The following is a 246979-nucleotide window of genomic DNA, read 5'->3' as shown; positions in this document are numbered from 1 at the left end:
TAGTGCAAATATGTTGTAATACTTGGTTATTTACATTCAGTTATTATATGAATCGGACGTCTCGCACAGAAGATTGCTTACTTCCACTACAAAATAATCGGGATAGGAATCTGTGTAATCAGGAGTTTCCTGTGAGAAAAAGTTCCACATGCTGATTTTGTGAATTCATTAGCCTAAAAGCATTTTGGCTTTTTTTTTTCTGTTCATCTATCAATTTTTAAATGTTACTACTTGTTTCAGAATGTTCAAAGAACATTCAAAAGTTACGTTCCCATAATGTTTGCAAAATGGTAAAATGGAAAGTTTCCTTAACGTTTGCATAATCAAGGAAAAACTTTTTGGATGTTTTAAACGTTCAGAGAAAATTCAGAAACATTTTCATAACTTAATATGAAAATGAGCAAAACGTTTTTGTCAGCTGGGTCATGCCTATGGCTGAATCACAGCCGTGCTGATATATGGCCATAATACACTGTGATTTTTGCATTAAAAAGCATATACCTAAATGTATGAATGTATGTAACTTTGGTCTCTGCCTGCCTCAGAAACAGCCTATCTTATACACAGAAACAGAAATAAAGGCATGCACTGTCCATAAAGTGAGTGGAAAAAAGGTATTTTCTGAGTAACCTGGCCTTGATATTACTGACAAAGAAAAGAGCGACAAAACAGTGATTATCCAACATAGAAAAATCAAATCAATGTCAGATCAGTGCTATTTGTCCAATGAGCAGCTGCTTGTGGATTTGTTCACTACAGTTGATGATAAGCATTTTATTAGTTTATGAAGAGAAATTTGTCTTGGCAAATCAAGGTTGCTGTACAAGTACACTCAAAACTCCACAATTTCACCCATGATTATTCAATAACTTTATTTTATTTTTATATTTATACCTAATGAAAATCTGTACTTTTCTATTGGCATCAGGCAGGAATTAAATCTATTACAATATGAGATCTCAATATGTGTGGCAAAACACACACATCATAACTCGCACAGAAGATTCCTTACTTCCACTACAAAATAAGCTGGATAGGAATCAGTGTAATCAGGAGTTTCCTGTGAGAAAAAGTTCCCCATGCTGATTTTGTGAATTCATTAGCCCACTATTTTAATTGATACAATTATTGTGACTTCATTGGATTTAGGAAAGAAGTTGTTCTCATAACAACTCCTACAATCATCAGTATAAGCCTTGTGGGGCTCCAACACTTATTATTTGCTGTTTGGAGAGAGTCAAGTGAACTTTGACTAGACGGAATTGAGAGTATTCAGACAGAGGACTGGTCCCACCATGTGAACTCAGCAGACCGTAACAGAGAGCCATCTTCAGCACCAGCACCAAAGGTCCTTTAGGAAGTCTTTATGAATGAGACCGTGTTGGAGCAGCGTTTCTGATGTGAGCACATGAGTGGAAAATGAGCTTTCACTAAGCTTGTAAACATGGCCATTTCCTCCATGGCTTTTAATCAGCTTCGTGACTGTCCCAGTCCAGAGAATTAGGCGAGAGATCTTACAGACGCACTGTACATTAGTAAGTGCATCTTCAGTGCTGTTGCGTTCATGTCTCTCTAGAACGTAAGTTGTTTTACACACGACATAGCTTGAGAGCTGATCCTTTTACGTCTCTTTTTATCATTATGTCCATTATATTAAATACATATTTATATATAAAAATAGACACATACCATGCTCGTGTTTTAATGTAAAACCGTGTTATTTTAAGTTCATGTTGCAAAGCACACCATATGCACACAGATTCTTGGTGTAAATTATGCTTATGAAACACTATGATGATGTTGTTATGCAGCTGTAGAAATGTGTGCACATGCTTGCTATCTGTCTGATTTATTTGGTTAGTTCTGCTAGAACATTCAGCTTTAATATAATTTACAAATTAAGGAAGCTTGTGCATGTACAGACTATATGTATTTAGAGCTTAAAAAATATATTCAACAGCTAAAATAGATCATTTTTCCCGTCCTCCCACACTTACCTGTGACTTTCACTGTCATGTTGCTGGAACTTGAGACATCTCCACTTGATTCATGAGCTGTTATTATTGCAGATACCAAATCGTGTTGTTTTCATTTTTCCAACAGTTATTGCATTATCTTTTCCCCATGCAAATTAATGGACACCCAGATCTTGCGCGTTTTGATTTGCTACCTTATCACAGTAAGCGATGGTTTGAAATTTGTCTAAGCCCACTTGTAATAAAGTACACTTGGCAGAAAATATGTAAGGGGAGGGAGCCTCTTTTTAAAATGATGTCAAATACTTGTGAATTACATCAGAATGAATAAATAAGAGGGTCAAGCATTTTCTGTTTAGACTGTTTGAGCAAATGCCAAGAAGAGAAAACACTCGATCTAAGATTAAGAGAGGGTGCCGAGTCCAAACAGCTTCAGGCACTTTCTTTGTATTCTTCGCTTCTCTCTCCTCCCTGGCGCCTGCTCATTTTGCTCACACATTTTACATTCTTATCATATTAAAAATTCATTTTATCTTGAGTAATGGGGCAAGCTCCGGCTTTTTCCTGTGAATTTTCCAGAGCGTGCATTTCAGGGACTTCTCTTTGAAAGGGATAGTTCACCATAAAATAAAAATTCTCAAAAACCCATATGAGTTTCTTCTGTGGAAAACCAAATAATATTTAGAAAAATGTCTCTTTGGTTGACTTTATACAATGAAAGTTAAAGTTGTTTTTGACCTAATTGACTGGCATTGCAAAGGCAAAAACAGAAGAAAGAAACTCCTACTGGATTGGAACGTGAGGTTGAGTAAATTGTCATTTATTTTTATTTTTGTGTGAACTATCCCTTTAAGGTTAATCTAGCAGTCATGACCTTTGAGGCTTTCATGAATTGCACCAAAGTGAGCAGAATGTTGCAGCTTCTATTAATTCATTTGTGACCAGGTATCTGGCATTACTAACCTCCATCTACTGATTAATCAGTACAAGTGCATTACTACTAACTCATTCAACAAATTCAAAGACCAATCATTTTGAACCCTGACCTCTCCTAGAGTTTCAGTGTTGGTTCACTGAGCGTGTCAAATAAGGAAATTGCTCTGCTGGCATCTCTTTCGTTTTTCTTCCCTGTTAATGTGTTTGCTTTTTATTAATTTCCTTTGGATTACTTTACTGCAACCCCAGCAGAAAAAAAAAAGAAAACACAGAGCTGCTGTGAGTGTGAGGTCATGCAGGAGGGTACAGAAACAAGGTAGTAAAACAGAAAATTCTCACCGTGTTTCTGCTGCATGGAGTGGGGCATGCTGGGAGATGAGGGATTACTCAGCGGTAGCGAGGAACCCCCAGCTTCACCACCTCTCAATCTCTGGAGCAGGAAGTGGAACGCCTCTGGTCTGTCCAAAAGTTGCCAATGGGAGGCAGAAGTCTCTTTTTTAACAGTCAAAGATCTGAAATGTCTCTGATTGCCTCGGGGGAAACGGAGGACATCCGGAATTCAACGAGAGAGAAGAAAGTGGAGCAGGTTGTGACAGCTCTTCAGCAGAACACGAGGATCGGCGGGCGACGGAGCTGGGATTGCCGGGAAAGCTGGCACGAGGCAGAGGGGCTCAGAGCTGAGCGTACATGCTGGCAGATGTTGAAGATGCCTGGCTGGATTGGCTAAGCAGGTGCTGATTCCCGCAGTCTCTTCTTTCTTCCGTCTTACAGGCTGTCGGCGACCCCCAGAATATCCTGGCGAGCGGAAGCTGTCCCTTGTTGGATGCGTTTGCGAGTGAGTGTGTGGAGGAGGATCGGCGTAGCAGAGATCTGAAGCGAGTCGACTGAGCGTGCTCAGCGCTACAGAAGAGGTCCACAGGGCATCAGTGGCACTCTAAGCTGATAGGCCAACAGTGATCTAGCGTACATTGTTTAGTGCTTACTTAGTCCACTTTCCTTGAATGCTAAAATTATGGGGCGTGCTCCTTTTTTTTTTTTTTTGGTGTGGAGGGGGGAACCCTACAGATAATCCCAGTCCTCCTTTGCTTTCTCTCTCTCTTTCTGAGGTGCAATCTGAAATCTCATTGAGTCACATGAACTCTAAACCCTGTGATATTCCCATTAATATGGAGCAGCTCTTGGGCTCCGGGCCATCTGCCAGATTACAGTCTTCCATATACTGCTGTGACACATTGTTGTATAAACTGAGGTTTTATACAACAAACATCTCAGTCCTCTAGCATTAATCTACCTAAGCTCATCTCAATCCACAGAGCAGGATATTGCTCTTTATAACTCGTCCAGCAATGGAAGCTGATATTACATCACTCCAGATGTCACATTTCTTCACCCCTGCTATACACGACAAGTATCTTGCCTGCATGGGATTGAAAATTAGACGATAACTTTACAATACATTAAAGGTTTAGTTCTCTCACAAAATAAATTCTATCATAATTTTCTCACCCTCGTGTCTTTTGAAAGCAGTACGATTTTCTTTCTTCTTTGAAACACAAAAGTAGTTATTTAAAGCAGAGTCCATGCTGCTCTTTTCCATTAAATGAAAGTGAATGGTGGCCAAAGCTGCAAGGCAAGATTTTCAGTGAATAAAGACTAATATCCTATTGTATGGCTTTAGAAGACTTGGGAATATAGAGCACAAACCTTATGGACACTTAATGGTGCTTTTTTGGTTCTTTTAGGAGCTGGACATTCCTTAGTCCCCATCCACTTTCACAAATTTTATGGAAGAGAGCATCTCTAAACATTTCCCTTTGTGTTCCATGGAAGAGAGAAAGCCACAAGAGTTTGGCACGACATGAGGCTGACTAAATGGTGACAGGAGTTTTATTTTTTGGGTGAAATATCCCCTTAATGTCACTTTTCCAACACCTTAAAGATATTGACCTTTAAGTATTACTGCAATTCAAAAGGCCATCATTCTCAGTCAGGGGTCTGTGAACCTGCCGGGGGTCCCTGAAGGTACTCTAGGGGGTCTGCGCCACGGAGAAGATGAGATATGTGTGTGTGTATATTACATAATTTAAAGTTTTTTATAACGTAATTTTTATAACATAATTATAAGATAATCTTTCTGTTTTATATTCTAAGCATTGTAATGATCAAAATAAAAGTTACTATTAAAGTTATTAATTGTTTTTCTGTACAATGACATTAAACACTGCTGACCTTTGACCTTTGTGTTGCTAGTGCCATGCTCTACTGTTTGAGCTTCAGGTACACATCCAAAAAGGACAAAAAAGATTCTTAAAAGCATCCATACCCCTTTTTAAATTAGTTTGACCCATATGTGATTGATTGATATTGAGAAGAAGATAAGTTGAATGGTGCTTGCATGTGATGTCACACATTTACATTATAAGCTTACAAAAATGACAACACGTATTGCCTCAGGCTTGTTGTCCAAACACTGTTGGTGTCTTACAGAAAGTGCTGTCCTGCTTTCAGTGAGATTTTCTCTGTGGCTGCACAATAGAAGGAGCTCACATTTGTTTAACATTTGAGGTTGAAAGTTCAGTCAAAGTTCAAAGTCTCCAGATGCGCTTAAGGGATCAGAAAACATGGTTTATGTCAAAATGTGTTCTGACAGCTGCCTGTATCTCTTACACACCTGATGTTCTTGATATTACATATTTCTGTATTATTATTATTATTATTATTATTATTATTTGTTTTTTTTAAATTTATGCCATACATGCTTATTTTGTGAATGCATTTTCTCTAGACATCACCTTTTATATGAATCGTTTAGTTAGATTTGTGTGTGTGTGTGTGTGTGTGTGTGTGTTTGTGTATTCATGTCTTGTTTTAACAATTCTTGAACATTTGACCCATTTCTTCAGATTTACTCTCGGACTGAATGATCATCAAATAATTATATATTTATAAGTGTGTATGTGGTTGTTCTGGAGCCTTTATGTAAGGCGTAAAGAATGTTCATTCTTGAGCCTTTAAAGTTTATAGCATTTAAAAGACACATTTTTTTTTTTTTGAGGAAATTGATATTTGCAACAGATTTTCAGAGAGTTCTACATTCCTAAGTTACTCCCTAGGAAGAACAAACCTAACAACAAAAAAAATATTATTTTTATCCAAAAAGAAATTAACTTTCACTGATACCATGTGAACCTTTCGAGGCAAACCTGTCATGATCTCCGAGGTTTATGCTTTTAAATTCACTCATATACATTACCCACAATCCTGTGGCGGCTCCACCAATCAGAATAATTGCTGTTAAGTGGGAATCGCAGCAGTCAATCCCACAAAGCTTTGCGAATTGTCAGTATGCCTACATTCTAATAGATTCCTATTCTGACACTATAACACCTTCTTCAAATGGTATTTCTTAATTATAATCAATGATTTACAACCAATATATTGCATCATCATTTCTGATTTATGTCATTCGCAGTCATTCATTGTCTATTTTTCAAGCACTTTTTTTGCTTTGAATCGAATGTTGTGATTTAAATCAGGTCTTGAATGCTTATGGGAATGGGAAAAGGAATTGGAAAAGTACTTCCAAACCAAAGGATGCTGGAAAAGTGGATGGTCACAATTACGTAATATTAAGTGTCATTAGTGATTTGTGTCGGACCATGTGGTTGGCAACTGTGCATGTGTGCAGAAAACTATTTTCTTTAGCCTATGCAGCTGTAAGATGGTGAATAAAGACAACATCAGTCAAATTGTCCTGCTCCTGATAAAGTTGTTGGCTTATATCCCTCTTTTTTTGCTCAGGCATGGCTGAGTGACTTGTGCGGCTCTCTCAATTCCGTCGTGTCTCATTATAAACACTACCTTTTAAATATTTTATCTCTCTATATAGATGTTGTGTGTGCACGCTGCATGTCTAGAGACGCTAATTAGTGCTGTCATAAACACTCCCACATGCCTGGGAGTTGACTTCACATCACACAGGGTGAGTGGGCGGAGCACCTCCCTCTGAGTCCCGGGTCTCAGACTGAAGGTTTGGCAGTCTGTGCTACAGTGACCTTTATCAAATCATTCACCGATGACTTTGTCAGTTTATGCTTAACTTGTAGGTGAATTGCTATTGTGGCAGTTTGTGCTTTTTATTGTCATAATTCAATTAAAGGTGTAATTCACCCAAAAAATAAAATTCTGTAATTTTCTCATTCTCATCCTCACGTCGTTCCAGACCCATGCAGCATTCGATTATCTTTCAAACCGCAAATGAGGATATTTTTTAATGAAGTGTGAGAGATTTGTCTCACTCCATTGAATGTTCATGCATGAAACCAAAATGTTGCTTTAAAAGTTCTTAAAAACATTGTATATGTAATCCATGTGCTTTAGGCATGCTTATATGTGAATAAAAGCCTAAATTAAATCTGTTCATCATATAAAGCGATCGTGGCTCTTCAGAAGACTTGGATGAAATGGCTCAATCCCTATGGATTACTTTTACTATCTCTTTATGAACTTTTTGAAGCCTCAGCGTTTAGGTTGAGTGTATTAAAAAGATCTTCATTTGTGTTTCAAATATGAATTAAAGGATTAGTTCACTTCAAAATGAAAATTCTGTCATCATTTATTCACCCTCAAGTTGTTTCAAACCAGTATTAATTTCTTTCTTCTGCTGAACACAAAGGACGATATTTTGAAGAATGCCTGTAACCAAACAGTTGATGTACCCCATTGACTTCCATAGCATTTTTTTTTCCTACTATGGAAGTCAATGGGGTACATCAATTGTCTGGTAACCGACATTCTTCAAAATATCTTCCTTTGTGTTCAGCAGAAGAAAGAAAGTCTTATGGGTTTTGAACAACATGAGGGTGAGAAAATGACTTAATTCCTAACACATAAAATGATCCACAAACCTATATTCTTTCTTCCTTTCTCTTTGGTTCATTGAACCACTTAGCCTATCTGAGTCTTTTCATGGAGCTGTTGGTAGGAACACTGATAAGATTGCGGCGGAAACTCACCAATAAAACTGAGGTCATAAGGGCGCTTTCACACTAGCACTTTTGGTGCGCACCCGGGTTTGAATGACGTCAGACTTCGGTTCGTTTGGATGATGTGAACGCTGTCTTCCGAACTCGGGTGCGCACCCGCGAACCGTACTCGAGTACGCTTAAAAAGGTGGTCTGGGGTACGGTTCATGTGAACTCGGGTACGGTTCGCTGCTGATATGAACGCAATCGAACCAAACCGCGGAAGTGAATAATTGTTGACGTACAATGTGTCATTGTTGACGTATAATGTGTCTTTGGCGGACAGCCCACTGTCTTTGAAACGTTTTCAGATTTTTTTTTGCGGCAGACAGACGCAAGTGTGTTTCTGTATGTCTATGTTGAAAACAAAACCAAAGGTTAAAAAAAAAGAAGAAAAAATGTCAACCGAGCAAGTCTATCCATTTGGGCGCCTTTTCATTCGCGGTTACCAAGCAACACCATTACGCCAGCTGCAGCCTGATGACGCAAGTGTACCGCGGTTCGGATAGAAATAATATAATGTGAACACAGTCCATCGGGGGCAGGGGGGGGCTTTACAAATATTTTGTAGTGCATACAAAGATTTTTTTTTTAATTAATTGTATCACAATTATGTTGTAATTTTTTAGTAATATTACCATTTGATTGTTCAGGAACAGCTCATGGAACACCATTAATGACTTTTTGCTGTTGAGAAAATCGTATCAGACGGTGAAAGAAATGACCTTATCTCATCACCAGAAGGCCATTTGCTCTGACCACAGCATCTGTCCTGCAAAATTTAAAGGCTTCGCTCGGTTTACGTGCTGTCTTGTTTTCCTCGCAATATCCAGAACCAACTCTTCACAGATTTGCAGGGTAAAACCACTCAGGTGAGTATAATATAAATGGAGTAATGTGCTGAAAGAAGGTAAAGAGAGACAAACTGTCAGACACACTGTCTCATCAGCTCAGTGTTTCACGCTGCCTGCTGCATTTACTGCCTCTTTTCACGTCAGACAAACCACATTCTGCTTTTCATTTCTACAAGCATGTCAAATGCAGTTAATCAGGGTTTTCTCAAACTTTTTTTGGCCATTTTCTCCTTCCAACTCTTTTATAGGCCATGCTAACAGTGCCAAACTTCCAATTACACTAGTTTTCTAAGCAGACTTCATACATTACTTTCAATTATTTTGTTCTATAGTACTTTCTTATTATTTTATACACACACCTTACTGACTAATGTACAGAGCCAAGGACAGATGCAACACCTTCTCGTTTTAGAATTTCAGTTTTTGTGAATCTGAATATGAGCTGCTCATAAGAACAAGAGTTCACAAGTTCAAATCTTGTTTCACTGCAACAGTGGAATAACAGGGTCAGCCACCGACTTCAATGATGCTGAAACAACTGGTGAGATCCAGTTCTAGTTTACTGAATTTGTTATTTTTTTAAGTTAATTGTTGAGATTTGGTGGGCTGAGATAACATTTTTCATCAGTAAGCATCTTTGAGATTCACTTCCTCATAAGCTGCGCATACACAAACATTCATGACAATGTAATTGTAATCATAATTATCGCATAGTAAATAACTTGCAAATGAAAATGTGCTTTTTTCCCCCTTAGTTTACATGGCTCTTATGTCTAATAAATCAAAAAGCAATACTACTACTAAGCTGAATTTTGCATTTGGTTTGACACATCATTGTTTAATTGCCGGAGAACTTTGGTTTATGGAGTTTATCTGTTGTGCTAATTTGCCATCTTTTAGAATGAGGCCAACGAATAACCGCACTCTGCAACTTTCATGCCCCAAAATGGATTTGATAAAGGCCCTGACTTTGCAAAGTAAATGCAACTTTATCTGCCATGCTTAAAAAAAATATATATATAACTCTCTAAGTGTCTCCAAAGCAAACACCAATTCCTTCTGTTCTGTGCTCAGAATCAAAAGCCACGGCCGCAGGCTTGTATCTGCTTCTGCTATCCTGATGAATATTTACATGCTTAAACACTCAAATTAGAATTCATTATCTTGTGTAATCTTGGGTTTAGATCTACATGTGCAGTTGTTTGATTAGTTGCTTGAGGATATGGGTTTTGTGCTTGGTTTGTGGGCCTTCTACCTTTTCTCACACTTGCCTTTTGATGCTAATGTCTGGCAAACGATAGGCCTGTTGTGTTCAAATTAGCATCTCCATTAGAATTGAAAAGCTCGTTTTTGTGGTTGAAGTTGTGTGATCCAAAACCGCTCACTCCAACTTAGCAGCAGTTTACTGAAGGTATGCACATCATCCTGTGGCAACATGCTTTCGTACCGGACATATTACGATGCATAATTTAAGAACAACACTGGATTTAGTTGAATGAGCACCTGCACATTAACCGGCTTAATGCAGAAGCTTCGCCGTAGCGGTGGGATTTTTACATTATTAAACAGAAAATACAGCACAGTCGCCTTTGTCATTCTTGACATTTCCTGAAACCATCTTTGCAATTTGACAGCATTAAAGATGCATGAGAGGCCTACGAATCCACTCTAAGAATTTCCTTTTTCCTCGAGGACTGAAAATCTTGTTCGGCTACATGTTTGTGAGCTTTAAAAGGTGAAGTAGGTTCACTCTGTTTCTGTCATGGTCAGCCTGCTGCGAAGCAGGTCACTGTCACGTTGACATTCTAAAACATGTTCTCTCTTTCCTCCACAGCTGCTTGAGGTTTATCTCATGCAACAGAGGAAGTGGTGCGGGAAGAAGAATGCGTCGGCCCTAACGTTTTGTGTGTACAACAGGATATCCGACGCTGGGAGCGTTAGCCTCGTGTCGAGAGGTGATATAAAAGATAGATTGTCGCTTGTATTCTAAATATGTACAAAAACTGTTTTTGTGCCCCCACCCACCCCCCACCCCTCTTCGTCTTTCAGCGCATCTGCTCTCTCACCGTATCGCTGTAGCACACGCTTCGGAGCACTGACATCTAATTTCAGTTGTTTTCATCACAAGTAGTAATATGACTCACAAAAGTAAAACATTTGAATCTCGTCTCTTATCATATTGTAGTAATTCTGTGCACTTCAAGTGTACTCATAGGCGAATACGTTAATTGCCAGTTGACTGACAGCTGGAAAACACTGGGATTTCATGCTGGGGTAGCGGTAGTTGTTTTCAGATTTGTTTTAGAGTGTATTTTTGATCAAATTTGTGAGAGAGCGAGTGAGAGAGAAGGAAAGAAGAAGGAGAGGGAGCCAGACACTACTCATGGGGCCCATTAGGAAATTGCCAGTAAGCAAAGTTGCAAATAAGCTGTCACACAGTACAAATGAGATTACCTTTCCAATGTGCCCTGGAACCTGCACGCTGGGGGATGCAGAACCAGTCACGGCAAAACAAGGCACAATCGTCTGATTTATCTCAACGCTTGATCTTCTGGTTGTGTTCTTTCTGCCTCTGTTTTTCATGGATGGTGTGCAAAACAGTTTACAAAGTGCTTGCAGCACAAGTTAATCAGTTGTAGACAACCTCTGAAGCGAGTCGACGCAGTGTTTCAAGTCAGGGATTTCACTTATAGTCATCAGCGCTGAGTTTGTACACATACAGAGAGGCTTACTTGCATATTTCTGTCTAAACTGTTTACATTTACTGCTCTTTATTCACTTCTCGATCAGTTTGTGGATGAATTGATGATTTGCTTTCATTGTTGAAGAGATACAGGAGTCTCAGGGGTTGATTTTTATTCAAATGAACAGATTAAATCTTTGTTTTTTTGTTTTTTTAAGGTCACATTAAAGGGTTAGTTCATTACTCACCCTCATGTCGTTCCAAACCGTTAAGACATTAGTCATCTTAGGAACACAAATGAAGATCCTTTTAATGAAATCTTTCTGGAGAGCTTTCTGTCCCTCCATTGACTTCCTACACAACTACCACTTTCAAGCCCCAGAAAGGTCATAAAGACATCATTAAAGTAATCCATGTGGTTTAACCTAAATTTCATGAAGCGACGCGAGTGCTTTGTTTGCGCAAAAAACCACTTTACCACTTGTGAATTTACCACTTCATTTACAAAATTTTGTAAAGAAAGCAAATTAAGGTAAATTATAAATAAATAAATAAATAAATAAATGTCATGCCTTCATCCTTTTCTACTTTTCAAATGACTTTTATCTGTATAAATTGTATTGCTTTACTCTTGCCCCAGACCCAAAATATGAAAATCCATCATAAAAAAATAATGATGATAACTAAAACTACACTAATCTAAACTAATATTGAAATAACCACTTCAACATTTATTGTGTGAAAATGATTGAGTGTATATATTTTTACAAAAACATACACAGTTGTAGCATCATTTTCATCACAGCACTGATGATGAAATATGAAATGGCATGTGAACACAAAGAAAAATAAATTATGAATCGAATATTTCTATTCTGTCATTTCTAAGCAAGCTATATATAAATATATATATTAAGGTAAGATTAAGTCTTAACAGAACCTTTTAATGAGCCATTTACATTTATTAATTTAGCGGCGCTATTTATATTTAAGCACCTTGAAGGATAATATTAGAGACTGAGAATAAAACACGCAAAGCAATTAAGAACATGAAACTGTTCTTACATTAACTTGATCATAGCATGTTTGCCAACTGATGCAAATCATCATTTTCATTTGGATGCTAGTTATATTCACTACAAAAAGTTGTCAGCAGCGTGTCAAATACTGTGAACTATTTATCTGTTAACTATTTGTGAACAAATATCATGATCTCAAGTGTGAATATTTATGAGTCACTATATGATGAAGAGATAGATAAGAGCTTCAAGTGACTGCACTTCCACTTTCTATATACAAGAAATATCAGGCCACCAGTGTCCTTGCCTGAGAAGATTTCTCTTTCTAAAACACAACTCTCATTCCAGTTATGATGTGCTTATTGGTAACGATGAGAAGCCAATCATTACCAAAACAGCCAAAATATAAATTATGCCGATTTCACTGAATTTACAGTATGAGAATTTGGGGTTTATTTTGTGGTAAGACTCCTTTTTCTAGACTCAAAGTTTGTATTGTGGTGTAACACAAGTCTATTTTCATTCTGCCGAAACACCATTTCTGTAGACAACCAGGAGACCCTCATTAAATTCACACCAAATGTATGATTCTGTCACACCCACAAAACCCATTCTAGGGCTTCATCTTGTTTATCTTTTGTAGGACCCAAAATTACTACATTTAAACTATTCTGGCGAAAGTCTGGATGAACCATGTTATTCAGATGGCGATGAGGTTTATCTCAAACTGTTACCTTTAGCGTGTGTGGACACCACTGTCATCATGATTCAAAGCTATTGTGGTACATTCCCTAGCAGAAAGAAATCAAATAAAGAAGCGAAGCACTGCTATGATATTTGCATTGACAGCTGAACATGCAAACTTTCAGATTTGAATGCAAACTGCAGAATGTGGTTGAGTGTTGGCGGGTGTTGAAGGGCAGGCTGTGTCTGAGAGAATCAAGCGTCCTGTCGAATGAAGTGTGAAAGGAGATTAGACTAAACAGATCATCGACTTATCTGTGAGGTATATTATTGAATTACACTACGTACACGTGTCTACTATTATCTCTGGTTGATGAGTGAGTATGCTGCTCCCCCTAGTAGAAGTATTTTAAACCATTTTAAAGAAACTAAATGAATAATTATTGAATTTTTTTTGTCTTATTCATTATCCCAGGAATATTTCTGAAATTCATCTCTGAAGTGCTTTTTGATGCTTTGTATGATTTGTCCCAACCCAAATGCCATATATAGAAAATAATGTTTCTGTATAAGCACACGTTTCTGTATAAGCACAAGTTTTGGCTGCAAAAATAGCTTTGAAGATTTCCACCGATATTGCTGAGGAAGAAAGATAAGAGTTCATTAGACACACATTGGCCCACTGGGGCATGTTGTCACACTGCGAGTTGTCACTGTGGGTTTTCTGCACAATTTGAAGTTAAATAAAAATGCAAATAAATAAATAAATACATGCATAAAACAGCAAAAAAATAAAATAAATATAGGCTATATATAAACATCAAATCTTTCTTTGTGCCTGCAAATATTGCAATTAATAAATAGTATACATTTGCCAACCAGTCGACCTGAAATTCATGAAATATTATACTGTTGTCCTGAGAACAATTTTTTTGTTTGTTAAAATCTCCCTTTATTATATTTTGACCTTTGTCTTAATAAAATGTGATTTCATTTCTGTTCACTTGTTTTACTAACAGCTATAGTTTTAGTTTGCAGCATCAAAAAAGTAAAAGAAAATAGGAAAGGGAAGTTAATTTTATTTTGGAGAATATTAACATACCCCCCCCCCCCCCACACACACACACACAAAAATTATTCTTATTTAAGAATAATAATAATGTTTAACATAAACATTTCAAACCACTGCTATAAACACACACACACACACACACACACACACACACACACACACACACACACACACACACACACACACACACACACACACACACACACACACACACACACACACACACACACACACACACACACGTGTTGTGTTTTCATGTTTAATGGGGACTTTCCATAGACAATGATTTTATACTATACAAACTGTATATTATATCCCCTTACTCTAAACCTATCACAGAAAACATTATTTATTTTTACATAAAAAAATAAAAAAATAAAAACATAATTTAGTATGACTTATAAGCTGTTTTCCACATTGGGATCACAAAATTTCCCACAAGGTCAAGGATTTCGGATATTGTCCCCATAATGTTACCAGGACACACACACACACACACACACACACACACACACACACACACACACACACACACACACACACACACACACACATTATATATATATACACACAATGCTTCCACTCAAATTTTATTTGCATTCTCCCTTCTGAAGTTTTTACAGTAAGTTGGCCCACTGAATGTCTTCCTGTTCAGACCACAGCTGGCTGAATGGATCAAAATAAGCATTTCATTTTATATATTTGTAACAAAATGTAACACTGATCCCTTAAATGCAGTGATTGCAGCAGACACAAAGAGGACAGCATCCAGGCTTTAATAAATGGTGACACAACACATGATGAATAATCACAGTTCTTACACTGTTTGCACAATAATATAAATACACCCGGCCGTTATGACGAAGAGATATCGCATGAGAGCTGCATGGCTGAGACTGCCATACATGGGCAAATTTCTGTGACTGTGTGTAAGTGTGTGTGTGTGTGCTGCCGGCTGGAATTTCGCCCTCTGACGTCACTGCCTGTTACTCTCCTAGATTTGGGAAAAAGAAGTTTCACTTTAAGTGGGGATTTGAAAGTCTGTGATTCCTAGAAAGAGAGGTAAGATAACTATTAAAGCTTTCGAGGGGCGGCTCCATGCGCTGAAACGCCGATCGCAGGCCCGGGACAGCGCAGCGTTGTTAATGCGCGAGAGCTTCACAGCTCGAACTGTTTTTTTGACAACTATATGTTCTTCAGTGAGAGATTCGAGCTGTGCCATTGAAATGGAGGGCGTGGGATTGCTAGAAGGAGGGGGCGAACTTTGTTTCTTGTATTTACATCGCAGCCGTAACATTTGAGCGAACATTTAGAAGGTGTCGGCGTACTTTGAATACGATTAGTAGATACTAGTTGCAAATGAACTTCTGAAACGGGTTCGTGTTGTGATTCAGAAACATTCTTTCGCTGTTGTGTTTCTTTTGAAGAATGCGGAAGTAAATAGGCTGGAGGGTTCGTGTGCAGGAGGACTGTAACAGAGACGTGGCTTCTGCTTACAACAGCAACAGATATGAAAGATTAGTGCTGGCCATGTGCTTTGCTTGCGTTGTTACATTCAAATGTCAGTGTGATGCTGCACAACTTACACCGGAGTTTTGTAACGGATTATGTGTACTTGCTTACAGGTTAATAGAGGGAATGCCTGAATGTTACATTGACAATATTGTGATTTAAAATCTTTTGCATTGATGGACAGATGGATTATGTAGCTCAGCGAGATAGATGTTGGCTACTTTGAATTCTCTGCAAACACACATACATATACATAGACACACACAATGTTCCTGACGCAAATGTTGATCTTTGTACACACACACACACACACACACACACACACACACACACACACACACACACACACACACACACACACACACACACACACACACACATCCCCCAAATTATATTTATCTATATTTTATAGAACTATATTTTGGCCCATGTCTCAAGTTTCAGTATTATGGTTTTTATGCTCACATATTTACATTAGGCTATTGAAACCATAGCATGTAAGCTCTGGTCATTTGGGTGCAGGTTGAAACAGAAATACACTTGATGGTTTGAATATCAGTCTGGGTGATTTGAGCCTGTTGCTCTTAAACCACACTATGGAGGTAGTTAAGATCCACCCAGTGTTGACAGTGTTTAGACAATCTTGTGAATTTGCAGTTTGAATTGGAAGTTGAATATGCAATTTGTTGTGAGTTGCGCTTATAGCGGCCGATTGATCTTCATCAGACTTCAGCAAACCAATTCTACGGTGATAATATGGGTTTGTTTTGTCAGTGTAGCCCTGTCATTCATGGGTTTAATAGCTGAAATAGAATGTTTTTCTATTTACTTTTGAAAGTAAATGTGATTTTGATGTTCATAATGATTTATCTTTTGGCAAAGCATGAATCCAATGCTGTAATCTGAGCATTTAGTCCAATATGGACTACGCTTTTGTGTGTGCAGCTAATAGTATGAACAGAATTATTCTCTCCTGAAAGACATTTTCTTGTCAGAAAAGCAAATATCTCCATTTCAAGTCATCCAAAATGTCTAGAATATAGACATTGTTCATCTTAAAAGTAGCTAGAGTAAGTGCTCAAATATTTATCTGTTTCCTTACAAAGATGACATTCAGAATTCTACTTTGATATGAATCTCTAATCAATAACATCAAGGCATCCCAACCATCAAACTGAATAATTTCTGACACCCTCCCCCCAAAAGTTTTAACTCCAAACTACATCTCACCCAACAGCAGGCATTAAAAAAGAGGACATGTCTGACAGGCTAGTGATGCTTAAAGTTAAAAGATGAATCCTGCCTTTGAGCCTAGTCTTCCATGCTCACTCCTTTGACTGTCGGTTTGCCATTAGTGCAGACTTTCTATGAATATTGACTCTGTGCCGTATGACTGTAGGTTACTGTAGGATCAAAATATCGTGCCTCCTTTCTGTTGCTATGGAGACTCCATCATCAGGTGCTGTCTGGAGCAAGAGTGACAACCGAAAGTTATAAATACACAAAGAAACAAAGCAATTATAGTGAGCATATCATATAATGGATTTATGCAACACTTAATCCTGGTGTCATGAACAATTCAGTTCACACATTGAATCAAGTCCTAGACCCCAGAGCCTTTCCATTGTAAAATAATATTTATTGGGAGCTACATTCAGTGCCTGTTTAGAATAATATGTTTAAAATTGCTGATGGTTTTAATAGCTAAAATTTTTAACCCTTTGATGCACAACATGGGTCTAAAAAGACCCGACTGAGTTTTCATTTTCTATATCTTTGCAAGAAATTTATTTAATCATTCAGTATTCCAGGTATTCCTCAATTAACTTGTTTTAGATCATTACAAATCAATATTTAAATTTTTCCTTTCTTACTTTTCGAAAAAAAATTGTTTTTGTGTCACTACCCCTCTAATGCGCAACATGGGTCTAAAAAGACCCGTATTCATGTTTCTTTGCTGAATATTTGAAATAAATTTATTTTATCATTTATTAATCCAGGTATTCATTAAATATCTTGTTTTTGATTTTCAAAAATCATTATGTTTATTTTTCCTTTCTTACTTTATAAACAAACACGTTTTTTGTATTTCTACATCCATTTTACACACATGGGTCAAAAATGACCCGTATAGGAACCTTTGATATGTATAAATATATTTACTGCAGAAAACTATTCACCTGCCACACATTTCACAATTCAACACGGCTGCTTTTGTATTTTTCATGCATGTAAGTTTTATTTAAAACATTTTTTTTTGTTACAGAAAAATATAGATATAGCCTCGTAGGCTAAGGTTACCTTGACCTTGAAAACCATAACTAGTGTGAAAGAGAAACATGTCCAATACCATTAGCTAGCTTGCGTCAACATTCTATTTTATCTAATGTTAGCTAGGTCAATAAAATTAAATTTGCAATAGAAAGTTATATATACAAGTGTATATATTGTCGCTGTTGGGCAGAAACCTTGTACCGTTATTCATTTTTATTTGTGGTCATAAATCAATGCTATCGGTCACATAAGCCGGTGTGTGGTGGCGTTCTGGTGCACTATGGCTGCTGTCGCATCATCCAGGTGGATACTGCACATTGGTGGTGGTTGAGGAGATCCTCCTACAGTTGCACTACACTACAGTTCAATTTCAGTGTTATCGGTTAGGCATATATGCGTGTTATGTGTGACAAAGTGGCCAATAAACATATTTCAAGTGTTACAGTAAATGTGTGGATCTAAACAACTGTGACATTGGTTATTTTGACAAAAAGTTTTCTTTATTCTTTTGTTTTATCACGCTTGCATAGATGAGTCATTTTAGACCCATGTGTGTAAACTTGATGTTTTAACACAAAACTTATAAAAAAATATTAAAATATGAATTTGTGATCATAAAAAAAAAAAATTATATTCATAAATCATGAAATTAATAGATCATGAAATAGTAAATGCTCAAATAAAGTGATTTCAAAAGGTGAAAAAAAAAAAAAAAAAGCCAAGCCATGCATGAAATAACATAGGAAATGAATACGGGTCTTTTTAGACCCATGTTGTGCATTAGAAGGGGTATCCATAGTGTGCGCATCAAAGGGTTAATAGGCATGTAAAGAGGGACACACACCATACGAGAAGTGCGTTGTCACAGCTAGGACAAAGCACAGGCATCGCACATATAATACACAATTCTGTACGTTGTACAACGTTCAAAGGTCAGTTTGTTAAAAAAAAAATGTTTTTTAAAGAAATGAATGCTTTTATTCAGCAACTGTTTTTAACGTTAATGATTAGAAAGGTTTCTTGGGCATTACCCAAGCTGAATGGTGCAGAAGACTTTTGTGGAGCAGCTCTATTCAATATTTGATGATCATTGCCATTTGCCAACTATTTTTACATTTAATACATTTAATCTTTAATTACACAAATCTCAAAACGATTATCCAACTGTAATACTTTAAATTATAATGTTGTGATGCCTAAAAATATTGGTTTAATTAATTTTTGTTTTCTTAAAATATATATATTTATTTATAATAATTATCAGCCATTTATCAGTTTTCATTGAAATATTTTTTTAGCTTGAATTGGCCAGAATTTAGATTTTGCCACATCCCTTGTTCTTTTGGAAATGTTTTTGTTTGCGGAGCACAAATAAGTGAAATAACTAGCCACGTTTTATCTGTAATTTCAGTTACTGAATATTAACTTTTGTATAAGAGCAATATCCCAGTCCTGGATTTCAGCACTGTTGTGATTACAGTAACTTCGGCCTTGTGCCTACAGCTGAATCAGATTTGACTTTGTTTAAATTAGTCTGACATTAATGTATTCCATCTGAAAGCGTAATTTGCTCAATGAACAAGTTTTGAACAAAGCTATAATTTCCAATGTGTCTCAGTCCTCTGACAAATTCAGTAGTTTGATAGAACAGCTGAACTTCTGCTCCATTTTTCTACTGTTGCACTCCAATTTCCAAGAGGCATAGTGAGGACGGATCTGTGTAGTTTAAGTACACAGGAAACAGACATGCAGGATGAGAGGTGGATGAATGAGTGTACAGTGACTCTGTCCTTTAGGATGTGATGTGGAACCGGCTCCGGACCGCGAGACGGATGATGCAGCGGTCGCTCGCGCGGTTATGATTTACAGCAGGCTTGTGCTCATTTCTCACTGCGCTCATTGACACAGCAGTAGAAGGAACGCTGCTCGACTAAAAGTCAGCTGCGCTGTGACTTTGATCCCCCTCTGAACTCTGGGTAATCAAGCTTCCTCACATTCCCTTCAAGTGCTCACAAGGAGAAAGACAGATTGCCACATTAGCATACAAGGCTAAGAAGACACCTGCAGCCGTAAAAAGGACATGCAGTGTTTTAGCCAGAGGTAGAAAGAGGAAGGAGCGAGCCGATAAGAGGAAGGACAGCTGAGATGTGTTCACACACATTTAGAAACACGAGCATCGTATGCTTATTACCACGGCTGGACAGGCCTACTCGATTTATGTGGATTAAACGCTGTTACTCTTGTCCTGGTTATTTTTGATGAAGTGTTTAATCTCTCTCTTTTATAGAACCTTCAAATTTCCTTTGGTCCACTGTTTGTTGACAACCAAATAGGAATGTATTGCCTGCATCCTCCCTTTTCTTTGTCAAATACCAGTCCTGTGAAGCCTGGCTTATACTCGCTGCATCCACACAAGCGTGAAGGTGCACACGGCAAAAATGACATCATCGCGTGGCGGTGTGCACAACATTTTTTGTAAATTTGTGCGCGCCTCTGCTTCCGTAGATGCACAACTTCGAGGTGTTTCTTGCTGAGCATGTATACGTCTGTACCTTATCGGCACCCGGTTTGCGCTTGTTTAAATTAATTGCTTGCATGTACAAAATTAGCCTACAATTGATTATTTTTTATTGAAAATAAAGGTCCAAGTTTGATAAAAAAACTGTTCATGAAAGTAGAAAATATTTAGTATTCATTAATAATATTTATTTGTTGTTTAATTTTGTTACATACATTTGTTCTCATATCCATATATTTTGTTTTAATGTCACAATAATCTTTTACACGATTCTTTGGGACGTAATAAAACAGACAACAATGTGTGTACTTTACTACTTCTCATCGCTGCTTCCTGATGGTTTAGAGGAAAATAACGTAGTCACCCCCTGTCGTTTCAAAGAATAGTACAACGGCGAGCGTGTCAAGTATAAACACGTGTCCGTTTAGGGTCATATAATGCCATTTTTGTACAAGCTAATATGATTCTTTAGGGTCTAAATTAAAAGTTTGTAATATACTTTAATTAAAAATTCTTATTAGTATTGTAAGAAAACACTCATTTTACCTGATCAAAAACAGCTCTGTTTTCAGCACGCCGTTTAAGTGCATGCGTCTTTAAATGATAATGAGCTTTGCTCACCCCACCCCTCTGTTCTGTGCGTACACCGCTTGTAATAATAACACAATAACCATAACACGTTGTTCATTATAATCGTGGGATTATGAATTATATTGAGAACGTCGTACATAGAAAACATGCCGTAATGTACCTGAGTGTAAACCTTAGAAGCATTCATCGTGAAGTGTGCAGCAAGCGATTTGCAAAGATTAATATAAATATTAATATAAAGGTTAATAAAACGTTACACTCACTTCAGTTCTTCTGGAGGTGCAGCAGGAACACGAATATATGGTACCGATCCTTTTTTCAGGAGCAGCTTCTTAGCAAAACCAGCTTTATACTGACCCTTGTTTGTAAAGCAGTCTGGTGTGTGAAATGATTCGGGCAAAGCATTGAAGTTGATCGTGGGGAATATTCCCTTCGAAAACAAACTCAGCCACTGCGTCTTCAGCTGTACGGATTTAGAAACATCAAAATGACTGATGTGTTCGTTATTACACCCAAGAATAGAACACCACAATTGCTTAGACGCCATTTTACTCATAGACAGTGCTCCAGCGTATCAACAATGACGCGCGGACTATGATTGACAGCTCGCTCACAAGCGAGGGCGGGTCTGTGTTGAAACGCTGCTGTCAATCAACAATCGTGGGAGGGGCGTCGATTTTGTGACGTAACAAAATTGAACGGCTTGATTTGAGAGAGGGGAAAACATATAAGGAGATTTAAAAAAAAAAAAAAAACACTGGATGGATTTTTATCATTTTATGATGGCTGTGTACAGGCACTGCCAACAGACATTTCAGTACAATCAACTTGTAAAAGTGCATGTACCATAATATGACCCCTTTAAAGTCCAAAGTCTTCTTCGTCCGTCCGCGGAACGTCCAGGGCTTCCAGTTATGAACTATTAGATCAGATCAACTATAGTTGTTCTGACAACCCACTGACTTGATTTTAAAAATATTCACATCCTTAATAACAGTTAGAAAAGTGTTTTTCTACACTTGGTTGAGCATATGCAAACTGCTATGATTAGCTCTTACGATGCAGCAAGATAATGACACCTCTTTATATATGGCCATATTACAGACTTACAGAATGCAAACATAATTTACATCTAATTTGCAATCAGTAGTTTGGTCTAATTTTTTCTAAACATTCTTAAAACTATACATTTGCTTCCTATGTAAAAAAGAAAAGAAAAAAAATGTTTTAACTATTTTTTTCCCTTTTTTTTTTTTTTTTGCATTTCAGGCCAGGTTCTCTTTTCTTTGTCTTTGTAGTGTGCTTTTCTTTGTAGTTGGAGTCTCAGACACCCCAAGCTGTTTTTGTTAGCACAATAGGAGTGATGATTTTCTGGCTGTTGTGGTTCACCCATCTCAGATTTTTTTTGTATACACGTGATGTTCCTTGAAAGGGCGCAACATTTACAAATTATCAAAATGTTTTATTAGTCATAAATTAATAAGCCTTGCTATGGCTGATCTAGAGGGCAGAGTAATTCTGAGATGCATCAAGAATTAATGATAACACATTTATTCAATAATTTTTTTACGTTTATTTAAAATTTTTATTTATTTATTTATTTTTACACATGTAATATTACATTTATGTAATATTGTATACTAAAAATCTATATTAAAAAGGAGCAGAATATTTTTTTACTATTTATTTATTCATTCATTTAAGTTATTTTATATATGTACTATTACATTTAAGTAATTTTGCAAAGACAATTAAATAATATTTTTGGAAACAGGATATCTGCACTCGGAAGTTTAGGCTTCCGTTAGTTGACCAAGCAGGCATGACTAATGGACAAAGCTGATAATCTCAAATGACCACATGTTGCCTGAAGTATCTATTCCTAAATTGTATCAGCATGGAATCCCATCACATTTTATACAGGGATACATCTCAAAAATATATGCAAAAATAATCCAAGTCCCACAGTGATGTGCTCAGTTGTGGGTTGTGCCGGCCAGCTCTCCTCTGAGTGAGTGCTAGGCCACAGTTAATTAGGCATCTTTAATCACCTGAAGTCACTCTCTCTGACACTGTTTACCCCCCCGTAAATGGGTTATTATTACTTCTACAATCCCCTCTGTGGTTTCAGGCATTAAAGGGCTATTTTAGCTCTGCTAAGTGAAACCCTGTCGAAATGCACTAAGAACGAAATACCAGCCTTCTCTGCCTGGACTAACCATCATTTGCTTTGTGTTGAATTTCTAAAGACTTCTGTTTTGTATAAACAATTCTCTTGTCTGCAAAAGATTAGACATTCAGTGCTTGAATATGTTTTAATTACATATGCTATCTTTTATGATTGTGATATCACGGAGCTCTGCTCTTTACGTGAGGCAATCAGTGAGATTAATTTCACGATTTGTTTATTCGTCTATGAATGTAACCTAGTTTTTTTTGTGGCTTTCAAATTAAGCTTGGCACGGCGACGGTATATGGATGGAAACATCTGCGCACAAGTGACCCCCCGTGACCTGTGTATGTGTGGATCATAAGCCAGTTATCTGTTAATGTGTTGACTGCTTTATAGGGTCAGATCTGGTCTTGTCTTGTTGGACTTTTATTAACCAAACTCACAGTCACAGCTACAGCTTATCAGCAGAAGATGTTAAACGACTCAGCATTCTCAGAAAACGCTCTGCTCTTTTAAAACAGGATGCTGTATTTCTCCCAAAAAGCTGATAATGATAATAATCATCACACTACACAGAATACAGGTTTACTCACAGGTCTAATAATGATCTCTGTCAGAAAATGAACAACGGGTTTTCACAGGAAAATGGGCTTTTGATGTGAAATAGATACATCATTTTTTGGCTTTTGAGTGGATAGCAATACCTCTTAGCCGATTTGGATGGAGCACTTGAAGCTCTCGGTCGTTATGACAGTCCTTTGTTGTACATTCAAGCTAGACATTCACTGCTCATATATTTTGTGCACTCATTCTGAACCACTATGCACTTCAGTTTGCTTATATGTGAGTCCCAATGAATAGCGAAGTCCCATACTGACCTGTATGAATGTTGATCTCTTGCTTATAGAAAGCTTTTATGGCACAGAAGATTGTTCCTTAAAAGGTGATACAGGAATCAGGTGTTTTGCTTGTATTTGTTTTATGAAAAAGTATAGAAATAGGCTGCCTAAGTGCTCTAGATCCAGAGCGTCACTCCCAGTGTCCATGTTTGGTCAGTCCCTGCAATATGTTCTGTACATGGAAGTAGCGTAGGACAACCATTCCATCCCTTTGCTCAGAGCGCTGATAAAACAAAAGAGTGATTCCATGCTGACAAGGGATAGTTTGTCTCTTACTCGACCTCATTTCACTAACACAAAAGGAGATATCTGGGTGAATCTCACAAGGAGACTCATATTTTGCCACAAAATCATAAAAATCATAATAATAAAATTATTATATATTTTTTATTAAAATAAACATTTCATTTATTTACTTTTTTTGCATTGGGACAATATTTTTATGACAATTACACCAAAATAAATAAATAAATGGATGCACTTAAAAGTAGTTATCCAAAGCTTTGTGTATAGATCAGATGGAAATTTCAGGGAAAGTTCATTTTTTTAAATGCATGTTATTGATCTATTGGGAATGATTCATCCATTTATGTTTAATAACAAAAGAATAATGTAATATAATTTTTTATCAAAATGTCGTAACTCGATCTTCTGGTTCTGGTGATGTATCTTGGACTTCTCCAATCATTTGGTCCGCTTAACCCTGCTCCTTTCTTAGAATCAACTGCAAACTCGCATTCAGTCCTACCTGTATCCAATCAGCAACTGATGGATAGAACCAAGTCACCGTCATACATTTTTTCCCTGTTAATTTGTTTCACCCATTTGTATGCCACTATATGGAAGACAAGCTCTTTTACCACTTCTGTTTCAGAGTGACTTTAATATAGTCAAAAAAGTTGTGATTATTTAAATATGAATATATTCATTGATACATTTTACTCCACATACATAAATAAATATGATTTGGTGTGGTATGCATTGTATCAAGTTCAGTTGTGTGTTTGTGTGGGTCAGCAGCATAGTGCTGTCTTGTGGTTCAGTTGTGTTGTCCTCACTGTAGGCATTCGAGACTACTTTTAGATACTGTGGTTTGTCTTATTCTTGTAGGCCATTGTAAGTGTGTCAGCCCCCCTCTTAAATAACTCACAGCAATTATCATTGTTATTCTGCAAATGGTCCGAACCACAAACTTGGCTTCTATATGACTCTGGCCAGTGAAAAAGAGTGGCATTCCAGACCGAAAAAAGCAAGCCGAATCAAATTTTGCCCCCAATCTTTCACGTTTTTTATTTCCATATTTGGAAATGTTTACCTCCTCATGACTCCACAGTGCAGCAGGAAGAAGCACTATGAGTCATTTGAACAGCATAAGGGCCTGACTGTAGGTCCTCCTCACTGAGGGCTTCTCTCTAGTCCATAGACACACGGGATGCTGTGAGTATACTCTTCTCTTCTCTTCTCTTCTCTTCTCTTCTCTTCTCTTCTCTTCTCTTCTCTTCTCTTCTCTTCTCTTCTCTTCTCTTCTCTTCTCTTCTCTTCTCTTCTCTTCTCTTCTCTTCTCTTCTCTTCTCTTCTCTTCTCTTCTCTTCTCTTCTCTTCTCTTCTCTTCTCTTCTCTTCTCTACTCTCCTCTCCTCTCCTCTCCTCTCCTCTCCTCTCCTCTCCTCTCCTCTCCTCTCCTCTCCTCTCCTCTCCTCTCCTCTCCTCTCCTCTCCTCTCCTCTCCTCTCCTCTCCTCTCCTCTCCTCTCCTCTCCTCTCCTCTCCTCTCCTCTCCTCTCCTCTCCTCTCCTCATGTTTACATGTTAACCTTGTGGCACAGGGCTCTACCCTTTGCAGATGCGCTCTACGCAGCGGAAGTATATCTTAAAACAAGCAGTTGAGGCTGTTGGTTATGGCCTTCATTTTCTTCGGTGTATTTGTTGGTAGAAGCCACCTCACTACTTCCAGTTTTTTTTGTGGGGCATTTTTGAATTATCTGTATATTTTGTCATATGTAAATGTACAGTTAATTTAAAGTACTTTGCATATTTGTGCACTTGCTTTCACTGTAACTGTCTGGGCTTTATTGATTGGGTTTTTATTGTGCTGTGCTCTGAGATAGCTTTGCATTTTATATGGTTATGTGACTCTTGTCTTTGTTTGGTAATATTTGCTGAGGAGATATATTTGTGGAATGTGTTACTCATGGTGTGAAGAACTACTGTCAAGTATGTTGAGCTATACTTCCTTTAAAGGGAAACTTTTAAAAGCTCAAATACAGAGTTGCGGGACGTTTTATTTACATTAAGAAGGAATGCATTTGTACAGGCAGGACATTGTGTTTCTCTAACCGCATTCTATATACCGGTAGGCCACTATAGGAGTCTCAAACTCAAACTTCCCGGGGACCATTAGCCCCCATATAATGTCATCCATACAATAAATACTATTGTTTTTACTACCATGAAGTTTAACTAAGTACAGTTATTATGCACAGACATAGCTTGACATAGTTGAACGTCTCATGTCCCTCAAGCCTAGCATACTTCGCTGCATGTTTAGTGAAGTAATGACGCATGAGATTGTAATTCCTTCCTTATGAACTGCATTTTTCTCTTGAACATTAAGCAGGTATCAGTCCCATTAAAGGATTAGTTCACTTTCAAATGAAAATTAGCCCATGTTTTACTCACCCTCAAGCCACCCTAGGTGTTACAATCGAATACAATCTAAGTTATATTAAAAATATCCTGACTCTTCCAAGTTTTATAATGGCAGTGGATTGCAACCAACAGATTGAAGCTCAAAAACGTGCATCCATCCATCATAAACGAACTCCACACGGCTCCAGGGGGTTAATAAAGGCCTTCTGAAGCAAAGTGATGAGTTTGTGAAAGAAAAATATTCATATTTAACACATAACAAAGTAAAATTCTAGCTTCCGGCCAAATGGCCATATGCAGTATACTTGCCCCAAATGCGCAACTTTCGAAATGTGTGACGTCAGAAGTAGCGTAGTGCGCCATGGCGTAGAGTAAATATCAGCATTACTCGCATCAGTTGCGCTTTACACTTAAGTGGAATCCGTATGTTCATTTGGCCGGAAGCTAGTTATTTTACTTTATAAAGTTTTAAATATGAACATTTTTCGCTTTGCTTCAGAAGGCCTTTATTAACCCACAGAAGCCATGTGGAGTTCGGTTACGATGGATGGATGCACATTTTTGAGTTTCAATCTGTTGGTTGCAATCCACTGCCATTATAAAACTGGGAAGAGCCAGGACATTTTTTTAATATAACTCCGATTGTATTCATCTGAAAGAAGAAACCATATACACCTAAGATGGCTTGAGAGTGAGTAAATCATGAGCTATTTTCATTTGAAAGTGAACTAATCCTTTAAGAGACCAGGTCTGGCTTTAAAGTAGTGGTCTGAAGTTACAATATATATATATATAATATATATAATATTAACTAAGATTAATAAATGCTGAAGAAGTATTGTTCATTCTTAGTTCATGTTAACTGAGGTAGTTAACTAATGTTTACTAATGAACCTTATTGTAAAGTGTTACCATCATCTTTTATGGTGCTGTCTGGCTGTGTTTTTTTTTACCCTTTTTTCTATTGGTTGTTAGAAAGAGAGGTTAGAAAGAGGTGTTACATCCTGGAAGTTGCATGGGTTTGGATCCTTTTCTATTCATGGAGGGTAATATCTTGCACCAAAAATTTTGGTTATCTTTGTTTGGTTAAGGTATTTGTGAATACAAATAAAGCATAGCTCACTGTCACCACATTTGGAGTACAACATATCTGTGGAGTCTTACCAGTTAAGTAGTAACCTTAAGCCTTAACCCAGGGGTGTCCAAACTCGCTCCTTGGGGGTCACTGTCCTGCAGAGTGTATCTGCAACTTGCCTCAACTTGCCTGAGTACGCCGGAGGGGCTGTCGCTTTTGCATAGTTTGTGCTTGCTGTTTAATAATCATTTGAAACTTTACAAACTGGCAGCTCCAGTAGTGATGAAAACATTTATCTTGAACTCTGTCATGGAAACTAGCATGTGTAAATCTTAATTAAACAATTTTATAATCAATTGAAAAGGAATTTATAGCCGTATGATATTATGCTGTAGCCACATTGGACCAGCAGTTTGGAAATGGATGGATGGATGATTCATGCGCCATCTTCTGGCGAGACACAGGAATTCATTCAACGTGACCGTCGCAGTGCATTTTGGATATTCTCTAGCCGCTGAGTGTATCTGTTGTACACTCATTGCGATGCAATATGGAATTGAATGATTGCACTCGATAGAGTCGACTATGATTTCGGATACAGCTACAAATTGCTGTCCCCTCAAATAGTGCCCTATTTAAGGTTATAGGGGGAGATTTTGGACACAGCTCTTGATTAGCTCTTGATTAGTTTAGGTGTGTTTGATTGGGTTTGAAGCCAAACTCTGCAAGGCAGTGGCCCTCCAGGAGCAGGATTGGACACCCCTGCCTCAACCTTCTGGAATTTTACTTTGCAGTTGGTAAATCTACCAGTATTTCTGCTCGGTTTTATAGAAATGTCTAATCACACAGCATCCCACCTCCTTTATTCTTGATCACAAGTACGGCAACAGTTTAGATACTTCCTAGCTTTTTACACCTTCACATTCCTCTGGTACCACACCATAGTTGTGGCAGCGAAAGGTAGACCTTAATGGGATTTTCCATAGCCGTGAGGTGAGATAAACTCGACTTTAATGATAGAACGGTGTGATAATCTCATTACTTTTCGCTCAACAGTACTGAAGGGTCTTCATATCCAGTGCTGGTTGGCTTCAGGCAGAGTTGTCTTGTCTTAATTCAGTTTGGAGCCAGTGCAAGCAGCAGCTGGAGCACTTGGCGTCAGTCAAAACATTTTATTATTTACAAATCATCGCTTTGTTTTATCTCTTTCTTAACTTTTGTTTTATTCATTCATGCCCTGAAATGTGTGATGACTCATCTTGTTAGCTGATGGTTAACACTTGATTTTTTTTTTTTAATTAGTGTGAGGGCAATAACAAGTGCTTCCATTAAACGGCACGTTGGATTGCTAACCTTCCTTTTAAAAGGCGGACAGGGGGTTTGTTTTAAAAGAAGAGCAGAACCTCCCTCTTAATGAATGGTCTTGTTGTTTGGTTCTTATTTTACAAGAAATTTGTAATATTTATTTTATGACTCTTCTTTCAACCCAGGTTCATTGGAAATATATGCCTGTGGCGACATTTCTGAAAAAGGATATTAAATTGCTTAAGTCACTTAAGACTATGGGCCCTATCTTGCACCCAGCGCAATCGACTTTGTACACCGACCCATGTAATTTTTCCCGGACTTTTCCCTCCACAGATGCACGTCGGTAAACTAAGAAATACACTTGCGCTCCTCAGGGTGGTTCAGCGCAAAGAGGAGGCGTGTTCCGGCGCAAACGTTCCTTCATGCTATTTTGCAGGTTTAGAAAACAATTGCGCCACTAACCAGGAAAAAATAGTTTAAAGTCAGTGGCGCGTTGCGCATGTTATTTATATGCTATTTTAAGGGCGCATGCTTGGCCATAATCAATGTAGCGTGTGCACAACGCGCATACACTTTGATTCTCTCATCTACACAGAAGCAGCAGTTTGCATTTGTGCAAATCATACATTATTACGATAGATAGATAGATAGATAGATAGATAGATAGATAGATAGATAGATAGATAGATAGATAGATAGATAGATAGACAATTTATTATAAAAGCATACATCTAGCTTACACATTTACCCAAATTATCATACGCCTGTTTAACCGAAGTTAATTTGGGTGGGTTTCTCCATTTCAATGTAACTTCTCTCTTTTACGGCCGTGACGAGAGCATTGCTCTCCTTGGCTGTGAACCACTCCTGGCGCGCGCCTGGCAAATCCGCCGTTACAATAGCAATCCGTAATGGAAAAAGCGCGTCTGCTCTTAAAGGGAATGTGAGATGACGCTCTGATTGGTTTATTTCACGTTACGCCCAAACCACACCTATGAATAATGAAGCTACTTCAGACCAACCCCTTTTAGATTTGCGCCTGGCGCAAGAGTCATTTATCCCGCCGGGAAAATAGCAACAGCGCCCAAGACCCGCCCACAAAGTTACTTGCGCTTTGCGCTTGACACTTGCGTTTTAGATCGTTAAAATAGGGCCCTAAAAGTCTTTGAGCACTTTTATAGTGATTTGTTCAAGTTCACTATGTCAGAAGTGCCATATATATATGTATTAGATTGCAAATCATGCACTGGTGGAAGTGCTTTGAGATCATAACTTAGTATTGTGCAAGGAACCGTGCAAAATTAAGTATTTATTAATCAGTAATATGCCCCTGTAATCATGATTTGTGTGAAAATATATTTTTTGGGTCTTTTACTGCCACTGTTTAGCTGGAAACTGCATTGAATTGAATGTATAGGTGTGCTTTTTTTAAACGTAAAGCGAATTTCACAATTCGATTCATAAGCTTGCGATTCAATCCCGATCTCGATTCAATTGCGAGTTATAAAGTCAGAATTGCATGATATATACGTGCAATTGCGAGAAATAAAGTCAATTGTGAGATATAAACTCGCAATTGTAAGAAAAAGTCAGAATTGTGAGCTGACTCTCCTGCAATTCTGACTTTTATCAGAATTATTAGATATAAAGTGAGAATTGTGGGATGAAACACAATTACGAGAAAAAAAGCCTGAATTGCGAAATGCAAACTTGCGATTGTGATTGTCTCACAAGACACAAGACTTTTTAAGTTAGAATTGTAAGATAAAAAGTCGCAATTATCTTTTAGAGAGAATGAGTATGAGAAGGGTGTCAATTGCGTTGGCAGCCCTGCTTTAAAACCATACTTTTCCTTACAAGCTGAGTGTTTCCATTGTACATGCAATACACTTAAAATTCTTGTTCACTACAGCTGAATGTTTATTTTTAACCACCTTGCAAGACGATTAAAAGAAATGTGCATATGTATTAAAAGAGCAACCATGTTACAGGCCCATCAGATTTGATTTTTTGTAAGCACTGATTGCTTGTGGAGCTATAAGGGCTACATTTAGGTTATTTATTTATTTATTTATTTGTTATTTTACAGCTAATGATTGTAATTGTTTTACTGAAAAGTGGTATTTTTTATTATATTTCCATGTTTTTTTTTATTTTTTTTTTTATTTACATTACTTTTTTTATAAAAGCTCATTTTTGCCACAGAGCTTTGTTTTTTTGCCTACAATACATGGTTACATAGGTACATCATGATAGCATATGGCCTCTTATGGCCTATTTACTTTTACTGTATTATTTTTAATCAAACAGCTTATGTGGATTTTTGACTTTTTTAATATTTAATACATACTTTGTGGGACTATACAGAAAGCAAAAGGTCATAATCATAGAGCCCATTAGCACTTTTTAATCTGACGTAGAGCCACGCAGTCTTTAGGTCAGATTAAAAGTGCCAATATTAACAGTCATCATTATCACCCCTCGCTGCAAAAGCGCAGTTTTGTGATCTGCCAAAAAAGGCATTATCCTCCACCCCTGCGGGGCTCAGCCTCAGCCCTGTTCTTTTGGTATCAGAGGTCATTGGCAGATTAATTTCTTCTGACGCACAGGCTGTATGTTAATGGAGCCCGGCTCAAAAGGTTGCATGTGCCATACTAACAGATGCCATTTCACTAGTCCTGCTATTTTGTTATGAGGCTTGTTGGCTTAAAAACAGAGCAACCCAAAAGCCTAGATCATAGCCTCAGAGGAGAGGTAGATCTTGGCCTGTTAAACGATATCTTGCTGAGAGACGCAACCAGAGTAGCTGTGCTATTTGTTTCTGCACCAGCACTGTGCCAGCCATTTCTGTGCCTCATTGGCTTTAGGATGGATCAGCGAGATGGACCCATTTCTGGAAAAAATTTTCAGGCTTAAATCACAAATATGGAGCTTTGTAGAGCTAAACAAAGTGGCAAATTCACTGCTTTGGTTGTAGCTGTGGAAAAAATGTGAACCAACCATTTACATTTTTTTTGTGTGAAAATGAGTCCTATGGCTTTTTAAGAGCTAAAACTCATCACATCAGCCCTAAATAAACTTGAAAATTATATTTGATAGAAATAACCCCTGGCAATCAATCTTTGAAACAATTCATACATTTTTAAAATGTTATTCTAGAAATACTATTATTTTTACAATTTTTATTTTAGTAAATTGTACTTTTTTTCATAACCTTAACCAATGTCGTCATGCACATTCTGTTATGCAGTTACATTACAGGTTTCATGGTCATCAAATGTTGTTTTGGGTTTCTTTATTTTGTCCTGTGTTGATCTGTTTGTTTTTTATACTGTATAGGGCCCTGTTTACAACTGTTATTAAGATGCATTTTGGTCGATCGGATCACAAGTGAACGGTGCTAAATACAGGTGTACACAGGGTCTAAAACATTTTGAGCTTGTCCATTTTTGACCACTTCCATAGGTAGTCGAAAACGCATTTCGACTGGATTGCTTTCATAGTGTAAACGCTCATGTGTTCGAAAGTGTAAAAGCCATAAAAGACCGCCTGCTCTCCACCCAATATTATGGGTATCGGGTATGGGTAGATTTAAACTTTGTCTGCATTTAGACCAATGTTCCCTCTAATTTTTTTCTTGCTGAGCGAAACTTTTCTGTATAGGCTCTATGCACGATCGCTTCCGCGTTTTGTCTCAGCCAGCCTAGTTACATCCGATGCTGCGGTGGAAGCCATTTTTGCATTCGGTGGAGATGATGGCAAAGAACTTCTGTTTACAAGAACTTCCAGCGGTTAACGTGAATGATGTTAACAATATTGTGAGGCAGTCAGCTGTCACACCTAAGAGTAAGAAAGAGAAGGGCTTTAATTTATATATTTCAAGCTACATCGACAACTTTGAGGGTGAGTATTCTCTCATATCATGCGAAATCCGACTAGCGAATCGGTTTCTAAAATCGTTGTCACCATTTCTGAGAAAATGAATTTTATGAAAGTTTTGCGGCTAGTACACTTCACTATAGAACTCACTATGCGGAAGTAAAGACGCTGGCTGAGATTCTACCGGAAATACGTCAGCAGCGTTTGTGCATAGAGCGTATTGGGCGGACATTTTTCGCCACCTGAGCAAAAACATTCTTTATACCAGACCTGTACAGCGTATGTAAACACACACACACAAACAAATAGTTTCATCATGCAGCCATTTCTATGTTATTTGACCCTTGGTGTAACTTAGTGGTATTAAATCATATTTTTTAAAACAAGCAGTTAATTAAGAAGTCATTAAATGAAGCACATTTTAGGTTACCTGAGAATTTTGTAGGCTACCTCCAGATTCGAGTACCAGTCATTATTTGTCATTTAAAATCATTTACAAAATCTCCTGCAGGACAGTTCAATTCTTTACAGTAATATAATATAGCATGAAAAAAAGCAGTTACACTGACATGGTTTGGGAGAACAATAAAGTGTTTTTGTACAGTCAATTATTGGCCACAGGCAGCACTAAACCATCAAAATTAAATGATTGTTTATTGCTTATGAATTTCCAATATTTTCTTTATCAGGGGTTTTCAAATTTTTTAATGGCAAGGAGCCCTAAACAATCCCCTTGTGAGATAAATTCTGTATTAGGCTTATAATATAGGCCTAATAAAATATAATAAATATAATATTGTATTTATTTATCGTAAGTATTTAACTAATTTAAGTATTTAAAGGCAGAGTAGGTAGGATTTTTCTAAAAAAAAAAAACATTCCGAATTTGTTTAAACTGTCTTTATATACCAATACATAATTAAAATGTAAGTACTCTGAAAAAGAGAGTATAAAAATCGAGTGTCTGTAGACCTCTCACGACAGCTCATTATTTCCATTCACTCCACCCCTCCCTTCTGAGCTGCTTCCAAAGCCACACCCCTAAAACACATGAACGCGCGACGCCAAACGCTCAGGCTCAGCTGGAAGACGCATTTATTTACCTGAGACGAGTGGACAGGAAGGAGCGCAGTGCATGCAGTGACATCATGTCAAAAACACATGTAATAAAATACCTAACTTTATCACTATAAATATAAACATAAGATTTCTTTTAGTACTCACTATCAAGCTAGCATATCGATACTGGTAAAGTTTAAAATATACTTTGTTTGATTCGGTAACAAGCTATATTTAGGCTATAGGTAACGAGCTATATTTATAAGGCAAAGCTAAAAACAGGTTGCATTGATACACGTTTTTCCATTACCAACAGCTACACTGTGATGAAGGTGAATTTTGTGTAAGATTCATAACATATACGGTGTTTTGCATGTAAGAGTTTCCATGATGAAAACATTGTTGACTCTAATGAGGACTACACTCCGGAGACAAGTACTGCATCGTCGGTTCGAGGACAGGTCCGGGGTCGAGGGCGAAGCAGAGGAGGTCATTCAAGAGTGTGGGCAACCAGGGTCCGAGGAAGTAGTTTTTGCCTTGTTTGCCTTCGCTGACTGAATATACAGGTGCTTTGAATTTTGAATGCTCTTTCTCTGCCATAATTTTACTTTTCGTAGGTTCCGCGCCTCCTCAAATCAAACGGGTGCGCGCGCATATGGGCAGATCTAGCAACAGGGGTGGTAGCCATGGTTGCGAGAGTGAGTGACAGTCGCCCAAACCAATCAATTGTTTCGTCCCGAATGGAAATAATGAGCTGTGTTTATTGCAGATTAAAAGGTCTACAGTCACTCGATTTTTATACTCTCTTTTTCAGAGCACTTACTTTTTAATTATGTATTGGTATATAAAGACAGTTTAAACAAATTTGAAAAAAAACGTTTTTTATAAAAATCCTACCTACCCTACCTTTAAAGTGATTAGTTTAAATGCTTCAATTTGTTTTAATATTATATTAGTTTAATATGAAAACAAACTGAAGCATTTAAATAGACCTAATAGCTAAATATTTTCAAGAAAAGTGAATATGTGAGCTCTCTTTTATAGTCATCTCATCATCCCTGAATCCCTTTTGTTTGAGGACGAAAAACATACCAAGCACAATGTTCTCTAACCATTCTAACCATCTTGATTTCTAACACGCACTCATCGCATTCGCCGTGGTGTTGCAGCTGTCAGAGCAGAAATGAAAGCTGCGGCTCTCCATGCGTTTTCCTTCGTCTCCGTGCGCATTCACATGTAAATTGAGTCCATTAGATGAAAAGATTAGAAAAAACAAAACAAAACATACATTTACCCACCCATAGACCCTCCCCTCGAAGAAATCAGGGCAGAAGTGGTTGAAAGTGGGAAAGATTTAGTGTTTTAGATTAAAACACCAGGTGTTAACAGTAGAGCCCGACCGATATATCGGCGGGCCGATATTATCGGCCGATATTAGGCATTTTCCTAACTATCGGTATCGGCATTTATAACGGCCGATAAATTAATATTTAAAAAAATGCAGCGTGCAGTGATTTATGTAAGGATGGCGCTGTCAATAAAGCAACTAAAAGCTGTTACAAAGAACTAGCAAAAGTGGCAAAAAAATAACAGCGTGTCTGGTGTAGACACAGTGTTAAAGCTCATTCTGCTACGTTACAACATCAAGCAATATTCCAATAATTTATGTAATTATAACACTTTATATAGGGCCATTTTGCATTAAAAGTAGCCAGATGGAGACGCGACACGTTCAGAATTAATACACTTTTAGTAAACTACAGAACAGCGCGAGCGGGAAGCGGCGCACCTCACGCGGGCAGAGAATGCGTCCGAGAATGGACACTGTTAGTGATATAAAACGCACACACACAGGTCTGTTAAATTAAGCAATACTTTTAAGGTAGTCTAATATTTTTCTGACTAACAAAATTACTGACACAGTAAAGGGTAGATTTAAATAAAGAAAAACGAAATTTAAATAAAGAAAATCGAAATATAAATAAAGAAATTAAACGAAATTTAAATAAAGAAAAACGAAATTTAAATAAAGAAATTAAACGAAATTTAAATAAAGAAATTAAACGAAATTTAAATAAAGAAAAACGGAATTTAAATAAAGAAAAACGAAATTTAAATAAAGAAATTAAACGAAATTTAAATAAAGAAAAACGAAATTTAAATAAAGAAAAACGAAATTTAAATAAAGAAAAAACGAAATTTAAATAAAGAAAAACGAAATTTAAATAAAGAAAAACGAAATTAAGTTAAATTAAAATACGAGATTATTTTAGATTGATAATAACGGGTAAAAAGGCTAATATATTTTGTTTCTATTATTCTATTTTCCACAATGTCAAAGCAACACAGCTTAATCCAAAACACAAGCTCAGACATGCACTTCCTCCATACAAACTCCGCTGTCCTGCGCTCTTGCCAGAGAAGACTCCAGTTGCTGGAACACTTGCGCGTCGACCGGTTCTATTTCTCGCATGCATGCGTTTTCCGCGTGGCTCGAGCCACGCCAGTGAGACGCGTGTCTCACGCAGGCAGTGTGCAAACTCCAACCTGTTAACATGGGAGCCGAAATAAAAACGGCCATGCCACGCTGTCAGTGTGTCGCCGGCCTTATTCAAGCGAATGCGAACCGTTTCGCGGGGGATCCCAGATGTGAAAAAAAAATAAAAAATATTTGAATGTCAAATTTTCAAATCGAATACCAACCCACCGAACGAATATTCGAATATTCGGGTCCAGCCCTAGTTTCAAGTTTAGTACATTTTGCTTACTACTTATTTAAAATAGTATAAAACTACTGTACATATGTAATTAGAAACGTTTTCATTATGATATTATTAATTTTACTTTACTAAAAAGATCTGAGTTCTTCCTCAACTGGTAGATATTAGAGAAATTAAGATTAAAAATAGAAGAGTATTTAGAATATAATATAATATAAAATGCAATGCAAACTAGTTTGGTTACAGCTCAAATTCTCATTCTATCATTCACCCTGCCTCCATTAAATATCTTTGTCACACAAGTGTTTAATCACCACATTTGAGTTATCATTGCAAAACGTTTATATACTGTATTTATTCTGTTTATACTGTGTATTCTATATACAGTACCCATTAAAAGTTTGTACACACCAATTGGAAAGTGTGTCCAAACTTAATGTACTATAATACACATAAATAATATTGCTACCGTATTATAATATACACATAAATAATATCGGCCGATATATCGGTATCTGGTTTTTTTTTTATCGGTATCCGCATCGGCGCCCAAAAATCCATATCGGTCGGGCTCTAGTTAACAGGTATGTGTCTCATCGGGGATATGATCAACCAAAACACATCTTAATATCAGGTGTAAAAGAGTTTTTAAAAAAATTTTTTTAAAGGTACTCTATAGGCAATGTTGGGTGACGTCACTTCTTGTTGACGTTCAAAGTATTACCAAACTAAACTGAAGCTAGCTCGACCCTCCCTCCTCCTCATCCCGTCCCTTCCCCCTCCCTTCCGTGCTTCTTGAAAAAGTCATGAACCATTTAGAAAAAACAAACTGGATTTATCCACCTGTCCAGCAAAAACAGAGCCACCTGAATGTCGGATTGGAAGCCCTTCTGCCGGCGGAGTTCTCGCTTCCTTTTGACTGCTTTTCCGATGTAAATTCGGGACTTCACGTTCCTTCTCCTTTTCCCTATTCTTTGTTATTTGTTCATCAGAACGTCGTCTCTTTGGTCGTGTGTCGGCCATATCAAAATTCTCAAGAATATACAATTTTAACATTAGTCGTTGTTAGGACATCTCTCCTCTAGCTAACTTCCCTCTTCATGCTTCTCTCTCCTTCACTCCCCACACCCCCCCTCATGTACACGTGCACTAACCCCCCAACCCCCACCCCCAAATCATTCTTGTCAGTTATTGGCTGGAACATTGTTTGTTATGTTTCGTGGCCAAGGCTGGGTCAGTTTGTTTTTGTTGCCGTTTGTGGAGTCTGGGCTGTCTACAGCGACCATGTTTTTTTTTTAATAGTGTGTTCAGGGGAAAGGCAGCTAGCGAATAGTGAGGAGATGTTTGCTGGATGTGACAAAAAATGTTTTGGCCTAAAAAACGCGTAACATCGCTTAGAGCACCTTTAATGTTCAAAAATGTAATAGAAATTAAGATTCACAGGTTTAGTGTCTGCTGTCACTCTCTAATTGCAAAGTTAACATTAGGTTCCCAAAAATCATAATCTTTGGATTGATTTAAAAACCTCTTAAAGTGCAATAATAGAAAGTGTTATTATTGCACAGTACAATGAAAAAAAAAAAAAAAAAGTGGAGCCAGAGAGGAATTAGAAAGAGCTATAATGAGTTATTAAATAGAGGAGCAATGTGTTCTGAGGTCTATAGAGAATAAAATGACCCTTTTGATTTGCCATTGCTGACATTTTAAACTAATTCTCCTTCCATTATTGGCTTTCCATTGAATTTGGTTGGGGTCTGTCTCAAACATAGGGAAGGAAAAGCGTGGAAAGGGTGTATTGTCTTATAAAATGGAAATACATTTGGAGTCATGCTAAGTTAAAACCTTTGGAAATACTTAAAATACTTTTCTGTCATTAATTATACACAGGAACAAATGAGTAATGCACTATTAATATTCTAGTAAATATAATAGCATTCTGTTGAATGCAGTAGTTCACTATTAGATAATCAGTAACTACTATTTTTTTCTTACCTCCCAGAGGAATACTAAGAACTATTTACATTACAGGTTCAAAATTAATGAGAATAATGCATAATGTATAATTAATTCTGAAGTGAAGATCATGGTAACCCCTACTAATGACTGAAGTATTACCAAATCCTTTAGAAGGGATTATACTTGGATCAGTATTCTAAAGTGGAAAAACATGATAACTTCCTAATAGTGACGTAAGTCATTGCAAGCATTTGAGATTTTTGTAAGGTTTTGTGTAGCAATTCCCTCTGATCACCAAAGCAGCATATTATAATTATTTCTGAAGGATCACGTGACACTGAAGACTGGAGTAATGATGCTGAAAATTTAGCTTTGCCATCACAGGAGGAATTAATTACATTTTAAAAGATATTCAAATAAAAAACAGTTCTTTTAAATAGTTGTAATATTTCACAATATTGCTGATTTTAGGGTATTTTTTTCAGCCAGGGTGAGCATAAAAGACTTCTTTCAAAAACATTATAAAATCTTACAGACCCCAAACTTTTGAACATAAGTGTGTGTATCATAATATAGTTGGGTTAATGACATGGTGCATTCATTTGTTCAAAAATACATTAAATATGCCATTCTTACACTAGCATTTAAAAAAAAAAATCTTTTTTATCGCGGACACGCTTATTTGTAATTAGCCCAGTTATTTTTGCTGTAATTTTCAATGAGAAATGGTTATTAAATAAGCACTTCATCTCATTTGATTTGATTTGTTTTCTCTGGACCTGGGTGGATACAAACCAATCGTTTGTCCTGCTGCATGATATTTGTCAGAAAGTTTTATTGCCGAGAGGGACACACACCTGCTGTGCTCTCTTACCACAAGAGGATGCAAAGAATATAGTTTGTGTTTGGCACTGTCTCTTCTGGGGACAAGAATGTCGGCTTCCTGGGTGGAGCAGACAGGCCCTCTCTCTGACCACAGTTGCCTCTGTACAGTGAACGTGTTCCCCAGCTCACGTGGCTCACAGTCGGGATTAATTGCCACCGAGCCCTCTGTGATCCAGGAATGCAATTACCTACTGACCCAAATCATCTACTTGGCAGGAAGTCTTTATCCCTCACACCGTGCTGCCAACACCTGCCAGTAGACGCTTCTCTTTCCCCTCTCTCTTTTTATTTTTTTTCTCTCTCCCTCTCCCTGTGTCATCCAGCTGATGTCTGGCAAAGGACGCTCTCGTCAAAAGCAGCTGTTATTTTCAAAGCAACATCAGTGTTCTTGGAATATGTGAATGTCACGGAGTCGTACTAAAGCAGTAAGCTATTAGACTCCATGTTTTACAGTGATCTTACCACATGATTTTTTGTTCACATTTGATACAACACGCTAGTGTTAAAAAACTTATACGTTTAAAAAATACATTTATAATTAATCATTTTAAGAATATTCTTGCACATGTACTCACCAGCCACTTTAGTAGCTACACCTTGCTAGTAACGTGTTGAACCTCCTTTTGCCTTCATAACTGCCTTATTTCTTTGTGGCATAGATTCAACAAGGTGCTGTAAACATTCCTCGGAGATTTTGGTCCATATTGACATGATGGCATTAGGCAGTTGCTGCAGATTTGTTGGCTGTGACTCTCCCGTTCCACCACATCCCAAAGGTGCTCTATTGGATTGAGATCTGGTGACTGTGGAAGCCATTTGAGTAAAGTGACCTTATTGTCATGTTTAAGAAACCAGTTTGAGATGAGGGTCGGTAAAGTCTGGCTTTTAGGTTGGATTGTTTATCTGTTTTTGGCTGCATTGACCTAAGCAAGGTTTACCATATGATTCTGGGCTTCTTTTGAATAGTCCCTGTGGAAAGTGATTCACAAGTGTGAGGTTTGTTCTCTGAGCTTAATGATCTGATTTGTTCGGTCTCATAGCTTCTGCTCCTCGGTTACACTCATCAGAACATTTTGTCTCTAAACTATTTGGATCATTTGGAGTCAAATGCAAGCGCCGGCTCTGAGTTAGTGAGAATTGGCAGTCTCTATTATTTTGTTTTACTTTCCTGGACCTTTCTTTGACTGCGTCAGCGGTCCTCATCTATAACCTCTGTAATGATTTCATATGGGAGAGTGAGAGTGGGAGTGGGAGTTTTCATTCAATAGATGTTCTCAAGCCGTTCCTTTTGTGCCGTTGTGAAACGGAATAAAAGAGTTTGGCTAGAATCCTAGTTGTATCATCAGCGATAGCAAACAACAGTCCTTTAGTTCATTTAATGTTAATGAATGAACTAAAGTAATAAATGTCTACTTTATGTGCCCCACTCTCATCTTATAGAGATCAAAGGCTAGAAAATTACCAAAAAAGCCATTCACTCGTGTTCAGTCACTGTTGCTATTTTCAAATCATTATATTGCATTTAGATCCGTATGGCGAGTTAGAGCTCATTTAGTCTACTGGAGATTTATTTAGCTGAACCATAAACACTAATTTGTTTTTTACTGATTTGTTTACTGTTGTGTCTCTATTCCTTATTAATAAATAAAATAAATATTCAAGTTTATTTATTTATTAATTAGAACATAGAAAAATAATGAATACATTACAGTATGACAATTATAGTACAAATACCACATTGTTATACTATAATTGTACTTGTACTTATGTTATACTAATCTGTCAAAACTTAAAAAGCACACTGGAAGGTATTTGTTATATTCCAAACCCTCTAAAGCCATACAATAACTGTGTAAAATTGAAGTGAAATTTAAGAAATATAAATTTAAGTGTGACACATTTCCATGCACCAATATGTGCAAGTGCAAATGAGAGGTACAGCAGAGGGGGAGATTATCAGCGAATAACAGCTTACATTTTTTGATCTATTCGTCATCCAATGCGTTCAATAACTTCAGAAGATTTTGAAAAAAAAAATGCATGAGTTGTATGGACCCTTTTTATATGTGGGCAGACCCTGGTCACCATTCCTTGTCATTGTATGTGTTAATTTTAGGGTGAACTGTCCCTTTAATGTATTATGTTGAAATTTCATCATCTGTATTCAAAAACTTGACTCTTAGCTTTGTTTGCATGTTTACGTAATCTGTTTCTAATTTCTGAGCTTGGTCGAAATGAGTCAGAGGTGCGGCACCCCAGAGAAGTGTGGAAAAAGTAAGTCAAAGATTTCTAGTGTAGCCCCCCTCACCAAACATTGGCAGAAGACTTCACGAAATAGAAGACTGTATTACCGGCTATATTAGGGGCCTTGGTTGTTTTGTGCCATTATAAGCTTAAACCCTGACAAACAGGATTAAGCACACCAAAAATACAAATTCATATTTTCAAAGAACTCCTAACTGACGCATTATTGGATAGATTGGGATGATCCGAGGTATTCCAGCGAGAGCTAAGAAGGATCATGCTGAATCCAAAGAGCTCAGCAGTAAAAGCCTTTTTTCCTAGGGTGCTTGCCTGCTCTGTTCCAAATTTTTGGCTAGAAAGAGATGGGAGAGCGTGAGATTACAGCTGTCCTGCAGCTCTGCATGGATGCTGTTTGGGGCCAGGGCTTCCTAGATCACTGCCCTTGACACTACAGAGAAATATCCAGCCAAGGCCTCAATGCTGGTCAATTGCTCATTATGGTTTGAGTTATATCATCGTCCTATTTAGGATAATGGAAAAAAGAGAGGGAATGAAAACAAACTACAAAAGGTCAAACAAAGGGTTTAAGGCATTGTCCTGCAGCATTAGGGCTTAAAAAAGGGCTGAAAGCGCAGACATGCCATTAAACGGAGAATTGTGTTGGATGGGTTTGAGTGAAATTTATTTGTTGAGTATAGCAGCTAAAAGGATAAAAGTCTGGTTTATACTCCACACATGTGCAATTGTTTTGCTTGTTGCAAAAACATAGATGACTCATGATGGCTTTGGGTCATGTTTTACTCAGTCATTCTCTTTAAGAGTCTGACCTGTGGGAAACAGTCACATGTCCCATGTTCCAAAACAGTGGCAGCCCTCACTCACAGCTGTGCGGATCTGGGTCTTTTTGGGCTACTGGGCAAGCTGGAATGTTAAGGTCAAAAGATGTTAACATAATCAGCTTTAAATAATACCATCTTTACACTTCAATGGTACCACAGAAGCTACTTCTGAACGAAAAAGTGAATTATGGACAGCTTAATGTTGCACAGAGGCACTGTATTTTATGAAAAATAAAATAAAAAATCTACATCTTGTCCACTGTCTGTCAAACAATGTGTAAACAGCTATGAAAACAAATATAGTAGGCCTAATTGGTTCTGTGTAGTCTATGCTATGCGTTATGTGCAAAAATGGTTTAAAATATAAACACCATAAAACATCTGCTGCTTGTCCAGTTTTAATGCACAAAAATGTTACATTTAAATCTACCCCAACAACTTTTTTTTGTTCAAATTATATTGCTACCTTTACTTTGACGCGCAATCGCGAGCTGGTGCTCGTTTAGTGAATACTGAAAAGTTTAACGCAGGTACGCGTCATGAGCAGGCAAAATGGAAACACTCTTCTCAATTTACAGACTAGGATATGGGGGTCAAATGTAAGTTATGCTCTGGAGATAAAATGTTTCCATTGTATTGTAAACAGCATACAGTTTGTCAAACCACCTAAAACCATGCTTATGAGTTTGTGTAAAGCACGCATAAAGCATTCAAATGTTTTGGACAAATGCACCTTCCTTGCTGCAGCTAGTCTGACCTCTCTCAGCTATCTTTCAAATGCGTTTTGTCAATAAAAATGTTGTCAAGTTAAAGGGATGGTTCGGAGTAAAATCAACCTGATTTAAAATCAACGGAGTAAAATCAACAACTCCTGATGTACTTACAAACTTTCCAATGCCTTGTTTTATGAGTACAGAACCTATTTGTACTACTGTATATGTTTGGTACCATTCTGGGCATTATTATTGGGGTAATTTACGAGATACATCATAGGATCCATTAGCGCCTGCACTAAGACATCCGGCTGATATTGCAAAATAAGCTCTAACTTTAGTAATGTTCAACCAAGGGAAAAAAGGCTTCTGGGGGGATGTTTGGCTCGAGGTCATGGTGCAAAGGACCCTAGGTTGATTTTACTCCGAACCATCCCTTTAAGTCGTGGTTTTCCGATGACAGTGCACAGACCCGATTAGCCGATATTGAAATTCATTGTCGATTTTTTTCATTATCGATTGCATCATTAAGTTGTACGCAAAGTTTATTATATTTATGTGTGTATAATAAATGAGAAAAATCTAAAACTAGACTAAATGACTCAGTTGTAGTATTACTAGCTGATAGTGACATCTAAAATACCATGACAAGTCATGAAACTAGCTACATTATTATATAGCCTAATTATAATAACTATTCTGTTTTAATATATTTTAAAATGTAATTTATTTCTGTGATGACAAAATTTTCAGCAGCCATTACTCCAGTCGACTGTCATATTATATTTCAATAACTATTTTAATATGCTGATTTGGTGCCCACATTTCCTCTTATTATCACAAGTGAAAACAGTTGTGCTGTTTAATGTTTTGTGGAAATGTGAGAGATTTTATTCAGGATTCTATGAATATATAGTATAAAAGAATATTTGTTTGAAATATAAATATATTGTAACATTGTAAATGTCACTTGTTTTGATCAATATAGTGCATTTTTGCTGAATAAAAGTATTTACTAATTTAATATTAATAAAGAAAATCGTACTCACCCTAAACTTTTGAACTGTACAGCAATATAAACATCAATCTGTTTTTTAATGAATGAAAATAAAATTTCATCATGCAAATATAGATGATAAACTATTTACAATTAGATGTACCAGTAACGTGCAGTCTGTTTGAGTTTCACATTTTTTAATCTCATATTTTAATTCAGCAGTTTTTGTTATTCTTTATTATTTTTCAGCATCTTATATGGCCATTTGGTACTCTTTTGTTCAATACTGAGTTGAAATGGAAGGCGGAGAGACAGGGGAAGAGGGCTGGATTTTCAAATCCCTGCACTGTCCAAATATGGAAGGAAAGTTTCTGGTAGCTGAACAGTTTAACTAATATTCCTTGCATTGTGGACATTCCTGCATGCTCTTATGGACGGTTGGGCGGGGAGAGGGTGAGCTTACTGAACATCCTGAACATGCAAGCCAAAAGAATAACCTCAAAAATGAGAGTTATTAGTTTGTCCAGCTGTTTTAGTGTTTTATAAAAGTCCTTGTTGTGATCCACAATCCTACTTACTGGAGGGCAGTCCATCATGTTAATGGCTGAGGCTGATAGGATGTTTTATTGGATGGTGTGATGTGAATTTGCATCGTGTCAGAGTGTCCCATGAGGATGACAGATGCTGATTTGATAAATTGCATTATACACACCAGTCGCTTTCTGAGATCAATGGCGGACTGCATAGAATGTCCTGCCTCATGGTATAGTGCTGTGGGGTATGGTTAGTCCCCAATCTCTGCAAAACACAACACAACACAACACACTCACACCCACCTACCAGAACAGACTCTGGAATAGATCTCAGCCAAGCTATTCCTTAGGGTATTCACATCTGTGTGGTTATTGTTAAGGCAGAGCTAAAGCAGCCTGCTTTGGAGAATATAATACAAAACAACTGTAACTCCCTGTAGGCTGTAAGCTTGTACTTCTGACAGAGAGTAAATCAGGACTTCTTCGTGTTGCACTTCTAATAAGCGAATTTTAATGATTTAGACACATTAAGTGCATCAACACTAAACCAATAGTCTAAATAAAAGCATGTGTCTCCTGAAGCCCTTTGACTTCAAAAGAAACATCTTAAAATGTTCGTATGAATGATTTAAGCCTATGGCAAGACGAGAGACCGGCAGAGTCAATGGCACATCAATCTTTCACAACTTAACATACGCCTGTCTAACTGAGTTTGGCAATGCAGAATATTCCCTGGAAACAATGGAATGGCCGGAAAGAATGTAGGCAAAATTATGGGGAATACGACCGAGAATTACAGAGGACATAATGATAGAAGAAACACATAAAATTTTGGAGGAAGCAAAGTGCAAGAAGAATTTAGGGCTCGGATGAAATGCAAGTCGGTTTTTAGGATAGTCTAGCGCCTCACTTTATAACAAATTTGGCTGATTGCTTTCCATGTGCTTTGGATTCAGAATCATGGGCCTGCTTCTCATAGTCATCTTTTTACTAAACAGCATAAAGCCAGCGTTCGATTGCGTTAATGACAAATAAGAATTTCCATGATAAAGTGCGAAAAAAATAATTTAAAATCTAAAAATACAACATATTTTTCTTACACCTTATAAGAGTGTACACAACCTAATAATTATTTTCAAAATTATTTTACCGACTGGGTCAATTCGACCCCAGCAATTTAAACCCCCAGAATATGATTTTTTTTTTTAACAAAGGTTTAAGTCAAGTACTTTGTTTCTATGTTGACTTCTTAATAGCCCTTTAAATAAAACACCCACCTACATCCCCACCCCGCCCCTTATACATCTAGAATACCTATTGCACGACTATGGACAAATTAGCAAATCACCATAACATCTCAATGATTGACATACAATTAAATTAGTGAAAAAGAAATATAATTTTTTTGGTGTTTTAATGGCTTTATATTATTATATTATACAATTTTTGTTATCAAGGATATGTTTGGGGTCAATTAGACACTCCCATGGATGATCTCAGGATGCCTCACTGTTTGCACAACGCAGGATTCATGGTAGCGTTCACCTCTTTTTCTCTGGGCAGTCGGTTCTCCAGATGCCCCAAACAGTCGGAAGAGGGCTTTATCAGAGAAAATAACATTGCACCAGTCGTCTGCTGTTCAATCCCTGTACTTCCTGCAGAATTTTAGTCCGTCTTTGATGTTTTCTTGGAGAGAAGTGGCGTATTTGCTGTTCTTCTTAACATCAGGTTGTTGTCCAAAAGTCTTGGCCTGGCTGTGTGTGCAGATGCACTCGAAACCACCTGCTGACATTATTGAGCAGTTCTGCACTGGTGCTGACACGATTCTATAGCTGATTCCTCAGGAAGAGACAGTCCTGGTGCTTGCTGGACTCTCTGTGACGTCCTAAAGCCTTCTTTACTGAAGCTGAATCTCTCTCCTGATCCGGTAAATGGTTCTTTTAGGTGCAGTATTCTTTGCTGCTATTTCCTTACATGTGAGGCCATTTTGATGCAAAGTGACCATGGCTGCACATCTTGCTTTGGGGGTAACCATTGCTAACACAAGAACACAATGATTGGAAGCACTTCTTCCCTCCTTTTATAGCAATCATGTGCTGATGATATATTATTAGATTGCCACGGCCAAAAACAGTGAAATTTGAGGTTTTGTGATCAAGTTTATTGGCCAATAAAGCTTTTTGAAAATATGTCAAACGCATCTGATAACTCTGCTCAATAACATAGACAAATGTGAATCAGCATCACAACTACTGAAGCAGAAAACTTTGCAAAACTCAGAATTTATGTCACTGCCAAAAACTTGTGGCCACGGCAATACCTTGTCGTAGGAAGCGGGACCCTAATAACGTTCCATTTTTGGAAGGTAATGTCTGTTTGTGGTTGAGAGATAACGGGAGGGTCAACACTTGGAGTCTCATATACCTTATAATCAGGGTTAGGGTTGGGCCGATAGACGATGCCATCGTCCATCGTGATGGCTGACAGATTGTTTCCATGGTGATGTGTCATACTTGGCACGTGATTCACCACAGCCAAAATAGCGCTGTATGACAGATGTAGCGCTTTTATTTCTTAATATTGACAAACTTGCTTACCATGTCATCAACTATCTTCTATTTTGATTTTCACATACGTGTATGTGAGTTTGTTTTGTTGTTTAAAAACCTTTATAAATGATCTTGATCTGTAATGGGAGATGGGCGCCGCCATGTTTGTTTGGGCCGCAGTTCAGAGATTCCTGTCTGTTGGATTTATTAAAGTACGTGAATTCATCAGTTTCTCCCAAAATACGTGATATTAAGTGGTTGGTGAACTGGGAGAAGAATAGAGTAAACTTTGTTTATTACACTGTATATTACACTGTGTATCTGATATGAATAAAACATGTCGGCAAATATATTTGAATGGATTGTTATTGCTGCTTCCATAGACACAATGACCATTGTGTATTTTACAAACTATAAATGTATTGTTTTGCTATAAACTATATGTATTTAAATGTCTGAAACCTAAAATAAACATTATGTTGCTAAAAACACTGAATAGTTGTGATATATGACAAGTGCTAAGTGCATCCGTCTTTGACTCAGCGCCAGCCATAGTGCAAAAGCACAGTTTGAATCTGGCAGTCACGTCACTGTACATTCGCTCCTTAGTGGTCAACTGCTGCAGAGCGTGCCAAAATCGAAATTGCTGATGAGATGTAGAGGAAAATATCTAGTGGAAAATGAGAATGTTGTTAACGTCCATCGCGATGTTTCACTGTAGACATCGTCTAATGACAAATTGGTAGACATCGCCCAACCCTAATCAGGGTCCTCCTCAACATTATCCTCTGTACTTTCACTGTCAAAGAATTAAAAACAAAGAAAAAATGTTTAGAAGGCTTATGTGGAAGCTTTCATATGTTTTCTCTTCCCCCTATGTTTGGTGAACTATCAGTGTTCTCGCAAAAATGTTTTGCCCTCCCCCACGGCACAAAATATCAAAGTTCTTTGGAAGAACTGTGTTTTCCCTTCCCTGGAAATATCTAATCTAAGTTCTTGTGAGAATTATGATTCCCTCCTCCACCATGTCGTGTGAACAGTGGTTCCCGCAATACAGTGTTAATTTCGTTAACGAAAACTATGACGAAAAATGTTCGTTGACGACCTTTTTTCCCCTGACTAAGACAAGACGATAAGAGACGACACCCACGTCATTAAACGATAACTGTGACTAGCATATCAACACATGCAATGTCGTTGACGAAAAAAGACGAGACTGAAATGTGTTTAATTTTTTTTAAAACTTAACCAAAACCACTTGTTTGTGTCAAATAAAGGAGACGACAACACATTGACTGTTTTTTACGAGCGTTCATGCTTACGGTTGCCAGATTTGAATAATTAAACCCCCAGTCAGAGCTTTTCTGTTAAAAGAACACGTTTTCTACCCGGTCTTTTCAATAGTATCCATGCGCGCGCGCTCTCTACACTGCTGAAGAAGCGCGGATGATCTGAAAACACAGTAGGCCTAAGCTGGAGTTTAGCGATCTTCATTTGAGATTTTCTACTTAAATTAAAGTGTTGTTCAGCCGGTCTGTGTTCTGCCACGAGCCGTTTGTGCTATCTCTGCTACTAAATCTGCGATCAAAATATAGGCTGATACAGGGCCGTGCACAGACATTTTAAGGGGCAGTGGCCTAAACCAAAAAAGGGGCACTATTTTTGGGGGGGTTGGCACACTACAAAGTGTAAAAAAAAAATCGGCCCTGGCATTTTGTTCCAGACTAGCCCACTATATGATCATAAACTCCAATTCCTTAAAACTACTAGTGCCATGTTATGAGTCAGTATAGGAACGAGTGAGTTAACAGATGAAATAAGTAAAAATTTGACATTTATTAATACAGCGATGAATCCTAAAACAAGCAATAAGCTGCACTGGCATATAAATACCATTGTTTCTTACAGGATTTTTGGTAAAACTGCGGTGGGTGGACCTCGGGTCCTCTAGGGGGGTTGGGGGGCATGCCCCCCCGTAAGAAAATTTTGTGCATTTTCATGTTAAATTCATCAATCTGGTGCACTTTGAGAGTTCAAAATTAAAAGCTCAAACCCATATTCAATGTGCAATTTAAACGAAAATTTCAAAACTCTTTTAGTTACAGTGTCTATTTACGTTACACCTATAGACCTTATGTAGCTCCGCCCCTTTTCAGCGCTGCGCTCATTGTCTTTTGACTTCCGGTCTGTATTTTCACAGCGTTTTGCGTGTTTATTAATGAACGGCTCGTTTTAAAATCTTCCCGGTCGATTTACATTTGTTAAGTCATCTGCTTTAAACATTACAGTCCTCATGATAACTTTCGTTAACTTTACATTAAGTAAATCCACTTAAAAAGCTAATTACTCCTGGACAGAAATGCCATATAAATATACAGAGCGACCGCAAAACGGAAGTTAAAAGACAATTTTCCAAAGATGGCGGCGCCCTTGTTTCTCTGGTGCATAAGGTCTATAATAGTTATAATATTAATCACATGACAGTAATAGCCATATTTTGTAAAACAATAAAGGAAACTTTCATAATTAGTTTTGTACCAATTTCTATACTTGGGCCTTTGATCTACGTGTTTCATGGACTGGTCTGTCAGAAGAAAAAAAAAACCTAACGCTGACTTTTTCTGATGCATACACTGGCACAAACCCAGCACCGCCAATTAAGCAAAACAAAACGAATGGGCCGCCGATGTACAAATTTTATGGGCCGTGAAAAAGAAAAATAATGTATGAGTATGAGATGTATCGGCCCAAAAAGCACGTCGGCCCACCTGGAAAGTGTGCGGTATGTCCGATGGCCAGTCCAGCCCTGGTTGTACAAGTTGTTAGCACTCGTGAACTGTCGTATACTGTGAGTGATGCTGCGGAGCGAGCGGGAAAACCTGGAGCGGATTAGCGGAATCAGCGAAATGCTTTGAGCGGAGCGGTGGGGGGTGGGGAAGAGGGGCACCTCAGTCGATGAGGGCAGAGGGGCAGTGGCTCTAGCCACCGGGCCACCCCCCTGTGCACGGCCCTGGGCTGATATCCTGCAGTGTTTTTAATGTTGATCATATTATACGAGCAAGAATGCAGTGTTTCCTGAATATCCACACGATTTTAAATGTGACATTGATTTTATACAACAGTTTAACAAACAGAAGGGTAACATTATGCACTACATTTAAAACAGTATTGTCATAGGCTTATTGCTCCATTTTGCAACGAAAGCCACAGCAGAACTGCAGCACACAGCGGTGATTCGTGAACGAATCTGTGGCTTTGGACGAATCGTGAGATTCAATGACCCGTTCATAAAAATAGCAGCTTGCTTTCTTACTGAATTAATGTATGAATGACTCCATGACTCACTCATAAAGACAGTGACTTACTACTGGCTTTAATTTAATATTTTAAAACCACCATTGCATATTTATTAAACATTGTTTAATTAAAAAAAAAATATGTAAAAAAATATTGTCCCTTAATGGAAAAAGTGTGACTGCAGTCTAAGTGGAAGAGAGGGGGTACCAGCGGGTAGGGCACTCTAAAAACCACTGAACTAAGGAAAAGAGCCACAATACAGCCTGTTACCTTAATTTACATTTCTCATAAGCTTAACTGAATTGGCCTAGAGATAAAAAATGTAGGACACTTTTTGTCTAAAGACTACATATAAATAGCTACCAAAATTAATGTCGGTAAGTGCAGTTTGACTAAAAGTTGACCAAAAATGCAATGACTTTTCGTCAACTAAAACTAGACTAAAACTATGAAAGAAAAAATGACTAAAATGTGACTAAGACCAATAAGTATTTTCGTCTCAAGATGAAAACTAAGACTAAATCAAAAATGGCTGCCAAAATTAACACTGCCGCAATACTACCAGTATGTTAGGTTAGGGCCCTAAAGCAGAAGAAAGGTTTTTGAAGATATCTTACATACATACCTCAATATCATACAAAAGAATCAAAACAAATGAGTGTAGCATTTTGATATTTGTACTTTTCCTTTAGTGTGTAATACAGCTGTTTGTGCATTTGAATCCCACAAAAGAGACCCACTGAACCACTCGAGGCTAATGGGAAATAATATGAAGTTAGGGTAGGGAATGACTTTTTCAAAATAATACAGTTAACAACAAGTTGAGTCGTTGAGTTCACTCGGATCAGTTCTGAAAAGATTTAGTTTACAAGTAGGATTTTATGAGAAATTTTGTTTCCATTCGTTAAGCATTTTTGTCTTTTTGTACCCATACAGTTCCAGTTTCCATTTACTTTCATTATTAAAAAGAAAAGACTGTCCAGGATATTCTTCAAACATTCTCCTTTTGTGTTCCATAGGAAATAAAAGAAAGTCGTATAGGTTTGGAAAGACATGAGGCTGAGTAAATAATGATTGTTTTTCCTCAATACAATGAGTTACATATTTTGCAAAGACAGGCTTTCATAATGTTCTTTGAAGAAGAATTATTTGACCAATTACATAAGAGAGGATCGTCACACAGAGGTGAATGCAACAGATTTTTCCTCAGTTATGGATTCACTTATGGCCACTGGCCATGAAGAATTTATGAGTCTATTTCATTTATTAGTGTTGTCATTCCAACGGCACAGAAACTTTGCCAGCTTTCAGCTAGATTTCTTTGAGTCGTATTTCACTGCTTGTTGGCTGGAGATTCTGAAAATCACATGATGCTTTTCTCCTGCGCTGCTTGAAAAATTGGGTTTAGAGGCAAAAATGTCATGGACTGATTTAGTTTTCTTCAGTTTAATTGCAAAATGTCATAGGAGCCAAAAAAACAACAACTTTTTTTTTAATGAGGCATTGAAATAATCAGAGTGGTTAAAACAAAAACCGTAAAACACAAAACATTTTCATTACTTGAAATAAAATAAACTTTAACTGAAAAAATATCAAATATAAAAAGTATTAAACTAATTTTATTTCAGCTAGTTGCCAAGGAAGGAAACATTTCTCATTTTCGTTTAGGTTGAGGTACTAAATTAACTAAAACTAAAACTAAAAAAACAAAAACAAAACAAAAAAAAAAAAAAAAAAAAAAAAAAAAAAAAATATATATATATATATATATATATATATATATATATATATATATATATATATATATATATATATATATATATATATATATAAACATCTAATTCAAAATATTAACAGTATAGTATATAGATGATACTAAAATAATAGTCTTCAGGATACACTGATATTTTGAGAAATAATTTTCAAAGATTTAGGACTGGTTTCACAGACAGGGCTTAGAAGCCAGGATTAGGCCTTAGTTCAATTAGAACATTTAAGTAGCTTTTATAAGTGTGCCACAAAAAAAAAAAAACCTTCCTGGTGTGAATCTTGAGACAAAACAATGACAGTGACATATTTTAAGATATCTCAGTGCAAGATGCTTTCAGTTAAAACATGCATTTTAAGGCTTAAGCCTTGTCTGTGAAACCTGGGTCTAGAGTAAAATGCTTTATTTTAAAAGGAAAAGATACGAGTATGTCACTGTTTGTGTAATAGATTTATCTATGGTGCATTGCACTGTCAGGTCCTGGATGGCCTTGAAATGGGCCTTTTGTTGTAACCTTATATGTAATTAATAAAATTTAGGAATTGGTATGGCTGATGAGTTTTTAGACTGTTGGCTTATCTGGCAGGAAACAACTTATTCAATGATATGGATGGCTGGGTGAACATATGTGTGTGTATATATGTATATCATTGTGTTCACCCAGCCATCCATATCATTGAATAAGTTGTTTATATATGTTTTTTTTTTTTTTTTTTGTCTTAGAACCCTCAATCAGAGCTTTGAAATTAATGCCTGTGGAGACAGTGCAGATAAAAACATGAAGAGAGTCAGTCAGAAGTGATACCAATCACATGTAGCGCCGCTGCTCCTACTTCTTTTTCCCGGCGGTCTTCCTCATGTCTTGGCAACGTGGGGAACTGGCAGTGTCAATTTATCAGAGAACAAAAGAGACACTATGTGGGTAGGGAGTGCGTCTGTAGGCCCTTGGAGAGGAAACAGACCCCCTACCTCCTACCTGCGCATTCAAACAGGATGTTCCTCAAACAGACAAGTGGAACCTCATAATTAGCATTTTGGAACTTTTTCTTTTGTTTGTCTTTCCTAGTCTTCTTTTTAAGTTTTCTGTTTATGTTGTTTATATGAATTCGCTGTTATTCCAGAGCTCATTGTCCTAGAAAGTTTAGAGTACAGTTATTATGGCAATACATTATATGTACGGAAGATTTAAAGTGTCTATCGATAGAGATTTTGCTGTTTTGTGTATCACAGTGTGTAAATATAGCGCAGGGCGCAGGACTGATAAAAGTTTTTGACACGTTAGAAAGAAATATGCATGAATTTGAAAATGAAGCGTGGCGCATGCTTGATGTTAAAAAAGTTTAGCTCAGTTAAGTTAAGCACTACAAATACACACTGATGGTAAAATACACTCAAAATTATGCCAAAATGCCTGTCTTGGTGAGATAAAATAAAGATAAAATAAAATAAAAATAACAAAACAACTTTATTGTGATGGATATTGTTATCGTGAAATAAGATTCTGGTCATATTGTCCATCCACTCCTAAGTACAAGTGAGGAATAATAACATTTTTATGAATTTATGAAATTGTATATTTCAGGCGCTATGGTTGAATTCCTTTTTTGATTTATTTAAAAGTACAGTGGATGTGACAAATAAAAAATTAATTAATGAATTTTTTTAACAAGTACAAATAATCATTGTGGAATAATATGAGGTTCATAGTACAACATTCATATATATATATATATATATATATATATATATATATATATATATATATATATATATATATATATATAACTGCAGGGAAATACGTGATTTCAAAAAAATTTGTTTAATATGAACAATATTAACATCTATTATTTTCCTTTTGTCACCAAGTCCTCATTCATCTTTCTGTCTTTCACGTTTAGGCCTGTGATCATCTGGTGATTCATTTTTGCTCCTGAAAAAGAATCAGGTAAATTCAAACACTTTATTTTTTTGCTTTTTTCTATCTTTCCTAATTTTTCTAAATAAATCTCTTACTTCATGAAATCTAACACAAATGATATTTCCCAGTGGGTGGGCCTGACAATTATTATGACGTAGAATAGAAGCCAAGTGGAAGAGTAAGTATTCTTAGACCGTAGGTTTCATATTGTTTTGACTTCATCCATGTGTTTTTTTTTTTCTGTGTTTTTTTCTCTCAGAAGCTTAAAAGTTGGATGAGCTGGGCCCACCAATTCATTTTATTCTTTTACGTAACTTTTGGCTGCTTTACATTCTGTACACTAAAAGAGCTGCCTCCGTGCACTCCTGATGTAAAGAGAGGGAAGGAGAGAGGGTTGCTTATATAATCTGACCTGAGTGTCAGAGAGGCCAGGGGCAGGACACAATGTCATCTCTGTGATGTAAGCCCTGGTTCCCATCTCACATGATGCGTTCTGTTACGTAACAATCATGTACTTGCAGATGGCCACCTGACTGCCCCTTCCACTTCATTCGAAGGAAGCAGTGTGCCATTGGTTTCCAGGGCAGACTTCATCTGACACCCTGTGCAGCCTCCTTCAGATCTTGAGAGACTGACATGCATGAAATTTACCGGATGCAGTATAGCATCAAAATTGACTATTTACTTTCTTAATGCTCATTCTTTGTGTTATTGAATGATCCGTGTGCATTATTCAAACCTGGTCAGAGACTTCTGTGAATATTTATTTTATACGTACTGTAGTTTTTTTTTTTTTTTTTTTATTGTGAACTGACGCAACTCACAAGTATTTCAGCCCGTTCTCATCCTAGGGCGTCATATATTGACGCTCTTGACATTTCGTCTACATCGAACGCACATGGCACCCTTTAGCGTCAATATGAGACGCAGATAGAAATGGGCCAGAAGGCGCCTCCTAGCGGTCTAACCCTAACCCTACACTAGACCTAAACCTACCCATAACCGAACAAAGCTCTGTGCGTCTCATATTGACGCTAAAGGGTGCCATGTGCGTTCGATGTAGACGAAATGTCAAAAGCGTCAGTATTATGACGCCCAAGGATGAGAATGCGTTGAGTATTTATAGTGCATAAGTTGTGTAACTTAGTGCCCCTTGACAACACAAATTGGCTGAAAAATTCTGGATGTTTTGGGGGGTAAAATGGTTACTGCATTTATAATACAAAAGAATATGGGTAGTTTTGGAGGATTTCAAAGTAGAAATGTGAAGATTATAATTTTATAACTTACTATACATCCTTCTGTTAAAACGTGTGTATTACAGTTTAAATAATTTGATAGTTATTTTAGGTGCTATTTAGTCATCGATGTAATTACACAGAAAATATATTTTTTTTTAACAGTCTTTTGGCTATTTAAGCAGTGAGTATTTTAACGCTTGTTTTAAAGAAAAGGGGGGACAGTTGCAAATATTTTTTTGTGGTAATAAACTTTATGCCACAAATTCTGACGATTCAGTTTAACTTGTACTGAACCCAGAATATCCCTACAAGTTTTTGCATCGGGAAAGCGCATACTTAGCAGCGCACTAGGTTTTGAAACTAGGTTTAATTTTAGATTTGCATGAAGACTCATGTCAAATGTCTGTTGTGATTTTGTCATTGCATGATAGATGTGTTTTCATCTTTATGTTATGATGTTATGAAACAAATGCCAGTTATTTCAGAGTCGCAGTGAGATCTCTGATGGCAGGCGCCTCCATTACACTAAATGAATTTGTTTTTGCATGTACTGATAGCACTAAACGCTTCTCACCTCCTAATTGATTTTATCATTCATCTCCGGGGAATGTTGTTCACAGTCATGGATGCTTCTGAAGGAGCCACGTTTCAAGCAAGCAGCACAGTGTGGACAATCCACCCCCTCTCCACCCGGAACTAAGATGTTGCCCTTAGAACTAATAATGGGCTTTAGCGCATGCTTCTCCGATTGATCTGCTAAAACTATAAGTGCAAGCAGAACAAATCCCTGTAATAATTGCCTCAGGACGGGAGCCAGTGCCGCGCTAAGAGTGTGTGTGTTTGTGTGTGTGTCGGCTCATAGCGCCACTCACACACATTATCTCTCCACTGTACATCTCCTCACAAACCTATTCTCTGAATCATTCAATCGAACTACGCTCTCCACTTTTGTGTCCTGTGTAGTTGGAAGTCTGATATTCTTGAAAACAGGTTAGCTGTGTCTTTTTTCAGAAACATTTTGTTATACACGCTCACTCACATATAGATATAGAAACACATATAGAAAACTACATAAACTCACAGAAGAGACAGAGAGAGAGATGGATTAAAAACCTATACGAGACTGTGACTTGAAGACACTTTAATGTCTTTATTTGTTTACATTTTATTTTTAACCCTCGTGGTCTGTATGACTTTTAACCTTACAGATTCTTTCAAAATTTTGCTCTGACCTTACTGAAGTCAGCATGAAATTAAATTTCACCTTACCTATTTTTCTAAATGCACGATAACTCTTTCCCCGCCAGTGTTTTTTTTTAAAAAAGTTCCCATCAAGTTTAAAAACTTGAAAATTTTCACAAAATTTTCATGGCCCCCAGAATATTTTGTTGACTGAATAACTGAACATGCAATATATCAAAAGAAAGAACAGAGCCTCTGCTTCTAAACAAAACAAACAACAAAAAATGTTTTATTCTTCATGCCTTCTTTTTTATCAACACTTGAATGTGGGTAAGTTTCATAAAAAAAGCAACGTTTTGAACAAAAAGCTGAGAAAACTGTGTTTCGTTAAAAACTACAATGTGCATAAACAATGCTTTTACTGCTTGTTTCTGCTTTTTTTTTCCCTGTGCTTTGATCAGGAGATTCTGTACTCTTTCAGAAGATGCCTAATAGCGCCCCCTACCGTATGACAGTGAAAACTCAGAAAGTCGTCAATTAAAACGAATAAAAATTTACGTCAATGTCGGGGAAGCGTTGTCTCATTAATAACGGAAAATTTCATCAATGGTGGGGGGAAAGAGTTAAATGCATGTTAAAGTTTGACCCCGTAACATTTATTCGAAATGTCATAACCCGATCTTCCAGTGAAATGACTTCTCTCTCTCTTTGAGTGCAACTCCCACATCTCAACATCCAATCAACAATCGATAAATTTAACCAGTCCCTGCTCTGCATTTTTACTTTTTCCATAATCCATTACACTCGGATATACTTCACAATATGAAAGAAAAGCGTTTGTCGCTACTTTAAGCCCACTGGCAGATGTTGAAGCTTGTATCACAAAGTAGGCATAAGGTCTGTTCACATCAGCACAAATTTTAGAGACAATAATTCAGTCCGAATTCCACACAAGATTTGTATAATATACTATAAATATAATAAAAAAATCCAAAAAGATAATTGACATGAGTGAACTTTTACAGTTTGTAGAAACTTTTTCACTTTGAGACCCCAAACAGAGGTATTGTAACATTTGTCGTGGAGCACATTTGAAGAGTGTTATCAAGTTGAAATGTCGTTTATAATCAGTTTGGGTTCCTTAAGACTCCAAACAGAGTACATTTTTAGTTTTTGTCCTTTTTGCAACTCCATTGAAAGAGAAACTAGGAAACAATCGAGAGAAGAAGAAGGGGGATCAGAAAAGGGCACAAGACTGTAGAATGTGTCAGAGAGCATTCATTAACCACCAGGCCACTCTTAAGTTTTGTTTTTAAAAAGACTCGGTTTCATTTACTCCAATTTAGAAAATGTTTAAAACATTATTTCTCACTTGGATTTACATTGACTTTCCAATAAGACCCAATGTCAAGCGATATAGTAGTTGTTCTTCCCCAGCCCGCCTCGATACTGTCGAAACCATGCCCTTCTCAAACAGAACTGAGGCATCAGTTGTACATGTTCATGTGTGCGTGTGTTTGAGAGCTGACACATGCCCAGTGGTGTTTGTTTTTCAAGGCATGACTTGACCGTTGTTTGGAATTCCATTTGGCTGGCCATCTGAGAGATGAGCTTCAGGGTCCTCTGTCACGTTATGCCTGTACCACTGCTCTGAGCTCGCAGCCAGATATTTGTGTTTTTGAGTTTCTCTGGCGCTGTAGGGCTCCATGTACACAACATAGTCCAAACACTAATCATTTAAAATAGCTCAACTGTAGTCATGCTGCTTTATTGAGGAGCTTGCTAGGAAAAACTGTGGGAAAACTAAGGAAACTAGGAAAAAGTAGGAAAAGCAAAGAACACCAGCATTTAATAAACATTCTGCACATAATAGAGAACACACACAATGCTGCACAGGGCCTTTGATTTGTGAATGTTTTTTTTGTTTTTAAACATAAACCATCTGAATTAACATTCACTAGAATAAATAGGGGCTTTTCAACACTACTTTTTAGAAGAATTTTTTTTTTTGTTGTTTTTTTTAAATAGCTGAAAATTTGCCATGGTACTGAAGTGTGACGTTTATTTTAATTCCAGGTTTCCTGTGCTTACTTACGTTGCACAATTTGGCCCAAAATAACTATTGTAATTTCACTGTAAATAAAAACAAAAATTGTATTTAAGAATATAAGGATAATAAAATTTTTGCTTTGAAGTACAACTGTCTTAATTCATTTTCAAATGTTAAACCATCAAGCTTTTATTTTGGTGGAAAACAGGAAGGAGCCCTTAAGGATTCTGTTTTGTTGACAACAACATGGATTATAACCGCTTTTCATTACAAGTTTGAGAAAATGGTTGGCGCTTGTTGTCTTTCCAAATCCACTTTATAAGCGTCACAAACTCAGAGCAGAGATGAGTTCATTTGTAGCAGCATTTACTGTAAAGCGAGTCGCTCTGAGACTCTGAAACTATTGAGCTGTCATGAGTTGTTTGCATGTAAAAGAACACAGTGTCCTGTTTCACTCTGAAATATGCAGCGTATATATTTATCTAATTCAATTGCAGCCTTTGCGATTTGAAAATCGCCATATTGCAGTTCAGTTTTTATTTCGATTGTGCAACCTTATGCCGTACGATGGTGCTTTGATGGTATCAAACAATACCATATTTTTTGGTAAACCATAGGACTAAATGATTATCTGTTTATATGCTGAGGTATTACCATGGAACATTTGCATAAAACACAGTAATACCACAGTATGTCTTGTAGTATGTTTTAATTTCATAGTCAGTGCACTGACTGAATATTTGGTGTAGAAGTACTGTGAGGTGTGGACATACGTCTTTCTTGTACTCTTGCTGTTCCAGTGAAAATCTGAGTGGTCATTGCCATGGAAACCCTGGAGAACTATCAGGTACAGGCTTTGGGGTCTTTTAGTTGACGTTGAGTCATTGATGCAGAAGTGACCATAGCGGTATGAATGTGTTCTGTACTGTACTCAACAAATCTTACTTAAGTGATAGATGATCAAAATCAAATGACCTGAAACAGATTTTTTCTGTTTTTTGAGTGTTTTATTATTCATAGACTGACTCTTTCTAAACTGAGTACTGGGGACATGTTATGTGTTTAGTATTCACAATGGTTCATTTATTTGTCAATTTATTCAGTAAAACTCTTGGCTTTTAAGACCATTTCTGAGGTTAAACGAGCCATGGTGGATTAGGTACTCATGACACAACCCACCCGTTCCGAGAGATGTGAGCGGTCCCCAGACACCTATTCACTGAAGGAACTCTGACTTCACTTGAAAGCAAAGCATTCCTATTGCTCTCTTTCTGTAGCTGTCATCCATACTGTCAGAGCATGTGTTTGCATACAAAAGCGACAGTATTATGTGCACATATATATCTACAGATATTTATCTTATGTCGCTTTACTGAAATGATAATAACCTTTGAAAGTACGGCATTGTAACAGGTTATTTTCAGCACAGCTGCGGTGCAGAATGAATTGAATTTATTCTCTCAGCAAAATATTCAGTTTGTATTTATTTTTTAAATTACTGCAGAGGAATTATCAAAATAATTTTATGTGCAGTGTTAAACATTCTTTAGCTTGCAATTTTTAAAAAAAATCCAAAAGTTCGTAATTTTTTATGTTTTTGAAAGAAGTATTGTCTGGTCACCAAGGCTACATTTCTTTGATTAAAAAATACAGTTACAGCAAAAATATTTTGAAATACAAATAGTATTACAATTTAAAATAACTGTCTTATATATTTTAAGACGTAATTTATTCCTGTGTTTTCAGCAGCCATTACTACGGTCTCCGGTGTCACAGGATCCTTCAGAAATCATTCTAATATGCTGATTTGGTACATATTCTATATGCACAATGTGCTGCTTAATATTTTTATTTATTTAATACTTTTCCCAGGGTTCTTTGAGGAAAATAAAGTCCAAAGGAACAGCATTTATTTGAAATATAAATATTTTTTAACATTATAAATGTCTTATATTTCATCAGTTTGCTGAATAAAAGTATTAATTTCATTAAGAAATAGATATATTGTTTTGTAGTATAATTCTTTCAGATTGAAAATTTCAGTGTAGAGAAACTCAGTTCCATGTTCATACACCCCTCCTTGGTAATTTGCAGGCAAGTAAATATTTGTGTAAATCAGAAAAAAAAAGTCTCCAACCATTACTTGAAGCTATTTTAGATTAATGTGATGGCAGGCGAGTGAGCAGTATCAGCTGCAGAATGTGGTTGTGTGTAGTGGCAGCAGGAAGAAGGGAATTATAGCAAGTGTAAGCCTGGGGCCAGTGTGTCTGACAGGGCCTGTGCAGGGGGCTCAGTGCAGGGTTCCTTGTTTTGCTCTTAGACTGTTTGTTGCTTCTTTGGATTCCTGGCTCTAAGTTGTTGTTCTCGGGCCAAATTCTCATCGCACACACAGAGTGAGTCAAAGAATGAACACTGAGTCCTGCTGCCAGCTGACTTTGAAGAACAACCCAAGCTTTCCATGACAGCCATCGCCGTTACTGGCTCCCTGGGAGAGACGCTCTTAGGGGAAGCATTCTCCATAAAATGCTAATGTTAGATACTTCACTGAGCTGGAGATTCCCATGACATTGGTTAATCCATCACCTCCTTTCCTTCACTTTACCGAGAAGTCATTTGTCTCTTTACTCCTTTTATAAATTCTCTGTAAGCTCTTTCCCCACATCAGTTGCTGCAGTCAAGAAGAGTTGTAAGTGCACTTTTCGTTTAATTGCTAGTTCATTACAAAAATGCAGTTTAAAAAGCCTTTTTTAAATGCCAAATTCTTACTGTATTTTCTTACAGTAAATTAAATGCACAGGGTTACAAATACCCAGTAAACAAGTATACAAATGAACTTTTTCAAGCCCAATTCCAACCATTTGGGCTCGAGAGTACTTTGGAAAATTGTTGTCACTTAACACAGTCTGCTGCTGCTTCAAGAAATGCTACTTGAATCATTGTTACACAAGGAGAATGCTATACATCAATTCTATGTAGAGATGCTGCCGAGTTCTCTGGGCCCGAGCTCATCTCAGATGGTCCAAAAGACAGTGGAAATGTGTGCTGTGGTCCGATGGGTCTACGCTTCAGCTTGTTTTTGGCAAAAACAGACTTTGAGTTCTCAGGCCCAAAGACTAAAGGAACCATCCAGACTTTCATTAGCGACAGGTGCAAAAGCAAACATCTGTCATGGAATGGGGGATGCATCAGTACAAACAGCATGGGTGACTTGTATATGTGTGAAGGTACTATTGATGTGGAGGCTTATTATTGGGATTGTACAGAGACATATACTGCCATCAAGATGACATCTTTCCTGGGAAGCGAGACATCCAGGCCTCATTCTGCACGTGCTACAACAGAGTGGTTTTTAGACACTCTAGTCTACACCATAGGACCAGTCAGGGATGTGCTGGACTGGCCTGCCTGCAGTCCAGACCTGTCTCTCTTATTGAAAATGTATGGCCCATCATGAAAAGGAGAATCAGACAACGATCACCATACTTTTGAGCATTTACTTTTATATGAGGTGAGATTGGGCAAAAATTCCACTTGCAAAATTGCAACAATTAAGGTCCTTGCACACTGAAATTTTCGCACGTTAAAAAATAAATACGATCTCACGTTGTGTCAATCACGTTTACACATTTTCGATTTTCTGAGTTTTTCGCATCCGTAGCAAGCAATTTGAGAGGTGTTTTGACAATTCAGAGCCATCGAATGATGAATACGAAAAAACGCATACAAAAATTTCGGACTATATATATATATATGCACATCATATATATATATATGTTTACAATATACACTTAAGTTGGTCAGTGAAAACATTGGAAATCCATGCTTTTGACAGTAAAAGAGAATAGTTCACTGAAAGGTTCTTTGGCGAATCAAACATGGTTCTTCTATGGCATTGCTGTGAAATGCCCCTTTTGGAACCTTTATCTGTAAGAGTGTAGTGGTAGAACAACAATATACAATCAATCATTAGTAATGCTCTATTATATCTATCAGACCTGATTAGAGAAAGCTAAAGACCTTATAGAAGAAAAAAACTAGAACTGAGGAAACAAGACAGACAGACATAAATTTACTAATAAAGAGCTACTTAGTTCGATGCCATACAGTTCCTACCCTGTTTTACATGGAGAAACACGGTCCCGACAAAAGTGTTATTCTTTTGTTGTGGCATCTATTAGAGTACAAAGTGGCTGCACATCATTAACTTCAAATCTGAGTTTACTGGTGGAATGAGGCTGACGGTTCATTCTTTCTTGTGCTTTCCCTTTCACATTCGGCACCAGTGATGCGTTCTCATTGAGTCTGATTATGAAGTTTGAAAGCAAATTCACTCTTTTCTTCTTCAAACCTGCCTGCCCAGATGAAGAACTCTATTAGATGAGGGGAGATGAAACGTGGCAGTTAAGAGTCTGATATGCTCAAACGGTCCACATCCTCTCCCATTTGCCGTTTTGCATGTGATATTTATCTTGCAGATACTATTAAAATCAGATGAAGCGTTCTTTGACTGATAGACAGAGTGGCTACACGGCGTCAAAGCAGAGAGATGATTATCACAATCTGATATTGACACCTCATTACGTTCATACTCCTGAACAGAGGATGCAAAAAACTTTCTCTGTGCGTCAGAGAGTTTGCTGTGGTGTTCTTCTGTGCTTGTAACAGTTCTGCTTGAGGCGAGTGGAGTTTTCTACCTCTGTTCTGATAAAATCATTCAGAGGCAACTGTCATGTCAATGATGGTCAGTAGGGGTAATAGGGTTAACTGCTGTTTGTATTATTTTTATTATTGGACGTTTCTCAATTGTATAGATAGGGAAAGTAAGAGATGAGGCAGAATGCGATAAAGAAGAGAGATCCCCGCTAGGCCACATCTCGCACAGTTGTGTATGCTGAAATAACATTACTGACATCAAAGATGTTCTCAAGAAAATTGTCTATGAAAAATAAGTAAAAAAATTTGTTAGGCTGCATTATTTGTTGTGATATTTGTAGATTAGGATATTTTTAGAGTAGGTTTAGACAGTATGTCAGATATGCACATGATTTGGTGATTATAAAATTAAGCAGCAGTATGAATTCTGAAATAATTTGATGGGCCTTTTATGTGCCTGGTCCAAGACTAGTGATTCTCTGTAGAAATAAAATTGGCATTAGAGTTGTTCATTTCGATTAATTTCTCTAGACTCTAAACTCTAGAAACTGTCCATTTCAATAAATTGATAGAAAAAATTGATTAAAAACCTAAATCATAAATTGGTTTGCATCATCACTTAAAAATGTACTGTGGGATTGTTTATCATTTATTTATTTACTAAAAAAAGAAAGAAAATATATAGAGTATATGTAAATATTGATGTGTATGTATTGTTAGATTGGTGCATATAATTCACATTTTGCTTCTTATGTTAAACATTGAATTAACTTAGCAAAAATTGCTGTTTGGTTGAAAATATCCTCTGATTGAAAATAATCAGATGAAACGTCGTGTTTTTTTAGTTTTAATTTCTGTAGTATTTATTACTTCAATGCTACTGTCAAATAGACCTGAAAAACTTAATTTTAGTTGTATTTTTTATATTGTATTTGTCCTATTTTTTGCATCTTTGTTCTTATTTTTATAATACAGGGTGGGCCATTTATATGGATACACCGTAATAACATGGGAATGGTTGGTGATATTAAAGTCCTGTGTTTGGCACATTAGTGTATGTAAGGGGGCAAACCCATCTTGAGGAGTTTGCCCCCTCACATATACTAATGTGCCACAAACAGGACTTTAATATCACCAACCATTCCCATGTTATTACGGTTTATCCATATAAATGGCCCACCCTGTACAATAACAAAAACAACTATATTGTGATCTTGGGTTGTGGTTTAAATTTTAAAAACCAAAGCAAGATTGTTGAGAAGACTGCCTGCTCTTCTTTAATAAGAGTGATAGTTTCATCATCTAGATAATCGAATTAAGTGAATTTGACCCGACAATAGCCAGGGTAAAGGAAACCATTAAAGTTCAGCAGAAAAGTTCAGCAAAGATTTCTGAGGTAAATCCCTCCAAGCTACCACTACAGTTGGTAGCTTGTAGTACCAAGGTTTGCTCCATGGTCGCTACACAGGATATGTGTTGCTTGAGGGGTCAGATATATGTGAAAGTCTCATTACGATCAAATACGTAGCTGCTTAACTGAGCAAAATGAGTACAGACATGACCATTGCACTGAACTGAACAAGCAAACCGCAAATGTCTGCTGACAGCATGAGAAGTTTGGAATATTAGATTACTGGCACATCCCTAAGAATGTTTACAGCATGTGAGTGGAATCAGAGTAGATTTATTGCATGGATTATACATCTACGAGTGGGTCTGAGTTCGTTATAAGCCATCAGTTAAGCGCCGACAGCCATCGGTCAATTAAGAATTGCAGGCCAGACAAGCAACCAAAGGTTTTGAACTTCCTTAATAATCCTCTTTGGGTGTGACAGGGGTCAGTGTACTGTGGAACGAGTGGTGATGGGGTGAAGGATTAAATATGGTCTCTCCCGTTAAATGTGTCTACAAGTACCCAGCTTTTAACCTGACATCGCAGACGGCTGTCGCCGGGCAGGCTTTGGCTGCTTTTATTCTGATCTGTTGAGTTGATAGACAGATAAATCATAGATGTCCAAATGTGTCCAATTTTCTGACTTATGTGATCATTCGCATTCATCTCATGATGACGGGCGCTTTCAGGGACTTTTTGCCATTGTATAAAACTGGCTCAAGTGTACAAATGGGGATGAGTTTATACAAACAAACTGTTAGAAATCCGCAAACCATTTCCAAACCGCAAAGAAGTTAAAAAGTGAACTGTTTTCTGTTGCAGTTCTAACATGTTTTGTTGTTTCTTACTATAAAGCGTTTCTGGTGAAGCATTGCACTGACAATGGCAAAGTTTTGGGTTTAATTCCTAGGACACACACATACAGTTTCACATTGGACAAAAGCATTTGCAAAGTGCATAATTGTAAATTTACAGTACCGTAAATTTATTATACAGTATCTTTATTCAGCAAGGATGAAAATTCTATTTGTGCTAAATTTGGCTGCTAAAATTTCAGCTTTGCCATCACAGGAATAAATTAGGCTACATTTTTAAAATATATTCAAATAATAATAATAAAATGTAATAATATTTTACAATATTACTGTTTTACTGTAGATCATAACTTCTGAATGGGACTGTGACATGTGCATTTAGGCTTCTCTTATTTTTTTCCCCATTGGTCAGCCAAACAGTTAGACCTGCCCCAAACATTGGATGAGCCACACTTCATATTTGAAATCAAAATGAACCCTATTTATCTCATTAACACGTTACTGGTGTTATTTGTAATAATTCATCCATTCATATATTTGTTTGAACTTGTATAATCAAATCTTTAATCAAAATGACAAAACCAAATCTTCTTGTGATATGACTATCATTGCTGACATATGCAAGGTCGTCGAGTAAGCCAATCACATTCAGATCGGCAGAATGCACGAGTTGTTGATTAAATAGTGAAATTTTCACAATTTAATTAAAACTTATCGATAAAATCCAGCCTGACCCTACAATCATAACAGGGGGAAAGTATGTTGATTACAGCTTCCTTTTGCTGGCCTGTATGCAGCCCACAGTAAGCAATTCCTGGGCCCAGTACAAAACGGAGGGGCCAGATTCACCAGATTTTCGGTGGCCTTGCTGTATGATTTCTGGTAGGGTGCATTTCTTCCTCCCAAACTATGTGCCGTGATGTAGAGACACGTTTCTTCATTAAATATCCAAGGTCTTGTAGAAGAGGCCCTTAAGAAAGCAGAGATCGAGTGGAGCTCTTCTCTCTCTCTTGGCATGCAGTACCAACCCAAAGTGTCAGGCAAGCCAGCAAAAAAGCTGCCCATAAATAATTGTGCTCCTTGAATTTAGTCACTCTGCACTTGCACTTCCTGGCTGTGAGTCAGTTCTCTCTACTTTATGCACTCTGACTGCTGCAAATGAAGATGTTTCAAACATTTTCCTACTTCTAATACCAACTGCAGATCGAGCTATTAAAGAAAGCTCAAATGATTTCCCCATAACCCTGGTTCTCCCAAGAATAGATCCTTGCATTTCATGGTGAAGTCTTTTGTATTTAGGCAAGAAGGTATCGTTAAGGGTGGCTTTTTTTTTTTTTTACTTCAGTGAAGGGCAGTAATGTTGCCTTCAAGTTCACCAGGGAACCCATACACAAAAGAAATATATTTGAAATATATTTTCAGTATATATTTTGGAATATATGCAAATATTTGAAATTGGCCCAATAAATATATTTCACACTCAACATCATATATTTTTGTTATATTTCAGAATATATTTCAATGTATTTGGAATATCTGCCACATATATTTTGACACTTTTGGGGACCCATACAGAAAAAAATATACATTGAAATATATTCTGAAATATAACAAAAATATATGATGTTAAGTGTGAAATATATTTATTGGGCCCATTTCAAATATTTGCATATATTCCAAAATATATTCTGAAAATATATTTCAAATATATTTCTTTTGTGTATGGGAAGCTCCTATTAAAACAAGCCCATTCCCAACTACAAATTATCTTGTGCTTTTTCATGGAATTCAGCAGAATTCAACATACAATTGTATCAAATATGAAGAGGTCCAGGGTTACAAAAGGCTATTTACGTAAAAAATCCATATGTCACACATTTCAACACATAATTAAATGATTCAGTTGAAATGCTTCCTTTTGAAAAACAAGAAAAACAAACAAAAACATCAAAAGACTTTCATATGATGAATACCAGATTTGTAACACTGTCTGAAATGAAAATATCGAAAACAAAGAACATTTTTATGATATTTAAAGGCATGTATTCATTTCATATGACAGTCATGATCAATTTGTACATGCCACCAATCATCCAAGCTGTCTGATATTAGACCTTTTATCTTCAATTTGTACAGATTGTAATGGTTGTATATGAGACTGTCAACTTTTCGAAACCGAAGGCAAATTCTCTTACTTTCTTTCCAATGTCTGCTTCTCCATTGGGGAAACAACCTTTGAGTCCAACTGTCATTAACTAACCATGTATGCAACAAGGAACCAAGATTGAGTCTTGTGGTGTTCTGACTCCATGGCCTTTCTGCAGATATATTTCATTTGAGTTTATGAATGCAGAATGAATGCTGATGGTTTCCAGGTCATAAACACAATTACCGAACTGATTTATGGCATGACAGATTGTTGAAATATATATATTTTTTCAATTGTAGGTTTTTAAACTCGCATTATAAATCAGGGTAGTGATGACAACCAGTAGTAAAATGAATTTAGAGTCACGGCCTCATGGCTGTTTTTGTGTTCAGGGTCTGTGCAATTTCTCTTCATAATATAGACTGCATGTTTGTAGGTCTTGTGAGCAAAAACTTCCTTTATTGCAAAGTTGATCAACTTCAGAAGACCCAAAGCTATCTTTGAAAATATAGTTCTGTGAGGACATAAGGATCGTCTCTTTTCACATGACCTTTCATAAAGATTTCTGCACCCTCACACTTCCTCTTCTCACATCTCAGCATGGGGAAGGATTGAACTGAGTCAACTGAAAGCACACCAAGCCATTGCGAGAGAAGAACTCTCTCAGTATTAATAGCAGACTTCTGCTGTGATCCTGCAGTGAGAAGAAACACGCAAATGATGTTCCCGGTCTGGGCTTTAACCTTTAATGTTTTAATCATTCCAGAAATGAGTGCAGTTGATTTAAAGATCAAGGCTGGAGTTTGCTCTGTACTCCCTTTAGTCAGAACAGGTTGCTATCTAAATCATCTTTCTTCAAGATTAGCATGTCAATCAATTTGAACCTCTAAACTAAACATGCCGACTCATGTTCAAGGGTCTATATGTGCATGTATAAATTGAAAATCTTATCATGACAATCGTATTTGAAACATCAGTTATTTCTTAATCTCACCAAACCTTTGAGGATGCAATTTATTCTACTGGATTTTCCACTTTGGAGAGAAAAGTTCTAATGGGTTTGAATGCAGCAGTTTCGTTTGTGAGTGTTTTTGGTTTTGTTCATCACATTCCTTTAGGTTAATAAAGTCATTTGGAATTGGAGATGGCACCAATGCGGCAACATTTGCAATTATTTGTTACGTTGTTCTGTAATTTTATATATTTTGATAAGAACAAATACAGGAATTTTCACCAGATGAATTTAATAGCTTTATTTGGAAATAATTCATAATTTTAGATTGGTATGAGTGATTTTGTATAGCAGTACATCTGCACAGAAAAAAAAAAAAAAAAAAAAATTTTTTTTTTAGGTGCGTGACACACCAAGCCGACATCAAAGAACTAGCGGCGACAAAAGCTGATTGTGTTATCGCCTCTCGTCCGCTGTGTCTTAGCCAAAAGCCTGTGCTTGAACACACCAAAAGGAATAAAGGCGACTGTGCGTTCCGCTCCTGTGAGTAAGGAAATAACTGTCTACATCATCAGGTATCAATAGTCTATATTCATCATTCAAAAAGAGAAACTTAACCTAGACCTGCAGATATACAAACCGTAAACAAAGCAGTGCTTGCTTGCCGTTTTGAATATCAATCACTTTCTTCATTCCAGTTGGCTCATGTTGTAATGAAAATATTCACACATTCAAATGCTCAGGTAAGATGACGTAAAATTTGAACTGCCTTCTGTCCGTGCTGTCTTGACTTTGCTCGCTTTCATTACTTGCTTTTGCTTTTTACTCGTTCAGCCAATCAGAGAGATCTCTCTTTCTCGTCTGATGCCAGGCATGACTAGAGCCGACGTGTGGAACACACTGCAAAAAACTAGGCCGGCAGACGCTCGCCAACAGGCCCGATGTTGGCCGACTGTAGGCTTTGTGTGTCACGACCCTTAAACATTTCCAACACCATTGAATTAGACTTATTCCACACTTTGGTTTCAAGGGACAGGTTTAGAGGAGCGACAAATGCATTAAATGTACTAATTTAATTAACTGAATTATGTTCTGGTTAGTTGTTTACTGCTGGTTTCTTGATTATTAATTTAGAATCAATATTAATAACATAAAATAAATTTTTGCACACTGAGTTCTAAACGCCTAAACAGAAGCAAAACAAATCTGGTGGAAATTTTCTCTTGCCGGTCTGTTGTACTGAGTGAGCTACATCCAAATAATTGATGTGCTGAAGATACTGGATTTATTTTTTTATCACCTTCAAGCTTTTATTCGCAATCACAGGACATTCATAGATATTAGTATGTATTTGTTTGTTTGGTTTAACTGTTGGCTTTCTATATTCGAATAGTACTAAATAACCTCTAAACTTCTCTTTCAAAATAACTTCCACTCTTAGTTTCTACACTGATGTGTGCTGATATTTAAACTTTATTTGAATTATACTGTAGTTATTTCTCAACAAAGACAATTAAATCTTTTTTTAACACTTTGTTTTTTCATACACAACTTTCCTTATTGTGAGTTAAACATTAAATAACTACAGAATAATATTAACATTTCTTTACTATTCTGCTTTAAAATAATAATAATGTTAGGTTTCAGTCTGAAAAGACATCCTGTAAATCAATGCAAGACTCATCAAAGCTTGAAAAAAATCACATTGTCTAATGCCTTTTTCTATATATTTTTCAGAATTATATTTGAATGCGCTTATATTGCTCTCTTTATGCTGTTATGTCATTTATCCTCAAATGACCTATGCATGCGTGTTTATATCTTTCAAATGATCGTTCCCTCATTTGTTTGTGTTTGTTTATGGGTCGAAGATCGCCTGGGGGTCTATCGAGGTGAACGACGCTGACATGTGTCAGTCTTTAACAAGGTGGTAGACACGAATCCCTAAGATGTTCTATCACACCATTGGCTGTCTCTAAAATCAAAACCCGCTTATTATGCAAGCTGTCCAAATCCATTTGATTCCATCCTTTGCCAATATGGAGCTGTCACTCTCTATCAAAACGCTGATATTTATATTTACCGTTTTACACTGTGAGACTCCGGATCCCTGTCACGGGGGAGCTGAATTGGAGAGTCCCAAAAAACCATGAATCCATAAAGGCACTTGAGAAACATTCTGACAAGCTGTGAAGACGTGAAATTTTTATGGGTTTGATAAACATGTTTTGTCATCAGGGGAATTGAGTGCATATTTTTTTAAGCAGACATGGAAGAGAGTCGATACTTCAGGCCTGTTTGGAGGTCTCAACCTTTAAAAATCAACATGGGGTAACGTATCTCTTGATGTCCTCGCACGAAACGATCAAATGCCAACATGGCTTAAAAGTGCTCAGCAGGCAGTATGCTAAACATGGCGAGGGTCTGCCTTCATCTTGATTTGCCTGGCGAACGAGCTCGTTTCCGTGTCTGCTGCAGATGGAGGGGGAATTGAGATCTCCTCCATATTAGTGATGCATTGTTTTAATCCCATTTGTAATGCTTATCAAACGGCATGAGCTTTCTCAAACACTCGGCTAATTTGGAAAACAAATCAGTGGTGGCCTTGTCATTTGATTAGTGCTGGTTTTGTTAGGCTTCCTTATTAGCCTAATTAGGTCTTTGTGAGTATGAGATATGTGCCCAGGGGATGTGGCCAGTGGAGAAACTGACCTCCAACGCGATTGACCCTGCGCCAGCTAAATGATTCCAAGCAGATGTAGATGCCAACAGCCAACCCTTAATAATTTTCCTCTTTTTTTTAAACAAGCAAGTGTACATTTTTAGCTAAATTAGCTTCTTATCACTCTGAGGTGATATGACCACTTCTCTAAATGTAGACAGCTTGACAGAGCTTCCCCCCTTGTGTCAGATAATATAAAGAGACAGTTTGAGATTGTTATCTGCAATAAATGCTGAATTGCCGGAAGAGCAGATCTAATAGGCAAATGTACAGTAGACTGAGGTTTTCCAGTACATGAAAATCAGCTGGGATAACAGTGACTACAACTGATGGATAACCGTTGTTATTCATTTATAGCAAACGCCTGCCCAACAGGTCCAGTCCCACTGTTTTATCTTGTTTCTAAATTGTTTCCTGTCACAGTTCCATTGACAGTGTTGGAGATTAGAGGATCAGACAGTTGGATATCTTCTATAGTGGGGCTTAAGATAATGAATAATTGAGCATAATCAAAGTCTTCAATGAAATTCTGCTTTTTATAGTACCTACCTGCAGTATCATCAGTGACAAAACATTGGTGAAGACAAGAACAATCCCAGTTGACTGAACTTGTGGGCTCCAATGAGCAAGTTCTTATAGTTTTAGTTAGTTGTGTTTTCTCTCACTTTTGTCTCTGCGGGATTAACTAGAGGGATAAAGGTCAGGTAAACTTGATAAAATATTAATAACTCTCTCTGCAACCAGTGTTGGCTTCTGCCAGTGTTCAGGAAAATCACCACTACATGCAGCTGGTGAGATGCTACAAAAAATAATTGCTTTTTTTTCTTCCACATACAATTTCCTGAGTGGATATCGTATTTAAACTTCTCAACTTTTGAGAAATACGATTGAAATGACGTGTACTCACAGGAGATGGAGAGTTCAGGAATATCAGCCTTCTAGAAAAAGCGGTTTTGGTCTAAAAGAGAGTGGGTCGCCCCTTCATGGGTGGCACCATGTTGAAATCACATAACCTGCTGCATCATGCATTTGACCCAGTTATTTTTATTTTATATACTGCTTTAAGCCAGTACTCAAGGTGCATAACAAGGCACAAACATATGTATTATGAGAAAAACAGATGAAAAATATATATAAATAAAAAGAGTTAGTGTGAAGCAGCAGATGTTAGTAAATAAACTTCATTTATCCAGGCCAGTAGGTGTTAGTCTAAAGTTCAAAACCACTAGTACTGTTGGAAGTTGGGACAAATAAGAGTCAGCTAAACTCAAACAAAATCTTATTGATTACACCTTTAATATATATGTGTGTTTTAGTTGTTTAGTATATGAAAATGGAAGTTGAACATGTGAAAATCTTCTTCAGCTCTGACTGAGATGATACTTGGGATTAAGAGAAAGCTGGACTTTTGCTCGTGCACTGACAATGCAGACCAGTTTAAATTCTGCCATCCACTTACACTATTAAACTTTCAGCACTTGGAAGTGCTCCAAAGCGGTCGTTTGCTTTTATTAATATGTCAACACGTGGCACAGTGTCAGCCTAGTGGTGCTCTCAAATATTTACCCCACACGCTCACGAAACATTTTGAGATCCGTAATGCCCACTTGAACCCTTAACAAGGCCATGTTTCCAAACAGAGCAGTGTAGGGATGAGGCGATCCCACGTCTGTGTAATGCTGCATTAGCCCGCTCAACCATTCAACCAGCTGTGAAACTCAGAGAGCTAAGTGGGCTCGGCCGGGGTCCTGAGCACAGATGGGGACCTTTAATTTTTAAAGCTGTTATTCGTGTAGCTGAGCTCTCTGTGTATTGTGTCACGGTGCATATGAGTGCTAATTCAACCCTGCATCTCGCTCCTACTTTCCCTTGCCATCCCTGCTGTATTCACTCAATCTACAGAGATAAGAAACATCAGCAGCCCTTCTCTGACCTCAGATGCCTTATGTTATGAGAATGTTTGAGAACTGGTCAGAATCAGATTCCTGATGGATATGTGGATCTGTGACGCACGGAGCTCCAACATTGTTTTTTACTACATTCAGTCATCCATCCTCCATCCATTTTAATTCAACACCCCATTCTTTGATCACATTCAAACACCGCATCTATCCTCTTTCAAATCATCCATCCATCCATCCATCCATCCATCCATCCATCCATCCATCCATCCATCCATCCATCCATCCATCCATCCATCCATCCATCCATCCATCCATCCATCCATCCATCCATCCATCCATCCATCCATCCATCCATCCATCCATCCATCCATCCATCCATCCATCCATCCATCCATCCATCCATCCATCCGTCCCATGGAGGGATGAGGTGTTGGATTTCAAACAACTCATCTATCCCAATCCAACACTTCATCCCTCCATCCATCCACCCATTCATCAAACCAGTTCAAAATAGGGTTGTCAAAAGTACTGACATCGGTACCAAGTCGGTACTGATATTTAATTTTTTTTTACGATACCAGCATTTCCCTCTAGAATTTTGAGCGCTGTTGAACGGATTCTTAAACACCTTTGATTGGCCACTGTGTTGACGTGCTCAACATACATGTCTCTGATTGACTACAATGATCAACGCTTCTAAAACTTGTTGTCTTCACCGAGCGCTTGCACAAACAGGCGTCTATCAGCGGATCCCTAATATATACACTGATAGACGCCTGCTTTCAAATGCTCCCGTGTGTATTTGTGTTAGCGCTGGGTGAAGAGCATCAAAGACGTCTATTTACAACATGTTTTTGAAGCGTTGATCATTGTAGCCAATCACAGACATATATGTTGAGAGCGTCAACACAATGGCCAACCAGAGGTGTTTAAGAATCTGTTCGACAGTGCTCAAAATTCTAGAGGGAAATGTTATCGTCACATTTTTTAAATTTCAGTACCGACTTAATACCGAAGTCGGTACTTTTGACAACACTAATTCAAAAGCACCATCCATCCATCCATCCATCCGTCCATCCATCCATCCATCCATCCATCCATCCATCCATCCATCCATCCATCCATCCACCTGTCCATCCCATTTAAACACCTCAGTCATCCACTATCACATTCAAACACTCCATCCATCCATCCTTCATCCGTCCATCCTATTCAAACATCTGTCTTCCACCATCTTAATCAAACTCTCCATCCGTCCGTCTGTCCGTCCGTCCCATGGGGAATGAAGTGTTGGATTTCAAACAATCATCTATCCCAATCCAATTTCATGACACTTGCAGTGTTTAACAATCCTTTTTTAATTTAAAGGGGCTAAATGTTAGAATTTATATGTGAAGGACTCAGGACGTTTTTGCCAGGAAAATCAAAAGGATGTGATTTTATGCGTACTCCTCTCTTTTGTTAGATTAGCGATGGAGTCCACTAACATCAATTGCAGAACACAACACAAACTAAAATAAAAAGTTTGCTGTAGCAGCAATATAAACAATGTTAGTCTGTAATGATTTAACAAGGTCAACTACAATGACACATGAAACGAATGCTTAACCAATGTTCAGGAATGCCAAAAGAGCTATTCTGTACTGTAATGACAATGTGTCATGCAAAGCTGGTGCAAACATATCCACATGATCAGATCTTCAGATCTTCCTTAACTGCTGGTTCTCACTGCTGTCATTACTGTTGTGTGTGTATATTGATATTTGAGGAAAGCATGCAGTACATAATCAAGTTTGGTTTCTTGTATGCACAAGCAGTAAGTTCAGTTCACTCAACGGCCACCAGTGTTGCTAATAACAAGGGTTTCTGAATTCTACATATAGCCACTTTTACTTTTTAATTTAGCTGAGAGCTCACTTGAACTGATTCACTTACAGATAAGTCAGTTTAAAGAGAAAAATCGGACTATGCGCATATTATGCTGATGACAAAATTTGTCATGCACACTGTACTTTGCACTTAACAGAAACCTCACCTTCCAGGAACATTTACACACTGTTTTTTATATTTAAATATTAATATTTAATGATATTATACTTTTTTTAAATATGTTTTTGTGTTGTTTTCCAGTAAATATATTTTAACATCCTAAAAACAAGATACATTTTTGAGAGAATGCCTTGAATTAAGTTTATTTTCCACTCTTTCTGTTTTTGTTGTAAGAAATGTTTAAAAAAATCTATCTATCTATCTATCTATCTATCTATCTATCTATCTATCTATCTATCTATCTATCTATCTATCTATCTATCTATCTATCTATCTATCTATCTATCTATCTATCTATCTATCTATCTATCTATCTATCTATCTATCTATCTATCTATACACACATACACACATACACACATACACACATACACACAGTACACACACGTCTGAATAAAATCATTTGAACTAATAAACTGCTTTGCTTTACAAATAGTGTTTTAAGAATTAAAAAAAAAAATACTGGAAAATTATTTAAAAAAAAAAACTCATTAACAAATTTTTATTTATAATTTTTTTTTCAGTGCAAGTGTCTGCGTAATAGTCCTCATTCCATCATCTGTCCTCTTGAGATACAGAAAGTGTGTATGTGTGTGACTTCATGTCATGTCAGAGTGCAGTGTGCTATCTTGTTTATTCTCAAGTGTCTGTGGCGTTGTTTACGTGTCACTTGAACCTTTAGATCAGGGCCTGCACTCAGAGTCTGTTGCAACACATGACCTGCCATGTCATTGCTTGACAACACAGTAAAGGCTGACAGATTGTCACAGGCCATTAAGATGGCTTCCATGAAAATAATATCAACCATAGATGGAGAAGACAAAATGAGATCTGTGTTCAACCTGAAATGTCATCCTGTGTTGTCTCCATGTTCTGATCACCCTTAGGAAAGCCCTTGCAAATCAAATTATACTGAGATTTTATTAACACACACGCACGCACGCATACACACACACACACACACACACACACACACACACACACACACACACACACACACACACACACACACACACACACACACACACACACACACACACACACACACACACAGGCCTGTTAACTATTTGTAAGTGTCAATGTGAAGTTTGGCAGTGGAAAGGTGGCAGAAAGCTTATATCTATAAACACATGGACTCAGCTAGCGGATCCTTTAAATCCTTAACAGTGAGGAACATATTAATATCAATATTTTTGTGGAAACTGTGATATATTTTTGTTGAAGAATAAAAAGTTCTGAACAGTAGAACAGCATTTATTTAAAATAGATGTTTTTTGTTACAATGTAAATGTTTTGATCGATTTAATGCATTCTTGCTGAATATAAGCATAATAAAATATGCAAAATAGAAGTAATTGTGCTAGTTTCAGATTTCTGGATCCATTGTATAAATACATGGTAAAAATGGTAGTTCCATGATAATTTGGGGGTTGCTCATGTTCCCCTAAGTTAAGAAATGTAAAAAAGTTTGTTTGTTTCAGGATAACAGCATGTTAACAGTTGTAGAAAAATGACTAGTTTTATTGTGCTCATATTGCATTTGCAAAACATGGTGAAAAGGAAGGCCCCTTTGTATCTGTTCCCATTGACTTCCCGTGTCTCCATCAGGCTATAGTCTCTTTGATCCACATTGATCCCCCTACTCACTGTTTTCCTTTTCACTGAAGAGGTCGGGGTTAAGGTTAAGCTGTGCTTTATTCTTCTCTCACACACTCTCCAGGCATTATAATAGAGTCTGCAGCACTGCACGGGTCAGGAAATATGACACACCTTGAGCGTTTGTGAAGAAATGTGCTGTATAGATTCCTCAATCCCATCGCGTCTGCTGTGAAACCATCTTTTTCATCCTTTGCCAGAGAGTTCAGGTGTGTTAAAACCATTACTGTGTGATAATGTCCCCTGTCATTGCGCTGTTCCCTTTTATGGCCCTTGATAGATGTGTGTGTGAGCAGAATGATGGGAAATGGAGAGCTCTGATGCAGGAGGATCAATGGGGAAGCTTGGTTAAGAAGTTTTTGCCGTGTGGTGTGGCTAGACGATATTAGAACACGATTGTGCGTGGGCTCTTTTTGCTCGTCTCTTGAGGGAAAACGTAATGTCTGCATCAGTTAGAAGCAGGCAAACAGCGTACACAGCTACAAAAAGCAACAATGGCACCCACAATAAAGACCAATAGCGGGGGGAAAAATGAAAGATGTTGTGTTGAAATAGTTCAAATAGTGTTTCATTCGATTTCAGAACGGTTACGATGGTAAAACAACAGCTATTAGAGACTTCAGCCTGTGAGATATTCTTTTTCCTATTTTCTTTTTTGTCTCTCTTTCTTTCTGGATTATCTATTTAAAAACAAGTACCATAGCTGTAACATTATTTAGTGTGCAGTTTGATGTTGATGATATTGAGAGATTTGTATACCATGTTTATGGGTCAATGACAAACAAGAGTGTACACAATAAATAAAAGAAAATGTATCTATTTTAAAGCACATGTGGTTAGTTCTTAGATATGTCCTTTTTGTATTATTTTAGTTTCATGTTTTTTTGTTTTTTTTTACCATGTTCAAGAAAAGCTGAATGCCTTTAAAAATGTCAACTTAAAAATCTGTGTCCAATCCCACAGCATTTCCAATAAGTATAAGAAACATTTTATCTATTGAGCGATTTATCATCGTCCTCACGCGGCACAAACTGTAAAAGGCCATATTAAACCTATACTGTCACCATACAATTATGATTTTATTTTTTTAATCAGTCTCCTTCCAAGTAATTTCCTACATTTGGAAATAATGCAAAATAGACTGCAGCGACCCTGTAGCTAAATGCCTAAACAGGTAGACAATACCAGCTATGTAAATATGTCTGTCTCAGATACAAGTTGAACACAAATAAAGGATTAAAGTAAATAAGCTATACGTTGGCTAGAGCTCAGCTGTGATGATGCAGTTATCTCCCTTGCCCCTGAAGTTGTCAATAAATGCATTAGAAGTCATCATTAATGTTGTTAACGTTGCTGTTACGACAGCTTTCACCTCATCAGTGAAAGCTGAACTGCTGTTATGTTCTCTGACAGCTGACTGAGCTTCGACACGACTAGAACATTCCTAGTTCTTCATTACATCACGCTCAGTTGACGTATTAATTTTTTATTTAAATTGAGACAGGTTAGCAACATGGCAATTATTTGCTTCTAACTATGGAAGTGTGAGTGCTGTGTTTGTAGTAAGGGATTATATCAAATTACAGTCTCTTTTTTGATACTTTAGCACGTCCCAGAGAACTTGAGGAATGATTAGCACCATCTTTGGGTTTGGAGGATGCCAAGTCCTGAAACTTTATATCTGAAACACTTTCTTAAAGGGGAAAGATCACCCAAATTGTTTTTTTATCCATGTCGATCTAACATTTATGAGGAATGCCCTTGCCACTCTTGACAATATAATGGAAGTGATGGATAAACCAAAAAGTATCATAAATGTGGTCCTTATGGTTTAATCATATCCCTTTGGTAAGCTGGGAGGTGAAAAGTTATACTTATAGGGACAAGTGTGTTCAAATCACTGTTGTCGAGTTAGTACCTCATCTTTATTAATTACAAAAAATACTGTGCAGTTTTGTTTTAACTCTACTTCTACAAAATGATGAACAAATAATGCACATTGTGTTTTTGCTACTCTTTTTAAAAATCAATTTATGAAGCCAATCTATACTTAGTTACATGTTGTATCTTAATTGTACAACACTTATCATATTTTTTTTTTTAAATCCAGTTTCCCACTCATAATTTTGACTTTGTGGTGGCACATGTGCCCTCAACTTGTAAATACAATCTTTCTGTCATGACTTGAACACTGTAATACAACAGCTTTGTGTGAGTAACAGACCAAAATTTAAGTTGAGTTGTTTCATAAACAAATAATTTCTTTGAGCTCAATCTTTTTATAAATCATAGGATACAGTTTACAAAACTGGTCTGAATGAAAACACACTGTTTGGGTTTTCAAGTTGGAATATTGCATGCGAGTCATTTGAACTTCATTTCTCATGACATGATATGAGCATTATTTTGATCAGATTTTCTGATGTAATAATAAGATTTGATGACACTTTGAGCTTTATCTAGTTCTTCCATGCCTGGTGTTTGAAATGCACAGTTTCCTTTGCTAAGTCCACAGCTAAGAATTAAGAGAGGGAGAAGAACACACAAAGCTCTAGGGATGGAAATTCGGTCCCTGATGAAAAGAACCACGCTGGTTCATCCACCCATATCTATATTATGCATAAAAGCAACTGTATTTTTAGGAAAGAATGTAACACTGGAATTCAGACACTGCTACATTTCGTCAAACATTGTGGGCATTGTGGATGCTATGGGACCTGTTCATCTCAGTGCAATATAATAATGTGGTCTTGTTGTTTTTTTAGATTTCTTGACTCCAGTAACATGTGGGGTGGCTATAATGATGGTGACCAGCAAGGTCACGTGAGTGCACGAATGGAGACCAGCTTGCCCATGGGTACCACCAGCATTTCTGTATCCCAGCAACAGTCTCCGAAGAAGTTTGCTCCTGTTGTGGCTCCTAAGCCCAAGTTCAACCCCTATAAACAACTTGAGGGAACACACGAGGGATCTGGTAAGATTTATAGCCTTGACTTTTTTAATTATTAGCATTTGTACATATTTGCATATGACCATGGTCAGAACGCATGTACGGGTTTGCAAAATGTGTTTTTCCACCGGAGGATCAGAACTGGGAAACCATGATCGACTTGGAGTCAAAATGTAGAAAAACGATGCAGCAAATTGAATTACACAGACTAAAATGTGTCTTTTACCCAAAAACTCAAGATTCAAAACTCGCTTGAAATATCCAAGGACGTTACTGTACCAGGACTGCAGGACACAAGGGCTCTTGGTCTATCTTGCATCATACTAAAAAGTCTTGTCTGGCTCTTTGAAGCTGTCGTCTTGCCAATGACATTTTATTTTGGAGGACATGTGACCATCTGACCATGAAAGTCCGGCACTGGTAGCCATTTATATGCTGAATCTATCTTAGCACTTTTAAAAAGACATCTGGAAAACACACTCACACATTGAAATCAGACTGTTGGCTCTGTGGCTTTTACGACTTTCAATTTCATGGCAGTGCATTATCTCTCAATATAACCGAGACCACTATACAACAAAATCTGTAGACTAATTGTTATACATTCGCTATACATAAGGTCTGAATGATTTGTTCACAAAACACACTGATTTGGTTGTCAAGTTAAACCTGGAATATAACACATGAGTCATATGAACTTTTTATGTCATGAAAGAACTTATATAGCAAAAACAAAAAAATATATAGACTATTTGTTATAATTTGGCTCCCAAAAGCTCCCAAAACTTAATCCAAAATTCAAAATATATGAATGTTTTTGCATTTTATTTTTAAAGAAATAGTAAACCAAGTTTATTTTAAAGAAATATAGCACAGAATATTGTCTGTCAAAGACAGTCCTAAAATTCAGTTGAGAGGTCATTGTTTCCTGTAGACAATGGCATTTTTTTTTACTTGATTGATAAATTAATAAAGAAAAGCAATTGGCAATTTAAAAGTTGCTTTTAAAAATTATGAATTTAAAAATAGTTTTTTATTTTTTACATTTAACTACCGGTAGTATTTTTAACAACAATTAAATTGTTATAAATGTCCATTTATTTGACACTTTTAAACATAAACCATTTTAAATGTTTATTAATGTGTCAATTTAAAAAGTATTTGTCCATTTACATTTTTATTTTCAAATTAATCAATTGATAATTCCTTTATTTTATTTTTAAGTGGCACTTCTAATCATCCATACAAGAACCCCCCTTTTTTGTTAGATTTTTGATTAGAAAATAGATAAATTGTTTAAAATAAGGACAACACGTATTTTGGACATTAGGTTGTTAGCCTTTGTATAACATGTCTTTAGCTAATGTGATGGATAACAACTGTGGTTATTCTGTCAGGACACCTGTGGGAATTTAACTGATCCACTAAAATCACCTTGAGACCACCTGGTTAAAAGCAATGAAATTCATTGACTTAAGTGTCGAAATACTTTGTGTTTCCACTGTGCAATTTTTTATTTATTTTTAAAGTCCTTGTTTATTTGGTTCAACATTAATGACCAAAATCACCAAGCCAAGCTATGATCGTTTACATTAGTGCTTCATCAGTGAGTCTGTTGGCGGTGAATGTGTGCGAGTTGTTCATGTGTAATGGCCTCACACGATATCTAATCAGGACTCTGTGCTGTATGTGAGAAGGTCTATGTTGGAGACGTGCATGTTTATGGGACTGTTTATGGACTCATTGTTGGCTTTAGTCCAGGTGTTCAGTAGCAGGTGATGTTCACATTCACTGAAGGTCTTGGGTGGCACATTCTATTAGAGAAAGATGGCCCCAGTGTCACCCTGATGCCAAGAATGTGTCCATCTGCTGTGCCAGCTCCCTCCCCCTGTCATCTTTCTCTTGCCCCGCTGCTCAGGCTGTTAATGTTCCTCTCATTGTCCCTGTCTCTGATGATATTCCTGGAAAAGAGACTCTGATTATGATGTATGTGCTTGACTTTGTTTGAATGTCATTACTAGTTATTGCTATTGTCCCGTACATAAAAAGTTAATTGGTTACATAGCATGGTAGCAAATGATTGCTATATTTGTATTACCATTAGGGATGTAGCTCTAAAAAAGTAATTCAGGGGACCCGTTACCACAACAAATGTGTGGTTGCAACTTAAAATTGTTAATTTATTGTTTTAATTAAACCTTTTAAGTTGCAAACATTATTTTGTTGAGTTCTGTTGACATAATAATGTTGATCATTACATCAACCTAATATTTAAACTAAAATGTCTTCATCAATTGATTTAAAAATATAAAAATGTAACAACTTTATCAAATTTTCTTGATAACTTTGGAAATTAGGCTGTGTTCCCAGCATGCTTTGCATAGAACTGGATAAGGAGAATAAATGTTGAAATTAGGTGTTATTATTAATGAAAGAAAATACATGTTAGTGTTTAATGCTGTTATGTTTTCCATTTAAAAGTTTTTGTGGTTTTCATTGTGCTGAAGAGTAGTTACATTTAAGCAGTACATTGACTCCACAAGCAACGACTGTGCTAATGCCATTGACAATTAATATCTTACTTCATGAAATAAACATGCCAAGTAAGTTTTATTAAACTTGTGCCACGATAGCTCTGGATTTGAACTGAAATAGATTAGATTAATTGGTTCAAGGGTTACAACCCAAGTATTTGGAGTGACTTAATTTTTTTTTTTTAATGATCAACTTAAAAATTTGTGTACAAATTAAGTTCCTCTAACTCAATAGCTTGTTGGTTGTATGTAATTTCATAACTACTGTAACTTCACAAATTACTACCATTAGAGATAGTACTGTATATAACGTGTAGCATGGCAGAATAACATATGCTTTAATTTGATCGAAAATGCAGTAAAATCAGTAATATTGTGAAATATTATTATTGCAGTTTAGAATTTTAATATATTTTAAAATGTAAATTATTCTTGTGGTGGCAAAGCTGATGATTCAGAAGCAATTACTCCAGTCTTCAGAAATCATTGTAATATGCTGAGTTTCTGCTCAATACACATTTCTTATTATCATTAATGTTAAAAAAAGTTGTGCTGCTTAATATTTTTGTGAAAATGTGATACTTTTTTCAAGGATACTTTGATTAATAAAAAGTTCAAAAGAACAGCAAATAAATGCATCCTTTCTGAATAAAACAATTTTTTTTTTTTTTTGTGTGTGGAAATCTTACCCACCCCAAACCTTTTAGTTTACATTTGATAATATTAATTTTGCTAATACGACATGATAAATTAATAAAATGAAGTGTATTTTATCTTAAAAGTACTTAATTTGCAGGATTATTTATTGTTTGTTTGTTTGTTTGTTTGTAATTTCTAGCATATGGTGTCCCCTATCTCCCATAGCACACTCTTAATTATCATGGCAAATGTAAAAAAAAAAAAAAAAAGAAAGAAAAAAAAACATATTACAATTGCACCAGATTTCTTTTTTAAACCTATCCTTTTTGTTATTGTTTGGGGTGGGGAATTTTTATTTGTTATTTTATGAAACATATGGGAGCTGTTTTGCATAATGTAAAAATGCAAAACCTAAACATAAAAGTTTTGTCAAAAGTATGTGAAATCCTTAGAGTACCTAGATGTTTTCTATCAATATTTTGTTATATAAAGTTGAAAAAGTTGCAGCCAGGCAGAATAATAAGCCCAACAAGCCATGAAGCTTTACAAGCATACGTGCAGAGTTGCATGAGTTATTGATTACTGATTACAGACACATGGGCATTACGTAAATATGGGTGAAACCACATAAATGCTCAAATGTGTTAGTTTGATTTCTTTGCAGTGTCTACCCAGACGGGCATTTTTTATATTCTGTGGCCATCAACCTAGTCTTAGCTAACGGCTTGCCCTTTGGCAATTTTTACATTTTTAAAGGGTATTATTGGGAATTTGTTTCTGCAATAAAAGTGCTCTTTTCTTGCATTAATTGGCTGATAACTGCTCTGTTAGATAGGGGTTTCCATGGTTACAGTGTGGGCTTTCTGGACCCTAAAAAGCTTTCTGATTAGAAATGTGACTTTAACTTAATCTCTATGGTGAAAATTGTATTAATTAAGTTATTCTATTTTTAAACATTTCACAGGAAAATAAGAAAGATAGAAGACCTTGAGGGCTTATTTTATGCTGTAACCCTTCTCCTCTTTGATGGTGTGAGAGCGACAGAGACCTGCCTTTGTTTCAGAAGAAAAGTGATGATGAGATTATTGGAGGGAGTTCTCACACGTCTGTCCCAGTCATACAGGCAGCTTTGAGCAAGACAGAGTTATCGAGCTTACTTTGTCTCATTTTAATTTTACCACACCGGAGTGAACAAAGAGAAACATGCTCCACTGCCATCAACCAATGTGCCGAATTAAAGGTGCACTGTGCAATATTTAGGAGGATCTGTTGACAGAAATACAATCTCAAATACATAATGTTTTCAGTGGTGTATAAAGACCTTACATAATGAACCGTCATGTTTTTATTACCTTAGAATGAGCCATTTCTCATAGACTGTAAAAAATATGGACAAAGCGTCTGTGACGTCACCCATAGACTTTCTGAAGAACTGTTTTGAAGCATAGGTGTATCTATATACACCGCGGGTCCCCTCACATTGAAATGCGCCGACATGTTTCTACAGTAGCCCTTAACGGACAAACGCGTTTCGTTACTATGTTGTTCTTCGTGCAAGGAAGCTAGCTAAAGTCAGCGAATAAAACACTGACACAATGATGAACAAGTAACAATAATATTCGCAATAACATATCGTTTTACTGAATAATAAAGTAAACTCAATTTCTTAATTTATCGTTTTAAAGAAACCTCATTGCCTAACTGGCACTCTCTGCTGTCTCAGACGACGACATCTTTTCCTGTTGGCCACCGTAACTTTTGTTGGTTGCAATTCGCAACCTCTCCACTAGATTCCGCTAAAAATCACACTGCACCTTTAAAACATTTTTGTCGTTTTGAATGTTTACTTCAAAGATCAATCTTCTTTTAATGCAATAATCAGGGCTGTCAGAGTTAACGCATTATAATGAATAAACATAAATTACATTATAACTGGTGAAAAATAATAATAATTCAGTTTGACATTGCAAATGCTCAGTTCTGTTCTGTATGCTTTTTTAAAACTGATTGATACTAATCACAGACACAGCACAAGTGTCTCTCTCTCTCAAAAAAGTCCCTAGCGTACCACCTGTATTTCAGTAAATGATGGAGAAAGACTCTCTTTATGGGTAATTTATTTGTAAACTAGTCTCACAAGGGACTGTTAACAAAAATTAAAAGTCATTTGCATTCTTTATTAACCTACAAGTAAAACATTCATAGGAGGGAGGACTGCCGTTTAGAAGCAAAAAACATCGCTACACATGTAAGAACATGTCCATAAAGTGCTGGGGAACGTTGGTATTTTTTTGTATTTTTCAACTTTAAAAATAATTTCATTATTTCAGTTATTTCAGTTATTATTATTTTTTTTTGCAAAGAGGAACATTCCCTGTGGCTTTTGATGCAGTTTAAGAATTACACAATCTGTTCTTTTACTATAATAATTTGAAACAATAATTAATGAGCTAGGTTGAAGGCAATATTTTATTCCAATTACACCACATTTTAGCCCGTTTTTTTTGCTGATGTTCCTTTAATTCTGCACTAGTTCATTGAAACAGTCTTTTTTTTCCTTAACTTTCATTAATCTTACAGTTACACATAGTTTAGAGAGCACAGAGGAAGAGTTTGTGCACAGGTCTGTCTCACGCTAGAAGGGCTCTCGTGGGGATTGCGGTTCACACTTCTGCAAATTTTAGGGTGTCTCTATTTAAACAAGATGCTTGAAAAACAGTATCAGACTTATATTATCAAAAATTTGCCACAGGAAGTGGATGTGTTGTGTAATATCTCCCTTATGCTACTGTTTATTACCGCCAGCTTGCAGCTGCATATGACAATGTGAAGTCAAGGCTAGAAAACATAAAAACTAACCATGAAATACAGCCATGGCTGATCAAGACTGACAGTGACAAACAGTTTTTTGAAGAAAAAAATATTATATTATTTGTTTGTCAGGTATTAATTCAGGACATGTTTCTTATGGATTAGTTTAAACTATAGACAGTTGGAATGTTTACCTCAGTTGTTTAGTGTTAGCCAACCAAATACCTTGTTGGCATTGAGTACCTGCTTTTTGGGTGTATATTTTGGAATTGTTTTTATGCTACATTCTGTTCAAGGACCTGTTCAAGACAGAAAATGCAGAATAAATATAAATAATAATAAAAAGCCGGGGGGTGCGTGTGGACCACTGTTTCCATCTAGACTACAGCCTTTAAAAAATAAAAGTGTTTCTTCAGACACTTTGACTGTTGCCAAAGTAGAATTAGTATGCCTCTGTACAGATTTATTCATTCCGTTTTATCATTTAGTATCGACTACATGTGCTGTTAGAGAGTAGTTAGACGGCAGACTTATTTGAAGTCTGCCTGTTATCACTGTTCACCACCGTCTGTTATATTCAGTGCTGTGACTTCATGTCTGACTAACCTCTTGACTTATTCTGAGCTTCTGTCTGGAACATTTCTAATTGACGGTTGAAAGGCAGATACAGAACATAAAAGCTGTTTTAGGTCCTGTATCTGGCCCTGCGCTATTGTGTGAGAAAATGTGCAGGAAGATAGAGTGAGTTGAGGCCTTGATTCGAGGGCAGTTCATTAGGCCTCTATTACAGCGGATAAGCCCAATTCCTTGGCAAGCTAATTGACTTTTTATTAATGGAGATAAGTGAACGTGTCAATTATCTGAGCAAGGGTACTTTATATTAAGTAAAGAACATAAAGCAAACAGTAATAGGGAATCATTGTAAAGGTGTCTCGTCAAAGTAAGAGTTTTTACAGGGTAATGAGGTTTTTAATGCTGATGTTCACATTAAACTAATCTGATGGGAAATGTGGAAAAACTTGAGTATGTGTGTGCATCTGCATAAGGTGTGAAAACCCTTTGAATTTACCTGGATTTCTGCATAAATTGGTCTTAAAATTTGACCAAATTTTTAAAAATTAATAAATAACAAAAGCTTGTTTAAAACAGCAGATAAATGTTCATTAAATACACGTGTGTGTGTGTGTGTGTGTGTGTGTGTGTGTGTGTGTTATTTGTTTAAATGCATTAATAAAGATAAAGCCAATCACATTTAATACTAATTAGATGTGATTATTGCCATATATTTAATCACATAAAACAGTTTCTCTCATTTTTCTTTTACATGCAAATCTAGACAAGCCTGTCATCCTGCTTTAAAAAAAAAAGAAAATAGAAATGACACTTGTTTTGTTGGAACTGTGGCCTAACAATCAATGTCCCAAACACATTAATCTGTGGTGCTCTTGTAGGATGTTTTGATGCCAGTTTATGACTTTTATGTCTCTTTAATGTCCTATTTTGATCAATGTGTGACTATTGGCAAATCCCCATATCTTTAGCCAGTATTATGTTCTTGTTTTCTACATGACCATGGCACCCTACGATGTGACAAACCTCAAAATTGCCTGTTATGTATATTAGTTTAGAGTTAGCCAACTCAGCGCTCAACAGTTAAACACCTGCACGTCTAATTCACAGCGGATATTCAGTAAAAACAGGAACTTGTTCACTCGGTTGTTCAAGAAAGCAAAACCAAACAAAAGAATAAAGGGGGTGTAAACACCTGCTTTACATAGTTTCCAGACCGTGTTGCTTTTTAGTGATAAGCTTGTGTATTTCTTCAGTATTGAAATTGAAAGAACAAAGTTGGAGTTGGATTGCAGTTTTACTAGTGTGAAAACAGTGACCTCGACATCTTATTTACTCTTTCTGGGGATGCCTTTAGTTGCTTAACACTTAATGCACAACCTCAAACATACGTACACACAATACTTGCACACTCAAACTCCAGCACACACACATACGTATCTAATTTCTGTGCGAGTGAGTTGGCTGCGCTATGAGAAAAATAACATGTGTGCAATGCAGAGAAAAGGTCTGTCAGACTCTGTTTTTAGCAACACTTGGGATGACTTGATACGGTGAATGGCATTGGCAAGTGTCAGTTCGCTTCTCCCTTTCCCACTACCAACAAATAGGTTACACAGGGGTGGTTTGTCCACAGAAATGGCAATGAAATGTGGCACATTTTTAGTTGCAAAGATTCAAATTAAATCTTACACATTGTTCTCTCCACCCATTATGTCCTATTCTTATTTTTTTTTTTTTGGGGGGGGGGTTAGCCAGTCTACAACTTTTCTATAACCCTCACAGGTTCCTCTTTTACTTTTTTGGCTCAAATGTGCAGCTGTGCAAAGTGTGTTCCAACAAAATCTATCAAATACTTATTATAAGTAAAACATAAGCCTCTCAAAGTGCTAGACACCCGTAATGTAGAACTTTAAGGTAGCGGTGGGCAGCAGTGATCAGCACATGCCTCAGTGTCTGACATTTACTGTGACCCACTGTGTCTTCTGCTCCTTACATTATTACATAGCACCACATGTGTACAATGCCAATTTTTGCTGGGTTGAACCCATTGCAGATGGAGTATTTCAAAGTGATAATTCACTCAAAAAAGAAAATTCTTTCATAAGAAGATATTTTAAAGAATGTTGGTAGACTAACTAAAGAGTTTTGGTGACCATTGATTTCTATACATATACATCTATATCTATATATCTATATCTATGTCTATATATCTATATATCTATATCTATGTATATATATATATATATATATATATATATATATATATATATATATATATATATATATATATATATATTACATGGCTTGGTTGAATTCTAATGTAGAATGCTGAGTATAACACACCGTTGCCATGAAAAACAGAACGTTGCTATGGACGAGGATTCTAACCGTAGAGACGGAACGGACTATTTTCTTTAGCGGAAGGAATACAATCGTTTTTAAATCAGTAAACTCCTTTTTAAATCAATATTTTGTGTCAAATTATTGATTTATTTGGTAGGTAGCCATGTAATAAGTGGGATAATGTAGAGCGAGGCGGTTGTTATAGGTTGTTATATTCGCTATAACAACCGTGTATATATATATATATATATATATATATATATATATATATATATATATATATATATATATATATATATATATATATATATATGGAGGGGGGAGATCTATCCCTTTAAGAATTACTAAAAAAAATGTTCAAGTTAATGTTAAACTTAAGCAGTCTTTAGGGGCCCTACTCTGGTTTAGGAAGTTGTAATGCTTTGCGTTATACAAGCCCCAATCATGATAATCTGGTCTTCAAAACAAACCTTTGTGTCAAAAATATTTCTGTCTGTTTTTTTGGAAAACATACGTTTATTACAAATGGAAAACATTGTTTAGGAGAAAGGGTACTTGTGAATAAGCACATAAGATGATAAAAGAATTTGGGTAATGCTCTCTGAGCTGTGTTGTGCAAGTATTATCATATCAGTGAATAATGTATGTTGTCAAAGGGTCCAAAAAAAGCAAATAACATCTGGGTTAAAATGGTAGTTTCTTAATGAAATATGGAAGGTTTGTGTTTGTGTGTTTGCCTTTTTTTTTTCTCGCTCAGCATTAATGTGTCAAATGTTTTCACTAAAGTTAAATATGGGTACTTCATTTTAAAATCACATGGGGCTTTAGGTTAAATTGAAGTAGGACTGTAATCCAAAAACTCATTTTGAGAAGTGTAATCCAGACACATCACTGCCGTTTTATCTCTCGTAACTTCATTGTCTCTTTTGATATAAGAGGATTAATCTACCAAATATTTGGGTGGCCACTTGGAAACTTTACATACAACACAATTTGCATGATAAACAATTTGGCATAAAAGCTATCAACATTTTTCAGGGTATTATCGGACTGTTTTTAATGTGCATCTTAGCTCTTTGTCATTGTCCCAAATATTTGAAGCACAATTACCTGAATGAAAAAAAAAGAAGAAAAAAAAGTCTGTTTATTTACTCGAGAGCACATGCTATCGTACCCTACCCTTATTTTTTTTTTTTTATTGTTTTAGACCAAGGATGCACCAATATTACATTTTCTGTCAATATGTTTGTCATGTTACGCTGGTCAAATAACACGACGAAGGAGAAATACTCAAATAGGTTTTATTCAAAATACTCCGAAAAAACAGGAATACGCAGGAGAAAACAGAAACTAGACTTCAACATAAATGTGAATGAGAACCGACAAAGGAACAGAATGAAATGCAGGGCTTACATGCGAACACAATCAAAAACCATGGAGACAAACTAGAAAATAAAATGAGCAACAAAGGAAACTTAACAATGAAAGAGAACATAGGCAAACGGGAACAGGGAAAACCAAACTAAAACACTAACAAACTAAAGACATAGAAATATGATATTCGAATTCTGTACTTTTTTTGTCTAAGTAAATTAAAAATAAACTCTATAGTGAAAGTTCAAGCTCGAGCACCCCCACCACACACACACACACACAAATATACTCAAGATTTTTTAGAGATCAGACTACGGTATCTATGCTTGTTATCGGAGGATAAGAGGGAGATTATAGCTGTTTACATTAATGTTTACTTTTTATATCAATCTAAATGTGTACCTGCTATAAAATTGGAGATTAGAATAAATGCAAATGAGGGACTTCACTTACTAGCAAAAGACCCCCAAGGCTCCCCCATCTCATTGGTTTTTAGGAGTCAGATTTGGGTTAGGTTATATAGATTTGGGCCATCAGGTTAGTCCTTTTGGAGCAGGCCCATGTCCAAACAGTCAGAAGGAGGAAGACAGAAAGCCATCAGAGCCAGCTAGGGTCGAGAGTCTAACCCCTGACTTTGACCCAGCCTGGATACAATAAGTTAAGGGCACCATCTTAAAGTACCTGGCGAACTGATTTAGTGGGGTTTTAAAGATGAAAGAGACATTGTGATTGGCTGGAATAGGGGATGAATTAGTGACAAAATTCAACTACTAATTACAGATACCTATTTTCTGAATGAGTGAAGTATCTGAATGAGTCTTCCTGTCAGAACTAACACGAAGCCAGTATTTCCATAATAAATGGTTTTCCTGTTGTAGGAGCATTTTAAACTTCAGTCATTCTTAGGACATATTTGTGTGTTCAAAAACAACTAGATGGAGCTCAACTGAATGAATATATTGATTTCTGAAGCCTCTTTAATTTACACATTTGCCACAAATGATCTTCTATAAGGGATTTTTCTCAGCAAATATTGATTTGCGAATAATTATGATTAATGCACACATAATTTGATCAATTTTATTTATTAGTCAGCAAGTCATGTAATTAAGTTAAAAAATACAAAAATACTGGCAGAAGAAGCAACAGAAAGCCTCACTCCTCGCTGTAACTGTGACACTTGAGCGTTTTCCAAGAATCCTAACGTGACTCTGTTGATCTCTGCCGTTTCATGCAGCTGCCTTCATCAATCACTTCATATCCCCTATCACCTTTTTTGCCCATCCATAGAGTGCATAGAATTCTGAACACCATACTGGTCAAAGGTCATTCTCCTTATGCGGGCCGCTGGGAGAAAGATTTGTGGTTGGACTTATTATAGCTCAATCATTGCTGTGAGTTCTGTCATCACATGGCCAACAACCATGGCTTGCATACAGCGGAGACCAAATAAGCTATTATGTCTGGCTGACAAAGGAAAGTGGCAGCCGTACACACATTGTCTTTTATTGTACCACATGTGATTAAGGCTGTAAATTCTGAATGATTTAGTCAGGCCTTTGATGTTTGCAGGATTTTGTGTAATATGATATAGGACCGTATGATCTCTAGACTTAACCAAAAGACCCTGTTTATATCTGGTGCCAAAAAAACACACATCTATAAAGTCCAGGTCAAACAGGTAATCGACTAACACAATTAAGAATTCAGTTTGAAGGGTTTTTGGTTAATAGTTTGGTTAAAATGTTCTTTTTTCTCTCTCTCTTTTTTCGGTCAATACAATGAAAGTCCAGTGTCTTTTGCATTCCACTGACGAAAACAGTTCTTTAAAATACCATCTTTTGTTCTGCACTGGAGGCAGAAAGTCAAACAGGTTCAGAACGACATGAGAGTTTGTAAATATAAAGCAATAAACTTTTAAATCAATCAAATAAAAGTAATATGTGATGCACCCTTCCCCACAACATTATTAAGGTCTGGGACCTGTGAAAATGGCTTGTTTATCTTGTGTAACATGCTGCCGGATTCCTTCATTTTTCTGATTGAAAGTTATCATACAGTAGTTCACCCAGCCTGAACCATGTCCTGATTATACTGGCACTCTTTCAGATTTCAAAAAGAATGAGGTTTGTGGTTATGCAGGAGTGACCGTCACCTTGTGTGGATGAGATTCGCATCCTCTATTGTAAGTTTAAATATGCTGTACACAGTAATCCAGTCATGGTTTAATAGACCTTATGTTCAGCAGACATCTTTAGAATTTTGTAGCTCTGTATATTTCTATGGCATCGCTGTCGAAGAGTAATTAGCTGGTGAAGTGGATTTACTTATTGTAGAGTTAACGAAAGTTATCATGAGTGATTCATTCATCAATCCATAAGATCTTACCTTCATGCTGTGAAACAAACAAACCAGAACACAGAACACAACGAGTGCAGTGGACACTAGGAAAAGGGACGAGGCTACGTATGCTCAGAAATAATAACAACGCAGATTGCTGAAATAACTGCTGTACTTGCATATAGTCATGTTAAAACTAAACTAAGTATGGGACAGATGCCCTCTCTGTCCGTTTACTATTGAGAAAAGAACATGCTATATAATGGCCATTACTTTTCCATTGGGGTAATGTGGGAATGGAGTTCACCTAAGGGGCACTGTGGATGTGATGGGGAGCTGTTTATGTCCTGACAACCTCCTCGTTAATTAGAAGGTTAAGGAACGGTCTTTGGCAGGAGCATATACCACTATCTGAAAAGTGGGGAGGACTCATTATGAACTGTATCAGCCTGGCTCATGAATATTAATTGGGTGACGTAACGTTCGCCCAGCGGTCTGATTTACTTAAATACTTAAAGAAAATGGGGTTAGCCATATATTACTATTTACCACTTTGGTGTTCGTGCAGTCCACTGCCAAAATTTGCAAAGACTTATGATTGGTGTTAAATTTGACATTTAATTTTTATTTGCACATCAGTCAAGCAAAATAAGTTTATTAACAAATCTGTATAATGATCATTTCCCAAAAGGGTGGGCAATTTATTTTTTATTTTTATTTTTTTTTGTGTGTGTGCTTTTTTTAAAAAGTTTTTATCTTCTGACACACATTTTTCAAATCCTTATCTCAATTTATATTACCGTTCACAAGTTTGGGCACTGTAAGTCTTTGATTTCTTTTTCTCATTATGGTTGCATTTATTTGATAAAAATACAGTATAAACAGTTTAACAGTTACTGTAACAGTTTAAACAATTTAAAATAACTTTTCTATTTTAATACATTTTAAAATGTCATTTATTCATGTGACGCAAATATGAATTTTCACCAGCCATTACTCCAGTCTTCAGTGTCACATGATCCTTCAGAAATCATTTTAATATGCTGATTTGCTGCTCAAGAAACTTTTCTTCTTCTTATTATTATTATTATGTTTAATATTTTTGTGGCAGCCATGATGCATGTTTTTTCAGGATTCTTTGATGAATAGAAAGTTTTTATTGTTGTTTGTATAGTATTTATTGGAAATATATATATATATATATATATATATATATATACACTTGATCAATTTCATCTGTTTTTGCTGCCATTAATTTTAAATGTTATTTTAAATTGTTTTTTAAAATATCTTGATCAATTTAAAATGTTATTTTAAATTGACCCCTTACTGATCCCAAACGTTTGTAATGTGTGTATTTATTTGTCATTTAATATTGGTCACTTTTTATTAGGCATTTTATTTATTTTTATATTTAACTGTCCTCTTACTTTTTTGTGTGTGCCAACTAAAACTCGCATCTCTTTTTGTGTTCCAGTTTAATGCAAACTGACACACATTTGTCAAATTCCTAAATCTTAATTTCCTTCGACTAATCTGTGCTTTCATTTTTCAGAATTGATTTCTGTAATGTCGATAAGCCTCAGAAAAAAACATGGCTGAATTTCATATTTGCATTTGCAATACATGCAAGTTGGAGGTTTATGGAAAAATTAGGGCAAATCAAACTTCAGTTTCATTTGTGACAATCTCATTCAGCTCCTTATGTTCTTGCTGGGCTGGAGTGAGACACGAAACTCCAAGCAGTGGTCTGAATTAAGCTGACTAAAAGCTGTCATGTCTTTAAGATGCATGTCATATGTTCATTTTCCATCTTTAAAACAGGGTCATTCGTCAGCCTGTCACTGGAAATGATATGTCATATTATTGAGTTCAGTTCCCATTGGCATGCGACCCAGAGATTACTGTATTAAGGCATCTGTAAAGTTCGTGACATGTCCCTTAAGTACAGCTAAGAGGATGTGCATCTAATTCTTGTACAAAATTCAACTTATGTTTCAGTTAGAGACATTTACACAGTTTCTAGGTGGTAAGTGGCTTAAAGAGCTGTTTTTACATTGTCTACTATGCTGTCTAGCCAACGATTATCATAAGGCAGGATTATCTGTTGGTGATGAAATGAATGGAAACACTTGAAAGTGTTGGAAACACTGGCAAGTCTTTCCTCCAAAAACGAGAGGATTTTGAGTAGCGGTTGAGAATCTTTCCTCCAGAAACAGAGGGCGACTTTGAGAAGCTGCTGACAAACAACTTGCAGATGATTTTTATTTTCTCTTTAATGTTTTTGTTCTATCAGATTTTTCCCTGCTTACTTACTTTTTTATTATTTGTTTTGAATTATTTCTGTCTCTCTCCCTCTACTTTTGGCTGGTCATCAGCTAACTGACTACCGGCTGTTATGTCAGACTCCCCACATAAGTCTCTCTGTGGAAACCTGACAGGAAACCCACAAATGAGAATCTTAACGTTCCCGTGGAAACCACAGGCATATGTTGCTTACTTTGACAAAAGGCCGTGCAGACAGTTCACAGACTTAATCTTTTGTTATTTGTCCTGTCCATTCCGCCCATGCAAAGTTTTTGAATGAATTTTCTTCTGTTCTTCCCTGAATGTCTTTAGAACCTTGCTCGTACTTTTAAGAAAATCTATGTGACCTCCTTACTAATGTCTGTTTTATGTGCATATGTCCCTCAAAGTTAACTGCCATTTTTTTTATTTGATAACAATTTTCAGTTTCATTTTATTTCTCTGAATGCAAACTTAATGCAGTCAAAGACACATCACAGTCTATAACAGGGGTTAATGCCCAAAAATCACAAATATGATGATCCTTATGTGAGGGACCTCCTATTCTAAAATATTAAAGCATATATAAATACTGTGTATATGTGTGTGTGTGTGTGTGTGTGTGTGTGTGTGTGTGTGTGTGTGTAAAAGCTATATCCGTGTGTGTATATATATATAGATAGATAGATAAAGGTATATTCGTGTATAGATACCTATTTACCTGTATATTGTGATATACATTTTTTATCATGACATTCTGTTAGCATAATTATGCCTTTGTCCTAAAGCCTAAATAAATTGGCTTATATTTCGAGTGTGATGCACATCCCTAAACTATATGCATATTTCTTTCAGTCAAATATATTTTGTACAAATTTTTTTTTTTTTTTGAGCTCTAAGATAACTCGAAATTGCTTTGTTTTGCCTTTGCACAGCGTATCTCTATGTAGATATATGCCAGTGGTTTTGAAATCAACATCCAAAGTCTGAAAACTAAGAGCATACTATTACGGTACAGTACCGCTAGCATATGTACCCTCCATAAACAGTGTTGTTTCGCAACTACACAAACATTCAAGTCCCAATGCAAAATCCGAGCAAATCAGAGACCATGTACCCAGTATATTTTGGCACCCATTTGGGTCATGTGTCCTTGTGTTGTCCTCACATGATCCTTTAGCCCCTCTATGTGACCTGTGTGCCTTGAATTACATAGCGAATTCCCTCCACTTGGTACAAACCCCTCGCTCTCATCCAGCTTACATTCCTCTTTTATTTTCAACCAGTGGACTACCACCAGTGGATACATTCAGCATTTTCGGACTGATGTTTCACTTTTCCTCTCAGTCTCTATACTTTCACTGAAACCTCCATTTTGTCTTTTGCACTTTGTACAGAAGCCTTATGGTTCTGGACTGGAACATCTTTTTGGAACATGTCCACCTGCAGATTTACAAGGTCCATCCCTGCATGTGAATTTAATATACATGGCTACACTATGAGTTTCCATTTGCTTCTCTAAATCAAAATGATTCTCATTTACATCCCTGCTAGGTTTCATTTAAGATGTAATTTTTCAGAGCTCTCACTTTTCACTAGTAGTGCAGAAATTGTTCATCACGGTGCTGCTGACGTCCTTTTTATAGAAGATCATACTGCTGGGATTGTGGATTCGAGGGCATCACCTCTCCATTTTACTTGTTCCATTTTGCTCCCGCACAATAGTTTAATCCCGCTTTTATGTCTCTAAATTTTAAAACTCTATTTTCTGTCCCTCTTGAATTCCTCTCAGATCTCTACAAACCAGCATTGTCGGCTCCTCTGTGCTTCGAGAAGGACATCTCCAAAAAACCTCAAACCCAGAGTGGCGTTTTCAGCCAAATGAAGCCATAAATCAGTCGGTTGTATATAGCTAATTAAGAGCAGGACTAAACCTCATAACTGCAGCGGATGCTAGAGAGAATACGGACGGATAATTACAGATAAAATAATGCATTTAGGACGTCTCTCTTTGCACATTTTGAGAGCTTCTCCACAAAGATAAACCATTTGAAATGTCACATTTGTAATTATAACACTTTATTATTCTAGGCCTGTGAAGGATTATAGATTTATGCCTTTTTTATTTATTTAATTATTTTAGATTTTTTTTTTTTTTTTTTTTAGTAATTTTAGTTTCTTTTAAATACTACTATAATTTTGTGCGTCATGAACCAGCACATTTTTGTTCATTTTGTTTGTGGTTTGTTTTTTTTATATGCATTTTGGGATAGGACAAAGATTTTTGACACTTCCCAGATGAGTTTCATGCCAGTGATACGACTAAACCGGAGATCCTCGCTGCCAAATGCACCCAGCCATTCATTTTGTTTACTGCGGTGTGTTTAAATGGCGGTGCAAAGATGCTTCTGCTAAAACCTCTGCTGTAAATCAAATTCATTGGGGAATTTGGAGTGCAGACAAAAATGTCAATGAATCTAAATATGTACATTATAAAAAGGCACTGATTACAAAAGTGACATTCCACGGAAAGCTCTTCCGGGTTTATGACCATGTCTATGAGAATAGATGCTCCTTTGAAACAGTTTCATTGTCAGTTGCTACTGCAGTATCAGTGCCAGATGGACAGAGGTTGGGCCGAGTTCAAACAGAGATTTGTATATTGCAAAATGAAATTAATCTTGTCCACTTTCAGCCTCAAATAACTTCTGTGCATTTAAAGGAATACAAAGAAACCTGTTGAATTTGCGGAATGACAAGATTATAGTCATTATTATACTGTATGGATTATAGTTATTATATTACAGCATTAGTTCTAGCTCTCGAACTTTTCAGGCTTTGATCAAATAAAAAACTAGAAGTGTCAATGTTCCCTTTTGAAGGGTTTTCAAACTGGGGTCTGGGGACCCTAAAGGGACTGAAAAGGGCTTATACTGTAGTAAGTTTAGTAAAAGTTTTAGAAAGTATAGTAAGTGTTGTTAAGTTATTTTATTTTTTTTCTTCAAAATTCTATAAAGACTATAAAGTTTTTCCTTACTGCTGTCACTTTTTATTTTGCTCATTGGCAGTACAGTTCAAATGACTCCATAATATTAATCTTAATATTTTTTATATTAATATAATATATTTATATATAATATGTTTATAATATATTTTAAATACATTTGTATAATTGTATTTAAATCTAAATTTTATTTTAATATATAATTACTTACATATGTGACCAAATTTCATGCTAGACGACTAAATAATTGCTTATCATAATTATTGAATTATTGTTCCAAAAATTAGTTTATTAATCACCGTAATTTTGACACACCGTTAAATTATATATATCTCAGAATTAATCATACCCCTGGTAAATATGATCAAAAATGGCTGTAAAAAATAAATCTGCATCGTTTATCCTTTTGATCTTTCATTAAAAAAATTGGCAAAATCCTAACCTTTCATTGAAGTAAAAGAATTGAAAGTGGGGGGGAAATCACATTATGAAATACGTGTTTTTCTCCAAAACACGTTGGCCACAATTATTGATACCCTTTTATTAAATACCTTTTTGCAATCTCCTTTTGCCAAGATAACAGCTCTGAGTCTTCTTCTATAATGCCTGATGAGTTTGGAGAACACCTGAGATCAGAGACCATTCCTCCATACAGAATCTCTCCAGATCCTTCAGATTCCCAGATCCATGTTGGTGCTTCTTCTCTTCAGTTCACTCCACTCATCAGGTCAGGGAACTGGGACGGTCATGGCTTCATTTTGCTCATGAACGGTCATGGCTTCCGAAGCTTCATTTTGTGATCCCTAACACATTTTTGTGTTGATTTTGATGTTTGTTTTTGATCGTTGTCCTGATGGAAGATCCAACCACGGCCCATTATAAGATTTCTAGCAGAGGCCGTCAAGTTTTGATTTTTTATCTGTTGATATTTGATAGAATCCATGATGCCATGTATCTGAATAAGAAGTCCAGGACCTCCAGCAGAAAAATATGCCCACAACATTAAAGATCCAATGGTATATTAAATTGTACACATGGGGTACTTCTTATCCTTGTGTGCACCAAACCCATCTAGCGTGTTTGCTGCCAAAAAGCTCTTTTTTTAGTTTCATCTGACCACAGAACCCTGTGCCGTTTGAAGTTCCAGTCGTGTCTGACAACTGAATATGCTGGAGTTTGTTTTTGGATGAGCGAGGAGCATTTTTCTTGAAAACCTCCCAAACAACATGTGGGGATGTAGGGGTTGTTTGATTTTTTTTTTTTAATAGGCTTTCTGACCCCAAAACTCAACTAATCTCTGCAATTCTCCATATGTGATTATTGAAGAGTCTTTGGCCACTCAAACTTTCATCCTCGCCGTCCATTAAGACAATATAGACACACGTCCTCTTCCTGGCAGATTCGTAACATCTTTAGTTGATTATAACTTCTTAATTATTGCCCTGATGGTCAAAATGGGGATTTTCAATTCTTTAGCTATTTTCTTACAGCCACTTTCTATTTTGTGATGCTCAACAATCTTTTGCTGCACATCAGAACTATATTCTTTGGTTTTACTCATTGTGGTGGATGATTAAGGGAATTTGGCCTTTGTGTTTCCTCATATATAAACTCCTGTGAAACAAGAAGTCATAGCTGGACAATTTCATGTTCCTAGTCACCCTGGTGTGCTAAAAAAAAGGTAAATATTAATAGGAATATACTTCAGAGATATTTTATTCATAAAAAATTCTAGGGGTATCAATAATTGTGGCCAACATGTTTTGGAGAAAAACATTTATTTCATAGTGAGATTTTCCCCCCCACTTTCAATTATTTTACTTAAATGAAAGGTTATATTTTTGCCAATTTTTTTAATGAAAGATCAAAAGGATAAACGATGCAGGTTTATTTTTTATCATATTTACCAGGGGTATGATTAATTCTGAGCACAACTATATATATATATATATATATATATATATATATATATATATATATATATATATATATATATATATGTAATTTTTGGTACAATAATTACAATAATTAAATAATTACGGTAAGCAATTATTTAGTTGTCTAGCATCAAATTTGGTCAAATATTTGAGTGATTTACAATGTAGAATGTTGAATATCTATCTTTTGCAGTCCAATTCATACACATTAATACTACATAGATTTAGGACTTGTCTCATCTGTCTAGAAGTAATTAGAACTGCCTTGTCTGTCTGATTACATTCTAAAATAGCGGGGGCACTCTTAAAGTTAGCGTTCATGAAATGTAGCATCTATATGCTTAATTTAAGGTTGGACTGAATAATATCTTGACTTTGTCAGTCGCCACTTACAATGCGCACAGAATACAATTATGTTACAGGCCGTGTTATAAAGTGAACATACTGTGTAAGCAAACACATAATACAGCTGCATAAGCACATGATTGGATTGGAATAAAACCCTTTTTTTACGGGTCACATCTGAAAAATGCACACATAATCATCCCGTTACTGCAAGTGTATTTCATCTCTGCTCTTATGCTTCACTGGCTTCATCTAAAGCCTGTTTTTCTTTTTTCCTTTTTTTAAAACTCAACCCTTAACAACATTCATGTTCCTGATTACCAATTATACCTCTCACGGTCCTTTCAAATAACTTTAATTACTGATTAGAATTCGGCTCTCACAAAGCCGGTACTTGAGTGTAATTGCTCAATAAAGAGTTGAGTGGAAATGTGTGGTAATAAGTAGGTGTTCCTGCTGCTTGTCTCATTAGCGAGTAAGCACTGCCTTCGCTTCCCGGGCGGCATAAATGGAGCCTCTCTCATTCATGGCACAGGGGCCCCCTGGTTTCTCCATAGCTCAACCAGCAACCGGATAACATGTCCCAAACTCGCTGACCTCACATTTCTCTTATCCACCATTTTTCTTTTCACCAAGCATGTCGCAATGCGTTATGGATTTGACTTCTCTGTGAAAGATATATGTAATGTTGCCTTATAATGTGGCCAAAACAAATAATTAATTTAGCTTTTATATCAACCTTCGCATTGGGAAGGCTGCATCTCCTATGTAGGCAGCTCACTTGATATTGGAACAAACAAAGCTTTTATTAATATTATTAGGTTATCTCCATCATGTACAAATTCATACAGGTTTGTCTCCATTTTGCCAAAATGTAAAATAGTTACATTTTCTCAAAAGATCGGGCTGGTAATATGGTCTTGATGTCTGTTCTTAGCCACGTTTTGTTAAAGACTAACTTCCTCTTTCAGTTTGCTCTGTAGTTCAAGGTACTGTCCCATACCTCCCTCTCTTGGTCTCTCTTTGCCCAGTTCTTCTAGACCTCCTCAATAAATCATGCCATCTTTGAAACATTTACATCTCTCGTGTTGCCCTGAATTGAGAAATCCAAAAATCATTGGATGTCAGAGATACATAAGGTATTAAGGAACTTAAGATAATAATTACATGTCAACTTGCAACTTACAAGTGACTTTAGGATGTAAGCTAAGGCAGAGAAAAGTACAAATAGAGATCACAGGAGGAGGAGAAAGGGGGAAGTAGGACGCTTTTCCTTTTTTTTTTTTGGTAGCAGTGCTTGAGTTTTCACAGAGGTCACAAGGTTATTACATAAACAGTTCACGTAAAGTGCTCTTGTGCCTTTGGGGAATGTTTGATGCCATGTTCACAGCAATTTTATGTTGTACAAGAATTAGGCATGTGACATATCCTGTCTGCTTTCACATTTCAGGATTTTAGTCTTTTCAAGACCGAAGTTAATTAATTCGGCCAGTAGACTTGGATAAACAAAATTTCTGACATCAATTAGATCCAAAAGACAAACAATAATGTAAAAATAAACAAGAATAAAAATACATCCACAGACTCATGATAGAGCAGTGAATTCCTAATGCCTCCTCTAAAATGCTGTAATTTGGAAAGCTCACTTGTGGATTGGTACTTAGATGGTCAAATGATTCAGTCCTAAATTGGACGCCGAGCGCAGCCAAGTCAGAATATAATTTGGCAAGCAGATTTTGATCCTGCCTGAAACATGCAGTGGAACCCAATCCCTGGATTAGCCGTGGACTCTACAACTCTGCGATTGGCTTATTGCCACTCACTTGGCTGAACAAATGCCCCATCTAACTTGTTTTGAGCACAGTACTTACATTTTCAATCTGTACAAACACCTACTTACAGCTTAGACCATCTTAGTTAACCAAATAGTTGCTGTTAAATGTATTAATCTATCAGTGACAATATGGTAAGTGTGTGTAAGCCTCCCCTCCTTTCAATTTCTACACACTCTAACACTTTTTAAGTACTTACACGGGCCAGCATTTTGTAAGAAGGCTGTAGATATAAACAAAATGTAGTTAATCATCATGTAATGTGAAAGTATTATATTCCTTAAAGCTTTCATCTGGCGTCTTGTGACATTTAGGTGTGTCGGATTTATGTCAGATTGATCTATCAGATTTTACAAAAGTTTTCCACCCACTCCGACCTTTTGTAGATTGATTCATCCCTGAGGAAGAGAGTTTATCATAGTACTTATGGTGTCTTGCCTTTAAACATGTTTGATTGATTGTATGTTTTCTTGCTGTCTCTCATTTTTATATATATATATATATATTTTTTTTTTTAACAGGGGACTATCCTCCTCCTCCTCCATCTGCCATTGACATCAGCGGGCTCCCATCCTCTTCCAGCTTCCCACCTCCTCCGGCCATGGATGAGACCTCATTCGGCTTTCAGGTGAGATTTGCTAATCCGGTCATCACAATATACAGTGCGGTCCAAAGTCCACTGTGTAAAACTGTTTTTATCTAAAAATGATATTAAATAAATGATATTGAAAATTTGAATTTCTTATGAACAGGATTTATTACTTGATTATGTACTTAATATTCAGTATTTGGAATGTAACCCTTCTTCTTTAATTATATCATGCACCCAAGCTGGCATGAACTGCACAGGCTTTTCAAAACAAACATGATTTGTGAGTGTTCCAAATCATGTGCTTCAGTGGAAGCAAAGAAATCTGACCTTTTGTTCAAAGTTCACACTGTGAACACATTTGCTTATTTAATTAGTGACCTGATCACTAACATTAATTGGTTGACCTGAAATTTGTTTTGCATTTTTATTATTATTTTATTTGTTTGTTTGTTTGCTGTTGTCAGAATCCAAGCACTTTCCAGTTTTAAATCAGATTTCGAATCCCTGATTTTCAAAGTGATCTTCGATTTTTGAACCCTAATATAAATTCAGGACTAAATTCAGCACTACTTAAAATTAGAAATGACAAACTGTTTGTTGGTTTGTTTAGGAAACAAAAGAATGAGAATTAAGCTATTTTTTTTATTTTTTGGTTCATGGGTAAAAAATTAAGTTTACTGCTAATATTTGATTCGAGATTGTGAGGGCCCTAAACGCCATTTTTCAACTCACTCTGTCTTCTGTATAGCCTTAGTCCCATCCCCCTTAATAATAGTTAATGTAGGCTACCACTATGCAAACACTATGCAAATTAGTCTCGATATTTCTTTAAAATGTTTGGCTGTTGCATATATTTCTTGCAAATTTACATCAATTATAGAGCAAATGCACTGCGTTTAAGCCTTACAGCAACACTGTGTATCAGCCCCCATTTTTATCTTAAACACAACTCTGGCAGTGAAAAGTCGGTCCGAATTGGCCATATGAAATGTGTCCATACATGAACATATGGAACAGTAGGTAAATACTATTTTAACTTTGGAGTAGCAGCTTAGACAGTGTATCATCCCCACTGTGATATTTAGCACATCCGTGCAAATGACAGGAGAAACAGTGCTTTAAATTGTTTTTTTAACAATATTTTAAGGTGAAACGGAAATCATCAATAAGTAACTGGTGTATAAGCAATTCAGTCTTGTGACGCCTGCAACTGTAATATGACTGAATTACTGTAAACTATAAATGAATAGTTAGGCTATACTTACTGAGGCATTATGCCCATTCAAACCGAGGAGGCACTTGCCCTATTAGAGTTTTGAGGCACAAAGAGTTTGAATGTAACTTCCACAATACAACAAAATACTTCTTACATTTTATAATTAACTTCCATGATTAATGTATTTACAATTAGTGCCCCAAAGCCGTCGCCTTTTGGTGAATTTCGCCGCTTTGAATCCAAAACAATAGAGAATCTGTGCCACCAGTGTGGTGTGTTTCTATGAAGGACTACAGAGAACAACTTCTTAATCATAAAATGCACTTCCAAATGCAGAGATAAGGTGCAGTTTGACATTGATGTGCCCACAAGTATAGTTTAAATGAATTTGTCACTATAAAGAATAGGTGGAAGACTGAATCGATGCAGGATTTATGTTCTGGAATAGCAATGGTAAAGACATAAAAAAAAAAAAAAAAGATCTTGGCCAATAGGCTGTCGATTCATTAAATTATAAACTTTTTCTCCACAAAAGCAGTTTATTCAGCAAAATAAAGCCTCTCCACTGACATCCATAAAAAAAAAAAAAATAAAAAAAAAAACTTCTTTGGTTGCAGTACAGAAGATGGGGAGGACTAGTCTGATGAAAGTGGGTCTATGTACTTTTTGTGTCCATTCATTTTTCCATGCAAATCAAATGTTAAAGCCGTAAACTCATTTTTTATAAAATAGACAACTCTGGCTTAATTCTAGTTATTCATTTCTTAAATGTAGAAAATCAAATGACCTGAAGGTACATGAACCTTGCTTTAATACTTACAGCAAACTTCAGATCCCTTTTCATGCGTGGTAACGACAAACAGACAAAAGGCCAGCCAAGTCTGCATCTCTTTTTGTGGCTGTTTACCAGGCGTGTGCCCTAGTTGTTTATATTTCTCTTTAGTTTATTTGGCACCCGTTTAGAAATGAGCGAGGGCACAGAAAAGGCTGACACCTATTGGTTCACCTCAGTCATTTTCCCCCTTCAGGGAGTCAGTCCCCGTTAGAACCAAACACTCGTTGTCCAGCCATTAAACTACAGCCTCAAAACCGTTTCTGCCTAATATTCATGGGAATTACTCATATTGAATTTTTTGTTCTGTATTCCTTAGATTCCCAGGGAATCCATGGACTGATACAAATGTGTACAAAAAACTACAGTTTAGTTTGATGGCCTACTGCTACAATAGTGCAGAATGAGATCATTTTTCTTTTCCATCATTGTTTTCGCTCCGGCCTGTTGATAATGTTTCCGTGTAGTTGCAACTTGACCAGGTTTGCTGCAGGACAGGATTTAGTCACTGATGGGCGACGCCGAGACGCAGCTGTTTTGTGTGTGTGTGTGTGTGTGTGTGTGTGTGTGTGAGACGCTTGTAAAGTCTTCATCAGTGGTTCAGCTTCTTTTTTTTCTCTTTTTTTTTTAAATAAGGCCACTTTATCTGCTGCTCAAAATGTGACTACAGGCATGTTCATTGCTCTAATAAAACCCTCCACTCGATCGCTTTCCCACGAATGGTGCTCTGCAAGGGAGGAAGCCTGTCCAGAGGGAATCAGCGCGTTTGTTGATCTAGCTCTATGGAGTCAGCGTACGGCAGACGGTGTTATTGTCGGATAATTAGGCTAGTACAGAAAAGACATCAGACTGTAGAGGCGAGGATCTCGATTCCTCTGTAGAAATGAATGGCATCCTGGAGTCAGTTTAACCGACTTTACATCTCAGATGAGAGGAGATCAGTGGCAGCAGATGGTTTGTGACATAGAAAGGAATCCACAGCAAAGCACATTTTGTAGTATTCAGCACGCCGTTCCCCTGAAGACCTTCAGCTCTTGATTCTGATAACGGTACTTCTGCGTTCATGTGCGTGCGAGTATTTACCGAAAACGAGTGGCAATCCGTTCGACCCGCAGCTTTCCCTTATTCCAGTTTTCTACATCTTTCATGAATGAAAAAGGGGATGTTGAATTATTTCTGCATCTAAGCAGAACTAACAAGAGGAAGAGGCCAGAGTACCGCGGTGAACATGAATAATCAAATGATACTTGGCCTAAATTATTTTGTTTCCCGCAACAGAACACGTAGCAACACATGCAGTCTTTATTTAACTTCACTTATCTGTCTCTGTGGTTTTTCATTAAACTCAGCACTTAAATCAGCTTCCTCTCTTCAAACGGTGCTTACCAGAATGCAAAAGGATGGCTTACATAACCGATGGGCGATGGAAGTGCTTCATTAGATTGCTATGCCTTTTCTTTCATAACACTATGTCCTTCTATTGAATTGACTGTCCAGTCCTCCTAATGCGATTAAGATAATTCACCTAAAACATCTCAGAAAACAGGGGCTGTGTACTTGTTTAAGTGTGCATTTTCCAATGGCTCTATGTGCTATTACAGTATTTTTTTTGTTGTTGTCTTTTTCTGCAAATCTTTGTGTGGCGTGTGCATGACTCAATCTTGGTTGCTATAGGAACATGCCTAAAAAAAAAAAAAAAAGTCTTGATCCTTTTATAAATTGCAGCACGCAGTGTAATTAATAATGAAACAATACAGGGAATTGCACTATGGAAATAGCCTCAGAAGTTGTTTTAGATGGCATAATCATATGGAACTCACTGTGTATTTATCTCCCTTATTTACCTGAACTGTTCTGAAACCATTCTAAATTTAGTCGTACAGCATACTATATTTACATTTAATTGCTGCCATTTTTTTTTTGCTATTACTGTAAGCTAATTTAGGAGATGTTTATGTACATTTTCTGTCAATCATGGCAGCAGTTATCCCTCATATTTACATTTGACAGATGCTTTTATAAGCCAATTCAGGTTTTGTATAGTCCAAGTAAAACATGTGAGATTGCTACTTAGAATTAAGAACGAACCCGTAAAACCAGGAATTGAGCCAATAGCATTCAGCATTATATCCATGCTTGTGCCGTTACCTGCTTTGCATAATTTATTTAGTGAATCTAGTGCTAAACAACGCAGACAGCAGGTGCATTTCATTCTTAATGAATCCCCTCCCCCACCCCCCTGTCTGTTTGCTTTTAGTCCAAGTTTAAGTTCATCTTAGTTCAGGACCTTGGCATTGATGATGCAAATCTCTGTTTGCCCTTTCCCCTGATTGTTTGAAAAGATTTTCAGGTCCTGCTCAGCTCCAAGTAGAGGCATGTTAGGGTTGTAATAGGTTGTGACAGGTAATCCAAACAGATAAGTTTGAGGAAGAGTCAGTCACTGATCCTGGCCTATGAGCACAGTGCCTCAGGCAATACTGAGTCCTCTCCTCTCCTCTCCTCTCCTCTCCTCTCCTCTCCTCTCCTCTCCTCTCCTCTCCTCTCCTCTCCTCTCCTCTCCTCTCCTCTCCTCTCCTCTCCTCTCCTCTCCTCTCCTCTCCTCTCCTCTCCTCTCCTCTCCTCTCAGCAAAAAAATATGGGAGTGTCCCTTTCATTCTGTATGAACAAATTATTATTATTATTATTATTTTTAATGGTTCCCCATTTCATAACTACAATTTATATCCCGGCCGCAGTCTTGAGTTCTCACTCACCAAAACTACTCGCAAAAACTATGTCAGTTCAGATAAAGGGCATTATTTATCTAAGTGTCATGTAAAGATGAGGGAAAAGAAAGAAGAAGCCACAGAGGACAAGAAGAAATATCAGTGTCCTTCAGCCGTGAGGGGAGAAGGTTGTTTTGCCCCCTTTGATGAGGAGTGAAAATGCTGTCAAAGTCTGCCCCTCACACCTTTTTTTTTTTTTTTTTTTGTCACATGGCTGCCATTCCTCAAATGCCTTTGATAGTTTTGTTATTTGCTCCCTCTCTGACATAAAGGACAGAAGTCAGTGATTTCAGATGTATTGCTCATCCAAGACTTAGACTTTAGAGTCAGTTGTTATATATACAGTGTTTGCTTTAGAACAGTTGGGAAGACCTTAGTTTGCCTTATATTATATTGTATTAGAAACCACTGCCAGAGTAATTTGCCAATTTACTAAACAGTTGTGTCACACTGCTCAAGTATAGTGCACTGACTAAATGCATTGTAAATTAAACAAAGCACAATCTAGTGCACTTAAATATTCCAGCAATACAATTTTCATTTAGAAACCCCCCTAAAAAAGCTGGACCAAGTTTCCTGACCCCTGTGATTGTAGACATTTTAATTATTACTTTCAAAAAATGATATACTGTATATATATATATACTGTAGGGTTTAATATGGAGTTGGCCCACCCTTTGCAGCTATAACAGCTTCAACTCTTCTGGGATGGCTTTCCACAAGGTTTAGGAGTATTTGTATGGGAATTTTTTACCATTCTTCTAGAATCGCATTTGTGAGGTCAGGCACTGATGTTGGATGAGAAGGCCTGGCTCGCAGTCTCCGCTCTTATTCATCCCAAAGGTGTTCTATCGGGTTGAGGTCAGGACTCTGTGCAGACCAGTCAAGTTCCTTCACACCAAACTCGCTCATCCATGTCTTTATGGACCTTGCTTTGTGCACTGGTGCGCAGTCATGTTGGAACAGGAAGGGGCCATCTCCAAACTGTTCCCACAAAGTTGGGAGAATGAAATTGTCCAAAATGTCCAAAAGAGTTAATTTCACTGGAACTAAGGGGCCAAGCCCAACCCCTGAAAAACAACCCCACACCATAATCCCCCCTCCACCAAACTTTACATTTGGCACAATGCAGTCAGGCAAGTACCGTTCTCCTGGCAAAAGCGTGATTCGTCACTCCAGAGAACACGTCTCCACTGCTCAGAGTCCAACGCTTTGTATTGCACTTGGTGATGTAAGGCTTGGATGCACCTGCTCAGCCATGGAAACCCATTCCATGAAGCTCTCTACTTACTGCTCTTGAGCTAATCTGAAGGCCATATGAAGTTTGGAGGGCTGTAGCTATTGACTCAGCAGAAAGTTGCGATTTCTGCGCACTGTGCACCTCTGCATGCGCTGACCCCGCTCTGTGATTTTACGTGGCCTACCACTTCGTGGCTGAGATGCTGTTGTTCCCAATTGCTTCCACTTTGTTATAATACCACTAACAGTTTACCGTAGAATATTTAGAAGTGAGGACATTTCAAGAATGACTTATTGCACAGGTGGCAACCTATCACGCTACCACGCTTAAATTCACTGAGCTCCTGAGAGCGACCCATTCTTTCACAAATGTTTGTAGAAGAAGTCTGCATGCCTAGGTGCTCGATTTTATACAACTGTGGCCATGGAAGTGATTGGAACACCTACATTCAATGATTTGGAGGAGTGTCCCAATACGTTTGGCAATATAGTGTGTGTATATAGCCTTCACCATACCTAGAGTTTGGCATGGTTTTATTTCAGTTAGCCTAATAGCTAGTTTGATTTGCATTGAGAGATGATCTTATGGAAAGTACTCCATGCCAATCTCTAGGTATGGTGAAGGCTATGTGATGATGTGGGGCTATTTTAATTCCAAAGGCCAAGGGAACTTTATCAGGATGCATAGTATCCTGGATCCATGGAGTAACTGGCCTTTAAAAATAAAAATCTGCCTGGCTCTATGGGAATTTAACATAGGGGTGTCCAAACTTATGCACCCTGTATTTTAAGGAAGAACATTTATTTATTTATGATACATTATTCATTCACAAAGAAAATTGGTGTCCTTAAAGGTTGGATTTTTCCTATTTTTTTTTTAAATTAAGGCATTAAGTTCAATTTCCAAAAGATGATTTTTTATTCCTATTTTTAGTCAACTTTAGCATGGGTGTCTAAACTTATGCATAGCACTGTGTGTATATATATATATATATATATATATATATATATATATATATATATATATATATATATATATATATATATATATATATATATTTTTTTTTTTTATTATTTTTTTTTAAATTAAGATGTCTACAGTCACAGGGGTCAGAAAACTTGGTCCAGTTTTTTTTTTTTGGGGGGGGTCTCTACATGAAAATTGTATTACTGGAATACTTAAGTTCACTAGATTGTTATGCTTTGTTTAATTTATAATGCAATGATCTGTATTCTCATACAGATGCTATTGTGTGCTTACCTGGAGACTTGGTGTGAACACTCTGCACGACACATGAACCAAGTGAAACCCAATATTTAGATTAAGTGAGGTGGGATATTTATTTATGGATGTGCCGTGCTACCTCAGTGTAAACGTCTTAAAAAGAAACCTGCTACCAGAGTGTGAATAAAACTTTGTGAGAGTGAGGCTTTGTTATTGTCAGTTTGGGAGACAGTGAAACTTTCAAGTAGAGCGAAAACAGATAAAGCGGACAGCGAGAGAGGGAGAGAGAGCTAAGGGGTGATTCAATTAATATGAGATGAGCTGTCTCACCAACAAAGCGTTATTTGTTGTTGTTGTTTTTTTTTTCTTTTTTTTTTCACATCATTAAGATTTTCTCCTAAAGACTTTCTCCCAGACAATCATGTCTTATTGTTACAGTTGTTCACTTTCAGCCAAATGTCTGAGGCAACGATTAATTTTAATGAACATGTAAAGAGAAAACACAATGACCAAAAAATAAAAAAGAGAGAAAACATTACTAAATGCTTAAGGTATTGTGTAATGGTAGCCCACAGTGGAAGATGTGCTGTATTTAAGCATTAAATTGCCTTTCTTTGTGTATAATATTTAGCTATTTTTCTTTCATTTTAGCTTGCATGTTCAACTGTGATTAGGTGGGTTAGCTGATTTAGAGCAACCATTTTTCAAAAAGACTTCATTTCATTACAGGTTAGTGTGTCTGTGTGTTTCAGATAAAAGGACCTGGGAAAACCATAGAAGAGAGACGTTCCAGTCTGGATGCTGAGATCGACTCCCTGACCAGCATCCTTGCCGACCTAGAGAGCAGCTCACCATACAAACCGCGCACGCCGCAGGTACCATCATTACAAACATTACAAATATTACAAATCCCCTTCAAACCTCCTCCAACCACATTACCTGAACATATATGATGTGAACCATATTAAAAACATTCTGAAAGCTTCATAGATTTAGAAATGGTTGCATTTTAATATAATATAACATCAAGAATTTATACATAATTAAATTATAATTTGTACCACTCTGTAAACATAAAGTTAATATTGAGTAGCTAACATTTTAAACACAATATTACCAGATACTCTCCTCCTCTAAAGAAAATATTTCCAAACAAAACCAAAAAAGAATCAGTATATTTGAACAAATTGGTTGAGTGAATTCAACGACTCCTACTGAAACAACGGATCCTGTGGCCAATCAAATTCGAGGACCAAACCTATAAGTTTAAATATCAGATTATCCTTACAATTTAACGTGGTTCACAGCAAATTCCTCAATTATAGCGGAGACTGAAATATTTAATGCAATGAAGATTCACTATGAATATTCATACTTGGCGTGGATAGGAGAAATAAAGAGTCATCCATCCACAGTGTCATCTATAATTCTTGTAGGTTTCCAGTGAAAAATAACTCAAAATCTCTTGCTTATATTTTTTCTCTATCTTATTTATTAGCCTTTATTTCAGTCCTGCAGTGAATCGAATTGAATGCGGAGGCCCTTCTTAAAAAAAAGAAAGAAAAAAAACACACACACAGGGAACCTGTTATCACACACAAGAAAAGATTAACCAATTTAGGTTGTTCATCGAGACAGATGAAAAGCAAATCAAAACGTGTAAGTGTACCAGTCATTTCTCATTTTTGGAAAGTGTTATAGTCTAAAATTATAATGACCCATATCATTAATAGATATCAAATGAAGTTAAGAGCAGACACTCAAGTTGAGCCCTAGGGCACTTTACTAAATAGTTCAACACACAATGAATGTAGGCCAGCGCATTCAGAGTCAATGCTGTTGCATTTGGAGCAACCACAAGTCCCTCCTGTTGGCAAACAGCACCACAGATAGAGCTCGCCTTATTACATGGCCAAAGCTTAATAATGGAGAGTGCTGTCTCTGAACTAGAAACACCCTGCTTTTGGCAAGCAGTCTATGTTCCTCTTTCCTTCTCTGGGGTTGGTCTATTGCATTTGCTGATCTCTGGAGTCCTCGACAGGCACTCTTTTAAAATTATTATTGAGCATAAAGTCTGCACAAACACAACTCCGCAAAAAATGAAACTAGAAAACTCTTAATTTTGAATGGAGGTCTGTAAGTATTTACATTAAATGTAGTTGATAGCTGATGTCTATTTGTTGATATTTTGCATGGAGAGGAAATAGTTATACCTGAAGTTATATCCTGGTGGTCCGTTCGAATTCTAGTATTAATATGACCTGAATTTGAGCTGCAGATCTTCTCACTGATCAAGTCTGCTCTGTAGGAATTAGGGATGCACAATATAGCAGCCTTAATATTGCTATCGGCTGATATATGTTCATTTTTGATGTTATCGTTATTGGTCCGATAAGAAAATTTGGCTGATGTATTAAAGACAGATAATGGATTATTTCCTTCAGCTGAGACACTTCAGATGCGAACTGTTCGCCACAATAGTTTTTAATTGCTTGAAATATGATTGGAATCACTTCAAAAAAGAAAAATACACTTAAGTGCAACATGCAGCGAAAGTCTTGTCACGTAGGCTACATAAAATTATAATGAGAACATTATAATTGTGTGCTTGGGACATGGCTTTTAATGGTGAGACTTTTTTTTTTTTTTAACCTGGCTCTCAAAAATTATATAAAAATTTGAAATTATATTAATCTTTCAAATATAAAGAATTATCGGTTGTCATCATCGGTCAAAAATTTCATATCGCTGCATCCCTAGTAGGAATGCAGCATGTAAATATATTAATGGACATACTACACCTGCCATGTTCACATTGGCTTTTGTCCTATATCTCGTGCTGACAGCAACCGTGAGAGTGATTATAGGTGGTGTTAAACCACTAAATTTAGCCACATGGAGCAACTTTAACGGTAATATTTTAGGGGAATCGAATTGAGAATGCCAATTCTTGAATTGAGGTAGCAAACAAGATGCTGAATCACAATTCAAATTTAAATGTTAAATGTTCATTAGAAAAGCTAAATTTGTCAAGAAAAACTTTAAATGTTGACTGGACAAAACAGTTTAAAAGTTTTGAAAACAAAAGTTTAAAAAGGCCATACAAAGATCGACAGACGGTCGGGTCGGATGGATAGATAATGAAATGCCTATAGAAATGTGTATTAAGTTAATTTATGTATGTGTAATTAGTGCATTAGTTTATTAATACTTTTTTCTTTGAATTGCAATTCTGTAAATCCATCTTCCTCTCATTACATTTCAAATTCTCATGAACTGAACTGGTACCTATGGAGCTTACACTTGTTTTTTGTTGCCAGTCTGACAGTTCCTTGGTTCCCTGGCCTCATTGGATAGCAGAGATGTTGTCCGACTATTGTTCGGCTTCTGTATCATGAATACTTAGCATTCGGACATTCTATTCATTTGGTATACTGCCTTTTACATACCTTGTAGCAATGAAGTACATTTATCAGTGGCAGAGAGAGTCTGCCAATCTGAGACATAGACATGTTTCCTAAGACACAGTCGTGATGAAGCAACACTGCAGAAATTCCTGGGGGGAAACAGAGTGATGAGGGGTCAAGAGGTCACATATCAGTGTCTGAGCCAAAAGCTCTGTTTTTATTCATAGCGAAACAGGCTTTGACTTCAGTTCCGGCAAACGCAGAGGCCAATGGTACAGTGTGCTGAGGAAACATTAATGTTGCTCTCAGCAAAGTGAGGCTGGTTTGGTAACAAGTACTGCAAACATGCACATACACACAGAAAGAGAAATATGCACACACATTTAAAGCACACAAATGTCTACACACACTGACAGGCGTGTGTTTTTAAAGGTCATGCACCTGCACACTATTGAAGTGGCAGGTATTTTTTTCCTAAATAAAATATAGTCTAAGTGCAGATCTTTGTAAAAGTACTTTGTGAGAGCTACAAGTAACAGAAAGGAGTCTGAAAGCTTTTGTCAGTAGACTTGAAAAATTTATACAGGCAGAGAAAACACAGTGTTAGAGAGAAAACAGCCTGAGTAGTATCTGGTATCGGGGTTAAATCTCAGGATCAGCTTCAGTTGCTCTGATATCTGTCTGCTCATTTGGCCATTTATGACAGTGTTTGTCCACCAGAGCGTGGAGTATATGATTTTGGTGTTTCCAGTGTTTTCCAGGGTTTTTCAATGGCACATCAAGAGATGGCGAATTTACTGTAATTGTAGCAATATTTATTTTCAAAATAATATATTAATTATATGGAACTTGAGGTGTCTTAAAATGTTTATGCTATGATGAGTAATTTATTTCTCATTGGAAAAGATTTCAAATGTTTCACTATGAATTACCAATGGACAAGGTTATCATACACAATATACGGTTTGAAAGGTCACCATAGAAACCATAGAGATTTTCTATTTTATTTTAATAAATAAACTTTCATTTATTCATTAACTTATAAACATCAAGTATGATTTATAAGTTGTTTTTCTCATTTGGACCAACAGAAATTTGTGGGGACATTTTAGGGAATATCTGGAACACCTAGCACTCATGAGCTCTCTCTCTCTCTCTCTCTCTCTCTCTCTCTCTCTCTCTCTCTCTCTCTCTCTCTCTCTCTCTCTCTCTCTCTCTCTCTCTCTCTCTCTCTCTCTCTCTCTCTCTCTCTCTCTCTCTCTCTCTCTCTCTCTCTCTCTCTCTCTCACACACACACACACACACACACACACACACACACACACACACACACACACACACACACACACACACATTCTTATATACATTCCAGCTAATGTTGCTTCTGGCTGATTAACGTGATTTGACCTTTTTATCAGTCCAGCAGATCTGCCAGGCCTTTATTTTCCCCTCTGTTTATCTTATATGAATTATTTGTTAGAGTGACTCTGGGCTTGTTTAATGTGCCAGGTTTTATAGCTAAGGCCACTGGCACAGCTGCTCTGTCTGTAATCTTCCACTTGTACAAGCAGAGAGTAACAGGCGTCCTCAGTTCACAGTGCTCCCAAATCACAGAGCCTTCTCTCAGAAATCAATAGAAGTGCTCTTCCCCTCGTCCCTGTTTTGAGCTTTAAGGAAAGTGACTTTATCCCTGTTTGCGTTGAAACCTGTAGTAAAGGGACCTGCTTTGTGGTCTTTATTGACTCATGTGTGTGAAATGGCGGCTGAACTTGTTTTGCAGCTTTGACTCAACTGATGCTTTCAAACCTATCAAAAAAGCTCTCTTTGCTTTAGTTGGTGCTCCGTGGGTGTAACAAGATAAAATGAAATGTGATCATTTTATAAACCCCATTTGCCTCCATCATTCATCTCTCCAGCCATACTCCTGTCCCAGCAAACAGACTCACGTACACAAATACACACAGTAGGATTCATCCAAGAGGCAGTTCTGAGTTTGTCATACATTAACATAGACATTTCCCCTTCCACACCCACAGTGTTGAATCAGAAATACTCTTTATGGGAATGTAATTAATTGTACTCTAGAGAGGACATCTCATTTTACAATAACAATTTTTATAAGAGAAACAACTCTACATATGGCTCTTCAACACCTGAATAATTTTACATATTGAAGTTACAGTATATACAGTACAGTAGGAAAAGGTTATTTTAATAGATCTTGGGAAAAATTTGTCAAAGTATTGTATTTGAAAATCAAAAATTGGATTTTATATTTAATTTGTCCCTAAACAATGTTCTAAAGTACATACATATATCACCAGAGAATTTACTTCTTTTTTTTTTTTTCCTGAAAGTAATGAAATGTCTGCCACATCTCAGATTATGTGTTACATTTAATCCTTAAACGCATACCTCAGGTCTTTAGTGACCCGGGACATCATTTAATACCTTTCGCCTCATTAATTTGTGTTTAAAGTTAGACGTCAACCTCCTAAGTATAACTCAATTTATTTGTCATTAACAATCTAAGAAGAAAATGTCTTTTTTGCAAAAAGTGTATAGGGTCACTAGCGACCCGAGGTATGTAATAAAGTATATTTTAGGCGCAACAATTATCTCTGATGACTCAGTAATTGTCAAGGTGAAAATGTCTGAATCATGATGTGATGTTTCACTTACTATTACCGCAGTCATGAAACAAAAGAATACAGTATCATCAGAAAAACTTGAAATGGCTCAGTGGTTTACTTTATGAGCACACACTGTATTCAATCAAATATTAGTGTCACTATCACTTGATGGTGGATCTGGTGAGGAAGCTGTCAGCGATTAAAACATTGATTTTGAAAATGTTGAAAAGGATAGTTTTGAGAACATTGTTAATGCATGTTTTTAAGGGTTATTAACATTCTGTGAAATGTCAGTTTCAACTTTTTTCTGAATAAAATTTTCAACTCTATCTAATTTTGCATCTAGCATGTGTCCTAAATACACAAAATTAAATAATATTTTCACAAATTTTGCATAGACAAAATTACAATTCTACTCAGTTATATTTTACTTTTCTCAACTGTCTCATATATTATATCAACCACGATTGTACTTGACACTGTTGTCTCTTTGGCAACCAATCACACTAACTTTACACACAAAAAAAAGATTAGGAGCAAAATTTAGCGGTGTGGTGGAAATGACTCCACAACTGTGTGAGAAATTCCCTATTTTACAGAAGACCTTTTAAAAACCCTGACACTGTCAGCAGTTAATGCGTGAATTCTCACTGTCATCTAAGAATAGGTAGGGGAAATTCTCTGGTGAAACACAAACTAGTAAACTCTAAAGTGTGTTTTGTAAGAACTTCTAGATTTAGCTGGTTCCTGTTGATGTTTCAGGTCTGTCACGCTTTCCCACCTTTCCCATGAACTGCAAATGAAATCAACTGAAAAAGAGCGGTTAAGTGTCAAACGAAGCAGGAGTTACTTATTAAGGGTGCAAAGGAATGATCAATAGTCTCTGTCATTATCCAATCAGGTGTCTTCGGTAACGACAGTCAATGACAGTATATCTGTGCCTTTGTGTGTGTGTGGCCCACATTTTAATTTAGTTCTTTGGCCCGTTACTCTTTTTGGTTATTATACAATTTTGTGCTTGCATAAAAATATAGGCATGCAAATTCAAGTTTTTTCAAGTTTACTTGGTTTGGGAATGACATCTTTATGATTTAGCACAGCATTGACCTCTCAGTAGTTGCTTGTTGAGAAATTTCCCTTCCCAAATTTGGACTATGGTTGAGCGCATATGCAGGATTCAAGAGAAAGTATCTCTCTTGGAATTAACAGTGAAACAGGGATGGTTGGGCTCATTTTGAAAAACCAAAACATAAAAGACTGCCCTGACCTCTCTCACAAGCATGAAAATGCAATAAAATAAAGCCAGGAAGGCTGTAAATTAAGTTGTAATAGTTAAACATTTAATTAAACATGAGCGCATAGAGTCACATAAATGAACTTTATCAGCGTCAGCTTACAGAGACTTATTTCATTACGTGACATCCTTTTGTGACATTAAAATATCCAACAATAGCATAAGATCCTCACTTATGTGGAAAATCGCTTTACTCTTCATAAATTAGAGTAGAAAGTCCTTCCATCTTGAAATGAAGTGCTTCTTGCCATGCTCATTGATGCATTTTGCTGTCTCAGTGTAATTCAGATCTGTTTGTCAAGGACTTGAAGGGATAGTTCACAAAAAAAAAAAAAAAAAACATTTTTGTCATTACTTGTTCATCCTCATGTTGTTCCAAACCTGTATGACTTTTTTCTTCTGTGGAACTTAAATGATGTCTCAGTGTTTTTTTATTTTTTTTTATTCATTGGATGTCAGTGGCCACCAAAACTGTTTGGTTACCAACATTTTTTTAAATATATCTGTGTTCCAGAAGTAAGACAGTCAAACGTGTGGAATGACATGAGGGTGATTACAGTTATGAAAATAAATAAATAAATAATCTTTGTGTGTGTGTGTGTGTGTGTGTGTGTGTGTGTGTGTGTGTGTGTGTGTGTGTGTGTGTGTGTGTGTGTGCGCTAAACCACGAATATACCATTGACAAAAATGAATATGTAATATGTTAAACATATTACACTCTTTTAATTACCGAGGGCTAATTTTAGTTGGGATGTCTGTTGATATTTAGCACATTGAATTCCATGAAACAAGTGTTCAAAAAGTGTTACAGTATGTTAAACATTGTTAAACATATTTGATTAACTTTGGATGTGTTAAATTGTCTTTGACAGCCTTAGCTTTTGTTTGAACTGGCTTTATCTGGGAGTCTTGGCACTTATTTTCATTAGACAAGCTGCTTTTATTCCTGGTAATGTCAGAAATGGCATCAGTCCTCATCCCTTTCAATCACTTTGGCTTCCCTCTGTCGTTGTCTTTTCCTTCTTCCGTGACCTCAATGCCACCCCTGACCTTCTGACAATTTACAGCATAATTTTCACCTGTTAACCTCATTAAGAGGCTTTAAAATTAGCTGTAAATATTAAGTTGAAGAGCTTTTATGGGCCAGTCTGTTTGATCTGCACTTGGGGAGCAGCTAGGGTACAGTATTCACAATAAAATATTGATGCTTCTCCTCCCACAACCATCAAGATTTGCTGTGTTTTGCAACACTGCTGTCTTCATTCTTCCACTTTATTTGAGAGAGAATGTGAGAGTGCATGAGTACATGAAGTAGGTGTAAAGACCGTTTGCGCTACTTGTCATATAGGGCCTGTGGAATGAGGAGGACTGTCTATGCGGCACAGGACCTTTGTGAGGTTGTAACAGTTTGTTTTAGCACTGGCTGCACGTGTTTATTGACTCATGCAGTGCTGAACTCGGCTTAGTAATATTGATAACACTATAATAACTCAATGACCCTGAAAATGAGAATGACAGAGATACAGTTTATTCACAGCGTTTCCTGAGCTTGATTTTGTTTTATGCTTATAAATCTGATCTGTTGGATACATATGATTGTAGTTTTTAAATAGATGTGACACTAGGAGTGGGGGAATCATTATTTTGAAGTACTTATTATTTTTTACTGTTAGTATTGCATCAGGTATCATAAACCAACAATAAACAATCCTTTTAAAATTGGATTATGTTCATTTCTACATATATACACTATTGTTCAAAAGTTTGCAGTCAGTACGTTGTTGTTGTTGTTTCTTGTTTTTTTTTTTTTTTTTTTTTAGAAGAAATTAATACTTTTCAGCAAGGATGCATTAAATTGATCAAAAGTGACAGTAAATACATACTGTATGTTGCAAAACATTTCTCTTCGCAATTAAATTGTTATTTAGAACTTTATAATCATTAAAGAATCCCGGGGGAAAAGATAAAATTGTTTCCACAAAAATGTTAAAGGGTTAGTTCACCCAAAAATGAAAATTCTGTCAGTAATTACTCACCCTAATGTTGTTCCAACCCCGTAAGACTTTCGTTCATCTTCGGAACACAAATTAAGATATTTTTGATGAAATCTGAGTGCTGGATCACTCCTCCTGCAGGCTTATGGACACTATAACTTGCTGGCCCAGAAAATGTATTAAAGACATCGTTAATATAGTCCAAGTGACTCCAGTGGCTCAATCTTAAGTTTATAAAGCGACGAGAATACTTTTGGTGCGCAAAAACAAACAAAAATAACGACTTTATTCCACTTTTCATTTCCTTCTCTCTGGGCCTTGAGTCTTTTCACGTAGTGTTTTTGCGTAGCGCGTCTGTGTTGCACGTCACCACGCATCACACACATGACCAGCATCGCCCAATAGTGAGCCTACGTGGTGACGTGCAACACAGACGCGCTGCGCAAAAACTCTACGTAAACTAACTCGAGGCACAGAGAGAGAATGAAATGAATAGTGGAATAAAGTCGTTATTTTTGTTTGTTTTTGCGCACAAAAAGTATTCTCATCGCTTTATAAACTTAAGATTGAGCCACTGGAGTCACTTGGACTATATTAACAATGTCTTTAATACATTTTCTGGGCCAGCAAGTTATAGTGTCCATAAGCCTGCAGGAGGAGTGATCCAGCACTCAGATTTCATCAAAAATATCTTAATTTGTGTTCCGAAGATGAACGAAAGTCTTACGGGGTTGGAAAAACATGAGGGTGAGTAATTACTGACAGAATTTTCATTTTTGGGTGAACTAACCCTTTAAACACCAACTGTTTTCAACATTGAAAATAATAAGAAATGTTTCTTGACTGCCAAATCAGCATATTAGAATGATTTCTGAAGAATGATGTGACACTGAAGACTAAAGTTATGGCTGCTAAAAATTCAGCTTTGCCACCACAGATATAAACTATTTTAAAATGCATAAAAAGAAAACAATTATTTTAAATTATAATAATATTTCACCGTATTACTGTATTTACTTGCTATATTTGAACAAATAGAATATTTATAAATTAGCATTAACCTAGATTAGTAAATGCTGTAAAATTGTATTAAACAACAACAACAACAAAACATTGTAAACAAAAAAATCTGTTAGTTCCTGATACTGTAGCTAATGCATAACTAAATATTAACAAATTGAAACTTAATGAAAAATGTTAACATGATATTTCACCTGACAATATTAGATAAATATTCTTACACCAGAAATCAATATTTTAGTTAAAACTTTTGCAATAATATTTTTGGGAAAACTAAAAAAGGAGATTCACTCATAGATCGCTAGGTCCCTGTAGGTTCCAATCCCAAGTTAGCACTTTGCTAAAAGGATCTGAAGTGAAGAGTAGTCTCAGTCACAAAATCTTTCTCTGTTTCCATCTTTGACACTTTGTTTGTTTACAAATTTTTGTCGGAGAGGAAGACATTAGGCCTGAAGGAGCCATCTCAAGTCATGTGAGCCCCATACCACTGCATTATTGAAGTCTTCCACACAGTTTAGCACAAGTTGAGTGCTTCCTCAGCTGCTGTTGTCCATGTATCATTCCACACGAGCGCTCTGGGTTCACAGCTACACAAGCACACTCCGAAAGAGAGAGCACACCTGACGTTATAGGCTCATGGTCAATGCTGTTTTGGACCCCATTGACTTCCATTGTATAGAAAAACAGCTCTTCAAAATGTCGTCTTTTGTGTTTTTATCTTATAGGTTTGGAACCATTTGTCTTTATGTGAGTCTTATGCTCACATCAAAAATACAGTTGAATCAGTAATTTAAAATACTTTTTTCTGTTTTCTATCTTAATATTTCAAAATGTAATTTATTCCTGTGAAAGCAAAGCTGAATTTTCAACCGCTATTATTCCAGTCTTCAGTGTCACATGATCCTTTAGAAATCATTCTAATGTGCTGATTTGCTGCTTAAATATTTTTTTAATTTATTATTATCAATTGTGAAAACAGTTGTGCTGGTTAATATTATTGTGGAAACATCTTTTTTTTTCAAGATTCTTTAATGGATAGAGAGTTCAATAGAACAGCATTTATTTGAAATAAAAATCTTTTGTAACATTATAAATGACTTAACTGTCACTTTTGATCAATTTAATGTGTCCTTGCAGATTAAAAGTATTCATTTATTTCATAAAAATAAAAATAAAAAATCACACTGATCCCAAACTTATAAACACAGTGTACATCATTGTGTGTTTACTGTATTTCAGTTGGTTTTCAGGTGTATGAACGTAAAAACTTTGATTCAACATTCTCAAGCCATGAAGAAGAATCCAAGGTTGGATGAGGCATTAACTTTGGCTTCACTGAAATGAAACCTGTTCAGAAAGTAACACTGACCTTTAAATTACAGCATATCAGTCAGGAAGATGTTCAACATTTTACTGGTCTTTTTTATTGGTCTCTTGTTTCTAATTGTGCTTTACTACTGAGTTAAGGCTCATGGGCTGTAAAGGATCGGAAATCTATTATTTCCTACAGAGAGCTTTTTTTTTTACCTCAGAGAACAATGTACCACGGTGCTCACAGTATTGTGAATAATTACCTCACGTCTGCATAGGACATCATTGAGAGTCCTTACATCAAGGCTGAGCGATATTCTTTTCAGTCGCATTAGTCTCTGGTGAGCGTCCACTCTGTTCTAGTCCCTATATTGTGTTTATAGAGCGGGTTACATCACTAGCACTCTGTAACAACAATTAAAGTGCTGACACTTCGGCCCACTCCAAGCTCTCCATTCAATTAAATCCTTTCCCTTCACTGTCTCTTCTTTGTCTCTTGCTCATAAACCTTCAAGTCAAGACTCTTCATTTACCAGGCGGCATGAACTGACGGACTGGATCTGAGACTGTAAAATCATGACTTGTCATTTGTCACTGCTCTGTTTCTTGCTGTGTTTCCTGCCGCCTCTGTGAGAAGAGCCTCTCTTGGCGGCTTCACACTGCTCGTACTGTCCAGTATGCTCAGGGTCCAAATACATGTCTGTGTGGGTGCTGCGGCCCCTCGAGGTCAGGCGGAGGGCATGTTACCTGCCCAAGAAAACATTGCTTCTTTTGAACAGTGACGTAAATGTTTTAATGTTATTTATTGTAAATGCTGGTCTCAAGAGCAATACATGTGATTGGCCCTTTGGAAGGTATCATATGACTGGATAATCTATGTCACATGCTAGATTGCGTAATCTATGTCACATGCTCTGCACAATTGCGGCACTTCAAAATTTAAAGGGGTGGTATAATGCCCTTTTCACAAGATGTAAAATAAATCTCTGATGTCCCCAAAAACGCACCGTTTTGTGTCTGTTCCTTTAAATGCAAATGAGCTGCTGCTCCCGGCACAGAGGGCGGAGCTTCAACAGCTTGCACTCACACAGATGTGCACTGAAAATTTCTAAAACTTTTAGCCTTTTATGTTCAAACCGGATTCAGTGATGGAGAGACTCAAGAAGAGGTGACAACATGTAGAATGCAACAGGACGTTTCTGAATGGTTAGTTGATGAATTTATGTAGCTTATGTGTAGTTATCTTTTAGTAATTGATTACCATATTGTGTCTTGATAATCCATAAATCGTGTTCCCGGGGGTGGGGTTTATGTAAATTTTAGGGTTAGTGATGTCACTAACCCGGGAGGAATGTTGTGTAGTCCCTACCAGCCGTTTGTTGTCTTTAAAAAAACAATTTCTTTAAAAGAAAATATCTGCTTTGAACTTTGAACATTGTAACTTTACAGATGTTTTTTATGCTCAAACAGAAACACACTAACTAAAGTTAGAAAAGTGAAATCATAATCAACCACCCTTTTCATAAACAAGTAGTCAAAACAAAATACTTCTGAAAGGTCCTGTGGCGTGACATGCTATAATGTTTAATGCTAAACTTTAAAACAAGTTTATTTATTTATTTATTTATTCATTCACTCCAAAAGACCATTTAAAATGAACTGGCACATGTAAAATTATGATTTAAAAAAGCGCATCATAAAATTGCTAAACAGAAAGTTTGGACAGGACATATCAAAGGACTTGTCCCTTTTTGTTGTAAACACACAATAGGTTTTAGTTCTTTCACAGCCCTAAACCATGATTTGTTACTTATTTTTCGGTTGCAGGGGAGGGACATTCTCATCCTAGAGAGCATTTGGGTTTTTCACTGTGAATTATAAGATTACTTGTTCTTCTTCACTTCTAAAAAACTTTAAATTTGACTGCATTTTACTATAAAATTTGATATATTACAGTTTTTCATGGTATGTGGTAAGGGAATTTACTGCTAACTAATTATAATGCTTTAATATTAAAACTGCTTTAAATGAAGCGGTTACAAGTCACGACACTTAAGATATACACTTTCCCTTTAAATATTCATGTACAGTCAAATGAAAAATTATTCAGACACCATATATTATTCTTTTTTTTTACTAGTTGGTGCAGGACACTATAGTTAATTTATGTAAGTTAGGATAGCAAGGTGTCTTAATAAATTTTGGTTTGACTGTACAATTTCCACAAAAATCTTGATAAAAAATAATTTATGGACACGTTGTGCATCAGTTAACCATGTTTAAATGTACCGTAGCATTCTCTGCTCTGCAGACAGCATGCTATTCCAAATGTATAGAAGGTCATAGAAGAACAGTCGTCGCCTGCCTTTCATTCTTTTATTCTCCCAATTTCCTCTTATCTCTCCTGTAAATAGAAAGGAGGAGGTGTGCGGCTGTTAAAGCTATTGTCAGCTTAGTTGCCACTCTGAGACATAATCCTGTTGTCCGTCTCCTGCTAAGGAAGACGATACATATTTCACATTACTGCTCAGCTGCTACACAAAAATTGCTAAATATATGTTTTTTGAGTGATAACGTTGTTTAGATAAATAATAATAATAATCAACACCGCCACATGACAGATATATTGATAGAAAGAGGAAATAAGAAAATTAATGAATAATGTTCCTCTCATACGGTTGAGTCATTTGCATTCTATCCATAACCATCATATTTAGACACAGAGCATTTCTTTAATGTATTCATAGAGCAACATTAGTAATTTAGATTGTTAGAGAGTAAAAGACAACGTTATTTAAAAAACAACAACATAATTTGGTGTTATTATTGAAAATTGTTATTTGATACTCAGATGAGCATCATTAGTGTCTGATTACAAAGCTGTTAAAAAACATTTCCTGCTCATTATTCCAGTATTCATCATAAAACATCACAGACAGAAGAGACACGATCAATAATCAATATCTGACAGGTGACAAGAGGAGGAGTTATGGCTTTAATTTCGCACACATAATAAAACAGAAAGTTATCCATACGCAATAGTCTTCTTTAGTCTTCTGCTGCTGTAAGGTAGCTTTGTGCGAGGAACATATTGAAATTTCCTGTGACGAACAAACTAAAGTTGTTATTTACTGAAAATATTGCTGCCTTCTTCCTCATCAACTGCACTGTTACCACCAGTATGCAAGCCAAGAAGTTCTTATGTTCATCTTGTACGGAAGTTTCAGTGAACAACAACTTATATTTTTGTCTGCTCCTTACATAAAGCTAACGCATGGCTTCTGAAGACTTGGAACAGAGTGCATGAGTCATAATGAACTATTTTTATGGTGCATTTCTACCTTTTTTTTGGGAACTTGACAGCTCCTGTTCCGATTCGCTTTCATTTCATGGCAAAAAAAAAAGCTTTGTGTCCTTTGAAACAATATGAGGGTGAGTGGACAATGATAGAATTTTCATTTTTGCCTGAACATTTCCTTTAATTAACTGGAGTCATGGAGTTTTAAACCATTTGCACCTTTTTTGTGTTGAACGTTCCCTCTAAGACTGAACAGGCTGCAGCCAGCAAGATGAAGGAGATTGAAGGAGACAAGAAAAAAAACGCAGTGGGATACAGAGATAGGGATAAAAGTGTAGGAGGGGGCCAGTGGGAATGCAGTGCCCAACTGCCTGTGGCAGTCATTGACCTTAAGGTCAACATGGTAGCAGGTTCAGAGTTTTGACAGAAGCAGCCAACTGTGGAGAAAGGAGCGTGCCCGCTGGCACTCCATGTAGCCAGTCACTGTGCGTTAGTCTAATAAACTGCATACTATCGCTCGTGTGTCTGTTTTACACACATCCGACCAATCGCGTAGCCCGGCTGTTGGTCGGAGATGCTGAAGCCGTCATTGGGACCTGCCTTTTTACATTACAATGTTTGCCCTCTGAGTAACACCGCTAAACAGCTCACTCTCAAAAGCTCTGTCACCAAACATTAGCAAGGACTCAACCTCCTCCTCCCGCAGAGAAGTGAGAGCACTGATTGGCCACCGCAAAATCTGATGACTTAGTGAGAAACATGTTTGACCCGGACATGACCTCTCGGACTAGGTATCAAGAGTGTGCATCCATACGTCAGCAATAGCCAGGAGTATTTGAAACATGAATCGGCAAGAAATCAGTTATTCAATCATTTATGTCTTGTTTTCGAGTAAAATTATCTAAAGGTCCATTTATTTCATAGAAGAAAATATTTCTGAGAATTTCTCTTTTTTTTATCCTGTTAGTATTAAATGAATTCTTCGGCAATTTTTTTTAGCTTTGTTTTCCAGTAAAAATATATATTTTTATTTTTATCCTTGTTTAATATTATTAATATTATTATTATTATTATTTAGCTCTTTTATTAGCATAAACCTGTTTTACAATAAAATGATGATGTAAGGTCCTGTAAGTTTCAGAAACTGAAAACTTCCTTGTTAGTCCAGTAAAAGCTTTTATTGACACCAGGCACAGCAAACGACAGGTTTTTCAAAGTGGGGATCTGTGACGTCAAAGGGTATCAAACACCGCCTCCGCAGAAGAAGATCACCGCCTACTTTAACACTGCCTGTTTAGCCCCGCCCATCGGTTTGCATTACATGAAACTCATTATAATATGCAAAACTGTTAACCAATCATAGCAGTGGCCATTTACTTCCAAGTCTTCAATGCTGCATGCCAATACAAACCGAGCGTTTCAGGAGCTAGGCTCAAAACCAGGGTAGAAAATGGCCTATTACTTATTCATTTCGATGTTTTTGAATGTAAAAACCAAGCGAATGTCATAAGTTGACCTCAGACAACAATATAACATTTTTTAAAAAGCCAGTTCATGACCCCTTTAAAACGTTTTCCTTCTGTATTTATTTTTATCAAGGAAAAATAAAACAAGACAAAAATATTGATTATGAAAATTATTTAAGTGAATATGAATGCAGTAAGCCATCTAGCATGTTCTAAGTGGATAAGAAACATCATGCGGACAGGTTGTCTGATATTTTCTTGTGCGTTGTGTATTTAATGGGTGAATTACCACATGAGATTTATTTATTTTTATCAAGGAAAAATAAAACAAGATAAAAAATATTGATTATGAAAATGATTTAAGTGAATATGAATGCAATAAGCCATCTAGCATGTTCTAAGTGGATAAGAAACATCATGCGGACAGGTTTTCTAATATTTTTTTGTGCGTTGCGTATTTAATGGGTGAATTACCACATGAGATTGACATGATAGACATTATGGGCCCTGAGGGACTGTTCAAAAAGAGATGCATGAATCAAGACTTGACTCAATGTGGTGATACTCATGGCTGTTATCATTAAACTGGGGAGTTCAAAATAGTGCTCAATGAATAATACATTCTCATACATTACAGATGTTCTCGAATCATGAGTTTCAGCAGTCAGTGGTGATATTATCAGTATTATTAGTTGTAGTATTAGTAATATTTCCCTGAAGTCATGCTTTGTGGATAAATGTGTACCATATTCAAATGCAATACTCCTCGTTGCTTTGCTTTGACATCTTTGATGTCTTGGTATCATGGTCACGCATAAACCCTCTGAAGAATAACTTTTTTCTGTCTAGTTTCTGTGAAACTATTGAAGAACATGATTAGGCGAGGAACGAAAGCTCATAAAGAAACAGAAGGGGAGAGATGAAAGCCACCTATGTGGAATTTCAAAAAACAAACTCCCACTCAAATCGTGTAAATGAAAGTTTTTCTGAGAACAGTGTCTTTGATGGACAGTTTTGTGATTGATATCGTGCTTGCTTCAGTCACAATTACAGCCTCCTGGTAAACCTTCACTTGACTTATCTGATTAAGAGAAGGCACAATGTTTGAGAATCAAGATGACGACAGATTCAGAACTCTTTTCATGTTTGGGCACAACAAAAAATCACTTTACTGGCTTTTATAGAAAAATTCTGTAACAAAAAAAAAAATGCTAGAGTTAAAAAAACATATTATTTAACGGTAAGTTTCATTTACCATATATGGTGAAAATTCCAAACTGTTTAACATTGTTTTATGTTGAAATGTTTTCATTATCTATTAAAGAAAATTATGCCAATCTTAACAACCTACTGTAAGCCTATTTAATTCTTAATATAATAAAGAAAGCAAAAACACAAATGCTGCCGACTAAAATCGGTTAGCAAGTCCTGACAATGTTTTAATTTTACAATCTTAGCTTAGTTTAGTTTAGTTTAATTTATTTCAGTGTTATGTTTCAGTTAATAAGTCTACTAACAAATTAAAATAACATGAAGTATAAGCCACATAACGGATTGAAATTTAGCTTAAATTTGATGCAATAACAGAAGCCTACATTTGTTTCAGTTCTAAATTTGTACTGTAATTTCAGTATTGTGATTATGAATTTGTTTAACTACAGTGTTTCACTTGAATTTATCTGCTACATAATAGCGGCGGCGGTAAAATTATCATTCTGGTTGAGCACCAACTGTATGTACATTTACAGTAAAATACAGTCAAATGTATGATTTTTACAAGTAAAAACAGTACAAGGACATGCATGACACATCACATATGATTATGTTTTATATAAATAATTTTGTTTCATTTCTGTTAATGGTAGCGTACAGTACATTAGGGTGTTTTATGGACATGCCACTTTCTCTGATTCATCATGTAGCTTTCTATTGTACCACCTGTATTATTATTTTTATCAGTACATTTTTAATGTACAAACTAGATTTTAGTAGTTCAAGTAGATTTCTAATACTTATCATGTATCTTAATGAAATATAGGTTGTAAAATACACAGGCACCAATATGCCATCCCGTAATAGTGGAAACATTGTGACCATAGTTTTTACAGTAAATTTCTGGCAACCACAGCTTGGTTTTATTTTTACCATACATTTAACAGGATATTCTTTACAGAGCAATTATGAAAGTGTAAGGAAGATGTAAGCATCTAAACACACTCCATATGTAACGATCAGGTTCTGCTTAAACCACTTATGACCTTTCCCCAATAAAAGAACACAGTTTAAGACATTTACTTGACCTTAAAGACTGTCAGGTTGTTAGGGATAATCAGTTTAAGATTGTGTATGTGTGTGTGCCCAGTGGTTATGAAACTGTTCTAGTTCTGCAGAGAGTCCATTTCCGCTCAGACTCAAAGGGAAACTAATATTACCTAAGTGGATTCTTTTGTCTCACATGGTTTTCAGAGCTTGACATTTGATTATTGAAGGAATGTTCACTTTTTCACCCAATGTATTTTATATTCAATTGGACAAGAGTTCAAAACAGCACGAGGCCTTTGTCTGTGGAACGTCTTGAGTCCTGTTTAATATAACTTATCAACCAATTTTCTAAAACGGATGCTCAAACTGCTTGAGTGTAGAGAGTAGAGATTGTTTTTTAATGTGTGTGGAAGGAGATGGTCGCAATACTGCTTTTCATTGCCTGCTTTTCATTGTGCGAGTGCATCGGAGCCCCTAAAGAGACGACACTTACTACGTATCGACAACTTTGACTGTGACATGGATGAGCAAAGCTGACCGAACATACTGTAACAAGGGCGGGCAACGCAGACCTTCTCTTACTGAGAGACTTCCTTCGCACTTTGATCCTGCCTGACCCGCAGTCCGGGAGGCCGAAGGGAGACGTCTCTCCCATTTGTTCAGACACAGCATGTGTACAGAACAAAAAGGTGGAGAGAGGAACTTCTCTTTTTGTAGCGCTAGGGTTTTCCCCTCTGAATTGTACAATTGCAAGTCCCCCCATACGCCCTTTCGGTTTGAAATGCAAAGTTAACAGATTTACCCAGGCCCTCAAGCCCTGCACGCTCGCTCCTAATCTATTCTAATGTGTCAAAAAGCCTTTCCTTGGAGTTACAGAGAAATTTCACACTCAAGTTGTTTGTAAAAGTCATTCTGAATCATGAGTTTTAGGGGAAAAGTAAGTTTATTAAGTAAGTGACTGTTCAGAGAAGCTACTGGACTACTGGTTCACTTCACACTTTGATTTGGTTTAATTCACTACAGAGCTGATTTGTGTGTGAATGTGTGTGATGTGTGCATATCTAAATGGTCATACGATAAGGTTGAGTTACAACAGTTGGTCATATGCACTGCTCTTAAGATTTTAATGTACATCTTGTTGGTAATGTTAATCTTTAGTTAGTAGCATATGCTTTAGATCTGCCTTTAGATCCTGGCGTTTAAGTTTTAGTTCAAGGGATAGTTCATCATTTTCTCACCCATATGCTGTTCCAAAACTTAGTTTTTTTCACACACACACACACACGATAAATAGATTAGATATAGATATGATATATATGTATAAAATATCAGTGGCTGGGTGGTGCATCGTAAAAGAAATCCGCCCAATGCAGATACTTTGGATGGGTATATACACAGCTAAACAGAAATTACAAACTGCACCTTTAAACAGTATGCCACACTCAGATCTAAATCAGAGACAACAAATAAGAAACACCATGGCAGGTGTCAATTAAATGTATACTGGAAGTATTTTTTTCATTAAAAAAAGAATAATAATATAATAAATAGTAGCCTATTATAAATAACATATATGGATTCTTTAAAAAACAAGTTGAAATGACTTTAACAAACGCATAGCCTATCAATTAACAACCTTGGACAGTTACAGTAAGGCTCTGTTTCCACCTGGTGTTAAGATGCGTTTTGGTCAATCGGATCACAAGTAGATAAGGGAGACACATACCTGTTTACACCTGGTGTTTTAATCCATCTCTTTTGTCCACTTTCAACCACTTCTGGCCTGATTTTCTTCGAGGGGAGGGTAAATGTATGGATTTTTTCAGATATTTTGATCTAATGGATAAAATAAGCTTGTGCAATTTACATATGTACGCGCCCGCAAACGACGGAAAAACAACGACGGAGAGCAGCAGCTTTAGTTTCTGCTCTGCAGCCACAAGTTAGAAATCAGGAATGGTGAGAGAACATTGTGCTTGGTACGTTTTTTGTCTTCAAACCAAACTTGGGTCTTTAGCTGACATAGTTTAAATCCCCGTCTGTCTAGCACACTTCCCATAAGGTTAGTTCAGTAGGCGGAGAATAGGCGGTCTTTTGCGACTGTTTGATCACATGAGCGTTTACACTAAGAAAGCAATCCTGTCGAATGCGTTTTCAACTACCTCTGGAAGTGGCTCAAAGCTCAAAACATTTTAGACCCCATTTACACCTGTATTTAGCATCGTTCACTTGTGATCCGATCGACCAAAACACATCTTAATACCAGGTGTAAACAGGGCCTATAAGTCTACTTACAATAAGGTAATAAGGTCTGTCTTTAATAGTTTATAATTTTTCCTAAAATCGAGAAGATTAAATACTATGAAAATTGTTTCATTTATGACTTATGTTTTCATTAGATTTAGTCTAGTTAGTTCTGTATCAAATACAATGTGATTTTCGTTGATCGAGATCTGGCAGGAACAGCACATTTTTCCTCTTGGGCGAGTGATTCACGGACTGCTTTCCCTGCATATGAAATCCCCCATTTCCCAGCAAACCAATTAGAATTTGAAAAAATTATGACGATACATAACAACAGAGCGTGGCAACACAAGGCTCCATTCACTTGCAGAACGCAAGTTTCTGGAGGGCACATAGGTCTGAAGTAGTGAGTTAGGTATAGGGGTGCAGAGCCAATAGCTGTTCTGTAGGCAAACATCAGTGCCTTGAATTAAAATGTTATCATGTAAGCTTTATTGCACACCTCAACAAGGAAATTTATAGTAATTTATAGTGTTAATACTAATTAGTGAGTCCACGAAGCATTCACAGCTTGCAGTTTATATAGGCCACATGCCCCTGATTTATATATATATATATATATATATATATATATATATATATATATATTTAAAGGAATGTTTCACTGCTGGAAAGATGAATTTGTATTTAAATTGGGTCATTTATGTAGTAGAAATGTGAAATTATTGTAGAAGTTGGTGACTTCTAGACTTTTTTTTTTTTTTTGGCTCATGTGGATGAAAGAAACAATACACTTGCTTCGCTGCCCTACGAGGCCACTCCCAAGCCACGCTTACCGGTTACAGAGGGCAGTATCAGAAGAAATTATACAACTAGGCTACTAGTTGACTCGAAACTGAAAAGTCGCCATTTTCTCGTGAGATCCCACCCCCTATGGGCAGGTTGAAAACATGTGGAACTAGCTCCTACTACTGGCTGTAGTCTCTAGCCTTTGGCCAAAAAAGCCTCCGATGACGCAAAATGAGGATTTTTGCGTCATCAGAGGGTTTTTTTCCAGACACACAATACAGAAATCTCTCGTCTCAGGGGGACATGAGGGAAGGAAGCATGGTAATTCGAAAATACTACCGGGTTTCTACTGAAACAAAGCTTAATGCTAATCGGTGAAGTATCCCTTTAATATATTGTGAATAATGTTTCATCTGGTTTTCATTTGTAATAGGGCTGTAATAATATAAGATTTTTTCCACACATTTATAATGGCTAAATGAATTCACAATTACGATAGTATTGGAATATCTTTAGAAAAAAAAAAGTATATATCAGTCAATTTCTTAAATCTTACGTTTTTGTGTTTTCTTTGGCCAACGGATCACACTCAAAAATAAAAAATAGAGGAGGCGGAGAGAGTGTTTGTAAATGTAACTATACAAAAGAGCTTGATCTGCACTTCCTGCAGACATGTGTCAAACACCTTATCTTGTTTTTGTTTCTTTTACAGAACCCCCAAAACTTTTTTTCAAGTGCAGGTAGAATGTCTCACCTTCACTTGTCATGTCCTCTGACGTTTTGACCGGCAGTAGTAGCTACACGCTGCGTCATCATTTTATTTTTTTATGCTTTATGATTGAAACCAGCATTATGTTGCAATACCGCCACCTACTGTATTGGAGTGTCAACCAGATGGTGCTGGATTATTTACAATATTACTCTATGTGCAGCATTTTACACAATATCACTATTTAATTTATCGCAGTTATCGTCAGTAGCATTATATTTTGACACCCCTAGTTTGAAATGAAAGTATGAATGTCAATGGGTCCATTGACCCCATTGACTTTCACTGTTTGACTAAAAATCTTGTGGTCATGGATCCTTCCAATACAACGCAGCTACAACCATGTCACTGTATTAATTTTAACACACAATTCGTATCTCTCAGAAGTTGTGAACAGATGTGCCTACTTCCATGGTTTCACTGACATAGTTTAAGACTTCCATAAAACAGAACTTTCTTAATTTGTTTGCACAGGGAAATCTGTGATGTGCCATTTCATAGCAATCTTCTCCTACCCATGATTTCACCCTCAAATAAAGGAGTGATTTCCTCTCCTCTAATCTAATGGGTGTATAATTTGCCATGACAATATAATTATTTTTAGGGTCCTATTTGCATTTCCAGCCCTCTGCTAAGTAAATGTTAGGGTTTAAGGTCTTTATAGATAAATTAATAATATCAAGTATTTAAAATAGCATGAAACATTTAAATTGAGTAATTTCACTTCCTGAAGGGCACGTTTAGGGTATTTTACATTTGCATGCAGACAGATACATCGGCCCTAATCACTGAGACGCAAAATGGTAGTTAAGAGTGTGAAATATTTCATGGGGCCTTTTTCGGGTCTATCTGATTTTTGTGTCATGAAGCCTGAGGTATTATTCTTGAGATAAAATAAGAAAACAAACTCCTGACTATGCAAGAGTGTTTTGAGCAGTAATAACAGGCCGTATTTATGTCTTTAAAGAACAAGCCTCTGCCTCAGGCATGTAGTTTCATTCTCCTCATCATGTGATGGAGACAGTAATTGATTTCTCATTCTCTGACTTAAGGCAGTAACCTAAAAAGAAAAGCATAGGTTAATGACAGCTGGTTTGTAGGTCAATAATAGAGAATTTAACACTGGTGATCTATTTGAAACAGACTATTAGACTTTGATTTTTCTAATATGTAATTGTAACTGGCACAGTCACCTTGGAGGAGTCATTTACTTCTGCCCTCGTTAGCTATACAGTATATGCACAGACTGCAATAAAGTATGTTATCAGCCAATTGAATACGTTGTACAAGAAATCAGGTATATAACCTCTGATTATTGAAGCTGGCAAAATATGGTGTTAAGCATTTTTTCAAAAATAAAATTACTATATTTTATCTTCACTCTCATTTCATTCAAGGTCACACTAAATAACAGTTGATTAATAATAATAACTTACTATTGGTTGCCATGCTTTGTCAATTTGAATGATTAATTTGATTTTCAACTTCAGTTTTAACTTTTTACTAAGATAGTGTATTTTACAACAAATAATTCTTATAAATGTTTAAATTGTGAAAGAATATTATTTAGAATATGAATTACAAGATCTGTATAATATACTACTATATATACATTTGCCATTTGTATTCCAAGTTACAGTTAAAAGGTGTTTTAAAGCAAAAACACATTTTAACATTAAAAACGTTTTCTGAAGAAATTGCGCACATTTTAGTTTGACTTTTTTTCCATTTAACAGTAGGTGACAGAATCTGTCACCACGTTTATAGAACCAGTTGGTTTTAACCATAGATTCCTGGGATAAAAAATGTCTTTCTGACCCACTTACCCAGCAAACCACCTTAACCATGAAACCCATCTAAAGTACATGATGCAACAGTGCCTTTCCCTACACAACCAAACACTTCCTCTCTGAATTCATGAAGAGATGGGCATCACCACAAGATTAAAACATTTTTATAGGCACATTCACTTCACAGGCGTGTTTAAAACGTGCAATTCTGCTTGAGGCAATGATGTGCTATCATGAAGTGTATTACTGAACGTTTCATCATGAAATTAGAGTCTCTTTGGTCTTCATTTAGCTGGTTAGTTATGACAGAACAACCTTCTATAGATGAATAAAATCAGCCAAATATTATAGAATGGAAGTATCTCTTTGGTCTTTTAATTCAATCAGACAAAGCACCAAATGCTCTACAGCTAGGATTTATTTTGATCTTTGATGGTTGTCACTGGGTCTGTGCTTATTTTCATTTTCAATAATCTTTTTACATCTAGAGAAATCAAGCCTGTCCTCAGGCTCTGTGACACGGCCATTGTTGGACGTTGAATAGACTTCTCTGTGGAGAGCTACAGAGCCAAAGCACCCAGGAATCCAGGGACACAAATCTTTCTGATTTAGACTCCGTCCCATGCAGCCCGCTAGCATCAGCACAATTGTCTCTACACTCGTCAGACTGCCCATCACTTCTCTCTGTCCAGTCTAACAAAATAATTTATTCCCTACTCTTGACTCTAAATCTCAAAGCTTTATTAGCCATAGTTTATGAGTGGATATGGTCTGGGCACGACCAACTGATGGTTGTTGCACTTGCCCTGTGGATCGATCTGTAGTAGACAGGCTGCATAATTACTGTACTTGCGCTGTGAGATGCGGGATGGTTAAATTGTGGTGCTTGAATGTTCTACGCCCTCTGATGTTCACTAGGACCACCTCTCATTGTAACATGTCTGTCCCATCATTAACGACCATTAGTTAACGACCAGCCAGTTGCCAAGCTGTGATGACAGTAGTTCAGTGGTTTGTGCTGTTGCATAACTTGATGTCCACCCGTGGGTGGGCGAGTGAGTACGTGAGTGAGTGAGTGAGTGAGTGAGTGAGTGAGTGAGTGAGTGAGTGAGTGAGTGAGTGAGTGAGTGAGTGAGTGAGTGAGTGAGTGAGTGAGTGAGTGAGTGAGTGAGTGAGTGAGTGAGTGGGTGGGTGGGTGAGTGCGTGAGAGAGTGGGTGGGTGGGTGAGTGCGTGAGAGAGTGGGTGGGTGGGTGGGTGAGTGAGTGAGTGAATGAGTGAGTGAGTAGGTGGGTGGTTGAATGAATGAGTGAGTGGGTAGTTGAGTGAGTGAGTTTGTTTGTTCTCAGTGAGTGGGTGGGCGAGAGAGTGGGTGAGTAGGTGGGTGGGTGAGTGAGTGAGTGAGTGCGTGAGAGAGTGAGTGGGTGGTTGAGTGAGTGAGTAGGTGGGTAAATGAATGAGTGAGTGGGTAGTTGAGTGAGTGAGTGAGTTTGTTTGTGAGAGAGTGAGTGGGTGGGTGGGCGAGTGAGTGTGTGAAAGAGTGGGTGAGTGGGTGGGTGAGTGAGTGAGTGAGTGAGTGAGTGAGTGAGTGAGTGAGTGAGTGAGTAGGTGGGTGAATGAATGAGTGAGTGGGTAGTTGAGTGAGTGAGTGTGTGAGAGAGTGAGTGAGTGAGTGGGTGGGTGGGTGGGTGAATGAGTGTGTGAGAGAGTTAGTGCGTGAGAGGGTGGGTGGGTGTTTGAGTTAGTGAGTAGGTGAGTGAGTGAGTGGCTGGGTATTTGAGTGAATGAGTGGGTGGGTGAGTGAGTGAGTGAGTGTGCAATCCTTGCATTGTGGGAAATTCTTCCACCTTGGTCAGGCCTATAAAACAAACTTTTAAATTTATTAATTAATTTAAAAACATTCAAAAAGTTTGTCAAGTCATCATTAAACGTATGTTGATAAACTGCTAATGTATTTTTTTATTTATTTAAAAATATATATTTTAAAAAACTTAAAAAAGGTTGTCAATTTATCCGTTTATTTCTTATAGAATTCTGCCAGCCCAGCTGCGTCAGGCTCCAACGCCCCTGTTACAGGCTATCGTCGCATGGTCATCCCAACCCAGCCCCCTCTAACCGCCACTAAAAAATCCACCCCGAAACCACAGGCCCCTCCGACTATCCCTCCTCCAGCTTCATCTTCTCCACGCCCCCAATACCAGCCTGGGCCCCAGCCTGTCCCAGCATCCTACACCACCGCCTCTACTCCGAGCCAGCCAACCTTCAATGTTCAGGTCAGGGCCGCACAGCCTGGACCCCAGCAGCAGCCGGTCCGTGGTCCAGCCCAGGTACAGTACATGCCGGCTCAACCCAGAGGCCCTGACTTTGCATACGGGCCTCCTCAGCCGGGATTCTGTCCTGCTCCATCTGGAGGCTACCATGACCAGCACTATGGCGGAGCTCCTGGTTATGGAGGTCAGAACACATGGAGAGCTGAACCAAGTCACCATGCCCCTCCTCTACCCACCCAAGGGTACCAGCCCGCTCCCCCGAAAAAAACCTACATCACTGATCCTCCTGCCAGCTTGGCACCCTTCGGCGGTGGACCTTCTGTTCCTCATAAGGTAAGGGCCACATCTATGTTTCAAATAGCAGTATAACAAACAGAAACAGATAGAAAAACAAATCCATGAAAAGCTTTCTTAGAAAAGCATTCAGGCCCATAATCAATTCTATTATTTTAATGAATTTATGTTATTATGTTCTCTGTGATGCGTGTATTTTAAAGCACTGAAACACATATTGAATTATTTTAAAATGGCATGCACTATTTGTGTCACCGAATTAAATGTTCTTAATAGGACACAATGGCCTTACTATTGGCTGCTACCTGTGTATAACTTAAATAAATGATATTTTCTGGATAAAAACACACATGGATTATTATTCAAGTTGTGAACCTGTAGGCCAAATGAAAAAAAAAAAAAAAATGAAAAAAACAAAGAGCAGTTGAAGAAGTTAATACGAAAAAGTTCAAAACAATATTCGAGCATTTGTGTCCAACACATCTAGGAAAGGGTTCAGGTTTTGTGAAGGGTCACCACTCACCCTTGTGAAAACTAAATACACATTAGCATACTAATATACTTTAAACTAACAAATTTAAGTGTGAAATGAATGTAATGTTTTCAAACACTTAATTGCACTGCAAATAAATGAACATGAATTATAGTTTAACTTTATATTAAATGCAGTTAACTTACGACAGAAAGTACATCTTTATTTGTCATTTCAGAATTATGTCTATTGTCTGCTTTATTTACTGACAAGAATTTGTGTAAACTAAAATTACATTAATGCAATTTCTATTGAAACTTTTCATGTAATTTTAATTGTATTTGTAATTACACATTTGTATTAATGAAGCTGAATTTAGGACATTTAGGATAACTTTAAATGTAATATTAACACACTAAAGTTAAACTTATAATCAAGTACTTTACATGTTCTTTTGTATATTAGTCAAAAATAAGTGTCCTTTAAATCATGACAAAATAGTATTGAAACAATTACTTAAAATGTCAAAGCATCTAATTTGACATTATTGCATTCTGCACTCTTTAAAAGAGTACTTATTAGGTTAGGTTAAAAAAATCACTCTTTTGTAAGTGCACTTAATTATATTATCTGCAAGTATGCAAGTGTTTTTTTTTTTTTACATTTGTCTGTATGGGAGTATAGAGTTTGCAAAATCTTGATCTTGGAATGATGTAAGATTTTTATGGTTAGATGACACAGCAAGTGTTTTAGATGTTTAGATGTGATGTAAATAGAACACAAGTCTCACATATGTCAAACATACTATTCATTTATTTGCATATTTTTTGTATTTTTTATTATTCAAATAATACCATTTCTGTGCTTTTAAATAAAACGCATGATGGAATACATTGGATTTAGAATAGTACAATTAGAGCATTGATTAAGGGTTTGAATATCTTTGGAAGACACTGCAAACCAGAAAGGATATTCTGGAAATACACTGCTCATTTTTATCCAATAGCAGGCTGTGATGATGGAAAGGTACACATAACCGCACAGCTGTCCTTTTTCTGTGCACAATGAAAAATTCATGAAAATACTTTGAAAGTGTGTATCTGTGTGTGTTGTTTGTGTGTGTATGTATGAATAATATATTTGTGGTAATTAATTATCTGTGTTCGTGTCCTATGATTGTGTGTTTAAGCTTGTAGCTTGTGTTTTTTATGATTTATTGATTGTGTATGAGAGAGGGAGAACATTTTCAAAAGCTGGTTACCACACAAAACATGCTCGTATTTAAAATTAAACTTTGAATCTTTGTACAGTCATAACAGCTCATTTAAAGCAACAGCAACTTGATTTTATGGTTCACGGTAATGTGTGTGCGCGTATGTGTGTTAAAGATCATGAGTGAGTGTAAGTGGCTCATAAGTGTGTATGCTTTACTTAGTGTTTGTGATTTAATTGCTTCAGATGGCAATACAGCAGGGAGTTTCTTTGCATCCTTCATCGAAATCTTCGGAATAAACAGTTATTTTAACCTTTATGAATTGTTAATGCCGCTTCTCTGTAGGGCTTTACACTTTCTGACTCTATTTGTCTGAATAAAAACAGAATGTTTATTTTATCTCATCTCACACATTCATATTTCTCTCACTTTCACTCTATTTGCTCTTATTTCTTCCTTCTTGACATCTAGTTCTAACTTATTATTTATTGAAAGAGAAATGAAGATGCTTTGTCAAAATATATTTATGTTTGTTTTATGGATTTGTGTCAGTTTAACTGAATTCTCTTAAGTCTTAGTACCATGCTTCAAAGTAAGTAACTAGTAAATGGTTAGGTCATGCGATTATTCGTGTTTGTTGATGCCCATCACGGTTTTGCAAACTAGGAGCTGCAAAGGAACAGAAAAGGAGCATTTAACTGCTCATGTATTTGTGTATGAAATTTAAATAATTAAATACATACAGTATTTTACAATGGTCTGACTGAATACTGGATTCTGACTGGCTGAAATGCATGAGTTAAAACTGGTTAATGCATAGGTAGTTCCAATCAGTTTAATCAGCATTCTAAATGAATGTGCTGCCTTCATTGAAGCTCACACTCACACATACAGACAGTGGCTCCTTCTGAAATCGCATACTCTCTTGAGTAGATATTTTGAATAAGTAATTTCTTCTCAATCGCTAAAATAGAACCTTCTATATAGTATGAATGTAATCTGTATGTACTAGATTCGCCATGTTGTCATTATCATGTGACATACCTGTGTCAGTTGCGTTGCTTCACTGCCATTCACAAATCCTCTCCCGTGGCCTCATGGGATAGTAAAGAGTCCGTCGTATACACACTTCAGAATCTTGCCGGAAGTAGTAGGTCATCTGGGTACCTTTTGCCTACTCTTTTATGAGCACTGTGAATTCAGACATACTTCTTTTGTCACACTGTTTTTCGCCTACTATATACAGTAGTAGAGAAGTTTGCGATTTCGGATGCAACCAGTCACTCAAGAGATGATCACCCACACTAGTGGGATAGTGCTCGCATATAAATGTAATCTTACCAAACCAAAATTCTAGCTCTAACGACCTGTAGATATACAAATGGAAATGAACCATTTTTTTTTATTCATTCAGTGAATGTTTTGGTGCTGCAAACAAGTCGACAATGACAACTTGTCCATTCTGGCAAGCTCTCCTGGTATAAACAGGATTATATAGGCCAGGGGTGTCCAACCCTGCTCCTGGAGGGCCAGTGTCCTGCAGAGTTTAGCTCCAGTCCTAATTAAACACACATGAAACAGCTAATCAAGAGGTGCGTCCCAATTTGTGTGATTATGCACTATTCTATGATGTTTTCTAGTATAAATAGTGCGAGGAGTGTGTTCACACTGAAAATTCCAAATAGAAAAAGTACACTTTAAATACCTGGAGGATTCGGACGGGGAGGGGCTATCAGACTCCGATGTTGAAATTAACCATATAAAATTCATACACTACAGGGTTGAGTACATAGTGTATAGTGTTAAAAAATGTATAACGTTACTGTAGTGGGTAAAAAAAAACATAGTTTCATCTTAATACAAAGTAAATATTTTCCAGATAATATATATATATTCTTTTACTTTAGTACAATATAAAAGCCAATAACTTGCATTTGAAAACAACATGTTGACTTTATAAAATCACACTAATTAATTTCTCTCATACAGAATAAATGAGTCTTCATTCATGAAAATATAGCTGCCTTTATGATGTAGGAAGGGGGTCCTTTCCAAAGGGATCATCCCATATATTTGGGAGCCTAATTTAACATATGCTGTATGTCATTGATAGTCAGGTTCTTAGGTTGAAAAACTCAAGACTTTAAAAGCTGTGGTGCACATCTTGACTTTCTGAAATTCAACTAGGCAAGAGAACATCGGTCAGAACTAGAGAACAAACAAGGTGTTGACACTGAATGAACAATGAATGTTACATGGCAGTTTCCTGTCTTAACGCTGGTCTTCCCCCATGGCAGAACTTCTAGGTCACTACCTTCGAGTCCTCTGCAGAAAGACAGCCTGAGGCGCCTGAGAATCTGTTACTCTTTTTTTTTTTTTAATTTTCCAAGAATATCTGGTAATGTCTTTCACAATCAGCCCAAGGATGTAAAACATCCAGTCCAATTAGAGTAGTACAATACACTGTTATTAATATATAAGAGTGATGGGATGATATGTGGCAGGCACTTGGGAAGTGTCTTTTTCCTTGTGTCATTGTAGTTCCTTCTTGCTCCACACAGATTATGATGGCCTTTTAATCAGCAAAAGTTTCTGTCATTGGTTTATTTATTGTGAAGCAGAATATATACAGTGATTTGCAAAAGAAACAAGAAGTCAATAATTTTGCGTTTTTCAAAAATTCAAAAGGACAGAGAGTATTAAGAAAAAAATGACTTTTTGGAGTTGCCTCAGAGAGCTATTACTGGCTGCTTCATGAAGATGGCTATTGCGGTCTCCGCGTACACTCTCTCCATAGCCACAATCTGGGGAAAAGAACATACCCTTGAGCCCACACTAATTCAAGGATTTTATGCACTAGTACAAACAACTGCAGCCCCAGCATTTGGGAATAGCTCATCAAGGACTGTGTTTAACTAAACACAAAATAAATACCACAATGTCGAGCACAGCCTCATGTATTAAGAAAACAAATTAACATTATTCGAAACACAAGTACATTATGTTGTGAGGTGGCAGCTCAAGTCCCAAAATAGTGCAACAGAACAACAAAAGATGGTGTTGTACGGCTCTTTGAATTCTCTTTGATTCCACACATCCTCTCCACCCCCAAGCAAATATTCTTATTGAATTCATTTTCAGTATGTTCTGAACATGAATACAGATTTGTTGTGTCTGTAATTTATTCATATAAGAATGTTGGCTTCTAAACACTGAGTTAAAGAAGAGCATGCTTTAAATGCCATATTATCCGCCAGATCTCATTAGTAATTGTAGATATATATACTGTGTGTATATATATATATATATATATATATATATATATATATATATATATATATATATTTGCATAGACACTGAAACACACATAAAAATATGTACACACTATGTTCAGTCTGTATGAAGGGCCATACCAACTAAATGACTGAATATGTATCGTGACAAATTTTTTTATTTCATCTAGCCATTTTTGTGTGGCTGAGATTACTTGGCCTTGTGTCATGTAGTGATGGGAAGTCCGGTTCTTTTCCGCGAACCGGTTCTTTCGGACAGTTCGTTTCAATGAACCGGTTCAAAAAACCTGTTCACCAGTTCTTTTGCGTCATCACGTAATGACGTCAATTCTATCATCCCGGCGGATAAATATACATTCAAATAAAGGCATTTGTAATCATAACTACATTTAAAGGTCCCGTTTTATGCCCCTTTTCACAAGATGTAAAATAAGTCTCTGATGTCTCCAGAGTGTGTATGTGAAGTTTGAGCTCAAAATACCCAACAGATCATTTTTTACAGGATGTTTAAATTTACATTTTTTGGGGCTCAGAAAAACGACCTGTTTCAGTGTGTGCCCTTTAAATGCAAATGAGGTGCTGCTGGACGACACAGGGGGCGGAGCTTCATGAGCTCGCGCTCAGTCTGTCAGGAAAAATTGATCTCACGGAATGATGATAATATCAGAAACTCTCAGTAACGGCGTTCATTTCGAGTCGGACAATAATGCCTACAGAGTCAGAGTGCTGTATAGAGATGAAACAGGTATGGTTTAGTAGTTTAATTACGGTTATTATAACGTATTTGTCATCTGCTTGTAGGCTATGTATCCATTATTTATTAATAGCCTACAAGTCTGCTGTCTGAATGATGATCAAACATGTACTGATGAGTATAATAAAGTTTATTGTACATCACACAAAAGATGAAGCGTCAGTTTTACTTCAGAAAATCACCGTAAGAGCTGAGTAAACACAGTAGGCTAAGTTATAAGAAGTGCGCAAGTAGCCAGTAGAGTTGAGGGAGCATTCCTGTGGGCGGAGGTTAGTCAAGAAACGGTTCTGGTGATGTCACTAATGCAGGAAGTAGAGGGATGTAGTCCAATCGAGCCGTTTTTTGTAGTCAACTTCTGTTAAATAAAATATCTCGCTTGGCATTGAACTTTGAGCTTTATAATTTTACAGATATTATTTATGCTCTAACAGCAACATTACACACTAACTAAAGTTTGAAACATGGGATCACGCAGAACGGGACCTTTAAATAATAGTACTCATCGTCATAATCATCTTGGATAGGTTTCATACATTTACGTATTGAAAATGAACCCTGTAGTAGGCCTAAGGCGATGCCCAAACGCGGATGTTTTACATGTCTTAAAGTGAATAAACTGGTCTTCATCATTTTTATCTTATTTGTAATTAAATAAACTTACATTTCGCCGAATTCGGCCCCTCATTCAAGTCCTTGGTTCACCCGTGCTCATGTATCAGCACAGCACATAGACAGCATATAAACACAGCATCAGTTGGCCAAAAGAAAGTTTGGTTCAGAGACGGTGTTATCACGCATGCGCAGTCTCTCCAGCTCATCGGTTCTCTGTATCGAACGTGTCCGAAAGAAACAGTTCTCGGTTCTGTGCTGGTGATCCGAGAACTGCTGCAACAACCAGTTCATGACTCGAGAACCGTAGCACAGGCCTGTGTGTGAGCTGAGAACTACTGAAACCTACTAGGCTATAGCCTTTAGACAAAACTAAAAAGTCGATGCATGTCTCCAGTATGTTTAATACGTTATGTTTTGATTAACAGACTATAAACATTTACTTTGCACCCTTTAAAACCTTGGCAAGAGTTTACATCAAAAATGTATATCAACTTAGTTAGAAATTAAATGATCTGTTCCAGAAAATAATGTTTTAGTATAATAATGTTTAGTTTTACAATCCATTCATTGTGTTTCCAATCTTTAAAATAATACAGTGAAAATGCAGTAGTCTATGTGATAAACATGTTTCTAACATGTTTTATTGTGTTACACTTACTGATGTTTAATAAAATACTTAAGAACATGCATTTCGTCCATCTGAAAGAATTGCACGCATGCTCAGCTCATCAGCTCATCGGTTCTCAGTATGTCGAACGTGTCCGAAAGAAACAGTTCTCGGTTCTGTACTGGTGGTCCGAGAACCGCTGTACCTGTACAGTACGTTCGGTAGTGCGCGCATGCTCAGCCAGCTGCTCGTGCTCATCACTTCTCTCAGCACAACATGTCTCAGTTCACTGTTGGATTTACTGGAGTAACATATATGCCTACTCCGGGATATTGGTTTATTTTGAGTCGAAGGGACTGTCAGGACTCAGGCATGTCCGAAAGTGAGTAACTTTAGTAACTTGTGGATCAGTGCTGACGCAAGACGCGAACTGTTTCGAACGATTCAGTCCGATTTAGTGTACTGGTTCGACCAGTTCACTAAAAAGAACCGGTTCAAAAGAACGATTCGTTCACGAACCGGACATCACTAGTGTCACGGTGAGCTGTAATTGGATTTTAATTGAGTGTGCTTAATGCTGTGCCACAATGACCACTCTGATGGAGCCCACCATTAACACGTTTTTGAGGACGCCCCTCACCTTAAAAAAAATCAACAAAAAGACAAAAAAACACAGTGAAATCACATCTGTTTTACACCTTCCTCACCAGCCTGCTATAGATAAATTTTCAGTGTTTCTTAAGGCACAGCTGGGTCTTGATGTAGAAGTCATTTAAATTAGGTCTAATTAATGTAATTATAAGGCTGGCTCTTGGATTGAGAGATGTTTGAAGCAAAGAAAATGTGGACTGAGTGATGCCATTTTCACCGCTTCATAATCTAAGGTCTCTTTAGAGGAGCACTATTACCAGACTTCTCTCATGTCAAGCAAGCGCAGTCATCAAACATCCAGCCGAACGTGAACTCTAAAGAGCTCTAAAACAATCCTTTTCCCCTTGAAAGCAATGCACACTTAGAAAACACGACAGCGCGGTGACCTCTCTCACAGTACAATGCATTTGATCCTGATGTTTTCCAACTCAACTGATTCTGTTGTTCTAATGAGAAGCTTTTCCTGGCCTTTTAGCCATAATCTGTTTATTTTCCTTTCCGTCTGTATCGCCACACTTTGAACTTAAATCTCTGAACGGAACAGCGGCACAATATAAAAGCCAGATTAGAGTAAAAGCCAAAGCTGTCAACTTTGTCTTTACCGTTGTCAATCTGTCCAGATGTCATGTCGGGACATTTCCATAACCCTCCGCACAATGCAAAACCGACTTCGTGAACTAATCTGATGTATAAATAATCTCATATATCAAGCAAATAATAGATGGCTTAAGAGCAGCGAGCAATGGCCATTTCCTGGCCGTGGTTCATCGAGGGGTCTGCGCTTACATACTCGCTTCCATTCACGCTATTGCTTTGTGTCCCTTGTCGCAGTGATCATTAGATTTAATTGAGAGCTGTCATGGAGGGTCAGCATCATTATGAGTCCGTAATCACTTCCCGTCCAGTCGTCTTCATGGCTGCATGCTGATTGGCTGACCCCCTCAGGATCTCATCTCTGATTGGTTCACGTCTTTGATATTAGAAGTAAGGTGTAAAAGTGAAGGCTTTTCACATCAACACAGCTCAAGGACACTTAATTAAGCAAATCTGCCAGTGAACGTTTGATCTCATTTTTCGAATGGAGGGGGAATTTCATGGCTGCTAGTTCATTTAGTGATTTCTTCAACTCTCTCCATCTTTTCTGATCTTCCTCTCCTTCTCTTTCTCTTGCTGCGTCTCTCTCTCTAAATTGGGGAAAGGCTAAGCTGGATGATAGCTTGTGTTATTGCTGAGCTTGAGTGACAATTGACAGGGGGAGGATTATTCTCAACTGTTCAACCCCTACAGGCGGCTAAAGCCCCCTAGAAGGTCAATGATGGTTTCAGCTGTCAAATATTCAGCTTTCCTATGTTTGACGTTGCGCTCCCCCACCCGTCTCTCCTGTTTTCTGCTTCTAGAGGCCGTTTTTCTCCCTGACTCACATATCAACATTTGCGTTGGACCTCGTCAACACCTGCTCAAAATAACCTCTTCTAGGACATGATTAAGAAGCTCGCTGACCTCACATACTCTTTATTCAGTCCCCTTTTGGCATTATTCCAATTTGGGCCCATTACCAAAATTTCTGGCCCTTGTTGGTTTTATACATAGCATTTCACTTTTAACATGTTTTAAACACACAATATTCAAAATGAATAAAAAGAGATGTTAAGTCCATCTTAAAGGTGCATTGTGTAATATTAAGGAGGATCTGTAGACAGAAATGTGATATAATATACATAACTATGTTTTCAGTGGTGTATAAAGACCTTACATAATGAACCGTTCAAAAAAATTATCATTATTATTATTTTTATGACTTTTATATTGATACAAAAACTTTTTAAGTTTTTATTCATCAAATTATCCTGAAGAAAATGTATCATGGTTTCAACAACAACATCAAAAAAATATAGGCAGCACAACTGGTTTTAACATTGATAATAACAAGAAATGTTTCTTGGGCACCAAATCAGCATATTAGAATGATTTCTGAAAGACCATGTGACACTGGAGACTAATAGCTGCACAAAATAGTTATTTAGAATTTTTATAATATTTTACAATAATTTTGTCCCCTTTCAAATGGGACACTATTAGGGAACGCCTCCAGCATGACCGGTGTCTGAAGCATTCATCTAAATGCGAAAATGTCCTTGGCCAGTGACAACACGAGACGTCACTACCGGTGCATGTAGTACACGTCCTCAATTTATTTTGTCTTCAGGATCCATTTGTTTGTTTACATGTGAAGGCAGTCACTATGGATTACACTCAGAAAAGCATTTCAGGAAGTGTGTGCCTGCGTATCAGAGAACTTTTTTGGGAGAGATGGAGTCTAGAGAGCCCATTTTTTCCTTGGGTTTGACTGTAGAGCAGAAGCCTCCCCCTGAGACGGGTCTGGAAGTAGGGCCCTTCAGTCCCTGATGAGCTCATTCGATCTCGAGAATCTGACAGGGAGTGTTTTTTCGCCCCAGTTTGCGAACCCTTCCTTGTCGTAAGGCACCTTCGGGAGTATTTTGAGTGTTGAGATCCTACAAAGGAAAAAACCCAAGAGGAAGAGGTTTGCTCGCTCTGGGTTGCAAACTCCTCCTGTTGCACTTCACCTCTGAGATTGCTTGAGTCTAGAGACAGAATCATATTACAGGTTTTACAATGGTTGTAGCTAGCCCTCTGTTAGCTCCCATTGGTCATCTAGGATGGGCATGGAGTAGAACCCTCTTGGTTATGGGCATATTTCCAGACAAGGTGCTCTGCTCCCTGTAGTGAGCTCATTCTGACTCTAGTAATCATTTCTCTATAGAGGGTGGCACCAAATGCATAAGGCTTTCTGTGGGCCTCCTTGGTGAAACTTTCTTTAGGGTAGAGTGTTGATAGGTCTCCTCTCATTCTAGAGAGTCGTCCTGCTGAGGCCTCTGCTACCCAGAGCTCCGCATTGATAGGCATATCAAGTTAAATGGCTCTCTGAGAGCCTCCTTGATATGGCTATCCTTAGCATAGAATAGGCCTCCTCTTGTTTTAGAGCGTTGACAAGCAAGGCCTCTGCTTTTTGGAGATCTGTCTAGAAGGTGGCACCAATGTGTATGGCTCTCTTGAGACTCCTTGGCTAGATGGTCTTTAGGGCAGCATGTTGTTAGGCCTCCTCTCGTTTTATAGAGTCATCCTGCTGAGGCCTTTGCTCTCCAGAGCCTTGCCTGGATAACGGTCTTGAGTGTATGGCTCTCTCTGAACCTCCTTGATAGATCTGTCAGTAGCATTGAGTGTGTTTTGGCCTTCTCTTAATTCGAGAGTCGTTATACTGACTGCCTCCACTCTTTAAAGCCCTGTCTAGACAGGAGACACCAGCATGTATGGTTCTTTGTGAGCCTCCCTGGTGAAGCTGTTGTTAGGGTAGAGTATGGTTAAGCCTCCTCTCATGAGGGTCATCATGCTGAGGCCTCCGCTCACCAGCAGTAAGCGGCTGAGCTAGAGTTCTCCCCTCACTCAGAGGGTCGTTATGCAGAGTCTCTGCTCCCCAGTTGCTGTTTCTACAATCCGTTGTGAAAGATTATCATTGGAGGCCTCCTCATGGAGTGCTGGATCTAGAGGTGCTGTGTGCAGACAGGTTGTAGGCCTTCGCTGCTGAGTTAACGAAGTTGGCCTCCCTGGTGGGATTAGTACAAGGGGTAGTATTTTATGACCCCCAGAAGTGGCAGGCCAGGATTTATATTCTATTAATCCTTGGCCATATTCCCTTTAAGGTGTTCATAACATGTAATACCAAGCTCTTGAGCTGTTCATGGGCTAATACTTTTTGCTCAGCCCTGCAAGGAAGGCGGGAAGGATGTAAGCCAGGACTCTCCTTTTCAGTGTGTGTGTGCAGCTTGGGCTATAGCTGGATGGTGATAGCTGTAACGAGTATATCCTGTTATGTTCAGCTTTGTTTGCTTTGTTTCTATTACCTGCCTGCCTAAGTTCTTATTAGTGTCATTGGTTACTCATTGATTAGTCATTCTGTTCAGCTGTTTCCTAATTAGTTCCCTTTGTTTGTTCCATTTATTTAAGCCCTGTGTTTCCTTTGTTTAGTTGTCTGGTATTGTCATTGTGAAGGTGATTGTTCTGTTCTTCTCATTCTTTCCTAGTTGGTGGATTATAATAAAGACTGTTTTGTTTAGGCTACTAATCATTTGTTGTAAAACCTTGCAATCATTGAGGGTGACAATAGCAAGGCATATATGTGTCCATTACAGTGATTGTGTAGTAGGTTAAATTCAGTGCTGTATACAAGGACATGAACACAGTCAAATACATACTTCCACAGCATTGCAAAAGAAATCATATGCTTTTTTTTTTTTTTGCTAGTGTTGAGAAAATGCTTCTGAACATACAAGCAATAACACAGACACAGAGAATCCTTTGTTTAAATGGGAACTTTTGTAGTCTGGCTATCACCAGACCAATCGAGTGATTTGTTTGCTAAACTAAAGAAGCCATTGAGCATTGTCGAGAGGTTAAAAGGAATTGGATTGGATTAAACCCACCAATAGCGCACCCGGTGGATAAGCCAGTTTGTGATTGGTCCCCGCAAATTTGTAACGGAAGCAGGGTAGAACAATGTACAGGTTTCCAGCCTGAGCTGTAGGGCGAAATCAAATAGCCGGCTGATCGGGCTGGGTTTACCCAGTCTAGAACTTTTGTATTTTCTAGTAAAAATATCTAGACTTAGCCTTTAAACAAGATTTAAACAAGGTTCCATGGCAAAAATTTTCATAAGACTTTTTAATTTTTAATAAATGTAATATTTTTTAAAAATTAAAAAATAATTAAATGAGGTTTATACAAAAAACAAGAAAAACAATGTTCTAGTGGTGTGAGAAAAATGCACTTCATTGACTCTAATTATATCACCCAAAGATTATATTAGATCAAAATTATTCACATTTACTTAATACACCTCAATCTCAATACAGCTTTTGTCCTTAATAAATTGATGTGTTAATAATTTTTCACTCGACATACTCGACATTTGTTTGTTTGTTTAGAAACACTCACATAATCAATAAGTAGGGAACAAAGCCTGCTCTTAAACAGACTGCATAGCAGGAAGTAAAAACAGAGCAGCCAGTGTTTCAGTTGTTTTACACAAGTGGAGTTGCTCTGCCCACCACATGCACACACACTCACACACACGCTAGGTTTAATCTGTTCCTGGAGAGTAACTTCTCTTCAGTGTTAGCTGCCAGCAAACAGCCGAATCAGCTCTCAGTGTTCCAAATTGTGCTGAACTCTCATAGCTCTGCTGCCCCTCGTCAGAAATCTGGGAGATTTTGTCTGGATCAAAAAGCATTAATATAAGAAATAGAGGCAACGTAAATAGCTAAAGATAAACAGGCCTAGTTGACACTCAGTAATTTGATTTGTCACCTTCTAGAAACACAGATGTTCTTGGTCTTGCCATGGTTCACTTTGAGCCCTGGAAGCACATGGGTCTAGTTATTAGAAATGGCATCCCATGCTTCTGACCTTGTTCTTTATTCGCTTGTGAATTTGAAGAGTGACAAGCCATTAAACTGATTGACAGCAGGGTCAGTGTAGTTTAAGAGGTTCTGGCTACAGGACAATAACCTTCCCTTCCTACAGTACATTCAAGTTCAGTGTTAACAGAAAAAAAGAAAACATTAAAGCTTACAAATACAGCAGATGCTGACCATTACAACAAAAAGCCCCTTATAAGCTGTGCAGTATTTCTGACCATCTCGTTACTTCTCTTTTGTGTAATTTGGGGGGTCTTCTCAAAAGAAGAACATTGAATGATTATAAACTAAAAGGTATACTTGAGTTTGCTGAAATAGCAAGCTAAAGGAAAACTCAAAACAAAAGCCAAATTTAGACTATCAGGTTGGCATGATAACATTCAAAATTCAGCTTTGTGTGAATAATCAGTTTTCATTGGCCCCACTATAAAATATTTAATCTATATTATACTTTTCAGTAAATATGAAATTTTCTTTACATTGTTGTTCTTTACTCAAAAATTAGTAAACATTTTTCCATATATTTTTTTTTAAATTCGCTAGAAATAACATTTATATTTTGTCATAAAATTTGACAGTTCTTTACAATTTTGTTCTTCACAAAAACTGTTGATCAATTTTTACCATATATTTTAATATTTGCTAGAAATAATATTTATACCTTTGTATTAAATGTTATGTTTTTTTTTAAAAATCTTCAAAAAAAGAACATGATCTATGTGACAAATCATCAGAATTTGCATCTACAATGTAGAATACAGAAAATCAAATGTTAACTAAGTTTGCAAGGCGTTAAAATTAATATAAAAGCATAATTAATGAAAACTAAGTGACAATATAAAACAAGGCCACCTTTATTGCTGTCTCCTGTAAACAGCTGTGAAAGATTACATGTACCATAATTTATGCATTTGGCCGCACGTACGGTGCTCTGAGGGTGTACACTTTGCCAGTATGTTTTCCCTGGGAGTTGAGCCCATCACATTGCCATTGTTAGTATCATGCTCAACATGAAGAGTTTGGTACGGCATAATGAAAAATACAGCATACACGTATTTGGTTTACATAATGTAACAATAATCAATGCTGGACTTTTATTCTTTAGAGCATCATTACCAATGATTTGAGTGTATTCATGCATTGCCTGCATGTGTTCTATATCTAAAATCTAGCCAATCTATCTCAATAACACACTGCTAACAGTGTGAGTGTGGTCTGACTGTACATGCTGTGTTGTTCTTTGAATCTTAAATCTTAAGAATTAAGAATTTTTTTTATTTTTTTTTTCCTGATGGGGTATTTATATTTATGTGCAACAGTGCTTTTCTATTTGTGTTGAAATGTAGGAGGTGTTCTAGTATACAACCCTTCCAGAAAATGAACAAATCAGCCTTGTCATGTTAAACTCTTGTGAAATTTGTTGTGGTGGATGGATGGATTGTTCAGTACCGGATGTATTCAAGGATTTAAGGAAATTGGAGAAGTTTGGAGACACGTTGGACCTTCCTGTCTGTTTAGGAACTTTAGGAGGGAATCCTACTAGGAATGAAGTTGAGTTTATTTGTACCTTCTGTGTTTTTTTTTTTTTTTTTTTTTTTTTTTTTTTATTACATAATTTGGGGCAGATTAAATGTTATGTAGATCCAACTTTCAATGAACTAGAGCTATTTATGGACACTTTGCTGACACCTTCTCACCTTGTCGGTGTTCCCATGCTCTAATTTAGCTGATCTCTCCAGTTAATGATACTCATACTTAAACCTTGTGACAGGTGATCAATTGCATTTTTTGGCACTGCATTAGTGAGATCTAAAACTGGTTGGTTATTGATGTAGCTGTGGGTCTCCGCAGTTGGTCTCTGGTTGCTGAATGTTTGAAAGTGTAAAGGTTAAAGGACCAGTTTGACAGAGTGCTGGTAGGATGTCACTGAATCAGGTTTCACTTCTACCCCAACTTTCTCCTCTCTCCCTCTCTCTCTGTGGGGTGCTGCTCCCCAGATCCCTAATTCCTCCAGCCCACCCAAGACCTGTCCTAGTAACACTAAACTGTTCACCTTGTAAAAGTTTGCATATCATGTCCTTGTAAATCTCAAGTAACCCTTATTCAGGTATTATGCAATCACCATATAAATCGTAAAGTTGATCATCCTTGCCTGTATACTGTTTATATACATTATACACTATATGGACAGAAGTATTGGGACACCTGACCATTAAACCAACAGGGACTTGAATGACATTGCATTCTAAATACATAGATAGTATTATGCCAGCCTAGCCAGACCTTCAGACTAAAGACAGAAGGACACCATAGCTGCTTTCATTGGATAAGGACCACCCAGAGGCAGTCTGACTGACATGTAGAGCGACCAATCACAGTTTGTTTTGTTCTTTGTCATGTTTATGGGCGTAAAAAGGTAAAGTCCAGGTGGACCATTAAAAAATGCAACACATTCCCGGACATCCTGTAGAATTCAACCAATCAGATGATGACTTGGAAAATCTTGAAGTCTTTCCAGTTAAGTTTGCCATATGCATCAGACGTGACATCTGAGGCTGACACTATAACAGCTTCCAATATTCTGGGAAGGCTTTCCACAAGATTTTGAAGTGTTTCTGTAGAAATTCTTGCCCATTCATCCAGTAGAGCATTTGTGAGGCCAGGCACTGATGTTGGATGTCCTTGTTACATTTGTTACATTACTTACTCTAGAAATAACAGTAAATTATGCATAATTACAAGCAACTACCCTAAACCAAACTCTAACCCTAATTAGCCTTAACTACATGTTGTTAATTAATATTACTACAAATGTTCAATTACACTGTAACAAGGAGACCTTAAAATAAAGTTTAACCAAGATTTACCTTCACTGGAAGTAAGGGTCCTAGCCCAACCCTTGAAAAACAGCCCCATACCATTATCCCTACTCCACCAAACATTGGCAGTCAGCCAGGTAACGCTCTCCTGTCATCCGCCACACCCTCGCCCATCAGACTGCCAAACAGAGAAGCGTGATTTGTTACTTCCCAAAGTGTCTACTGCTCCAGAGTCCAGTGGTGGCGTGCTTTACATCACATTACATCCAATGCTTGCCATTGTAGGTTGGTGATGTGAGGCTTGCATGCAGGCTGTTCGACCATGGAAACCCATTCCATGAAGTTCCCGCCACACAGTTTTTGTGCTGATATTAATGCCAGTGGAAGTTTGGAAATCAGCAGAGTTGGTGACTCTAGATGACCCCGTTCTGTGACTTAAAGTGGTCTTCCACTTCATGGCTGAGTTGCTGTTGTTATTAAATGCTTCCACTTTCCAGTTATACCACTTACAGTTGACCATAGAATATCTAGCAGGGATGAAACTTCACAGACTAATTGCAAAGGTGGCATTCTATTACAGTACCACTCTTGAATTCACTGAGCTTTTCAGAGCAACTCTTTTTTTTTTTTTTCACAAATGTTTGTAAATGCAGACTGCATGGCTATGTGCTTCATATTACAACCAGAACAGTTTTTTTATGCCCTGTCTGTAAAAGACAGTGTGCTTTCCACATCAGGCTATACATTCATAAAAGAACCCAGACACTAGGGAAAGTCATCAACAGATGCAATGGACTACCATAGAGAGAGAGAGGTGTGTGTGTGTGTGTGTGTGTGTGTGTGTGTGTGTGTGTGTGTGTGTGTGTGTGTGTGTGTGTGTGTGTGTGTGTGTGTGTGATAGATTTATTTGAAATCATTTAAATAATAATAAAAATAACATAATTATATAATGATATAATATTTAAATATACTATTATATTTAAAAAAACAATTTCTTAAAGAAATTAATATTTTTATTTTAACAAGGATTAAATTGATCTAAAGCAGAGGTTTCCAATTCCAGTCCTCACTTATGTTAATGTACTTTAATAAATAAATATAATATAGATTCATCATACTTTCATTTAATATAGATGTGTATAAAATCCATATAAATAATTATTTTATTTATATTGTAAAATATACACAATTAATTAATTTTACAATTTAATTAATCTAATCTTTCACATTCAAAAGCCCTGAACTGAATGATAAACGAATGTTTAATATAAAAATAAACGTAATTTGGCAACATGTCTTTTTATCTTATTTGGCCCGTAATCATAGCTGTCTTGTAACTGTCGCATTTTGAAATCAACACATTGAAATCTCCCTTAAGATGGTGAAAGTCCACTTCGCAGTGCACATGTGGTAGAATGGAACCCACTCCTCAACTGAGCGTGTCAGATAAGAGAGACATATAAAATGTGCAGAGCGGGGAGACGCAAAGACTGGATTTGGGAACCCCTGATCTTAAGACTTTTCTATAAAATTCTATCTCAAATAAATTAGCTGTAAAAAAGTATCACAGTTTCCACAAAAATGTTAAGCAGCACAAATGTTTGATCATTTTTTATCAATGATAATAATAAGAAATGTTTCTTGAGTAATGAATGCTGCTAAATTCAGCTTTGCCATCACAGGAATAAAACAGAAAACAGACAAATTAAATTGTAGTAATATTTCACAATATTACTATTTTACTGTATTTTTGATAAAAAAAGCAGTCTTTGTTAGCACGAGAGACTTCTTTCAAAAACATAAAAATCTTACAGATACATTTTTTAATGGTATATGTGCTTTTATTGTGTGTGTGTGTGTGTGTGTGTGTGTGTGTGTGTGCGCGTGCATGCGTGTGTGTGTGTGTGTGTGTGTGTGTGTGTGCATGTGTGAATTGTTTCATTTTCCTCTTTAACACTTTTATAAACTTTATATTCTGCTGCTGTGGACTCGTTCACATCTGCTCTGTGAGAAGGAAACTCTGCTCCATATGGGCTATTTGGAGGAAACTTGAGGTCAGTGTCTGCACTGGCTAAGCGTGGATGTTTTGTCGAGGACCTAAACTGCTGACAACAGTGCTGCTTGTTTCATTTGTCAGAGTGGGCTCTCTGTATATCAGGCGGGCCGAGCCCTGCGCCGGCCGTTAATAATAAAGCACTGACACTCTTCTGCTCCACGGTCCTAGAGCGAGTAAATTACAGCTCAGATCAATACTTCACCATCTCTTTCTGAGAGAGAGAACGTTGCTCTGCCAATCAATCTGCATCTATATTGTGTGTTTTGTTTGTCAGCAATTTCAGAATGGAACACAATGAGACTTGTAATCAGTTACATTATTACATTCTGTTTGTTGTAGCCAAAGAAGTCCTCAGAGGAGCCAAGGAATTGCTATTGTTAAGTCAAGTTTATTATGAGTTGTTGGGAGAAGCTTGTTCATTTTTTGGCTTACGAGATACAGTGGGATTTCACAGTTTGAGGCCACACTGAAAAATGTATTGTTTTACCCTTAAAATATGAAAATTAATTAGAAAAGGATTATTACATTGTAAAATATATGATAATCTAAATAACAATCATAATCAATGTAATCATTTAAACAATTTACATACTGCATCATTTCCATCCAAACCGACAGTTTTGAAACTCATAAAGTCTTGTCAGAAGTTAGTGTGCTTGGTTACCAAATAGAAAAGTGCCAGAGGAGTATGCATGTGATGAAATGGGATGTGTTATGTGGAAAGAAAATAAAATCTAGGAAAATGTATCTTGTGAAAATAGACAATTAAATGATATTCTTACTTCTGAAAAATAACTACTACCATTCAAAAGTTTGAGGTCAGCAAGATGTTTTAATGTTTTTGAAAAACATCTCTTATGCTCACCAAGGCTGCATTCATTTGATCAGAAATTGTGAAATATTACTACAGTTTAAAATAACTGTTTTAAAATATATTCAAATATTATTTATTCCTGTAATGGCAAAGCTGAATTTTCAGCATCATGATGTGTCACATGATTCTTCAGAAATCATTCTAATGTGCTGATTTGCTGCTTAAGAAACATTTCTTAACTGTCAATGTTAAAAACAGTACTATTTTTCTTTTTTTATGGAAATCATAATGTTTTTTCCAGGATTATTTGATGTATTGAAAGTATTAAATAAACAGCATTCATTTGAAATAGAAATCTTTTGCACATTATAATGTATTTATTGTCGCTTTTGATCAGTTCAATGCTGTCTTACTGACACCAAACTTTTAATCCATTGTGTACATGACAGAATACTCCTGATGCATTAATGCACTGTTCAACATTGTTAGATGTTAGTTACATTGTTTACTTCCCCACAAGACGAAAAGTGCCCATACTTGAAGAAACATTACTGTATATCCTTTTGGCCTCGTGTGATCAAGATTATTGTGTTTGGGTGTCTGGGTGTACTGTATGCTACTGTAAAAACAGTGCAAAACAGTGACCCCTACTGAGCGGCATCTCTTACGACAGACTGTCACTTTCCAGCCCTCATCATGCTCTAGTTCCCCTCTGTGTTGCTGGACCGCACTGTTTAAATCCTTAGCCTCTCATAACATTCTGTATGTGTATAGGTGCATACGTGCATACAAGCATCGAGCTCATAGCATGAGTGTTTTGTCTGTGGAGCAGATAATTTGGCGTGCTGGTGTTTGGACAGGAGATAACCTTCAGACCCTCATTCAAATCGTCTGTCATTTGCCTAGAGTTTGTTGCCAGTTGATGGGAAGGATCCTCGGCACTCTCTTCATGCCGAGCAAATGATAGGGAAGCCGGACCAGAGAATCACAAGGTTGAAGTGCAGGAGAGAGTCAGGACATTGATTTTTAGGTGTGAACCTGTGTAGATGTTCATTACGCTCCCCGCCAGTGTTTAAATATAAATAAATGGCACCTTTACTAAAGGCAAGAACAGCATAACGACCGGCAATTACAGCCACGCTGAAAGAACACAAGAGGATGTGTTCAAAGAAAATGTTTAGTTTTTTTGTGTAATTATAGGTTAAAAAAAAGAGAGAGAATGGCTAACTGTCACTTATGCTTCCCTCTGTGTGTTGAACCCTCGATGAACATCTCTTATAACCCATACGCTACCTCTCCGTGTGTCTCCCTCTTCCTCTAGCTGGCTTTCTTCTTCTAGGGCCGCTCTTAGCACTTCAGATTTGCTCTTATCTGTTAGCACGGAGATGTGTCAGTTTCCCAAAACCTGACCTACTTATACACACACACACGCTCACCTCCGTCATGCAGCAGGAGAAGCATCATACATTACAAGCTACATACGTCAAGGCAAAAACTCGATTTTCTCTCAGCAGAGCGTTTTCATATGCTCTTCGTGTCAGTGCAAACTTCCAGTAGTGGAAGTACCTTGATGTTTCTTTTTAATTATTATCAATGGCATGTTTTTTCTGTTCATACAGCTCTCCATCATCACAGTTTCTTTCTTCAGACTTGCCTGTTGTGTTTTTCCCTCTTACTTTTTAATTAGAGCTGAAAACAACATGACCCATTTATGCTGAGGCAAATGTATACTTTCTGCATGTGTTGGTATTTGTGTGTTTGCTAGCTCCTCTGTAGGTGGCCTTGAGCTTGTTTTTGCCTCTGTTGTGTTTTCTTTGCTTTCTCCTGCTCTTCAGTAGCCGACTGTCCTTTGCAGGTGTATTTTATTTATTTATTTTTTGCACATATTCACTTAATGCCTCATCCCATAGAATGTGAGAGATATTTGTGGTATGTCCGCATTCCGCACATCACCATGTACCCATACAAACACGCTGTACTATGATTCCAAGCAATGCAACTCATTGTAAACAAGGTCTAAATGGGAAGTAAGATACTGAAACAATGCCATCAAAACTGCAAAAATTCTTATGTTAAATTTGACTGTAAAGCATTTCAATCTTTGAAGGCATTTATATGCATTTATAAGGAGAATAACCTATTGTGGGACAGTATTAAAAGTGGGCCATTGAAAAGTGTATACGATAAAGAAAAGAAAAGAAATAATTTAAAACATGTTCATATTCTTGTTGGCTTCATGTGGTTTTGATAAAAATATATACAATTCTCAAGAAAAGTTTGGATTTAGTAGTGAAAATTAAAGACATTCTAGATTTACTACCCTTAAAATTGCTCTCATTGTTTAGGAAAAAACTGCCATGGGTCCCTAAATTCTTCATTTAACACAGCGTTTTATAATGGCAACAAGCTGTTTCTTGTGGATGTGTATCTTACTCATTCTCTCATGCACTGTCTACTTCTCTCCTACAATCCCTGTCAATTTCTCATTCAACATCCGTGATCATGTTAAACACCAGGCATGAGCAAATAGAATGGAGGTGGCGCCTCTCATTATTGTAAAGGTCCATCTCTTTTTAATCCTCACACAGATGGGTTATAGTGAGAGATGAAGGAATTTGTCTGCCCTCATGTATCATGACGGTGGGGGTGGGGGAATTTTACATTTAATTGTAGAATTTCTTTGTCCAGATATATGCTCAGTGATGCACTAAGTATAAGTTTTGCGTTCAGTTTCATCAATAACAGAAGCCAACAAGTTTCATTTTAGTTGTCCAAAGAAGAATCTCCCCCTTTCCAATTTCTCTAGAGGGTATTTCTTTGTACTTGGCAACCCCAAATACTAGCAGAAGGCAAAAAAAAAAAGGGAAGGTAGAAAGTTTTTTGTAGCATATGTTTCCTGCTGGTAAAAATGCTGTCATGGAGAGCTAGAGAATGAGAGAAAGTGATGTTCAGCGGAGAGTAAAAGCAGTTTGGTGCAGAAGGTGGGGGTTTGGGGTTGGTGTTTAGCCCATGGCCCCACTGAGAATGCTCCCTGTGGGGGGCAGCAGGTGAACACACACCAGCAATGTGGTGTCTAATGGTTCCTGACAGAATGCCGATAACCCAGCGTGAGAGTCGAGGTTTATAGCCTCTGACTGAGTCTTCTCCTCATCCCTACCTTCTTTTCCTTCACCTGTGCCCCCCTCTGGCACACCACCAAGTCATTATACGTCCCCGTTCTACTTCTGCTCAAATCCAAACAGCCATTATTCTATCAGACACCATACATTTTGATGGATTTTCCTCACTGAAACACTAAGTAGCTGATAACATCTCACTAAAGCACATCAAAGAGAATTTTTTTTAAATTGTCATTATTTGCTCACTCTCGAGTTGTTCCAAATCCGTATTTAAAAAAATAATAATTTATTATGTCTTCTGCAGAACACAAAAGATAATATTTAAAAAAACTTTCAGCTGTACTTGTCCATTCAATGATAGTCAATGAGGTCCAAAAGTTTTAAGCTCCCAAAGTAATTCATACAACTGCAAGTGTATCACTTTGTTTGTTGAACAGGGTAAATGTACACTTCTGGTCAAAAGTTTGGGGTCAGTAAGATTTTACATTTTAATTTTTATTACAATTTGATAATTGTTTACTGTTTTAATATACAGTACTTTAAAATGTAATTTACCTGTATTCATGTTATGGCAAAGTACATTTTAACAGCCATTTCTCCAGTCTTCAGTGTCACATGATCCTTCAGAAATCATTCTAATTTAATAGACAGTTCAAAAGAATATTTTTTATGGATTTTTGTAACATTATAAATTAGGGATGCACCGATCAGATACTCAGTATCAGTATCGGCTCCGATACTGCCATTTTTGGCGGATCGGGTATCGGTCAGACAAGGCCGATCCAAATCCGATATTGTGCGTATACTATTCAGTGTTATTGTTAAGCCCCACAAAAGGCACACAAACATTATAAAGCACCATAAGTTTGCTTGCACAATATTATAAGTGTTCTGAAGCCATTATATAGTATAATGTGAGATATAAATTCATATTTAAGTCGTTAAATTCAAGCTCACGTAAACGTTTCCCTCAGCTGCGTCTGTCAATCATTCTTCATTCAGCATTCAAACAGCGCGTCGCGTTCGGTTACGACAGTTAACACGATGAAACTCTCTCCAAGATGATTCAATGTTACTATTATTATACTTGATCTGTAGATAAAGGTCTATGGTTTCGCATAAAACAACTTTATCTTGCTGGACTTTATTGTTGTACCTTAATCATGTTACTTTTTACCGGGTGTCTGTTAGATCACAACACTGCAGTAAAGTCAGAGCACTATTTGTTCTTCACGCGCACAGTTACTGAAATTTAAAACTGTTAAAAGAAAATGCTGAATAGACTATTGCATAGATAGATACTGTATAATACACTACGCATCAATATGTATTTTCTTTGTGCTTTAAACTTTTCAATGCGGACTCGACGCGCTGCGCGCTGTGACTCATGTTGCTTCAAGCGCGTCATTCTGCGTTCAGGATGCGCATAAGCGCTTTGTGCCGCACTGTATTGGAGCCTTTCATATCATAATACAGTGACGAAATGAAATATTATTAATAGCCGTTCTTGTTCTGTCCTATTCCTATCTATCATATTTTGCTACCTCATTAAACAGCTGTGCTATACATTTAAAAAATGTCTCAATTTTATAGTAGGCTATATATAGGCTATATAAAGTAATTGCTATTTTTGATTTTTATCTTGTTTTTCATAAATGTATTTTACAACAATACAAAGAGCAATGTGTAAAGTTTTACCAGATTTAGTGTTACACTTATTGCCTCTAATTTGTTCCCCACTAAACTTTTTTTTTTTTTTTTTACAAAATGTTCAGATTTTATACAATTATTGTGCACTCGTGATTTTTCTAGACTAAATTTTACTGGTGAATTATCCACTAACCTAGTTTATAAAAGCATTTGTCAGATTATGATCATATATTTTTTTGTTGTTTTTCTTTTTTTTCAGTTCTTATTATCAGTTCAACACAGAGTTATAGAAATTCTACTTGATAAAAAAAAAAAACTGCGCTGGTATCGGTATGGATCGGTATCGGCCGATACTCAGAATTTTTGGTATCGGATCGGATCGATTCTGAAAAAATGGTATCGTTGCATCCCTATTATAAATGTCACTTTTGTTCAATTTAATGCGTCCTTGGTGAAAATTGGCTAAAAAATCGTACTGACCCCCTAACATTTTAAACATAGTGTAAGTGATTTATTCATTCTCAAATCAATTCAAAACGTCAGTCAACTCATGAATACAAAGTCCAAATCAAATATGGCGACATGTCAATAATGGCAAGCCTCAGTGGTTGTTGCGTTGTAGTTATGATGTTCTGTGTGAAAAGCGCTTAAGGAAGGTGTTCCACAATTTTGCCAGAGTGTACAGAATGTGTTCATCCTACATAATTAAAGCAAAGATTATCAGTCAGCTCTTATTAATGGGGGGATTACGGGGTTGCCAGGGGAAACATTCATTGGGTATCTCTTTTCTTTAGAGAACAGTCAGTGTCCAATACAAGCCAGGGAAATCACACCTCTCATAGGCACATAGATATCACAATCATTTGTTCCTTTTGGAAGAAAAGGAGGAAATGGTTCTTCAGGGAATCATTTTCATTGAATAGAACAGTGATCTCATGCTCGCAGAAATGCAAACCCTAACCGTGTTCTTGAAATGCCAGCACACAGTGCTCTTTGAGCTTGTGGGAGATGTGCTTTTACACTCAAGTGAGTATTTCATCACACAGCATTAAGTGGCAGTACTGGAAGGCTTTATTCAGCAAATTTTTGTTCAGAAGTCTGTTTACGTATTTCTGGCCTCTTTACCACCCTCTGTCTATCACTCTGTCTTCTTCTCCTGTCTTGATTTTTGAATGACTCAGGCAGATGAAAGACTGTTAGATGTTTAAATGTTAATCCACTAAATGGTTAAAGTGAGCGTCACTTTTGTGCATGGTACTTCAATGAAAAAACGTCAATGTCTGTACACCTTTTCCAGCCACTAAATTCAATGAAATTTCAGTCACTGGCCACAATTGCATGCACATCATTTTCTGAACCATATCCTGGTTAAGTCTTTAATCTGAAAAGAAAAAATAAATAAATAAAAATAATAATTTTTACACTGCTACTGGAATATTCAACATATATTTTTTAATTGATTTTGCTTCTTTTAAGTAGCCTAATCGCCATATCTTTAACAATAATGCAGATGTGTACTGTAAAACTTCAAAAGAAATGAATACTTCCTCAAAAATATTAAGCAGCACAACTGTTTTCAACTGTGATAATCAGAAATTAGCATATTAGAACGATTTCTTAAGGATTACGTGACACTGGAGACGGTAGTATCGGTAGTATTGATTACATTGCTTTAAATGAGTCCACCCCGCAAGATTACTGTTATAAACATGAACCTCGTCTGAAACGCAAAGGGGGAGGTGTTGCTGTAATTTATAGTAACAGGGCTGCCAACTCTCACGCATTGAGCGTGAGACTCACGCAATTGACACTTTTCACACGCTCTCACGCCACACATCCATTTTCTCACGCACAGAAAAATTGCGGAGCAAAGAGGTACTTTTAATATTAAACTAATTCTCAGCTCTTAGATTCCGTCAATTTTATTACGAAATTCAGACAAAAATACGTTTGGCGCTTGTAAATGTGACGTGACAGATCGCTGAGCGCCTCAGTTCAAGTGCACGTGAACCGATCATCTGTTACTTTTTATTTAAAGATGCAGTACAACTTACCGAAAGTATACATAATATCGACCAATTAGTGTTTTTCAACCACGGAAAGAGGTCAATATAACAGCAGGAGAACAATTATGTCACATAACGTTACATTTACCTCAGGAAAGCCATTTAATGACCATAGCATGTTAATTGAATAGAAAAAAAAAGAGGAGATTTTGCTGAGCACTATATTACATATTTATTATATTTTTACTTATGTCATTAAATAATTGTTATTATAACAAAAACTACATTATATTTAATTTAATTTGTTATTTTTAACCTTTAATAATACCAGCAGATTGGGCCCTCTATATGTTTACAGCATTAGGTGAGATTATTTTTTTAAATAAAATTTAAAATAAACATGTATCCAAATTAGTCAATATTGAATCAAAATCAGAATCAAACCACAAGAATGGAATTGCAATCTTGAAATTTTTGTCAAGCAATAATAAAAACTGTATCCTACCAGTCATTGTACAATGTAAACACTGTACACTGTAAAAAAAAAATTACATCCCCAAGTCAAAAATTTCTAGTGACTGATCACATCTAAATTTTTCAATTAGTCTGACGTAGTATTTCTCATTGAGCCAATGTTAACAGACTATTGCAACAAGAATTGCACTTGGGCCAATTAAAAAATTTAGATGTGACCAGTCACTAGAAAATTTTGACTTAAGAGAGGTTAGAATTTTTTTAAAGTGTAACATGTTGTCACTAAACTTCATAAAATTCTATTTAGTTACCAAATGTTTTGACAATCACAATTACACTTATTGTGATGCAATATTTGTTTTGACCCCCCCCCAACCCCCCCGAAAAAAACAAAAAATCTCACTCCAAGCTAAACTCAAAAGTTGGCAGCCCTGTAGTAATATTTTCAAAACCACTAAGAAATCAAGTTTTAAATATACTTCTTTTGAAGTGTTGGTGCTTAATGTAAAAACATATAGTGTAAACGATAAATCACGTTTGAGAGATTTGTGCTGGCTACTGTATACAGGCCACCAGGGCACCATAAAGATTTTATCAAAGAATTTGCTGACTTTCTATCAGAATTAATATTGACTGCAGATAAAGTACTAATTGTTGGTGATTTTAATATACACATCGATAATGAAAAAGATGCATTGGGTTTGGCATTTAAAGACATTGTAATCTCAATTGGAGTTAGACAACACGTGTCAGGACCTACTCATTCTCGTAATCATACTCTAGATCTAATATTATCACATGGAATCACTGTTGATGCCGTTGAAATTCTGCAGCAGAGCGATGACATCTCAGATCATTATCTAATCTCATGTAAATTACATTTAGCCAAGGCTGCAAAGCCGACTCCGTGTTACAAATATGTTAGACCTATCACTTCTGCTACTAAAGATTGCTTTATCAATAATATTCCTAATCAGTTTCATCATCTCAGCATCCCAGATAGCTTAGAAGAACTCGATATTGCAACAGAAACTTTTAACTCTCTCTTTTCCAGCACTTTAGACACAGTGCCTCCGTTGCGCTTAAAGAAGATTAAAGAAAATAGTCCAAAGCCGTGGTACAACGAGCACACTCGGGCCCTTAAGAGAGCAGCCAGAAAAATGGAGCGCAACTGGAAGAAAACAAAACTAGAGGTATTTCGGATTTCATGGAAGGAGAGCTCGATTACAAACAGAGAGGCTTTAAAAGCTGCTAGATCTGCTTATTTTTCAACCCTATTAGAAGAAAATAAACAAAACCCTAGATATTTATTTGAAACAGTGGCTAAACTAACGAAAAAGAAAGCTTCAAGCCCAAAAATTTCCAAGCAACACAGCAGTAATGACTTTATGAACTTCTTCACTTATAAGATTGATAACATCAGGGAGAAAATTATAACTATGCAACCGTCTACTACAGTATCGCATCAGGCAGTGCATTGTAGTCTCCCTAAGGAAAAAATTGATTCATTTATTGCTATAGGAGAGGAAGAATTTTGCAAACTCGTTAATTCATCTAAATCGACAACATGTATGTTAGACCCTATTCCGACTAAGCTACTGAAAGAGATGTTCCCAGAGGTCATAGATCCTCTTCTTAATATCATTAATTCGTCTTTGTCTCTAGGATACGTACCAAAAACCTTTAAGCTGGCTATGATTAAACCGCTTGTTAGAAAAACGCAACTTGATCCTACAGAATTAGTCAATACAGGCCGATCTCGAATCTACCTTTTCTGTCAAAGATATTAGAAAAGGCAGTATCCTCACAACTATGTTCCTTTTTAGAAAGAAATGATATCTGTGAGGATCTTCAGTCCAGATTTAGACCGTACCATAGTACTGAGACAGCTCTCATTAGAGTCAAAAATGATTTGCTCTTATCATCCGATCGTGGTTGTATCTCGCTATTAGTGTTACTGGATCTTAGTGCTGCATTTGATACCATTGACCACAACATTCTTTTAAATAGACTAGAAAACCATGTTGACATTAGTGGAATTGCACTAGCATGGTTTAAATCATACTTATCTGACCGTTATCAGTTTGTAGCAGTAAATGAAGAGATGTCTCATCAATCACAAGTTCAGTATGGCGTACCACAAGGCTCAGTACTAGGACCGTTGCTGTTCACTCTTTACATGCTACCATTAGGAGATATCATTAGAAAACATGGAATTAGCTTCCACTGTTATGCCGACGATACTCAGCTGTATATTTCTTCAAAACCTGACGAAACTTACCAATTCACAAAACTAACGGAATGCATTGCTGATATAAAAAATTGGATGACTCGTAATTTCCTACTACTATATTCTGAAAAAACAGAGATTCTAATCATTGGACAAAAAACGTCCTCACGTAATAACCTAGAATACTGTCTAACACTTTATGGCTGCTCTGTTAAGTCTTCGTCGTCGGTTAGGAACCTGGGTGTGCTCTTTGATACCAGTCTTTCATTTGAAAGTCGCGTGTCTAGTATCTGTAAAACCGCATTTTTCCATCTTAAAAATATATCTAAATTACGCCATATGCTCTCATTGACAAATGCGGAACAATTAGTTCATGCGTTCATGACCTCAAGGCTAGATTATTGTAATGCTCTACTGGGTGGTTGCCCTGCAGGCTTAATAAACAAACTACAGCTGGTTCAAAACGCAGCAGCTCGAGTTCTTACCAGAACCAGGAAGTATGACCATATTAGCCCGGTTCTGTCCACACTGCATTGGCTCCCTATTAAACAACGTATAAATTTTAAAATATTGCTGATCACTTACAAAGCACTAAATGGTTTAGCTCCGCAGTACTTGAGCGAGCTCTTAACGCATTATAGTCCTTCACGTCTATTGCGATCTCAAAATTCCGGCCAGTTGATAATACCTAGAATATCAAAATCGACTGCTGGCGGTAGATCCTTCTCCTATTTAGCACCAAAACTTTGGAACAGTCTTCCTACCATTGTCCGGGAAGCAGACACACTCTGTCAATTCAAAGGAAGATTAAAGACACATCTCTTTGACCTAGCATTCACATAATACATTATAGACTTCTATAATTCAATGTTAGGCTGCATAGATTTGGTCAGCCAGAACCGGGAACACTTCCCATAAATTCTGATGTACTTGTTACATCATAAGAAGAATGGCATCTACGCTAATTTGTTTATCCTGAGGTTTTCCCGCAGCCTGCCGGATCCAGGCCGTATCCAGATCTGACGAAGGACCTTCGCCTGGACCCGATAACAACGCAGTGCTGAAGTGCCAACTAGTCTCTCCCTATGGAGGATCCCTTTACCAAGATGGCTTGACTTGACTAGTAATGGCTGCTGAAAATTCAGCTTTGCCGTCACATGAATATTTGATTAATATTTTTAAAATATATTCAAATAGAAACCAGTTAGTTTAAATTCTAATAATATTTCACAAATTAATGTTTTTACTGTATTTTTGATCAAATAAATACAGCCTTGCTGAGCATTAGAGACTTGTTTCAAAAACATTAAAAAAAAAACTTACCAACTTCAAACATTCGAACTGTAGTGTATACAGTACTTTTGTTTGAACATGCACAGAAAAAAAAAAAACTTCAGTTCTGTAGGATATTCTTAACAAGGATGTTAATGTGACGAAAATGTTTGATTTAATACTTCACGGTGTCACAGTCATCTGCAACCTCTGCAACCTTGCACTCAGAACTGCACAGTAGGAAGATGGATCTATATGTTTTTCCTCAGTAATTTTCAGTAAACTCTCCGAATATATCTTATTTAATATAAAAAAATATATATTTTTTTTAATAAAGGGAATTCTTTGATTATAATGTCTTAATTCATTAGAGTCACACATGAAAAGGCCAAGATATCTAATGTGATGTGTAAGTGTATGCATACGTTTAATTCCTCCTCCCTCCTCCTGTAATTATCTCTCCTTATGACTTGTATAATAAACTGTTCTTTATGTTAACATTAGCATTATATTTAGCATTGTAGAAAAACAATGCTAATTAAAGCTGCAAGCAGCGATGAAAGGGCCCTCGCACCCGTGCCATCAACACTTTGTGGCTTTAGGAAGACAGAGCATGGTTGGGAAATGTACATTTAAGGAGGTATATATAGTAAGAGTATGTCAAAGTCAGTTACAAAATGTTTTGTATAATGGTGATAATAGCATGCTTCATGACTCAGCTAAGTGTTGCTAGCATGTTTAGTCTGTTTCTAGCATGCTTAGTACACAATAATTATGTGGTTAGTACTGCATTACTGTGTTAACCATGTCAGTTTCTGTTGCCAGTAGGTGGCGTTATGACTATAGCTGAATATGAGCATGGATGTGTGTTCAGGACAGAACTCTTATCAAACGTGTGAAGTTTGGTGCAAATTGGAAATTGCCTTCTTGAGTAACAAAAAAGTCATGTTTCATTGAATTAGCATTCTTTAGCACTTAGCTAAGCATTGTTAGCATGTTTTAACATGTTTCTAGCATGTTTAGAACTCAATGGCATTTTTAACATGTTGCTAGAACGGCATCAATGTGTTAAACATGTCACTTCCTGTTGCCAGTAGGTGGCGCTATTACTATAAATGAACATTCTCATGTAGATGTATTCAGGCCATGACTCTTATCAAAAGTGTGAAGTTTGGGGCAGATTGGACATTCCATGTCTGAGTTACAGCAAATTCCTATTTAATTGCAATAATAGCATGCTTTAGCACTTAGCTAAGAGTTTGCTAGCATGTTTTAGCATTTTTCTAGTATGTTGTTAGCATGTTTAACACTTGCTGGCACTTTTTTATATGTTATTAGGAGTCCATAACAGTGTTAAACATGTCACTTCCTGTTGCCAGCAGGTGGCGCTATGACTGTAACTGAATATGAGCATGGTCATGTGTTCAGGACAGAACGCTTATCAAAAGTGTGAAGTTTGGGGCAGATTGGACATTGCCTTCTTGAGTAACAACAACATCCTGTTTCATTGAATTAGCATGCTTTAGCACTTAGCTAAGTATTGCTAGCATGTTTTAACATGTTTCTAGCATGTTTAGAAGTCAATGGCATTTTTAACATGTTGCTAGAATGGCATCAACGTGTTAAACATGACACTTCCTGTTACCAGTAGGTGGCGCTATTACTATAACTGAATATTCTCATGTAGATGTGTTCAGGACAGAACGCTTATCAAAAGTGTGAAGTTTGGGGCAGATTGGACATTCCATGCCTGAGTTACAGCAAATTCCTATTTAATTGCAATAATAGCATGCTTTAGCACTTAGCTAAGAGTTTGCTAGCATGTTTTAGCATGCTTCTAGTATGTTGTTAGCATGTTTAGCACTTGCTGGCACTTTTTTATATGTTATTAGGAGTCCATAACAGTGTTAAACATGTCACTTCCTGTTGCCAGCAGGTGGCGCTATGACTATAACTGAATATGAGCATGGTCATGTGTTCAGGACAGAACTCTTATCAAAAGTGTGAAGTTTGGGGCAGATTGGACATTCCATGCCTGAGTTACAGCAACTTCCTGTTTCATGGCGAAACATCGAAATTTGTCAGGCCGCCGAGGACCCGCACTTCGACGAAAACTCAAGATCTTCGCAATTTAACGTCGCAAAGGCCTGAAGATTACACTCACCAAATTTGAAGATGATCAGATTAAAACTGTAGGAGGAGTTCGTTAAAGTACGAGGCCTGAAAATGGCAAAAACTGCACAAAAATCTGAGAGGAAGTTCAAAATGGCTGACTTCCTGTTGTGTTTAGGGCTACGCTCCAAGAGACTTTTTTGTAGGTATTAGGTAATTACATGTATGTACCGAATTTCGTGCACGTACATGGAACGATGCGGGAGGCGCACTCCGTTGAACTTTTATAGGTGGCGCTATCGAGCCATTTTGCCCCGTCCAATTCTGAAACCTATATCAGATGTAAATTTTCGCCAGTTCTGACGCGTGTGCAAAGTTTCGTGAGTTTTCGAGCATGTTTAGGCCCTCAAAAATGCAATTCAATGCGGAGAAGAAGAATAATAATAATAATAATAATAATAATAAACAGAGCAATTCCAAGAGGGTCCTCACACCATCGGTGCTCGGGCCCTAAATATAATGCTAATGTTAACATATATAAAGAACAGTTTATTATACAAGTCATAAGGAGAGATAATTACATACGGCACTCTTTTTAATTAGTTGTTTCTCTTGCCCACAACAATCCACTGTGCCCACTCAGACTGTTAAATTACATGTCAAATTGTCATAAAACACATGGAGCGATGGAGAGACTCAAATATGAAACTACACACATCATAGTTCTTGAAAACATTGAGGCCCCTCATTCTGTGAAGGGGATCGGGGTCCACCTGGATACTTAGACACAGGTTAACAAAAAGATCTGCAGAAAGTTTTCTGAGCACTCCTAGATTGTTTGCATCCATCCACAATATTCTGTATCCATATACAGGTAATTAACCCCCAACATAATAATTAGCTGTCTGCAGGAAGTGGAGATATGCTGAATTAAAAGTTTTTTTGTGTGGGCTTTCGGCACATGAAAGTTTTCATCAGTCTCACAGGCCCTGACAGCATGCAGATTGGTGCAAGAAATAGAACGGCAATAGACTTGCCATAGAGGAAGGAACTGCATGAGTGAACAACTTCAAGGTTGATAAAGTTGTTACTAAACTGAGGCAGAACGAGTGTTTTGTGTCTGTTGGTCAGAGGGAGGAAACCAAAGGTTGTGATTTTGTGAATGTAATTGCTGCTTTTATCTACACCCTTCTTATATTGGGATATCCTGTGCTAACACCAACACCAGAAGCATCCAGACCTCTGGCTCCTTTTATCTTTATCCACGGTGATTTGCAGAACTGTGTTTTTTTGTAATTGAACAGAGTTGTTGATGTATTTGTTGGAGTGGTTTCCTTTTTGACCTCATTTTTCCCTGGTAAATGGTCATTGTGTGATCTTTAATGGTTTTGGATGGAAAACCTCTGACATTTGGTTAAAACTCTGGATGTGTGTTTGTTAGTCTGTCTGTCTGTCTGTCTGTGGATTACCTGGCTTGATCGTTTCCCTTCCAAAGAAGCGGTTTTGATCATCCAGTTATTCCGTGGTTAAATGAAACTGGGAAAAAAAAACAGGCATGATAAACTGGGTTGTATGTATCTGAGCCCAAATTAAAGCTGTAATACTGTATGTAATTTCTTCACTACTAGCAGATCAGATCTTCATGACATCTTCAACAGATGTGATTTTTACATGGCAAGTAATTATATATATTTTTTTCACTAATACCATTTATCTCAGACATGCTCAGGCACAAAGAGTAAATTGTATTGATTTGTAATATGTGTTTTTATTAATCCTAATTCTAATCCATCATTTACTCAAGTAACTATTATGTTACTATTATAAGTAACATTCTCCAACACTTTCATTTGTATAATGCAGCTCACCACACTGCAAGATCTACAAATACAAAAAATACAAAACTCCAGCTCCGCTCTTTTGGCAATAACAGTAGAGGAACAACCTGTCAATTAAAAATGAGCTGTAGATGAAGTTAATGAATTTCATCATCATGATGAGATTCTAGGTGTTTGAGTGCATCAAGAGAGTGTAGTTGTCACAGCCTTCACTTTAACTACTGAAACCTCAGCAACAGTCTTGAAGTCTGAGTTATTTGTTAGGCTGATGATCTCGTTAGGCTGGTGATCCTTCTAATTAAGAGATGTGTGATCCATGAAAACCTGTTGCATCAACTCATTTAATTAGCCAGGTGTTATCTTGTTATCGTAAATGTCAACGTGTTCTGTATAATGTTTGCGAGATTTGTGCTCTTATACATTTGGCCTACACGCTGATTATTGTGTGATTGAGAGTGTATGTCTAACCGTGGTGTGTTGTGTTTTAGGGTCGTCCTGAGGAGGAACTGGAGCGCCTGACTAAGAAGATGCTGTATGACATGGACAACCCCCCCACGGAGGAGTATTTTGGTACGTGACCAGTGCACATTGATTTCTCTGTCAGCTAAACCTCAAGATGATTCTTATTTTTATGCATTTCATATACAGTGGTCCTAAGAAAAGTTCACTTTTTGGACATGTTTAAAACACAACACCGTTTTCAACTAAAAAAGCGAAACTTTTTTGGCGTTTTATCCGTTCGTTTACATGACAACAACGTGTTGGGTGCCTGAAAGCGCAAAGTTTTGAAAACGGGTTTCAAAGTGAAAGTTTTTGAAAATGGTCTCCGAGTAAACTACAAAAACGCGAATCTCTGAAGATGATGACGTCATGCACATGTGTATTATGTGTTCAGTCTATAGTGTTTCATCAGCATCTAATGGCCTGGCAGCAGAATAAAGGGTTTTTAGTTGTTTTCACGGATCCGTGTGAATTGGGATCATTTTGACAATGGTGTCGTCTACACGCAAAAAACTCAAAGGAAAAACTTCACCATTTTAAGCATATCATTGTCGTGTTTCGTACCCTCAATGTTTAGATGGTGCCGGGGCGCTCAATGTTTACACTTTTGAGGGAGATAAACCCATGAATGGGATACTAATAGCAGTCAATGAATAATAAACTGGGTTAAAATAATGTATTTTAACATAAAAATCTTGCATACTTTACAAAATTACTAATTATAATTAATCCATTGCAAAACTGACTAACTTAAGTGTCCAAATACTTTTTAGGGTCACTATATACTTACAGTATGAGAGGTGTGCAGCATGCATAACATTGCATATGTCTTCTTGGCCACATTGACCTTTATTCTGTGTCCTTGACATGAAGACACAAGCAAATATTAGTTCTTGTCTTTTTGGGAAGCAGATGTAGACCACTGGTGGCCAGTCCTGTTCTTGTATATCTATGCTGTGTCCGAAATCGCATACTATTTAGAAGTACTACATCCTCTATGTTGTCACTGTCCTGTGACATAGTGTGTCAGTTGCGTCGCTCCACCTCCATTCACAAATTCTCTCCTGTGGCCTCATGGGTTGGTAAAGTGTCCATCGAATGCGCATTCAGAATCTCACTGGAAGTAGTAGGTAGTCCGGGTGCTTTTCGCCTACTATTTTATGAATACTTTGAATTCGGACATACTCAGCTCACGCCTACTGTATAGTATAGAAGTTGGCCTTTATAGCTGGAGCTGAAGGTTGCAGGAAGGCAGACTTCCAGGAGCAGGACTGGGCACCCCTGGTGCAAGTAGATGATTTGTTGCTTTGCAGAAGTGGGAGTAACCGTAAAGTGTGTGATGGAGTGTGTGTGTTTTGCTGTATTCACATTCATTTCTCCACCCCCATCAGTCTGAGCTTCCCCTTTCTTACCGTAAGTGGCATAAGACATTCCCTGCACTTCTTCCCATTAGCTCTTACTGTCAGCTTCTACTTTCACTCTGTAGTGGGGAAATGGAGCTCTGCCTTCCACATTTACAGTACTTCCTCAACTGTTTGAGAGGCCAAATTTCATAATATATAAATACACATTTTTAATATAAATATTATTTTAATTTAATAATTTAAACGTTCAAGTCATCTTTAATTATATGGTACTTTATATACAAATTGTTTCAAAGCAGCTTTACAGTGATAAACGGGAAAATGATGCAAACAGAATTCAATTCTGCTGTAATGCAGCTCTAGAAAAAAGAAAATAGTGCCATTATTCAGCTGAAGTCAGTTCAATGTTGATTCAGTTTGGTTTAATATGTTTATTTTAAAACGTTTATTTATTTATTTATTTGTGAATACACTACTGTTCAAAAGCATTTTTATTTTCTTTGCATTTATTGATAAAAAAATGATATTGTGAAATATTATTAAAACATTACATTTTTCAATCAATTATCAATGTTGAAAACCATTTTTGTGGAAACCATGGTACTTTTTATTTCTAATAATATTTTTTTGTAACATTTCAAATGTCTTTACTGTAACCTTTCTCCAATTTAAAGGAGCTGTATGTAAGAAATGTATTTCAATTAATCATAAAATGGCCCTGATATGTCACTAGACATTAAGAAATCATGTTCATTTCAAATACTTATATCACTGACAACAGTAGTACGGCCTGGATATTGTCATTTAAAATGTGAAGTTGCAGCCCTCAACTGATGTTGATGTTGTCATCTTGTGTTTTGGCCTGAAGCGCCGCCATCCATCTATCTACCAATCACGAAGTCAGTAGTGTTTCTGCAACCGGGTTGCCAGCTCTGCTCTAGTTACCACAGCTGCAGCTACAAACTGCAGCCTACGTTCCTGCTGGATCCTGCAGCCTATCTGGCAACCTCAAGTCAGGGGGGAGGGGGAGGGGGAGGGGGAGGGGGAGGGGGGGGGAGGGGGAGGGGATACACCGCTCTACAGTAATTTGAAAGTGATTGCAGTACCAGTTTTGGCCACAATCTTACATACAGCTCCTTTAATGCATCCTTTTTAAAAACAATAAATAAAAAATCTTACTGACCCAAAAGGTTTTAACTGTAGAGTACATGTGCATAATATAGTATATGAATATAATTGATACATTTAATATAACATATACATTTTTTTATTATATAATAAAATACCTTACTTTTTAAATATTTAAATTATATGATATATAAATATGATTGTATATGATTACATCATATTTCCTTATTGATGTGAAAGTCCCTAACCTCACAACCCTGACCTGTTTTCAGGCATAGCAACAAAAGCTTTGGCATCCTATTTTTCTATATTGTCAAACGCTTTCATTTCAAACCACTTAAGTCCCCTGTATGTAAAAATTTGGTTTGCATTAAGCAAGGTTTAAGGGTTAAAAGAAATAAGAGAGAGGCCTGATGTGTCCTGCTTTCATCAGTGCATGTGTCAGCAGAGAGTGGCCCGGAGTAAACGCGTGCCACAAGTGCACATTGCACGGTCACACGCACACACACATATATACGCAGTGTTTGCAAACTGCCTTAATGGCTAGAGGGAGGTTAAATGTAGGCTAGTCAGCCTGTAAATGGGTCTGCAGTGAACCCAGGTCAGCCAGGCATGCCCAGTCACTGAGAATGTCACACACAGCCACAGCATCTAGCCAAGAGCACAGCACTCCTGGGATTACAGAGATGGGCTAAAATAGGAAGAAATCCAGTGGTGTGATGAGGTTAAAGAATGTAAAAGAGAGTGAGAGAAAGAGGCTGCATTGAATGGGAAGGTAAAAGACCCCATGAAATTGTGGCTTTTAGTTTATATCTGTTAGCTTAGAGGAGGCCATCTATATTGCAGTGTACTCCTAAACATTGATAAAAACAACTTTTAGCAGATATACAGAATAAAAATCTGAAAAAAAGCACTTTCTCTTGTACAGTATGGACTGTTTGCAATCATTAGAAACACAACAAATGTTTTGTTGTTAGAAGTATTAGACATTTTAGTATTAGAAGTATTTAGATATAGTTTTCAAATATGTCCTTAAGCACCCCCAGCACTGCACATTTTGTATAACCACTGTCAGTCCAAATCAGATTTTTGTGCATATCTGATTGGAATCCGATAATATTTAGCAAATATGAATACCAAAAAAATCACATGAAATCGTTTTGAGCTACATTCACGCGAAAGGAAAAAAAAAAGACCAAATAATAAAGACATGTTGAATTTTGATACCGGCAGAGACAACAGCACGGAATAAAGCTGTGCATACCAGCCTCCTGCATTTCTGCTGCTTCCTTAGAAGACGTAGTAGTCCTGTGCCGTGGCTATACATTGTCATGTTGTAAATAAGAAAACGTCTGTATTGAAAACCCCTATATGTTGCTGCTGCTGTTGTTGTTGTTTTTGGCTTATGCCTACTAACGCAAAGTCGTTGCCATAGAAGCCAGATATTGCCATAGAATGCAGATATTCTGGAAAAACAAAGAGTGCCACAGGACACACAAATCAGAACCGAACAGTTGCGATGCATAGGGTGGACAATCAATAATTTAGATCAGATTCCAGTCGGATAAACAATTAATTGGATTTTGGACTGACAGAACATAGCCCATGTCTCCCTTATTTGACACACCCAATTCAGGGCTGTGTCTGAAATGTCCGAAATCAACAATCAACTCCTATGCCCTAAAAAAGGGCACTATTTGAGGGGACAGCTATTTGTAGTGGTGTCCAAAACTATATGTTTTCAATCCTACAATGCACTGCAATGAGTATACAACTAATGTACACTCAATGGCTAGAGAATTCCCTTAATGCACTGAGAGTCACGCGCCGATTCCGCCAAATGAATTATCATGTCTCGCCAGAAGATGGCACCCGCAGGTGAACCATTTTCCAAACCACTTGTCCAATGTGGCTACAACGTAATATCATAGTTACAAATTCCTTTTTAATTGATTACTAAATAATTGAATGAAGGTTTATATGTAGTTTCCATGTCAGAGTTCAAGATACATTTTTTCATTACCATTGGAGCTGCCAGTCAAATGATTTTTAAACAGCAAATACAAGCTATGCACAAGCGGCAGCCCTTCCGGCGTACTCACTGTCCAAATTCGCTCACTCGTTTTCATTCACTCCCTCAAATGAACGATAATAAGTGGACTAATATAGGGAATAGGTCTCAGACACAGCCCAGGTCTTGCAGTCTCTACTAATGAGCTGATGAGTTGAATCAGGTGTTAAGCCTGGTTGACACGGGACGATTTTAAAATTGTCGGCCGATTTTCCAAACCTGAGAGACCCCACACACGGCGATAAAAAAATCACTGGTCTAACAGATTTGGTCGTACAGTGTGCGGTGCGCAGCCACACGGCAAAATCAACACATCACACACAAACCGATTTGACTCCCGAGCATTCCAAGCGTGAAAGAGATCTCAATGCGGCTGTGCGCTGTCTAAAGCGGCATTCTGTGCGCATGAGTCCTGTGTGTGTGTGTTGTGCATCACACAGAGAGGAGATTTACAGACAGCGCACCACCAGTACAGATTTAAGTTCTTATTTTTTGCATTTTATCGCGCTTGAATTGTTTCTTAGCACTTGAATGAATGATAGAGTGATAAAATACTATAGAGCAGCCAATGGATGAGAGAAAAAATCTACACGCCACAGTCCACAGGCTGAGTGCCACACACGAGGAGAAATCGGGCCAAAACAATCCAACATGTTGGATATCCCCGATTTGAGATCGGAGCGGTCCCGAAGTCCTTCCGAGCAGACGAGAGCAGTTTTAACACACCACAAACGGCAGGAATATCTGATCAGATTATTTTACGATAATCGGAGCATCCTTAAGATTGTCGGAAGGTGTGAATCGGGGCTAAAATCGGCCTAATTATCCTGCCGTGTGAACCAGGCTTTAGATGAGAGAAACATACAGGACAGGTTTGAAAACTGCGTGTTAAATATTTTTAATTGTGTTAAACTGACAAAAAATGAATCACAAAATTAATGCATTCATTTTGACAGCTCTACATATAAAATAATATAATAAAGTAAAATTAAATAAAATAGAAATTTATTGCTGCATGCCACATTATTGCCACTGGGCATTTTATTTTATTTAAGGTTAAGCATCCCCTTTTATTAAAAAAGAGAAAAAGAACAGATTTACGTAAAAGGAGCTCAACATTTATCCAATTGAAAGTTTTCTATAATGTTCACTCTTACTGCCACCTATTAGCAATAGCAAGTAGCAAATCATATTTTTTACCAGACTGTGATGCAAATTTGAAGTCTTGATTTTGTTTTTGGGGTCTACTATAATAGGTTTTACTTGAATGCTCAAAAAACAATTTTACATTGTTTCAGCTCCTCTCTTCCCAGTCTGTCAGTAACGCTTAGTTTAGAGTCTGTCTCTGTTAAGCCCCTCCTTCCAAAAAGCACAATGTTTTTTTTCTTTTCTTTTCTTTTTTCTTCTTATGTCTTGGATGTGAATTATTTAAATGAGGAATTTTATGACATACATTCCTGGAAGGAAACTTAAGACTACAATTGAGGTGTTTCAGGGAGTTTAGAAATGGTGCTTACTGACATAGGGCCCTATCTTACACCCGGCGCAATGCAGCGGCAGGCGCGATGCAAGTGTTTTTTGCTAGTTTCAGTCCGACGCAGTCATTTTCACATCCTGCACCACGTTGTTTAAATAGCAAATGCATTTGCGCCCATTTGTGCACCCATGGGGGTGCTGGTCCGAAAACTAGTTGTGTTCTGGCGCATTGTTGGCGTATTGCTATTTTGAGGCAACAGAAATAGACTGCACCATTGACCAACTGAAACCTGGTCTAAAGTCAATGCCGCAATATTTTTTTTGTCTTTTAAAGAGCGCGTTAGTAATGTGCGCCTATAGGCGGGTCCACAATGCGCGTACATTCTGCTCATGAAGATATGGTGGAAACCGGCTTGTCTCGTAGATGGTCTGCTTGCGCACTTTTACCTCGCGCACGAGCAGTTCCGTTTGCGCTCTGGAGACGCCTTCGGTCTTTCCACTATCAAATTCCGTCATGTAAATAGCGAATCTGTCATGGTGCGAGCGCAACTGGCATTTAAAGGGAATGGGAGATGAGAGACTGATTGGTTTAACGCACGTAAATCCCAAAACACACCCATTACTCATTAAGAGAATAGGGACAACCCTTTGCGCCTGGTGCGGCAACTATTTTTCCCGTCGTTAAACTAGCAAAAGTGAACTTGCGCCCTGTACTTTAGACCATGCGCTTAGATCGTTAAAATAGGGCCCATAGAGACTAACTCCCTTTTGAGTGGACTTTGTGCTTTGTTTCTTTGCAAACCTTTTTCATGCTCAAATAGCAACACACCAAAGAAAATTTAAAATGTATTAAAAAAAATAATAATAAAAAAGCATAACAGGTCCTCTTTAAAACAGCCCTTTGATTTGTCCCAGCCCAGCGTCCTATTTCAATAGAAATATGTCAAAAAGAAGCAAACTGTCAACTAATTCATGGGGTCAAAAACCTATTGCAGAGATAAAGAGATTGCTTCCTTTCTTACATTTCATTTCTGCCTGTCTTCCCCACAAATCTCCTTCCCTTAAGATTTATCTTATGATCCTGCAGGATGTCATCCAGAACTCCTCTGAAGATCTGGGCTGAAAGATGAGGAGCCCTTTGAGTATAAGAAACTCTGTAATTGCTACCCATCTGATTGCTTGTTCAAGGCCTCCTTCCTTTTAAAAGGGCAGGATGGGGGATAGAACGGGTGCTGTGAGTGACTGCTGAAATGGAACCCCAAGGCTAATAATTAACTAAATTAATCAGAGTCAATGCCATGATCTCTCCCGGCTGGACGCTTAGCGCTCCCTCAGTTGGCGTTATTGTAGTTTGTACTGCTGGAACAGAGGACTTGGCTTCTCCAGAGACATTCCGTTTTCTTCTGTTTCTCATCCTGAATACAACAACCCTTAAGTATGAGATAGTATGAGGCTAGATAAATTAGTCTAATTATTAGCAGAGATTGGTTAGGTGGCAATTCAGTTGTACACTGTGCTAGAACATAATCCCTCATAAGACAAGGAACACGTAATAGTTTTCACAGTTGGCTGCATTCATCACAGTTCAAGCCAACACACTCAGCACCTCCTTCCTCCATTACGTGGTATTTTCATTTCTAAAGAGCACAAGCGAGACACAGAACTGAATAATGCAGACTTTGAGGCACACTGTATATGCCATGTAAGTGAATTGCTACCAAAACTGTCTCTGAAGTTTCTGATTAATTGATATTTCTGTCTCACTGTACTCTGCGAGAGATCCTGTTCTTTTTTGTACTCAGAGAGATTGAGTTTGTGTAACTCATTAGGGAACTCTCAGAAGAGTTTAGATGAGGAGCAATTCCTTAGCTCCTCTCCAAAAAAACTTGGCTCTCCAAAAAAACTTCTGGGGTGCAAAAATGCGTCAGATCAGTTTTCAAAGATTTCGAAAAATCAGATTAAAGATTTCGAAAGGCGAATGACTCAATGGTCAACCAAAACTTTTTTCCTTTCTTTGTGCTGTGGATAGGAGTCGGGAATTGAAGCGTTTTTCTAAAGTCAGCTGGAGATGCTCTCATAATTTATGAGACATCTTGCCATGAAAACTTGATGAAGAAACTTGGAATAGTTTGAGATTTTTTTGAACACATAGTATGTGAGACCCCAGACGTTGGACTGTAGTAAATGGGTCAAGTGGCATTCAGCTTTGTGTTTCAAACGCAACATTATCAACACTTCTGTAAAAGGCTTCAGTGTCTCGGAGTGTATTAATAGAGCTTTATATCAGAGAGCGTTGTGCATTGTCCTAGATACTCTGGTTGAGCATTTGCATATTACGCACTTGCCCTTAGCGAAGTCTCAGGAGTGTGCTTTAAAATTCACTCCCACTTGTGTGTGTGTGTGTGTGTGTGTGTGTGTGTGTGTGTGTGTGTGTGTGTGTGTGTGTGTGTGTGTAGAAACATGGGATTTGTGGCATGTTAAAGTACTGTAACCCTAAAACAGGCCAAGAACTACATGAACAGTAAACCAGTGAACTTCCATAGTACAGTATATTTTTTTCCTACTATGGAAGTCAATGGGACCCAGAAACTGCCTGGTTACTGACATTCTTCTAAATATCTTCCTTTCTGTTCAGCAGAAGAAAGAAATTCATACAGGTTTAAAACAACATGAGGGTGAGAATATGATGACAGAATTTTCATTTTAAAGTGAACTATTCCTTTACGAAACATTTAGAGGTGGCACTTAAAATTTGGTAATAAAGGCCTGGCAAAAAGGTGCATGCTGGTTTTCTTCGTATGCATTTTTTTAGCACCCAGTGCACTGAACGAACTCAGGTACAGTGCAAACATGCCGACAAAATCAGTGCTGAATGCAATTTGTGCACCACTATTTTAGAGAATTTAGCATTTAGTTAGAGTGGATTGTGGGTAATTAATGAATAAAACAGGGTTTTGCTCTTAAATACAGCATGCAAAAGTGTGACAACTGTTATATTTTTTTGTTTGCAACATATTTAAGTATTTTAAATATTTTAACATCAAAGCATTACTAACTACAAACACGGGACATAGTTGAAAATGTTTCATGTTTTATTGACATTTGGAAATTTGTAATATGTGTTTCCACAATGGGCAGCAAGAATAATTTTGCTGAACTTCAAGAAGCATCCTTTGTTTACAAGCTGCCAATGGGTTCCCACGCTGATGCTGGGGAAGGAAAGCTTGTGTAGAATCAAAAGGAAAAGATCCAGGCCTTACCTGCCTTGGGCAATGTTAAGTCTCTGGTTAATAAAATAGACAAGCAACTGACCAAGAGTGAATGAGAATACAAACACTGAAACTTGGCCGAGAGCTGATGCTCTAGACTCCACAGTTGCATTTTGTTTTTTTCCTTGTTCATTAGCAAGAGTAAGAAAAGTGTTTTTGTTTATGAATAAATGGCACGGCCAATGGCGTTACAAGGGTAAAGCACAGATTTTATGACCCAAATGTCAAACTACTTACTGTGGGCAACATATTAACTGCCACAGGGGTTTTCATGTTCAATTTGAAGAAATAGACAAAGCTGAGAGGGCTTTGCAAATGGGATATGTTCTGTAAGGCAAATGGTAAGAACATCATTACTCTAAATTATACAGTACACTATATTAATGTGCGGACAATGGCAATCCCTATAAAAATGCCAAATGCTTTCCCCAATATCATGCCATTTCCCAACAGTTGTGGATCACAGAGGCCCTTAAGTACTTATGCTGAACAAAACAAGGAGGAGTTCAGGTCTACAGGGATCTTAATCTCAATTTATTTATAAAGCACAATTAAAAGCAACATCAGTTGATCAATGTGCTGTACAATGACTCGAATAAGTTACAAATACCCCCAAAAAATATATATAAGATGAAAATGATGCAAGACATAAAAACAGCAGCCAACAAGAAGACATCACAAGTTGTAGGCTAAATAGAATAGATGTGTATATAATTCTGATTTAAAAATATGTACTGTTGCTACATTTCTAATAGTAATTAATAAACTGTTACACCATTTTGGTGCAAATACGGTGCATGATCAACCCTAGATTTTAGCTTAGACTTAGGAACAGTTAGTAAACTTTGGTTGGCGGGCCTAAGAGTTCTCACTGAAAAATGTTGGAACATTTTTCATTGAGAACTCTTAGGCCCGCCAACCAAAGTTTACTAACTGTTCCTAAGTCTAAGCTAAAATCTAGGGTTGCAAAAGGTCAGAGAGGAAAGAATGTACTAGACCATTAAAGTTTTAAAAACAAGCAAGAGCAATTTGAAATCAATTCTATAACGGACCGCACGCCAGTGTAGAGACACTAAGACATGAGTAATATATTCACTTTTGCAAACACCATGTTAAAAGTCTTGCTGCCACATTTTGAACCATTTGTAATCGAGGCAATGAGAGAGGAAAAAGAGAGGAATGGCTGATCCCCAAATACAGGGAATTGCAGTTGTCAAGTCTAGAGGAAATAAAAGCATGAATCGCTGTTTCAGTGTTCTTAAAAATAAATGAATGACTTCACTTTAGCCAAAGTTCTCTTGTTAGAAACTATATTTGACAACTATAGGTTAACTTGCTAATCAAACTTGATGGCTGCTATCTAATAAAACTCACAAATGTTTCACACACGATTTAACATAAGAAAATTAAACACCAGCATTTAAATCAGGGTTTCAGAGAGGCCAAGCGCAATAATCTGTTTACTCTCGTTTAAAGTTAAGAAATTTAAAGACATCCAGGCTTCAGAAAGGCAGGCAGCAAGAGAGTCATTCTTATGCTTCAGAGGCAGATACATTTGGGTGTTGTCTGCATAACAATGGTAAAACGTGCCATGTTTTCCAAAAATAACCGGGACTTACATGTATTTTATATGTAGTACATTTATATATACATATACGTATATGTATATATAATATGTATATTTGACTCTGTAGTACCTGTACAGTATATACAGGTATAGAATATTTTTACTACATATACATTTCTTAAATAACTTCACTTAACCTAAATAATTTCTTAATTTTAAAGGCAGTGCAAATAAATTACAATATAAATACAAACCTGCAACGATCATGTTTTGACAACAAAAACTGAATGTTTACTCATAATGAGATTACTGAGTCCCGAGTTCAAGTCCCGAGTTCAAATCCAAATCCAATCTTCAATCTTCAATAAATTTAATTTATCGTCTTCTGGTTGACCTCGTTTTCTTCATAATAACAGGCTATTCAACTAGCAAACACTCAATATGACTCAAGGAAGAAATGTAAGAAAATTAATTGTGAACGGATTTGTCTGTCTTCGTCAAAATAGCCTGTTTGAAAGATTACAAAATGCGCATAGGCTTATCGCCTATTGTTTATTGGGCGACAGAACAAAAATGGTTAATATGAACCTTTAAATGAAAATAAATTACAGAATATGTTTGTAACAATATGTACATAAGTTACTTGTCAGGTGTTGTTCACAAAAAAAAAAGCATTAGATGAATAGTTGCCATTTAAACTGTCATGTTTCATCTGTCCCACCCCTGTGTTTCAACCGTCCCGCCTGTGCGGGACGATTGAAACAAAGCACAACTCCCGTTCAAAGTCATATTTTACTTAAATCATTCTATATTTGTACCGAATAACACATGATACTAAGAGAACACATATGTGAGTTGTTAATCACAAAAAAAATAAAAAATCTATCTGTAACCTTATCTTAGAAAACGACATTTATCTGAAGTGTTTCAACTGTCCCGGCTCTCCCCTTCCGTACCATGCAGTGGAAAAGCGCCAATAGATATTCTTTTTAATATTATCTCATAATTTGGCAGCAGGAATATTAGGCTGCTGTCACTTTAAGTCCTTTAAGGATCCATTATATTGTTACACATGCATTTTCTTTCTCAACTCTGTTTACGTTCACTTAATACATAACTGACAATTTACTTGAATACACACCAAATATTTTTCATAAATTCATCTGTTTGTTTCACGGAAGAAAAAGTTTGGTTTGGAACAACATGAGGTTGAGGAAATCATGACGGCATTTTTATTTTTAGGTGAACTATTCTTTTAAATAATTAAATTGGGTCCTGAATATATAGTTAGATCCTTGTCTGGATTCTGCATATTTTTTCTTCCATGCACACATGAGTATTGGCTGCTGTTTCTTTCTTGCCTTTTTTATTCTTGTATGGCATGTTTATGTTTCAGCTCTTCAAGACCAAGGACACACTGCTTTCTAGTCTCACATCAGAGTGTGGTGTGCCACTTAAAGCAGTCTCTCCTTTCTCTCTCCTCTCCCGGCTCCTACCTCAGATGGTCAGGGAGGGCCTGTTTTCCGCGATGGTTCATGTGGGGTCATATCATCTAACACGAACCTTCATTGTCGGAGAGTGCGGGTCGGCGATTGTGCCTCGTTGAGACAGCTCCACTGAGGCTTGCAAGATTGTCTGCGTTGCAGGCCTAGTTTAAGGAGCTGGAGGGCTTACTATGAATCATGTTGCTAGATTTCATTCGTGGGTGAGCGTTTGACCCCAAGAAAGAATGTTTTGTGCCACACAAACACGCAGTCCAACACATTCACTCACCTCCACGCTCTAACTCTCTTCTTTATTTTGCTTTCTCTCGTTTTTTTTTTTTTTTCTGCTCACTCAGCCAGTTTACACTCTGGCACCTGTCCATGTCACAGTTCCCACCTACTTCCAGGACGTGTAACCCATACGTTTCCCCCACACCCTCTCTGTCATCTGCACGCTGCCCTGCAGGCCTGACACACTGAGAGGTAATGCATTGTGGCATGTTTCCCCCCGCTCCAGAGTCACATCCCATTCTGCCTCATCATCGTTTGCTGATATGGGAATGAGATTACAGGGGGTTATGGGTAAGGGGCATTGAGAGATTGAAGCACATTGATGACACCCATTCCTTTTGTCATCTGGAGTAAAACCAGCCGTACAACTATGTAGAAGGCCTTTGGAATGAATGCACACAGAAAAGACAGGAGGAGTGAATAGGGAAAACACAAGAAGACAGAAATTTCAAAACAATACAAAGAAGTGGAAATTTGAAGCTTTTAGTGTAATTGTTGAAAACCTTTTAGCGCTAAGTGTCCATAATAAAGAAAACAAAAAATAGTTTAAAAGTCTAGTCGAAAAACAAATGTGTGTTAAGAAATATTGCATTTATGCTGGCATTTTGACAATTTTTTTTTTTTTTTTTTTTTTTAGAAATTAAAAAGCAGTTTTTTAAAATAATAATAATAATGCAAGATTATGTTAAAGTACTTAGGTTTTCTTTTCAAGTATTTCATTCTTTTATTTTATTTTTTTTCATTATGATATCAGGACTGTTGCCCCCTAAAAAAATTAATTATTCTTAGAACAGAAGTTATGCTCATCACAGAAGAGGTGTATTAAACTCATTGGGTCTCATTCATGAAACACGAGCAGAACGAATTTTTGTGTAAATCGTGTGTAAAGTGGTTCTGGCATAAATTTTCGGGTTCATTAAAATGTTTGTATTTTCCAAATGTTAGTTGGTACGAAAGAAATCTACACCTGCTCCCAGCCACGCGTAAATAGTGCGTTTAACATCCGAACGTTTTGCTCATTAATAAGGCTGCATTTTAATTCACCTTAATCGGGTACATATTTACACAGCATTTTGAAAAAATATTATATATAGTAATTACATACGGTTTTTCTTTTTACTTTTATTATGAGAGCCAGTAATAGCATCTGCAAACGGAACACAAGTCCGCAAGTCACGAGTGTTGCAGTCAAGCTTAATGTCGAACCATTTTCTTTTCACTTCTGGGACTGTTCGATTAACAGATGAAACTCCATTAACTGCGTCTGTAATATGCTGCCAAGCTTCCTTTTTTTTAGGACCTGATACGCCACTATGTACGCTTGAAAATAAAATGTGGCGTTTTGAATGAACTTCTGATAATAAAACTTCAATTTCTGCATCTGAGAAATTTCTCTTTTTCATTCGCTTTTGAGAAGACATGTTGAAATCCTTCGTTTGGTGTCATAATATGATGCCCATATATAGTTGTCAGTCGGATTTAATGGGCGGGATTTATGGTAATTGAGAATGAGCGTGCACGCGCGTCCCATTTACGACTAATTGGAATTCATTAACACACACACACATTTCACTATCACATCTGACGTTTACAAAGTATTTGTGAATCAGGAGAAGAGTTTTCGGGAAGGTCTCTTTACGTGCAAATCACTCACATATTTATTCGTATATTTACGAATGTTTCGTGAATGGGACCCATTGCATGTGTGAATTTTACTGTTTTTTGAATAAATGAATGGATAGAACAAAAAAATTGCATCACATTGACCCCATTAGCGTTTGTTTGCAATCTAATATATAAACATTTTGCATGACTTTGTATCTTTTTTCGTTCTTTGCACACACAGCCTGTCACAACAGATTTATTTTTTTCTTCCCCAGCTTTTGTGTGGGGTGGGTGGGGGGAACAAAGCGTGTGTTTGGTAACATTGCTCTGTAATAAATTTGTGAATTAGAGCAGCATAATTTGCTGGAGCGGAATTTGCTGTTGAAACAGATGTTTTTTTAAATCATTTCATTTTTTCACTCCAGCTGCAGGAATGTGTTGTTTACTATTGTTCCTAAAAAACGAGATGAATTCCATCTGTGGGAATCTGTGTTGCATTACTATTTCTGTCTAATAACGCTCTGTTGTTTACACCGTAAAATATTCTTTCTGAAGAAACAAAGTTCTTGCGAGCCCAGAATATGTGTTGTGGATCTGTTGTGTTTATTTGTTTACATGCGTGTTGTTGCGATGCGCTTTGTCTCCCAGTACTGAGAAGTCTGTGTTTCCTCCTTAAAGAATCACACCTTCTTTTCTAAGCGAGTCAGGAAAGTTTGGCCTTCCACAAAAAAAGTTCTTTGCGTTCCCTCTTTACACGCATGATCTTTGATTTCCGGCAATGTAAGATCAAAATTGCTGCTCGCGCTCGCGCCGCCTTTCATGCACCTCTCTTGCATCGCAGCGTGAAAAAACAAAGAGCGGCGAGACGGAGATGTGCAGGAAATCTTAGCAGGCCTGCCACTCAAAACATCCACCATCGCCAAACAACAGCATCAGCCTGCCACCACAAATACATTAGAAATCAATTATTTATGGAACGGAGTCAAGAACTCTTTAATCTTCTCCTTTTATCCAATTAAAATGCCTAACCGCTTTAAGCCTTTCACAAAGCTTGTGAGCAACACACTCGGCCTCTTTCTTCTTCCTTCATTCCATCCTTATTATTTCTCTTTTTTTTTCTGAGGTTGCATATAAGAAAGAATAGAGGCTTCATAGGGATGGTGAAAACAGAAGAGAAAGTGTAAAGTGTAAATGAACTCTACCACTCCTACCCCTTCTGGTTACAAAGGAACTATTTGAAGTTTTAATATGAAGACTCGCCTTCCATTCCCAGAGCAAGGGACACATGGGAGCGAAGGCTCTTTCATGAGCCCTCTCTGTCCAGTTTTTTTTTTTTTTTTCTCAAAAGCAATTGAGCTTGATAGAGATGTACAAATGGTGCTTTTATTAAGAATCGGGTTGTGACGAGCTGATAGTAAAAATGTGGTCATTTATAAACTGAAAAATAAACTTTTCTATTAAGCTCAGTCTGAAAGTGACGGATTCACCAGAGATGTTTGCGGCTACAAATGAGTCAAAGAACAATTAGGCCCCACATTTACAGAGACAGTTGTAACTCGCTGATCTACTGCCTGCAGATATTAGGCTTCGCATAATATATTTGTGTGTGACTTTGGACTGTTTGTGTGTCTGTAGAGATTTCTTTAGAGCTGCTGATGTAATTTCTGTGGGTCTTCTAACTGTATTCCCTACTGACTCCAATAGTGAGAGAAACGTGACTTATAGCCTGTAGAAACCGGACAATTGCTAAATAACAATGACCAAATTCACCTACAGACAAGTGTTAATGAATGATCTGTGATCACGTCCACCTAAGACTACTGTACTAAAGCCAAAGCCTACATGTATCCTTGGTAACATTTTAATTTAGGGTCCAATTCTCACTATTAACTAGTTTAGCATGCGTATTACTAGGATATTGGCTGATATTAGTATAAAGCACATACTAATGCCTTATTCTGCATGACCATATTCTACATCCCTAATCCAACCCAATACCTAAACATAACAAACTTCATTACTAATGACTAATAAGTAGTAATAAGGAGTCTATTGAGGAAAAAGTCGTAGTTAATAGTGAGAATTGGACCCTAATCTAAAGTGTGACCAAACAATTCTCTAATAATTCACACACATACACATGCACGCATGCACACCCTTCCTCAGACCCCAGTTTTTTAAAGCGCTAACTAATCTTATGTTGCTGATTAATGTTAACCATGATAATTGTAAACTCTGTTATTTGTGATAAAGTGTATAGTCTGTTGACTATAACATAACCGATGGTTATTTGTCAGCATATTTAAACTTGTGGTGACAAATATTCAGGTCATTAAACTTCATTAGACCTAAGCTTAGTTTTCAACTTAATTATGGCAAAGTTATGTATCTGTAAAAGTGAATCTTTTATTTAAGATATAGGTTAGTACACTACTTAGGTAATTGTTTTTAGTGTTACGTGGTCCGGTTTTTCTGTAGAACTGGTCCTTCACCTGACAAAAGTGACCTTAAATGCTCTAAAGGCATTTGAGGATCTCTCTGTACATCCTGAGAGTCCAAGGCATTCCCACTCCATGGGGAAAGAGGATTTCCGAACGGTTTCCTCCACTCAGGCTCTGAGGGTGACCTGCACTCATCCCTTGGCTGTATTTCCCACTCTCACTTTCTCTCTTCTCTTTTTCTGTGCTTGTCTCTCTCACACACTGGTTTGGCTCAGAGGGGCCTGTGATCCAGTGCCACTCTTGTTTCAGCCCATCTGAAGTGATTACCTCTGCCTGGGATTCCTCCCACCCCCACAGGTCCCCTGGGGAGCTGCGGCAGGCAGACGGCTCCACTTTATTTCCTCCGCCTGCTCTGTGCTGTTCTCTAGCAGAACCCTGTTGCAGGTACAGCTCAGCGGGATGGAGAGGGAATTATCTAGAGATCAGCGTCAGTGAAGTAGCTCACATTAGTTTTAGTGACAGTTCAACATGGAGCACACAACACAGGGCTAAGTGGTAATTATTTATCAACATGACATTCATTTATTATGCTGCTGTTTCACAGACAGGTGTGACAATTCATGGAAACCTTGTGTCGGATCATTTCACAGTGCCTTTAATTAAAGTAATGGTCTGTATAGCTATCTACAGAATCAACCATAAAGCACTTTTGTCTTCACACACTTTTTGAAATGATAAAAAACAAGAATAATAATCTTAAATCAAGATACACTACCGTTCAAATGTTTGGGGTTGGTACGATTTTTTTTTTTTATTGATAAAAATGCACAGCAAAACTCATGTATTTGATTTAAAATAGTAGTATTGTGTAATAATATTACACTTTAAAATAACGGTTTTCTATTTTAATATGTTCAGCATCATTACTCCAGTCTTCAGTGTCACATGATCCTTCAGAAATCATTCTAATATGCTGCTTTGGTGCTCGAGAAATATTTCTTATTATTATCAGTTGCAAACAGTTGTGTTGCTTAATATTTTTGCACAGTGCTACATTATTTTCAGGATTTTTTTAATGAATAGAAAGAAGATTTATTTGAAATAGAATTTTTTGTAACATGTCAGTCAATTTTGATCAATTTAATGCATTCACGAGAAACAAAAATACTGAAAAAATCATACTGATCGCAAACGTTTGAATGCTAGTGTACATTTACTTGAAACGCGAAATAGCTTAATATCAAGGTCAAGGCTTGACTAGGTCTGACTTGTTTTAGAGAATATACTTTTTTTTCTCATGTTTACAGTAGTAAGAATATTTCAAATTCTTTTGAATCTTAAGTACATTTATCTTATTTAATAATGTTTAGATTTTTTTTTACTAGAAAACAAGATAAAAGTACTGATTTTTTGCTATGCATCGATCGGAGTGAACAGATATCCCCGTGTTAATCCACACACACGAGGAGAATTATCTACGATTAAAACTTTGTTGAGAAGAGGTGCTCATATTCAGCTCAGCTTTGATATCTAATCTGAAGAGCGGAAAAGTTCAGTCTGTTTTGTTGATGCCGCCGACAGCTTCAGCAGTGAAAATGGGAGCGTGTCTGATATTTCTCCTCCTCGCTGCTTCGCCTTTTGTCTGTGACAAGCTTGAACTCTGGCTCTCATTGCAGTCAGAAAGTGTATCATTTCTAAAAACAGGCTTAAATGAAGCACAAAAGAAAGAGAAAAGAAAAATGAGGAACTACAGAACTAAAGTTAAGTAAATTAATTCATAATATCTCACATTCTCTTTTTTTTTAGATCGTATCTGTCCTCAGATGTGTAAAAAGGAAAACACCACAAGATATGGCTCTAAAGCGCATTATTTCCTGATACTGCTAATTAAACTGCTAGCGTCATTAATTGGTTTGAAGATATCTTTGCATTGAGTTGGAGACATCTTAAGCTCAATTAAAGATAGCTTCAACTCAATTACAGATATCCAAATGCCGTGTCACACAATATGCAATCAGGATCTTTTTTGGGTGCAATGGCAGATGCCCTATAACACAAAGATTGTGCTCTTTCCACTTCCAAAGTTTCGTTTTATCATGAAAAGATTGTGTGTGTGTGTCAATGTGCCAATGTGTTGTTTAATCTTATTCTCATTCCAGTGGGGATATTATATGTGGCTATTAGGGGAAGATTGGTCTGAAGAGAGATGCGATGGATTTTATTAGTGTTTAAATTGAATATGAGATATCCCTGCTCTTTACGCATCTGACATCGTCTGAGTGATAAGTTTCATCTGTTTTAGCATGTTGTGATGGGCGAGTTGACAGATGGTGGGTGGTATTTGCGCAAGCGGTGATGCATTGATCTCCATTCTCTTCGCAAAGAGAAAAAAAATCAGCTCAGTCTCTATTAAGTGACTGACCTTATTAAGCGCCTTAGATTTCTACAATTGTAGGGCAACCGATCACTTTGCCCTTTTTAAAAAGGAAAAAAAAAAATCCAAACACTTTAAAGGGGTAAATTCCCTGGAGATGGTATCAACCTAACTTTAGAAATGCTCCTCATATTCTGTTTCTTTTGACATTGAGTCTTTTAATTCTTTTTATCCGTAAGACGTGCAATTACTCAGTAGAGTAGATTATGTTATCATTGGTTGTACCACAAAGAAGAGTCTGCTTGAAAGAGGCGACAGACACACTGTTTATTCGAGATTATCTCTGAACCTGAAAGCTGAAGTGTTAGTCTGCTTTAGAGTTGAAACAAATAAAAATAAAAAAATGACACTTAAACCTTGTGGTTTGGAGGTAAATAACCCATATCTACACTTGAAATAGCTATTCTTAATTAAAATGTTTTGTTTGTTTGTTTGTTTGTTTTTATTAATGAAAGTGGCAAATGATGCTGTTTACACTATATGTATATTATCCATTTAACCTTTACTGATAGTTTTTTATATATATATATATATATATATATATATATATATATATATATATATATATATATATATATCACCATGTTGTTGTTTTTTATTTTTTTTTTTTTTTTTTTTTGTTTATATAACTTGCCATCAGCATCCATACAATAATTCCACTGCTGTATTTTGCAGGTCGGTGTGCGTGCTGTGGGGAGAATGTGGTCGGTGAAGGGACGGGTTGTACCGCCATGGACCAGGTCTTCCACGTGCACTGCTTCATCTGCATGACCTGTGGTTCCAAGCTCAGAGGGAAGCCCTTTTATGCCGTGGAAAAGAAGGCTTACTGTGAACCCTGCTATATCGTGAGTGTGACCTGCTGAACACTCTTTATACACACACTGGGTCTCGTACATTAATAGTACTAAAAGTTTTTTTTAAGTCACGCAAAATATCTACTAGGTGTACTAGGTGCATACGTATGTCATTTTTACTGTAATTTCTTTCTAATGTTGAATGTTTGTGTGAGTTTTATTTGGCTTTTTGGCTGTATTAGGTAGGATGGTGCAGATTTGACAGACAAGTTGTTGTTGTTTTTTTTCATCTGAAACATGACCCGGGCAGGACTCAAACCTGGGGTTCTTGTAGCACAACTGCTCCATATATGTGCAAAGAACTGCCCTCTTTGCCACAGCTCTGAAATAAATATTATACTGTATGTATGTATATGTATACACTACCATTCAAAAGTTTGGCGTTGGTAAGATTTATTAAAAAAAAATAATAATAACATCTTCTGCTCACCAAGGCTGCATCTATTTGATCAAAAAGAGATATTAAGAAATTATTACAATTTAAAATAACTGTTTTCTATTTTTATATATTTACATTTTTTTATTAAAATGTTTTATATATATTCACCTGCCATTACTTCAGTGTCATTTTATCCTTCAATAATCATGCTAATATGCTGATTTGGTGTTTAAATAACATTTCTTATTATTATCAGTATTGAAACAGTATTGTGCTGCTTAATATTTTTGTGGAAACAATGATAGTTATATATATATTTTTAGGATACTTTAATGAATAGAAAGTGCAAAAGAATTTTACTGACCCCAAATGTTTAAAAATGGTTGTGTGCATGAACGTAAAATAGTAAATAATAATAAATATATAAATACACTGACACATTGCAACCTCAGCTGTTGATCATACTGTCTATTTACTCGTCGCTCTGCACATTTCTACCACATATCTAAGAGGAAATACTTCAGCGGCAGTAGTTTGCATGCTCTTTGAAGCTCTAGCTTCCTTGTCTTCATATGAAGCTAGCTTCAGCTCTCATTAGCTCCATGTTCTGAGGACTTGTCTAAGATCTGCCAGGAGCATCTGGCTCTGTGTAAAACCTGGATTTAGGTTCTTTCAGAAATGTTACTCAAACCGTTGCTCTTTTCATAATCATTCACCTATTCCTGTCACACTGCTCATTCTTCCCTGATGAGCTGCTTCACACTTGTTAGCTCGGTAGTCAAATCTATAAGAGGCAGAAAGATTAGACAAACAATCGCCTCGCATGCAAAGGACCAAGCGTCACGTTCAACTTCATCTCATACATCTGATAAGCATTTACACGGGCAAATCACACTTGAGATGTAACACGAGTATTAAAATCACATTAAACTGCCAGATAGGATTACTTTCCTTTGTAGATTGGAAAGCAAATCAGGGCCTCCTTTTTCTCCCTCCACCGTCCACCTTCCCTTTTTTTTTTTTTTTTCTGAAATATCTGTTGAAAACTCTCTTGTTTCTTCAGGCGAACAGTAAGAGAAACAGAAATTAGTGACAGTTACAGTAATGCATGAAAATTAGCATTTCTCATTGAACTAGAGGTTAGGAGTTTCTCATAAAAAACTCTCAAACTTTCTGGGCATGTTTTCCCACATCTGAGAGTTGTGCAACATCTGTGCTGGTAGACATTGAAAGTTTTGAGAACCATATTTTGCTTGTCATTATTACAAAACACTTTTTTCAATTTAAGTTTTGCAATGCAGATTTTTTAACTATGTGTGGGGAAACGAAAAGGGATCATAAAATACATAGAGTATTATTAAATTCATTTAGTTAGCAGTTCTGAGTTGAGGTCTGTAATGGATGGGCTAAGTTGGCCATTAGCATTCCCATTCTAATTTTGTACACAGCTAATTTTACAATGGCCACCGATGGAGAAAGATGCATTTTAAACAGATGGTGTAGTTGTAGCCAGATTTTGACTCATTCGTTGGGTCCAGAAAGATCCACAAACACATTTTAAATAAATACCATCACAAAGCGCTAAAGACTGTGATGTCACAAACTCTTTCACACCTTTATGACAGCCACATATTTGGAAGACCTGTCAATCAAATTAGTTCACACTCAGCCACCAATAACCTGGTCTGACCTTTCTCAACCATGGCTCTTTATGTGTAAGAGAGCAGGCTCTGTAAAACAAATGATATATTGTTATAAAAGGATTCTTTATTTGATTGTGGTGTTTATATATGTAGATATGATGGACCATATACTGACCCACTTCTAACTTGACAAAAGCAAAAGTGCAGAAAAGTCCATTTCTGTTTGATCAATCTTTACTGTAAGTATAACATTTTGAAACCCTGAGTCGGTAAGCACTAAAAATAAGTATTAGTCCAACTCACAAAGAAACCAGGCCATTCCTCAAACTGCCTTTTATTTCATCATTGTTTCCCGTTTGTTCTCGTGTTATTTCCATTTCCACTGGCACGTGTAGCCTATTTACAATTCTGTTATGGCCACAGTGTTTCCCTATTTCCCTTTTAAGAAACCACTGTATTACTGAGCCAGCACTTTCTTAAGTGTTCTTCTCGTTTATACAGACAATGCAAATTAAAAAAAAGCCAGAATATTGGTAATATTGGTCAGATTTGTTTACCAAATTAAATGGTCTAAATCCAACTTTATTCAAATGGACTGTTTTAAACACTTGCGTTATATTTACTACATTTCAATTAAAAAATAATACAAAGAAAATGTTAAAATAAATTGGAGATATGCTTCAATGGCATGGCGGGCCAAATTAAAGGTCATCACACGGGCCCTGGTTTAGGCATCTCTGGTCTAAACAGATGCTTGACAATTTTTCTGATGACTGATGAGTACTGAATACACTTCACGACAAATGCAGTTGCCAAAGTGTCATGTATATTGATTTATTAGACGGCTCTCTGAAATACTTGATTCAGATTGGCCATTTGCGGCATTCAGCTGTCAAATACTTCTTAATAATGACTGTTGACCAGGGCAACATGGTATGACTGACCGCACAATTTTTATTATTAACCTAATATTTCATATTCCATGTCCATGAATTAATTGAATTGGAAGTGACCATGTAATCAATGGGTTACTATACAGCAGTTGATCATTCTCTCAAAATAAACCCTTACTGGTTGATCGGGACCCCAACACAAAGCTTCGGTCTGACTGTACGTTATCCCTTACAGATATCAAATATGCCAATCCATGAATCTAACATGTAACGTTTTATCTCACACTGGCTTTATGTCAGGCATTTCAAGAAAAAAACAGATGATATGTTTTTTCATATTTTGACTGGTGAAATTTATTTGGACTATATGACAGCCTATGTTGCATCATAGGTAGTTGATACTGTAGGAAATGCCAAATTCTCCACATTTTAACCACTAGTGCTAACACTGAGGTTTTACTGACTTTCTTGGTTGCCCACTGCTCAAGAATGGATCAGAGAAATTTCCAGGACTGTCACCAAAGCCAAAACCACCTTTACCACTCAGACAGCTTTTCAGTAAACCCTTACTAAATCATCTACACTTACCACTGCAACTGGGGCACAGTGCCAGCTTGGAGTTCAATACAGGGCACAGTTTCACAGCATCATCACTGAATATTCAGGGGAGCACAGGCAAATTGGAAATAATACATCTTTAATAATACATTTCAACACCATAGCAGCTGCTGTTTTTTAGTTCCAGATATTAAAGGGACAGTTTGTCAAAAAATGCAAACCTCTTTCAAATCTGTATGGATTTTTCCCACTGTGGAACACAGAAGGAGATATTTTGAAGAATGTTGAGGTCCAAATGCAACTTTTATTAAATTGACATTTTTCAAAATCTCTTTTTTTCTCCCACAGAAAAAAGAAATGTAATTGTATTATGCCATAAGGGCCATCAAATTTTCATTTTTTGGGGTGAACTGTCTCTTTTAGGTCACTGGATGACTGATGCCTGACTGTGTTCTCTCCCTGTACTTCAAGCCACAATGCAATGTACTGAGAGAGACACTGAGTTCGTTCATATATTTGATTCACTCGCTCTGTTCAGCTGAACTTCAAAATGATAGGAAATGGGCAGCAAAGCAATAGTTAACCTTTGTTCCAAAGAACAGCATCAGACTATTATGTCTGTCTGTGTACTTCTTCAACAGATGAATCAGTTGAAGTATCGGTGACTCAGGCCATCTCTTGAATCACCCCACTACACTGATCAGCTTTCAGAATGATTGTACTTGCTTCCTCTGGAAGTTTTCCAACTTGGATCCATGCGCTAAAGAGAGCCGGGATAATTTAAGAACTTTATTTATGCATTTCATCAGCATAAATGTTCTTCTGGCACAAGATCAAAAGGATGGAAGAAATCTGAATTTCTTAATGAAAGTAATTTCTTCTTCTTTTCTCCTCATCCTCAGGGTCATACGCCTCTGTGCGATTAGAGAATGAGCATGAGACTTTGGTCTCTATAGAGACATGGCAGTCCCCCAGTGAGCTGGGGGAAAACTTCAAATGAGGCCAGCGAGTCAGTCTAGGAATCTTTTAAGATAGGAAGAATGCACATTGTACATTATTTATCAGTTTATTTATCTGCAGAGACAGGATCACAGCATTCATATTTTCATTGTTCTTATATAAACATCTCATTTACTGCTCTGTTTGCCACTAGGGAGCCGGATGGGGGGAAAACACCTGTTATGTATCTAATGTCATTTACTTTCTTCCAAAGAAAAGAGCCTAAATTTATTGAAATCTTCTTTTCATCCTTTTTTTGAAACTAGTCATGTCTTGCTAAACATCTGCATTTTCTTCTATAAATACCTTTGATGTATGAATGTCAGTGTGTGTTTAAAGTGTTTTAAATACAATTTTCATTTGAACGTGTTGGATCCCGAGTTAAAATTATAATTGATCATAATGCTCATTGCTTCATTACAGGATTTCAGCTCTTCATCGTAGCCATTAAAATTTAGATTCATCTTGACTTCAAAAGTCATCTTGACATCAAAAGATATCTTAACAGCATTCAGCAAACTCATTTCAATCCTTAATTTACGAGGAGCAAATGTCACCACTTATTCTGTATGAAATCTATTGCATTTCATTTATAATTCTAAAATTATAAATATGTGCATTTATTATGTCCCCTTATGGTTGACTTTTGGTATCTGTCTTTGGGCAGCTACAATTTGTACAGTTATTAATCAAGCATTAGTGATGGTAGTATAACTATTTGCATGTAGGAAGCAAATATGTAAATTTCAAGCTTAAGTGGTGAACAGTATTTTTCAGTTTTGTTTAGTTTGGGAATAAAGGCTATCACACAGTGACATCCAGTAATCTTTCTCTATAGCATCAAACAGGAAATACGAAGCCATTTGTTCAAATCTCTAGTTTTGCATATTCTTTGGAACAGCACTGATAGCGTTAGCATGTTTCCACCTCTAGGCAATAGACAACACAGAACTTTTGAACAGTGCAACTAGATATCATTCATTCCTTTCAGTAATAGACAGGAAGGCTGCCTGCTGGAGATTCTCTGTTATCTGTCATCTGCTTCCTGCTCTCCTGTCGTCTTATCACTCATGTGCTCTCAGCATCACAACTGACCCACAAAGCACAGTGGCAATAATCAGCCTTTGTGCTCTGGCTTTCCCTGACTACAGCCATCACTGACTTATCATTGCTGGTTTGAATGTGGTGCAATACAGATACATTTATTCACAGCTCAATTAATCCCCTTTTTGCATGAAGTGGTCTCTAATCCTGTTAATGTAACATCAGTGGCTTGTCTGTTGTTTTCACTTCTTACCCTGATGTGTTGTAAAGCAGCAGCTGTGGCATACATCTGGTACCCGCTCTCGGACCTTTTTCGTTTTCAAACACCTAATGTAATCAAGGCTGCACAAGCTCACTGAGTCTCTTACACATACTCATCTACAATCACTCAGTGTTATCTTGCACAGAACTGATTTTCTGCACAGTCAAAAGCACATTATTCACAGTTAGATCACTAATGTTCGCCCTGTATTTACAGTAATGTTTTTAGTCAATTCATTTAAAGTTTAAAGACACTTTCACAATTGTTCTGCAATGAAATGCAGAGCCACCGAATCATTTTCCTAGTCCTTTGTTAACTTGGTCTGTGGGGTTTTGACAGGGATTTTGAGTAGAAAGTTCAGCGCTTGAGGCTTCTCTGTGGAGCTGTGTGATTAGTAGTGTTAGAGACAAATGTTCCTGAAAACTGCTATGGCGTAAAACACCAGAAGGAAAAAGGCACTACTTTGGAGAGAACAGAAGTGTTTCTCTGACGAATGGGAGAGTTGGTTTCTTGGTGTGGGCTGAGTGTTGTGTTTGTATGCAAATAGACATAAAATAGACCTCTCTCAGTGTAAAGCTAGTTAACTTGTGCAGCACCAGCAGAATGTAGGAGGTAAATAGAGTTCAATTCAAAAGAGATGTTAGTGTACATGGGTTAATGATTTAAGAATTTCATTTACTTTAAAGTTCTTTGTGGTGGTTTCATATGGTTTTGAAGTTTCAGTTTAATGCCAATAAAAGCGCCAACTTTTGTAAATATCAAGTAAAAATATAGCATTTCCTTACACCTTGAAGGCATGCCAGTGTACACATCTTAATCATTTTCAATAACGATGTAAAAGCGTATGTGAAATATACACTAATTATAAACACTAATAATGTAATAAGATTTTTAAATGTTTTTGAAAGAAGCCTCAAGGCTGCATTTATTTGATGAAAAACAGTCAAAAGTGTAATATATTAAATGTTTGTAATATTACAATTTAAAATAACTGTGACGGCAAAGCTGATTTTTCAGCAGCCATTACTCCAGTCTTCAGTGTCACATGATCCTTCAGAAATAATTCTAATATGCTGATTTGGAGCTTAAAAAATTTCTTATTAGTATAAATTTTGAAAACAGTTGTGCTGCTTAATATTTTTGTTGGAACTGTGATAATCAATTGTTCCAGCATTATTTGATGAATTGAAAGTTCAAAAGAATATAGTATTTATTTGAAAATTCTGAATATCATTTTTTGGGGGGGGAAACACACTACATGGAAACTTGAACCAGCGGGTCTTATATCATTGACCCACATTTTCTGTTTAGCTAGGCAGCAGTTATTCATCAGTGGATACAGATAAGTGCACATTTGTTGGGTACATTTTGTGAGTCGTTTCAGGTGCCTTGGATTGCAGTGATGTAAAACATGCCACATTGCGAAAGTCTGCTGCTGCATATTCTAAAACAGAACGGGCCCACGGATAACCAATTTGCATAATTCCTTTAGTGATTCGGGTGCTAAAGCAAGGCCTAGCTAGCGTCCTCTATCAGTGGGCAGAATCCATTCTCTAAATTCCTCTTTTAGAACTTTTGCAATGGTGACACAGGTCATACCTTCCCATGGTTTATGAACAGCTGAGGCTAAATGTATGTGTCCTCTCTCTGAGTGAGTTTGTAGGATGATGCACATTGTCATAAATTAAGAGCTTTGTACAGAAAGCTCTAGTGGGGGAAGTGCAGCTTGTGGCTCTTTCCCTCAGTGCAAGATCAGCTTTGACATGTGTTTACTCCTCTACATAAATATTTAGAAACACACAGAAATTCTTTCTGGCTCAAATCTTTTGCTCAACTCTTTGGCCAAGTCCCCCATGGGCCAGTGTCTATGTCACAAACTGATATCCATTTTTTTTTTCGGTTCAGCCCAATTCCTTATTTTGGCCGGCCAGCTTCTGTTTTGGACTGATCCACTGTTTCAAGCACCAATGGGGTAGTCAGGCTACAACTGAATTTATGGAGCAGTGAGTGACTACCTACAATTGAAAGTGAACTGCCATGAGAGGTTAAGTATAGAGTAAGTCTCAGTCTAATATGAGGGGAGAAATATGTTTTAATGAAATCGGTGATACCTGACTAGAGAAAAAGGGCCGTTGTCAAAAAGGTAGGAAAACTTTAACACCCATAATGCATTGGGCATGTTGCCGTCCAAGGCCACTCCCAGTCTTCTCCTATTGGATAGGCTTGACCAGATTCAAATACCGCATTGGGTGAGTAGGAAATACTTTTTAGCAAACTAACTTATATTCACAAAGGTGTCAACTTTTATTGTTCCAGGATGCAAGAATTCAAAGAGTAAATGTTTAACGGAAAGTAGTTATTTTTAGTTTCCAGTGAAGGATCTAGAGCATTGTAGGCAGTGGAAAATGGCTGCAAAGTATCCTAAACATGGAGAGAACACTGCTACGGAAAATGTCTGTGTTTTTAGTCTCAATTTCAAACTGGATGACTATAAACTCAATGTTTTAGGCCAAGCTGAGGGGCAAAAAATGAAAAATGTCAAAAGTCCTGGAGATGTCAAAAGTCCACTGGATGACGCAAAATGCTTTTACTGACAAATAAATGGGAATTTCTTGTTCCAGGTAACACGGAGAAAGAGTAAACATTGTTAATTTACTGTACATACAGACACTGTAACAATACAGAGCAAAAATCTAACTAAAAAACAAAAAAAAAACAACGTTAAAAGTCTCCAAGGCATCAATGTGAGTAATATTTTAAATATTATTACAATTAATTACATTTTTATGTTTACAACTGAACTTTTGGAGCTGTGACTACCTTCAATTGAAAATGAACCATGCACTGTGAAAAGTTATAAAGTATGGCATTTTGGCTTAATTTGAGATTTGATCAGATTTGCCAAATTAAGGTTTAAGAAGATCACTCTTGACCTTATTCACTCAACTAATCCTTAACCATGATGTTAAATACACAACAATATTTTCACAGCCAATAAATTAGTTCTTAATCCAGGATCAGTGGAGGAAATGGCCTCCCTGCTGAGCAACAAGAGGTAAATGCCATTATGTTCCATGTAAGTTGCACACTGCTGATCAGCTCAACAAGACTAATGACTGAGACTGCTTTCATTTGCCAGATAGCCCGGGTTTTATTTTTTATTTTTTTTAAGCAAGTGAACTGCGGGGCTGAATGGCATTGAGGTTAATTATGTTAGCAAGGTGCTGTTTGTGGCACCCTGCAGATCTCTTCCCTGTCGAAACTGCTCTCTTCCTGCCAGGCTGCTCGTGTTACTACTGTCAGAACACTTAATTGCCTGGAGCACTTAATTAATTGGAGATCATAATTTCTGGTAACCGGTCGTGTTTAACGTGTTCCCCCTTCCCCATCTTTCCTCTTGGACTTTTACTGCATGATTATTCAGATCCATACAACTTGTTGGATGTAGGCTGGTTTAGATAAATGGCCAGGTCCCTATGGCCTGCTTCATTACTGCCTGATTTACTGCACACTCTCTCAGAAAATATGGGGAGAAATGCAATCACCATTATGAGATTGCGCATTCTAGAGAGTTTGATTTTATTATTTGGGTCAGTGACAAATATGAGTGCCCACAAGACAGGAAAATCTTTTAAAAAGAAGTACTATTTGCATTCATATATATTTTTAAAATGTATATTACAAATATTATGAAGTATTCATTTATAAATATTGTTTAACCCTCTTCGTTTTTATTTTTATTTTACATTTGTTTGTTTTTTGTTTTCTCCATCGGAATGGTACGAAACTTGGTAAAGGTTTTGGCACTTGCTACGTGAACACACAAAAAAATGGACATGGACATGATTCGAAAAGGTTAAATGGTCCTGAAAAAATAATCACACTTGTACTCCTCGTGGCCAACAATGACCACATGGAAATCTATCTAGTGGATACTTTTGGTACTGCGCCCAAACAAAATCTTACTGAAAGCAAATTTTTTTAGATATCAAGCTCAAATTTGGAACACAACTTATTTTGTTTTGTGACTTAGATTTTCTTGCAGTTTTAGAGTAAAACGTGATTTTGAAAATATATAAAAAAAAAAAAAAAAAACATTTTTCATAACAATAAATGTAAAACGTTCACTTTTTAAAACGTTTTTCACTTCAGCAAGTGTCTTCTTTGAAAAGAGATCAAACTTAAGTCTGTGCTCTAAAGCATTCAAGCTTTACGAGTTGGAAATTAAATTTTCAGGTCTAAGCTCAAAAAGTGAATAAATGGATTAAAAATACAGCGTAGATATATTTTAATACCATAAAATACCCTAAAAATACAAAATGTTAAATAAAAAACTAAAATATAGTAAATTCATTTCATTGAAATAAAATAAAAAAGTTCAGACTAATTTACCTTTAGACACACACACACACACACACACACACACACACACACACACACACACACACAGTGGTCCTAGCATAAGTTTAGTGGTCCAAAGTATAAGAACCTGCAATTTTCCAACAAAGAGACCTGTATGCTAATGTAATGGAGTACATGCTGTATTATTGAACCACAATGTCCAAGTTCCAGGCTGTGCCGAGACATTTTCCCAGGGTGGCCCAATAAGGGTTCATTTTTCCATGTGCAGCGGAAGCTTCTGGTAACGGATGTCCTCTGTTGCATGATACTCACATCCCGTTGGCCAGACTGTGCCACAGTGCAAATTTTCACCCACTCGGCTGCGCCAACAGCCATGTCTGTCATTGCTTTGGAGGAAGGTGATGACACACTAGAGTTTGAAAACAAAGCAACAATTACACGTGCTTACAATGAAGTATAAACATGGTTTATTGACCACAAGCTTCAGCCTCGTCAATTTTTAGCAGAATCACAAGAGCACTAAAGATCAAAAACAGAATTAATGTCTGAGCTTTCTTTTATACCCTGACTCCCTTGTGTGATTGCAAGTGACATTGCTTCCTACCTTGCCTTCAGCCCAAGCTGATAGATGTAAAGTGTAGGGAACAGGCAGCAACTCACACCAACACCTTTCTGGAACAGCCCTCACACTGGCATGGCTGCCGTACATCTTGAAAGAGTTAGCATTGCCCACGCTCTGCTATCACGCTGAAGTACAGAGGGTGATGAAGACAGGTGAATCCACCCTGCTTGTTTTCCTTGATGTTGGAAGTACAGCAGCAAAGCATGCGTTCGAGGCTTTCTGCATTCTGAAATATTCATATCTGTCTGCATTAGCATTAGCAAGCTACTAATTGAGTTCTGTGTATTCAGACATGATTAACTGGCTGGCATTCCTGAAAGGAGAGACCCAATTAGATAGCACTTGCATGAATTGCCTTGCGACTTCCCTCTTCGTGCTGTTGTCCCTGTTTGTGTGTGTGTTGTGTGTATCTTTTGAGCTGGTTACAGCACTTGATTTTCATTACGTGCATGGTTCTCTTGTAATATAGGGTGTAACCAGGCAGAAAATATGATCGTTTGAAGCCTGTTTGGTAGCTTCTTTCTTTCAGTCAAACTTGGATCACTTCTTTTAAGGGAGGAAAATATGTAACCTCAACCTGATGGTGTGATACTTCAAGTGCTGCCTGCTGCATTTTGGCTCTGTTGTAAGATAGATCTTGAGCCATGTGTCCAGAGCGGTCAAATTCTGCTTCGGAGCTGATGTTAAGTCAGGCGGACACCATGAGGAAAGTTTCTGAAGACAAAGCAGGGGAGTTCATGGTCAATGTCACAATACTCTTTTCTTTTCTTTTTCTTTTCAGAACTATTAACTTGTTCAAAAATTCATATGAAACCAACATGAGTACAAGCATATTTCTAAGAACTTGTCAAGTGTGTTTTAGACTGTGCAGTAAAATTATTAAACGTGCTTCAAGGATATTGACTCTGCATCAGAATCTTTTACTTATAGTTACTCTGATAAATGGATTTGCAAGTATAGTTTTCAAATAAGATTGATTTTTAAATGAATTCCACACAAAATGATCTTTAAGAAATGTTGAGATATTCTACAGTTGCAGTGAAACCTTCTGAGGTAACTGCCATAGTGAAGGCAGTACAATAATGTCTCTGAAATGTAATGGCGGGGTGATGTCTTGGGAAAAGACGTTAAGAGTTCTTGGCTCAGTGCCTCTGCATTCATATCCAATCCCCTGTAGCTCTCTTTCCTTTAACTCTCTTTATTTAAGTAGCTCAAAAGATAGTTTCCCTGAGCGCCTCGCAGTCCCAGGGATCCAAAGCAGCAGTTTGGTTCTAGTCTGGTTTTCAGTCCGCTCAATGTTAAGGACCTTCTGTCGACCCATTACCATTTATCAAGACCAGTTAATGCTAGAATTAGGTAATTTTATTTACACACACAGGCTGTTCAGCTGAAGAAATGTGAGTTCTTTAGTCAAAGATTCATCGATTCAGAGCATCCAACTGACCTTTGACCTCTCAGCTAAAGTCAGAAATGTCTTGGTTTTCTTTTTTTTCTGATAATCTTGAGTGATTTAGATTGGTCTGTATATCATCAGATTGTAGAGAGGTGCTCTAATGTGAAGTTGTCATATGTACATAAATATGTAATTGTGGTGCTGACAGACATTAAAAAACTTTTATGTGAAATACTTATATATTTATGATGACTCGGGGCATTGCTCAAGAATTAAGTTTAAAAGCCCTTTTTGGTTTTAAAACTATTTCGATTTTAGAAGCTATTTAGATGATGTTTATAAGGTAAATGCAGTTGGCAGGGTGACATTGAAGGGTATACAGGTGTTTTAATATTCTGTGCAAAACAAATCCATGTCACCAAGCTAACTGAGAATCATGTAAAATTAATAAAGCCTCCTATCAAAGACGACATCCAGTAACTTCAGAGTGTTTTGCTTAAATTCACATTGAGCGCTGTGAATTGGCAGTTGATAGTTACAGTATACACAGACCTCATGTGATTTACCTTCATAAATATCAGTTTTAGTTCCTTATATTTCCCCTTCTTTCATTCAATCCAGACAGTTTGGTTTCTGATTTATTTAGACCAGTCTGTAAATGAGTATCAACATTTGTGAAGGCTGATTGTGTCACTTTTTAGTCATTCTTATGGACTGAAGGTCCAGTGATGTACAGACATAAACTCTACACTCCACACTGTTGTCCAGCACTATGAAAAGTTGTCCTGCTACAGAATTGTGTGTGTTGTGTTTGCACCCACAAAAAGAAGAGTGCCTGGAAGAAAGAGAGAGTGTCGGAGCACTTTGTCAGGAAATTGAAAAAGCAACAAGGGAAAGAAGAGGCTACAATTGACTTCAGTGCTCTCCACTCACCCTTTCGTTCAAAAAGAGGCTGTCTGACCTAAATTCATTTTACCTCATCTGCCTAGACGTTTGTTTAGCCTTCTGGGCAAACACTTAGAGAAATGTATGAAGCTGGAAAAAGAGGAATATATGTGAATATATCACATTCTAGCAGGAGAAGAGTAAACTGAAAGCATGAGTAGACGTCTAGTGCCCTCTTGTGGCTCTCCGAGCCATTATTCTTCCACCAGTGAACTGCGCAGATTTTCCTAAACCATCTTTGAAAGTTATTACCGGACAGTAAATCCACAGCATGTAAATCAAAACTGCTTTGACGTCAACATAAACGCTGCAGAAAACTGAAAAGCTGTGCTGGGGAAGAGAGGTCTGACTGACCCAGACATCACCACCAGAGTTCCTAGGATGACTCTGGCACAACATATTGTATGAAAACGGGCTGTTTTTGAATGTTTCTTCAGAAAACTGTAAGCAGCAGGGATCCAGATGCTGGTTCAAGTCTAAACTCAGGTTAAACATTTGGCTGTGATCCTGAAGGCTATATATACTGACTGCCTGTATTTCTATATTTTCCCCTCCCCCTCTTCCTCGCCTCAGAGTTATGAGACAAGCCTCAAGGGTTCTCAGCAGCAAGCTTATTAAAGGCTTTATCCGTTTCCAGGATTTGCTGAGGATTGTGGCACGGACATTGTTTGTACACAAGTGTTGCTCTGGGAAATAATGTTAATTTCTGTCATACTCAAAATGAGAAATGAGACAAATTAGACCCTGGTGTACCTAGGGCCTTTTTTGAGCCTTGACGATCCCCCAGCATTCAGTCTTCTCTGACACTGTGATCTAAAGCCGAGTTGATCTAAGAATGATAAGCGTAATATAGGAGATCAGGGTCAAGTCCTTTGACCTCCACCTCAGCTTGCTGATGAATCGAGAGCATGGGAAATGATCCCAGTGCACAGGCAGTGCAAACAGGATTTGGCTGCGTTGATACAGTACATGGGACTCTTTCCAGTAAATTCTGTCCATGTAGCTGAAAACTCTATATACTGCAGATCTGTTCCAAATCCAAATGAGTTGCCTTCTAAGGCAGCTTCCTAATGTCATAAGTGACAGATTTGGAACTGCAAAGTACATTGGCAGGAACACCATGTGTCACATAACCGCCATTTCTCACACAAAGCACACGGGAGACTCGCAGTTGATTTAAATAGTTTGATATTAGCATGTTGCAAAGCTAACAGTGCAGTACTAACATAACCACACAAAAAAGCCTAGCCTAGACAAATATCAGATATTTGTATCAATATGGTTTAGTATTTAATCAAATATTTGAATCAAATATTTTTTCTCACATCAGCCATCTTGGATAAAACTGGGATTGCCTTCACGTTAGCTTATAATTTGATTAAAACTAGCATTATTACTAGCTGTAACTGTGTTTTCAATTAAGACATAAATTACTGTGACTCATAGGTATGTATTCATGACTGCGTAACACAGCAACGTCACGTGAGTGTAACCGCGATAGAGACGATAGTCCAACCGGTATTTAGCCCACCCCATCCTTAAATGGCTGCAAAAGAAGTACCAAAAATCTTAATGGGTGCTTTCCCTAGTCCCTTCCTGTTAAGCACAGCATATAAAATGTTAAGTTTCATAAGACTCTGGGCATCTTTCTTGTCTCTCTTCTTTTGGGCCTTTCTTTCTCTACAGTCTGATCTTCAAAAACTTAATCTGTTAGATACACTACTTTGTATTTTATATTATCTATTGACTAAGATTTATCTTATCTTGAAACTTATTTGCTTTTAAAAATGTTATATCTAATTGATTAATTTGTTGCCTTTATAATTTTAAAAATTTAATTTAATAAAATGTGTTATTCCTTATTCAATATTTAATCTCTGACATAAATCATTGGTTGTCTGCCTGGATCTCACTGCATCAATTTCTTAAAATGTTGCCTTAGTTTGTTCCCTTTGTAGTTTGATTGGTAACATTCATATAGTGCCATATCATTCTAACTGATAATTAATTGATTAAATGTAAGATAAAAAAAATTACATAAAAAAATGCATACATTTATTAAGTTTAGAAAAAATGCCCTTATATAGGTACAAATGTTCCTGTAAATCAATTTAAGAGGGCAAAATTTGCCCCTTATCTGAAATGTTCATTTCTGTCACAGCTGTGAACTAAGAACGAACCGCAAAGAATGTGAAGAAAATAACAATCTTTGGTAGTCAGCTGTCCACATTAGGCCTAAACCAAAAATTTTTTGTTTATCAACAAAATCCCAGAAAATAGAGATATCATTTTTTAGTAAATATCGCACTCCCTTAGTGTGAGCAGCTATCCAAGATCGTACCCACAGGACTGTCGGCCCTATCACCAGGGCTCATTGGCTCGGAAAACGTGATGGCTTACAGTGTTGCCACAAATGCACATAGGCATGGAAGTCTGTGTTTGAAAACAGTACTGAGTGGCTGTGCCAAAGAGACAGGCAGCCAAAAAGGACAGCTGTAGCCTGGAGTACTCACACATACTGAGATGTGTCTGGGCCACCAAATCCCAAATGGAGAAATCCAGGAAATATTTGTGCATCATAGCCTCTCATGCGAATACGGTCTCACACATGCTTTCAAAGAGATCCTAAGTCATCCTATAATTGATCACACACAGATGATTTCACCATCCTTTGCTGTAATTGCTTAGCTAGAGGGGAGGGAGGGGGATAGAAGATTCTTTTATATGAAATATCGAAATAACAAATCCAGGGCTCGGGGTGGACATTAAGAAGAGGAATGTGAGCGAAAAGTCATCAGCTGGCCCGCGGCCCGGCATCCGTGGCTGAGGAAAAGCCTACAGTCATCAGAAAGTGGACGTATTTACTGCTGCGCCTCTCGCAGAACGAAAGCAAGAGTGAAAAATGACTTTGTTTGTGAATCAGAGAGTAGCTAATCAGATCTTACTCTCATTTCATTGCTCGCTATATATACTTTATATCAGAACCTCCCCCATTTTCCCTCAGGTATTGAGGACAGAGACACACTTGTGACAACCATTTGGACGCTCACATTATCCTACAGAAATCCATTAAATGTTGATAGATTATGGATTTAAAGGTTATGTTCACCCAAAATGTTGTGCCATTCTAAAACTGTTTGACTTTGTTTCTTGTGAGGAACTCAAAAGTAGTCATCTATCAGAATGCCTAAGCTGCTCTTTCAGATAAAGTGAAAGTTAAAGGGATAGTTCACCCAAAAGTGAAAATTCTGAAGTTCTATATGTATATAAAAGATGAAGTGCTACGCACACAGGCTTCTTAAAGGGATAGTTCACTAAAAAAATTTTAATTTAGTCATTTACTCACCATCATGTTGTTCCAAACCTGTATGATTTTCTTTAACATTTTCAGGGACAGAAATCATGTTTCATCAAAAATATCTTCATTTGTGTTTTAAAGATGAACCCAAGGCTGCTCCAATGTCCTGGAAAAAAGCAGCTTGGACACTTTGCCAAATATCTCATTTGTTTTCAGTGAAAGAAAATAAAAGTCAAATGGGTTTGGAATGACATGAGAGTGAGTAAATTATGACAGAACTGTCATTTCTGGGTGAACTATCCCTCTAAGAGCAAGGGATGAGTGAGTGTGCTTAAGTTTGAGAGATGGTTCTTCAATGAAAAAGAATGGAAAGTAGCTTTTTTCCCCCGTGTTTTTTTTATCTATCTATTTCGTATCACTGTAAATCAGCATATCTTCACATTTGTTAAAGGTTATTACGACTGCCAAGCCACGTCTCTCAATATCAGAGCTTGAATTATATGCTGACATGAATCTATCTCAGTTTTTTTCCACATTTTCCTTTGGCTGAGCTTGTACGTTATGTAAGATCTTTATTGTGTTTGATTTTAGAACACCCTGGAGACCTGCAACATATGTTGTAAGCCCATAATGGAGCGTATCCTACGGGCGACTGGGAAGGCCTATCATCCCCAGTGCTTCACCTGTGTGGTCTGCCATCGGAGTCTGGACGGCGTTCCCTTTACCGTGGATGCTGCCAACCACATCCACTGCATTGAAGACTTCCACAAGTATGACCAGACACACAAACATGCTTGATTCTTCCAAATACTACATTCAGGCAGGACCAATGTAAAGACATGGGATCCTCTTTCCTTTACATATATATTTTTTCGTCAGCTTAGTGTGTGACCTTATAAACCTTCACAGCTTCATCAGGGTATCCCATATCCCATATCAAATATCCCATTCAAAACCATTTAGCATCTTATTTACAGGTAATTTATGTATTTTAAATAGAATGTTCAGTGATGTCACTATATCGAAAGCAGCTTTTTTGTATACCAAGGAACTGAAAGGTTTCAGAGGGAATATGTGATTGTGGAGAATGTGATCACAACAGAAATGCCATTGTGTCGAGGAACAGTTGTGCCATACCTGGACTGTACTCATTGTTACTACTGTGGTTTAATTAGGCCACCATCTGCTGAACTTCCTCCTTTTTGCTGTTTGTTGATAAAACCCAATGAAGAAGTAGAATCACCTGACTGTTTTGCTTTGTGAACACATCCTCACCGTCTCTCTCTCTCTGTTATCTCTGTTCCTGTCCTATGTTCTCAAATTGCTGAATACACTAATGTATTTATTGTGGACCTTTCTAAAACATTTGTGTCTTTAAAATCAGTTCAACTGGATAGTAATATTAGTTTATTGATGGCTGATGGCCTTCCCATTTGGATTAGAGTAATAATTTATACACCGCTTTCTAATATCTAAATGGGATAGAAATGTAAAATGTATTGATTTATTTTTAAAGGATGAGTTCAAAAATGAAAATTGTCATAATTTACTCACCCTCATGTCATCCCAACCCTGTATGACTTTCTTTCCAATTCTCTATTCACTAATAATCTCTACATCAGACTTATGTGCTACTGTACTACTACTTTTATGGTGGTTTTATGTCCTTTAAAGTTCTTTAAGTTTCAATGACATTGTTAAAAACTGTTATGTTCAATGTAAGAAATTAAGTCACACAGGTTTAAGGGTGTGTAAACAATGAACATTTTTTGTTTATGGTAGTTTTAGAGCAATAGTTCTCTCACGAGAGGTCTCTCGTACTGCGTAATATCTTACGCTAGGGGAAATCTCTTTTCCTCGAGATACTGAAGTAATTTTGAAATAATGTAAAACGCGTTGCGGCAGCATGCAGACATAGGCAAGACGGCTCGCGCGCCTATTGGCTGCCCTGCGGCAACTGCAGCAGCCTATTGAGAGAGGCCCTTCGTGACGTCAGAACCAATGGGGACACTTCGCGCCCACTGCGTCACGTCCCGCCGAAACGGCCGTGGCTTGGGCCTATAAATACAGCTCAACAGGCTGGTAGAATCTGATTTTTCATCTCTTCAGTGGAGCTCACGCATCGCTGAATCCTGAGAGGAAGAAGCCGCGCTGTCTGAGAAAGCCTTCTGTGGGACGAGCCTTTGCATCTGAAGCCGCTGGCCGACAACTCGCCGCCTTCAGTCGCCGTTCCTGCTATGCTATCCGGCGTGTATATTCTTTTCTCTGCTAGTGTGTGTTCACCGCTGCGACTCACACTCTCTGCTAAAAGAGCCGAGCGTCTTTGTAAAGATGTCCAGGGCTTGACATTAACTTTTTGAGGCACTTGTCCTTCGGACAAGTAAATTTATGTTTTACTTGTCCATGCACAAAAGTCACTTGTCCGGGTAAAGATATATAATTTTATCATTTATTTGTTTTTTTGTGTTTTGCTAATGCAGAATTCGAACAAACCATTGAAAGCATCCAAACACTATCAATATTAATAAAATTCAGTTGAAACAGTAGAAAGGAACGTGTCCCAAGAACAGAGTTCCCCTTCAACAAGAAATAAGGATCTCCAGACTCCAGATCTCCAGACTCCATAATACAAAGTAATACTTTGCACGCTGATGTGCAGTGTATCACCAGAGGAAGTGGTGACTCTTGTAGGTATCCTCAGAATTTGCAAGCTAGCTAGACAAGCTGAAGCTAGCTAGACTTACTGTATACTAAATCTAAAATAATTTTGTAGACATAGAGATGCACCGATTACAATTTTCTAGGCCGATTCCGGTTTTTCATTGAGTTTGACCTGCCGATTCCGATTTTTTTTTTTCTAACCACTTTACAGCACACACATATATTTATTTTTGATCTTTTCTTTAACCCTTTCACGCGTAAGTTTAAAATATTCTAACTGACCCCCCCACCCCCCAGAGTGAGTTTTTTCAAGGCGAACGTTCCCTTTAATGTTTCCATGGCGACGCGATACACTGCAGCCACAATAATACTGTATGACAGATGTGTCGCTTTTATTTCGCTTTACCTTTATTCAAAATATTCACAAACTTGCTTACCATGTCATCAATCAGCCTATCTGATATTCCGATTCTCAAATACGTGTGAGTGAGTGTGTTTGGTTGTTTAAAAACCTTTATAAATAATCTTGATCATGAGATGGGCGCCGCAATGTTGTCCTGTCAGTCGGATTTACAGCACGTGAATTCATCAGTTTCTCCCGAAATAAATGCAAGAAAGTGGCCGGTGAACTGAGAAGAATAGAGTAAACTTTATAGTTACTTCCACTATGTTTGTCTGATATGAATAACACACGTCGGCAAATTATATTTGAATAGATTGTTATTGCTGCTTCCATAGACATCAGTGTGTATTTTACAAACTCCAAATGTATTGTTTTACTCGTGCTTATGTGTATTTAAATATCTGAAACCTAAAATAAACATTATAAGGTTGAAAACACTGCTTATTTGTGATATATGACAGCGCTGAACGCGTCCGACTCTGGCTCAGCGCCAGCCAACGTGCGAAAGCACAGTTTGAATCTGGCAGTGATGCGACGTCTCAAATCGCTAAAATTAAATCTGTAAAATTATAGACGTAAAGAGTGGCACATAACGTTAAGAAACATGGCATTTTATTTTGTTTGAAATTTAACTTGTCCAGTGGGACAACTAATTTTCTCTTCCACTTGTCCTACAAAAAAATCCCGGACTCTCTGCAAGTCCCTACTGATTGTGCACTACTGTATATGAGCCCCAGGCACCTGCCCTTGGGACTTTGGTGTTGGATTTCAGCACGCACAGCGTTTTACACTGTGTTCCCCTAGTGTAAGATATTACGCAGTACGAGAGACCTCTCGTAAGAGAACGTAGAAGAACTCTAGAAGAGGGATTGAGTACTGCATATCTTTGCCATGCATGCAACACGCTCTGGTTCGCTTCGGCGATGAAAAAACAGATTCTACCAGCCTGTCGAGCTGTATTTATAGGCCCAAGCCACGCCCGTTTCGGCGGGACGTGACGCAGTGGGCGCGAAGTGTTCCCATTGGTTCTGACGTCACGAAGGGCCTCTCTCGATAGGCTGCTGCAGTTGCCGCAGGGCAGCCAATAGGCGCGCGAGCCGTCTTGCCTATGTCTGCATGCTGCCGCAACGCGTTTTACATTATTTCAAAATTAAGGAAAATTTTTGGCTTCAGTATCTCGAGGAAAAGAGATTTTCCCCTAGCGTAAGATATTACGCAGTACTCGTTCCCTCTTCTAGAAAGAACCAAGGTTACATCAGTAACCGAGTACGTTATTGCTGGTGCTCAACGACTGTTACCATCTTGATTATTTGCCTCAGATGCCCCAATACAGGTATCTTTAAATTGCCAAATGTTATAGAGCAGAGAACTTTTTCTACAAAGGCCCAAAAATTTGACTGAGGGCCATGGGTTGAAAATAATTGCTGCATTTTATCCAACTACACTACAATTTTTTTTCTTACACTAATCAAGGCTACATTTATTTGATCAAAAATACAGTAAAAGAATTAATATTGTGAAATATTATTACAATATAAAATAACTTTTCTATTTAAATATTATGTTAAATTCTAAAATGCAGATTTGGTGCTTAAGAAACTTTTCTTATCAATGTTGAAAAAAGTTGTGCTGCTTAATATTTTTGTGGAACTGTGATACATTTTTGATTAATAGAATGTTCAAAATAGCAACGTTTATTTGAAATCTTTTTATAACACTGTAAATGTCTTTACTTTCACTTTTGATCAATTGAATGTGTTCTTGTTGGATAAAAGTATTAATCTTACTGACCCCAAACTTTTGAACGGTAGAGTGTATAAAGCATTTTTTTATTTTTTTTATTAATTTAAATCAAAAGTCATAACAGGCAAACTTTGGGCAACTCTGTCCTCGGGATTATTTTGTCGTAATCTCTCTTTCTCTATTTTCCCCTTCCCTTTTCCCAGGAAATTTGCCCCTCGGTGCTCTGTGTGTAATGAGCCCATAATGCCATCACCTGGCCAGGAGGAGACTGTGCGTATTGTGGCCTTAGACCGTGACTTCCATGTGCAGTGCTATCGTTGTGAGGTGAGAAAAAAGCACTTGGGTGTGGCTACAAATTGAGAAATATATTTGTAAACAGAATTTTCATACTATTTTGTGTGTGTGCTCAACATAGGACTGTGGCTGTCTTCTCTCTGAGGGAGACAATCAGGGTTGCTACCCTCTGGATGGCCATGTTCTCTGCAAAAACTGCAACACCAGTCGCATCCAAGCCCTCACTGCCAAGGCTACAACTGACCTCTGAGTCACACACATATGTACATGCAGGTGCTTAATATCCCTGCATTCATCAAAATCTGAGAAACACCATATCCTGTCACATCACTGCACACAAATATTTATGCCCAGACAAATGCACATGTACACATAAAGCTGTCATTCCACTTAAGGGGCCATGACTTGTCTTGTCGCTCATGCACCACACACTGTGCCTTTTATTAAAACTGCACTCATTTATTCTGCCCAACCATTTTTATTAGCAGATATGTATTCATAAATGTCCGCTACAGCTGCTTATATGCACCTAAACAAAGTAGGCCTTAACATATAGACAAGACTGTTAGATTCTAACTCAGATGTTCACAGAGCTGCAAAACAAAAAGTCCTGTTCATTTGGGAAGTGGGATGTTGAAAAAAACCCTCATAGAACATCATAGAATCTACCTCTAAAAAGGGACCATGCTCTCTGATCGCTAGGCATCATATTATTACACTTTCAAATAGAGCTACTAGTTATACATGAAGTCACACAAGTACACATTTACTGCAATGACTTTATCAAATCACGAGATACAGAAATAAGATACTTGGAAGTTTTAATCGCGCATTATTCAAACATGGCTATGTAGCAAATAAACCATTTCATGTTCACCAAGGTACACAAGATATAACGGTATATATATATATATATAGTACGACCTAGACCTTGTCTCATTCATCACACCTGCTTCATCAGCATGTTTTTGAGTACATACAGGTGTTTGTTTGTGAATGCATAGCCTTTTGATTTACATTTCTGAATTCACCCTTTGAGATGAAAGTTACCAAAGAGCTACATTTACTTTCTCTGGGACAGCGTGTATGTATATTATTGTATGCTTTTGAAATCTAATGAGAAGAGTATTTTATCCTTTAAGGACTGTGAATGGCCTTCAGTAGCTCAGAAGCCAATACGTTGTGGTTCACTCAGTGCGGTTTCCTGTTTCTTCCTCAGTGTACCACTTTAATTCAAGTGAATTTAGTAAGAAATATACTGCGCTTGGAATTTTTTCGTGGTTTGGTGTTATTTTTCTTCTAACTGCGCTCAGTTATCGCATTTATTTGTATATCATGAGTGAAACATGGTGAAAAGGTATAGGGATAAAATGTATGTATTTTTAGATATGCACAGTGAATTGTGCATTAATGTCATGGCAGAATGAGAACTATTTGGTATTAATTTAAAATTCTCAGAGGAAAAGCTGTCAGATTAGGTTTAAAGTGTGACAATCAGGGCTGAAAGGATGTTTTATTTTATCTAATTTGATCTAAGACTTTAAGGACTGATGAGACACAACCCGATAATTTTAAATATCCTTAAATTGTGAATTTATTGTAGTATTAGTTACGTAAGATAGAGATAGACACAAAAGTATTATTAAAAATAGGAATTTACCATTTAGGAATAAGACATTTTCTTTCGTAATTTTGTGGATGATATCATTATGCAAATTTCTTCTTTGTTTTCGCATTGACACTTTACCAAGAAGAATATGCAGACGTTTTTTTTTATTTGACGAGAAAGTGTTCGAGCTGTTCTTAAAGCTACAGTGCACACATTTTAGGAAAATCTGAAATTATGTATGTATATCTACAAAGTGCCATAATAAATGTTGAGGTTTAGAGAGTTAACACCTCAGGAAATTTCCAGTCGTATCAGTGTGCTGCAGTGATGCCCCGGGGAACTTCCTCTCTGGTTGAAGGGTAAATTCAGATGTGAAAGTCATGATATATATGCAGACCGGATATAAATACCTGGTTACATGCCCCTCTTGATTTATTATGGCAGTTTGTGGAGTTTTTCCGTATGTAAATTAAAATGTGCTGTAGCTGTAAGCAATGAGAGCTTAATCAGTGCTTCAATCTATACCTCCTTTGCTTAGTACCTTCTCTATATGTGCCTTTTCCAGCCTGTGTGAAACTGAGGTGGTGTTGTTCGAGCACAAACACAGCTGTGGCTTGTGGCTGATGTTGTGTGTTGAGGGATATGATTTTTGAATGCTCTTTTTTGTTTTTGTTGTGTTTTTTTTTTGTTTTTTTTTTCTGTTCACACTACCTAGAGGCTATGCATGTTTGCTACTTGAACTGATCTTTATTTCCAGTTTTTATATAGAAAGACCAAATATTTTAAGACTTAATTAGAAATTGTGTTATGTCTTTAAAAACATTAAGAGTGTTATTGGAAAGAGAATTATTACTGTATTACTTGGCACAATTAGGTTGTCCTTCCTTTCTTTTGCTTTACTACTTAAACCCATCTCAAGTTATTTTATTCAAATTGATTTGATTTGAATTAAAGTTTCATCTTTCAAGCATTTATTGCTCATTTCAGTTGTTCAAGTTGATTTGTTCTGTTCAAGTATTTGATCAGGATGCAATTTAAAACACATTGTACTAAGTTTCCCATTTGTGACCATTACAGTAGCAATAACTTGATTATATGAAACTGTTGTCACAGCAAATACTTAATACCAGCATTCAAGTGCCTTGAAATACATGCTATAGGACTGGTGGTAGAAATATATTTGAGCTGTCATCAATAGGGCAGTTTGATGTGTTTTTCTTTTCCTTCATGAAGAAATAATAACGTAAAAGAACCTAATCTGTGCTCTAGTGACATTCTAAGTATATACTTGGATTCTGTTCTTATACTCTCTGTTGTTTTTTACATAGAACTTCCTCTATAATTAATAAACCTTTTGAAAAAGTCCATAGTGGTTATTTTTCTTTTCTGTTGTCAGTTATTTCTCTCTCTCTCTCTCTCTCTCTCTCTCTCTCTCTCTCTCTCTCTGAGTGTGTGTGTGTCCTAGTGAAAAAATAGTACACTTAAGTACAATTTATTCATAATATAACTATGTATTTGTGGCGCACTATAAATTGGTATACTTAAAGTCTGTTAAATTGGAACAACTAATTTTGAACTAAATACATTATAGTTGTCCAAAAGCAGTGCTGAAGTTCAACTAAAGCTGTATTAAATATACTTGTTTGTGCTAAAGTGGAACTATTCCAAGTATACTTAAGTACACTTTAAATATATACTCTAGTATTTAGGTCTTGAAATGCAGAAATCACTCAGCATAAACTTCAAATGTATTTTGGTGACATTACAATTGCAATTTAATTACACTGTAAAGGCCCGTACACACCGGGACGAATATCGGCGCGCGTTATTCGCCAGCGTTTTTCAACGCGTTTTTTGTGTTCACACCCAACCGATTTTCGCTGACGATGAGCCGAGTGCACATGCAAATTCATTCCCTGACATTAGATGGCGCTTAATACCACTCCATAACAGTTCTCTTTTATCAAGATTTTTGTAGTCGCTGTCACGTTTGTCACAGTTCTTTATGTTCCAACACCAACGAGACCAGCAGCTCTACATTCATCTTGCCTTGCATCTTCCTCATCTTATTTCTTCCCGGCAGTGTTTTAGACGCTACTCGGCATATATCTTCTTCGCCGTTACGTATGTGTGCTCGGCAAGACCGTTTTGTGTTTGAGCGCCCCCAAGTTGTGTTTTACTGTAACTTCAGAAGCTCCAGACACGTGAGCAAAAGCGCCAATCTCATTGGTTGGATAGTTTTTGACGCGGTGCGTCAAACCAAAAAAACGAACCCGAGACGTTTTTTAAAAAATGACGCTTTTACGCATGGCGTTTTTCGCGTCGGTGGGCACACTCACATTGGCGCCCTTTGTTTAGTCACGAGGCGTTAAACGTCGGCGAATATCGCGCGCGAAATTCGTCCCGGTGTGAACAGGCCTTAAGAGTGTTGAACATATATTAATATTATACTGATAACAAACTGAGGTCATACATAAAACATTGCAATTGCATTCCAAGTAAACTTTAAGTGTGCTAATGGCATCATTATTGTGTGCTTCAAATACAATAAAGTAATCTTTATAAATAATGGCACAGCTTAAGAATTTGCCTTTTACTGACATTTTACAGATACCTCCCAGTATACCAGTAACTCACTTATCCAGAGAAGATCAGTGAGACAATGGGAACAGATTAGTGGTGGAACGGATCACAAAATTCACTGTTCGGATCATTTACGTTTTTTTGAGCCACGGATCGGATCATTTTTCGGATCAATTCATTTATTACTTAAAGCTCATTTTAAGTTCTTCAATAGCTACTACATCAAAAACTACTACCCTACCTGATAAAGTTCACACATTATTTAAAACAAGTGAACAGTCAGTAATAAAATACGAACAAATACACAAATTACAAGCAGAGATGAATACTAAATAACAACGTTACAAAGACTAACAGCAGTATTCAGGTACAGAAACGAATAATTAAGCCTAAATGTAAAATAACACTATTTGTTCACTGTAGAAAATAAATATAGTTTCATCGTTGTTAAAGCTGTATTTTGTTGTTTTATTAATATTAATGACAAGTAGGAATATTAGGTGTGTGCTGTCATTTTAAGACCGACTGCACGGACCGAAAAAACTGACAAACATTCGGTTTCTTTCTTTCTCAACATAAACGAGAGAATACTTGCAGAGATGGGTATTTTGACATAATTTTGTGTTTATGTGTGCGTTCAAGGGCAAGAAAACGCGAAAGAGGAATCAGTTCTGTGTTCGAGCGCTGTCTGAAATTCGCCCCTCTCTCTCTCTCTCTCTCTCTCTCTGCGCGCACTTCGGTGACTCCCAATTTTCGCCTCTTCTTCTGCGTTTAAAATTGTTTGAATTTGGCAAGACAAAATACGTCCAAATTATAAACTTTCACTCTATGATCGTTAAAATTAGCAGTTAATCCGCGAATCACAGCAATTAAAAAAAAAAAAAAAAAAAGAATATATATATATATATATATATATATATATATATATATATATATATATAATACATTTTATGTTGTTACTTTTAATGCAGTTAACATTTCTGAATTTATTTGACATTTTTACTTTTTGTGTAATTTTTGAGGACTGGTCAGGATCATTTTAATAATTTGTTTAATAATTCATAATATTTTGACAGCCTGCAGTCCACATTTCAAAGTGCAACGGGCCATTAAAGTACCATTGATGGGAAAAGTGTATTAGTACAGTAGGTGCATTGGAGTGTATTAGGAATACACCAAAGTAATAAAACTTCTAATCAAGTACACTCTTAACCCGAATTAGTTGACTTTACTCGCAAATCGCGTGGAAACCCGTTGCCTTATATCACTTTAGTTTTTACACAAGCTGAAACTAAACATGTTGAGTTGTATTAACATGGAATCCTAACTTTTTACACAAGCTGAAACTAAACATGTTGAGTGGTATTAACATTCATATCAATCACATGAAAAGACCCAGACAATAAGAGATTAAACAGATGAAACGAGGTGCTGATGACTTATAATCTTTATAGATGACTACATCAGTATGCAGTCATAGTTACTGGATCACTATACTCTTGGCTTTTTTGCTATAACAATTGTGCCTTTTAAACACACAGGTAAAGCAGTAAGAGATAAACTAATGTTCAATTGTCAAGGGCAAGAGCCCAACCAAAGCCAACACTTATCACCATTATGGTGACTACAAATTAAAAAATAATTCATCAACATCTAAACCTCTGTTAATTCTCAATACTCGTCTCGCCAGGTGTAGAGCCCCTTGGACGCACATTAGACGTGTCTAAAATACAGTCTTTTCACGTGACCAGGCAGGTTTTTGATTTGGCCCCTCCCCTTCCTTATGAAACTAAACATACCAAGTTATCTCTGCTAAACCTGATTAGTGCAATGAATCTTTCAGATAAATACAAACAACTAATGTTGTTTAGTAATGATAGCAGGTTTTTACTAAACATAAAATAATAAGTAATGATCACTTGTAAGTTTAATTAGAAACAAAATCTGGGTTTACAGTGTACGTGAATTGCTCTCACCATTTCAAACTGACTAGGCCAATATTGTGTTTTCTTTATTTGTCATAATTACATATCTTTACTTTTGGATATGTATGTAAAGCTGCTTTGCAACCATGCAAAATAGTGAAAAGTGCTATGGAAATAAATTTGAATTGAATTAAACAATACATGATTGTCACGGAGTCACCAAATCTGCACGCTTTGTTCACTCGTTCACTCTCCCCGAAGTTCTGATTCACCGCACCTGCACTTCATCATCAACGCACACTATAAAAGACACTTCCCCTTCACTTCATTGTCTGGTCTCGTCCTTACCTGATGTACAGACTCCTCTACTCACCTGAAGAGCACTCACCTGAACTTCACCCTCGAATCTCCGATCGCCCGTCATCCGTCTTCTGTCTCCAGTCATCAGTCTGCCGTTCCGTCCCGTCATCTGCAAACAGACATCTATATTATCATCCAGCTGAGTTCATCATCCTGTTCCGATTCTCCACTGCATACTCATCAGTCTCATCTGCTGTTCCACTCCGTGCCTCTGTTCAATAAACATCTATTTCACTATTTAATTGTCTGCCTCTCTCTGTACCGTGATACTCATTTTATCTACACTATTTTTATACTCAAGTAGAACTCAAATACAGTTCATTGTATTGTTTATTTTTATCATAACATGTCAACAGAAGATTCAACAATAATACAAATATTATTAAAAAATATTAACAAAAATAAATTACTGAAGTAGTACTTAAATATTTAACAAATTTAATCATTTTATTTGCAAATTGCTCATTGTTACATTTGCGCTGTAGGCAAAAGTTGTGTTTGGTACTTGATGCTTCAGTTCATACTTGCAATAGTTCCATTTTATTACAATCAAATATACTTAAGTATATCTCTAGTTGGACTTCAGCACTAAAGTCCATTTGGAACAAAATGAGTTGTTCCAATTTAACAGACTTTTAAGTATATCAATTTAATATACTAAAAGTACAATTGCAGGGTATTTATAGTACATAAATATGTAAATGTATTTGTAGTATACTTAGCATAAAATAAATGTATTTCAAATACGTTTTAGTATGTTTATTTTTCACTTGGGTAATGCTGCTTTACATTCATATTTCAGCTCTTTGCAGAGTTTGGCAGGATTCCCAGGTAACAGAGACAGTTTTCCATTGTACTCTTTGCACACCCTAAAGGAGAAATGATCACGCTGCTGGCTGGTATCAGTGGTCCTGTACATACGGAACATACTTGCATAGCTACTTTAGATGGCATTTGAGAGACAATCAGCACTGAATCACAATTTAGATCTCAAACTGCTACTGTCTCAGAGCATTTTTCCTCTTTTCCAGCTTAGATATTTAATCAGTGTGATATTAAGTGAGTTTTGATACTGGAATGAAGCTGAAGAGTTGTTAAAATAATTTAAGAGACAAAAAAAAAAAAAAGGCCCTCTGAATCCTTTCTTGATTTAATCATTTGATTTGTCATCCTGCGTTCCAGGAACCAGCAATTTTTTTAATCTTTCCTGATTGCTATATTGGAGCAGCACATTCACAATATTGAAGGTTGAAAGCAATCCTAGAGGAATGCAAATATATATATATATATATATATATATATATATATATATATATATATATATATACTGTATATATATATATATATATATATATATATATATATATATATATATATATTATTTATACTTTTTTTTTTTTTTAAGAAAAATACTACAAAACGGTACAATATTCACTTGCATGTTTGTTTGTTTTGTTTAGAGGCCACCTCATGCCACGACCTTCAAATAATATTATGGTATTATCTCTTTAGGATTGGGGTCACAGTGCAACAGTATTTGATCAAATCTCAATTCTATATATTATTTGCATTATATATTCGTGACCTCTCATTTACCTCTTTAAGCATGTGATTTAGAAAAGAAGATAAGGTTGTTATGGAACAAAATTGTGCATTTTCATCTGTATTGGAAGTTTATCCTAATGGTAATATTGAAGAGAGAAAAACAGCAAAATGGAGCTAAATCCATGTATGTGTGCGTGTATTTGTGTACCTCTTCGCTCTCTTAGTATGCGCTTAGTCTATTTGTGTGCGTGTTCCCTTCAGGGACCCAGTGTACGACTTGGTTTTACTGCGCGCTAATCTGCTGTTTACAAACAAATTGATGAGTGTGTGTCCCTCTGGCTAATGTGATGTGGCTGCTAATCTATGTGTTTGTGTAAGCATGTTTGTATGAGTGCATGTAAAAGAGAAAGCCAGGAGGGTCCCTCTAGGAGCCGGCTATGGCATTTCTGAATGCCTGCTTCTAAAAGTGGGAAGCGCATGAGAACGCTGTAACGAGCCACGATCTGGCTCACTAAGCGTTGCTCCTTAAAAGAAAACAGTTGTTGGGTCAGATTTACATAACATTACAATGTAGGTCGACATTGTTGTCTTGGTCGTTTAATGCGCTCTGAGCTTGCTGTCATCGTTAGCTTTCAAACGAATCGCCCCTAGTGGTGCGCTCGCTTCGGAGGCCTGATTTTGTGGGTCCCTGGTTTCAACGAGAGATGTGATGTAATGTCTGAGTCAACTGAGGCCTTAAGAAGCCTCGCTAAAGAAAGGACAGCACTGGAGAGGTGATTTCAGGGAGTTAAGCTTTTGGGGTTTTTTAAAGGTGAAATGTGTCATACAAGTAACCAATTCATAGCTTCATTCTCCTAAGAGGTGTAAATACTGTGGCGCCATCAAAACATTATTCTGAGGATCTTGCTGAGATCAACAGCAACATAGTCACACTATGAGATATAAAGTTACATTGCACAATAAAAAAAGTCATTGTGGGGTATAGTGACGCTTTGATATATAAATTATAAAAGACATTAAATCTGCAAACAGCGATGAAAGGGCCCTCGCACCGGCGCCACCGCCACCCAGGCTTGGGCCTTAAGAATAATCCTAAGAAAAAAATAGTAATCCTTAGGAAAACAATAGGATAAAGGAACAATGTGAGATTTAAAGTTGCAATTACGAGAAACAAGTTGCAGTTGCAAGATAAAAAGACGCATTGGGAGAAAGTCACAACGAGATAGACACAATTACGAGAAACAAAGTCAAAGTTGTAAGATAAAGTTACTGTACATTGCACATTGTGAGAAAGTCACACTATGAGATGTAAAATCACAATCGTGAGGAATAAAGTCATGATATAAAGTTACATTGCACAGTAAAATGTCACATTGTATAACCTTGATATAGTCCCATTCGCGATATAACGTCAACTTGCAAGATAAAAAGTCTATGAATCTATGAAGTTGGAATTATGAGAAACAGTTGCAGTTGCGAAAAATAAAGAAGCATTGTGAGAAAGTCTCATTGTATGATATAAAATCAGATTGTGCTATTAAAACATCACAAGTGAAAGATATAAAGACGTTGCAGGTTTACGTCACATTGTGAGATATGGAGTTGCAACAATGAGAAACGTAGTTCAAGCTACAAGTTACATTGGGAGATATAAAGTCACAAGTACGTTTTTGTACTCTTGTGGTGGAAACAGGCTTCCATACTATTGTCCTCCGGTCCATGCTGAATGAGAGCTGAGAGATATGGAGACTGCAGGGTATGGAAGGAAAAGGAAGAGCGAAGTAAAAGGCACAAACTGTTTTCTGTGTAAATAACGTGCAAAGACACTCAGAGAACGTCAAAACATAGAGGCCAATGTTGGGGCACCCTGTCACCGCAATTCACCATCACACATCGCCCAGAGGGGTTAGTCATGCTGTGATGCATTCTTAGTGTGTGTGTCTATTCAGATGAAGTCTTTTTTTTGCCAAAGTTCCTTAACACATGGCACCATCACATTCACAGCATAAATAGAAAGCTCTAGCCTTGGACTTCAAGCAATGTGAAACACTGACAGATTCCTGGCGCATCGTTAAGAAAAGTGTTGTCTCCTGATAACATTAGAAAGCATGTGTTCAGGCCAGCAAAGAGATTCACATACGTTTTCCAGCTGTTTGGTGGAGGCGAGATGAGGTCAGCTTGAGAATGTTCACAGTCTGCATTAGAATTCTTCGAGTTGCAATGTGGAATATCGTACACAGTTGCACATCTGTAAAGCTCTCCATATCAGTGGATATATCACAATCACATTTGTTTTTGTGATTCACTGAAGCATAGCGAGATGGAGCTGTGCTTGCTTTAGACAACAATGTCGCTCTAGGCAAAGAAAGATGCTGCCTGCACCAGTGAATAGAGGGAAGAATAATGCTTAATGCAATGAACTTTAAAGTTTTTTTTAAGTGAATACGCTCACTAAATGTAAACGGAACGTGTATACTGGCAAAAACAAAACCTTGCACATACAGTAAATGGAATGTATTGACAAACAAACTGCCAATAATCAAAATTCTGTTTCAGATCATTTTGTCCCAATTTAAACCCTGTTTAGACACACATGAACACTTCCATTAACAGATGCACCATATTTGTCTCCCATCTGTGAGCTACATAACATGTTGTTGTTTGTAATAACAAAATGTTCATGGACTGAACATTTTAAACACTTATTTCAAAGAATAGTAACAGACCAAATATAGAGAACAAATATGTTATTAGATTGGTCACCCTTCTTTCTTTAATAGAGTGCAGCAGTCAGGTTCCAGAATTAAAAACTCCATTCGTTTTCGCCATTGGGAAATAGATTTTTACCAATACATTATAAACCTTTAAAGACCTACTGTTTATATATATATATCAGTGGCATGCAGGAGTGTTTTAAAATGAGGAGGCAAAGTTTTTTTAATCAATAAAATGTAAATGCATGTCCCAGTTGCACTTATTGTTGTCATATTTTCCTGGTTAAACATTACATAAAAAGGGAAAACAAATACAATTAGATTTTGTATTTTTACATAAACTATGTAATTAATGTTCTATTTATTCGCATTTTTACATTTATTCCAAAATAGAGGCAGTAATAATTTAGGCAGTAATAATTTAAACAATATTTGTTATTTGTGAACTGATGTTTAGCTGTTCTTTTTAACAGTCAACTTATTTTCATCAGTCATCAAGCTTGGTAAACACTGGTCACAAACACAAAGATGTACCTTTAATTTCACCAAGCTGTTTGCTCCCAAAAAAACCCACAAAAACCTCATGTTTTCAGGCCATTTCAAGTTTAATTTTGATGTGACAAAGCAGTGATATCTAAGTGGCTGAGTTGTTTACTTTTAATTAGTCTCATCATTAATGCCATAATTTATTTAATTCAGACCGATTCGCATACGCACACAAAAACAATAGAAGGGATTTATTGCACGAACCAATCTCCTAACAAGGCAACATATTAAGTAAGGTGTAATCAAACAATCAGTTCTCGCAATCACATCGCCTGTTCCGATAAGTCCCATTTTCTTTTACATCATCTGGACAACCGTATACGTGTGCACTGTTTACATGAGGAAATGATGGCACCAGGATGCACTGTGGGATGACAGTGAGGAACATGATGAAGACTTCAAAGTGTTGCCCTGGCTCTCCAAATTCCCCAAATCTCAATCCAATTGAGCATATGTGGCATGTGCTGGACCAACAAGCTCGATCAATGGAGGCTCCACCTCGCAACCTACAGAATTTAAAGGATCTGCTGCTAATGTCTTTGTGCCAGATACCAGGAAACCTACAGGGGTCTTGTACAGTCCATGCCTCGGTGAGTCAGCGCTGTTTTGGCAGCACATGGAGGACCAACAGCATATTAGGCAGGTGGTCATAATGTTTTGGCTTATTTGTTTATATATTTAAATGAATAGTTTTACATTTCTCCATTATTTTTTATTTGATTGGCATTCGCAATGCCTTTTGGGATTATTTCCCTCATTAAAGACGTTAACTTGGTACCTTTGTCTTTTATTTGATTTATTAAGTACTTTTTTGCTTTAAATAATGGTTTGTAATTTTGCGATTCACTCCGTGGCTGGTTGGCTTGGATCATGCCTTATAACTCTTTTTTTTTTTTTATCCCTATGGGAAAAATGAAAGGAACAAATATTTCCAGAACCAACGCTGCTGAATAAATGGGTAGGCACTGTGTCCTCTATATTCTACTGTATTTGGTGTGCTTGCTTTTGCTCATTAAGTGTTCTTGATTTGCAAGAAAGCCAAATCAGCAACAAACATTAAATACTTATCATTACAATGAGCCTACAAAGTAGTGTTGAGCTAATAAAAAGCTTAATATCCAATAGTGGTCAACAGTTTTGATCTCTGGTGTCAAATCTGTGACTTACATGAATGATTACAATATGCCCTTTCGCACCGGGTAGTAATAGGAACTTAGCCATCAGGGCGGTTCCCCAAGAACTTAATGTTCCCCAAGGCCCATTTTCCTGGTTGCATTCGCTCAGCCAGTAGGAACTCTGAAGTGACATAAGCAGTGCTGTTTTTTGTTTTTTTTTTATTATTTTGATGGCGCGGTAGACATTTATTTTGACGGCGCTGAGAAAGCACACAACACTCACATTCTCCGTCTTCATTTAGTTTACAATCTGTTTAACAGCCCTGTCTAACATGTTATTAGATAGAACTGCTATACAAAGTTTGCTGTTTCAGTTGTTGTGGTGTTGATTCACATTGTTTATAGAATATTGTGCAGAGTGATCAGATGCATTTTAAATAATTGCAAAAAGCTTAATTGGCCGGCAAAAAAACAAACAAAAAAACAACAACAACTGTTCACTTTTTTTTTTCTTCTTTTTTTTTTTTGGCCCTGGCACAGAGGATCGGACCAAGACAGTAACAAAAGACACCAGCCCCACTCCACCTGACCCAGAGCCCAGTCAGCCATAACCCCACCACACAGAGCAACAGCCGAATTCAACCACAGACAAGGAGCTTGAGCCTGCCATAGAGAAAGTGCCAATGAGCCCAACTGCGCCATGTTTCTCCCACAAAAAAAAAAAGCCACAGCAAAATCTTCCATTGTTCGTCACTGAGTAACATTAGTGTTAGTATAACATAGTAGTATTCTGTTGTGTAACGATGTAACCTGCATAAAAAGTTATTTAAATTTCCCACAAATAATACACTGACTGACACTGACTGTCTGTAATGTGCAATCACGAATAAGTTCAACAGATACTCTTGTCAATTTGTAATTATTTTACATTTTAAGTGAATTCGATTGAATTCATACAATCTCATTTATATGTTTTCATACAATCTGCTTACAGCCCACTGAGGGTTTAGGTTTAGTAAATTTACATGTACTGCGTTAGATTAAACTGAGAAGGGTCATAGCACTTGCATATTGTTATCCTACTGTTAGTTTAACTGCTTCTATTGTTCTCATTTGTAAGTTGCTTTGGATAAAAGCGTCTGCTAAATGAAAAAATGTAAATGTAAATGTAGTGGTAGATAATATTTTTTTCGGGGGTGTGTAGTCCATTTAAGCTGCGAATGCTCTGCATACAAGCAATTTAAGAGAATGAGTTTGTGGACTCGCTAATTAATTAATTTACAGTAAAAATTACAATACATTTCCATGCCATTTGAGGTTTAACAAAGCTTACATAATAAAATATTGGTAATATGTATATAACTGCCCAACATTTATATTTATTTGCCAAACGACTGTAATTTTCTTTAAATCTGAGCTTAATAAGGGTTTCGGACAAACAGATCCAAAACAGCTTTGGCGCCTAAGCTCTGTTGTTATGAGTCATCATTATTGTTCCGCGTTCTCATTGGTTTGCTTGCATTCATGGATTTCATGCGCATCAGGGAAAGCTCGCGCAAGGAGAAAAAATGTGCTGTTGCTGTCAGATATCGATTACAGAAAATCACATTGGTTGTATTTGGATACAAAACTAACGAAACTAAATCAAAAGGAAAAAGTCATAACTGAAACTTTTTTGTAGTATTTCATTTTCAACATACATTTTTTTTTTATTTATTTCGTTCCTGTTAAAAGACAGACCTACTGTAATTAGACCTGCTGTAACTATCCGAGGTAGTTAATCAATAGTAGTATATGTGTTTGTCATCAAATTGCATTGGTCTTATTTAAACTTATTTTTTAAAGAATACTTATACATTTATTATAAATAATTTTACTTATATTTTATTTATAATATGCTACTTATATTTATTATGTGATACAAGTATTTATTACACTTTGCGGTGGTTTTCCGAACAGAAATTAAGCCTAATCCTAGACTAAAATTGCCCTTTAAACCAGATTAACAGAAATCTGCTTTCTTGGTCAAGGCTTTAAATAGTCCTAGATTTAGTTTAGTCCAGAGTTTAATAAGCTAATTTCCTGGAGGAAGACTAGAGTTACTCCAGGACTAAATCGAGGCTTAAATTAAACCTACCAGGAGGCAGGTTTAACTTCAGATTAACCTTGTGTTTCAAAGTGGACACATGTATTACTTGGATACACACACACACACACACACACACACACACACACACACACACACACACACACACACACACACACACACACACACACATATATATATATATATATATATATACATACACTGAACAAAATTATAAACGCAACACTTTTGTTTTTGCCCCCATTTTTCATGAACTCAAAGATCTAAGACTTTTTCTATGTACACAAAAGGCCTATTTCTCTCAAATATTGTTCACAAATCTGTCTAAATCTGTGTTAGTGAGCACTTCTCCTTTGCCGAGATAATCCATCCACCTCACAGGTGTGGCATATCAAGATAAAATGTGCAGTTTTACTGTATTGGGGGGGGTCCAAAAACCAGTCAGTATCTGGTGAGACCAACATTTGCCTCACGCAGTGCAACACATCTCCTTCACATAGATTGATCAGGTTGTTGATTGTGGCCTGTGGAATGTTGGTCCACTCCTCTTCAATGGCTGTGCGAAATTGCTGGATATTGGCTGGACCTGGAACACGTTGTCGTATACGCCGATCCAGAGCATCCCAAACATGCTTAATGGGTGACATGTCCGGTTACTATGCTGGCCATGCAAGAACTGGGATGTTTTCAGCTTCCAGGACTTGTGTACAGATCCTTGCAACATGGGGACGTGCATTATCATGCTGCAACATGAGTTGATGCTCGTGGATGAATGGCACAACAATGGGCCTCAGGATCTCGTCACGGTATCTCTGTGCATTCAAAATGCCATCAATAAAATGCACCTGTGTTCGTTGTCCATAACATACGCCTGCCGATACCACAACCCCACTGCCACCATGGGCCACTCGATCCACAACGTTGACATCAGCAAACCGCTCATCCACACGACACCATACACGCTGTCTGCCATCTGCCCTGTACAGTGAAAACCGGGATTCATCCATAAAGAGAACACCTCTCCAAAGTGCCAGACGCCATCGAATGTGAGCATTTGCCCACTCAAGTCAGTTACAACAATGAACTGCAGTCAGGTCGAGACCCCAATGAGGATGACGAGCATGCAGATGAGCTTCCCTGAGACGGTTTCTGACAGTTTGTGCAGAAATTCTTTGGTTATGCAAACCGATTGTTGCAGCAGCTGTCCGGGTGGCTGGTCTCAGACGATCTTGGAGGTGAAGATGCTGGATGTGGAGGTCCTGGGCTGGTGTGGTTACACGTGGTCTGCGGTTGTGAGGCCAGTGGGATGTACTGCCAAATTCTCTGAAACGCCTTTGGAGAGACTTATGGTACAGAAATGAACATTCAATTCATGGGCAATTCCTGCAGTCAGCATGCCAATTGCATGCTCCCTCAAAACTTGCGACATTTGTGGCATTGTGCTGTGTGATAAAACTGCACATTTTAGAGTGGCCTTTTATTGTGGCCAGCCTAAGACACACCTGTGCAATAATCATGCTGTCTAATCAGCATCTTGATATGCCACACCTGTGAGGTGGATGGATTATCTCGGCAAAGGAGAAGTGCTCACTAACACAGATTTAGACAGATTTGTGAACAATATTTGAGAGAAATAGTCCTTTACTATACATAGAAAAGTCTTAGATCTTTGAGTTCAGCTCATGGAAAAATGGGGGCAAAAACAAAAGTGTTGCATTTATAATTTTGTTCACCGTTTATATACAGTGTACATTTCATTTAAACATTTAACCACTATAATATCAGGTTTCTAGTTCAAATTTGATTGGTTCATGTTAAACCGACTTTAAATGGTCACTCTTTGACTTTGTTTTCATTTTGAAATATGTTTCAATCTAGTAACCCAGTCATACAGGACTTTCACTTCCCATCATGCTTTGCACAAGGCTGAATTGGGAGAGAAAATTTTGAAGTAAAGTAATATTTTATGCATTTTTTTAGCAAGATGAGAAAACGGAGACACTTGTTAATGTTTAATGTTCTATTATGTTGGTATTTAAAAGTGCCTGTTATGTTTGTCACAGTGTCTGGTGGTTCCCTGGGTTAAACACTAGAAGTCCTCAGTTTTCACGGTGTCTATGCATTTTCACTACAATTCCCATGATCCTGTCTGTCACTGATTGTTCATTGTCTTTCAGCTGTTTCTCATCACCTTGTCAGCACTTGTGTGTGTGTATATATACCCTGTCTGTTTCAGTGTTTGTCACGGAGTCCTTGTCTCTTATCACACCACTTCCGTGTTCTGCCTTGTTGCCTGTTTTTGGATTGTTTTATGTTTTGGATTGCTTCTTTGGTTTTGACCCCTGCCTGGACTGGATTTGAGTAACGGATTTCCCTTAATAAATTATACTGCTTTTGGATTTTCTCTCTGTTTCCCGTGTGATGGATCGTGACAGAAGGACTCCGTCAAATACAAGATCCAGCGGTATGTACACTAACTTCTCTTTCCCAGCCACCAAGCGGGAGAGGAGAGATTGTTTTAAGGGAACCCGCCAAGTCATTTTTCGCGGGACCCGTGGAGGCCGCAGTGGAGGAGGTGGTCGAGAGGAATCCCGACACCATTCTCCACTTTGGCCCCTCTTCAACCCTGGGCTGGTGATGTCCAGCCCAGAGCTCCATCCGCCGCTGATTCCGCCCAGCTCAGAGTTCTGTTCGCCGCAGTTTCCGTCCAGCCCAGAGCCTGCACATCGCCATCAAAAACGGCGGAGGAGGAAGACCTCCAGTCTCCCCAAGGACCCAGAGATCGTCCTCGTGCAGCCCGCTGTCGTCCCGGAGGCCCTCCCCTCCGAGCAGCCCGCTGTCGTCCCGGAGGCCCTCCCCTCCGAGCAGCCCGCTGTCATCCCTGAGATCGTCTCGGAGCCGTCCACCATCAGTCCTGCCACGGCCAAGAGAACAGTCTTCCTCTTTTATGCAGTGGCGGTACAGCATGCATGGAGGAAGCACAGCACGTCTGCCGAGCCTGTGTCTTCGGACAAGATGGCCGCCGCCGAGCCTGTTCACATCACGCCTGCTGAGCCTGTGTCTTCGGACAAGATGGCCACCGCCGAGCCGGTTCACGTCACGCCTGCCGAGCCTGTGTCTTCGGACAAGATGGCTGCCGCAGAGCCTGTTCACGTCACGTCTGCCGAGCCTGTGTCTTCGGACAAGATAGCCGCCGCCGAGCCTGTTCACGTCACGCTTGCCGAGCCTGTTCACGTCACGCCTGCTGAGCCTGTGTCTTCGGACAAGATGGCCCAGCCAGAGACTGTTCACGTCACGTCTGCCCAGCCAGTGACTGTTCACGTCACGTCTGCCCAGCCAGAGACTGTTCACGCCATGTATGCGCCGTCTGAGGCCTCAGTGACCGCGACACTTGCCATTATGGCCACAGCCATGTGGTGTGTGTGGGCTGCGCACATACTTGAGCCGGCTGTGTCTGTTCCTGAGCCTGAGCCTGTGGTGTCTGTTCCTGAGCCTGTGGTGTCTTTCCTGAGCCTGTGGTGTCTGTTCCTGAGCCGGTGGTATCTGTTCCTGAGCCGGTGGTGTCTGAGCCGGTGGTATCTGTTCCTGTGCTGGTGGTATCTGAGCCGGTGGTGTCCGTTCCAGTTCTTGAGCCGGTGTTGCCCGTTCCTGAGCTGGTGGTTTCTGAGCCGGTGGTGTCCGTTCCAGTTCCTGAGCCGGTGGTGTCTGTTCCAGTTCTTGAGCCGGTGGTGCCAGTTCCTGAGCCGGTGTCTGTTCCAATTCCTGAGCCGGTGTCTGTTCCTGCGCCCTGGCCGCCCGAGGGGTCGTCTCCGCCCTGGCCGCCCGAGGGGTCGTCTCCGCCCTGGCCGCCCGAGGGGTCGTCTCTGCCGTGGCCTCCCGAAAGGTCGTCTCCACCGTGGCCGCCTGATGGGTCGTCTTCGCCGTGGTCGCTCGAGGGGAAGTCTCCGCCCTGGCCGCCCGATGGACTACCTGCTCCACCCTGGCCACCTGAAGGGTCGTCTCCGCCCAGACCGCCCGATGGACTATCTGTTTCGCCCTGGTCGCCTGAAGGGTCTTCTACGCCCAGGCCGCCCGATGAACTGTCATCCCCTGTGTCCATTCCTTCCCATGGTTCTGGCCCTCCGTCCCTCCCCCTAATCCCCCACAGTTCCACCTCCCTCCTGGACTTTTGTCGAGTTTTGGTTTCTGTCGTGGAGCGTCTGGTAGCCGCTCCGTAGAGGGGGGGTTATGTCACAGTGTCTGGTGGTTCCCTGGGTTAAACACTAGAAGTCCTCAGTTTTCACAGTGTCTATGCATTTTCACTACAATTCCCATGATCCTGTCTGTCACTGATTGTTCATTGTCTTTCAGCTGTTTCTCGTCACCTTGTCAGCACTTGTGTGTGTGTATATATACCGTCTGTTTCAGTGTTTGTCACGGAGTCCTTGTCTCTTATCACACCACTTCTGTGTTCTGCCTTGTTGCCTGTTTTTGGATTGTTTTATGTTTTGGATTGCTTCTTTGGTTTTGACCCCTGCCTGGACTGGATTTGAGTAACGGATTTCCCTTAATAAATTATACTGCTTTTGGATTTTCTCTCTGTTTCCCGTGTGATGGATCGTGACAATGTTAGTATTATGTTTAGGCCTGTCACGATAACAAATTTTGCTGGACGATAAATAGTCCAAGAAATTATCGCGATAAACGATAATATTGTCGTTCTGAGACCATTTTCATTTCATATAATTATAATGGCATAATAATGCAGGTACACCTTTTCAACGATCTATAAACTTTTATTTCTAAAGAATATTAAACATTGAAAACGGAAAACATTTTAAATATCCCAAAAAATGAACAAAACAACCAAAAACAATGAAAGCAATGGACTCTTAGTGTCTGTTAACAAAATAAATGTCTGTTAATAAATAAAATGAAACAAAATTGCACTTCAAAAAATATTAAACATTAGGCTTTAGACATTATTAAATAGTGATACATTCCATAACAGGCAAAACTGACAGTTAGGACCTTTGTAAACAAATAAAAAAAAGCCTCAACAAGCCATATCGCACAATTTTGCACTGTTACTCCTGTTACTTTGTCCTCCTGTTACTTTGTCAAGTGATTGTGTACTGTCGGGAAGACGGAGACGCACTTTATTGCGTGCATGCTACGCACTGAAAATACTTGGTTAGGATTAGGGGTGAGGAGTGCGTGCGTATTACACGCCATAAAGAGCGTATCATATGCACGCAAAAACTATTTTTGGCGTATAAATGGCACGAGAAATAACATTCGTGGTATAGATACGCATTTTCATGTGATCGGGCTCGCTGTCGCAACTCACAACTAGCGTCTTCTCTCTCTCCCGGCAGTAGCCGCAAACACTCCCGCCGGCGCTTTCCCATACAAAGACCATGTGACTGACAAGCGCCGCGGCGCCGCCTTCTCACACAAAGACCATGCAACTGACAACAAGAGGGTTCACTCCTCCTATACGCTAAAGAACCGAGCGAGAGTGGTCATCCAGTCTCTTTGGTAGAGAGAGAGAGACGAGGAAAACAAACAAGCATGCAAATGGAATTATCGCGGCCGGAAAAATTATCGAGCTCATTTTTTTTTATCGTGCGATTAATCGACTTATCGACTATCGCGACAGGCCTAATTATGTTAGTATGTTAGTAAGTGTTGAGCCTGTGCTTGGATCGAGGACCTGCAACCAAGATTTCTGTTTGTATTAATAATAAAACAACCACTATGGTAGTACTCTAGTTGAAACCAGTATTGCTTCTAGACTTCCAACACTGAACACCACATGTGTTAAGAAAAGTTATAGTAAGTTTGTTATGTAAATCACAGGAATAAACAAGAAGTATTAATTGCAGGATTATTTGAATAATTAATTTTAAATGAAAACCATTCATTGTTAATGAACACCATTTATTCTAGGTGTACATCGTTGATATATACAGTGAGGAAAATAAGTATTTGAACACCCTGCTATTTTGCAAGTTCTCCCACTTAGAAATCATGGAGGGGTCTGAAATTTTAATCGTAGGTGCATGTCCACTGTGAGAGACATAATCTTAAAAAAAAAATCAAGAAATCACAACGTATGATGTTTTAATTATTTATTTGTATGATACAGCTGCAAATAAGTATTTGAACACCTGAGAAAATCAATGTTAATATTTGGTACAGTAGCCTTTGTTTGCAATTACAGAGGTAAAACGTTTCCTGTAGTTTTTCACCAGGTTTGCACACACTGCAGGAGGGATTTTGGCCCACTCCTCCACACAGATCTTCTCTAGATCAGTCAGGTTTCTGGAATGTCGCTGAGAAACACAGAGTTTGAGCTCCCTCCAAAGATTCTCTATTGGGTTTAGGTCTGGAGACTGGCTAGGCCACGCCAGAACCTTGATATGCTTCTTACAAAGCCACTCCTTGGTTATCCTGGCTGTGTGCTGCGGGTCATTGTCATGTTGGAAGACCCAGCCTTGACCCATCTTCAATGCTCTAACTGAGAGAAGGAGGTTGTTCCCCAAAATCTTGCAATACATGGCCCCGGTCATCCTCTCCTTAATACAGTCCAGTCGCCCTGTCCCATGTGCAGAAAAACACCCCCAAAGCATGATGCTACCACCCCCATGCTTCACAGTAGGGATGGTGTTCTTGGGATGGTACTCATCATTCTTCTTCCTCCAAACACGTTTAGTGGAATTATGACCAAAAAGTTCTATTTTGGTCTCATCTGACCAGATGACTTTCTCCCATAGCTCCTCTGGATCATCCAAATGGTCATTGGCAAACTTAAGACGGGCCTTGACATGTGCTGGTTTAAGCAGGGGAACCTTCTGTGCCATGCATGATTTCAAACCATGACGTCTTAGTGTATTACCAACAGTAACCTTGGAAACGGTGGTCCCAGCTCTTTTCAGGTCATTGACCAGCTCCTCCCGTGTAGTTCTGGCTGATTTCTCACCTTTCTTAGGATCATTGAGACCCCACGAGGTGAGATCTTGCATGGAGCCCCAGTCCGAGGGAGATTGACAGTCATGTTTAGCTTCTTCCATTTTCTAATGATTGCTCCAACAGTGGACCTTTTTTCACCAAGCTGCTTGGCAATTTCCCCGTAGCCCTTTCCAGCCTTGTGGAGGTGTACAATTTTGTCTCTAGTGTCTTTGGACAGCTCTTTGGTCTTGGCCATGTTAGTAGTTGGATTCTTACTGATTGTATGGGGTGGACAGGTGTCTTTATGCAGCTAACGACCTCAAACAGGTGCATCTAATTTAGGATAATAAATGGAGTGGAGGTGGACATTTTAAAGGCAGACTAACAGGTCTTTGAGGGTCAGAATTCTAGCTGATAGACAAGTGTTCAAATACTTATTTGCAGCTGTATCATACAAATAAATAGTAAAAAAAATCATATATTGTGATTTCTGGATTTTTTTTTTTAGATTATGTCTCTCACAGTGGACGATGACAATTTCAGACCCCTCCATGATTTCCAAGTGGGAGAACTTGCAAAATAGCAGGGTGTTCAAATACTTATTTTCCTCACTGTATATATACACAATATACTGTATATATATATATATATATATATATATATATATATTACAAACAGACTTCCAGCATGTCTTTTCTTTTATTCCATAGCTGGTGTGTGTAGTTTATTTAGCTTGCTTAAAAATAATTTGCTCTTGTTTGGTAAAAATGATTTGATTGCAGTCTTTTTCTGATTCCATTGTTTTCCTTGGATTTGCTTCTCAGTTCCATGCAATTTTAAGCTTTTCTTGGTTCATTCCATGTTTTATAGGCAACCTCTATCATGCTAATTCAGATTAGCACAGTTGGTTTTAAATTAATCTGGTTTATTTTAGTTCAGGACTCCATAGTCCAGGTGTAACTAATCCGTACTTAATCTATGTTACAGAAAGCCATTTTTTAAGACACGATTAACTATTCTAGATTCAGGCCTACAGTACTCCTGGCTTAATTTAAACCCTGTCCGGGAAACCGTATATATAAGTATATATTTATTATATTATACTATAAGTGAGAGCTGCCAATTAATCATTAAATTGATCGCGATCTCGATTCAAACACAGATGCAATCTTATTTATAAATGACAACAATTCACCTCTGTCATTTAACATTTGACAAGTACAATCACATTGAACATTCAGATATGCATTGGCGCTGCGCTGCTGACACAGAGAGAGCAGTTGTCATGTATAGACCGAAACAGCTTCACAAACACAACTACACAGTGTCTTTATTTCTGTTACAAACATTCAAAATATCACACGAGATATACTGAAATAAAAAGCTTATAGTTTGAATATAAATACTGTCTATGGTAGCGATCAAAATTGAGCAAATCACTTTTTGAAAGTAACAACGTCAAATAAAGATTGTATCGATTACATCGTAATGCCAGTAGGTGGCGACAAATGAATGTTAAAATATTGTATTTTTCATTGATTCATTCATTCATTCAAGAGATTTGTTCAAAAACACTGCCTGTGTCTCATTTCGGAGGCACTCAATATGGTTAAAAAAGACAACTCACCACTGAAAAAAGTATGTTTTCATATGAAAATCGAGTCCACATACTGTTGGAACGCCACTCTGCCAAACCAATTTGAGGGCCGGTGTTAACTTGTAATACAACAAATTTTTAAATAAATAAGGTTAACTTACTGTATATAATGTACTGTTTTTAATCTTCAAAAATCATCTTTTTTGTTTTCACTTTGTTGTGATAGTCAATGTGCAGTAAAACATGAGAAAAAGGTCAGTGATGTGGCAGAAATGCTGATTTTCTGCCTGAGGGTTGATATTTCAATTCTGTTGTGGTCCTAATTTACCCTCTGCTGTTGGCTTTGATTTTCCTCTCAGTGACTCTGTCCTCGAGAAATGGCAATTAGCTGTGCACAGCTAGCAGGCTGTTCAGTAGTCTGTTTAGAAAACAAAATAATGAGATTACGCTAGGTAATTAAACCCCCAGTTGTGCTGTGCACTGTGCTTATCTTTAGCGTAGGTGGACTGGGCTGTTGATTGGTAATGCAAGGTCATAAGGTTTCATGTGTCTGCATTTCTTCAAGCACCCTGCAAATTTACAAAAAGGTCATATAAAAGATGCTGTTTAGCTATAGTTCACCCAAAAAAATTTAAATGTTGTCGTTAATTATCCTCACGTTAACTTAACTTATCCTCATGTTGTTCCATCCAAACCTGACTTTCTTTTTTCTGTGGAACACAGAGTAATGCATCGGCCACTTTCTATGCAAGTACGATGAATGTGCATTGAAACTTTCAACCTTCAAAATGCACCATAAATTTATTATAAATCCAGTCCATGCAACGTTTGTACTGTATTCCAAATTGTACGTGTTAATCCTTTGTGGAAAAGTGTTTTATAAGTTATTTTGTTCCACTGAATTTTTTGTCAATCTCTTGGTAAAATTTTTCATATTCCAAATTGTAGAAGATGTACTATAACATATTGATGTATGTCTGAAAGAGTAGCTTAGAGCTACCCATCGGGTATCTAGAGAGATTTACTAAATGCATCTCAAGAACTGTCTAAAATAATTTTGTCTGGGCTATTTTAAGGATGTTGCTGTCAGATTCAAGAAGATACATTTAAAGCTTGACAAAACAAAAAAGACTCAAAAACCTACATGTCCCTGTTGCAATGGAAGAACCAAGGCCACTGCATTGGCAACAAGGCCAACACAACCAGGAAAAAAAAAAAAAAAAAGAAAAATGCTCTTGCTAGCTATTTTAGAAGTTCAAGCTGTCTGCTCTGCATTGACAACCATTAATCAATTATGAGCCCTGCTAGGGCCCCTCATAAAGATGTACTACCTCGTGTTCATTTAATTCAGTCTGGCTGCACACTCTAACATCAGCGTCCAATGAAAGCAAGAGCTCTTAGTTTTATGGTTTCTTAGTAACTTCAAACTCTTTTCCCAAAACTCAGAACAAAGCAACAGAGAAGTCAGTTGCTACCCACTGAGTCAGGGACCATTAGAGGTTGAGATATGCTAAGATATTTTTGTTTTCCATGCTTTCACACAATCAGTTTGCCACCCTGTGAGAACCTCTACATTAACGTAACAATGTTCTTCAGTTAAATTTAATGGCTGGTGTTCTGATTGGTATCTGAAAATAATTTTGAAGGCCTAATTTAGGTTTCCTTTGGTAGAACTTGAGGTCAATGCTGAAGCACCTTTTCACTCTTGCTGTTTTAGTCATGCAAGCCCTGACAACGTTCCTAAGTTCATCTCGACTGTTAGTGTTCTATAGAATATCATACTACACTGGGAAAATCCAGGCCATTCCAGCTTAAGGTGGTCAAGCTGTTTTTTTTTTTTAACATGGAAGCTGGTTTAATGTTGATCCAAGGTGGTCTATTAGGTCAAATCTAGGTCCATCAGCTGTTAGTTCATTTGATCGACCAGAGTAGACCATTAAGAAACAATGTAAAACCAGCTACAAATTGGTTTTACAAAAAAATAAAATGTTATGTCATTATTTACTCAACCTCATGTATCTAATCAATGAATTAGTTGAACCAGTTCACAAAGACTCGACTGATGATTCATTCATGAATCAGATAAATGATTTGGTTCTTGACTCAATTTGGTCTTGACACAACAGCCCACCACAGTATTACATTATCGGTGCAGAATTACTTAAACTTCATCCAAGCTTCAGAATTGCTGGAATATGGTGCATACGTTGTATGGACTGTGTTATGGCACTTTTGCATCCTTTTTAACAGCCCCAGTCCCCATTCACATTTATAAAAAAAAAAAAAAAAAAAAGTCACGTTGTTGGAAAAACATGACAAAGAGTAAATAATGACAAAATTTCCATTTTGTGATGAACTATCCCTTTTGGTTTTGTCATTTTATTTATTTTTTTCCAGAAGAGTAGATCCACTTTTTTTTATCTTCTTTGCTGTGTAATAAAGGATAGCAGACCATTTCTGTCAAGGCATTGATCCTTAGTCACTGCTTCTTATTCAGTGAAATGTGTTTGACAGCTTTCTCTTCTAGCCTGGCCTGCTCAGAAAGGAATGCCTCTGCCCTTCAAAGCAGCTCGATGCGCTTTCCCGTGTCACTCAGTTATGTCCTTACCTTTGATCCTTAATCACATCATCCACTTTCAGCAGCGGCCTGCACTGCACTGTTAAAATATATTCTCACCCATTTACTTTATTTCACTTGATGAGATACAATCGGTCAAAAAAAATTCCCAGCCCTTTACAACAGCAGGAGTTCGTGAGCAGTTCCTCACTCTCTTCCTGGATCAGCGCAGTCTTTGTGTAACCTTAACTAGTAAGCCGGTCTTGGACGCTGCCTGTTTTATATGCACCTCAAACCACCCCTTAGATCCTGCTAAGTCCACTGACTTTACCCACCAAAGCACCAGGGGCCTCCGCTCCAGCCCCATCTAAAGCTAATAGAGTCTTCGTAAGTTTAAAGAGATCCTTCACTCCATGACCTTCTAACCTTTAAAGACAGCTGCGTAGATCTGTGTATGTAGTGCTTCATATATTTCCCATCCCCCTCTTGAAAATCCACATTTATTAAAGCATATGAATATTGAATGACCACAGATAAATATGGTGAATAATTTAGCACGGCCGCATGGAACGCACGCTTGATTTAGATGAACTCAGTCACTCGCTGATGAGGTTCACGACACCCATGTGAGGATGCTGGTTGCTGCTGAAATATTCATCCCTTTTATGAAGTGCAATTAAGTTTCTAGATACTTATATGTTTGTGTATAAGTAATGAGATCATAAAACCTCTTTAGCCCTGAGCAGACATATTAATTATTATTCACCGTACCACTGTACTGTTTTTCAAAACATTAACATGCATTTGATCACTCTTGGTTAATTCAGTCTTTTTAAAATTACAGTGCCTTTCAATATGTATGTAATTCATGAACAAAGTGTGTGATTAAATCTAGGCCAGGTTCCTGGAGACCCTTTATCTAATAACCTTAAATAAATCACAGAGCGAGATTATTTTAGGCCGCGCCACTGTAGTACGATCGGATGCATGCATTTATTGTTGGGAGAATGTTCGCTTTGATAATGTGAAATTCTAACAAAATAAATGTTTAACGCTATGAATAATTTAGGCCTTTCTTATGAAGAGCTAAGTTTTTAAACACCCAGGACATAGTTATATATTTGTAATTTTGAAATGAGGAAGGGATAAGGAGCTAAAAGATAGCATGCCCATGTGGCTTGCATAAGTTCTGACAGCTGAGAGTACTAAAACAAGAAGCCTTCTTTGAAAATCCCTGGACTGTGAATTATTTGATCACGCATAATAACTTCAGCCATAAATGGTATAAAAGCTTAAAATGCATATCCTTTGGATAGAGAACAAAGTGCGTCGAAACACAGGCGTGATAAATTATTCAGATCAAACTTGTCGAACTTTTCTCCCACCCCATGTTTGAAAGTGCATTGTGCAGAGATGCTTCAAACTCTCATTCTCCTCCCTTCTCTTTGTCTCGTATACACACTGTCTTCCCAACTGCACGTAATTTATGGTGATGCAAATTGTAATCCCTAAAGAGAGCTTTGTTTTTAATACTGTGCATATGCAGAGACTTTTGAGAACAACATGCCGAGGATCACGATTAATATTTACATTTGGCCAGATTGGTTCATTTGAAGAATTCTCAGGCTAAATGAAATTTATAAATTATAATCACTGTATATATATATATATATATGTATGTATATATGTGTGTGTGTGTGTGTGTGTGTGTGTGTAACGTAACTTGGACATCTGAATAATAATACTCAACCTAAATTGGATCAATAACAAAAATGATGTATGTCTTCCCTGTGCCTCTGGTTCCCTCCTACACTGAACAGTGACGGTCTTGCTAACAATTTTGTCAAGGATTAAGTGGTCCTGCTTAAGGGGATTGTGGGATTTGGCAGATTACTGCTCTGACATTTGTAAATAAACAGTGGAATTTCAGTTCTTCAGATCCTGACTTGAAATCAGCGGGATGGATTAACCAAGATGCACTAATCAATTAATTAATAAAAACATGCTGACTGCTGGTACTTTCGTTGTCTTTTTTTTTTTTTTTTTTTTAACACATATCCTGTTTTTAAGGCTTGCGGAATAAAGGCTGTGGGAAAAGTGCTGTGTACAGTATATTGCCTTATCATTGCATCATGAAAGCACAAGGTACAGTTTCTGTATGGGTGGTCGCCCCAGTTTTAAAGAGTTTTAGGCAAAGGATATAAACAATCTAGGGAGATACAACACTGGCCAGTTTGACACCAAGTCCTAGACTGCTTTATCAGCTAGTAGCTCTTCCCAGTACACAAATGCTTTATTGAAGTGTTAGTACAAGTGAGCAAAGCTGGAATACTTTATAGATCAACCAGAACTCACAATGGAGACTATCAAGAGGGAGCGTGTCTCTAAGAGGTTTTATGAGCATTTTGGTAACACTATTTTACAGTGTCCTTGTTACACATCTTGTGAGGTGCATTCAAGTCACTTTCGTCGGAGCAAGATGGTGGTATACCTTCTCATAATTAACTACACATAAATATAGCAAGGTTTTTTTTTTAACTCTATTTCTAGAAAATGAAGAACAATCATGTTTTTTTTTTTTTTACTTTTTTATGTTTTTCATTAATTTAGTCATTTTAAACTTTAGCGTATTGTTATATTACAATGCTATCATATTTTGTGCAGGCAATTAGCTTATTTTGGTGTAAATATCACTGTGAATTACCCGTAAGTTTTGTGGCAATCTGCCATGCTACAGATCGGGGCTCAAAGAAAATCCTAAGCGTCCCACAGGTATTTACAACTTTGTGTTCATGTATGTTCAACTCGTAAATACGATCTTTCCGACATGACTTGAACGGACCATTTGTACATGTTGTTCATTAATATTACTCAGTACTTAAATATATAATTACACTGTAAAAAGGACAGCATAAAATAAAGGGTAACACTTTATTTTACAGTGTCCTTGTTACATATGTTACATGTACTTACCATAGTAATAACAGTCAATTATGCATAATTACATGCGACTAACCCTCAACCAAATCCTAATCCTACCCTAACCCTATAGTAAGTACATGTAGTTGCTTAATATTACTCAGTACTTAAATATATAATTACACTGTAACAATGACACAAACCAAATGTAACCAAATAAAGTGTAACCAAGTGAACCTTTTGTGCAGTTGTTTGGTGTAACAGTTTTTCACTTGCCATTTAGAGAAGATGTGAAACATGATGACTGTTCACAAGATGAACATCTGGTTATGCCAACCCACCAGCAATTTGTTCAAAGGTATTTTCAGCTGCAATTTTCATCAAAATCTTTCCCTCACCATGCTATCTCCCAGTCTTTCATAAGATGTTGTTATATATGCAAGACATGATTATAAGATTGTCTGTTTCATGACCCTCTTCTGCTTGTGTGAGGGAGTTGCCTGTGGCTTTGTTACAAAGGAATCTTTTCCTGAGGATATATAAATCAGCTGTATTTTACAAAGGCTTCATTCTTCAAAGTTTAGAGAGCACTGGGTTGTTTTCCCTCTTTTTCCTCATTCTTTCTGTAAGATTCAGATGCATGCATGAAAGTCTGTCTGTTTATGATTGTGCTTTATTAATTTGCAATATAATCCAAACAAAGGCTCCCTGACATTAGCACCTCCAAATGTAATCACTAAATACCTAGCCGTAGAGGTGATGCTTTTTATAGTCTCACATAAATGTTTAACTCTCTAGCCTTATGAAACGCTCAAACTTGGCTTTTGTTTGCTTCTGGAAGGCTCTTTTGAAAGCTGAATTTGCAAATGATTGGGCTGCTAGATTTTTTTTTCTTAATGTAGAACATTTATGTTTACATATTTAATATGATTTTTTATTTTTTTATTTTTTTTTAGAAAATGCATTTTAAGCACACACCCTAAACCTCCATTCCTTCAGTCCATCTGAACTCCTTTCTGTCACAATGCTGGATCAATCCAGTCTGATAAAACCTTCATGCTCCTAGTCCATGTATTTGTCAGTCTTCTCTGTGACAGAGGATCTACCCTCTCTACAATAATTAGATGCGCTCCAATTCACAGGGTCCCTACGCTGCTTACACTGCTCCCAACACACTAAGTAGGGAATATCTGTAGTTCACTTGACAAAATTTGTTGAAGGTAATGCCCTACAACGGCATCTACAGTAACACAGACAAAAGTCACATTTGAGTAGAGGTGGGGTTTAGAATATAATGCCATAATATTTGTAGTAATACATATAAATTGATTATACTGTATATTAAGTATGGTAATTTGTATATTCATATATTGCAGTTAAGTTTGGAGTCAGTAATGGCGCTTTTCCACTACACAGTACCAGCTCGACTCGACTCGGCTTTGTTTGGTTTTCCACTGTGTAAAAGTTGTACCTGTACCTGCTACCAGGTACTTTTTTTCGTACCACCTCCGGCGAGGTTCTAAGCGAGCTGAGGCGATACTAAAATGTGACGTGAAAACACGGCAGACTGCTGATTGGTCAGAGAGAATCGTCACTATTCATTGCGTCATCATTGCACGCGCCAGACGGAGTATCCTGAATAAAAAACAACAAAAACAAAAACATCCAAAAACAGCATACACTCGATTTCCTCCATTGTCCTGTGTGTGTGGGTAGCGGGTGTGTCTCGCGTAGAAGATTAAGTCACGGCAGTTTCCTGCGGCGTCGCTATGACGACCACGTACTATTGTGGAGGTACTATCTGCAATGGAAAACGGAGCGAAAAGCAAGCTGAGCCGAGGCGAGTCGAGCTGGTACTGGTAATGGAAAAGCGCCATTAGATATTTAAATGTTTCTGAAAGAACTCTCTTTTATGCTCACATAAGGTTGCATTTATTTAATCACTCATATTTAGAAATATTATTGTAATCAACATACTTTTTCTGTTTTAATGTATTTTAAAATGTCATTTATTTTCAGCAGCCATTACTTCAGTCTTCAGTGTCACATGATCCTTCAGAAATCATTCTAATATGCTGATGGTGCTCAAGAAACCTTTATTATTATTATCAATGTTGAAAACAGTTGTGTTGCTTAGTATGAAACAGCATGAAACAGCAGATTCAATAGTCTTTTCTTCTCTAATGTGACATATATACAAATGAAATGGCTTCTAGAATTAGATAAAATGTAGGGCAGGACTGGATTTCGTCCTCGGAAATGAATAGGATCGTAGGAAGTTGGCCGTTGCTACCTTAATGGAGGCAGATCTGAATGTCAGTTTGTGGGGGATATATAGTGTTGTGCATGAAGTTACCTCACAAAATTTCGGACGTGACTTCTGAGGCAGCAGAATGGTTTTATCGATTAGAGATTTGATGAAAACTAAACGAATACTATTACTACAATAGTAACTTCTCGCTAGAAATGACATAAAAATTGGAAACTGTTGGTCAAAAACATACATTTACACACACACTGACCACCAACCGCAAATTACTCACCCTCATGTTCTTCCAACCCAGTAAAACTTTCGTTCATCTTCGGAACACAAATTAAGATATTTTTGATGAAATCTGAGAGCTGTCTCACTCCTCCATAGGCTTCTAAGAGATCGAAACTTGCAAACCCAGAAAGTTAGTAAAGACATCGTAAAAATAGTCCAAGTGACTACAGTGGCTCAACCATAAGTTTATCAAGTGACGAGAATACTTTTTATGCGCAAAAAAACAACAAAAATAAAAACTTTATTCAGCTATTCATTTTCGTCTGTGTGGGCCTGAATGAATTCACGTAGTGTAACAGCGCAGCGCTTCTGTGTTGTACATCACACGCATCACACACATGACTAGCGTTGGCCAATAGTGAGCCTACGTGGTGACATACAACACAGACGCACTGCGCTGTTACACTACGTGAATTCATTCAGGCCCACACAGACGAAAATGAATAGTTGAATGAAGTCGTTATTTTTGTTGTTTTTTTTGCGCGCAAAAAGTATTCTTGATGCTTGATAAACTTGTGGTTGAGCAACTGTAGTCACTTGGACTATTTTAACAATGTCTTTACTATAACTTTTCTGGGCCGGCAAGTTTTGATCCCATAGAAGCCTATGGAGGAGTGAGACAGCTCTCAGATTTCATCGAAAATATTTTAATTTGTGTTCCAAAGATTAACGAAAGCCTTAAGCCCCGTTCACACTGCCAGCGACACGCAGCGACAAAGCGACATGATCCCATTCATTTCAATGGAGCGCTGGCGACTTCCGGCGACATGAGCAACAGTGACCGTTTGCGTCAGAATGTGGCCGTGTCAAGCGACACGAGACACGCGACAAAAGTTCAGAAATTTCAACTTTATGCAAATGAGAAGCGATTTTCACGAACGGCAACCAATAGGAAAGAAGACTTTCAGTGGAGCTCAGCTCACGTCCCCGCTCGAGTGCAGGCAAGACAGAAGAGTTCGAGTGCGATTTCACTGTTTTATATGATTTGACTGTAGCCACATACATGGATATAATAAAATGATGCATGGAAAAGAAACTGTCGACAGTCTCAGTGAGTTTAATTCACACATTTAGTTAGAGTGTTGTAATTTTATGATACAAGTTTAAGTTTAGCACTGCTGCAATTCATTTTACAGTTTCCCCTGCATTATGTTGACAATTAGGGACAAGAAAATTGATTATTTGTCAAATTCGAATGACGTTTTAGTAATTTATGACAGTGTGAGTTAATCTGTTGATTGATCGATCATTAATCCAGTAGGCTAAATTATTTAATCCACTGAACACTGCTGTGGTAATATAAAAACACTCTCCCAACAGCATACTGTTTCTTTTGAGCCTAACTCCTAGTCAAATTAAAAGGATATAGTTGTATATATCACTTGTGATGGTATTTTGTATAGATATGGCCAGACGTGCAGTCTACCAATAACATTATAGCGACAGCACTATGAACGCCCACAAGTGACTTCACAGTACAGAGACTAGCGACATACAGCGACAAAGTCGCTGGCGGTGTGAACGGGGCTTTACGGGGTTAGAACAACATGAGGGTGAGTGATTACTGACAGAATTTTCATTTCTGGGTGAACTATCCCTTTAAGCTTTCAGACGCAGCCCAGATGTCATTTAGAGGGGGAGGGGAGGTTTGTTTTTGATTAAAGATTAAAGATTAAAAAAACAATGATGTGCACAGATAAATCATTTATTATAAATACGGTCGGCAACATTCTGTAAAAATGTAAGAATTGTACATTTTGATTTCATGGTGACTAAAAATGTCACCTAATATGACCGAGTTCACTGTGAATTCAACTTTGCATGGCATAACTGGTTGACTGGAACATACCTGTGTTGTGTCCCTGGCTCTCCATATCCAGGATCAAGACACAAGCAGGCCAAGAAGGGATGTAACAACAGAGCACTCCAGGCAGTGCATGATAAAGTGCACCTGATGCTTGTTCTGCTTCGTCACCACTGCCATAAATCCAGCATCGTGTCTGTCCTTTGCAGTGACTTGTTTCCCCACAAATGGCCCAGGTGTTGTTGAGATCCACATACACTAGCATCAGGGACACAAAAAATGATATCAATATTTAAAATAAATAAATAAAAATAAAATTCTATCTTCAAAAATACTTTATTTCACTTCCCCCTGGAGCACCTTTCCTGCACAACCCAACATCAACATGCCAATCATTAATGCTAATTATTTGGAATAACTTAAGGATGGTGTTTTGGTATCCAAAACGTACAGAGTATATATCTGGTAAATGGGCTCATACACTAGCACTGATCATTCACTATTCTCACCATTTCAGAGAATATTTGCATTTGAAAGATACTATTTTCAGCTGGTGCGCATAGACAGATGCAGAGTCCACATTACAATGTAATTAGTCTTGCTTGTTTTGCCACAGACACATTCACGCTCATTATTGGACTTTTAATTTCATAACTTCTTATGTGGCTGCAAATGATGGTCAGTAATTGTGAACACAAACTGTGCAAGTTAAAGCCCCATCTATGTCGAACAGCAGTCAGGTGTGTTGGGGGAATGTGGTTATAAACAAGAAACCATGTTCCTACAAAAAAATCTCATCCGGACATGAATTGCCTTGACCTTTCAGTTGCTAGGGTGCACTGTTAATTCTAATATGTAACTATGACAACCCCCGCCTCTGCGAGCTGCAATGACGCACTGGCCAAATCGATAACACGTTGTTCGTAAATGTGCCCTGGCTTAACCTCTGGGTTCTTCAATTTATGTTCATTCACACTGCCTTACACACACACACAGAGCCAGGCAAGTCATCACTTAGCAGTGGCTTGCTTTTCTGCTTATCACACACATTATCTGAAGGATGTTTTCTGCAGCAATCAGAGGCACAGCATGCGATTGGTTCAGTCCTATTATTCGGAGACACAAGTGCCTTCCTTTTATTTTTGTGAAATGTTCATAGAGCCAATCAATAAGCAGTTCAGGGGGATTCATTCAGGAGCAGAAATTCCAGCCACAAATCTTGATTGTTTTTAAGTCTCATCCTATGCTTTGAAACTGAATGCATACCAATGCTAGTGAATAAAATAGATGAAAGGGTGTGAGTGTTTAATATTGGAATCTTGACTAAGCCCCTTCAGTGACACAGCCTTAAAAGATCCAAATCGCTTCATGCCTTGGGGGTCACGCTGTCAACATTTCATATAAGACATGCTTAAATATTCCTGACACCTTTTATCCTCCAGACTAGAGTGCATCTCTATGTTCTAAAAGACTAGCTTCAGATGCCTTACATCGGCTTTGTGGGAACACATCGGATCTTGTCAAGTCTTGTTAATTATTCAGTTGACGAATGAAACGGCATCATCTTGGTCTTCATATCTTTCTGTCCTTTTTCGCAGTTTTTTTTTTTT

General features: G+C 37.3%; 1 protein-coding gene across 5 annotated transcripts; it reads left to right on the top strand.

Annotated features, from left to right (window-relative positions):
* Positions 1–15134: 15134 nt before the first annotated feature.
* lpp (LIM domain containing preferred translocation partner in lipoma) lies at positions 15135–215484 on the top strand. 5 transcript variants are annotated; one of them, XM_081380119.1, is made up of 11 exons: positions 15135–15310; positions 54581–54627; positions 80132–80340; positions 102856–102962; positions 110956–111078; positions 136509–137081; positions 171015–171096; positions 190833–191002; positions 208001–208179; positions 212420–212540; positions 212632–215484. In XM_081380119.1, exons 3-11 carry the CDS (start codon positions 80151–80153, stop codon positions 212758–212760), a joined length of 1674 nt encoding a protein of 557 aa, XP_081236245.1. In that variant the 5' UTR covers positions 15135–15310; positions 54581–54627; positions 80132–80150; the 3' UTR covers positions 212761–215484. The 5 variants fall into 5 exon arrangements, with proteins under 5 accessions (XP_081236245.1, XP_081236249.1, XP_081236246.1 ...); XM_081380120.1 differs by lacking the exon at positions 15135–15310 and adding an exon at positions 25565–25652; XM_081380123.1 differs by lacking the exon at positions 54581–54627 and having other exon boundaries at positions 15212–15310.
* Positions 215485–246979: the final 31495 nt, after the last annotated feature.

The sequence above is a fragment of the Scardinius erythrophthalmus genome (genome assembly GCF_964197995.2).
Source record: "Scardinius erythrophthalmus genome assembly, chromosome: 12".
Taxonomy (NCBI): domain Eukaryota; kingdom Metazoa; phylum Chordata; class Actinopteri; order Cypriniformes; family Leuciscidae; genus Scardinius; species Scardinius erythrophthalmus.
Note: the sequence above shows the minus strand (reverse complement) of the source record. Positions and strands in the feature narration are given on the sequence as shown.

Excerpts from the sequence above, each read along its gene's own strand:
- lpp (XM_081380119.1), top strand. The coding sequence starts at position 80,151 with ATGTGGGGTGGCTATAATGATGGTGACCAGCAAGGTCACGTGAGTGCA. Across the intron at positions 137,082-171,014 it reads GACCTTCTGTTCCTCATAAG|GGTCGTCCTGAGGAGGAACT; the intron begins GTAAGGGCCACA and ends GTTGTGTTTTAG. Across the intron at positions 171,097-190,832 it reads CCCCACGGAGGAGTATTTTG|GTCGGTGTGCGTGCTGTGGG; the intron begins GTACGTGACCAG and ends TGTATTTTGCAG.